The sequence below is a fragment of the Mustela lutreola genome, chromosome 4 (assembly GCF_030435805.1).
Source record: "Mustela lutreola isolate mMusLut2 chromosome 4, mMusLut2.pri, whole genome shotgun sequence".
Taxonomy (NCBI): Eukaryota; Metazoa; Chordata; class Mammalia; order Carnivora; family Mustelidae; genus Mustela; species Mustela lutreola.
The window spans coordinates 9398569-9686926 of record NC_081293.1 but is presented as its reverse complement, the minus strand read 5'-3'; the positions used below and the strand labels follow the sequence as shown (position 1 = coordinate 9686926).

Here is a 288358-nt window from a genome sequence, read left to right as displayed (position 1 = left end):
CAATCTTACTGGTGACTGAACCCAAGTGATATGGTGTCTTTAGCATCATGTCCTGATTCTGGGGACCACTCGAAGGAGCCCCCACAGGGGTTTTCTGTGGGTTCTGATTCTCTTTGGGAGGACTCCTCCTCTCTCAAGTCCCCAGGAACTCAGAGCTGTGCGTTCAGAGCCAGGAACCCAGAGGGAGAAAGGCTGGTTGAACCAAGAGGGCAATGCACTTCGAAAACACCCCATTGAATCTGACCGTGGGCATCAGTTTGGGGGGAGAGGGGTTAATCGGGGACTACTGCATTAGAACACCCAGAAAGCTCAGCTGCCTCCTCCGTCTTGCAGTTGGAGGGCCGGGCGCGCTGCCTGGCCAGACTCTGGCAGTTTGCTACAGGCCCTTTGTGCTCACGGGCCCTCAATAGATACTTGATTGATGGTGATTGTAACTTAGCCTCTTTTGGGGTTTCCCATTTAAGGCATCCGGGTACATTAGCACGGGGTTTTGCACCTAGTGGATGAGGTATGTTTCGAAGTTAGAGAATACAAGCCGCATCAGGGCAAGGCCTGTGGAAGCCGGCGGTGCGGTGCACGTTTCCCTTCCTTGCGATGACCCGGTTTCCACCAGGCGTTCCTCTCTCCTTCCCCATGATTTCTGTTGAGGTTGTTACACACTTCCCCAGAGTGTGTGTCTACTTCGTCCAAACGTGAAAAGAAGTTCACTTTAATAAACCAAATGGGAGAAAAATGATGCTGCCAGGATCCTGGTTAACTCCGGGAAGGAGACGGAGAATACAGAGCAGGACGCATCGTAAAACCACAAACCCAGTAACCCTTTTCGAGTCCCAGAGCTCTTATATTTTGTCCCCAAGCTGGGGAGAAAGGCCATCAAGGGAGGAGCGATTTCTTTAACAGATTTCTAAGAGCAGCGTTGAGCAAAACTTAACTCCTTCCCGGGGGCCAGATGCCGACTTGGCGCTCGGGCCCGCAGCCTGGGGCGCAGGTGGCTCCAGGTGAAGGAGGCCAAGGTCCCCGGGGCTCCCTTTGTTCTCGGGCTCTGCGCAGGTACGCGCGGCGGGTGCCAGCGCCCCCGTGTGGCAGCGCGCGTCCGGAGAGGCGCAGGATGGATGCGGGGCCGGGCGGCGCCGGGGGCAGGGGGCTGGGGGACTGGGGGCGCGAGGCGGGTTGGAGGCTCAGCGCGGAGGAGGGGCGATCCGTCTGCACCAGGCCTCACCCCGAACTCGTTCGGGCTCTGCAGGTGATGAGCGATCAAGGCCGAGGCGTGTCTGCAGCAGGAATCCTGGAGCTTGCCGAAGCGTGGCTGGCAGGGGGATCCTGCCCCGTCTCCACCCGGGGCCTGGCCTGGCCTGGCCTGAAGCTCTCTCCGGCTTCCTCTCTGTCCACAGCTTGGGGCGGCAACTCCTCCCCTGGATCCTCAATCCAGAGAGCTGCCTTTACCGGCTTCAACTACTGGCCTCCTGTTTGAGCTTAAGGCCCCAGTTTCCCCCCCGGGCTGGCCCCCTCCAGGCCGGGGGGTTGCCGGCTCTCCTCTCACGGAGGCCATCCCAAGCCTAGATCTGGGCTGTCTTTTGAAAGCCCCGTACCCCATCCTTTTTGGTCTTTTCTCCAGTATTATTGAAGCTGTCCAGGCTCCATCTGGATGGTCATTCAGGATCCTTGGGCAGCTTGCCAGCCACTCTGCCCAGAGGAGGGGACCACCATCCTCCTCCTCCACCATCAGGTCACTCAGACCATGGTGGGTCCCCATTGGCAAGAATCATGGCAACTGCTCTCTCTGCACAGAGTGGTTGCGTGGTGGCGGACACTTACTGGATTCCTATTACATTCCAAACAACTGTGAGCAGAGCCTTCCATGAATCATCACATATTGATTACGAGGGCCCTGTGAAGTGGATTCTATTATGACCCCAGTTTTACAAATCGGGCAGCGGATACTCTGAGAGCATGCCCAAGGTCATAGGGTCTTGAGGGAGGGAGCCTGATCTCTGAGTGTGTGCTTTTCACTTATGCTGCCCGTATAGGTGAGCAGGGGGTGTGGGCCCGGTGGGGGAGGGTCCAGAGTGGCAGGGCAGCCCAAGACTGGGAATGTAGGCCAATGGAGCCCATTCTTCCAATCCTTCCGGAGGAGACGGCCTTCCGATCCAGATTACGGTAACTGTCTCTGTTTTTATTTTTTTTTTAAGATATTATTTATTTTTTTGAGAGATATTGAGAGCACAAGCTGGCAGGAGAGGCAGAGGGAGAGAGAGAAGCAGGCTCCCCACTGAGGTGGGAGCCCAATGCAGGGCTCCGTCCCAGGACCCTAGCATCATGACCTGAGCAAAAGGCAGCCACTGAACCAACTGAACCACCCAGGAGCCCCTAATTGTCTCAATTTTTAGACATTAACTCCTTTGTTGGGTTGGCCTGTGAGTCTACAGGTCTTATCATCTGCTGTCCAGAAGTGGCTAGGAACACGGGATCTGTATGCCAGTTTGGCTGCCAAAGGGCCTCATGTCTGCCCCTCTGACCACATCTTTCTCTGTACTTTGGAGTAATAAACCTGCTTAACGTGCTTACCCGAGTTTGTGTGGATTGAATGGGAGGTTTCAGGGGGGTGCTCAGTTCGTGGCAACCGGTCGGTGTGTGTTAGCTGAGACTCCGGTTTCCAGACTAGAAGCATGCAGAACCTTCTTTGTAGCCCTGTCCTAACCCTGGCCTTACTTCCCCCTGTTTATCTGTGCTGTGTGACTCTGGGCAAGTTTCTTGGCTTTTCTGACTCTGTGTCCTTATTCATAGGTTGTGAATTTTGGGTGTAACCATATTGCAGACTCACCTCTAAAAGCCTTGATTCCTGCAGAAGCTGGAGCTGTTGAGGGCAGGGCATTCGCTCACTTTCTTCTAAAGGTCTTCCCGAAATCACGCAGGTTCATTCCAGAGGTAGCTTGTCATGGTGATGGGCACCTTCTGCATGGGTCCGCCTGAAGCATTGTTTTCTCCCATCCTCTGGGGAAAAGGACATTTCCTTTGTTTTAAAAAAAAAAAAAAAAAAAAAAAAAGTCCTCTGTGTGCTTCAAAATGGAAACCAAGACATTTGTTCACCTTGTCTCCTCCAAATAAGACAAGATACCACTTCAGAACACTGCTAGTTTGGGGGACCAAATAATAAAAATGCAGGATACCCAATTAAATTAGAATTTCAGATAAACACTTAAAAAAAATTTTGTTTTTAGTAGAAGCATTCCCCAATATTGTATGAGCAAATACTGCATGGGACATACTTACGTTAAAAATTATTGTTTTTCAGGGTGCCGGTGGCTCAGTGGGTTGGGTCTCTGCCTTTAGCTTGGGTCATGATCTCGGGGTCTTAGGCTCAGCGGGGAGCCTGCTCTCCCATCCCCCCCACCCACGCCTGCCTCTCTGCCTACTTGTGATCTCAGTCAAATAAATAAATTAAATTAAAAAATTTTTTAAAAACATTATTGTTTTTCTGAAACTCAGATTGAACTTTGGGTTCTATATTTTCTATGGCAACCCAATACTGGGGAAAAGTCACTCACTTTTGAGTGACTGGTTGGGACAAGTCCAAGGGAATGGGCATTCTTCCCAGAGAGCACTGGGCATTACCTGACTTTTCCTTCCATCCTGGGCTCACACTGGAAAAGTCTCCATTAAATAGAAGGGGGTCAGCCCTGATCAGAAACTCTGTAATGCTTTCCCTGGGCTTGGTTTCTGGGGCCACCGTATGGCAGACGTGGGCCTATTTCGAAGTGATTCATTTATGAATTGACAGAGCTATTTGTATATTTGGTGTTAATGATAGTAATCTTATAGAATGTCCTGTTTCCTCTTTTTTTTTTTTTTTAATTAAAGGGATCTTTTTTAAGGTTTTATTATTTTTTTTAAGGTTTTATTTTTAAGTAATCTCTACACCCAACGTGGAGCTCAAACTCACAACCCTGAAATTACAAGTCACATGCCCTCCTGACTGAGCCAGCCGGGCGCCCGCCATATTTTCTCTTGAATGAAGTAGCATCTGGTTGTTGACTGGGGCATGAGGATGGTATGGTGTTTGGTCATCAAATGTGCGTATGAAATGTGTGGCTGTGTTCAGTTCCCCAGGGCAGAGTCTTGCCACAGTGGACAATCTCTGTGAGATCCCAGACATTTAAGGGACCAGCCAGTTTCACCACTGTTGGCAGGTCCTCAGCAGCCAGCCTCTGGCACCCGTCCTCAGGGGAAATCCTGGTCACCGTCCGTTTCTTAGAACCCAGTGACCATGGCACCACAGAACGGTGCTTCACGGGCCATCCTTGGTCCCGCCTTCCTGCTCAGGGTTCGTGTGGGTCCCAGAGGACGTGGCCACAAAGCTCGGGATGACAGCCTTCCACCACTGTGGTTTCTCACCTGGTCTTAGCTAGCCTATAGGGAGTTAGTTTATGGGGAAAATAGAACTTTGGTCCAGAATGGAGCCAGACCACCCTCCTGCTACAAATGCGCCCTCACACGCTTGGCCCATTTTTCTGGCTGCCTGCCAGCACCAGCCTCTGCCACTCTACCTGGTTCTGGTGGTCAGGGCTGGCTCTCTGCTCGAGTCTGTGGGGTTCCCAGCACCTTCTCCTGACCCTGTCCGTGTCAGCCATGTCTGGTGGGTACCAACCCCCTATCAGCGTGGGGATCACCAGTCCCCCTGTCTATCCACCCTTACCCCCTGCCGGCCCCCATATGTCACATCAATGATGTTCTCTGCCTCACTTTACCCGTCATTCACTTTTGCCACAAATGTCTTCGGCTTCCAACAGGTAAGTCGTGGACATTGGTTTCAGTCAGAGCTGGGTCCCCATGCCTACTTCTCCACTGAGCCTTCATCTGAACTTGGGCAAGGTGGCTAACCTCTCTCTGCTCCATGAAGTTTATACATGGTGCATCGGTGTCCTAGGGCTGCCAGAACACGTGACCATAAACTTAGTGGCTTGAAACAACACATATTTCTCAGATCACAGTTCTGTAAGGCCAGGGGCCTGGGGGGACTCCGTCAAAATCAAGGCATCGGCCGAGCTGTGTTCCTTCCTGGAGACTCCAAGGGGAAGAACCTGTTCCGGGCGTGTTCTGGTTGTTGGCAGAAGGCAGTTGCTCATGGCTGCAGAGCTCAGTTGCTGTTTCCTGGCCTGACCGGCAGCCGGGAGCCTCCCTTAGCGCCTGGCCTTCATGTTCAGAGCCGGCAGCTTCATTCCAGCCCCTGTCGCCCTCCGAGTCTCTGTGCCTTCCCCCCTGAGGCACCTCTTCTGCTCCAGCTGGACGACTCTGTCTGCTTTCAGGGGCTCAGGTGATCAGGTCGGGTCCACCCAGGTATGCTCCCTGTTTCAACAAGTACAAGTCCTTTCACCAGCTTCTGGGGAGTAGAGAATGGACATCGAGGGACAGGGGCCATTATTTGCCAACCACAAGTGGGGTGACAACGTTGTAGGGTAACACCCGGCGTACTGGTTTCCTAGGGCTAGTGGAACCAAGTGCCACAGGCCAGGTGACTCGTCTCACAGTCCTGGTGTCTAGAAGGCCCAAATCAAGGGGTCAGCGGGGCCATGCTCCCTCTTAGGGGAGACTTCTCCCGCTCTTCTCCTGCTCCTGGCGGTGGCTGGCCGTCACCGAGTCCCCGTCTTGCCGCTCTGCCTCTGTCTGGGGTCCGCCTTCTCCCTGCAGGTCTGGGTCCCGATTTTCCTCTTCTTCCGAGGACACCAGTCCACTGAAGGGGGACGCGCCATGATGACCTCGTCTTAACTGGATTCCATCGGCAGAGATCCTATTTCCAGACAAGGTCACATTCATAGATCATGGGGTTAGGACTTCAAAAAGACAAAATTCAACCCAAAACACAAGGTAATGGCAGAAAAGCTCCTAGCATGGGGACCAGACCTCTGGCTGGTGCTTAACCAATGGGGGAGGCACCGGGCAACTCTACGGTCATGCGGTCTGGGTCCCGGCGGGCATGCATTGGGCCAGCTGGTGCACCCGTGGCAAGAGCCTGAGAAATGGCGCCTCCTTCTGTCCTGCCTTCCTGACTGTCCCTGTCTCAGCACGGGTTCAGCTTTCCCTAGAGCCATTAACTCAGGCTGCCCCTTTGCCTGCGAGCCCCCCTCCACCCCCGGGCTGTCCAAACGCACGTCTTGGCCACTCTTCAAGTCCCACCTGCTCTGGAAGGCCAGATCTCAGGTGCTGCACCCACTGGCAGGTTGAGCTGATTAAAGAGTGAGAACGGAGAAGCGGTACCACCCTGGAAATCCTGCTGCCCAGCTGGCCGGGAAAAAAAGAGCCTTCCTGTTAGGAAATGCAGATAGGAAAAACCCAGCCCTGCCAGGAAGAAGCAAAGACAAAGCAAGGGGCTGACTCAGTGGCTGAAAGGTTCAGAAGACGAGTAATTTTCAGGCAAGAAATTGCACCCTCTGCCGCGCCTGGCCCAATAATCATCCATCTTGTAAATGTGAACCGCTCTTCCTAGAAAGAAAAACAATAACATCCAAACACTCTTGCCAAGTGAGCCTTCCAGGAGCCATAATTCTTGGGGGATCTGCATTACATACAAGACTCTGGGTATTGGCTGACCACCGCCCTTGTGCGTTTCTTCTGTCCATCCGCCTTCGACAGGCAGTGAAGGAAAGGTTTGATGGATCCCATCAGCAGCCCTGGGATCTCACCCCGAAGCTGAGCGCCTCCACGTTTAATAAATGGGAACACGTGCAAAGCCAGAGCAGTCCCACAAGCAGAGTTTCATGGAGAGCGAGGGCCTCAGCGGGCGTCCTCTAGAATGACTTCCAAACACTTTAGCATCCTGACCTCTCCTCATTTCCGGAAACGTCCTTAAGTTCACCCCCCCCACCCCCCAGCACAGATGGGAACAGGGCAGGGAGGACGAGGGACAGCTGTAGCCGCTGGGGAAATAGAAGAGGCGGGTAGGCTCCGTTGGGGGTGAAAGACGCCCCAGAGGGAAGTCACCGTTTCCCCCAAGACACTGCTTCTCGAGGCTCTCACCTTCAGGGTAAGGGTCCCTCCCGGGAGGGGCGGTGCTGGGCTGATCATCCCTGCATTACCAGGGGCTAGCACAGGACTCGGGAAAGAGGGATATCAGTTTGTTGAATGAACAAGTAAGCACAAACCGGGAATGATTGGAGGCAACCAGATAGGATTCTGAAAGCCGCCCCCTCCTGCAGCCAAGACTTAGTCTCCCCACTACCTGGGTCCCAGAATGCAGGGTCTCCACTGCCCACAGGCACCACCCCAAGGCCAGGCCAAGGGCAGAGCATGCCAGAAAATGAAACCACCTTTCCGTCACAGAGCGGTCCCACAGGTCAGAGCTAAGAGCCACAGCCGCGGGGGGAGTAGGGGGAAGCCGTTTGCAGCTGTTTATATGATGTGTATCTGGTGGATAAATAAACTTCATTTTCCAGGGCTGCCAATCTCTAAACATGAAGAAATATACATTCGCTCAGAAACGTAAAACAAAATAAACAAATGTGGTGATGTTTGAATCTTCCTAGCGTCAAAGCCCTGGGTCCGGAGCTCCTCGCCTCTCAGCTGGTTAATAACCCTAGTTTATGGATCCCTCCTAGGGGCCTGCGTGTGGAAGTTCCGCTCAGAGGAAATGCTCCCTGTTAGGTTGTGGGGGAGGGAGAGTCCAAGCTGCAGATCCTTCTGGAACATCTCCAGGTGCAATCCAGTCAGGCCCTCGCCACAAGCCAGTCGACTCTTCCAGCAGCCGAGGAGGTCATCCTCAGCACCTGCCGCTCACAGCCTCGGCTCAGCCCAGAGCACCTGCCAAGGTCAAGGAAGCCAGGTGAGAGGCCACCTGGGGCTCTTGAGCCAGGACCTCCTTTTTATCATGATTCGGAGGCATGTTTGACTGCCTCAGCAGCCGGTTGCTCTCCCCACAGTTGTGTGGGTTGGCTGGGCTCAGCTGGGGGTCTTTGGCTCTGCAGTGGAGTCACCAGGGGCACGCTCATCTGGAAGCTTCGCTGGGCAGGAATACCCACTCTCTCAACCACTCGCACGGTCAGCGATGTGTGCAAGCTGTCATCTGGGAGCTCCGGTGGGCCGTCAACAGAGAGCCTCAGTTTCCCTCTTTACAGTCCCTCTGCAGGGCTTGAGCTTCTCGCGGGGGTAGCGCTGGGTTCCGAGCAGAAGCTGCAGACCTGGGAGACCCCAGCCCCAGAGGCTCCCTCCCATCCCTTTCATCCAAGCCAGTCAGGCCAGCCCAAATCCAAGGGGCGTGGGAAGGGGCCCTTGGAGGAGGGAGGAGCAGCAGAAAATTCGAGGCCATCTTTAATCCACCGCAGGAGACCACTCTTGGGGGATGGAGGATGACGCTCCCCTTTGTGGTGCTAAAGACCCCACTGGTGGCTAAGGACTCACAGCAGCCCGGGCAGAAGGATCGGTCACACAGCGGTCCCAGCTTGACATTGAAGCGGCAGGGAGACGTGTGGCTGGAGACACGAATCATGGAAACAAGGAAACTTTCCACCTTTCCCTCCATGGGCCAGAGATGGCCGGGAGCATGGCTTGGCTTTGAAGCCACACTGTCCTGGCCTCGTCACTTCTTCCCTGGTTTGGACATTCCTGATGCAAACGGGGAGCTCTCACTGACCCTAAAGGTCCACTTGGCCCACTTGAGTCTGCCGGTGACCACAAGACACCCAACGCTCCGCACTTTTCCATCCCAAGCTTCAAACACACTTTCCAGGAGCTGTTTTCTCCGTGCTGGGATCTAAATCTGCTGAAGCTTAAGCTGGGGGCTGAATTCACGGCAGAACACTTAAATCCACATCGAGAACAGTCGGGAAAGAGACACACACTTGTTTGTCTTGGGGGTTTTTTTAACCTCCTTACTCTTATCCCTGCCTGATTTCACACACACAGACTACAGATACTACTATTGCTTGGCGGTGATCTCTGAATTGGGCCCCCGAGGACCCCCCCACCCCACACCTAGAAGGCCAATCCAATCCTTTCCTGGGAAAAGCGGTGGGGGACCGGTGTGGGTAGCAGAAATAGATTTAAAGGACTCCCAAACCGTAATGCGGAAACCACACTAGGTTTCCAGAAAGCGATTTCTCATCCACAAGGCAATTCCAGAGAGCGTAAAGACAGAGCTGCGGACTGCAGCCCAGGGGTGTGGGGACAGTCATCGCACGCCTGTGTCCTCGCTCTCCGCAGTGACTAATGGTGTCGCCGGTCAGCTGTCTCAGCACATTCTCCTACTTTTGGAGATGTTCCCAAAACCAATTTAAAATCCAGCAAAATGAAACAACAACAACAAAAAATGGTCGGTCTCCACATCAAGACGTATCTGGGAGGTAATTGGAGCATTTGATAAAACGCATGGACAGCCACACAATGAATAACAAGAAACTCCAGACAACTTCTATGACTCTGATTTGTACATTCAGTCATTCAGTCACCGTTTACTGAGTAGCTGGGCGGCTCGAGCCCGTCGTCCTGGAGCTTGCGGTCAGGTGGGAGCCCAGGTGTTCCATAAGTCATCACAAGTCGGAAGAACGCTGTAGAACCACTTCTCACTGCGAATGCGAATCATGTCGTCGGTCCTGCGTCTCCGTTCAGAGCCCGCACAGATTGGGTTCTGCAGCTCTCAGCCCAGGTCCTGTTTGAAAAAGTAATACATTATGAACCAATGATTTGAGGATTAATGGTGTCTGCTGCCGAGTTTCGACGGGCAGAGTCCTGCATGTGATGCCATGACCCGGCCACCGAATACCGTACAGAGACTGGTCTGAAGTTCACACCAGGAAATGGACACTTGACCATGGAGACGAACAGCCCCTCCCCCACCACTCAGCCCTGCAGCCCATCATTCTGGTGACTCAGTGTCTGAGTCTGTTGGGGCTGCTACAACACAGACACCTAGACCGGGTCCTTAAACATCAAATAGTGATTTCTCACGGTTCCAGAGGCTGGGAAGGCCAAGATCAAGGTGCTGGAAGATTGGAGGGCTGGGGAGAGCTCGCCTTCTGGTTCCTGAATGACCATCTTCCAGCTGGGTCCTCAAGGGGTGGAGGCAGAAGGGAGCTCTCGGGCCTCTATTATCAGGGCGTGAATCCCCTTCACAAGGACTCCACCCTCATGACCTGACTCCCTTCCAAAACCCCACCTCCAGATCGCGTCACATTTGGGCCCTGAATTTAGGGCCGGGGCGGGGAGGTGGGAACACAAGCCGTCTGCTCCCAGAATTCCCTGCTTTCCTCCCTCCGGCTCTCCCTCCCCTTCCTTCCTCCCTTCCTCCTCCTCTTCCCTTTCTTCCTTCCTTCCTTTCTTCCTTTTCTTCTTTCTTTCCAAAAGACAGGCCCAGCCTGGGGAGCGGGGGCCGGACTGGGACTGTCCCAGGGACGGTAGTTCTCATCACAGCTTGGTCACTGAAGGCCAGATGCAGACACTGCCCTTCTCTGGCTTTGTTTTTCTCTCTGCAAACATGGTTGGAAAGGGCTGGTGAGCCATGCTCTTCCACTGACCAACAGGGGAGCAACGGGCAGCGGGGGGGTGAGGAGCTTCCCCTGGGGCCAGAGGCTGGTCCCCAACCACACTGTTGTCTGGGCACCTGTGTGCTGTTACCCGTCTAGCAGGGGAAAAGCCCACGCTGTGCAGGCCTGGGAAGGTTGTGGCTCCAGGGAGGTCCCGGCCGCGGCCCCCATTGTCCTGGGCTGAGCAGCACCTTCCGCTGTCCACCACTCTGCTGACCACCGAGCCCCGTCGTGGAAGAGGAGAAACGGGGGCGCTCTGTGTTCATTCTGAAGGTGGTCAGGGCCAGAACAAGAGCGATGGAAGTGAGGAGGCGCCCAGGCCCGCCCCCGTGCAGGGCACCTGGGAGGCCTCGGCTGGACATGCCAGGGTCCCCGGATCTGGAATCCCTTTGCTGCTGGCTATGTACGTCATCTAAGTCTGGTTTCTGCAATCAGACTTCACGTTCGAAGGAGTTTCCCTGCTAAAATAAATGGGACAACCCCTGTGCTAGGTCATTAAAGGATCCCACTGACAACTCTGTATCTCTTAGAGTCAGTCTATAAATGTCACCCATTTCTACTAATGGCAGCTTTGTGACAAAGAGGGACAAACAGTTCACAAGCAACAAGAGGGGCCTTTAGGAGATTTGAGAAAAGGATGGTCACTTGTCTGCCAACGCACCTCTCTCCTTCCTTACCGCCCCCATATTCATTCATTCTCATCCAACCAACCAACCAACCTTCTCATGTATTTTTGCACACCTGCCTTGTGCAGAGCTCTGGCTGAGGCACCAGGAATTCAGCATGGAATAAGACGAGGTCTTTGCTGCCCCCCTCAATAAAACTTATATTCTGGAAGGGACAGACAATAGCCCAGTAAATAAATAAACAAGACAATTACAGTTCACACCAAGGGGGAACAAGGAAATAAAGGCTGGAGGTCAGGAGTGCCCGAGGGGTCTCGTCCTTGTGGTCTGGAGCCCACCCTCCTGCAGGTGGGCAGCCACTGTCTAAAGAGGGTCTCCAACTTCAGTTTGCCCACGAAGCACCACCTGTGGATCCTACCAAAAAAATTCAGTCTCATACCGTAGTTCTGGGCTGGGGCTTGAGACGCTGCCTGTCGCACCTGCTTCCAGATGACACCGATGCTGCTGGTCCAAGGACTACAGACCACGGGACACGCTGCAGACCCTGGCCGAGTGGCTTGCCCAAAGCAGCCCCCCGCCCCCAACACACATCTCAGCACCCAGCCATTTCACTCTGCTTGGACCTGCGTCTTTTCATTACCGAGTCTCTGAGGGCTGTACGCGGTCCTCAGGCGCCCTGGGTGCTGCAGACGGAGCAGCAGGTTGGGCAGGATGACACTCGAGCCCCAGCGACCTTGCTAGCAAGCACTGAACCTCCTGGCCCTGGAGGCCCGCCTGTGGACCATACTAACAGGGCAGCCCTGCTTTCCTTGCAGTGTATGGTGCGACCAGAGGAAACGGACATTCGTATGATGAGAAGTCAGATCTAGAAGCCTGGAGTTTACCCAGCCTTGAAGCAGACCGATGGGGATCCTAGTTGGCGATGTGAAGGAAGCGGCTGGGAGTCAGCCTGGGCGTGCGGTTGTATGGTTTAGCGTCGGACGCATCTGCGGTGGTCAGAGAAAAAGACAGCAACTGGGAGTCACAGAGAAGCCTTGCAAAAATATCACGCAAAACCTGTCCTACTCGAAAAGGCTCTACTGTCTCTTTAAGCCCCCGATGGGTCTCCCCGATTTTCTCTGGCGTCAGGGTTGGGCATCTCTGGGAATCTGACCCACATCTGTGTACGATAAAGAACAATTATCAAGCAGAAACACGCCTTGCACCAAACACACCTACTTAATTGGAGCTTTACTTAAGCTAATGTTTCACATTAGTTTGGCCTCCCCAAAGCATCAAGTTGAAAAAGGCAAATCTCTCTTTACTGCAAGATTCCCTGAAGCCTAGATGTGCCACGTGTATGCACCACATGTGCGTGAAAGCCCGCAGCGTGTGCCGTAGGCACAGGCTAATTAATGATGCTTTTCCTTATTAGCAATAACCAACTTCACATGCACAGCCTTTTGAACTCGTTTCTGGAACCCTCTTCTGAACCACAGGACTAGAATAGAATAATAGGCACTCTATAAATATTTGTTGAGTGACTGAACAACATTGAGGCAGTGAAGCTTGGTGTCTGGAAGGGACTGAGACGTTGGCTTGAGACTGAAGGATCCGGGTCCGTGTCTCAGTGATGTTTGCCAGTCTGGATGACCTTACACCCTCCAGGCTTATGAATCCATACATTTAAATGATGAGATGAAAGTGAAATCATTAGATGAAATCAAATTTATAAAGCACATCATCTGACAAGTAGTAAGTACTTGAAAAATGTCAGCTGTAGAAGGTGACCGTATATGCTATGGGCCAAATAGGGCACTTTCATAATTATGCCGGAACAGCAAGTGTCAATCAGGACTGTTCCGGGTAAGTGAACGCACGTGGTCACCCCCTTGTCCCTGTTTTGTAAAGAGATCCTTAGAGATAATAAGACCCAACCTATTTATTCAACACATAAATTAGTGATTCCTGCGGAGGTAAAGAGTAACCTGAAGCCACATCGCCCATTAGCAGAATGCGGGTTCAGAGTCACGCTGCGGGTGTAAGCTCCTTGCCCTCAAGAACAGGAGCACTACGGAGTGCCACTCTGGTCTCCATCCCTGTGACCCAAGGTCCCACTCTGCAATGCTTGACCATGAACCTCGGAGAAGTTAAGAAACTTGCCTAAGGCCACACAGCAGTAAGCTCAGGCAGCGTCCCAGACTCTTCCACTGAAGTATGGGATGTCAGCACGTGGCTCCTAAGAGCTCAAGGGGGAGTTGGCATGTTGATGTCAGCTGCAGTTCCAGGAACATCTCACATCTTCATTTGGTGTGTGTGTTTCTGATCTCACGGATTGGTCGTGATCGTAGGTGTACAATGCAGACATTTGGTCAGAAGTCACTGTTCCTTCACCTTGCTGCCTTACCTGTCCGTATCATGGCATCGTTGGAATGTTACATGTCTCTTTCTGGAGTCTGAGCTCTGCAGAAGGAGAGGCTATGCCTGGCCCAGGGTGGTCTTGCTGCCTCTCACAGAGGTTGCTGAATGTCATGGCTCTCCGTGTCAGTATCATGGCCAACAATGCAACACACACAGACCGGGGTCCAAATTTCCCCTGTCAAGACATGAAAATTCTCAGAAAGGGCCCCAAGCATCCCTGCTGACACGTCCTGTCTCTAGTGAAAAGTGTCAGGTGCCAGCTCCCCACCCCCAAATGACTGAGCCTAGGTCTCAGCCAGGGACGTTCCTCCGCCAGGGCTCCTTCCCTCGTGCCCACGGCCATCTCTCTCCTGAATCCTGGAGAATCATCTTTATCCCATAGGTGGGATGGAGCTGGCTCCTCGGGTTCTCGGGAGCCGCGGTGTGCTCCTCCGCCGAGGGCATGTCTGGAGAGGTCACGTGGACAGCTTGAGCATGGCCATGGTGGGAGTGTTTCCACCACAGACATCGGCAAATGCTATAAATCGGGGCGCTTTTTTCCCCTCTCGGGGAAGCAGCTGTTACACATTTACAAGCTGCTACTATAATCATGGCACCAAACCCTGCCTGACTCTTCTTAGCCCACATCCTTCTCCCCGTGTCTACCCATCGCCCCAGTTCTCTGCCCTCCCCTGGCAATTGTGGGCAAGTCAGCACAACACTGTTGCGAAGCCTGGGTGACTCGGTGGGTTAAGCCTCTGCCTTCGGCTCAGGTCCTGATCCCAGGGTCCTGGGATAGGGCCTTCATTGGGCTCACACTTAGTGCGGAGTCTGCTTGTCTTTCTCCCCCAGCCCCTCCCCCCCACTCCCTCAATCTCTAAGATAAATGGCCAGAATCTTAGAAAAAAAGAATGAAGAGAGAGAGAGACCATCTGGAAGAGAATCCTTTACCATCAAGGTTCCCCCCAAAACGAGTGCATTTAACATGCTGCTTGTAAAAATGCATTTACAGAAGTTCTTTCAGATCTATGACTTACACATGCCTTTACTGGTTAAAAAACAATCCCGTTCCCCTCTACCCGCCCTCCCACAGCCCAAACACAGTGTGATCATCACAGTTTTTAATCTCCAGCATGCCCTGGGTCCTGTCAGGAGTCTACATATGGTCTGGGTTTCTTTTAAATCCACTAAAGTTTCTCAGCATTCAGTTTTGTCCTTAAAGATCTGAGGAGGCAGAAAGGCACACACGGCTTCCAAGCGAGGCTGCCAGGAAAAGGCTGGGCAGAGCCCCCCAGCTAAAAACGTCTCCTTTTGAGGAACGCTGATCTACAGAATTAAGTTACAACCTGACTGTTTAAACGGATGGTCACAGACTGTGGCAAACCTCAAGACTGAAGTTTGAGCTGCCGTTTTGCAAAAGCACAGGTTGTGATTTTTAGCACGCCTGCTGAAATTGAGAAGCGCAGGGCTCAGCCCCTGCCTTTCTCATGGGTCCGCTTCCAGGCATGTGGGCTTCCTGGGTAAAGATGCAGAGAGGCTGCTGGGCTTCAGCTGGCTCTCTCCTTGAACGTTTCTCTGTGATGGTTTTAAAAACCAGAGATAAAGCTTTACCTCGAAGAAAAGTCTTAATTCAACTCTCCTGCCCTCCCCGCCTGTTCCAGCCCTATTAGAAATGACCGTTCCATGTGACGGTACAAGCCTCTCAAAGCAATGAACTGATCACTCCTTGTTAATTTAACTCTAACTCGATTATTTTGGAAACCCAATGCAGAGGCTGGTAAAGCCTGCTAAAACTAGTAAGTCACGGCATTGGCATAGTGGGTTTTAGGACACTTAATTACACAGCAGGAATGTTCTTAATCATCTCGGAAGGGAACTATTTGCTTTCTTACGAGAAGCAAGCAAGCGAGGTAATTCCCCGTTCTCAGCTCATAACGGGGGCCACTGAGGGCCAGTCACTTGCTGGGTCTCATCAAGGAAGCACAGGTGGGACCGTGGGAGGTAGAAGTCATGTTTTGTCCCCCTGGGTATCGTGGAGTAGGAAGAACGCAAGCATGTTCCTTAAGGGGGTGGCTCCCTTCAATGGGGAGGAAAATCCTAACGGCTGCCCAGTTGTCCCTGCTGGACACTGAGCAAAAGCCCCATGGGAGAAGGCCCAAGCAGGTGGAGTCTGCTTTCAGGAACTAACGGGAGGGCAATAAATTTGGGATCCAAAGAGCACACACCCCTCCGATCCCAAGTGTTACCATCATTCTTCACCATCATCTGGTTTCAAACCTTCATCGCATAGATGGTTTGTCTTTATTAAGTGCTTGCTGCATGCCAGGTGCAAGGCTAACCCCTGCGCGCGATCCACTCTTTCTGTATTGTTGTGATGAAATGTCCATCACGTAAAGTATATCGTCTTAGGTGTTCTAAGTGGGCGGTTCACAGGCATGAAGTTGATTCACATTGTCGTGCAACCGTCACCAGCACCTGTGTCCAGAACTTTTTCACCATCCCAAACTACACACTTTCCTCTTTAATCCAGTGAGGAGGGGGAAACTGAGGCACGGGGCGGTACCATTCCTAGTCCAACCATCCCGCAGCTCAGAAGAGGCTCTGACTGGTCGTAGATATACACCTGCCCCTCCGGGGTCCACATGCACCCCCACACCTCTCAGTACACTGTGGCCCAGAGAGGGATAGGACCTGTCCACAGTCACCCAGATAGCTGGTGGCAGAGCTTGACGACTGCCCCCCACGTCACCATGTCTTTCTGTCCCACCACCCCACCTCCACGAGGGATGCCTTGAATTCAGAGACACCTGAATACGTGGGGCTCCCACTGTCTGCCTCAGTGCTGTGATGGCAGCTTGTGCCCCCTGGCAAAGAGCGGAGTGTTTTACGACTCGAGGGCTCAGCAAACCTTCTCTGCAAAACGCCAGATAGAAATGATGTTGGCTTTGTGGGCCATATGGTCTCTGTTGTGACTACTGGAGTCTACAGTTGTAATGCGAGGAGCCTTCGATGATCTGTGAGTGACTGGCCGCGCGGTATTCCCATCAGACTTGACCTATGGAAGCTGAAATTTGAATTTCACGTCATTGTTTTTCTTTTCTTTTTTTAAAAATTTACTTATTTGACAGAGAGAGACAGAGTGAGCGAGAGAGCACAAGCAGGGGGAATGGGAGAAGGAAAAGCAGGCCTCCCGCCAAGCAGGGAGCCCGATGCAGGGCTCGATCCCAGAACCCTGGGGTCATGACCTGAGCCAAAGGCAGACGCTCAGCAACTGAGCCACCCAGGTGCCCCACGTCATTGTTTTATTGTTCTATTTTTTTAAAAGATTTTATTTGTTTATTTGACAGAGAGAAATCACAAGTAGTCGGAGAGGCAGGCAGAGAGAGAGAGGGAAGCAGGCTCCCTGCTGAGCAGAGAGCCCGATGCAGGACTCGATCCCAGGACCCTGAGATCATGACCTGAGCTGAAGGCAGTGGCTTAACCCACTGAGCCACCCAGGCGCCCGCCCCCCCACGTCATTGTTTTATTGTAATAAAGCACACGTAACATAAATTGACCACGTTAACCATTTTGGAGTGTACGGGTCAGTGGGCAGTGACCACACCGCCACCACCCATCTCTGGAACTTTTTCCTCTTCCCAAACTGAAACTCCGTACAAACCAAACACTAACTCCCCATTCCTCTCCCCCACCCTCTTCCCCTCCCCCAGCACCCACCATTCTACTTTCTGTCCCTGTGAACTTGAACTTACCTCATATAAGCAGTATCAGTATTTTATCGTTTCCTTTCTGGTTTATTTCACTTAGCATGGTGTGAATTTCATGTAATTGTGGCATTGCACAAAATATTCTCCTTTTGATGTTTTTCAATGATCTAAAGATGTAAAAACCTTTCTTATCTCTTCAGCCATACAAAAGCTAGATTTGACCCAGGGGCCACCGTTTGCTGAACTGTCGCCTAAAGATGGCTCGCACAAATGTTAAATCTGACACTCTGCTCTGTGCAAATGTTAAAACTAGGGCACAGAGAGGCCAAGCGACCTGCCCGTGGAAACACAGCGACAAAGTAACCTAACTCAAATAGGATGCTGGGAATCTACACCCCCGTGTGGTTGGGAACAAAGAAATAAAATTGGGATCTCTGAGGGTTTTTGCCGAAAGTGGTTCCACGCTGGGCAACTCAGAAGCTGCGTCGTTGCTGGTGAACACACAGAGATTTCCACGAGCATCCCATTCTGGAGACAGGTTGGCAACACATTAGACGCTCAAGAAGAAATGTCAAGTACACACTCACCCTTCCCACTGTGGTTCAAGTCAAACATGCGGGCCAGACGGTGAACCGTCAGCTGTATCACTCAAACCCTCCCTTCGCCAGAACGTACTTTATTTATATGTGGTGCCTTTGCCAGATGCTTAGAAAGACACATTTTAAAGAATAACAAGCACTCCTCTGTTCTTTCTGGCGGTGGAAGGGACCTTGGGTTTATGGCTCTGGGCTCTCAGCAAACCCACCTGTCTGCCTTTCTTCTCCCGCACCAGCCAGAACCTTCACCAGTGGGTTTTTGTTTAGGATGTTGCTGCTGGGGGACCCCAGAGAGGGAAGCTGGGGGGCGGGCACCTGCAGGGTGGAAGCCCGCCCCCCACCACGCCTGTGCAGCGACTCAGAACCCCGCGGTTGTCTGAGTTGGGGTGTGAATATATTCTGACACTCCACACTTCTAGGTCAGAGCTGGTGAGAAGGGCGAGCAGAGCTTATGTGCGAGAAAATGAATAGTTCAGGTTCCTGTTCAACCATTCCCTTCCCAAAGCTGGAAACAGGCCACGGGCAAGGAGCAGAAGCCTCGCTATCTTCTGCCGTTGTCTCTCTGATGGTCCCACCACTTCCTTTTGCATGGTGCTTCTTTTGGATGGTGCTTCTTCTCAGGGTCTTGGCTTGGCTTCTGTGGTTTTGGGGCCACCTTCCCCCTGTGATGTTGTAGGCTGGATCCTTGGAGTAAAGTGTCCCCCAGGCGTCCGCTCGAGCAGGACACAGGCTTTCCCGCTTCCCATGTCTTCGGACGGTTGCATCCCTTGTGTCCATGGCCTTGGCTGCTCCTGTGGAAACCGATCAGGAAGTCCTGCGGTGAGCGCCCGACTGGAGCTCGGTCCTCAGGAAGCCCACAGAGAAATGCGACTTTGGATCCGTTTTTCATACTTTGTAACAAAGGAACCTTGTTTACAGCAAAACTCGTCTTTGAGACAAAAGTGAATGGCTGGGAAAACCCTATTTCTTTGGTGCACGATGCCTGCCGCCAACTTTGGGGAAACAAATGCTTCATTAAGTACCACCGCCACCAACGCTTCCATCATGAGGAGGAGGAGGAGAAGCTTTCTGTTTTGACAACTGAATCGGTGCATGGCCGGTCACCCATCCCCATGAGGCATCCATTCTGCAGGGAGACTTGTGCCGGCCAAGCTCTGTATTGGGCGCTCGAGGGGGTGCAGACACAGGACCTCAGGGAGGTACAATCCAGGAGGCAGATAACACCTAGCCCAGAGCAAAGCGTGCCACACAGTAGGTGGGGAATATGTATGGGAGCCGGGGAGATTGCCTGAAGCCTGGGGCACGGGGCTCGTAAGTCAAGAAACGTTAAAGCCTGTGGGTATTGAGGTCTTCAGAGCCCCTTTCTTGCAGCTGCTGCACTCTGACCACCCCTGGTTTCCAGACCCTGACTTTGCTCCCCACAACCCTGTTTCCCCAGACCTGTCAGTGGCCAGGCTGTCTACGGACGCCCCATGTTCCCCAAGACTGGAGGAGCCTCGCCCTGCCCCCTTCCGGGGTCCCAGGGAGGGGGTCCAGCCCAGAACCACATCCCCTTGGGGCCCAAACCTACACACCCTGCATGTAGCAATTTCAGCAGGCCCCCTCCGCCCCCCCGGGGGAAGGGCTGGCTAAGCAGGGGGACTGCTTTGGTGCCTGGGGCAGCTCCACCAGCCCGGCTTAAAGTGCAGGCACCGGCCTTGTCAAACACATCTTCTCATCCACGACCTGGTGAGTAGCAGGTGCCCCAGAAAAGAGAAATGGACTGTGGCAGGTCACCAACATCCTGGGGACAAATGAAAGCAAACTGCGGCAGAACTAGGGTGATCGGAACCCTTAGCAGAGGGACGCCTGGATGGCGGTTAAGCGTCTGCCTTTGGCTCAGGTTCATGATGCCAGGGTCCTGGGATCGAGCCCCACGTTGGGCTCTCAGCACAGTAAGGAGTCTGCTTCTCCCTCCCCCTCTCCCCCTGCTTGTGCTCTCTCTCTCTCAAATAAATAAATAAAATATTTGGTGGAGGGGAGAAGGAAAAGTAACCTGGGGAGAAAGAGAAACGCTGGAGAATCCATTTGCAAGGTCAAGTGCTTGAGCATTTCTTCTCTCATTGAGGTTAAATGGAAACTCTGTATGTTACGCTATACGCTCCTCTAGTGTTTTTAAGGAGAATTTTGATAACTTTGCAACAGAAATAAACAAAACTTCAGCACAAAGATCAGAATAAAAATTAAATGTCAAACCATGAAAAAGAGTTATAAAATATATAATAAAGGGTTACTTACGTCCTTATGACATAAGCAACTATTCCAAAACAAGAAGAAATAGATGCCCATTTTTGTCCAATGATAGAAAACATGAAGATGCATTTCTTCGAGAAGAAAAAGAAATGACAGATAAGAATTTTAAAAAATCAACCTTCCCCCTAATCAAAGTATTTCATGTTAAAGCAACTTTCAGGCACAATTTTTCACCTGTAAGGAGGTTTAAGAAACCAACAGGATGCCCTTTTAGCAAGTTGTCGGGACAAAAGCACCCGTGTACTTCCCTTGGGACTGAAATTTGGTCAGCCTTCCTGGATGACAGTTTTTGATATATGTCAAACATCTTTTAAAAATGTGTCTAGTTTTTGTCCCAGCAACTGTACATGGAAAGAAACATGGGTGTGCACAAAAATCTATTTATAAAACACCTCCATGCAGTTGTGGATTAAAATAGCAAAAGGCAGGAAACCATCGAAAGAGCCAAGAGTGAATTAACCAAAAATAAGGAGCCAAATAATAAAACAGGACAGTTTAATGATATGGAAAGATGCTCACAGTAAATTAAGTGAAGAAAAGCATATTGCAAAACAGTGTGGAATTGTGATGTTTTTGTTTAAAAAAAAAAATAATCCCAACTGGTATTTATACAGAAAAGCATCTGGAAATCTGTACTCCAAGGTGTTAATGGATGTTGTTTCTGAATAGGTGGGATTGTGTGATTTCTCCTGTCTCTGTATTTATATTATTTGATTTTTCTGCAATGATCATGTATTTTTATGAAGAAAAATATATTATTTTAATAATTAAGACATGAACATAAACAAGGTCAGGAATAATATGTACAATAAAGAAGAAATGTGTTGGAGATTGCAAAAGTCGAAAGAACACATTTATATATCCAGGCTTATAAGTGGAATATTATCTAACATTGAACATTTCAATGAGGATTAATGTCTTCCTGAGCTAACAAAGATATGGGAAAACATTCAGCATCGTTAACAATGAAACAGCAGCAAAATGAATAAGAGAAAGGGAATAATTCCCCTGTTTTCAATTAACTAGAGCATTCATACAAGTTTTTTTTTTTAAATACCTGTATTTCATTGAAAATTGTCACACGTGTGCTTTATAGAAAGAGTTTAGTCAACATAAAAGTTTCAAAGACACACATCAAACCACCCAGAAATCACAGCATTAATATTTGGTGAACATCATTCTAAAGTTCTGTAAGGATAGACAGAAGGATAAGAAATAATTTTATAGTATTACATACATAATACTGCTATATATATATCATATGTAATGTATGATATATGATCTATGATATATTAATATAATATATTTAAGATGCTATTTATGCTATATTATATATTATAATGCTATATATAATATAGGATATTAAATGATCTGATTGTGATATATTAATATGACCTGAGCCGAAGGCAGACACTTAACCAACTGAGCCACTCAGGCACCCCTTGATTTTTTATTCTTAAAAAAAAAGAGACCACGAATTTGGAGTCATTTCCAGCCCCCTCCTAGTTTGTGTTGCATGCACGACACTTCCAAGTTCTTTACTTGAATTCGTGTTTTCGGCTGGAGGGGCTCCTTGCAGAGGAGCAGGCAGGAGCTGGAGGTCCTGCACAGGCTCTGCTCGGGTGTCTCCATGCTGCTCTTTGGCTTGAGTGACAGCTTGCATCAGTTTAATATTTTTGGATTTGGCTTTCCTTCCTTCCGAACACTCAAGACATTGCTTTATTGTCTTCTCTTACTGAGTCTGTGAAACCTGACTTTTTCCCCTCGTTGGCTTCTTGTGAATGTCTGAGAAGCCTTTGTGTACCCTCCAAGTTCAATATCTTCACCAGGATACAGCTGAACGTCAGTGTGTGCATGCTATTTTCTTCCCGATGCCCTTTTGTTCTAAGGTTTGTACTTTCTTTCCGAGAATTTCTCTATCCAAGCACATTTCCTCTCTTTCACTTGTCGGGTCCCTCACTCTGAGCGCTCGTGACCACGTCGGGCCCTCTTTGTCCTCTGTGGCTTGCAGGTGTTCTAGCCTACTCTCGTCTTTGCCTCTTCCTGAGTATATACCAGGAACAATTCCAGCAAGTCTTCCTTGTCAATAATCCGATTTTTCAGTAGCATCTCTATTATTCCTGACTTCCAGTGTATTAGCGATATCATCAATACGGCTTTTTAAAAAAAACTTCTCAGTGTGTTTCTTTTGTTCTGAGATCTTTTAAAATCGCATTTAATTATTTTATATCATTTAGCCTTTGAGGTCTTGTGTTACTGGATTCACAGTATTACTAAATGATTCTGTTACCCAGCATGTCCACAGGTAGTTCCTGGAATACGTGTTCATCTGTGGCCCGCTCCTCGTCTATTTGGTTTTTTGCCAGCTGGGTTCTCTGTCTTTCCTACGTTGTCGTTGCTATGACGTATTTGTGGGGTTGTCATCCCGGGTCTTTCTTATTCAAGTTGAATGAAGGCGCCCATTTATGCACCTATTTGCTCTAAAATAGTGGAGGAATTTTTAGGGAAACCTGGGTGGCTTAGTGGGTTGAGTGTTGGACTCTTGGTTTCAGCTCAGGTCATGCTCTCAGGATTGTGGGATCGAGCCCCACCTTGCCTCAGGCTCCCCACTCAGTGAGGAGTCTGCTTCCCCTCGCTCTCTCTCCCTCTGCCCCTTCCCAGCTTGTGCACTCTCTCTCTATTTTTTTTTTTTAAGATTTTCTCCATTTATTTGACAGAGATCACAAGTAGGCAGAGAGTCAGTCAGAGAGAGAGAGAGAGAGAGGAGGAAGCAGGCTCCCTTCCAATGTGGGGCTCGATCCCAGGACCCTGGGATCATGACCTGAGCTGAAAGCAGAGGCCCCAACCCACTGAGCTACCCGGGAGCCCTTCTCTGTTTCTAAAATAAATAATTAAATACTTTTTAAAAAGGAAGAAGACGACAATGAAGAAGAAAAATACAGTAGAAGAATTTTCCTTGATCTTCGCATTATTGAGAGTTCATTGTCTTGTAGGTCACAGCTTGGTGGGGATTTTACTAGCTCTCCATTCTTTTATAATCTGGGGAAAGGAGATGGGGAAGGAGCAGGTCATGGGGTAGGGAGCTGGGCCAGCAGCCTTCTCGTGGAAGCCTGGGCACTGCTCTCTTTGGGGCTGTCACTAGATGTCATGAATCAAGGGCCACTTCATCCAGCCAAGGCTGCATCTCACTTCTACAGGCTTTGGCTTCCTGAACACTGGCAAACCTTGGCTGAGGTTTCAAGAGGACATTTCGGGCCTTGCACATTCAACGGATCTTTTCACAGTGCTGCCTCCTCTTGCATTCTCTGCTAGAGATCCTGTTTCTCTCTAAATGGAAGAGTATTAGTAAAAGTGCTGAATTTCACCAACATTCTTTCTTTTCTTGGAGAGTGAGGTTAGGACTCGGGAGCTGCCCTACATTGGGATTTACTGTTTCTTTCCAAGGTCATGAATTTCCCAGACAAAGGTAATTCCTTGCTTGGTTACTACTTGTGGGTTTTTGGTTTGTTTGTTTGTTCATTTGTTTGTTTTTGGTAGGGCTTTTATCTTTTCTTTCTTTCTATTTGTTTTTCTCTCTCTGCTTTTTGGGGTTTTATTTTTATTGTCATTATTTACTAATTCATTTTGTTGAGAATTAGAGGATGAATATCCTTCTACCGTCTTCAGCAAGAAATTCCAGCCTCCCTTCCTTTTTTTTCATTTTAGAGAGAGAGAGAGCGCAAGTGCATGCGCGCGCACATACACACACGCACTCGAGTGGGGAGAGTCAGAGGGAGGGGAGAGAATCTCCAGCAGACTCCACGCCCTGCATGATGCCTGACTCGGAGCTCCATCTCTCGACCCTGAGGACCATGACCTGAGCCAAGACCAAGAGTCAAACGCTCAACCAACTGTGCCAGCCGGGCCCTCCCCCTCCCTACCTTCTTAAGCAGAACGTACTACACAAAACTTGTCTCATGACTCAGGGACCTCACGGAGACCCCCATAATTGAAACATCCTTTAGATGTGGCTGCAATTGTCAGTGTTGGTGGGGTCGCTGTGGGAGGTAGAGGAGTGGCAATCCTACAAGAAGATCCAATCTTCAATGCCGGTAGCTTCTTGCAAAAACCTTTTTGTAAAAACCACTAGCCTTGGGTAGTTGTGAAGCCAGAGTCTAGCATTGGAATAGCTTGTCCCTGTGTAAGCCAAGTATAATTCTGTAGAGAAAAGAAGCAGCCAGAAAAATTTAACTGGGGGGCAAAAACTGATGATTGATTGGCCTTGCTCCTTAAATGTGATTCACTGAGCAGCACCGGGCATCCATTCACTTGGGAGCTTATTAAAAATGCAGAATCTCGGGTCCCATCCCTGTCCTAGTGAGCCAGAATCCGCAACTTAACAAGACTCTCAGTTGATCTGGGCGCACATGAAGGTTCAAGAAGCCCGGTTTCGGAACACAAACTCTCAAGTCCAACTGCGCGAGTTAGCAGGTGGTCGACATGGGCAAACTTCAGAGAAGCAGCTCAGCTAATGGATACGGATCAGGATGGCAGGAGGAGACACATCTCCACTTTGCTGTCCCGGGGGGACCTCGACGGTGCTCATGATGGCTGCAAAGACCGACGGGGAGCAGGGTCGTGAAGTGACCAGGCTGACACCACCTGAATCCACAGAACAATTCACATCCTTAAAAAGGGGGTCCCCAGACAGCCTACCTACGAGGGAGGAAGAGCGATACCCATGAAGGGTTCTTTCCAGGGAATTAAGCCTGAATGGAATCCTACCCCTCATTCTAACTCCCACGGAACAGGTTGAATGACACCACCACGACAGAAACAGCAAAATCTAGACCATTCTACCCAGAAATGGCCTGGAGAAGAGTGGGAAACTGTTCTAAAGAGATGAAAAATATCACCCAAGTGCGATGTTGGGTGGTTGCATCTTGATTCAAACATACTAGCTGCAAAAAGACATGTTGGGCGTGATCAGGGAGAACTGATCACGGACCAGGTGTTAGATGATAGGAAGGAATAATGTGGGGAGTAATTATGCTATTATGGCTATATGAAAAAGGGAAAGTCCTAATCTGTGACATAAACTCACTAAGGTATTTATAGGTGAAATGATATGATATCCAGGATTAAAATATTGCAGAAAATAGCAGCAAATGTGGGAAAGAAAAGAAAAAACAACCAAGATGGCAGAATGTTGATCAAAGTTGAAAGTAGGTGATAGAAACATGGCAGTTCATTATGCAATTCTCTCTACTTTGAAATTTCCCAAAGTAAACAGTTTTTTAAGACAAACAAACACGTCTGGTCTCCTATCTTTGTTCCAGAATTCTCTGGCTGTGTGATCAAGGGAAAGTCACCGAACCTCTCTGGGCCTCAATGTCCTCATCTAACAGTACCTGCATCCAGGCTTGCAGTGAGGTCTCAGGAGGCAATACTTACTTGTAAAGTGCGTTTTTAAATATCTGGCATGTAGTAAACACTCAATAAACATCCACCACTGATTCAGTACTGATGCACCCACTCAGGTTCTGCACAGAAACAGATCACAACAGGCATCTCAGGAAGCCCTAAATCAGTAAAATCTTTTAAAGACAAAGGCCTTACCGTATGGAGACATGAGCAAATACAAAACTGTCAGCTTGTTTTGATTCTGCTGGAAACCAGTGGGAGCTTAACTCACCACCCGCTGTCAACGAGAAGGTAACACACATGCTCTCAACACGCTAATTCCATGCAATTGTCAAGTTCTTCCAGCACTTGGTCCAAGCTCAGAAGTTTTTTTGCCTGGAGAATCCATAGAATACTTCTAGAAGGTTCTCTCGCACTGTTTTTCTCCACTGAGCTTTCGTAGATGCTATGTCTCAGTTTTTAGATGCAAAGTGTCCCTTCTGAAGAACGGCGACCACCACCCCAGCCCAGACACATGGCTGTGGCTACAGAGGCCTCGGAATCACCTGGAGCACTAGGCCAGCTGCTTCCAGATCCAGGCCTGGGGCTCCACCCTCCGGGGGCCACACGGTGACAGTAAATGACAACCTCCTTTAAAGGAGCCTTGGTTTTTGCATCTGTAAGATGGGCATAAAAACATCTCCCTGGCATGATCCTTTGAGGATTAACGGAGTGGAGGGGCCTGTGAAGCACTTACTTCAAGGCAGATTCTGGGTGACAAATAGTTTTTTCTATTCTAGACTTCTCTCACTTTCCACCTTTCCCCCAGTTGCTCTGAGAAGAAACCCCTCATTTTCTCCCTCTGCTGCCTGCTTTTTTTTTTTTTTTTTTGAGAAAGAGCACAAGCTGGGGGAGCAACAGAGGGAGAGGGAGAAGCAGGCTCCCCGCCGAGCAGGGAACCCCAACCTGGGGCTCCATCCCAGGACCCTGGGATCGTGACATGAGCTAAAATCAAGAGTGGACACTTAACCAACTGAGCCAGCCAGGCACCCTGGTGTCTCCTTTTCTATTTCCCACCAACCAGGAGGCACCTATGGGACCAGCACCACGTCCTAGCAGGTCTGCTCTGCCCCTCCCCCATCCCCACATTCCCAGCTGCCCAAGCATCCCTTGGCCTCTCTGCCCTGATCTGAAGAAGAGGAGCATTTAAAGTTGCTTCAAGGGGCACCTGGGTGGCTCAGTGGGTTAAAGCCTCTGCCTTCGGCTCAGGTCATGATCTCAGGGTCCTGGGATCGAGCCTTGCATCGGGCTCTCTGCTGACCAGAGAGCCTGCTTCTTCCTCTCTCTCTGCCTGCCTCTCTGACTACTTGTGATCTCTGTCTGTCAAATAAATAAATAAAATCTTAAAAAAAAAAAAAAAACGAAAATAAAGTTGCTTCAAATGTTCTTTCCACCCCACCCACTTGCCCAGCCGAGGCTCAGTCCCATTGCTCCCTGCAAGGTGTGTTTGAAATTTATGGCACCCAAAGGGGGTGCACACTGGTCTCCTTTTCCAAGAACATTCTCATTCCCCTAGATAGAAAAGGAAAGAACGAAAGGTATGATTTCTGGCTCTCTACCCCATTTCCTGGAGGAAACCCTTGCCTCATACATTATGAGAAAAACACTGTCCCAAGGCCTGGTGGTCACGGATTGTACCAAGGGGTGGAGTGACAGGGAGCCCGAGTGGGCACGGGAGCCCGGCGGGAAGTGGGGTGCTCATGTCCTGCATCCTCTCAGGATTAGAGTGGGCATTCTTTTCTGGTTGTGGAATCTTCCAGATGCCTTTGTGTACTCCACGGTCTCGGCAATGTGACCCCTTCTCCAGCAGACGCTGGAGTAGCTGGGGGACCAGGTGGTTCAGGGTCTGGCCTGGGTGACCCCAGGAGGCGAGTTAGTCCCCCTCCCTGCCTCTGCAGCCTGGTGCAGCCCATGTGGCAAGAAGGTGACACCCAGAATCACACTAACAGTTGACATTTGACTGAGACCAGAAACCATGGCAGGGGAAGAGGCCCGAACCCCCGCCCTTCCCATGTGCCCCCAGGCACCCCCCCACCCCAGCCCCAGGCCCACGGACTGAGCACCCCTGCAGCTGAGCAGTGGCCATGGACAAGAGAGGTGCCTGGAGGTTCAAACCAGCAGACGGAATAGACCACAGTTCTGCTCCAGGTCATGGGCCATTAACATGACAGACCACGGCTCCTCCTGCATCCCGGCTGGTCACAGCTGTCGGACTCCCTCTCCTGATGTCATTCAGGAATACCACTGTCATAGCTCACGAGCCACAGACAAGCCCTGTTAGGTGGTTTCCAAAAGCTCCCGTGACAGCTGAGCCTCACACACGCAGCCCAGGCAAGGGCATGAAGCGTGTAGACCCTTCTCCCCCGGGGGTGCTCCAGGGACCAGCAGGCCAGCTCCCATGGGAGACTATTAGAAATGCAGAATCTCAGGCTCTACCCCGCTGCTGAACAACCTCGATGTTTTGGGCAGGTCGCAGGGGATCGATAAGCACACGAAAGTTCAAGAAACGCTCATTTATGAAACTTGTTGCAATTTAGCCAAAGCATCCAAGGTAGCAATCAGCTCCTGATTGCTGGTATCGTTGTGTGGTATCATTTGCGAAGCTGGCTCTATCCTCAAAGCCACTTGGAAACAGGATGTGGGGAGAGCGGTGAGGAGGAAGTGCTGTCTCTGCGTTGGATCCTGTTAAATATGGACTACACCCTGGATGCTGAGTCCAGCTTCTCTTTGTGTACGGGGTGGCAGGTGGCAGGGAACGCTGGTTCCTGATAGCCACAGGCGGTGATGCTCAGCTCCCCGGAAGACCGGTCCACGGTTCCCAGCTCAGACGTGCAGGGAAATGGGGAATTCGGCCAGCAGCCGGGCCAAGCAGCCACATTTTTGTACTGCTTTTTCCGCTGTACTCAATTATAATAATGCTGATGATCACCGTGTTCACAGCGAGTTGCTGAAAATTTAGAAGCCAGAAAATGTGTGTAATGAACTCATGTAATTGCCCCATGAGTCCTCATTCATGAACCTCTGGCCCCACAGGTGGCTCCCACTGGAGTTCGGAGGTCGGAACCTGGGGAAGGTTCTAATGAACATCCCAAAGTTCCCTGTGGCAGGTGGAGGGGAAAACAAGCTGGGAACCCCAAGGTGGACACTAGGCCTGGAGCAGCTAGTAACAGAAATGAGCAGATTGGAGCTTGGTGTGTGCAAGGCAGGAGGGGACTGGGGCCTACACCTCACGTGCATGGAGCGGGACACGCAACCCAGCAAGGAAAGTTTTCCGCGAGGCTGCCAGTGACCGCGAGGCAGGGTTCGCAGCGCGTGGTCTGCTGACTCCTGTCCCCAGGGCTGTCCCCCCGTCCCCTGAGCTCTCTCTCCAGTTTCCTCCGGGTTCACTGAGTGTGCCCAGAACAGGCAAGTCCATAGCGACAGACAGCCCATTCGTGGCTGCGAAGCCTTGGGCACTGTGAATATACCAAATGCCACAAAAGTGCATTTTTAAACAATTATTTTTATGTTGTGTGATTTTTACTTCACTAAGAAAGTGAACAACTCCAAGGCCCCAGAGGCCACGCACGTAAATCTCAAAGGATCTTTGTCTTCTTTGGGTGGAAAGGTCTTCCTGGCTTTGGTTGGTAAGACCCTCTCAAGACACTCCCTCATCAGTCATGACCTCAATGCTCACAGATGCCCCCAACACAGGAAGACCGGCAGAAGGCCGCAGACTTGGCTTCTGGGCTCACTCACTGTTTGTGTGACCTTGGGCAAGACCCTGAACGTCCCCAAGCCTCAGTTTCCCCTCTATAGAATGGCTTAACATGGTTAGTTCTGCCTGCTTCGTAGGTGATTGTGAGGAGCAAACGGAACAAGGATCCGAAAGCATCCAAACATGGCGCGCAATTATGAAGTCAGGTTTGCTGGCAGCTAGAAGAGGCCTCTTGCTGATTGTAGGAAAAAAACCTACACAGGATAGATCCCCAGAACTGTAGGGAACCCTAAGAATCCATTCAGTCCAGCACCCAGCCTCCTGGAGAGAATGGCCATTCCTGGCTAGGGGACTCTGTTGCATTCACTTATTCGAGAAGGATCTGGGGGGTGCAAATTGTAGGCCAAATATCGTGCAGGTGTTTGCTGTGGAAACAGAACCAAATGGATGCAAATCTCTGCACGTACAGGACAAGCAGTCGTAGGCAAGTGCCGGCACGAAGCCTCATCATCATGGCTGTGTCTCACCTGCGCCTTTGTCAGACAAGCATTGGGGAGGCACCCACCGTGCCGATGCTAGAAGACAGGGCCCTGCTGCGGGTGGCGCAGGGTGAGTCTGAGGACAAGCATAAAGAATCCTCTGAACAAGAAGGCCACCCAACCCACCTACCCATCACGCAGAAATATCCTTATTTTGAGATCCACCTTGTCCCTTGGGCTGTGCCATTTAAAATATAGAGGCTCCATGAAACCGGAAGCCATAGCATGGCTGTGACTAGTCCATCAGACCACTGGTCAAGCTGAGAAAGCAGAAAGGTGGCGGTAGCTAAGATGCAGGTGTGTACTGGGGGCCCAGGACGGGGGGAGCACAGAACCAGAGGTCTAGGCCAGACTATAGTGTCCCTCCCCGGCCAGCCGGGCTTGCAGAGGCAGAATCCCTGTTGGGTCCTGGGGAGGGCAAGGGTGCTTAGCCTAGTGAGGCAGTGGAGTAGACCGAAAGCTAGGGAACCCCTTCCCCTTGACCCATGGCCACAAGATCAGAGCCAGGAGGAGCCCTGATAATGCCAAGGTGACATAAGAGGGAGAAGACATTAAATCACTGACTCCAGCCGATCCATCAGCTCCAATGAGCTCAGATCAGCCAGTAACTCCGCTTACCGAACAAGTGCTTCGGCCTAGCACCAGGCCACCCCACCCCCCTGCAGGGTTTGGAGGGCACTGAGATGGAGGCCAGGTACGTCTGGATGAAGAGAGAGGAAGGGTGGGGGAAGTGGACTAGGCACGGACTGACCTGGGGACCAGGAGTGCCGGGGGCTGCGGCGGGAGCACAGGCCGGCCTGGGGGTGCAGGGCTCTTGAGGCGAGGGCGGGGAGAGCAGTAGACACCGGCTGGACAGGTTAGGAGAGAGAGAAGGGGACGGAAGCAAAGGAGGAGGGCGGGCAGGGGGAAGGCAGGCCGGGCAGCAAGGAGAGTAGGACCGAGTACAGAGACGCGGACATGCCCCGCCCGCACCCGGGAGCAGCCAGTGCCAGCCCGGCGCCGTCCAGCTTGGGCCTCAGCCTGCCCAGCCTGCCCGGAGCCCATCAATGCCGCGTCTGTGATTCAGGTACGAGCCCAGCCCCTCCTCCGCCACCAAGGGAGAGCTCCAGGCCTCACATCATCGTCTGGTACCCCACACAGGCGGGCCCTAGGGCAGGGAGGCAGCCTCTCTCACTGGCACCAGAAGCTACAAACAACCAACTTCTCACTGCCCCTTTGTGTGGGAACAATGGGGTCCCCAAGAACCCTGCCGGCCAGGGAGAGGAAGTCTCGGGACAATGAGCTCCCTTCCCCCACTTCCTAGTCTGCCTGAAACTGCGGGGATGGAACAAATCTCCGTGTCATCGAGGCTCTGTGGCTCCGTGGCCCAGGCAGGCCCAAGTGCCCGCCTGCATATTGCCATCGCCTCCGACATGGTGCCTGCCGGGCCATCTCTTTACCCCACACACGGCGCAGAGTTCCTGCGGGATCTCAGCCTCACCCCCCGCGCTCCTTCTGCCAGAACCGTCACTGCTGGGCACCCCAATGTGCACACTTGCTTGTTTGCTGTCTGACTTTCTTGACCAAAACGCAAGCTCATTAGAAGCAGAGAATCTGTCTCCTTCAGCACAGGATTCCCTGGCACTTAGTAGGTGCTCAATAAATCTCTGTGGAAGGAATCAGCCCCCTTAACTCCCCACAGTGCATTTTGCTCTTCCCCACCCCTTAAAACTCTGAGCTCTGCTCACGCTGTTCCGTGGGTCTAGAACACACTTCCAAACCCGCCTTCATCTGGACAGGTGTCATTTATCCCCAGCATTTAGCTCGAGGGATTCTCCTCCAGGCGCTTGCTCTGCAGACCCACTGTGGGCTCAGTACCTCGGGGCAGGCGGTTCAATTTGCTCTGTTGTATCGAAATTACCTGCTCGTGCATGACTGTTTGACCCAATGGGACTGGACACTCCTTGCAGCAGGAGGAAAAAATGATATCTTTAATTTCACTAACCTCAAATTAATATTCAGTGTTTCCACCAATTATGAACAAGGCCCCAAGCCACAGTATTAGCAGTGCCTGTGACTAGTGTCACCAACCCAAATCTCAGGTAGTTTTCGTATCATCTTGTAACTGCTGCAGACATTATAAAATAGCGTTTACCCTCATCATTACCTTGAAATGTAGTTATTACGGTAATTGTTACTGTAGTTATTATACCCACATTGAATTTCATTAATGAAGAAGCTTATGCCCTGTTATACTATCAACCATTTTCAGTATTTTCATAACCATTGAGATTATATTTCAATACTTGCTGTTATCTTACGCTCTTATTTCATGCATTCAAAGCCATTATTCTGAGAAGGTCACTGGGTGACCAAGGGGGTCCTATCTCCCACAATGAGCAATACCAGATGCAGGTACCCCTGGAACTGTGCTTCGCGGAGTGAGACAGAGAACGAGCACAGGCACAAATGAATAATAATGTCCCTTCACACCATGAGCTCTACTACAAGAAAATAGGGCAGGGCGAGGGCTACGGAAGGACTGGATGGCAGAAGAGGGCCTGTCTGGATGGTAGGTCAGGAAGACTGTCGGAGGGCAGGACATTTGGGAAGAGATCTGGTTGAGAAGACGTGAGCGGGCCCAAGAGCCTGGGCATGGCCACTGCGGCAAATGCAAAGGTCCTGAGGTAGGCCTGAGTGGGACATGCCGCAGTGTGGCTGCAGGAGGCCAGACGAGGGAGGGAGACCAGAAAGGGGAAGGGTAGTCAGCTGGGCCAGGCCCTCAGGGCTCTGCAAGCCGGGTGCAGAGCTGGCGTTTCATCCCAAGTGTAACAGGGGGCTATGGAGTGACAGTAAATTCCCAGTCACATGTACGGTAGACAGATCATTTTGGCAGCCTTAAGGAGACGGAAACAGAGGCTAGGGAAGGAGCCACTGTACTCACCCAGCCAAGAAACAATGGAGCCTTGGACCAGCATGGGAGCCGGAGAGGGGATAAAAAGTGGTTGGACCCGGGATGTATTTTGAAAACAGAGCTGACGGGACTTCTGATGGGCTGGAGGCCGTGGGCCCAGGGAGGAGAACAGAGAAGAACTGAGGCAGCTCCTGGCTGGAGGCCTCAGCAGTGGACGGTGGTGATCCCAAGATGGAGAAGCCGGAGAGAGGAGCAGGTGGGGGAAACGTGGACCTGGGGCTCTGCTCCTGACTGCTAGGGGTAGAAATCCAAATCCCAGGGCGCCTGGGGGGTTCTGTCGGTTTAACGTCTGCCTCCAGCTCAGATCCTGGGGTCCTGGGATTGAGTCCTGCATTGGCCTCCCTATTCAGCGAGGAGTCTGTTTCTCCCTCCCCCTCTGCCCCTCCCGCTTGCTCATGCTGTCTCTGTCTCTCAAATAAATGGATAAAATCTTAAAAAAAAAAAAAAATCCAATACGTTACAACTGGGGCCAGCCTACATGCAAGCCCATGTCCAGCTCTACCCTTAATCAAACACTCTGCCCAGCAGAGTCTGTCTGCCCCTGATCACTCCCTGTCTCCACTCCATTCTGGCTGGAGGACCCCAATCCTCTCTTCACAGTGTGGGCCCAGGGAAAGCCCCCTCTTCCATACAGACTCCCAGGAGTCCCTTCTTCCTCCAAAGCCCTGCATTACCCAGATCCCCTAGTTCAACCAGGCGTGCCTTGTCTGCTCTGTCGATCCCTTGTCTTCCTCTTCTCTCCACGTGGCGTCAGTCCTTTGTGGGGTGTGGGTGGGGTGTCCCCACGACGCTCAGTAGAGCACCGTATGCATGAGCTAGTCTCTATGCCTCTCAGATGTTGATCCGCAATCAGCGTGTCCTTGGGTCTGCCAACAGCTGGAACCCTTGGTTTTAAAAGCTTTGCTTGGCGGGCTCCCAACTTGAACAGTTAGTTAAAAACAACTAACTGAGGGGCACCTGGGTGGCTCAGTTGGTTAAGAGTCTGCTTTTGGCTCAGGTCATGATCAGGACTGAGCCCTGCATCTGCCTCCCTGCTCAGCGGGAAGCCTGCTTCTCCCTCTCCCACTCCCCCTGCTTGTGTTCCCTCTCTCGCTATGTCTCTCTCTGTCAAATAAATAAATAAAATCTTTATTTAAGAAAAAAAAAAAGAAGAAGAAGAAGAAGGATATTCCAGGGCCATTGTAGCAGAAACTCACCATGGGGTTAGTTCTATTAGTAGCATGGAAGGTGCAAAACCAGCCCCCGGCTTGGTTGGAAGGTCCTCACTCGTTTTCAGGTCCCTTTGGCAAGGCAGAATGGGGGAGTTTCCTTTCAAAGCTGTGTTCCGCATCTACAGTCTTCTGGGGGGTGGGCAGGGAGTGGATTCTCCATGTCTCTAGAGCTGTTGGCTTCCCTTCTGCTACCCAACCACAGTACCCAGTGCCGGGAGCTGGTTCCGTGCGGCAGTGTCTAATCACACGTGTGTCTAGGTTTCCTGCAAACACTGCAACATGGTCTCCATGCTCAGTCTGCGTATTTCCAATTCCCTGCCAGACTGGAAATGCACAGCTTGCTCTCACCACCCCACTGCTCTGTCACAGTAAGATATAACCCTAAGGACTGGCATGCCTTGGAAACAACCTGTAAGTTCAAAAATACATTCTGTTTTTATAAGGAAAACCCCCTTCCTTCCCAATCGTCCCCCAGCCGGCTGCGCACGTAGATTTAACCCAGAAATCAAGCAGCTTCCAAGAATGAGAGCTGCGGTAACATCCCATCAGCTCCACATTGTGGAGGAAAACTTTCACCTGGAGATCATGACTGTTTGACAGAGGGACAGGGTGATCGGATCGTGGGTTCGTGTGTGTGGGTTCCACAAGCAAATAGGAAGCCGTTGCACACTGGGACAGTGGGGCAGCTGCAGCAAACTCTGGCTTGCCCTCCTCCCTCCGTGTGCTCCAACTCTAGTCCGGAGCGGGGTAGGGGGTGCGGGGGGGGGGGGGAATCCAGAACCCCCGCTTCTGCGTCCCATGTGAGGTACAGATGGTTGCCAGCTTCTAGCTGAGCCGGGTGAAGGGCTGAATTCAGGAGAACCTGGACACGAGAAACGATTCTGCAGACGGGTCTGATGGGCTCTTTAATTCTCAGCTCCAGTACCGTGAAATTAGCCCCGGCTTCCACCAAGACAGAATGGATGCTGCACCCCAGCCTAGACCGCAAGACACAGTCAGCCCCTCTCTGAGGCTCAGTTTCCTCCTCCGTAAAGGAGGGATAACACTGTAACGGTTGGTGTGAGGGAGAAAAAAAAAGGAGAAACAGAAAACCATTCTGAAATTCAGAGAGCCATGCCTGGCACACAGCCGCTGCTCGGGAACTGGTAGCCACTGATCTTACGAAGAAGGACCCCAACAGTCCTCAGAAGACATTCAACCCTCCAGGGCCACAACCTGAAGAAGGGAAAGCAGAGTCTCTGAGAGGGCCACCGGGAGGACAGCACACCAGGAAGGATCCCCAGCGAGACGCATTTGTTCGGTCTTTACTGCCCCTCACGGCTGGTATTGCTTCCCAGGCCCGTGTCGCAGCTGTGACCTGAGCTGCGGTGTGCCTCCGAGCCATGCCAGGGAGAGCTAAGTCTCGATGCAGGTCACGCAGCCCAAGGCAAGGTTTGCGGGCCAGAGAGCTCTTGGCGCCCTATTGATTTTGGAAGCCCGTTTGCAGGACTCATCTCAGGCTGGTCCAGGAGGCCCGTCCGCAGCGCGGGGCCTGGGAACAATGGAGCAGAGCACTTGTTCATTCCTTCCGTGGCTCTGCGACCACCGGGCCGGCAAGCCCCTGCTCCATCGCCAGCCCCTGCTCCATCGACCACGAGGCTCGCCGTTCCACACCTCTGCTCCGCCAGGCTTCCCGGGGACCCGAGGGAGGGAGCCAATGCCCTCCCTGGGTTCCAGAAAACCAGGAGTGTGCGAGCCGAAGCCAACCAGGGAGGGAGCTGAGGCTAGGAACACCTATTATAAGCAACGCTTCATTCCATTCGTTTTATCTGCATTTTTCTCTGAATAAAAATGTATTTCAAAACAGTAAGAGGTAAGTAGGACAGTGAGCCTGATAAGCCTTATGAAAACTGGAGCCTTCAAAGCACGTGCTGGTCAGGGAACCCAGGCCATCAGCTCCCGGTTAGAATAGTGACCTACCTGGCCCGTCACGCAGTGACTGTCCCAAATCTAGACCTAAATGACTGCGTTCTTCTGTATGGATGGGGCAGATTCAAATGAAAGCCACCAGACCCACTGCAGGTTTTTCCTGTGGACATAAGGTCCGTTATAGCATCCAATTTGCTACCTTTAAAAAAGCATCTGTTTTTGTTTCTTGTGGGACTTTTTAGTGAATTAACCAGACTAGGGTTGAACCTGTACTCTGCCACTTGCCAACGGCTCGATCTTGGGCAACAAAACCTCTGCATGTGTTGTTGCACCGTCTGGGAATCTACCTGCTTCACAGGACTGCTGTGAAATGTACCGCATGGACCCTATGGTCCATCATTACTGAAGCGTGAGTGAGCTCAGAGAAAAGATGCTGTCACTTGGGCCGTAACACAGAGCTTTCTTATCACTTAGCACAGGGGTTGGCAAGCTATCAGCCTATCTTCTATTTTTGTATGGCCCATGAGCAAAGAATGGCTTTTATATTTGCAAATGGTTACATACACACACACACAGTTTTTCATGACACGTAAAAATGGTATGACATCCAAATTTTGGTGTCCACCAATGAATATTATGGGATATTTATTCACATACAGGAGCACAGTCATGCCCATTTGCTCTCTTGTTGTCCATAAGGCTACAAGAGCAGAGCTCCTTCATTGTGATGGAGATTATCTGGCTCACACTGCCTAAAACATTTACTGGCCTTTACAGAAGAATGTTGCCAATCCTTATCCTGATCAACCAAACTGTTTTAGATTTATTTACATAGTGTTTTAATTTTAATTTTTCTTTTCTTTTTTTTTTTTTTTTTGACAGACAGAGATCACAAGCAGGCAGAGAGGCAGGCAGAGAGAGAGAGGAGGAAGCAGGCTCCCTGTTGAGCAGAGAGCCTGATTCGGGGCTCGATCCCAGGACCCTGAGATCATGACCTGAGCTGAAGGCAGAGGCTTTAACCCACTGAGCCACCCAGGCACCTCTTCACACAGTATTTTAATCAGACATCCTTCTATGGCATTCATGATGAAATGAGATATTTAAATGATTTAAATTGCTTACGAGCGCCTGGATCCTAGGTCGGTTAAGTGTCCCACTCTTGGTTTTGGCTTAGGTCGTGATCTCAGGGTTGTGGGATCCAGCCCCACATCAGGCTCCCTGCTCATCACAGCTCATCTCGGAGTCTGCTTAAGAACCCCCCTGCCCCTCGCTCCTAAAGCCTCCCTCCACTCATGTTCCCTCTCTCTTTCTCTCAAATAAATAAATCTTAAAAGAAAAGTAAAATAAATTGGCTAAAACATTCCTAAACCTTCTTGTCATTTAGAACCCTATTCTTCTCAATTATCTTTTTTAAGTACTTATTTTTTAAGTAATCTCTACATCGAACATGGGGATTGAACTCACAACCCCAAGATCAAGAGCTGTGTGCCCGCCAGGCATCCCTACAATTACCCTTTTAATCGAGACTTGTCACCATCCACGTTTTCCCACAAAATACTGTCCTCTGTGCCTGCTGGAGACATAGCACTTCTAAAAAAAAAAAAAAAAAAAAAAAAAAAAAAAAAAAAAAAAATTCAAACAAAACCTCGTTCTGGAAGTATGTCGCTTCTCTTAAGAGAGTTCTCTTCATTGTCTCCAGGATTTCTGCAAAAATGGACCTTCACCCACAGGCAGGTCCACCGACAGCCGGCTCTGTGGCTGGCCGCTGGGGTAAAACCAGGCTGGTTTGTTCACGTGAAAATGCATGTATGTCGGGGGAACGTGCGCACTCGAACGTGTGAGGCTTGGCACCTTGCCGGCCTGGAGGAATACCCAGTCCACGTGAGGACCCCCGCCTCGCCACACCCTCGTCCCTGTTCCCAAAGACAAATTTAGGAGATTCTTTGATGCAAGCCACAGAAACCAGCGCCACGGGATTTAAGGGTTTGTTTGGAGGGAAGGGGATGCTGACGGAGCTGAAGGAAAGGCTGGACCTCTGCGTCCAGGGGAAGCTCCTTAGGAAAGAGCTTGGAGAAATCATCACACGAGAGCAAGCCTGGATGTGGGTCCCGGAGGGGCTCCGGGCTCCGGTGAGGTAGAAAGCACCCCTCCCAGCGGGAAGGAAGGCATGCGCTCCGCCTCTGTCCAGTGGGTGCAACTGAGGGCCGCACACTGTGCACGGAGGACCTAACAGGGCGCTCGGGCAGAGTGCCGGGAGGCATGGCACAGGAATGGAGGCCAGTTTCTGGAAGGTCTTAGTGTAAAATGGAAAAAGTCCCCGGTTTTTATAAACAGGATCTTGTCCAAAGCTCTAGAAGGTTTATTTGGTTATCCTGGCCCTGGCTTTTCACCAGCCGGGGGTGGCCGGTTTGTTGGGCGGACCTCCAGGAGTGGGTGTCATGGATCTCCAGACAGCTCCTGTCTTCAGGCTCGACTCTCAAGCCTCAATGGGGACCGTGTGGAGGCCGAGCCCCACCGCAGGCCCTGAGAAAGCAAAGGCAAAGGACCGGCTCCTGGGAAGGACGGTCCGGGCAGGAAGGAGTGGCGCTGGGAGGCCCGGCGGACGGCCAGCTGCTCGGCGGTATGGAGCGGCCCAGAGTTTCCGTGGGCAGAGCCAAGTGTGGAAGCGGCCCTGAGCGTGTCTTCCAGCTGCTGGGGCGGCCAGGGAGCAGGGCGCCAGGCGCAGCCCAGGGGAGCATCCGAATCAACACTGGGCCCCTGGGCTCTGGCCGCGGGTCAGCAGCAGCAGGGGTGGCGGTGATCGCAGGAAGGGCGCCCCAGGGCTCCGGAGGGGGCGGCAGCGCCCGCATCCGCCGCCCACGCGCTGAGCCGCTGGCTGCGTGGGGAGATGGAGGCTCAGCTCCCCTCCTGAGAACAACGCCGCCTTTGTACGACTTCCAGAGGGACATCGTTTGTCGGGAGCACGGGGAGCACGGGGAGCACGGCTTGCCCGCCTTCACCCGCTGTCCCCGAGAAACGTCTTTTCAGGGAAAAAGTGCTGTTATGCTATCCAACGCTACACCTGCCCATCTGATTCAGTCCAGTGACTCCTGCCGGAAAGAGTAACGTTAAAACTCTCCTGCTCCCACAGCCCGTGCTCCAGGACGTACTAGCTCAGGTTTCTCGGGGTCAGGCAGGGGCAGCCCAAGGCCTCTGGAGCCGGCATGTAGCATCTGGGTCCTGGGAAGCCCCACAGAGAGAGGAATGGGGAGGGCGCTGCTTTAGAAACCACGTCCTCTAGAAGGTCCCAGAGTCCTTCTCTTTGGCCTCAAAACACCTCCACCCCAACCAGTCCCTCCTGATCCCCCAACTCCGTGAAGTCCGTTGGATTTACTGAGTAGCTACAATGAGGCAGACACAGTTGTGGGCTTTGGGGACACATCAGCGCACAAAATGGATAAAACATCTTGGCTTTAATGGCAATTACGTTCTAGCTGAAGGTGGGGTGCGGGTGGGCGTAAAATAAATAATAAGCCTAATACTTAAGTGATTTAGACGGCATGGCAGAGGGATCCTACGGAGCATAGTGGAGCCGAGAGATGGTAAAGATCCAGCACCAAGACCCTCTGCGCTGTGTGTTCACGGGGTATCAGCTAATGTTACCACACGCAGGGGAGTGTAAGGGCTGAGAGGTGGGCTCTCAGCTCTGGCACCTGGCCTCCGACCCCGCCTCTGCTGTGAACCCCTGCAGGGCCTGGGCAGTGCAGCTCACCTCCCTGGGCTGCAGCCTCGCCTCTGTGCAACGGGGAAAACCATCAAACCCACCGCACACGGCTTTCACGGGGATTAAGTGAGTTGATACAGCAAAGCCTTCAGCAAGATGTAGACAGGACTTCCATGCCACATGCTTGTTGGCCATGGCTGTTAACCCCTATTTCTCCCCCCATTTCCGACTATTGAAGCCAGAGCCCTCCTCCGGAGCCAGCTGAGCTGTTACCCCAGCAAACACCGCTTACTCTGCCCAAGGCACTCAGCTGCTTTGTTTTCAAACTTCTTATTTTGAAATAATCTCAAGCTGACAGTTGAAAGAAAAGCTGGAGGAATGATACAGAGGCCCTCCATAGACCCGGTACCCCCATTCATGAGTTTCTAATGTTTTCTCCGGGTGTTTTCTCACTGTCATTTCCCCCTGCTCTGGATCATTTGAGAAGGACTGCAGACATCACACCCCTTCGCCCCTTAGACTTCTGCGTGTGATCCCTAAACACAAGGACCTTCCTTCAGGCAACCACAACACAGCTCTCAAATACTAGAACTTCACATTGATATAATACTTCAATCTACAGTACAAATTCCAATTTTGTCCATTGTCCCAATCACGTCTCTTACAGAATTCTTTCCTCTAGTCCAGAATCCCATCCAGAATTACATACTACATCTACATACTACATACATAATTACATACTACATCACTTGTACTTAGGGATTTGCCATTTAGCCAGAGAAAGGCATGGAGTCCCATCCCTAACATTTATGTGACCTAGGCAAGAGCACTAGAGGAGGCACGTGGGTCATAGATCTAAATATCTAAAGACTATTTTTTAAGCCATTCATTAAAATATGTTCTCTCCTCCTACTTAACAAATGCAGCTTCAAAACAACTGGAAAGTCCAGTTTCCAATCCATGACTTGGGAAGAGCAGCCTCCTGTCCCTGGCCTGTAGCCTGCCCCCCTTTCTCTGGCCATCTGGACTCTGTCCCACATCAGTAGGAGCCTTGTATGCACACAAGTGTACACCCTAGTCTGCACTTCCAAGTTTCACCTGAACCCCACAAATGGCGGCCCTTGGACCACCATTCGGTCTTAAGAGATACACACACCAGTGATATGGGACAGGGAAGAGGCCTCTTTAGGTCCATGTGGACCAAGAATTCTGGCCTTGGTTTTCAGTGGCCTTGGTCATCTGTGGCATGACTCAAAAGAGAAGAGAAGGCATGGGCTCCAGGGGAGTGTGTCCCTAGGGAGATGGGGGAATTGACGGAGAATCAGTGCCGGGCCCTGAAATTGAACAGAGATCCCTCTGTCAGAGGGTGGTACTGAAACCATGGTCTCTGTGTTCAAGAGCTTGGAATCTAACAAAGAAGACACACAGATAATCAATCCCATGAAGCCAGTGCTCAGGGAGAGGAGAACTCACACTGTTACTACTCCTTCAGGCTCCTCTTCTTCCTCTAACCTGGCAGTCTTTTGTTTACCCGTCTTATGGCAGGAACTCTGTCATCTGCATATGCGTCCTTACCCTTCTTGACTGGAGAACTGTGCTTTTTGGCTCTGCATTTCTTAGCACTTAGTACAGTGTACTTAACAGGCTATGCCTTCAGAAAACAAGGACTGGATGAATGAATAAACACACTGCTGATAAATGGGAGGGCAGGTGGATGGGTGCATGGGTCCATTTACGGACGGTTGGAGATTCGATGGGTGGCCAGGTGAATGCATGGATGTCTGGATGGGTGAATGGGTAGTGGATGGGCAGATGGATGGACAGACAGGTCTATGATTGGATGGATGGATGGATTTATGGATATATGGTTGGATAGATAGATGGACAGATGTTTAGATGGTGAATGATGGTGAATGGTCAATTTCTGATCTTTTCTGAACAGCAGATCAAGGGAAAGACAATGACAGGAACCCTCCATCCTAGAAGTGGTCCAGAGGTGGTTATGTGCCTCGCCAAAGTCACCAGAGGGTTATCAGCAGTAGAGCTAAAAGGAGAACTGAATGTTCTTAACTTTTGGAATCACCACTTCTGCCATGAAATGGAGCATCTTCCAAACTTCAAGCATCACAAAGCCTGACACCCCCTCTAGACTCATGGAAACCTTCTGTGGGAGTTACTGGATGTCCTCTCTGGCCACTGTGGCTATGACCTGCCTATCCTTTTGCTCTGCCCGAGCACACCTCCTCTGGGGAGCCTCTCTGATCACCCCTCCCTGTCTGGCCCCCAGTTAGGTCTGTAGTTTTGCTTTTGTAGACTTCCTTTTAGCATGTATGATCTTGTGGCCTCTATCTACCTGCACCGGACATCGTATCTCCTCTACTAGATGAGGCTTGTTGTCTGTACCCACCACACCTCCTCAGGAGCTGTCAGGGGCTGTCCCAATGCCAGCCCCATCAATCTCTGATGTTTGATCTGCAGGACCGGTGAGGTTGTAGCACTCTACACTGCCATAAAATTGGGTCACTGACAATTAATCTTTCCAAGTTTCCGTGTGAAACCTCCTGCTACACGACTAAGAATTATAGCACTTTTAAAAATATATATTTCTCATTAGCCATTCCTGCCGCCTCGGCTTTCAGCGAAAACGTAGAGCATAAAAGCCAATGTACCACATGCTCCCAAACAATTCACAGATTTGAAACAGCAACAAAGACCAGGACTGGCCACATGCAGGAAAAAAAAGAAAAGACGACAAAGAAGATTAATTGCCTTTGGAAATAAAAGATAATCATTGAGAGCACAGTGATAGTATGTGCCAGTGGGAAAGCATTTGCAGAAATACCATATTCGTGTCGCGGAGTGAGAGCTGGACCCAAGATCCGACTGTGACATCAAAGGACCAAGTCATGTGGCCGGTAACAGGGATGGCAGGGATGGGGGGGTGGGGGGTGGGGAGGAGGTCTAATAATAGCCCTGTTCTCGCTGGCTCTGCACATTTTGGCATCCAAAATGTCCCCTCCAGGGGTTGCTGCTGGAGAGGTTGGCAAATAGCCAGATGATTCCCACCTGGAGAACTGCTTGGCCCTGGGGGCTTCTCAAAGGCTGCGGAGCCCCTCAAGGCCCCGGGGGTGGGGGTGCGGGTTGGGGGATGGTCAGTGGCTGTAGCAGCTGACCCCAGGAGAAAGCAAGAGGAAGCGAAGGGTTACAAATGGGAGAGCACACACTCCCCACGCTCCCTGGACCTCTCCCAGATGGCCCGGCCAGGTGCCCCCAGCCTCCCACGCCTCTCTCCCGCCGCAACTGGCCGCCAGCTCTCCAAGAGCAAGGGGAACAGGAAACAACAGCAGGTCTACAGCTGGGGCTGGAAAGCTGGAGCACAGGAGGCTGAGGATGGGAGGGAATTTGTTTGGGATGTGCGATCCAGATGGCGGGGCTCTAGGGGAGAGGAATGGAGCAAGGTAAGAAGATAGAGTGATTTAACCAGAAAGAGGGCGGTGCTCAGGGCCGGGAGCGTCAGATCTCTCTCATCACAGCTGCAGGAGCCACCTCGCCTTCTGCCAGCCGAGCACGCAGGTGCCCTCCAGGCGAGCTCAGCACTGCATCCTCCAGACGTCATCAGCCTCCGGGCCACAACTACCTACCAAGATGGCAGCCGCCAGCCACGCAGGGCTAGGGAGCTCCTCCTACCTGAGATGTACCGAAAGTATAAAATACACCCCTGATGTCAAAGAGCTGGTACAAAAAAAAAAAAAAAAGTACAACATAATAAAGACAAACATTAAACTTCACTGTTTCCTTTTACTTCCTTGAGTGTGGTGACTAGAAAATTGGAGTTTACATACATAGCGCATATTTGCGGCTCACATTATATTTCCATTGGTCAGTGCTGGTCAATAACCTCGTGTCCTTACTTTACCTCCAAGTTCCAAGAATTCCTTCAAATTCAATAAATTGGATACCACTGAGGATGTAAAGATGGTCTCGAAACATCACTGGATACTAGAACCGTGTGTTGAGTTCTTAAACCTCCCCACTTGACACAGACTAATGATGTCAGAGTCTCTGGGCGTCGACCCCAGACCTTGGTGTTCCTGCAAAGCCCTCCACAAGGTTCCAACATGCAGGAAGTTTGAGAACCAGAGCCTTAACATATGAGGCTCATATTAAGAGAAAAAGAGGGATCTGAGATCTACTGCGTGAAGCAGGCTGGGGATATTAGCCAGTGTGAGAGGTGCCCGAGCCGTGGAAGGCGCAGGAGGAAGGCCTGGCTCCATGTGGGAATCCGGGCGAAGTGGGATTTGGACCGGGCCTTGAGTTGGGAGCTCCCAGGTTGCGGTGGGCGGAGGATGTGGGCAGGTTGCCAGGCGGAGAGGATCCCAGGCTGGGAGCACGGCTGGGAGGACAAAGTGTCTCTGAGTTATCTGGAGCTCCGGGAGGAGAGAATTCTCCCAGAGGGATCAAAGTTGGGAAGGCGGTGGGGCCAGATTGTACCGGTCTTTGAAATCCAGGATTCAGGATTGAGGAAGCCTAGAAAGGCTGAGTGAGGGAGTCGGGCACAGCCTGGAAGGTGGCAGATTTGATGGGGGTTGGGGGGACAAGGGGAGAGAGATGAGAGAGGCAGAGCCTGCCGCTGAAGGGCCACCGGGCCTGGGTCTCCAATGAGATGGTTCCCCCTCGAGGTGGCCATATCCTAGCCCCTTTCTTTCTTTCTTTTTATATTTTATTTATTTATTTATTTGACAGGGAGCGAGAGAGATCACCACCAGGCAGAGAGGCAGGCAGAGGGGGAAGGGGAAGAAGGCCCCTCGCCAGAGAGCCCGACATGGGCCCAATCCCAGGACCCTGAGACCACGACCTGAGCCGAAGGCAGAGGCCCAACCCACTAAGGCACCCAGGTGCCCCAGCCCCTTCCTAAGTAAGCCCATGGCAAGCATTGGTCAAATAAGCCAAAAGGTCAGAGTTTCAAAGAAACTGCCCGTAGTCGGCTCCCATCTGGCTGCTAGAAGGAGCAGGGAAAGGCGACAACATTACCTTCAGCTTGCCCAAAGTTTCTAGCTTCTCCCCCCATGCAGCAGCCCTCCGAGGCAGCGGTGTTTGCACCCTCGGGGGTGAGCTAAGTGCCCATAGTGGTTCTAAGGAGCCAACCTGACACTGCTGTGCCCTCTGGGCTGTGGTTCTCGCTTGCTGCCAAAGAAACCCGGCCAGAGCACGTATTGTGTCCAGTTTCAACACCCCTTGCCCCCACAGGTGGCAAACCTGGGCCCCCTCACCCCCCGTCCCTCAACTCTGTGTACCCTTGCTACTGACATGGAACAGCATCTCGTCCCTCCCAAAACCGACCCATTCACCCATGCATGACTTCTCTTTTTAAAGATTTATTTATTTGAGAGAGAGAGAGAATGAGTGGGGCAAGGGGCAGAGGGAGAGAGAGAATTCTCAAGCAGACCCCCTGCTCAGTGCGGAGCCCAATGCAGGGCTTGATCCTAGGACCCTGAGACCATCACCTGAGCCGAAATCAAGAGTCAGACCGTCTTCACCGACTGAACCACCCAGATGCCCCCACCCAGGCGTGACTTCTAAGGCAGTCAAAGTATGATCCACTGTTTCGAGTTGTCAAAACACCTAGAATGGCATCTTCCAGGCCTGTCCACCTCAGAGCAAAGAAGGCCCCTCGCCAAATAGATAGTGGGTGGCTTGGGTTGCCTCGGTGTCCAGCAGCTGTCAGCTCTGGGTCAGCCCAAGGAAGTGAATGCCAAATACCAGGGTCAGTGTGATCTTTAATAAAAGCTTGTTCCTGTAACACATGGGACGGGTTCAAAGAAATATCCATTAATTGTGACTTTTTAGCTAAAACAGCCACTCCCTGCCGCAGCAGGCTTTCTGCCAAGGAGGCATTTATCATTCCTGAATGGCAGAATCCCCCTGGGAACACCTGGTTTGTTTTCAGCAGGAAGCTGAGCCTTTCCCTCTGAAGCTGGCCCTTCGGCCAGGCGGACTGGAATCTGCTTCCCCGGGGCCTCCGGTGCTGGAGGAGAAACCAGCTCAGGGAATGAAGTCCTGGTGGCTCAGACGATGTGGCCTGAGGAGGAGACAGGCTGCTCAGACCATCTTCCTCTCGGGTCTCAGCGAGTCACACCCTGGGCTTTCCTTTCTTCCTCTTTATCTCTCTAATGCAGCCGTTGCTGCGGCAGACAACACTCGGGGCTGCAGGGGGACCCGAAAACTCACCCAGGAAGCCTTGCATCAGAGCAAAGCCTGCAGTGGGCTAGAGGGGAACAGGCGGCTCGGACAGGGACAGAGGGACCGGCCATCGGCTTGTCCGCATTCCACCCACACCGAAGCCTGGAGGTGGGAGGCGGCTGCCGGGTTCTCCCCGCGACGGAGACACGACCAGAAAATCGACCAAACGCACCCGCCCTGGGGAAAGAAATTAAGCGCTGACAGAAAACAATTTAGTGAATTTGCCTCGAAGAGATTTGCACCTATAGCTGATTCAGACTCTTGCTTTATACACTGGCAAACAGCCTGGAGAGTTTTAAGGGGTTAACTGAATTCACACAATATAGGGCCTGGGGCCATCCACACCCTCACACATCTGCAAGCTGCCACGATGCAAAATTGTCCCTTTGGTTTCCGCTTCCTCAAGAGTCTTCTTCCTGCTCCGTCAGTCGGGCCTGTGGAGCGTCAGTCAAGCGTCCCCGCTGCAGGGTGGTGTCCGGCAGGCGGCCGCTGCGCGGTAACCGTTGTTGAATAAATGACAGAGGAGACAGTGTCATTATTTTTCAGGGACCCACAGACCAGTGAGGAGGGGGCAGTGCAGCATGGAAGATTCTGGAATGGGGGATGGGGAATGGCGGCAGCCTCCGAAGGAAGAGAGGACGGGCTGTCCAGGAGAGGTGGGGGCCCTGGGTGTTGAAGGTGCTGTAGGAGTTTGCCCAGAGGACAAGGGGGAAGGGCATTTCGTGAAAGGAAAGCCCACTGATTTCAGCCTGTGAGCATCCACGGGTGTCACACTCGCTGTGGACGCAGCCGGGGGACGGCCTGTGGACAGCCTGTGGACGGCCACTGTGGCGCTGCGCAGCTATGACCCGTGCGCATTCAGAGCTGCCCCCGAGCTGAGGAGTTCAGACCCGGCCACCAACACCCGGGGAAAGTGAAGACGCTGCCTTTCTGAAGAACAGCTCTGACCCCGGCCAGCCTCAGCCCGCAGACGTGACCGACTCCCTGCTGCTGGGGAAAATGCCCCACAGGCCACGTGAGACCCCACTCACCTGGCCTAGGCCCCCCTTCTGCCCTCACTTCCGGCCCCCCTGCCTGGTCCCCTCTGACGTGGCCACACGGCCGGGCTGTGCGCTGCCGACTCTGGCTGGTTACCCTGTCTGAACACCTTCCCTGCTTTGAGCCCTTTCAGCCAGTCAGTCTTTAAGGCCCACGGGAAGGAACTTCATCTACTCTCTGAATCTTTCTTCAACCCTCGGTAGCCAGGATTCTACATCCTGGCTGCAGACTAGATCACCCCAGGACGGGTTTAACACAGGACCAGCTCCGACTGGCCCCAGGCCATTGAATCAGACTCTCTGGGTGGGGCCTGGGTCTCAGGGCTGCCCTAACAGAGTCCCACATGCCAGGCTGGGGTAGCGGCTTGAACAAACGAAATTGACTGTGTTTCACGGTTCTGGAGGCTAGAAGTCCCAGACCAAGCTGTCGGCTGGATTGGTTCCTTCTGAAGCCTTGCTCTTTGGCATGTAGACATCTTCTTCCCATGCCTTCTAATTGTCCTTCCTCTGTGCCCAGCTCCTGGTCTAACTCGCCCTGTTTACAAGGACACCAGCCACATCGGCTTACGAATTCTAGGGACTGAATCCTGGAGCACAGCTCAATACCCAGCAAAGACCATGGACGTGTCTCAGGCGTGGTCAGCCCACAGCCTGGTTCAGGACCTTGTTCTGGGCGGACGGGGTGGCCCGCACTTGCTAAGGCTTCTGAGGACACGGGAGTGTTAGGAATTGAGGACACGGGGGTGTTAGGAATGTCGTTCTGCTAATGGCATTCTGAGCACTGTGGCCTAGACAAATGAAGAGTTCCTTTTTTCTTTGTTAAAAGAGGCACAGAAATCAGAGTCCTGCCAGAGGTTCCAGGAAACTTTGGGACCCCTCCCACGTTTTAGCCGATATATTTCCTATTTTGTATTCTTTTTTCGCAAAGAAGGACCCCCTCACCCAACCCTGGAAAAGCCTCAGGCCTCACAAAACCTGGATCTGTCGCACGGAACTTCTTCGGGGTCGGGAAGCCTTCCTCCCAGAGCCCGCAGGGACCCAGGCTCCTTCCAGCCCTTCTATGGCCAACCCTAGTGTGGGACTTGGATTCTTGGGATGGCCACTTCGTGATTCTGTTCCCACTTAAGCCGTGTCCCCAGAAGGCCTATTCAAGCTTCTCTTTACATCTCCCTGGTCAGAACTGGGACATACAGTCCCCCAGCTGCTAGAGAGCTAGGACGGTATTTTTTTTTAGCCAGGCTCGTTGCTTCCCGAACCAAACAAGAAGCACTTAGCGCCGTGGACCATGGCTCTCCACATCTGCGGTGTCTGGCTCCCTGTCCCTTTCCCATTGAGACCTGGTCATTCCCTGAGCCATGTGGGAGGTGGCCTAGAGGAGGGGGTGGCCTATAGCTGGGACCCGAGGCACAGACAATGTGGGAGCCTGGGAGACAGAAGGAAGGCTATCCCGGGGGAGCGAAAGGCACTAGTGAAAGCATGGAAGCCGGAAAGAATGGGTCTGGGGGTACTTGGTAAGCGGTTCGGCACGGTCCCCATCCAGGGTAGCGAAAGAGAAGGTGGGGACCAGGCAGGAAGGTCTTGGAGCTTCCATAACCCTGATTCACCAAGGCTAGAAGTGGCGCCAGAGCCAGCTTGATCGAGGAGCTTTTCCTGCGTGGCTGAGGCTGACAACTTGTTCACTCTCTTAGCTATTCACTGTATATCCTGGGTAGAAAACAACCCTGGCCTCGTTTTCTAGAAAGTTCCTCGTGAAGGTGCACATGTGGGAGAGAGAAAATTTTTGACGCACGGGATCTCCCTGTTGCATTTATCACCCGTCACCCTTCCCTCTCTCTCCACACACAGACACACGTTGGACAACTCTGAGGCCAAGGGAGCCCCTACCAGCCTGGACGTGACGGCCGGCATACCGACTGCCGTCAGCTCTGGGTGAGAGCAAAGTGGGTGCTCAGCCGGGCATCAGGAGAGAGTGAGAGGAAAGCTTCTGGCAATCTCCCCGTGGTGCATACCCGCCCGGGGGGAGCAGGTGAGGTAAGATATACCTTCCCTGTGAAAGGGAGAGAAGTGGCACCAGAAACTGACAGATCTGAGGCCCATATCTGAGGTCACCTGTATTCAGGCTCCTAGGTTGTCCCAGCACGCCAGGAGCAGCTGGTGAAAACAGCCCTTCGGTCCTACATCCTAAGCCGGGTGTAGCCTTGAATCATCATGTAGCTTGGGTGCGGCTGGAACGTCTTCCAGGCCTCAGCCAAAGGCCGAGCAGGTGCAGAAGGTTCTCTCCCTCCTCCCTGAGTGCTGCTGGGGTTGGTCTCCTCCCAGGAGGGGCCAGAGGAGCTTCCCTTCTAGAAGCTGGGGATTCATATGCTGCTTTGGAAGGACACCAGGGTGCCGGAGGGAAACACACCCTCCCCGCTTTGTGGGTGTTTCTCTGACTTTTACAGGGCAGCCAAACTCCTGGGCTGCTCCTGCCGAAACAAGTCTAAGAGAAGGAAGGCAAAGCTGAGCCCTGAGCAAAGGGGCTTCTTACCACCTTAATGGGAGAGTTTTTGCTTTTGGTGAGGGAGGTTACAACTGCCCCTGTGATGAACATCACTGGCAAGGGTGACCGTGACCTTGAAGAAGTCAGGAAGTTCTTGGTGGAGTCCCTCACAACACCTACTTCCCTGGGCTACCCTTATGCCCACCAGCCTGAGACGCGCTTGCCTACCCATGTGGGAGGATGTCTAGCATGAAAGGTACAGCCTGGGTTCAAATCCTGCCCATTGTTGTGTGATCCCAGACAACTTGCTTGACCCCTCTGTGCCTTGGTCTTCTCATCCGTAAAACAGGTGCAACGGTACTGACCTGATGGTGAGAATCAAAGGAAATAATGCATCGGATGAGCTGAACCATTGCTGTCCAGCACACGGTGGAGCCTCGAGAAAGAACATTGGCTGCTACTCTTGTTAATGGTCTGTTCAGACGCTTGAGAGATGCCTTGGGTTGACAGAAATCATTTTCTTCCTTGGAACACAGGCTGCCACTTGGACAGTCCTGCCAGGGGGCATCCCTGCTTTCATCTCATCTTTCAACTCAGAGGGGACTCTGCCAACCCTCCTGTGGCTGTCGCTCCCAATGCCTTGAGCAGGCAGTTTTTGGTGTTAAGGAATGAAAATGGTCTTAAGGGTGGTTCCTTACCGCGGAGACCCAAGGAGCTGAGAGCAAAGCCTTACCCAGTAAATGCACAGAAAACCACATCCAAATGACTGTACTTAAATAAAAGGAGACTCTCAACCCTCATTGTGAAAAAAAAAAATATGGCACAATTTGCATCCTGTTCCAGACCATATTTCACGGTCCGGATTCCCAAGACTCAAAAAGACTGCGAACAACCTACACGCCCATTATTAGGAAGTTGGTTCTGTCCGTTACGGGTCACACAGACCGTGAAGCAGAAGGAGGGAAACAGTATCTGTGGGTTTTGCTTAAATCGAGGACCAGACAGTGAGTATAACGTGCCACTGTGCAGGTAAAAAGAAGTCAGAGCGGGTTTGGCTGTGTGATGGAGGAAGCATCAACTATCTCTGGTATATTCCCAACAAATCAAGGGGGAGCAGTGTTTGCCTCTGGGGAAGGGAACTAGGTCCAGGGGGGTCCGCTTCCCTTTGGTACCTCTTGACTTTCTGCTTTGAAACTTTTATCCTATTGTTTTGGGTGGTTGGTTGTCCACTCATCTAACCCTAACCCCTTCCCAAAGACCCCATCTCCAGATGCCATCGCAATGGGGGTTAGGGCTTCAGCAGAGGACTCTGAGAGGGACACAAACATTGCGTCCATAGCGGCAGAACCCCTGAAGCCCATGAAGCTGGAGAGAGAGAGACTCAAGGCTGGCGTAGAGCACAGTAGCTCAGCACATGGGGGCTTATGTTTATCAGATGCCAGCATGGACCCGGGAAGAAAGAGCCAGAGATCCAGGATCTTATCTGGCCGCTCCAGGGTTTTCTCCACTAGAAAGTCATGAGTGTGTCCCAGGGGTCACTTTTTTTTCTGACTTGTAACTATTGGGTTTAAGGACAAGTGGGAAAAAAGAGTCAAAGATGATCCCAAGGTTTCAAGACAAGGGGCGTGGGTGACAGAAAGTGCAGCTGCAGAAGGTGCTGGTTGCCTGGAGATTCAGGGTGGGTGGTATATGGGACTTGGGGGTGCCATTCAAGCCCGGCCATGTTGGGTTCGGGTACTGGGAGAGCCAGGACATCAAGGGAAGGTACTTGGCAAGAATCAGAAAGGTGGCAGGTAGGTGCCTGGAGGCCTAGGAAGTACATGTACAGAAAAGACCTGCTACACCGCTGCTGCAGTTCCCTCCCAGGCAGCATTTGATAGTCTCCCTTCCACCTAGATCACCCCAAATAAGGACCAGGAGACGCCTGAAGCAGAGAAGCCCCAGCCAGGATCTTGTGCTGAACTGAGCCTCAGTTTCTGCACCCATAAAATGGGCATAAAACACCTTCCCCAGAAGAATGAGGGTGATGCATTTCAAAGCATGGCACCTGACATTTAAAAAGAGCTTAGCAAATACTTTATTAGCATTAAACTATCATGTTAATAATATTAAATTATTTAAATATCAAAATTAATATTAGTTAATAGAAAATTAAATATATTATATTATATATTACATATTTAATATATATCATTATATACACTAGTCTAATAACAATTACTAAATTAATATTCTATAAATATGAATTTCTACATTAAATATTTTAATATTTATTATTTATGATCTAATTTATCATTATTATTATTATTATTATTATTAATGGCTGCGTAGTGGTTAATAGCAAGGACCCTGGAGCCAGACCATATAAGTTTAAGTCTCCTAGTGGTTAAATCTCAGTTTCCATCCATAAAATGGGGCTGTGAGGAGGATTAGCTGAGCTGTTAGGTGACAAGCACGCAGGACAGTGGTGGTACAGAAGTATTAGCTAGTGTTGCCAAGCCTGGCGCGGACACTAATGGACATGAAGTCAGGGGAGGGTCTTAGCACACAGAGCCCCTGTCCATCTGCAATGTCACCTTTACCATCACCACATAAAATACGGTATGGGGCCTTCCTTTTCCTTCGCCACTTTTCCCTTTCCTTTTTTTTTTTTTAAGATTTATTTATTTATTTTAGAGAGTACACCAGTGATCAGGAGAAGGAAACGAGCAGAGTCCCAGCTGAATGGGGAGTCCAATGCGGGGCTCCGTCCCTGGACCCAGAGATTATGACCTGAGCCAAAACCAAGAGTTGGATGCTCAACCGACTGAGACACCGGGCACCCCTTCTTTCAGAGCTTAAGTGAGGTTAAGTTGTGACCTGCTTTTCCTCCCACTCAGCTTCCTGGAGCTGGAGGCTACTGTCCCAGCGGGGACCCCCCGGGCTGCCCCACCTCCCCCACCCCGCAGTCTGTGTCTGCCAGGCCTCAGGGGGCCTTTTAGTGAGAACAAGGCCCATGGTGCCTGCTGGGGGGAAGCCAGGATGCAGGGTGGGGTCCTCCTACTGGGAGACCCTACAGTCCCACTCGGGGGTTTATGGCCAAGACAGGAGACTCTTAGGGAGAAAATTAAGGTGCCAACCTTTAGGACCCAATGTAGCCCCCCATGGGAGAATCAGTTGGCTCAAACTGGAGGCCAAAATTCAGAAACAGCCTGTGAAAAGCTGCTTGGTCGTCTTGGGGGAAAGGAACCCCCAAAAAACAGGCTAGGCTAGAGACGGGGATAGAGAGAGGACCGCCCCTCATGACATCGTTCTCCTGAGCACTGTTCATCTGATGCCTGGACCTTTGGGGAGACCGTTGTCCCGGCTCCTCAGGACAAGGGGGTGGGGAGCCGGAAGCCTAGAGCCTGGGATGGCAGCCTTGTTTCTGAACTCCGAAGCTGAAGCTGAGTGAGGTGGAGAGAGAAGATGCCCCAGAAGCGATCCCCGCACCTCCTAATCCAGGGCCTCAGGGTTCAGATTCCCTAAAGCACCCCTAACCCCCGAGGTGTTCTAGCCCATTCGAGCACACAGGGATCGAGGCCCTGCAGGCTTGGGGACTTCACCATTGCGGCCACCATGTTCCATCATGGTTTGCTTCCCCTTGAAGAGGCCCCAGCCCCAAAGGCCAGGGTTTGGAGCGATCGGAGTCTGGGACAGTTGGGGCCATAAGGGTAGGCTCCTGCAGCCCGGCCAGAAGTAGGAGACACTTCACACGCTTCTCAGAATCTGGGCGAGATGACAGCCCCTGTGCCAGACCCTGGGCAAGAGGACAGCCCCTTATGTCTGCAGCATGAAGAGAACCTCATTTCCATATTTGCCAGGAGCCCCGTTAACTCCAGGCCTCAGAATGTCCCCACGACGCCCAGGCCCCAAGTGATGGTGCAACCCCAGGGCACCTCCACTGTTCCCAATGGCCCACACGGTCTTGTCACCACGCCTTGGCTGCTGGGGTTCCCTCCCCCACAGACACCTGCACTTTCCGGGTCAAAAATCCTTCCTTGTAGGCACACCTGGGTGGCTCAGTTGGTTAAGCGGCTGCCTTTGCTCCGGCCATGATCCCAGCATCCTGGGATCGAGTCCCACTTGAGGCTCCTTGCTCAGCGGGGAGCCTGCTTCTCCTTCTGCCTCTGCCTGCTGCTCTGCCTGCCTGTGCTCTCTCTCTCTGAGAAATAAATAAATAAAATCTTAAAAAACATCCTTCCCTGCTGTTGGGAGAACCCAGTGAAGTGCCCAACAAGGGATGAGAGGGACGGACCCTCCAGAAAGCTGGGGCGGGAGGCTGGGAGTCTCGGGGCTGAAGGTGCCCGAGGTTTATGGGCAAGTAGCACAGGGCCTTAATGGCACCCAAGGGAGCACCTGAGAATGTCCCAGCTCCAGAGCGGAAGAGAGAACCCCCAGCGTAGGGCAAAGGGGGGGGCGGGTGCCAAGCGGGGGGTCAGCATCTGACAGAGGCAAGCACAGCCCCGGCGGAAGTCAGCCAGCAAGAAGCTCAGAAACACAGAGAAACACAGCACGGCTGAAGAAGGGGCCACGGCTCCCTGGTCGCCAACAATGGCATTTTAAAACACTCTCTTCCATTCTGAAATAATTATAGATACATAGGAAGTTGCAAAAATAGCGCCCAGGGGACCTGTGTACCTTTCACCCAGCTCCCCCCACAATAACATCTTGCATCACTCAGGCACACATCAAAACCCGGAAGCCGCCTTTGGGCCGACTCAGGGCCCTCACTCAGACTTAAACAATGGCATGTTAGGCACCTCTTGCAAGGCTTTCAACAATGACTGCATTGCCGGGAGGCGCAGCACCGCTCTGAAATGGCTTGGCTCCCACGCTCAGGTGCGCCCACGCTGGGGATGATCAGGAGACCCTGGCCTCCCCTCCGCCATCGATTCCTGACAAGAGCCTCCACGGCAGGTGGAAAAAGACACCGGCCCCTCCCTCGCTCCCTCAGTTTCACCAGCAGCCAAGGAGAGCAGGTGGACCAGGGATGGGAGGAAAGAGAGGCCGGCAGCCAGGCTTCCTATTCCTGCCCTGCCATGTAGAGGACCGTGCCAGGTTCTAGAAGCATCATGGGCAGGTGGGGCTGGGTGTGACCTTGCATATGGGTGGTGGGTGGTTTGGTCTCTTGTGTGTCCCCTTTAGGAAATGTCCTAGCACTCTGTGCCTCAGTCTTCTCGTCTGTAAAATGAACATAATAAAGGGTAAGAACTGTATCATAGGACCATTAGGAAGATTCAACGAGGTGATATTTGTAGAGAGCTCGGAATATATCGGGCATATAATAAATCTACATACGAGCTTGATAAACTAATAATAAAAATTAAAATAAAATAAAATACCTGTAAGTGACTTCCCAGAAAAGCTAAGCCAGTGTTTTTCCAAATAGCCTGGAGTACGTGAGGCTTTGGGGAGGCATGGAGGTCTTTGATGGAGCATTTAATTGATATGGAGACTTTTTTGCTTATAGAATCAATATGACATGCACATAAACTGGAGATGATTGAAGATTATTAACCACGTGCTCTGAATATGGGGGTATTTGACAGCATCCATCAAACCCACTGTGAGCCTTGCCACCAGTCATGTTTTTGTCCCTAGTTCTGGTCTGGTGGGATTAGCAGGGCTACCTCTACCTGGTCTGCAGAGTCTCTGTAGGTATATCCACACTGCTGGGGGTGAATCTGGACATTTATTCAATGCTTGACTCATTGTTGCAAAGTCTATCAGCCCTGAAAGGACACAGGCAGCACGTTAGCCGGGAATTCCTAACAATGAAAGAGCACCGCAGTTAGTGGCCACTGCAAGATAACCAGTCAGGACTCTGATCCCAGAACAGAACGTGCCCCGGGGCACATCTGCTGGTTGAGACTTGCCGGGAGGGCCTGCTGGCCGGGGGTTGACTCTCAGCTGGGACACACTCTCCCTGGGGCCGTTCAGAGAAAGCCAGAAATGCTTTTCAGCCCAGACCACAGCAGCTGGGCCTGGGAAGTAGGAGGTTAAACAGATTATGTGCTCCACAGCAGGGAGCTCCTAATAGACCCTATTCAAAGGGGACCTAAGACCCAAGGATTCTGCAACAGAATCTGGCAAACCCCCAGTTCTTTATTTCATTATCGTGGTTAAAAAGAAAAGCTGTTTTTTTCTTTTTCTTTTTTTTTTTTACTTTGGTAAAATATAAGTAACCTCAAATTTACCATTTTAAACATTTTTAAATGTACAGCTCAGTGGCATTAATTACATTCACAGTGTTGTGCAAATATCCCCACTGCTTATTTTCCAAATGTTTTTCAACACCTTAAACAGAAACTCTGTCCCCATTAAGCAATAACTCCCCGTGCCTCCCTCCCCTGACCCTGGGTAAACTCCAGTCCACTCTTGTCCCTATGACTCTGCCTACTCCGGCTATTTCACGTAAGTGAGATGATAAAATGATTTCTCCTTCTGTCCGTATTTCACCTAGCGTAACACTTCCCAGGTTAATCCATGTCGCAGCATGTGTCACTACTTCTGTACGGGGCTGAAGCGCATTCTCCAGTGCGCACATCTCCTGTTCTGTCCGTCCCTTCATCTGTCGATGGACACGGGGGTGTTCCCACCTCTCGGCGATTATGAATAATGGCGCTGCTACGAACACGGATACATAAGCATCTGAAGTCCCTGTTTTCAAGTATTTTGAAAGTATGCCTAGGAGTGGAATTGCCAGGTTATGTGGTAAGGGAAGTCTCGATTTTGCTTCAGAGCTTGACTTTCTTGGCTAAGGCTTGCCCTAGGCTACCAGACAGGAGCCGCAGGGCCACGTGTCCCACAGGTCTTGCTGCTGGAGCCCAGTCACGAGTTAACGTGTGCCTTTCTTACGGTAAATGGCTCGTACCTTCTGCTTTGGCCAGGATTGAGAAAAGTGAACCAAGTGAGACCCAAAGCGAAGGTGAAGGAAGATGAGCACCTTCCACATAGGAAGCCTCAGGTGCAAAAGAGTTCTCCAGGTACCCAGGAGGAAGCACAAAGCCGGGGGACAGAAGGAAGCCCTCTGTGGGGTTGAAAGCCCAGCTGAGTGTGACACCTCTCTTCCTTAGACGCCACTAATATTTGTTTTAAATTGAGTATTATCCTACCAGCACCATGATGAGACTTTTTTTTTTTTACCATTGAGTTGGGGATAGCTTTTTTTTTTTTTTTTTTTTAAGCAGTGAGTTTAGGATAGACTTTTTTTTTTCTTTTTTTCTTTTTTAATTTATCCGTGCATTGCTTCCTGACAAGCTGAAGGCTCGGTCCCCATCTGTCACAAGCAGAAAGACCCTGGCGCTTCCTGGAAAGGTAGCTGTTGCAGGTGTTTGGGGGATATGACATTGTTCATGTGTCCCGTGAAGATTAAATGTGGTGACTGATAAGAAGCACATAGGATAACACCTGCGTGTAAGGGAGTTCTGGGAATGAATTGTATTCAAAGGATACTAAGAGAAGCCTGGACCCTGCTTCCAGGTTGCTCATTGTCTAAGAGAGATGATTTCTAGCCCAGAGTTGAGGAAAGTCTTACAGATCAGAGGTGATATGACATTCGAGCTGGGCTTCCGGTGGGCATGGATGGGGTTGAAGCCCAGCCATTGAGATTTGACCATGGTGTTCGGGAGGAGTGCACTAGCCTGTAGCACAGTCCTGGTGGTCACACATGTGCACACCACAGACCAGGGACCATGTAAGAAATACAGATTTTCCTCCTTCCCCAGAGGGAGCAGCTTAGGGGGTGTGGAGCTGTGGAGCAGGGCTGGGAAGCTGAAGTTTTAATCAGTGCTTCAGGGGACCCTGGTGCAGGTGGTTCTTGGAAATGGTTTGGGGGTCGTTGGCCAGACTGGAGGGGAGCAAGTTAGGAGGAATCAAGTTTAGATGAGTCATAACCTCCAAAGGTCTAGAACCAGAGTGAAGGTGTGGGCGGGAATGGAAATTCAAAGGAGAGAATAGAGGACATAGGACAATTGTTCTGATATATGCCATCTTGTGGATGAACGTGGAAGCCTGACACGGAGTGAAGGAAGCCACACACGAAGGGCACGTAATGTCTGATTCCATTTACATGAAATATGCAGAATAGGGAAACCTGTAGAGACAGAAATCTGAGTAGTGGTTGCCAGGGTTTGGGGGAGAGGAGTGGGGATGACTTCTGAAAGCCACATCCCGGGCAAGGCTTCTTGGAGGGGTGATAAAAATGTTCTGGAAGTAGATGGTGATGACGGCCGCACAAAGTCATGAATGTGCCAAATGCCACTGAACTGTCCCATTTAAAACTGTTAAGATGGCAAATTTTATAGATATGTATTTTACCACAATAAAATCAAAAGGTAACTGAGCACATTTTCACATGGGCCCATTTTTTAAAAGATTTATTTATTTATTTTAGAGAGGAAATGCAAGCAGGGGGATGGGCAGAGGGAGAGAGAGGGGACCCCACACCCTGAGATTATGACCTGAGCCAAAACCAAGAGTGGGATGCTTAACCCACTGAGCCCACCCAGGCGCCCCACATGGGTTCGTTTTATAAAGAGTAAAAGGTGACTTTTCTCCCATTCGAGAACATTCTGTCCATGGTCCCAACCAAACAGTGTTGCAGTGTATTTTACTTATATTACTTTGAAGGTAGCTGCTCAGGACCTCTGCAGGGGATTTCTGCAAAAAAAGAGTCAAGAGAAATAAAGCCTGAGGCGTAAAAGATACGCTGAAATGCACACGCACAATCTCTCTCTCTCTCCCTGCCGGCGCGCACCAGGTCGTCTGGAGGGAGGTCCGCCATCAAAGCTGTTTCATGCTCTTATTTTTACTGGCAGGAGAGAGCAGGAGGCAGAAAGGAGAAACAGCAGACGCGGGGGCCTCGGGCCGGGAGCAGAACTGGTGCTCTGGTTTGCAGCAGTGAGGACAGAGTCCCGCAGCCCCGGGGGCCGGCCCCAGCCTCCGGGATGTGGCTTCCAGAGTGGGGGCTCACGGCTGCTCCCAGGTCTCGGGGGCTGTATTCCCCCTTCTGTGATGGAAGCAGAGGGGCGGAATCCATCCCAAACCAAGATTCAAAGGCCTTGCAAACGGAGCTGCCAGCCTGGCCGGCTCTCATGGCAGATATTCAAGTGCCCATGGACCCAGCCAAGACAAACACTCAGGGGCTTTCAAAGCAGCCTCTGAAAGCCATGTGCACCAGCACCCAGGTCCCGCGCCCACCCGAAGGTGTGAGAACTCCACACCACCTGCACGGATGCCGCTGCCCCCGCCCCGGTTCCACAGGTGGGCTTCTTCAGGAAAGAACACCGCCAGAAATATTAGTTTAGCTGCTGGCCCTGAGGGGGCGAGAATGCTAGAAAGCTCTGGTGGGTATAAAGGACGGGTGTTTTCTTTTTTTTTCCTCACTGTAGGTTACGAGCTCCGATGAAAGGGTAGACTTTGATCCCACTCTTGCTCAGCCATCCCCAGGAAAGGGAGAGCCAAGGCGAGCCAACAAAGCCAGGAACCTGCCATGGACGGTGCAGAGTCAGCAGAAAACTGTCTCCCTTGATGTGGAAAGAAACTATTGGTTGGGACTCTGAGCCCTTCCAGAAGGCTACATGGAGGAATCATCACATCTCGATGTTCTGCTTTGGCTCCAGAGACCTAGGGAGTCTCTGGCTGTACATTCCTTCTTTTTTTTTTTTTTAATTGAATTTTTAATATATATTTTATTTACTTATTTATTTGAGAGAGAGAGAGAGAGAGAGCATGCAGCAGTGGGAAAGGGAGAAGCTGGCTCCCTGGGAGCCTGACATGGGGCTCGATCCCAGGACCGCAGGATCATAACCTGAGCAGTTGGCTTAACCAACTGAGCCCCCCAGGCGCCCTGGGTTTGTGAGCACTCCTGAAATAGCTTGCTTTAACCCAAACCCACTCATTCATTCATTCATTGCTCGCTGAGTGTGTTCTCTGTGCACAGAACTGGTCCAGGGACCGTGGCGCAGCACCGGGCTCAGCACCCCGTAAGTAGAAAACACTGAATGTGTATCTGCTGAGCAAAGGAACGAGTGAATGAAACTTGGCCTTCAGGAAATTCACCATCCAGTTTGGATGGCAAAACAAACACAAAAAGGGTAATGAATTCTATGACATACATAACATCATGAGGGAGGGGCAGATTCGGGGTGAGAGCATGCGTGGATGGTTCAAGCTTGGGGGCGAAAGGGAGGCTCTTGGTCAGTGGGAGGAGGTCATCCCGGGGAAGTCTGATTTGAAGGGAGTGGAAACCTAAGCCTGTAGGGAAGGGATGACCGCAGGCGTGCGGGGAGGTCAGTAGGACCATCTGGAGGGAGAGGAGCCGAGAACCTGGGAGACGGATGCGGCAGGCCGTGAGGACATGAGTGTGCGCCGTCTTGCCGGCAAGCGGACTCGCGGCAGGCTTTGGCTCGTGGAAGAAGACGTGAGTCGGTTTTGGACAGATGACGCTAACATCACGTCCAGGATGAACTGGAGAGAGAAGGAAATCGGGAAACCAGCAAGAGTGACGGCAATGAACTTCCGCCAGGTCTCAGAGTCCTCCTAGATTCCACGGAGGACCAAACGACAAGCCCACTTGTCACCAAAACAAGTCTTGGCACATACAACACTGTGTATATGCTCTCAGGGGGTGGTTGCAACCCCAAAGCCCATTCGTGGACTTTCTGGGATCCGGGGACCACAGGTTAAATGGCCTCTGATAGGGAAACTAGCCTTCCCTGAGGGATTGTGTGAACCAAGCTGGATTCTATGGGGGGTTTGAGAGCGATGCATACGAGGGGGTTAAAGGAAGAGGAGCAGACTCTTTGCTCTGAGGGTTAAGCATGAAGCTCAGAGAACAGCCCACAGTGGCCATGGACGTGGCGCAAACCATTGGTACATGCTGGCCAGGGCGTGGCACAAGCAGAAATGTCAGGCTCGCCACTGGAGACACTATGGGACCTTTGCCATACGGCCGTGCGTGTCGCCCACAATACAGAACTGAGAGGGCACTTTGTGGGGTGCCCAGCGAAGGCTCATCACTCCAGTGAAAAGGACATGATGAGGCAGGCATCTGAAAGGTAAAACTATTGCACACATTTCCTTGTTGTTATTAAATCAGGACCCCTCTAGGAAAATGCTTTCTCTCAAACATGACACATACATTGGGAATGGGGAGGGGGAGAGTTTTGCTTTTCTGGGAAGCCAAAAAAATCCATGTAGATCTTTGGTTATTGTTGAATGTGTACCCCATGATAGGGATGGCCTTGGGGGGGGGCGTGTAGGGTGTGTGGTGGGCCAAGGCTTACCCAGTGCATAAGGACCAATTCTAAAAGGCAGAGGGAAGGAAGTTAAAGTTCTGTGATTCGTATGTAAACCTACAGCAAATATGATAAGAGAAGACCAATAAACTAGAAACACACACACACACACACACCCCAGAGGTTAAATGGATTATGCACATGCTTTGGAATTCAATTTTCCTTTCTTCTGCTTGCAGAGGCCTGGGACACCTCGTCTCACAGGGAAAGCAAAGGGCCATCCGCAGGAATCTATCTTAGTTTCATATACTGTGAGTCTGCTGGGCTTCACGCCTCCTGGGCAGCTGACGAAGGGAGCAAGTTATCGACACACTTGGGAGTCAGAGAAAAGCAGCAAGTAAGAGAACATGAGGGCCTCCAAGCCCAGAGAAGAGGAGACTGCCACCAGCTTTCTAGCACGTCCCAGGCAATCCAGGCAATACCTCAAGGAAAGTTTAAAGAAGGTTTTAAGTCCCCTTCGATAGTTTGCTGCAAATGGGTTCCAACAGCTGCGTTCATGGAAGACCCAGCTGCATTTTTTTTTTTTTACAAAGTATTCAGCCAGCAAGGCATTGTATGGGAGAAGGAAGAAGGGGCCTTTGAAGTTGGCTGGGTTTCTTTGGGTGGCTTAGATTTTCCTGGGTGACTGAGTTTTGCACATCCATCTTCTGGTTCTAACTTGGCCTCCACCCAGCCAGTGACATAGGCTCTACCTTGTTGCTTATTAACTAGGAGGAATGCCTGTGGGGCTTTTAGGTGCTTTCAAGAACTTTGCCATTGTAACGGAGCTGATTTATGGTTCTGCTTTTACAGCTCCAACTCTGTTCAATTCGCCCAAAGAAGCGGAGGTCGCTCCCCTGTACAATGCACCGATGACTCATGGATCCCAAGGGAGGCCCAAAGGAAGGGGAAACCCAGCTGCCAAGGGGGGCTGCTGCACTCCCTTCCAGGTCGGGGGTCCTGGATAAAACATGGACAAGAAACCACTGGCGATATTACAGAATCCACCACTCTAGGGCAACCGAGTCGCGCCAACGACAGGCGGGCAGCATTTCCTTGTTACTAGGACAGTTCCCGTTCAATCCCAGTCTTTCGAGAACAGCCGAAACAGGCCTCCCACCAACCGGAGAAGTCCCTGCGCCCTCGCTCATCAATATTTCCTTTTCCTCCTGCCTGACAGCCGATACTTCATCTGTTAAATTGCTTCTCTAACACAAAGGGAGAAAGCAGCGCGACTCACTTCTGAGAAGGGAGATGAGCAAGTCCTCTCATTAGCTGGACAGACTTCTTCTGGGTGAAAATAAAAATTGCAAGCGTGGAAATCAAAGGCGAATCCAGCCTGAAAGGCTTCCTGCAGCTTTGCGGGTTGGCGGGGGAATGGCCGGGCTTGCAAAGGGGTCTGCGCTGACCCACCAGCTTTCCCGCCAGCGCCTTGGCTGTTCCTTGCTTAACTAGAAGGGCTTTGGGATGTTTTCAAAGGCATTTTAAAGAAGTCTTGCTTTTTCCTTTACTCCAACCAAGGAGCCGAGACGACGAACGCCTTCTGCTTCTGTTACTTCGCCCCACAGCTTACGGTGACCACTGCCTTCCGCTGCCTTCCACTTCTTCTTCCTCTTCTCCTTGTTAAACAGCTACATTTGAAGCCTTTGCCTTTATAAGTGCATGTGCCATTTCTTGGCTTTATTTACTGGCATTCATTGGAGATGGCTTCCTTCCCTTTGGCTTTTTAGTGCTTACTTTTAATTTAAAAAAATTTTTTTTATTTGAAAAAAATACGTTTAAACACACCATCCATCCCAGCCTCAGACCCTGAAAGAAGTCATGGCCCACGCGGGCTGAGTCCTCTGTGCCCACCCCACCCCCCGACCCACACCCGGGGGTGGCGCACCGGGGACAGCTCTGTTGATTACAGCATTTGCCTCCAGGTATAAAAATCTTGAACAAAGGCTCTTGTAGGCGAATCTGCAAACTGCCTGAGCTTGCCACATGTTGAAGGGGAAGGGGAAGCCAGCATGTTGCCAGGCTTCTCCTGGAGGGCATTATATCGCAGGGACAAGCACAAAGAAGGCTTTGCTCAGAGCACAGACCCCAATTCGCTTACGTTGCGGCATGTCCTGTGGACCCCTTACTATTTTTGATTCTTAAAATAAATAGCCCTGAGGGGAAAGCTGGCTTTACATCAACACACAGAAATTTAATTTTAACTTCTATGAATACAGCTATTACAACGGTCCCTTTCGGGGAAGAAGGACGCCAACCAGCAGAGACCTTGGCTGGGACTCGAGCTCCTGTGTTTCCAGAGGAGTCCGGCATGTGCGTCTAAGAGTGTGTGTTTTCAAAAGTGAAAATAACACTGCACAACAGAGTGCCTTTTTACCTCTCTGTCTCTCATTCAAAAAATTCTTTCCAGATCCTATCATCTTGAGTAAGGGAGCCACCGACGCAAAAACTTCCCAGGGCTCCAGACGGAAAGGCACATGACTACCAACTTTGAAGGGGACGATCCCAGACCACAGCACCGACTGTGCTGACTTTGGATTAAGGAGGGCAAACTCTTAAAGCAGATTGCAAAAAGACAGTTAGGAAAGCAGCTCCATGAGATGTGGGTAGCCACAGCGGATGGCACAGCATTCCTCCGAGCATTACTCTCCTCGGCGGACAGTTTGGTGAAGGGACAGTGGGTCAGGCTGGGAAGAGCACATTCAGCGACATCCATGGGACGTGTGTCGGAAAGGACACAAGACCATTTTAAAGAAAGCAGCAAGGTACAGAGACTTTTTCCTCAATTATGTTTTTCTACAGTGTTCCCACTCTTTGGATTTTTAGAGACATTTCTTGAGCAGCAAAGAGGGAAATTTCCCTGTGATAGCTTTGATCCGTTTGCTCTTTGTCAAAAATATTGTTTTTCTACAAAAGGCTGATCTCCTGTACGGTGTCATCTCCCCCCGCCCCAACAGGATCACACCCCCAGCTCTAAGAAATCAGTAAGACATGCTTGGCTAAGGGAGCGTATCTATTCTATTATCAAAAGTCCCAGATCTAGTTTAAGCCTACAAAGTAACATGTCCTGAATGGTTTTGAAATGCGGCTCAGCCAGCAAAGTGTTTTCTGTAGAAAACCTGGATATGATGGACACATTGTCCATTGGGGCAGTAGGGGCCCCTTGGTTTATACTATCACACCAACCACCTTTTCTCTCCTAGCACTAACCAGGATAGGCAGAAGGCTTCTGCCGGTTAAATCACACGCTAGCGATATCACAACTTGCCTCTGAATTTGTGATCTTTCTGTATGAGCTTGGACAGGTTTGTTGACATCTTGCTTCCTGAGTTAACTTCTCTGCAAAACGGAGGCTTTAGGGGTTTCAGTCACAAGATGAAATGATTGTAATTCAGATACAACATTTCTTTGTAAATCAAGGTCGAGTTTAGGAATCTGTGAGAATTATTGGCTTGGGGCCCCCAAACTGCCTAGCCCCAACTCCCTCTTACCTCCGGTTCTCTGTCTTAGCAGAAAGCCCCAGGCTGGCCTCTGAGGCTCAGAACGGATCCTTTTTCTCCTTCATTCCCCCATCCCCATCCCCTGGGGATGATTTTACAAATGTTTTCACACGCTCCTCGGCTGGCATCTACTTTATGCCCACACGGGCCCTACCCAGGGCATGGCCATGGCATGACTGTAAGAAGTGGTTATCTAAGCTCGACTGCTTATCAAAGATCGTCTGCCTCTGTTTCCCCTCTCTTAAGGATACGTACAATGACCCTGATTCTGGATACTGGGTGCTGCCATTTCTACGTTGGTTTTGAATTCCTTAGAAGATGCTAGACCCTGACTTATTTTTTTAATTTCTCACTACACGTGTCACTTCAGAAGAGGAATAGCAGTGATCAGAACAAAAAAAGCCGCAGGAGACCTTGTAAGGAAAATGATCCCAATTACCACACATCCAGATCATAGCTCCGAAAATGTAGCTGAGGATAGGAATTAAGATGATGAAGCTTTTTAAGGCTTGTAAGTACAACTCTTTGAAACCCACTATCTTTCAAAAACATCGTAATGATCTTGCCATCATGACTTCAAACAGTCTTAATGAAACCCACAGAGAAAGGCATGCACAGCTTCTCGGTGGTAAGGGGAAGAGGTTCATTTGGAAAATTAATAGAAAGTGGACGAGTCATTACATGCAGCCGTCCTGTTGTTACGATAAATTATGACATTGTTGGAGGCTTTTATAAAATTAGATACCACGGTAGCAAGAGAACAAAAAAATGAAACCCTGTCTCATTTATCAGAAGGATCAGTGGAAACCGAAATAACTCCATCCTGAGAGAGGATTAAATTCTAACCTTTCCAAAAAAATGTCATTGAAATGAAAAGGGCCGTCAAGCACAGTAGCTCATGCTGGAGCCTGAGCCCGCCTCGGAGATGTGGACAGCGATAGGCACCCTGCTTGCCTGTTCCTGCAAGTCCTAACGAGATGATGTCTTCCTTATCCACCTGCCTGTCTCACATCCAGGCTGGATGACAGCTAATAGCCAGGAGCTCAGAGCAGGGAGCAGCCTGGCTGGTTTGAACTAGTTGAAAATGACACATGTAGCTTCCTTGTCACACATTTTGATAGGTTCACGGTTCCCCTTACAGATCAGATACCCGGGGAAAAATATCTTTGAGATCATTTTCAATGCTCAGCTCCCTCCTTAAGGAGCATATCAACCATCTTGATCTAATTAAATTGCAAAGAAAACGTCTCTTCCAATGGCCTCCCAGACCACAGAGTTAGCCCCGGGGTAACACCAGCTCGGCGGGATTTGGTTTACACGTCGGTCTTGCCTGGCCTGGAGGAATTGTATCTTCTGAAATTCTCTGATAACTCGAATTCCTTCTTTTTGCTCCAAAGAGCCTTTGCTTGGGCACCTGCCTTTCTCATGCTTTGCATGCATAGGGACCTGATGACCCCGCCCACAAGCAGCCTGGAGAACATGCTGAGGACACTTTCATTAGTGAGTGTCTTCTCTCATTAAGCATCCAGGAAGCCTTCTGGTTCTTCATTGCTCTCCAGGTGAGAAAGTGCAGCAGAAAAGACCCCAATCCAGAAAGACAGCCACCAAAGAAGTGGTGCCCTTCTGGAAAAATTAGCTGGGAGGAACCTTCGAAGCCGCTCAGGCAGGTCTCCCATTTTATGAATGAAGAAGAGGTCCTGCTCTTGCCTTCTCAGATCGCATCCCTGCCCTACCTGGCCCCCGTGGTGGTTTCCCCGCTCTCTTGCCGCTCATCATGGAGTGCTTTCTCGCTGACCTAGGCCCCTCTGTGACAGACCCGTCCCAGCCCTGGGAATCGCTGGGCCCTGGCCAACAGCTGAGAACCAAGAGCCAGCAACAGCGTTGCCCGCCCAGGGAGTGAGGCAGCCGACGCCACCTGGAGCCAAGACAAGCTGACCCCACCAACTCCAGTCTCCGCGGCAGAGTCCTGGGCAAACAAGTGGTGGTTTTCAGTCCCTTTGCTTCAGGTAGTTTGGGGCCCAGCTGTGGATAACCAACCACTATCTGAAATAATCTGGTTCACACACTTGTTAGCTTTCCATGACCTTCCTTCCCTTTTCCCCACCATCCAGCCAACAGGACAGAAGTTCCACGAACTTATCCATGGTCATCCCGGGATCTCCAGCGCTCAGCACGGTGCCCGGCCCCCAATATACGCTCAGTAAATATTCACTGCAGGAATGAATGAATGAGACAAGTGATACAAGTTTTGACCAGTCAAGCCTCAAAACCCAGCGTCCCGTTCTTTTTTTTAATGTTTTGTTTTGTTTTTTAAATTTATTTATTTATTTATTTGACAGATAGAGATCACAAGTAGGCAGACAGGCAGGCAGAGAGGAGGAAGCAGGCTCCCTGCTGCGCAGAGAGCCCGATGTGGGGGCTCGATCCCAGGACCCTGAGATCATGACCCGAGCCTAAGGCAGAGGCTTTAACCCACTGAGCCACCCAGGCGCGCCCCCAGCATCCCGTTCTTAATCTTCCTCCTGTTCTGTTATTCCCAGACACGACCAGAACGTGAATTTTTCTCTCATTTATCATCCCCTTTGGTCTTTAGTGGGGATTTGAGTCCTAGAGTCTGCCTGACTTACTCAAGTGCATATCTTTAATGCCTAAGGAAACATGCTCGAGGCTAACCATGGCTCCCGCTCACCATTCAGAGACCGAGTCCCTACAGACACTACAGTGATCCTAGGGGACATCTGTTGAACACATCTACGGGTCAAGCGCCGCACGCAGCCCTCTCTATGCATCGATGCCTTTAATGCTTTCCACTCCCCTAGGAGACCGGGACCGTTACTTTTACAGACCGAAACAAAGAGATGGGGAGAGTCTGTAACTTGCCCAAGGTCACTCAGCGAAGTGATTGGTAAAGCTGGGGGCTGGGGGAGACCAGTATGCCCAGCAGAGAATGGGAAAAGGATCCTTCCTTCTGCCTTGGAGACTGAGCAGGCCCTCTGCTGGTTTGACCAGCACTGAGCATGTACCCATCTCTCCCTGGTCTTGCTCCTTAAAGACTTGGGCTCTGGCTGGGAGATGTTGTGGTGGTGGGTCTCCTAGAAGGGGGACAGCCTCTTATCAAAGGCTGGGAAGGTAACAGAGAAAGGAGTTCATCTTCTGCTCTCTCTCTCCTTTTTTTTTTTTTTAAGATTTATTTGTTTATTTATTTTAGAGAGAGGAAGCTCAGGCCGAGGGAGAGAGGGAAAGAAGCAGACTCTCCACTGACTGAGCACGGAGCCCAATGTGGAGCTCGATCTCATGACCCTGAAATCATGACCTGAGGTGAAATTAAGAGTTGGACACTTAACCCATGAGCCACCCAGGCGCCCCTTCCTCGTCTTCTTCTGAAGCCAAAAGTTTCCAGCAGAAACCCAGCCCGACTATTCAGGCATGGTTGCCTTTGGGCAGAAGCTGGTATCTGGGCGGAGGGGAGAGGTCTCCAATCCCACGCGGAGAAACTCAGGAAATCGGAGGTGGCGGTCCAGCCCCATGAGACTGGTCTGACTGTCCTCCAGGGGGACACAGCCTACTGTCGACCATGTCAGTTCCTTGTCGCACACGGCCAGCACGCGGCCAGCACGACCTGGGCACCGCGCTGAGGAAGACCTTCCCACACATTGTCGGAAAAATAGAACCCAGGAGTGGGCAGTGACCAGAGGCAAGGGCCCTGACGTTCCATGTTCCATGGGAGCCTGGCTGACTTTATATCCAAAGGGCATCTTAAAAAGCCATGGGGTCCCATACTCAGAAGTGAAGAAAAACTTTTTTTTTTTTTTTTGGTCTTATAGTTGTGTATTTAGGCAGAAAACCCACTCACAGGGCACTGGCTAAGATGACCCTCCGTAGGAGCCCCACGGCTTTTGGGGCTTAACATCTTCCAACAGGTGAAATACACAGCCGTCTGGTCTACCATAGACGGAGTTTCTGGTTCAGAGGCTCAGTTGTGCCAACCCTGGCGCCTTTTATCTCCCGCCCCAGCCACTGCCCGCGAGCCCGCATTCTGTCTCTGCAGCCAGCTTCCTGGGGTTGGTGGGAATTACATGCCTGGATGGAGAATGGGCGTGGGGAGAAATGCTTTCCCCGGGGCTTCAGGTCAGAGCAAGATACCGGTGATCAAAGGGAAGGCTGACGTCCTGATACGGTCTGAGCGGGAGAAATAGCCTGTGTCAAGGAGGAATCCACTTTGGTGCCCGCCGCACAGAGGCAGAGGGCAGGAGAGCAGGCTCCACAGACCGGACTGTCCCCTGCTGTCCCGGGACGATAGCCCATTCGGATGGCTTTCTGTGGGTCCTGAGAACACCTGCCCCCTGGCCCCCCGTGAATGTGAGTAGACACCAGTGGAGCTGAGAACAGTGGGCGCACCAGACTCAGATTCTTTTTAAAAATGGTTCGGTGGGGCCTGGATGAACTCAGTTGGTTAAGTATCTGTCTTTGCCTCAGTTCGTGATCCTGGGGTCCTGGGATCGAGCCCTGCATCCCTGGGGCTCCCTGCTCAGCAGGGAGCCTGCTTTTCCCTCTCCCTCTGCCCTTTTGCCCCAATCATGCTTCCTCTATCTCTCTTTCTCACAAGTCAATAGATTAATCTTTTAAAAGATTTATTATAAAAATTTAGATTATAAATTTAAATAAAATTATAAAAATTATTAATTATAAAAATAAGATTATTAGAAAAATAATTTTTTTAAAAGCTTCCCTCTCCTCGGTGTTTTCAAGCACAAACAAAAGGAAACAGTAACGATCCTTTTTTATTCCCCTCGTGGACTTTAGAAACACACCGTTCTGAACCATTGACAGGTCCTGTCACAAGCTCCGGAAGCCAGCCAGCCTTCTTGACTGCCTCTAGCTTAGGCTTAGAAAGCCGTGAAAGTTTTGAAAGTTTTTCCTGGTTTGAAAAGTCAGAGGGGGCTCTCAACCCAAACTTGCTATTTTCAGCTCAGCAGAGCTTCCATCCTTGGGCTCCAGAAGTCATAGGAACTGGGTTGAGGTCCTGGCTGTCGCTGCCCAGCCAGGTGACCCAGGCACATTTCTCAGCCTGCAGGCTGCTTTGGACGCTCCTGCGGGTGATGCGGCCGGCTTCCCCCAGAGCCCGCGTGGAGATCGCACCCAGCCTTTGTTGGTACATTATCAGCTCCGAATGTATTAGGTGGAGGACCACAGGAGGCTCAGAGCAAAGGACAGTCACATTCACCAAGTGCCCTGGAGCGCACTTAAAATGTCACCTTTGAGGTTGGCATGACTGTGAACTTTTTATTCAAGAGGAAACTGAGGTTCGAAGAGCATGGAGGGGCAGCCCAAGGCCACAGTGCAAGGGAGGGCTTTGGGGGTGTGGGAAATCAGTGCCTTCTGATTGCTGGCCCACAAGACAGTGTCCCTGTTGGAGTGGATCTGCCACGGAGGAGTGACAGGGTTGGGGCCACAGAGGGCAGCCACCTCAAGGATATATTTCCAATCCTCCAAGCCATTCTTTGTACGTAAAAATGGGTAAATATTGGGCAAATGGGTAAATAAAGATAATATTGTTATTATTTTCAAATTTTAATGGAATGAACACTAGTATGGCTATAACATAAATTTCAGGAAAGTATTTCTCTCTTCTTTTTTAAAATTTAATTTTTTAAGTGTTTTTCTCTCCTTTAGAATAGGTATTCAGACTACCTCTTGTCCCTTTTTTTTTTTTTTTTAAATATTGCTTTTGGGGGTGATTGGGTGGCTCAGTTGGTTAAGCATCTGCCTTCGGCTCAGGTCATGATCCCAGGGTCCTGGGATCAAGCCCTGTACTGGGATCCCTGCTCAGAGGGAAGCCTGCTTCTCCCTCTCCCACTCCCCCTGTTTGTATTCCCTCTTTTGCTGCCTTTCTCTGTCAAATAAATAAAATCTTTAAAATATATATACATAGAACTTCTGATTTTTAGCTGGGCATATGGTTACTCAGAATAGAAACCAGAGCTCCCTGATTTGCTTCTCAATCAGATATAGTGAAGCTATAAATTAACTTCTGGCAAGTAGGATGTTAGAGGAACTGTGGTGTGCAGTTTTTCCCCCTTTTCTGCTGATTGGTAGGTTAATGGGATGGCTGGAGCTTATGCAACTATTTTGGACCATGAGGTTCAAGCTAAAGCTGATAAATAAGCAAGATAGAAGAAGCCAAGATCATGGGGCTACCATCTCAACATAGATTGCCTATCCATGGACCTTTATAGGAAAGAAAAATAAACTCTCTCATATAAGCCATATTACTCTGGGTTTTCGGTCACAGCCAAATCTAATCCCACCCATCTTCCCATATATTCCCCATAGAACCATCTCCAACCACTTATGACCCCTTTCCCCCAACACAGTTGGTGATCTCTCTTTCTGACTTTATTTTTAAAATCTCTCTCATCGATTACATGCCTTTATTTCAAGATGTCAAACTTTGGAAATGGTATATAAAAACCAGTAAATACACAGTTGTAGTACAATCACTTGTCCTGAGTGCATCACAGAAAACTCTATCAGGGATTTTTGTGGCTCTAACTGAAAGTAGCACTGGAAATATTAAATGAACAGGAAAGTTGAGTCCATTTACTAGGACTCTTGGGTTCAAGAACTCAAGGCTTTTTAGCACAGACGTCTCCCTGGTCTTTCCAGAATGAGTGAATAGACTGGATTCCATTTAGAATAACTACTATGTCCCCAACCAGAACCAAATCACCTTAGCCAAGAAGTTTAGGCACTTAACGGATCCATGTTTGTGCTTTAAAGACCCTTGATGAGTTGAATGGGAAACCCTGATATTTGTCAAACTTCTTAGAACAATTTTAAACTTCCATCTAACTCTTACAGACCTTGCGGAAAACACCCATATTTTGCTACGGCTTGAGAAGGAGATTTTACAGATAGGACCAAAACCCCCAACTTCCTCCCAGTCTCACCCTTTCTGAGACCTCTCGAAAAACAACCACGTATCCAAATACACCTGCAAGAAGCTTGAAACTATCAGAATTTCCCTTTTGTTTTTGGATTACTGAAAGATCTTCTGTCCTTCTGGAAGTTCACACAAACATAGAGGGCATTTTTATTTCAGCAAACCATCTTACCCCTTCTCCTATTCCCTCCCCCCCCCCCACCAAAAAAACAAAACCCACACTGACCTCACTGGCTCATTCACAGGGACAGGCTGCTTGGCCCTCACCCCAACATATGCCTAGATTTTTCCTCTTAGGTATTGCCAAGGAGGTGTTTGCCATTTTCCAAAATGCAACCCTGACAGGAATTACCGAAAGACATTCAGCAAAGAAAAGTAAATAAAAAATAAAATGCAGGAATTTAAAATTATGGGAAAATTAAAATATTCCAAAGGCCATGACCATCTGTCATCAGCTGACTCTCCTCGGAAGAAAACAAGCACATAATTAGCTCCCACGGTCTCTCCACTACTTCAAACATCCGTGCGTGTGGGTGTGGGTGTGTGCACACCGCAAGAGGGTGTGCGGGGGTGTGTGTGTGTGTGCACATCTGATGCTGTTTTGTTCTACTGATATCAATTTGAACAAGTGCTTTAAGGAAAATCTTCTCTTGGTGTTACAAGTTCTACCTTAGACTCAAAATTAGTTTAGACTTCAGTCCTTAAGCTCACAATTACTCATCTGGGGACTGTGACTCTGCCCCAGAGAGTGGAATCTTGGGAGCCTGACAATGACAAAGCCAAAGAAGGCTAAGAAAACAGGGCCCTCAGAGAAAGGCCTAAGGCACGCAGGATTGATCGGGACGGCAGAAGACAGAGTGAAGGAAACCTTCATAACAACCAGCAGGGTCAAAGCCTCCTAGGAACAGAGTCCTTGTCTGTTCTCCATCTTGGGAGAAGACTTTCTCCATAAAAGACTCAGAGCGAAGAATGAAAGCTGAAGGTATGACAAAGGCCAAATTTCCTAGCCAGCAGAACAATTAGTCAAGGGACAGGCCACTGGGAAAAGCAGCTCTCGCTCATTCTCTGCGCATCTTTTAAAGGACAGAGGCCACGCACCTGGGAGCAAAGCTGGAGGGTCGCGTGGGACAGCTCTGTTTGTGGTGTGACAGTGCAAACCCAGGTCACTTCCCAGCCCAAGATTTCATGCCCCACCTCTCCTCGGGATGGGCAGCTTCTTCTGGAGGTCACATTCATGATGTCCCTGGAAGCACAAGGGGCAAGTGTTGAACGAGCTCCCCTGGCTACGGACGGTCTGTGAAGTCCCAGTGTCACCGACGCCCAGAGCGGCCTACTGCAAGCCCGGGGCCTCTGTCGACACCGATAGCCTCGGACAGAAGTAAATGATCAATTTTATATTTTCAGCCCTCACCTGAAAATATTGATTTTAACGGAAAATAACCCTGTAAGCTAAACTCAAGCAGAAGTGCTGTATTGCAGTAACATACTCCATTTTCCAGTAGGTCTCTGAAAACGGGCACTTGGAACACGTGCAAGTGAACCCTAAGAGAGAGGCAGGGCAGTCTCGGGGTCTCCTGAAGGGTACCTTCTCCCCCTCTTGGTTCCAGTTATAAATACAGTTCGGGTGCGGGGCGTCAAGGCCCAGCTACAGCGGACGCTATTATGAACACATAAAAGCGAGGAAATTCCAAGTTATGAATCCCATCGCCACAGTAACTCACACACATCATGCGATCTGTTTGTAACGCGCACTACCGAACGCCGCGTTCACTTTTACGGTCTCTATTACATATGTGTGATGTGAAGAGGTTATAGCGGGAGAGGGAGTCATAATTCTGAATTTTCTGATAGTTATGACTTTCAAGTGAGTGTAAAATGGCTACTCTTTTTCCCTTGGTTTTTCTTGCTTTCTGGCTGAATCTGCTTTTCATTGTATCTTGGTTTCTCAGAACTTTTCTGGAAGATTCTTTGTTTCATCAGAGATTGATCATTTACTTCTGTCTGAAAATGATTTATTAAGTGTCTGTTATGGGAAGAGGAGCTCCAGGACAGACAGAGGCAGCTAAATTGCTTTTGTGTTCTCGATTTTCATCACGACACAGAAAGGGTAGGAAGAGAGGGCTTCCTGATAACGCTTTTGACTGCACAGAGGGCGAGGAAGGAATCAAAATTGATACTCACTATTCACCTCTACTGCACAGCAACATGCTAAGTAGTTTATGGACATTACATTTTATCCCTCACAGTTTATACAAAAGACATTATCCCCTGTTAAAGATGTGCATACACAGCTAATCCTAGCCTCTAAGTTAGAAGCTGGCTCTGAACTTGAGTTTGACTAATCAAAAGCTCATTCTCTTTTCTATCATTCAAGAATTATCTGCCACCCCAGGCTAGGTCTTGAAGAATAAGTAGGTTTTATTTTTGAAATCCTTTTTTGTTTTTTCTTCCTTTCTTAGGGCAAAATATATTTAATATCATAAATTCAGGAAACCCACGGGGCGCCTGGGTGGTGCAGTTGGTTAAGCGTCCGACTCTGTTTCAGCTCAGGTCATGATCTCAGCGTCGCGGGATCGAGTCCCACGTTGGGCTCCCTTCTGGGTGCAGAGCCTGCTTGAGATTGTTTTTCCCCCTCTCCCTCTGTCCCTCCTGCTTCTTGCTCTCTCTCTCTAAATAAATAAATCTTTTTTAAAAATTCAGGAAACACAAAAAGTAGAAAGAAAAACCGTACGCACAACTCCAGTACCCAGAAACAACCACTCTGAATATTTTAGTGTCTTTTCCTCAGAGTTGGTTTCTTTTTTTCCCCTGAATGGGAGCTTTTGTGTATTGTTTATTATGTAAGTGTTGTTCTTGACTTTTTTTGAGAGAGAGCGAGCGTGTATGATTGAGGCTGGGAGGGGCAGAGGGAGAGGAACCTTGGGCAGGCTCCAGGCCCGGTGCAGAGCCCGAGAAGGGGCTCCATCTCAGGACCCTGAAATCATGACCTGAGTCCAAATCAAGAGTCTGACACTTAAACCAACTGAGTTGCTCAGGGGCCCTTCATGACTTTCTTTTTAAATTTATAACAAGCCGTTCCAGGTGGGGAGAGCACAACAGGTGAGTGAGCGATGAGTGGAAAGGTGTGTGGGGTAGTGGACATAGCAAAGACAGGTCAAGGGGCATCCAGCATGCCACAGAGCTTGGTGGAAGCTTCTGAGAGCCAAATGGGCTCCAACCAGAGGCTCCCCGATTCTCGGTTTCAGGGTGGGACTCTGTTCCATAAGACACACACGTGCATATGGCTGCTCTGAAAGTTTAAATACACTTGAAGGGGGAGATGCTGAGGGGAAATACAGTTGTACTTGTGCCCTAGGTCTGTTACTCAGACAGCAGCATGAGGTTGGGTGACACAGGGCACGTTGGATTCCTCTCACCCCGCTCACCAGGGGAGGGAAGGGCGATCAGAAGGAAGGCAGGTGCAGAATATGAAGAAAGGAACAGATGGATGAGTGAAGCGTGGACGTTCTCCGTGGAGCTGTGCAAATTTTGTGACCCCAAACTCCAGAAACAGGAGACCAGTGAAAGCTTCAGGTTGTAAGGGCTGAAAAGAAACCCAAACTGTTTCCTGTTTGGTTTTTAGATTCGCCTTAGAGACCAATTTCAGATAAGAAAAAAAAACTCCGTTACCATCCTAAGGCAAATTTGCATTCTACTTCATTAGTTTTTCCCCTTTTGATCACTTCTAATGCATGGGGGGAGTGTACATGACCGCATATTGACACAGAATTCCCTACTTTCTCCCTGAAGCCGGGCCGGTGATCCCGCCACACGGAGGCTGACTTCACAAGTGGGGGGTGTGAAAGCAGGCAGGACTGTGCACCTGGGAAAAAGTGACTGCAAACATCCCCATGTGCTTCATGCCGGTGGAGTTACAAGCATTTGTTTCCATATCTCACTCCTCTAGTGGTGAATTTCTCAGGCACAAACTGTGTATCATCTGTATTCTAAGCAGCTAACACCATAGCAAACAGAGCGAGCCCTTGATAAATGGTCCTTGAATGAAGCATCAGCTGCAAGAAATTGTGTGTGTGTGTGTGTGTGTGTGTGTGTGCGTGTGTGCGTGTGTGACCACAGGTACGCCTATATGTGCAAATCTGCATATGATTTTCTATCTACGGATATATGTACACGTGTATATATATTTCTGTGTGTGTATATTCATCCAGTAAGTTATACCTGCCCCTCATCCAGCCGCACTACCCTCCTTCCTGACCTAAAGAGCTTAACAAGGAGATCTTGCTTATTCATCAGTGTCCTATTCTACTAAAGAGGAAGGCCTTGCTTTGTGCAAATGTTCTGCAAGAAATTCCTTGCAAATCAGAATTTTCTACACTGAATCCGATTCTAAATGTACTGAAGGAGTCTGTTGTTTAATGTTTTCCTCACATCTCATTTTGCAAAGGGCATTTTATGGAAAAGCACACCAACAACCTTAAATTTTCTGTTTTCAAATCCAAGTTTGACACCCCAGGTCCGCTTAAAATTGGGGCATGCCTACCCTCTTCCATTCCACACTTGGCTCACCTCCCAGGGCAGTTGGAACAGGGACTTCCCTTGCTCCCTTGGCATGGCAGGACTGGCTCAGTGGAACGTAGGGAAGGATCCGTGTGGGGAGGGCCTGGGCCCTCAAATGCTGGGGTTCCTGGGAGGCATCACAAGCATAGGCATATCATCCTGACCATGATTAGCACAGAAGTTTTACAAAATAATGTAATAGTTCAACTTTTGCTTCATTAAACGTGCCAATTACCCATAATGTCGAAGCCAGATATGAATACAAAAGAAAAAGGTAGGCCACTTGGAAGGGATAGACAATGGTGTGTGCTAACCCTGCTTTAATGGCAGGCTCTCTGGTTTAGGAATGGGATGCGTGTTTTTCTCTAGGGGAAGGGAGAGGGTTGGGCTATGACTTCGGCTGTCTTCACAGGGCCTTCACACATGCTTCTCCTGTCACATGTCACCCACATGTGCAAAGGAGTTAGAAAATTGTTTGGGGGGGGGTGTCTTTATTTGCCAGGTTCTCATAACAAAATGTCACAGATTGGGTAACTCAGACAAAAGAAATTCATTTTTTCAGCTTCAGGGGTTAGAAATCCAACAGTGACATGCTGGTTGGTTTGGTTTCTTCCGTGGCTTCTCTCCTTGGCTTGGACACGGCCACCTTCTTGCTGGGTCTTCACATGGTCTTTCTCCTACACCCTCTTACTTCTGGTGTCTCTTCGCAACCCAACATCTTCTCACAAGGACACCGGTCAGAGTGGACTAGCCTCACCCCAACGGCCCTCCTTTCACACCCCTCCCCAAAGATCCTATCTCCAGGGACGCCTGGGTGGCTCAGTTGGTTAAGCAGCTGCCTTCGGCTCAGGTCATGATCCCAGCATCCTGGGATCGAGTCCCACATCGGGCTCCTTGCTCGGCAGGGAGCCTGCTTCTCCCTCTGCCTCTGCCTGCCATTCTGTCTGCCTGTGCTCGCTCTCTCTCCCTCTCTCTCTGATAAATAAGTAAAATCTTAAAAAAAAAAAAAATCCTATCTCCAAATGCAGTCACACACGAAGGGGCTTGGGGTTATAAGGTCAACATAGGAGTTCACAGGAGGACACAACTCGGCCCGTCATCCCTGGAGAACACTCCTTGCGGACATACTGAACCCCGCATCCTACCCCACTTCTAGAGCACATGAGGACCAGGAGACAGAAACACCCGCCTGCTGGTTCCTTCTTGCAGAACAACAAACCAGTCCAAGAAGAAGACCTGCTCTTTGCAAAGACCTCACCCGGGGAGCCGCGCTGGGAGCCCAAAACCTGTCTCTAAGATACAGAGTGTCCACCCAGGGGGAAAAGCGGCTCCCCTCACCCATGTAATTAATTCTCCATGCTGACGCTCTTCCCCGGTGTAAATTCCCACTGCCTTCACCCCCCACCCCCACCCCCCCAATCTCTGGCACAGTCAGACCAGGTTGATGCTGACAGCCGGTTATGCCGACCATGAATTCATAATTCAGAATGAACCCATCAAAACATTTGCTCTTACTTTTAACCCCATTGTACCCTGAGTGGAAATGTTAACACACAACAGCAGAAGAGATAAATATGGCAGACAAAAGTTTTCCCACAGCCTTTAGCCCCTTAAACATTCTAATCCCATTGAGGATCCTTGTGCCCGGCCAAACACTGCCGCTGGGGGCTGGGCTCCCGCCGGCGGCCCCCTCGCAGCGCCCGCCGCCTTTGTAGAGACCAGCTGCCGGTTGCTATGGCGATTTGGTTACGGAAGGGCAACGCAGGGCACCTCACCCAAGTGCTTTTTTAACCAAACCACATGCTTATTAAAAGAAAGGAGAAAGTTTCCATTAAAATATCTGGGCTGATTACATTTGGAAACTTAATAACATGTGTTGATTCAAATAACTCCCATTGAACTGAACCCCAGCAGGATTTAAGAGTTCACCGGGGGAACAAATATCTCTGATGAAACTTGGCATCTTAACCCTGTTTAACATTTTAATTAAGAAGGGAAAATTCGGTGTCATTTGCTTTTCTGCGGTCTCCAGGAGCGGCAGGGGACATGCTTGAGAATTCCTCCAAGAGGGCAGGCGGAAAGAAATACATTAGCTAATTAGGGACGATGCAAACATCTCTATACAAGTCCTATATGCCAGCACTGGCTTGCCGCCCGCCTTTTCTGACGCCCTTCTCCTACCGGACAGATTTCTCAGAACCCAGGATGCATGAGTATTCCTTCTACTTCTTTTTAATACTGCTAATTGAGAATTCAGTGATGGCCGGAGTCTTTTTTGTTCTAGACAGCTAGAGAAAAGCCTAGGACCGGGGCACCCATCTATGGCCCCGCTCTTGGGAAATGCCCAGAATTTGGTAACTTCACAAAACTCCCTCCAAGCCCTCATTTCATAAACATCAAAACTCATCTTTTTTGTATGAGCACTTCCTTTTTCTGGCCCGGCAGGCACCCTGGGGAAAGCTTCTTCTTAGGATGGCCCAGTTAAGTAGAAAATATTATCTTCCCTGTTTTGCAAATGAGCTTGTGAAAGGGAGTTTGAAACAGCAGCCAGGGAAAAAAAACTCTGTAGCCGGCTGTGGAGACAGTGGTTGCCTCTATGGCCAGCTAGAGTTTGTCCCAGTTCTGGGGTGAAAAAAAAGGAGATTGAAACAAGAAATAGGAGGAAAATCCGTTTCACCAGAGGGTGTACAGAGATCAGTGTATTTCCAACTCAAAAAGGAGCCAGAGGCTTTTTCCTCTGTTTCAGTTTGTGTTGCTTTGCTCTGAAACACTGAGTCAACCCGCACCCTGAGTTTTTGTTAATTTTAAGCTCGCTCCTCTTTGGGACAAGGACAAATACACAACCTAGTCCTGTATTGCTGACAGTTTCCTTCCTGGGAACCCTCCCTGCCCTGCTCGCCCGGCTGTCTCTCATGGGCCCCGGGGAAAGCCATACCCCCAGCCCCCTCCATCTTGGGGCCCCAAAGGGATGGGGAACAACTGAACTATGTGTTAATTGCGTTAAGGCGCTTTCTCTAATGAAATAGTGGCTTTCTCCATAGCAACGGTGATTAAAAGATGCAGAATGGCGGGTCCTTCAGGGCCCGTCTGTCTGGGAAGTGATTGCCACTTTACGGAACAATTCAGTCCAGATAGAAGTTTATTGTGTACATTTCGCCTAAGCTGACTGCTCAGGTCACACTTCCCAAAGCCGCTTTCTCTCCCTCTGAGCGCTATTTTCAGGCTGACTTGGGGGAGGGAGCCACAGGATATTTGCCGCCTGGCTGGGGGGGGGGGGGTGTAGTTGGGGGGTGTGCAGTGAGGGGTGGGTGGTGGTAAATGGGGGCTGTTTGGAGCTAGGGCTGGGAGAGAGACAGAGATAAGACCTGCTCTCACTCGTGAGCAGAGGATGAAGGAGAAAAACCCAAAGCTTGAATGTACGTCCACTCTAAAGCCCCATGCTTCATTAAGCATCGTTCAAAGTGCTCACTGAGGTGCCCAGAGCGGGTCAGGTAAATTCCCTTTCCATTTCATGCACCTTTCTAAAGCATCGGGCTTTCCAAGTTGGAGGGAGGGGGAATTAACATTATGCGGAACAAAACATGCAGAGCAGGCTAAGATAATGGTCCTAACTGATTGGAGACTCCCAAACGGGCCAGTGGGAAGCATCCTTCCCGCGCTGCTCTCTCCTGCTTCTTTCGCACCCGGATTCTGGGGTGTCCTCTCGTAGATAAACCAGACAGACGACAGATGACTGCTGGGACACAGCACATACCCAGACCGCTCCTCTGATGCGCACAGAGGGAGGGACGGTAGAGGCCCCCCTTCAGAGAAGGAGCTAAAACTTGCCAGGAGGCACTCCCGGTAGGTAAAGCACAGTTTGAAATACGAAAGGAAACTAAATATAATCGTGATTTAAAAACCCAGACTCAAGTCTGAACATATCCCAGAATATGTTCTCAACTTATAATGGGATCAGATTTAAAAGTATCCAATTTAAGAGCGTGGGCTCTGGAGTCCCAGGCCTGGGGGAGATTCCTGTCTCCACCGGCTCAGCTGCCTGAGCTCAGCTAAATTCCTGAAACCTCAGGTTTCTCCGTTTGAGAACTAGAGATGAGAATTAAAAGAGACAATTTTGTAGAACACTGACTTCCTGGCTTGCAGCAATGGCCCCAAAATTATAATAAAAATAATAATTTTTATTATGCAAAGTAAGGCTCTGTTACATTTGTAGGCACTCTCTGAATCACAAAATGCTTCTACTTATCTTCCCTCTTACAATCTTCCTAACAACCCTGGGCTGTTCCGATAAGCCCTGGTTGTGCCTGGCTGGAGTGAGATCAAAGCCCTGTTCCAGGCATTGCCAGCTCAAGCAGAAAAGGCCGGTTGCTGGGGACAAAACAAACCCTGAAATCCAAACTTCAGAATCTACCCCTGGGAACTGGAAGTGTTCTAGGCTGTGGGATCCAGGAGTGAGCAAGGGCAGGACGGTCCTGCCAACGTGGGATGGACAGTTCCGGAGGGCCTCGCGGGAGACCTGGAGGGTGCAGTGGGAGGGGAGAGCCCAGGCAGTGGGTCGACCCAGGCCCAGGGAAGCAAGGAAGTCTTGGCCACTCTACTTTTATTAAAAAATTTTGTAGATAACCTACTTGAAGGGCCTTCACGTGTTTAGACTTCTGTAGGAAATTAAAATGCTATTTATATTGGCATAAAGTATAATTATTCACACTTTCGAAAGTGTTTGGAGAACACTGGAGGAGAGCCACAAATCCAAATATTTAGAATGCCGAGAAATCTGTGCGCTACCGTGATTTGTTTTCTACTTAGAAAATAACTCATTTGAAAAATTATTATGACCCCAGCTTTCTAATCCTATGGGAAAACTTCAAATTCTAAACAAAAGCTAATATACAATTTAGCTTGAGCAAAGAGCCTTCTAATTACACTTTGTACGTGGCCCTTTATGTGGGTATTTGATAGGAACTCAACACCCTCAACATTCCCCAAAGGTATATACCCAAACAGCTCCAAGAGGATCAGTTACAGATTCATGAAGACCACAGTGGTCTCTAGGACCGATAGTGCCCCGATAGCCACCACAAAGCAGACCCGTCTATGCGGTCACCCGCACCCTTGAAGTGTGGTGCCTACATGTGGTCCAAGAGGCAATCTTTTCTGCTCCACCTGGGAGCTCCTGGAAATGCAAAACTCCAACATCCCCACTCCCTACCCATGCCTACTGACTCAGAATCTCCATTTTAACAAGATCCCCAGGTGATTCATATGCATATTAAATTTAGGGAATAGAAGGTCTACCTACCCAGGGTTTGCACATAGCAGGGAGAAAAGGCACAGGGGTTGACCAGAGACTACATATCCCAGCCTCCCTTGCAGTGAGGTGTGGCCATGCGGCCAGAGCCTGGCCATTGGTAGATGAGCGGAAGTCATCTGTACAGCTTCCAGGTGCTGACCTTAAAAGGTAGAAGCTTGCCTTTCCCTTCCTCTCCACTTTTTTTGCTAGCAGGGGATGGAGCAGCCATCGTAGATCCCAAAAGGGAATCCTGGCGGAGCGAAGAGGCTGGTAAGTGACAAGGACACGGTTCACACCAGCTTCACCTCCAGATCACTGCAACCTGTCTTTATTTCTCTGCCTCTTATGATACTACCTTCTAGTGGTGGCCTGTATATATGTTCTTTCTCATTACAGACTGCAAGCTTTTTATGGACAAGAACAAATCTTATTTCTTTTTATACACTTGACATTGTCTAGTTGTGCATCTTGCCTATGATAGGTACAAGAAACTCTCAGTTGAATGAATGAGCAAATGAACTAATGAATCTATGAGTGATTTATCATCAAGAAGCACTTGTTAATTTCCCACTGGCCAAAGATGGTGCTCTGGGAGTTTCAATAAGGTTAATAATCACAATGGATTAACACTCACAGAATATGTTCAAATATGTTAAATATGTTTGAATGTGCATGTTTAATATGTAAAATTATATATCTATATCACTGAGACAGTAAAGGAAGGGATTCTAGGGTACTGGTAAAGTTCCAAGTTATGACCTGCATGCTATTTATGGGGGTGTTTGCTTTATTATAGTTCATTAAGCAATTTTTTAAAGATCAACCTTTTATGTTTTTTTCGTGTTTTTTTTTTTAAAGATTTTATTTATTTATTTGTCAGAGAGAGAGAGAGCGAGAGCGAGCGAGCAAACGCAGGTAGAGGCAGAAAGAGAAGCAAGCTCCGTGCTAAGCAAGGATCCCGATGTGGGACTTGATCCCAGGACCCTGGGATCATGACCCAACCCGAAGGCAGCCGCTTAACTGACTGAGCCACCCAGGCATCCTTTAAAGATGCACTTGTAAGTGAGTTCCTGGATATGGGGATCAGGCTGAGGTGTCATGATTGTCACTCTGAGGCTGTGCTACCTATGGAAAGGACACCAAATTGACCATGTCCCCTTTACCAGTCTCAGCCCAGAATCCAGAAGAAAGCTTAGGACCTGGTTAGATCTAGTCCACTTCCATCATTTTACAGATGGGAGCACTGCCTTCCAGAAAGGGAGCTTAGAACTATTAAATCTCACTGTATCCATATCCCGTATTTCCTATCCCACCCATGCTCTCTTCTCTTTGTTGCCTATCATGCATGGACATACTAACTATCATACCATGAGGGTTCAAATATTAAAATCCAAGCGATTTTCTTGCTTCCTTCTTCACTTAGTTTGAAAGTCTGGACAATTCTACCAGGACACTTTCCATGATTAAATAATCTGATTCAATATTCATTTAAGATAATATTTATTTACCTTTACTGACTACTGCTATTTAAGAATAAGGACCTAATCTCCTTTGAAAAAGAACTGAAGTAAAATGAATTAATGAAAAATCCAAACAGCAAAAAACAAACACCAAATAAGTAAAAAGATAGAAAACCCAGTTTAAAGGCTATTTTCAGTTTCTCCAACCCCAAACCACAACTATTGCTACTTCACATGTGCACGTCCAGAAAGTAATTTAAGCAAATATATACGTAGTAGTATATCTGTAACTAGATATGTGTAGTCTTTAGAATTATTTTTATATGAATTAGACATTGTATACAGATTGGTCTTTATCTTGCATTTTTCACTTAATAATATATTTGGGGAAGATTCCTATTTTAGCACATAAAGTCGTACTTCATGCTTTTTAATGGTTGCATCATATTTTATTATAAATCTGTTTCATAATTTATTTAACTTTTACTGGTGCCCATTTAATTCTTGGAATTTGGGGCTATCACAGACATGCTGAAATGAACATCCTGGGATAGAGATTGTTATGTAATTTTCAAGAATTTCCATAGGGTGGATTTCTTAGCAACGAAATTGCTAAGTCAAAGGATGCATGCTTTTTGGATTGTGAGATATATTGTCAAAACACCCTGTCCACTTTCACAAAGTTTTACACTCCCTACAACAATGTGCTTTGTATCTACTTCTCCACAACGTTCACAGTGCGGGCTATCACCACACACTTACAGTTTCACGACCGAGTAAATGAAGAATTATATACATCACTTATGGTTTGACTTGCATTTCTTTGTGAGTGAACTTGCTTATGTCATGTGCTTATTGGTAACCTTCCTTTTTTTCTGTGAATTACATGTTTAAATCCTTTCTGGCTTTCTTTTTTTTTTTTTTTTTTTTTTTTAATTTACTTGACAGAGAGAGATCACAAGTAGACAGAGAGGCAGGCAGAGAGAGAGGGGGAAGCAGGCTCCTTGACGAGCAGAGCCTGATGCAGGGCTCGATCCCAGGACCCTGGGATCATGACCTGAGCAGAAGGCAGAGGCTTTAACCCACTGAGCCACCTAGGTGCCTCTCTGCTTTTTTTTTCTTATCAGACTTAAATTTGCTCTTAAAGGGATCAGAAACCTAGAATTCTTACTAATACCAAGAAGATTAACTACAGAGGGTATACTATTAACTTCCCTCTTTTCAAATTTGGTCACTCTGAAATGTTTACCATTATGCAGCGTGGTCAGGTAATGTAAAAAAAGAACCAGTCATTATATTTCCTTGCCATTTTCGTTATAGTTTCTGACATCTTTTTAGCCATGATAAAATTTAGCCTAATTCCTAATAAAATAATTTTGTCATTATGCAAATTATTTGGATTTAATCTTCCCCCTTCCCACAACCAGTAAAAGGTCATCACATGAACACTCCTCACTACCTTGCACATTCAATTAAAAAAACGTTATCATAAGCACACGGAGCTTCTCTAAGACCCAATTTCCCTTTCTGTAATCGAAGAGAGTTGAACTAGATGTTCCCTGAGCTTGCAGTTCTCTTTAGATCCAACATCCTGTGAAGCTGTGCCCACAAACCAGGATCTCAAAGAATTAATTTAGGCCTGAAAGGAGGCCAGGCTGTGTGGAAGGAGAGTAACGTCTAATATGAAAATCTGACAACATGTGACCCAAGTTCCCTTTAACTAGTCTTATGGCCCTGGGACTTGCACACCCACCCCATCTCGACTTCACAGTTTCCATAAGTTTCTTTGCAACTAGTAAGGAGACCAGTCAAAATCCACTGAGGCATTCCTTTGTTGACTGAATCCTCCGCGAGAGCCTAATTCCCTGCGCACATGCAGTTAATTGTCCCAAATACAAATTAAGAAACTAAGACACTCAAGCAAATTCCTACATAGCGTGTTTTTTTTTTTTTTTAAGATTTTATTTATTCATTTGACAGAGAGAGATCACAAGTAGGCAGAGAGGCAGGCAGAGAGAGAGAGAGAGGAGGAAGCAGGCTCCCCACTGAGCAGAGAGCCCGACGCGGGACTTGATCCCAGGACCCTGAGATCATGACCTGAGCTGAAGGCAGCGGCCTAACCCACTGAGCCACCCAGGCGCCCCCATAGCGTGTTTTTTAACGAAAGCCCATTTCAATAAGTGAATTGCTGGTGAGAGTGTTAGCATTATTATTCTGGGATTGGAATGTGTGTGTTGCTCATAAAGTAAATGAGTAATTATGTTGGTATCACTGGGGACTGGGACTTTTCAACATGGAGAAAAGGGATGAAGGTAGATAGGAGATTGGTCAGAGTAAGTAAAATATGTAGATTCCTAAATTTGGATCAGAAATATTATTATGAACTTATGCTATAGTTCATAGTTTTTGTTTTGTCTTGTTTTGTTTTATGTATTTCTTGGGCTTCTTCCTTGAAAGGGCCTAAAATGACCCCCAGCCCAGGAGCACTGAATGTCCTTAGTACCTAGTTTGTGGTCTCTAAATACCATTTCTTGCTAAAAAGCTCCAAGACCCCTTAGAGAAGTGGCTTCCTCCAGAACTGGGCAGAAATTTGCAAGATAAGCTTGGAACAGCTTGTCATACCAAAAAACTTAGAAAGACTTCTATCAAAAAACATCGGAGACTTTGGGGATTCTGTCAAAATGCCATAGCAACAAATCTGAAAAGACATCCATTGCCCAAAAATAGGATAATTGAGCAATCATTTAAGAATAATAAATACAGAGCTACTGAGTGGCTCAGTGAGTTAAAGCCTCTGCCTTCAGCTCAGGTCATGATCCCAGGGTCCTGGGATCAAACCCCACATCAGGCTCTCTGCTCAGCTGGGAGCCTGCTTCCTCTTCTCTCTCTGCCTGCTTCTCTGCCTACTTGTGATCTCCATCTGTCAAATAAATAAATAAAATCTTTAAAAAAAAAAAAAGAAGAAGAAATATAATGGACTAAAATCCACCAATTCTGGGGGCACCTCAGTGGTTCCGTTTATTAAGCATCTGCTTTCTGTTTAGGTCACGATCTTAGGGTCCTAGGACTGAGCCCCACATTGGGCTCCCTGCTCAGTGGTGAGCTTTCTTCTCCCTCTGAAACCCTCCCCAAACTTGTGCTTTCTCTCTGTCTCTTTCTCCTCCTGTCAAATAAATAAATACAATCCTAAAACAAAACAACCTACCAACTCTGTTTAAATCCATGAGTTCATGTGATATTTTAAAACAAACTTGTTGGTTACCTTTGGAATATGCTAGGAAATCAATTCCTTGTTTCAAAAGTTGCTAAAAAGCAAGAATGAAGCACTTAGCCTAGCTTTTCTACAAGAAATGTGCTTTGGGGTCAAATAGTGGATGAGGTAAGGTATCTTTACAGATAACAAGCAAAGATGAAATTATAAAATTAGACTATCACCATTTTCAACCCTTAACTAAATAATAGATTGAGGCAATAATCACTAATGGCTGCTAATATCAACAAAGAGGAAAAAACAGACACTTTCTTTCCACTTTTATTGGGAGAACACACCATTCCCCGTGAAGGAGTCTTATTAAAACAAACCTGGATTTCATTAAGCCTTGAGATGGAATCAGCAATTGACAAAAAGTACAGGGGAAAGAGGAACATGTTCAGTGACACCAGGGGGACATAACCAACAAAATCTGGACTTTGAGAAACTCTGCAGGACAAATGACCAGGTTTCTTCAACTAGTAACTTCCAAGGCAGGTAGAATGGGCCAACAGACTTACAGATGAAAATAAACTTAAGAGACATGTTAACTGACTGCAATGAGTGGACCTAATTTGGACCCTAATTTGAACAATTAGTGAAACAGTTTGTAAGATAATAGAGGAAATGCTACAACCAAACAGGTAGTGACATGGAGAAATTACTGACGATCACGAAAATGGAGCTGTGAGAAGGAATGCTGGGGCTTATGGTTGTTTTAAGAACATGTGTCTTTGTGGCATCTGGGTGGCTCAGTGGGTTGAGCCTCTGCCGTTGGCTCAGGTCATGATCTCAGAGTCCTGGGATTGAGCCTCACATCGGGCTCTCTGCTCCCTGCCGAGCAGAGAGCCCGTTTACCCCTCTCTCTCTGCCTGCCTCTCTGCCTACGTGTGATCTCTGTCAAATAAATAAATAAAATCTTAAAAAAAAAAAAAAAAGAACATCTTCTAAAGATACATGCTGAAATATTTATTGATGAAATGATATGACACCAGGGCTTATTTGAAATAATTCAGGATTATCAAGGGGAATCAAGATAAGGAAGTATCTAGGGGAGTCAAGGTAAGAGGGAAGAGATAAGATGCATGAGATGATTTTGTTGGGGCTGTGTGATCGGTATTTGGGGGCTCATTATACTACTCTAATTTGTGTTTAAAATCTTCCATAATGAATATCTTTTTTAAAGTGAAATTCTTATAATCCTAAGAATACTCGTCTCTACTTTCAGATCCAACACTGAGCACCCTGAATGAGCCTGCTGGCCCCTTTCAAACATCACAGTAAATTAATAACATCAGAAACCTCTGGTCACAACTCTCAAGAGGTCAGTGTTGCTCATGGGCCCATGGGATGGACTATTGCCATTCTCTCTTAAGCAAGAGCCTCTTTGACCTAAAGAAATATACCCTGAGGCACCTGGGTGGCTCAGTCAGTGAAGGTCTGACTCTTGGTTTCAGCTCAGATCATGATCTCAGGGTCCTAGGGTTGAGTCTTGTGTCGGGCTGCACACTCAGTAGGGAGTCTACTTGTTCCCTCTGTCTCTGCCCCTCCCCCCACTCATACATGCCCTCTAAAATAAATAATCAAATCTTAAAAAAAAAAAAAAAAGAAAGAAATGCACCCTGATCAAAGATACCCCCGGAAAGGACCTACACACACACACACACACACCCCTAAGACAGGGTTGAGGAAGAAGGCATTGTAACTACCGTTCTGGAAGTCCAGCCCCTCCTTTCCATCACCAACCTCTGAAAGCTCAATCTTTCCTCCTTTGGGAGTCCTCATTCCCAGAGAAATGAATGTATGCTTCATAGAGTCACAGCACGGGCAATATTTTTAAGAGGTTCCATCCAGCCTTTAACTGGGATGTGTGGATAAGGTGGGGCGACAGGTGCCGTCAGCATCAGAGAACTCCCACCCTCAACCCGCGGACTTTCCCTCTGACCATTTCTCTACTCCCTCTTATTACTGTTGGGTTACTTATGAACTGTGTGATTAGCCCTATGGCGAGGGACGGTGCAATAGTGACTTTAGTCCACAAACAAGACATGACCCCTATTGCAACCATGTTTGCATCATCACTGTCCTGTTCCACAGAGGGATACCTTCTTCATGGCTTTAGCCTGGGAAGCTGTTTTGTTTAAATAATTTGCATCGTAGAGTCGAAAGAACATTCTTTTCCATTGTAGTCTCTTTTCAGTTATTATAGGGTAATAGATCAATATATGAAGCCATATACATTCATCTTATCTGAAAAGTTAAATTATGATTAACTCATATAGGCTGGAAACAAGTTAACTGTTTCCTAATTCCTTGTAATCACCAACTTCTTTCTCTGCTAGAAAATGGGAAAGAGCAGGGAGGGCTGACTTGCTTTACTGGTGGTCAAGAGTGAATGAATCCCGGCACGCCTGGGTGGCTCAGGCAGTTAAGCGTCTGCCTTCTGCTCAGGTCATGATTCCAGGACCAAGTCCCACACCCGGCTCTTTGCTCAGGTCAGAGCCTGCTTCTCCCTCTGCCTCCCCACACTTCTGTTCTCTTTCTCTCTCTCTGACAAAAAAAAAAAAAAAAAAAAAAAAGTGGATGAATCCCTACGGCCTAAACACATTCAATGAATAATCCTAGACTGGAAAACAAAAACCAAAAAACTATAGAAGACATTATTGGGAAAATTGACTACATTAGAAATACTGTGGATAACTATTGTGCTAATGTTTCATTGCCTGATTTTGATCATTGTACTGTGACAATATGAGACACAAAGAGGAAGAGAGAGGCAAACTATTGACAATGGATGAAACGGGTAAAAGATTTGCAGTAGTTCTTTGTACTGTTCCTGTAAATTTTCCATAAGCTTGAAATTATTTAAAAATACAAAATTTCAGGACATGATGAGGAATCTGAGAGCCAGGCCCACCGATGCTAGAACCTAGCCCTTGCCCAGGGCAGCACGGCATGCTCCACTCCCTATGAGCAAGGCGGTATGTTATTCTAGGAGTAGAGGGTATCAGGCAGCCAAGGAAGAAGTGATTCCTTTTCAAGGGCCAGAGATGAGCCAAATCAAAAGTTAGAGCCGTCAGCACTCTCTTAGGCCAGAAGCCTGGAGACATTTATTACCAAAACAAAATAACGGCAATCAGAACAAAACAAATGTTCCGTATGGTTTAATCTTTATTTTTACAGGATTTGGCAGGAGCCGTAAGGTCTGGAATGGTGGGTCTTTTGGGGAACTCTGTATTTATTAAAATGGTCTGGACACTGACTCGTATTATTCTTTCTCTTCCTTTGAAGTGGGAATGGAAAGTCTCCTGATAAATGGGCAGCGCGTGGTCCAGATTTGGGTAACTAACTAGTCTCATAGCTTTTTGTGTTCCAGTACCAAGTGTAACCCTGCAATTTACCTTCTTAAGATTCTAAGTTCTCAGCTACCTAAACTTGCTAAAAATCCTGTGCCAAGTGAAGCACATGGACCATTGGTCATGTCAACAACAGGACAAAGTTTCACCTGGAAAGTTTCATGTCAAAGAATCTTCTAAATATTATAAATTTACTGAAGGGGATCTAATTCACCCTTCTTAGAAGAGAGATGGAGTTTATATTTTGTTATTCTACAAGTTCCATACAGTTTACGAAGTTCATGTCTTCTGCCAAATACTGAAATTCAACTTCATGAAATACGGCAACAGACACCCAGGTTGCTCTATCGTAATGTAAGCTTAATTTAAAAATTATTTTAAATATTTAACTGTTAAAATACACATAAGGAAACCTACCTACCATCTTAACCACCGACATTGTACAATGTTGTAGTGTCACATATATTCACACCGTTGTGCACCCAAATACCCAGGACTTCTTCATCTTGCCAAACTGAAACTCAGTACCCACAAAACAACAGCTCCCCCGTTTGCCCTCCCCAGCCCCCAGCAACCACCATTCTGCTCCCTGTCTCTGTGAATTTAACTCTTCTAGACATATCCGTGGAAGCACACGGTATATTTGGCTCTTTGCAACTGGCTTGTTCCATTTCACATAATGCCCTCAAGTTCATTGATCATGAGCCAGGTTCATCCGTGTGGTAGTGTATGTCAGAACACACTTCCCTGTCAAGGCTGGCCAGTATCCCATTATGTGTAGTCACATTTTGTTCATCCGTTCATCCACGTGAGGACACTCCAGCTGCCCTCTACCCCTGACAACTGTGATTAGAACTCGGGCTACAAATGTATCACTCACAGCTGGCTTGCGGTTCTTCTGTACATATACCTACAAGGGGAATTGCTGGATATACAGTGACCCTATTTTTAATTTGAGGCACCCCCTTATAGAAGCACTGCAGTTGTTCATTCCTACCCACAGTGCACAAGGGTTCCAATTTCTGCACGTGTTCACCAACACTTGCTCTGTTCTGACTTTTTTTTTTTTTAATAGTAGCCATGTTCTGAGGAAGTGGTTCGAGGTTTACGTTGAGCGTTTCACAGTGCGACGAAAAGCTAGCTCAAAGAAATACCAGGACTCGGTGAAAAGGCATGGAAGGCATTCTCTTACCTTTTCCTAAGAGTTTACAGTAATCTCTTTACCGAACGTGGGGCTCGAACTTACAACCCCAAGATCAAGAGTTGCACGCTCCCCCAAATAAGCCAATCCAGGCATCTCTAGTTTACCTTATTTTAGGAAGGAATGGCCTTTGCCACTTACTCAGCCAGACCGCGCCACACTGGAGAGCAGGCTGAAGCCGGCAGGCCCGCGAGGAGCCTCTTGCGCTGGCTGAGCTGAGGACAAGTGCGGTGCCCAGACGTTGCTAACATCAGGGGAACGAAACCACCGAGACGTGCGAACTACACCGGAGATGAAACCAAGAGGGCTTTCCGAGTGACTTTGTGATCGGACACGTGAGATCGGACTCCACGATCCCGCCGCACCGAGTTGCAGTGAATCAGCTCAAGAACGCAGGTGTCGGCAGGGAGAAGTGCGAGCAGAGAGGAGACGCGGCCGGCGACCCCTGATGACCCCACCTTAGGAGGTAAAAAGAGATCGGGAGACTCGGCGAGAATAAAGGAATTTGGATGCATCTGTCCCACGTGGGCTTGTCCCGCCAACTATCAACTATGTCTCCTGGAGCAGAGCCAGGGACCCTCCCCAGCTTTGGCCGAAGTGTTCGGGCAAAGGCACCGGCAAGCGCCGGCTGAGTGCTGGGCACACCGGGGAGCCGCTCTCGCCCGCTGGCTGCAGCCCACACGCCGACGCTCAGCTCTTCCTTCTGCAAAATGGAATCCACCGGGGGTGGCGGGGGGTGTGGGCTGCAGGCCGAGCCCTTCTTGGGAAAGCCAAGCCAGGCTCTGGCTACTGCTCCAGCAGTTGCGGGGCGTGGGGGTCCCTCCTTCTGGGGATACGGGGCAGGCCCTGCCCCTCCTCCCGCAGTGAGGACAGGTTGGCAGGGGAAACATCAGAAGATTTGAGGCACCTTCTCCGAATTGGAAAGGTGCACTACCTTAGACACAAACAACATGTTGTCGACAGAATACGGAATCAGGGGCGCCTGGGTGGCTCAGTGGGTTGAGCCTCTGCCTTCAGCTCAGGTCATGATCTCAGGGTCCTGGAACCATGCCCCGCATAGAGCTCTCTGCTCAGCAGGGAGCCTGCTTCCCACCCCCCTCTCTGCCTGCCTCGCTGCCTGCTTGTGATCTCTCTGTCAAATAAATAAATAAATAAATCTTAAAAAAAAAAAAAAAAGAATACGGAATCAGCTGTTTTTCCCACAGAACAGAATCTGGTGATCAAGTCAGTGATGCAGCCGTAGCAGCAGGGGAAGGACGTAGCACGCAGGAATTGTTTGAATCCCAGGGTTCTGCCTTCTAGAGAACCAGCAACAAGCTTCCATTTCAACAACAGCAACGACCCTTGGCCTATCACACATAATGAATATTTGCAGCGTGTGTGCGTGTCTGTGAGTGTGTCTGTGTGCGTGTGTCTGTGTGGGTTTGCACGCCACGGCAGGCACATTTGGTTTTCATTGTCCTTGACTGACTGGAGGAGTAAAAGCTCTCTCCTCCCTGGAGAGAAAGTGTGGGTCAGCCCATACATTCTCCAAGCCCAGCATGTGGTTTCTGTCACATGTCCCTTATTAGAGTCTATGGGAGCTGTGTGGGGGTCGGGGAACTCAGGGGCCCCAGCACTCGCTGAGGAGAGGGGGCACTAGGACCAGAGTTGGTAGCCAGAGCAACACATAATAAGGTGTTCATTCCAGACCGGGTCTCCGTGGTCCTGATGTCAGGGACGGACTAGATCCCCAGCACCCCCGGGGAGCAGGACCTCACTATCGACTATGCATCTCACAGTCACACCAAAGAGGTGGGCTGAGGACTGGGGCGAGCACGTGCCCTGGGGCAGATGGGCCCTGCTGACGGGCAGACCAGGGAAATGCTTGGAACCCCAACACCAGCCTCATGCAAATGGCCTCAGCGACAATCAGGGCTCCAGCAGAGACGAAAGTCACCTTACACATAAGAGAGGAGATTTTCTGGTTTTGTTCTTATAACGCCACAATTTAAATAAAAGGAATATTTGCTTTTTCTTTATCATTGGAAATATGTCCCGGTCACCTTGAGTAACATGTTTCCATATTTCTAAAAAAAGAAAGAAAAAAGGATCTTCAATGGATACTCATATATCCATATATATTCTCAAAGAAGAGCACAGAGTGACCTTCACCGAGAACGCCTAGAATATTAATGCCAGGCATATGGGGAATTTCATAGGTGCCTGGCTGGCTTCGTTGGTGGAAGATGTGACTCTTGATCTCAGAGTTTTGGGTTCGAGCCCTACACTGGGTACAGAGATAACTTTGAAAGAGAAAGAATTTCAAATTTTCCTTGATCCTTTCTCATTTTTATCTTCTTTTTTCCTCTGGTGAGTCCCATTCAGTCATTCACAAAGTGTTCACGGAGAGCCCACCAGGGGCTGTTCGGAGTCTGGCAATAGAGCTGCTTGCAGGCCAGAGCAGACCTCTGCCCCCAGAGCGACCTGTCCGCCGACGAGACAGACAGACAGACAGCAGCACGAACAGGAAACGCAGTCTGTAGAGGGTAGGCCCCACACAAGAACGCAACAACCCTCTACTTGTCATGTCGAAAGCCCATGGGTGGGTGCTGATTTAAACAGGGGAACAGAGGCCTCCCCGAGGGGAAGCCAGCCGAGCCAGAGCAGGGAGAACAGCATTCTTGGCGGCGACAGAGAGTGGGGCCCCCGTACAGTGGGCGCGTGGGTACCTTGTTCTTCCTCAGGCCACGTGAGGGTAGGACACCTGTCCAAGTCCCCAGGTCTCCGGTGTCAGATCCAGGGTGAGAACTAGATCGTCCCCTAGTCCCCTATTCTCCTCATCGGCCCCAGGTGGCTTGCTGCCTTCATCCCTTCATTGTGTGTGTGTGTGTGTGTCCGCATGCGCACGTTTTCTTTTTACTATCAAGTGCATTTTCTTAGCCTTGCCTCCTCTTACCCCCTGTGATGCCCTCACACCTTCCTTCAAGGCCTAATTTCAGTCTTTCCAGATCACTCGTCCTACTTCTGCCAACATGTCTTTCTAGGTCCTCACAATCAACGGGGGACAACGAGGGACTCTTACCCAGGAACACACCAGTGACGGGGCAAGGGGCTGATGACCCCAGAGCCTGGCTGCAATCACGGTGTCTACTCACCCCTGGAGGAGGAGGGCTGCAGGCACGGTGACTCCAGCAGGACAGCAGGAGGAGCTGGTGGGGGCCGGGATGCGGCTGCGGGGTTTTCTGCCTTTCCTGCCCCCTCTCTCGTTCCCCCAGGCCGACGGGTGTTTCTCCGTGGGCTCAGAGCTCTCTGTTCACACACCCCAGCAGCAAAGACTTCTGAGCCTTGCTGTGGACACTGCCGGGTGCCCAGACCCAGAGGCCATGTGTGTGTGTGTGGGGGGGGGGGGGGTCGTCAGCAGCTCCTCCTACCACGCTGCGGCGGGCGGGGGGTGGGGTGGCGCAGCCCTGGGCTGAGCGGAAACCATCCCACCTGCAAGGTCATTGCCCTCACCTGGCTGGGGCGCGGGTCGGCTGAGCCCAGCCCCGCTCAGGCCCTGGTCTTGTGCCCTCTGCCTCCTCCTTCCCCTGTCCTCAGCGAGCTCCCTCTGTCCAACCACACCCCCTGTCCGAGGAGCCCGGGGGGCCCTGCTTCTGGGAAATGTGACCCAACCCCCGCCTGTTCCTCTGGCACAGCGTTACTGCCACATCCCCCGCACCTGCTCCTCGCCGTCCGCCTCCCCTTCCAGGGACACCGCCTTCTGCTCTTTGCTTTGATGCTAGCGCCCCCCCCCGTTCTCGGGATCGATTAGGACATTTCCTTCCCGCACTGGTAGCACATGAATTTTGGTTTTTACGCTTAACATTCCAAGAGGGACACATCAGTTTGCCGAGGAGCAAGGGCGGCCTCCTGCCAACCTCGGGGAGCAGCAGCGGGCTGGGGGGCGGGGAGGGCGGCCCGGGAAGCCCCCGCGCTTGTCCAGGTGATGGGCCGCAGGTGCTCTGGGGAAGCGGCCGAAGCCCTGGTCAAGGACTGTTCATGCCTTTCTCACGGACTTGTTTTGGAACAGGAATTTCTTGGTCCACCAGCCACGCTGGCCGCGCACTCCGTTGCATCCTTCTGGGGCTTTTGTCGTGGGGGCCCTGCCTTTCCGTGTGGCCTCCCCCGGGGGCGGGGGCTCCCTCTGGGAGAGGCTTAGGACGCTCCCATATTCTGTCCTAGGTCTCCTGGTGAAAATAGCAAACCAGGTTAGCGGATGTAAGCCATAATCTGGTTTGTGCATTTGAGGTGGGTGTTTTGGTTTCTATCCTGGCTTCTCCTCTCCAGCCATGGCTGCTCCCCACTGCTGTCCAAAGTGGTTCCCGGGGGAGCTGCTGGGGGCGGGGTCGGGGGGGGGGATTTTGCACACCATGGCCTGCCAGTGTAGAAGCCCGCCCCTCCCGAGGAGCTTCGCTCTGCCATCTACCTCAGCGCCCATGACTTCCAAATTCTTTATAACTCAGGCAAACGAGAGGGCACCCCACTCTCTCAAGCCCTGTCTTTCTGCCTCCACACTGGGTCTTATTCCATCCCTTCTGCCTGGAATGCCCTGACCCTCCTTTCTCAAAATCGACTGTAGGTCAAACCAGCTCCCTCCAGTAACAGCTCTGATCGTTTCTGTTAGACGTGAGCTTTCCTTCCTGAGTGTCGCGGGGATTTCGTCTACCCTCTCGGAGCAGTTTTCGTTCCAGTCCATGGGTTTGGGTCAACCCTCCACGACCGTGGACTCCGAAGAGCTAAGAACACAACCACTCCGGCTCTGAGTCTTTAGGATGTCCACGTTCCCTTCACTCAATGCCCACAGATCATCCCCGCTTCCAAAGCTGTCCCTGACACCCTGTCCAAAGTGGCCTTTCGTGTGACCAAACACAGTCCAGCACTCTGACTCCTCTGTTGGCTGCAAACCATCTGTCTCTCTTGCTGGAGTGAAATTCCACGAAGACAGGGACTCACACTTGTTCACGTCTGTGCCACGCACAACGCTGGGTGCAGGACAGGGGCTCAGATCGCTGCTGGGTGGACAAATGGATCCATCCAAAAAATGCACCAACGAAGCCTATGTGTGGGGCTGGGATTTTGTGGAATAGCTTTCCGAGAGCGAGCGTGTGGACAGCCCCGGCCCCTGGCGATGTCAGGCTGCAGCCCCGTGAGGGCCGCTCGCCCCGGAACCACCCCTGCCCTCCCGCCAGCTGTAACGGCATGTTCTGCCGCTGGGCCAGGTGGCGATTCCCTACAACCGCCGCTGTGTTCTCGTCCCTCTAAGCCGGTCACAATCCACGTGAGCCGAGCAACCCCTGTCACCCAGGTGGGCCTGTTTTTGGGTGCCCTGTGAGCTTCCAGGAGAAGTGGTGGCCTCGTAAATTTTAGGAAGGGTTAACAGAATTTAAGACCAAGTGAAAGGACCTGCAAGGGAATCTTCGGGATGAACGCGGGGCCTCACTTCAGCACCTGCACCGGCCTGCTCTTAGGGAAGCCCCCAGCACCTGAGGTCCCCAGGGTGGGGGACGGGCTCCCCAAGGCTCTCGGGTGGTGCCAAGTCCCCAGGGCGGGGGGGGGGGGCTTTTCCCCTGGTGCAGAGCAAGTCAGGGTGGGTGAGAGGCCCTTTGTGTCCGTTGCAAGTGTGTCTCGCCATATGCAAAATGAATTAAGAGGAGAAGTCCAAATTAAATAGGGATTACAGTGATCCCCTTTAAGAATTTTCAATTCATATCGGTGCTTTTTTTTTTTTTTTTTTTGGTGGAAGAGCTCTAAACCAGAATAGGCCTGCCCTCAAGTACTGGGTCCACAGACCCATTATGCCAGGAATTCTTAGACAGAACAGCCAGATGTCCCCCGACAACTCGTCCCCGAAAGCTCCCCTGTCTGCCAAGACCCGCCTGCCCCCCGGCACACACATGGGGTCCTATATTCTCTCTCACTGTTCATTCGGCAGCAGGTGACCATGAAGGGAGCTGTCGAGGCACAGGTATCCCCACAAGCAAAATCTTCCCCTCTGGGACAGCTTGTCCCCGTTCGCCCCACCCCCGTGTGAACGCACCACCAGGTGGAACCACGGACGCATTCCCTGGCGATCACCTTAGTCACCGCCCGTTCCAAGGCAAACAGACTGTGGCTTCTCTAAGGTTATAAAGAGAAACTCTTCACTTAGGTGTATCAAATTTACAGCTCTCCTTTATGGGCATTTCTGATGTTCTTAATGTGTTAAGAACCTGCCACGTCCAACCGATCCCACTACGGACCCACTGCTCAGGAAGGCTTTCTTGGCATTTCCACCCCGTGCTGTGAAGCTGAGTCCGAGGACCAGACCCGTCCCGGCACCTGGGAGCCGGGTCTCAGCATCCACCCACCAGACACAAACACACTTCCTCGGGGGAGGTTTCTCCGATGAATCCGGGCTCTGGCCAGCTCTCTGAGAGCAACGTGCATCATTCCCATGGCCTGCCTTGTGTTGCTTGTCTCGAGCCTTAAGAAAGAACTGTGACTTGAAGAAAAGCTTCGGATATGGTAGACCAGGGACTCACAGGGAGGTGGCCCCTGGTGTAGACCTTGCAGATTAGAGTGTCTGCAGACAGAAGAGTTTGGAGGTCAAGAAACAGGCAAGAAACGGCTGAGAGTAGGGTTTACGGAAGGGAGATGCACCGAAGGGTTGGAAAAGGAGTGGGACATGCCAAGGGGGCGGTTGAGGCTTCATGCGGTAGGTAATGCAGAGCTGTCTGAGGCGGGACCAGTAGAGGCAGATGAGAGTCAGATGTGAGCCGGGCGTGAGAACTGGCTGGGAAGGTTGGCAGGCTATCGCAATGATCCTGGTAAAAGGGCCTGGGGGCCTGCACTGGCCCCGTGAGGCTGGAGACAGGGAGGAACATGTGGGAGAGCCTGGGCTGCTGTGTCAGGCCTGGAGATCTCAGAGCTAAGTCATCCATCGATATAAAATACCTTCATGGCTTTCCTTGCAGAAAGAAGACTTAATTTAGAGACAACCCAAATCTGAAAAAAATCAAGGATTTGGGAAATAAGAAATACAATTTATATCAAGAACATTGGCCCAAATGGACCAAAGGAAATGTTTACCTTCCCATGCAGAGTTTGGGGGGAGGGAGAGAGTGGGGGGGTGGGGGGGGTGGCGGGAAGGCAAGAAAGATTCTTTCTGCCCCCTGGTGGCTTCCGGGAGAATTGACTAGGAAGGGCAGAAAGGGGACCCGTTTCTCCACCTTGAGCCCAGTGTCAACGGAGCAAACACCGCACCAAACACAACGAAGACGTTTCAGATGTCCTGACATCTCAGATCTTCTGCCTGAGGTCGGCGAGCAGAGGTCAGGCCCCCGCCAGTGTGGTCCTCTGAGTGTGAGCCTGTGGCTCTGCCCCCCGCCCGGCTGGACAGTGGAGTTGGCCCCGGAAAGCCTAACTCTGCATGCACTGAGCACTTGCTAGAACGTGACCTGGGAGCAGAGCGTCTCCTTCAATGCTCAGGAAACAGCGCCACTGGCCTCCGTGTCGAATCGCACTGGCCCAGGCGCTGGGCACCCAGCTCTGCACACAGCAGAATGAACTTTTAATTAGGCTGGGGTTTTCTGGTTTGGGGGGGTGTTTTGGGGAGGCAGTAAAAGAGACCAGTCTACTTCCCACTTTCGTCTTCGGGCTCACCTCTTGTCCCCGACGAGGGCGGCATTCTGCGGTCCTATATAACATCACTTCTTCTCCACTCGAAAAAATGTGCTTTTGATTTCCAGGCCTTTTTGATAACGCTCTTTGGCTAACGTGTGGCCCTGTGAAAAGCCGATTTTAAGAAGTAATGCCTCTTCCAGAATTTGCCTTCATGCGGGGGAATAATGCAGAAACACGAAGAAAAGCAGGAGCAGTTGGGGGCTGGCTGAAAACAGTCCAGTCATTATCACTGAAACTGTAAGTGGATATGACAGCCCGCTGTGCGGGGCGTTTGGCCCAGTCTACAAAATGCTGCTGGTTTTCCAGATATCCTGTTGTTTAGTTTTGTCTCAAACAAAACAAACAAAAATGCGCATAATTGTACCGGGCCTCAAAACCCATTTTATTCTCCCAGTCTACCAAGGAATTTCTGAATGGTGGCGCCACTGGAGAGCGAGGCCCTCCGTGGGTTCCTCTGAATAATTGTTTATCCACACTCTGTTAGACAGAGGCCAGCCAATAGAAAGTTTCTGCCTCTCTAACACTAGAGCATCCTTTGTGAATGCGGCCATTCCAAATGGACTCTCATTCTGTAGTCGCGAAGACCTGTTTCAGTATGGTGAAGTTTGCAGATAACCGGAACTTATCCAGTTAATGGAATCTTTTTGTTACTATCACAATTTTGAATAGAAATATACTCGACTGTACTCGAATTGCTTCCTTGACCAGTCAGCATTGTCTTTACCAATGTCAAGTCTGATTGCCCTGACCACGTTGTGTGCTCGGGGGCTGTTGAGATGTTCAGGCTTCTAGGCCTTGGATTGGTAGGGTCTACTCTTTCTTTCTTTTTTAATATTTCGTTCAAATATTTCTTCATTACCTTCCTTTTTGTTGACATCTGCTTCGGGCAAGGTGTAATGGGCTGCAGAGCAGGGGTCGGGCAAGGCCACTTCTGTAAGACAACTGTCCTCGACCCCTACCAGCTGGCTCCCCACCTGCCCAGGTCACCTCTCCTGATGAGGAAGCTGAGGTTTGCTTGCCTTCTGGTCCTGGCCTAAGGTGCCACAATTAGTTGAGCGATCCCAGGACTTGAACCTGGCCCAGCTTGTCCCCAGGATCCAGGTTCCCTCCATATTCCGTTGACTTACTGAGGTTAATGGAAGGAACTGGTTGCTTGTGGAACACGGTCAGAAGGTCACTCTAGGTCTGTGTCAGCCCTCCCTGCTACAATCCGTCTTCCTCCAGAACAGGCTCCCAGCACCACTGTCCACGGGGCAGTGTTGAACGCCAGCGGGCACACAGTAAGAGCTGTCCAGGAGGTGATGTACACCCTTCCACTAACATGCCATTTCCACATTTTATCCTTCTCCTTCGGACCAAAAATTTCTTCTCCTTATGCCACGCGGCCCAAGTGGCTGTCCCATTAATAGGGCATAAGCTCTAGAGCCTGGATTCACGCCCCATTATGCTTCTAAGAGGCAAGTTTCTTTCTTTCTTTTTTATTTTTTTGACCTTACTTTTGGACACTCTGTTCATGTTCCAGATGGTGAAGAGCCTAGATAGGCAACTACAGATAAGGATAGCCGGAGATCGTCATGACTCACAAGGAATGCTGGCACAGGACAGTTTCCATATCTTAACAAAGGCAATAAAGGAGTAATAGAAATGAATCATGTATTCACTATCGTAAGCTCAAAGTGGTCTCCAGACTTTCTCCTCCCAACGTGGATCCTTTATTTCCAAACGTTCTCGACAGCATCTTTGGTGACATGATCAGAAATATTAATTACCGCAAGCGTGAACCACCAGCGGCTGTAGACGGAGAGCTTGTAATTACACACAGTTGGCTACACACGGATGCTTCTCTGGCTGACTTATAAAAAAGCATATGGAATAGAATTACGTAAATCACAGTGTGGCTCTGGAGAAGAGGCAGAGACCGGGACACTGGAGACCGTCACCCTTAATTCCCGCAGGCCTTGCCCTCACCCCGTGCAGAGCCCCTGGAGGCCGCTGACCAACCTCCGGGGCTCCCTCGGACCTACCCCACCCCCCGCCGGCTCTGCTCATGGGTGGCCGCAAACAGTCTGGGGAAGTGAATCCAAACAGATGTCTCTGTATCTAAATCCCATGCCTCTGGTGAAATTCCATGAAGATCTCCACGTTGAGGACAATGACAGGCAGTTTGGGTCCGAAGTAGGCTGTACTAGGGGGAAAAAAAGCCAGTATTCAAAATCATCCTTAAAAATACAATAGTAGAGATGCCTGGGTGGCTCAGTCATTAAGCATCTGCCTTTGGCTCAGGTCATGATCCCAGGGTTCTGGGATCGAGCCCCGCATCAGGCTCCTTGCTCCGTGGGAAGCCTGCTTCTCCCTCTCCCACTCCTCCTGCTTGTGCTCCCTCTCTCACTCTGTCTCTGTCAAATAAATAAATAAGATCTTTTAAAATAAAATACAATAGTAAAGGCATAAAAAATCTTTAAGGCAGACCTGTAAATCAATCTAATCTGTCTTCTGGACTTACTCATGTGAGGTAACCACCAGCTGTGCATTCAACAAGACAACAGAGATGTGTAATGAGGATTTATTTTTTCCATTTTCGTTTGCACACAGGTTCACTGCATATTTTTGTGAGAGATGCATATAAATCCTTTTATTGGTACAGATTCAAAGATTTTTATTGATACATTTATAAAAATTTTTTTCTATTTGATCAAAATAACCATGTAACTAGAACTAGAAACCTAAAAGAAAATATATATTAAAAATATAAAAATGGAAATAATAGAAGCGCCTGAGTGGCTCAGTTGGTTAAGCGTCTGCCTTGGGCTCAGGTCATGATCCCGGGGTCCTGGGACTGAGCCCCGTGTCAGGCTCCCTGCTCAGTAAGGAGTCTGCTTCTCCCTCTCCTTCAGCTTGTGCTCTTTCTCTCTCTCTCAAGTAAATAAATAAAATTTATTTTTTAAAAAGGAATAATAGAAGAGCACAAATTCTTCAGAAATACTTCTGGATTAATCTCTCATTCATTCAAGTTATCCATTAATTAAACATTATCGCTACACATATTTTAACTTTAAAGATTTTTTTTTTTTTTTTAATTTACTTGGGGTTCGGGAAGAGGGTGCGAGAGAATTTGACTCGAGATGCTTAACCAACAGAGCCATCCAGGCGCCCCCGGAAGTTTAACTTTAAATCTAGTGACGTGGCAGTTACATCAAGAAACTGAGGCAGCCTCACGGTCACGAGATACTGAGGATCTGCAGATTCATACGAATGGGCAGCAGCACTTACAGATGAGACAAGATCGCTCAATGGGAGTTACAATGAGAAACCAGACACTGTCAAAGTAAATTGCCCTAATGTCCCACTGGATTCGCTGCGCGGTGTTTGGCCATGTCGAAACGTTTAAGACATATCAAACCATGACATTTTTATTTTGTAAGATGGCCTCTCTGCAGCACCGTCCACTAGAACTTACAACAGTGGAATCGTTCTGTATCTGTACCGTCCAATGGGGCCGCTCTGCTGGGTGCGACTGTGTCCCCCACGGGGGCACGGGGCTGGCTCCGTGGGTGGAGCATGCAACTCCTGGTCTCGGGGTCATGAGTTCAAGCCCCCTGTTGGGCTTGGAGCCTACTGAAGAAAAAGGAATTGTGTCCCTCTCCACCCCAAGCCCCTGGCAAAAAGATAGGTTGAAGTTCTAAGCCTCGATGCCTTGCTGACATATTAAGATAAGGTCATATACTAGATTACAGTGAGCTCTAAACCCAGTATGACTAGTAATCCTTGTGAGGAGTTGACCCAGAGAAACACACAGAGACAAGGTGGCCTTGAGAACGGGGAGGCAGAAACTGGGAATGAGGCAGCTGCCAGCCAAGGAACACCGAGCATTGCTGGTAACCATTCGCAGCTGGAAGGCTCCAGAAAGACTCCTCCTGGATCCATCAGAGCCAGCACAGCCCTGTCGATTCCTTGGGTTTGTACTTCCAGCCTCCAGAACTGTGAGAATCAATGCGTGTTGTTTTTAGTCGTGATAAGCTATTACAGCAGCCCAGGGGCCCCACAGGGCCAGCTGTGAGCCTCTGAAATGTAGCTAGTGAGGCTGAGAACTGAATTTTAATTGTAATTAATGAAATAGACAGTTGTGGCTCTTGTGGACAGGGCAGCTGTATCAGTTTGTCGGACTTCTACACTAGTCCTATACATCCAAACCCTTTTAGTTGACCCGTGAACAACACGGGTTAGGGACACCGACCCCCTGTGTGGTCAAAAATCTGACTCCCCCAAAACTTCACTCATCGCCTCCTATTGCCCAGAAGCCTTGCTGATAACATGCACAGTCGATTAGCACATATTTCCTGTATCATATGTATCATACACTGTATTCCTACCATCAAGTCAGCACTCCCAGAAAAAACACAATGTTCTTAAGAAAATCAAGGAAAATATATTGACAGCACAGTACTGTACTTACTGCAGAAAATCTGTGTAGAAGCGGACCCATGTGAGCCCGTGTTCAAGGGGCAACTGTACTGAGCTGATTGTTTGATTTAAAACTGAGAATAATCATACCCTTAGGAGTGAGCTTTCATGAAGCACACGCTCTGTCCCACTGTATGTGTAGATACAATCTTTGCTTTAATGGTCAATTAAACAAGATCAGCAACGGTTAGCTTCCGGTCTGGCCATCTCTGAACATTCTCAGATGTGCGGATAGTGTACAGAAGGCTCCACATACAACCGAGCTGAGATCCTTAAGCTCTGAATTCACAAACGCCCCAATGCTGTTGTTCGTATTTCATGATCAAAAAGCTCCGTGAGTTGAGAGATGCTCTTCAGACTCACTGAATACTGAATTAACAAAGTGTGGTGAATGTGACTGCATGAAGTATTCATGAGTCTTCATTTAACACTAATTAAATAACATTTTATAAAAGGCCAGTGTTAAATGATTTTAAGACCCTGGCACAGATTGACAAATGCACGAAAAATTAAGGGGCAGGGGAAAGCATGATCCAAAAAACACAGAGTTGAATTAGGCAAGCAGGGAGCACAACATTTATACCTTTTTGATATGATGGCTTTAGCATGCAACCTATAACTGGTTATAGAAACCACTTTCTGTCTATTGGTTTTAATCAAACTGTAATGATCAAAGAAACAGATACTCGTGCTGGTCACTCGTGGTCTGCTTAATGCAAACCAGACAAGGGAAGGATGTCTTTCTCTCCTCCGAGGTGGCTGAAACATGTGTTATGGAATTTCATATTGAAGGGTAATTATTAAAAATCATAAATGCCATATAGCTTTTAAGATTTGCTCTGCTAGGTTTCATTTATTTTTTTAAGATTTTATTTATTTGAGAGAGAGAGAGAGAGCACATGCAAGGAGAGGGGTCGAAGGGAGGGGGAGGGAGAGAACCCCAAGCGGACTCCTCCCTGAGCGCAGAGCCCAATGTGGGGCTCGATCCCAAGACCCTGAGATCACGACCTGAACTGAAATCAAGAGTCGGACGCTTAACTGACTGAGCCACCCGGGTGCCCCCAGTTTTGTTTTGTTTTGTATTTTAACAGCGCGTCCATTTGAAATTTCTTCTTCATATTGCAAGTGGAGAGATACAGTGAGAAACCCCAGCAATAAAAATCTATAAGCTATTTTGGAGCCCTCCGTGAATAAAAATTTGGCATACCAAATGTATTTAGCAACTTCAGTTCTTGGTCTAATTGAGAATTAGACCATCAATAGGAAACTATTTCCTGGACAGGACGGGACTGAAGATACCAACTGTAACAATTAACTGGATACAGAAGTGCTGTTTTACTTAGAATTAAATCTAAAAAAGCCAACATGTTTTTCAAACTAAAAAACTTGGCTGAGCTAATAGTAATAGCCCACCCTTTCCAGGTACCCATTTTAAGGGCCTCTGTTGTATGAAGAATCCATGAATCAGAACCTTAATTTGTTTTAAATAACCTTAAGCTTTTAGGGTTGTTTTTTTTTTTTTTAAAGATTTTATTTATTTATTTGACAGAGATCACAAGTAGGCAGAGAGGCAGGCAGAGAGAGAGGAGGAAGCAGGCTCCCTGCCGAGGAGACAGCCCGATGCAGAGCTCGATCCCAGGATCCCGGGATCATGACCGGAGCTGAAGGCAGAGGCTTTAACCCACTGAGCCACCCAGGCGCCCCAACCTTAAGCTTTTAAATAAGATATTTTCTAATTGGGAATTTTAGAGGTGTTCAAACTGTAAAAACGGTAGGGCAGTATCCCAGAAAATATTTAGTTAAGGGACAATGAGAGGAGGCGGCACTAACTTTTAAAAGCTATACCTGAACCTTAGAGCTCGGCGGAAATCCCTATTGTCGGGGAAAGGCATTGGATGGAGGAAAAGGAGCAGTAAGAACCACGTGAGCCCCCTTTCTCAAAAGATACTAGATACAGCTATTACTGAACTGCCATGAAAACAGTTATATTCTTGGGGAGCCTGGGTGGCTCAGTGGGTTAAAGCCTCTGCCTTCAGCTCAGGTCATGATCCCAGGGTCCTGGGATGGAGCCCAGCTTCGGGCTCTCTGCTCAGCGGGGAGCCTGCTTCCTCCTCTCTCTCTCTACCTGCCTCTCTGCCTACTTGTGATCTCTGTCAAATAAATAAATAAAATCTTTAAAAAAAATCATATTCTTCATTTATTTTCATGTTCACAAATGGATTAAAACATTCAAAATTATGAAACAATATACATGATTCCATTTTTATTTAAAGTAAGACAGGGTCGCCTGGGTGGCTCAGTCAGTCAAGTGTCTGCCTTTGGCTCAGGTCATGATTGTAGGGTCCTGAGATCAAGTCCCGCATCGGGTTTCCTGCTCAGTGGGGAATCTGCTTCTCCCTCTCTGCACTACTTGTGTGCTATCTCCAGCTACCTGTCTCTCAAATAAAAATAAACAAAATCTTAAAAAAAGAAAAAAGACATGTAGGTAGAAAAAAGTTTGAGAGTGTACAACATCAAAACATGAATGGCAGGGGTGGTGATTACCGATGGCATGGTAAGTGATTTTGTATTTTCTTCGGTAGATTAAAAAAAAAAAAAAAGTCAGTGGGAATTATAACCAACATTTAAATCACTTGGAAAATAGGATTCATATTATCCTAAACCTACCAGGGACCTCTTTACTGTAAAAAAGACAAAACTCTTGTAAATGTGTTCATTAAATATACTGTGTACTATTATGAACGATTAAGGCACACTTGCTTTATGGGGTATTTTAAGAGAATTTCTCTGTAAACTAAGCTTTTTGAGAGAAAATATATTTGAGTTTACTACCTAAGTCCTATGTCTATTTCCTAATTTATCATGTGAAATCTGGATGTTTTTCTTAAAGTGATATTTATTTTTGTTCACTCCTGAGAAAGGAATCCATCATGCTTTGATTTAGGTAACCAAATGATCTGGAATTCCCAGTTACTGTAAATGAGATATTATGATTCATACAGCCAACGTTCTACCTCTGTTTTCTGCATATTCATTACAGGTAAAATGTAGTAAAAAATTGAAAAGTATGGAAACATGTCTTTTAAGTATTGATCAGCACAACCCACTGCAGATAGAAACAGCTTTATTTTTTTCATTCAAGATTTATCAAATGGACTGTTCAAAAGGCATACACAAGAGCAAAAGAAAAATCACATGCAATCAAACTTGTTTTGCTTTAGTCACTGGTTTTCTTTTGGAAAAGAACACACATTTGAGTAACTTCTAATTCAAACATTATGTTTCCATTTCATTTCCTTCTTTTAAGTTAGCAACCACCAAAACCTTCTAGATAACTCGTCATTATATTCTTCCTCATTTTTATTCACACTTAAATAGTACAAAGCCTATACAATCAAACCATAGACTGCCCAGACATCTGAAAAGGTTCATTTACATAATAGATTCTGCTATGTTAAGAAACCACACACAAGTGATATTTTGCAAAATGGATAAATAATAGGATACACTGAAAGCAAAGCTAAACAGTAATGATTTCTTATCTAAATAATTTTAATCAAATGAATAATATATTCATTTGGTAATAGCCTCTTTTATAGAATATTTTTTAAAAAGTGCTCAGATTACATTTTTTAAAAATAACAAAAATCTCACAGAACTGGAAGAATTTAAATAAGATGGTGGCCTGGAAAACCTCGATGACATTTCTGCTCCAGAAACAAGGAAGCAGGTATGCATTTATGTGCATCTGGAAAGGAACTCCAACTCTAAGAGCGTGAATGCGTAGCTTAAAGCCTTGAAAAGATGGAAACTATCTTTGAAAGGTTCTCGAGTGTCTTTCTTTGGATGAAAGCCATGAACATAAAACCAGATTTCTCAGCTACACTGCACGTCACCCAGCCAAGTTGGGTCACTTGCCTTGCTGTCCTTTTCTAGCACGCTATCAGTACTCAGCCAGGATACCAAAGAACAAATAATTAACTCATTAGGATCAATACACTGTCTCTTCCCCAAAGAACAGCACATGAATACAGCAACTGAGCAAAAGCAGCTTTGTGGTCAGCTCTCTCTGGAGGGTCACTGTAGCCACCTTGAATGCCACCCACAGAGGCAGGACCCTGATTCCCAGAAGGGGATGTGATCGATCACTTTGCTCTGAAGGAACCCGGACTGAATTCTGCAGGAGGAAACCAGAGTCGTGGTAAGACGTAAGAGTCTGGTTTTCTCTTCACGGGCTACTCAAGAGTTGTGATCTCTAGGGCTGCTATTCCATGTGCCAGTCACGGAGATAAAGAGGGTGTGATGCAGTTGGTAGCATCAAAAACATTCCGACGCCAAGGGTACCAAGATGCGGCCCCAGCCCGCTGACTTTCCTGGTACTCATATCACTCACAACACTTCTGAAGTCCTACTTTGAAATTTCTTTCAAAATTCAGCTATGTCCACAGCACAGTATATAGAGCATAATTCCATGTATATTCAAATTATGTACATTATGTGTGTAGATGTATAACAATTCTCTCTTTTTCTAGTACGGTAGAATTTCAGATTATATTTTACCTTCTTATTTATAGTTTTATTAATATTTGAACTGCTTACAGTGAGTACCATTTTGTGATTCTAAAAACATTAAGCTATCTTCTTTTTGGAGGAAAAAGAAAAAAATCTACAGATTCTGAAGGCATTTCCAAACAAGAGTCTATCAAATACTCTTGGGAGATGACTTTGAAGAACAAAATCTCAGAAGAATGCAAAACCCACGCGATCAGAGAAAATGGCTTTCCTCGCTGCTCTCAGCTCAGCTGGCAAAGTACCTGCAAGTGGCAAGTGTTTTACACACACACACACACACACACACACACCCTCTGAATGAATAAATACACAGTTTATTTGGATGCTGAATTTCTAGACATGTGATTTTTAAAATCATTATTTAATGATCGTTGTTTTATCTAAACGAAATTATTTTCTCATGTCTTATCTAAATTCAGTGTATTTAGAAGAAAAGATTAAAACCAGTAGTAGATTTCAAAGTACTATGTTTTATAATATGGTTTTTTAAAAATATTGATAGGAAACAGGCAAAATGGGGAATGGAATGAACTCAGTGGCCAAGCAGCTGGCAGAAGGCCGGGGATCAGCTGAAAGAGAGCACAGGAAACTAACCCTCCTCTGTCATTCATCGCCTCCAACACAGTTCTGCTCTGTGAACTGCTGCGGCCGAGCCTCCTTCCTCCCAGCACAGGGCCTGCAACCCTGACCGGGGTGGACAAAGGACATTTGCTGACTGGGTGAGGGGCCAAAAGAAAGTGAGAGGACACAGAGAGAGCATGTGCTGACTCCCAAATCAAAGGGCAAAAAATGGATTGCTCCACCTCTGCCCTGGAACAGAGGTCAAAATGATTCCTATGCCTCATTAAACGTGGTTTGTAGCACAGCTATAAAAGGAGTCAGATATTAACTCATTTTTAATCAATAACCGAAGACAAGTGTCCTAAGTTCTAAGGAGTGAAAAATTTAGCATATATTTACTTCTGATGGGTCTTAGGTCAAGGCAGGAGCTCACATTTTCCTAAAACAGGCAAAAAAAAGCCCCCCAAACAAAAAAACCAACAACCCCCCACCCAAAACTTCCATTTCTTCGTTTAGAAATAGAACGAATAATATGTACAACTAGGGTAATCACATAACTTCGTTGTCAAACTGGGATACTTTTGAGAGTAAAATTAATTATTCTAGGAAAAAACAATTGCGTCAAGACAACAGACATGACCGCACCGGGGCTGTCGTGGGTAAATGATCCTCTGGGGTTCACAGGACTGCCTTTAAGGTATGTATCTTCTGAGTGTTCTACCAACTACACAACCTTGGGCAGGGACACCACACACGGAGCGCTCTTGAGAGTCTGCGAAGCCGCAGGCCGACTCCCCACCTCCTTCCGCAGCCCTCGGTCTCCCGGCATCAGCCGATGTCAAACGGCTCTGAGCACAGTCGGCTGTGAGTTCTTGGACCAAAAAAGCAAGACGATGTTTAAACGACTTAAGATCCACCCACTCCTTTTACTTTCCAAAATATTAACACGAGACGTCGATACCGTATCTTGTTCATAAAACAAACTTCCGGAACGAGAGACCCCCCCGCGACGAGGCCAGGTCACGACCCGTCTTTCAAATCTTTACAGGGGCCGGGGCCTCTCACGCGAACCCCGCCACAAAATGGTTTAGAAAAGCCATAGAAGAGTCAAAATAAAAAATATCTCATCTGTGGGCAGGCCGGGGCGTCCCCGGGGCGCGGGGGTGCATGGGGGGTGCGCGGGGGGGTGCGTAGGGGGTGCGCAGGGGGAGTCGCGGGGGCGCGGCCGCCTCAGTTCCGCAGCAGCAGCATCCGCTCGGCGTGGGGGGGGGGTGCGCGGGGGGGTGCGCAGGGGGAGGCGCGGGGCGCGGCCGCCTCAGTTCCGCAGCAGCAGCATCCGCTCGGCGCGGGTGGTGGGGTGCGTGGGGGGGGGGTGCGCGGGGGGTGCGCAGGGGGAGGCGCGGGGCGCGCTGCCTCAGTTCCGCAGCAGCAGCATCCGCTCGGCGCACGCCTGCCCCACCAGCCGCGCGTACTGCAGCACCGCCGCCTCCTCGGCCGCCGCCTTGCGCTGCCTCTTGTACACGCCGTAGGGCAGGATGGCTTTCTTGTGGAACACCTGCAGCCGGTCGGGCTCCTTGCTGCGACCTTCGTCCACTGCAAGGGCAAAGAAGACGCATTACACCAAGTCACGGTCACGCTACTCTCGCCCCCGAAAGGAACGGTAATTCCCGCGATAGGAATGAGGGAGGAAGACGCGTCCTTCAGGATGTCCGAGCGGGACGGCGGGGACCGACACCCGCTGGCAGGAAGAGGCCCTCCCCCGGGGAAGCGGGAACGTCCGAGGACAGCCGCTGCCACCGTCCTTCCGGGGGCCTAACTGCACTGACTCTGCGTCTCCCCCGGGCCGATGTCCTGAGGTTCCCCGCGCAGCAGCGAAGCTTTCTGTGACCGGGAGGCCTGGGCGAACGCCAGCGGGGCAGGTCCTGGCCCTGGGGCATGAAGGGTCTGGGGACAGAGGGCAGAGCTCACAGCCCTGGGGAGGGGGACAGGGCAGGGGCGGCTGGTGGCTGTGGCTCCCGGTTCTTCTCCTTTTTCAGATAAGCAAAGCCCTGGCTTCTACAGGACACACCGGTCACCTGGAGGAAAGCCTGTGTCCAGCTTCCCCTGCAGTTGGGTCCGGCCCTGTGACCAAGCTCTGGCCCACGGAACACAAGCGTAAGTGTTCTGTGGAAGTTTCTAGGCATCTTTTAAGAGAACAGCTGGTCTGTGCCCTTCAACCCTTCTTCCCTCATTGTGCTGCCTGCATCATGGAAGTCATGGCAGAAGCCCTGACTCCTCTTCTGTCTCTCTCTCTCAGTCTCTCTTAAGCTTGAGATTAGAAGATTTCCCTTAGGTCAGCAAAAACAAAAGCCAGAAGGAACCCGGGTACCTGAGGACTCCGTGTAACACAACTCTAGTCCTGGTCTGCCTATGTAAAGAATTTCATAAAAAAAAGAAACGATCTAAAAAAAATAATAATAATAAAAAAAATAAACGATCTAGTTTAAGCCAACTGACTTTAGATGTCTTTTTTTTTTTAATTTTTTAAAAGATTTTATTTATTTGACAGAAGGAGATCACAAGTAGGCAGAGAAGCAGGCAGGGAGAGGAGGAAGCAGGCTCCCTGCTGAGCAGAGAGCCGGATGCAGGAACTTGATCCCGGGACAGGGGATCATGACCTGAGCCAAATTAGAGACTTCAACCCACTGAGCCACCCAAGCGCCTCTGAATTTAGATTTCTACTACTGGCAGCTGCTCCTAATTCTAACTAATACACGGAACAACTTTACACTATCAACTAAAATGTACCATGTCTTTTATCACTGACTCAGCCAGATCACTTGTAAGAATCATCCTATAGCTGCGGTTCTCAACCCTGACCACATACTGGAATCATCCAAGGAACCTTTAAAAAAATACCAAAAAAGCCCTAGATCCCTCCTCCAGACTATCCTGATTTAGTAACTGGTCTGAATAAAACCTGAGCATCGGTATTTTCTTAAGCCTTTTAAAGTCGGTTGAGTTGGGACGCCTGGGTGGCTCAGTCGGTTGAGCGCCCAGCTCTTGGTTTTGAAATCTCAGGGTCATGAAATCGAGCCCCTCGGCACGGGTCTTCTTGAGATTTTTTTCCACCTCCCTGTCCCTCCCCCTCTGCTCCTCCCCGCACTCGAGCGCGCGCGCTCTCTCTCTAAAACAAATGAATAGATAAAATCTTAAGAAAATAATTTAAAAAATAAGGTGGTTTGAGAACAGAGAAACACACACGTTAGTATTTATATGCGAGCATAAGCGGGTTTAGAGCCACACTCAGTGGTACCGAGGACCTGGAAACAACGCACGGGTTCACCAACGGAGAACTGGCCAGACATGTTAAGGTACAGGCATGTGATAAAATGCTACACAGCTATCAAAAAGACAAAGGAAGGCAGATTGTTAAGTGAAAAAAAAAAAAACGGAGGCACAAGGTAAACTACTGGTCTTTATAAGCCTAGTATATGCACACAACAAATCCGAGCGAATACACAACAACCTTTTTACAGTTACTTCTCCCCATTCCCTTTGCCTAGAAAGACCCTTTTTCCCCCAGAAAAAACCCAGCTCACCCTCCTGCTTCCTCAGATGACGCCAGAGGTTGGCTCCTCAGAGGGTCTTCCCGAACTCTCTATAAACCAGCGCCCCGGCTCCCCTTGCGCTCCTTAACTGCCTTCACTGCACTGACTACCACGTGACACACGTAGTTATTGCCTGATTCCTTTCCCACTACAAAGTCCTGTGTGAATACAAATTGAATGAAACATTGTGACTGTTTTGCCCACTAATATTTCCTCGGTGTCCAGTACAACGGCTGATGGCAGGTGCTCTATACATTCTCGCTGTACCAATGAGCGAGTCTACCTCGGGAGGCAGGAGCATGTAGGGAGACTTTCACACCACACTGGGGGAAACACACGCATACAAATACTCTCATCATTTCTTGGATTTTCTATAATTGGCATAAGGCTTTTATAATTTTAAACAGTTGTTTTTAAGGTTGATTTAGGCATTTTTAAAAAGTTAATTTGGGTTGGGATGCTTGGGTGGCTCAGGTGTTGGGCATCTGCCTTCGGCTCGGGTCATGATCCCAGGGTCCTGGCATGGAGCCCTGCATGGGGCTCCCTGCTTGGCGGAAAGCCTGCTTCTCCCTCTCCCACTCTGCCTGCTTGTGTTCCCTCTCTCCCTGTGTCTTCTATCAATTAAATAAATAAAATCTTAAAAAAAAATTAATTTAGGTCTTCTGAAACTGAGAAGTGGAAATGCTAATTTCCTTTTCAACAAAAGGATTCTTTTAGAAGATTTCTCAGGATCTTTCAGCAATAAACTTCTTCAAGTCAAATAAAAGTCATCATAGTTTCACAATAGAGTTGCTATAAATTCAACATTTTATTGGGCATCTCACAGAAGGCTCTATGTTTTTAAACATTTGAACTGAATTACATCCCTTTTTATTGTGAAATTGAAGCAACAGTTAAATGTTTATTCTTCCTTAACTGAAGCTGTTTCTTCTACTGGGTATTCATTAATTAGTCTGGATTAACCATCCAGCATCAGTTTCAGAAGAGATAGAAGTCAGTCAGCTGATCTCAATCATCAGAAAGTGATAAAATGAGTTAGGGCATTCCAAAATTATACTCTACATCTGTTCAGAAATTTGTTAGAGGGAGATGCAAGCTCATCATGTACTATTATCCCAAAAGAAGTTCTCCGTTGTCAGAGAATGCTACACTGGTCCACTGAGAACCCTACGTGGGAAGGCAGGCAGATGCGAAGGACAGGGGACACCAGGGATGCCAGCCAGAGAGTCTTCATGTCCTCAGAACCAGTGCCAGTGTAGTTTTAGATTTTCACGTTACCCGGGACACAGTCGGGGGAGATCAAGGTGAAGGGGGACCGAATCTGGAGAGGCAGGGATCCCACCTCCCACTCCTTGATTTAGCTCCAGCGCCATGCCTGGGCCTGTCTGTCCTTCCTGCTTCTACTGCTTGGCTCTGCGCTGCAGGAGGCTGGACCCAGGGGTGGGGGGAGACGGAGCCAGGGTTACTCCCCCAAACCCGGCCTCTTTCTTTCTCGGCTCTGCTTTTCGGCAGCAGCTCCGGCTACGCTTGAAGTGGTTAAGGTTCCAGCTTCGAGTGGTAGCCCTGGGGCGGCGCAGGGGTGGCCCAGAAGAGGCCGTGGCTTCTAGCTGTTGCTCGTCTCTGGGTCACTCTGTGCCTTGCCCAGCTCTCAGCAGCACCACTCTCTGTTGTCACCGATTCCCTGCATTCAATGTTCACTGTTGTCAGTGCCGGAAGTGGTTTTGGTGCTCTGGTTGAATACACCGACTTCAAAATTTGTGTGTTCAACAAATTACTTTGTCCAGCTGAAGCAGGAAACCCACATACTTTAACACAATGAAATATTTTGCATTTGCTAGGTTTCCGCACCCCTTATTAGGGTAAGTGACAAAGGAAAAGGGCAATGGCCTGGTTCCTGATGTCAGCTCTGGGAATGTTTATGTCCACATACTGCAACACAAACAACTAACTCCATCACCTGGGTATAAATGCAGCAGAAAAAAGGTAGGCTCGAGTACATTTAGAACCTAATACAAATAGAAAACTGGTAAAGGTCACTGAGAGCAGCCAAGGAGCAAGAACACTGGCAAAACTGTACAATATCTTCTAAATCTAAAGCCTTTGAATTTTTAAAATTGGAATTTTAAAGTATGTCTGCTGAGAGACAGCAGCAGAAAAATGTTCCCCTTTAGCCCCGAAGGCTGACCTCCAGCCTGCATAGCTCCGATAAGGATCAAATACGTGCCGGTTACTACATTCTTAAAGGGTCTCATGACTGCCTGTACATCTCACCGATAGTTAACATCAAGCTGAATGATAAGCACTGGAGAAACGCTGCAGAAGTAGTTTTATGAGTAGAAATTCACGGGGATTTATGATCTCATACTCCCTGCACAGCCTCTCCGCCTTGAGCACTAAGCACATACCCAGCAGCTTCCTACAGCAGACACGCACCTCTTCCTGCCGAGCCCTGTCCCAGTGCTGTCACAAAAGCACCTTTTTGCTCCGAAATCATCTCATTTGTCAAAATAGAGAGTTCATTTCTCTTTAAGATTACAGGGAGAGTTTCCACATGAAATGGTGTCAAATCTGGGAGAAGGGCTACAAATACGTGAGCTTCAACCACCAAATTCCACATTGGCTTGTGACCCCATGCTGCTGCATCCATTGTGAAAACATACAGAGTTAATTAATTTTCATAGAACTTCCAAATTAATTTATAGCATTTTCAGAGAACCTTATAGCACAGAAATCAATCAAGCTCCCCAGTTCTTTTTACTCCAAATACTTTTGAGGCCTTGTTCTGAGTCAAAGTAAAAAGTAGGTATTGTGGTGGGGGAGGCACTTGGGTGGCTCAGTGGGTTAAAGCCTCTGCCTTCGACTCAGATCATGATCCCAAGGTCCTGGGATCGAGCCCTGTATCAGGATCTCTGCATGGTGGGGAGCCTGCTTCCTCCTCTCTCTTTGCCTGCCTCTCTGCCTACTTGCGATCTCTGTCAAAAAAAAAAAAGAAAGAAAAAGTAGGTATTGGGGGGTGCCTGGTGGCTCAGATGGTTGAACGTCTGCTTTCGGCTCGGGGCATGGTCCCAGGGTCCTGGGATCAAGCCCCATGCCGGGCTCCCAGCTCAGCGGGGAGTCTGCTTCTCCCTCTGCCTCTCTCCCCTGCTCATGCTCCGTCTGTCTCTCTCTGATGAATAAGTAAAATCTTAAACATAAAAAGCAGCCATTGACCAGCTATTCCCTTTTTAACATCATATGTAACGACAAAAAAGAGGTAATGATCAGTTTTAGAATCCTCTCCTAATCCTCTGTAGTATTATTTGGAGATGCAAATGTATTTGGTCTTGGTGTTTAAATAACTTTGGACGTTAGTGAGGTTAGTGTTATTGTCATGTTGTTTAACACAGCACTGACTCTATCGTCAATTCACTTATCTGAAGCTTTTTACTGATTTGCTGAAATACAAATAGTTTTCTTAATTGCCTCAATTCTTCAATTTCCCCGTTAAAACACTCTGACCTTTAAAAAGGCACTGAACCGTAACACAGGTAAGAAGCCGCACCAACAGCCTTTCTCTCCCCCACCTCAAAAGACCTAAATTGCAAGTCAAACTTGAAACGTAACCTAGAACTCTGCCTACCCAAACATACCAAAGATATGCCTCTAGAACTGTCAGAAAAAGGGGATGCAGAGCTACAGGACATATAGTAGGAGAAATGAATGAAAATGAAAGACACACTTTTATGAATTTTTTAAAACCTGACATTTCGGGGCGCCTGGGTGGCTCAGTGGGTTAAGCCTCTGCCTTCGGCTCAGGTCATGATCTCAGGGTTCTGGGATTGAGCCCTGCATCAGGCTCTCTGCTTGGTGGGGAGCCGGCTTCACCCTCTCTCTCTGCCTGCCTCTCTGCCTCCCTGTGATCTCTGTCAAATAAATAAACTCTTTAAAAAAAACAAACAAACCTGACACTTCAATAACTTGAACTCATGCAACAAATTTTCTGGTAATTAGTCAACAAAATTACCAAATACTCTAATACGCACATTCATTCTTAAATTTTATATCTTTTTAATCATAAAAGTAATGCTTGTAAATATTCAAATAATCTAGAAATAAACAGAGCGTTGTCAGCCCTCACACAGAACCCTTTCTCTCCCAACTTCTCCCTGCCTCCCATCCACATTACCAGCGCTTAACAATTTCAGAGGATGCATTTGGATATCAGGAGTTTGGGATCACACTCTATCCATAACTTAAAATTAAGGCCAGAAAGTGAAATCAATCACCCTTTCAATGGGTATACTGTATTAAACTTCAGAAACCAGGGTTCCTTGGTGGCTTAGTGGGTTAAGTGTCTGACTTTTGATTTTGTCTCAGGGTTGTGATCTCAGTGTCATGAGATCGAGCCCCACATTGGTGTCCACACTCAGTGTGGACCTGGCTTAAGATGTTCCCCTGCTCCCTTCGCCCCCCCCCACTCACATGTGCCTTCTCCCTCTCTCTAAAAAATAAATAAAAAATAAAGTTTAATTATTAAAAACAAAAACAAAAACACACCACTTCAGAAACCACCGATTATCATAGACATAGACAAAATTGCTTCTGGGCTTAACACTCTGCAGTGTTATTCTCACCAGTTACATTTGCAGTGAAGGCCAATTCTGATCCCTAGCCCATTTATTAAAACCAATTTAAGACCTAAACAAGAAAAATTCTGCCAGATACTTTAAACAACAAAAAAGAGTTATGATTTATTTACTAAAGTTGAAAAAAAAAAAAGGGTCTCCATCCTCACAAAACCTCGTGTAATCACACTGACTCGCTTGCCTGGGAAATGCCATCAGTGCTTGTAGACAAAACCCTCTACAGTTCAATCCATACAGCAAAACAGGCGTCTTCTTGATGGGATCCCAAAGAGACCAGAAAAAGAAGCCATTCTAAATTAACGACCATTTGTCATCTCATCCAAGGGAAACTGGGAGCTTACTGCGAGGTCTAGGAAATGTGTGCCAGAGCGCCTGGGTGGCTCCGCTGGTTGAGCGTCTGCCTTCAGCTCAGGTCATGATCCTGGAGTCACAGGATGGAGCCCTGTATCGGGCTCCCTGATCAGTGGGGAGTCTGCTTCTCCCTCTCCCACTCCCCCTGCTCAAGCACTCTCTCAAGTAAATAAATGAAATCTTGATTAAAAAAAAGGACATGTGTGTCAACAAGGACCTCTTCTACCTTTCCTTTCTCTAACGGATCACAATTTAATTTCATAAACTAAAAACCAAAAGCAATCCTTCGAACTCTGAGTTGAGCATCTGATCACCGGCAATACAAATGTACTGTTAGATCAATGATGTTTTAGTCTTCAGGAAACCTCGTCATGAGGGGCCACGACTGCTTGATTTTTAGTCACAAAAGAGGAACCGTGCATCACAGGTATTTTCCAAGGAAAAGAATCTAGAGATCAAGGCTTCACTTCTTTTTTTTTTTTTTTTAAAAGATTTTTTATTTATTATTTATTTGACACAGAGAGAGAAATCACAAGTAGGCGGAGAGTCAGGCAGAGAGAGAGAGAAGCAGGCTCCCGCTGAGCAAAGAGCCCGATGCGGGGCTCGATCCAGGAAACTGAGATCATGACCTGAGCCGAAGGCAGTGGCTTAATCCACTGAGCCACCCAGGCGCCCCAAGGCTTCACTTCTTCTTATGGGGATTTGACTTATTCATTATTCTTATAACATCTATGCTTTCCTGAAAATGATGAAACAGTCTATTTTCCTAACTTCATTATTTATTGCCACTGCATTATTACATAAAGATGAAGAGAAGTTACATACTTAATGTTTCTTGTGAAGAAGGTGGCTCAGGTGGCGGACCTGGCAACATGAATGAAGCTAAACACAGTTGGGGGAAGTTGTGACAGAATGAATGTGAAATTGTGAAGAGAGACATGATTGAACTCAACTTTGAAACCAAATGCAACTCTGGAAAGTTCAAAACCAAATATGATTTAGAATATTCTCGAGTGAGAGGAGGTATTAACAAATGTTCTGATCACTGTGGAGGAGGGTGGGGAGAATGTGTCAAAGGAATGTGCAGTCTGGGGAGCACAGGGCTCAGCAAGGGAACACGCAGTACCTGTGTCAGAAATGAACTCGGGTCAGTCAGCTAATTCTTCAAGCACAGATGGTGGGAGCCTCCAAAAATTGCTTTGAGAATCCAAAAGCAATCAGGGAGAATTACAAATCTTCATCATCCATAAGGAATGATATTGCCAGTCACTTTTTAAAAAAAATATATTTATTTATTTATTTATTTATTTATTTATTTGACGGGCATCATAAGTAGGCAGAGAGGCAGGAAGAGAGAGAGAGAGGAGGAAGCAGGCTCCCCGCTGAGCAGAGAGCCCGATGCGGGGCTCGATCCCAGGACCTTGGGATCATGACCCGAGCCGAAGGCAGAGGCTTTAACCCACTGAGCCACCCAGGAGCCCCAATTTTTTTTTTTTTAAGATTTTATTTATTTATTTGACAGTGAGAGACAGTGAGAGAGGGAACACAAGCAGGAGGAGTTGGAGAGGTTAAAGTAGGCTTCCTGCCAACCAGGGAGCCTAATGTGGGGCTCAATCCCAAGATCCTGGAATCATGCCCTGAGCTGAAGGCAGACGCTTAATGACTGAGCCACCCAGATGCCCCAACCCTTGAATACTCTTAAATACTTCCTATTTCACCATCAGTGTTTAACCTAAGAAAGGCTACATTTAAAAACTGATGACAATATAATGAAAGAAATGTCCAGTAAAACACACAAAACATGCCATTACAGAATTTCTCCAAGACAAAGGGGAAGCTGGTCTGGCAAGTTCAGAGCCAGCAGGACTGGGCCACCTCTGACCTGTGTGGTCACGTGATTAGTAACATGCCAGGGAACCAGTTATATAAATACATATATTGAGAAAAATGGGAGTCAGGTTGCTCTGTCAGAGAAGGGAGAGAGAGAGAGAGAGAAGACTAGAACAAATTCTACTGTGTTGGATTAGAACTGGAGCTACTGGTGAAAACTCATGGTTCTTATACATTTTATAGACAAGCAGCTGTAAAAATAGAAGTGTGTATGTGTGCACACCTGTGCATGCACACACACACACCATTCTGTTCTAGATCGGTCTGCTAAGAGGACTTGGAAGCAAAGAAAGCCCTGGAGTGATGAGCACACTTACTGTCCAGATCTGGTTTTCCAAATATACTCTCCATGACAAAAATAAGAGCTCCTCAAAGAAAGGCCTGAATGCGGAGCTGGATCAGGTGATGTACAAGATGAGCCTGGAATATCTGGGGCCACAAAGTAATTAAATGCTCAAAACAAGGATGGGGAGATATCAAAAGAACACAGGAGTCACCTTGAAAAGGTTCCCACTGGCCAAATCTGAGAAAATGTGAGCATTCACGATAAGTAACGAGAGCAATGGATTATAATACATTGACTAAAACGCTAGGATTCTAGGATTCCACACGGATATAAATGAACAACGAGAAGGGATGCTCTCTCTTCCAGCAGAATACCAATCAAGGGAAGTAGAAGGAATGAAGGAATCAGAAAATCCTCATTCAGCAGCTATCTCAGTAATAAATGATTCAATAAAGAAGCATCGTTAGTAGATGTAAAAACTAGTGATAGAACAGGATATTTACACTGTCTCAAAGTATCTCCCAATAAGATATTTATCAGTAATTAACATACGCAAAATATTTACTGATTTTAGAGTGGATCTTGGCACCTATTACTTTTCCATGTGATATAAATTCCCATGCCCAGCAGTGAGCTGGATGGACAGCGTGCATTTCCCACTCCCTCACATGACGCAGTAAGAACACAGCGCCCGTTCTAGGGTATTCTTGCCAAAACCATGTAACCTACATCTCATTATGAGGAAACATCTGATGAACAGAACTGAGGAATGTTCTATAAAGTGACTGGAATGTACCTTTGAAAATGTCAAGGTAACAAAAGACAGGGGTATATACTAAAAACTGTTCCCAGTTCCGAAAAGAGACTGAAGAGACATGACAGTAAAGCAGCACACAATCCTGTCTTGCACCCTGGATTAAAAAAAAAAGAAGAAGAAGAAGAAGGAAAACGGAGAGTAGGTTTGCATGTGTGTGCATGCATTTTTGTGTCATAAAGGACATTACTAGGAAAATCTGGGAAATCGGAGCAGGGTGTATGGATTAGATGGTGGTAATGTAACACTGCTTGCTACTTTCCTGGTCTGGATGGCTGGTTATGTAGGAAAATATCCTTGTTTTCAGACAATACACACTGAAATACTTACGGATGATGGAGCAATATATCTGCAACTTATTCTCAAATGGTTCAGAAAAAAATACAGAATAAAGGAAGGGGAGTAAGAAGGCCAGTATTTACAAGTGGGGAATCCGGATGAAGGGTGTGGACAGGTTCTTTGGATTAGTTTTATAATTTCTCTGAAAATATGAAATTTCAAAATAAAAAATTAACAGATGCTAAACTGTTTTCTTCAGTTTCTCATCATATTGCATTTGTGGATTCTGAAATCCCAGCATTACATCTGTAATTTTCTTTCTAATTTTTGAATTTTGTTCTGACATATTCCCATCACTACAGCCTCGAGGTATTTTCAGCTTCTGTTTCTTCCACCATGTCAGAGATCTGGAAATTCAGCTATCAAGACTAAGAATAAAAATCTTAATATTTATTAGATCTGAAAAAAGGCAAAAGAAAGGATAATATCGCTTTTAATGTGAGTCGATACATGGAGAGCTGGTGTTCTGATTATCAAAGACACTGAATTAGTTCATTTTATGATCTATGATGTTTAGTTGGTTGGACAAATTAGTTTTTTTTTAATCAATAGCTTGAAATTTGGTATTTGACAATTCATGAAAGTTATTACCATGATACAGGTAATCTCATCGGTAACGTCACTGGTATGTGACCTCACTGAGTAATAAAACCATTTACAATGAAAACTAGCCGCAACGCTTATTTCCAACAAATGATCCTGGCATTGGGTTAATTCTGATTCCATCCAAGGGATTTGGAATTGAGCTACAAACTGCCAAAAGTACCTTCAAACAGAGCAAAACTTTTGAGAACTTCCAGGGGCATAAAATTCAATTCAAAATTAGAGTATTTTTGCCTTTAGAGCAGATACAAATTCACTTTTCTTTGCCAAAGGTCTCGATCTGGCAATGCGTCCTGTTCCCCATGCTCGGCCTCCACCCGATCTGCATGCCGTCGCTGTGATTACAACATCTCCTGCGATCCTTTTTTTTTTTTCTCACTAGTTCCTTTCTACTCCCTTTCACAAAAGCTTAAGACTGCTTTCCGACAGAAACAGACAAGACTCTGTAGTCTCCGCTTACCCTCCAGCTAGTTCATTCCACTTTTCTCTCCCTCTTTAAAGGATATTTACTTAGTGGCCATTTCCTCGCCTCCCACTCACTGAACAATCTACTGCCATGCGTGTCTTGCTCCGTCAAGTCCACTGTGCTCACTGAGGTCAAAGGTCTCCCTGCTCTTGAATACAATGAGCCCATTTCAGCTTTCCTCTCCCTCAGCAGAGCGCAGACTCAGAGGGGCACGCCCTCTTCCCTGAAATCCGCTCCGGCCTTTCTGACAACACTCGTCCCGGGTCTTCTCTTTCCACCAGGCCAGTTCTTCAGCAGACCGTCAGACGCTGGGAGGCAGACAGTGTTCTGTTCTAGGTCATCCCCTCTGCCCCGCTACACTTTCTTCCTAGGAAACTTCACCCACGTGCATGGATTCAGTTACCATCATTACTCCGACCTCCAGATCCTCAGGTCAGAGCTGAAATTCTGCTCTTGAGCCTCAGGAAGACACAGTAACACTACATGCAGCTGAGGTTAGGAGGCTGTGGTCTACGACTTGTCTTTTGCCAGGCAAACTCACATGGTCTTAGAGCAATTCTTTTAGGACTGTGTCCTGCAGAAATATTAGTATGTGTGCAAAAAGATGTATATTTAAGAGTATGTAGTGGCCATGGACGGGACTGGAAGAGATTATGCTGAGTGAAATAAGTCAAGCAAAGAGAGTCAATTATCATATGGTTTCACTTATTTGTGGAGCATAACAAAAAGCATGGAGGACAAGGGGAGTTAGAGAGGAGAAGGGAGTTGGGGTAAATTGGAAGGGGAGGTGAACCATGAGAGACTGTGGACTCTGAAAAACAATCTGAGGGGTTTGAAGTGGCGGGGGGGTGGGAGGTTGGGGTACCATGTGGTGGGTATTATAGAGGGCACGGATTGCATGGAGCACTGGGTGTGGTGAAAAAATAATGGATACTGTTATGCTGAAAATAAATTAATTAAAAAAAAAGATTATGTTGTGGCATTATTTGTAATAGCAAAATACGTAAAACTTAAATGTCCATTAATGAGGGTAATTACCAATAATACATATGACTGTCTATAGCCTTTAAGAAAGTACAGGTAATCACACTTATACCATATGGTTCAATAAATATGCTTCTCAGTATTTCCCCAAAGGAGCTGAAAACTTTTTTTTCTTCAGTGTTCGTTTTGTTTTAAAGATTATTTATTTATTTATTTGACAGACAGAGATCACAAGTAGGCAGAGAGAGAGGAAGGGAAGCAGGCTCTCTGCCGAGCAGAAAGCCCGAAGCAGGGCTCAATTCCAGGACTCTGGGATCATGACCTGAGCTGAAGGCAGAGGCTTTAACCCACTGAGCCACCCAGGGGCCCCTTCAGTTTTTTTTTTTAAGATTTTTTTTTTTTAAATAATTTCTGCACCCAATGTGCGGCTCAAACTTACAATGCCAAGACCAAGAGTCTCATGATCTATCACCTGAGCCCGCCTGGAGCCCCAAGGAGCTAAAAACTTCTGTCCACACAAAAACCTGCAAACAGATGTTTAAAGCAGCTTTACTTGTAACTGCCGAAATAGGGAAGCAAGAGAAATGTTCTGCAGTGAGTGAATGAAGAAAAAGAAACTGTAGTACTATCATTCAGTGATGAAAAGAAATGAATTTTCAGGCCGTGAAAAGACACGGAGGAACTTAAAATGCCTACGACTCCGTGTAAGAAGCCAATCTGACAAAGCTATGTGCTACCGTAGGGTTCCAAGTCTATGACATTCCGGAAAGGGTGAAAGTGTGGAGGCAGGATAAACAGGAGTGGTTGCCAGGGGTTTATGGCAGGGAAGAGGGATGAATAAGCAGAACACAGAGGGTATTTAGGGCAATGAGACTACTCTATAGGACACATGTCACTATATGTCAAAACTCATACAATGTACAACACAAGTAAACCCTAATGTAAACTGTGGACTTCAGTTGATCATAATGGATCAATACTGGCTTATCAATTGTATCCAAAGTATCCCATAATGTAAGATGTTAATAATATGGCAAATGGGAGGTGGGAGTTGGAAGGCAGATGGAAATTCTCTGTACTTTCTGCTCAATTTTTCTGTATACCAAAAACTGCTCCAGAAAAGTCTATTTAAAAAAAAAAGAATGAGAAAAATGTAAGATACTGACAAGAGGAGAAACTGAGTATGGGGTATGGGAGAAGGCTCTACATTATCTCTGCAATTTTTCTGTAAAGTTACAACTCTTCTAAAAAAGTTTATTTTTATTTTTTTTCAAAGATTTTATTTATTTATTTGACAGAGAGAGATCACAAGTAGGCATAGAGACAGGCAGAGAGAGGGTGGGGGAAGCAGCTCCCTGCTGAGCAGACGACTGATGCGGGGCTCGATCCCAGGACCCTGAGATCATGACCCGAGCCCAAGGCAGAGGCCCAACCCACTGAGCCACTCAGGGGCCCAAAAAGTTTATTTTTAAAAAGAATGAGGAAGTCTATTACACAATAGTAAAGATTTTTCAAGATAACCTAATGTTAATGTAAAAAACAAGCCACAGGATATTTTTAGAATGATTTAATTTATATGTATAAATTGTATGTTAAACAAATGATATAATTAAAAATTGGAATTAAAAAACATAAGCACAGAAAAGAACCCAAGGCCTTCCCACCAAACTTCAGCAGTGCTTACCTCTGCAGAGCCAGGCACGTGTGTGTGGGCAGCTCCCTTGCGCTGGGATGCGTTGTGGGATTTTCACTTTCCGCATCCTATGTTTAATAATCACAAGCGTATCACCCAATCATGTTTCTGGTTAAAAAAAAAAATTCTTAAACCAAAAGCAGCCATCCAGAGCTCAAGTGCTGGTGAATAAATACACATGAAGCATCCAGCCCAGGATGCGCGCTCAGAGCGGCAGCACGACTGCCACAGCTGATCTCAGTAAAGGCAGTGCCACTCTTCTCAGCACCAATGAGAATGCCCACTTCGGTCACGAAGCCTCTGTTTAAAGACAGTGCTCATGTCTGCGTGGCTTTTACCATGTGAAGCTGTGGGCCAGAGCTGGGTGTGGGGAATGCCTGCCTGCAGAACTCCTGGACATGGGAGGGAGCTTCAGAGTCAGCTGACGGGGGCTGCACACAGGGCAGGGTCCCCCCACGGCAGTGCTGGTCCCAGGCCAGGACCTGCCTCCGTGCAAAGTCGCCCCTGAGGGCTCATCTAAACTTCCGTGTGAATGAATGGTCCCAGAGGCAGAAGAAAGTGCTGCCAGGCTTCCAAAGAAACCAGGTATTACAGACAGTGAGCTAAATTCTACTGTGCTGCCTCTCCATTTTGATGGCATCTTCGAGTCCTGTGCGAGGTTTTAGGGAACTCTGATGCTCAGCATACACTGTGGGGCCCAGAGAGAACGGTACAGCAATACCCCATCATGCAGTCAGACAAAGAGGAGATCTTTAAAACACACCAGTGCGTGAATCTAAGGGTATGTTAACAATTTCTTGCAATTGGCTTTAAAAATAGTGCTCTAGGACAGAGAACTGGCAACCTCCCCCGCTAAAAAAATCCAACCCCCAAACCATAAACCAAGGCTACAGCGGCGGAATTCCTATGCTACCATCTTCATGTGGCCATTTTTCATTTCTGCTCCCATTAAAGCTTCAGAGTGGAGAGGGTGGATCTCAGGGGTGCCTGAATGGTGCAAATAAGAATGTACAAGATAACCCCACTTGTCTTTTCATATCTGATAGAATTATGTTTTGATCCACTAGTTTTGTGTTAGAAGTCAGCAGACTTCCATTTAATTTTATCTGTAACTTGATAAAGTGACTCAGTGAAGACTAAAAAAACCAATATATTAACATAGATGAGAGAAAAAGAGACATTGATATTTCCTTAAGAATGAGTTTACAGACCACCAAAATATGAGGAGGGGCACCTGAGTGGCTCAGGGGGTTAAGCCTCTGCATTCAGTTCAGGTCATGATCCCAGGCTCCTAGGATCGAGCCCCGCATCAGGCTCTCCACTCAGCGGGGAGCCTGCTTCTCCCTCTCCCTCTGCCTCTCTGCCTACTTGTGATCTCTGTCTGTCAAATAAATAAATAAAATCTTTAAAAACAAAACAAACAAACAAAAAAACGTGAGGAGTAAGGGTCAGTGGTATCGTCTCTGTAAGCGCTTTGTTACTGTTCAGCTTTATGCTTTTGAAAGTTTTCTTTTCTGGATTTTTAAACCTAAAACTGATTGCTATAATCTCTCTGAAAGTTCATAATGGCAAGTTAACATTAGTGATACAAATAAGCCTTTGACAAAACTTGGATCAGATTTTATCAGGTTTGATTTTTACCAGGTAGTAAATTAACTTCAGATTTTCTCAATTACTCATTTGCTACATATTAACTACCAGCAGCATGTTTAATATTCTTCCCAATATAGCTGGAAATGCACAGCTAAAATAACAGTAATAGTTTATACATTCCTAACTAGCAAAAAAATAGTTCTGGGACTTTTTTTTCCTTTTAAATTAAGACAAGAGGGCTTCCACTTCCAGAAGATAATCTTTGCCTACTTCTCCCTCCTGTCCCCTAGGACAGAAAACCCTGCACATTATACAACAAACGTAAGAAGACAGTGAAATGAAAGAAGAGGCAGCCCAGTGGGGACTCTCAGATCTGAGGCACAATAAGGTGGCGAGCATCCTGGGCTTTCCTTTTGCCTCAGGTTTTCCAGAGGGGATACTGGAAAGCTAGCAACCCCGAAAAGCCAGTGCACTGAGACAAAACAAACAAACAAAAAGTAGTAAGAAAAACCTCCCTTTAACCAGAGGTCCAGGAAAGTGGCAGCCTAGCAAGAAAGGAAACTTTCTGCCAATAATCTCAAAAAAACATAAACTGCCACAGCTCACCCAATATGGAAGATAATGTAAATAGCCCTAAAGCTAGTGAAGAAATGGAGCTTGTAATTAATTTTGAAAAAGAAATCTCTAGGCCCCAATGGTTTCAATGGAGAATTCTACCAAACATTTAAATAAGAATGAAAATTTTTCACAAAATCTTTCAGAAAATAAATGAGAAGGAACCTAAATCAGAGCAAAAGAAAACTGCAAAGCACTGCCCATTAGGAATACAGATGCAGAAATCCTTTACAAGGTGTTGGCAAACACCAATCTAGTGGCTGCACATATTCCCAGGATGCAAGGCTGAGTCAGTATTTGAAAGACAATCAATATACCTCCCATATTAACAGTTTAGAGAAAACATCTACATAGTCACATCAACTGATATGAAAATACACCTCACGGGTTCAACACATAACCAGGCATGATAAAAACTCCCAGAACACTAGGATTGCACAGGGATTTCCTTAACTTGATAAAGAATGAACAATTTCCCCCTAAGGTTAGAAATAAGGTGGAGCGCCTGGGTGGCTCAGTGGGTTAAGCCTCTGCCTTTGGCTCAGGTCATGATCTCAGGGTCCTGGGATTGAGCCCCCCATTGGGCTTTTTGCTCATCTGGGAGCCTGCTTCCCCCACCCCCCTCTGCCTGCCTCTCTGCCTACTTGTGATCTCTCTCTGTCAAATAAATAAATTCTTTGAAAGAAAGAAAGAAAGAAAGAAAGAAAGAAAGAGAAAGAAAGAAAGAAAGAAAGAAAGAAAAGGCAAGAACTTGTACCATCTCCAGTTTTACTCAAAATAGTGCTGGAAGTCCTAGCTAAAGCAATAGGAACAGAATTGAAAACAGAAACTGAAATGCATGAGGATAGGAAAAGAGGAAAAAACACTGTCCCTACAGACTTAACAGTGTCTGTAGAGAATCTCAAGGGTGCTATAAAACAATCCTCCTAGAACTGTGAATGAGCCCAGCAAAATCACAGGATAAAAGATCAACATACAACAATCAAATGAACTGTAAATCACACACCTTGTAAGGGACCAATATCCCAGATATAAAGAACTCCTAAAACTCAACAACAAAAGAACCCAAATAAGTTGATTCAAAAACAGGCAAAAGACATGAATAGACATTTCTCCAAAGACGACATACAGGTGGCCAATGATCATATGAGAAGATGCTCAACATCACTCGTCATTAGGGAAATGCAAATTGAAACCACAATAAAATACCATGTCCCACGCATTAAGATGGTCATTGTCAAAAACCCAGAAAACAGGAAGTGTTGGCAAGGATGTGGAGATACTGGAATGTTTGCACAACTGCTGGTGGGGATGTAGAAGTGTGCCCTCTGGGAAAAACAGTATCAGTCGTTCCTCAAAAAAAATCAGAATTATTATATAATCCAGAACTCCATTTCTGGACATAGACCCCCAAAAATAGAAAGCAGGGTTTCAAAGAGATGTCTGGAGGATACCCATGTTCATTGCAGCATTATTTAAACAGCCACAAGGTGGAAACCACCCAGGTGTCCATGAATGGTTGAATGGGTAAACAAAATATGGTCTCCCCATACAATGGGTATCATTCAACCTTAAAAAGAAATGAAGTTCTAACACTACAACATGAATGAACCCTGAAGGTATGAATGAACCCAAAAGGACAAATAATGTATGATGCTACTCCTCTATGAGGGACTTAAGAGTCAAATTCATAAAGACGGCAATTAGACTTGTGAGCCGAGAAAAGAATGGGAGCTATTGTTTAATAGATACAGAGTTTAGTTATGGGGCCATGAAAAAAGTTATGAAGACAGATGGTGGTGATGGTTGCACAACAATGTGAATGTACTTAATGCACTGAATCACACACTTTTTAAGTTCATGGATTGGAAGACTTTTGAGAAAAATAATAATTCTCTCCAAGCTGACACATAGATTTAACACAGTTCATAACAAAATCTTCGTAAGTACTTTTACGGATATAGGCAAGATTATTCTAAAATTTATACAGAAAGACTGGGAGAGCTGAAATAACTCTGAAAAAGAATGAAGTTGGAAAAGAATCATTCTACCCAACTTCAAGGCTTGCTTCATAGTTCCAGCAATCAAGACTGTGTAGTATTTACACGGGTGGACACACAGATCTGTGGAACAGGACAGAGGATCCGGAAACAGCACCGCACAAGTATGGCCAACTGATTTGGACAAAAATGCCAAAGCAATTCGGTGGGGGAAGAGCCTTTGTAACCAGCAGTTTGGGAGCAATTGGATATCCATAGGCAAAAAACTAAATCTTGATCTAAACTTTCCATCCTAAACAAAGGTTAACTCATGAATCATATGTTACATGTAAAAGTATAAAACTAACAAGGGAATATCTCTGATACCTAGGGCTTATTGAAGAGTTCATAGGACACCAAAAGCATGATTCATAAAAGAAAAAGAAAAAAATGAGAAGCTGGACAGCATCAAAATTAAAAACTTTTGCTCTGTGAAAACCAACAAAGGACAAAAAGACAAGCTACTGAGGATTTGTATTTAAAACACATAAAGGGGAGCACCTGGCGGTTTCAGTTGGAAGAGCATGCGACTCTTTACTTTTGTTTTTTTTATTTTTTAAGATTTTATTTATTTGACAGATCACAAGTAGGCAAGAAGTGGAGGTAGGGTGGGGTGGGAAGCAGGCTCCCCGCTGAGCAGAGAGCCCGAGGCAGGACTCCATCCCAGGACCCCGGAATCGTGACCTGAGCTGAAGGCAGAGGCTTTAACCCATTAGGCCACCAAGCGCCCCGTGCATGCGACTCCTGATCTTGCGTGAATTTGAGCCCCACATTAGGTGCAGAAATTCCTCAAATAAATTTTAAAAACTTTACAAAAATAAAAAAGTATATAGGGGCGCCTGGGTGGCTCAGTGGGTTAAAGCCTCTGCTTTCGGCTCAGGTTGTGGTCCTGGGGACCTGGGATTGAGCCCCACATCGGGCTCTCTGCTCGGCAGGGAGCCTGCTTCCTCCTCTCTCTCTGCCTGCCTCTCTGCCTACTTGTGATCTCTGTCTGTCAAATAAATAAATAAAATCTTAAAAAAAAAAAAAAGTATATAAACAACTCTCATAACTCAGCCATATAAAAACAAACAAGACATGGGGTGCATTTTACTGAAGGGAATATGCGGATGGCAAGTAAGCACATGAAAGGATGATCAACAGCTATTGGGGAAACACAAATTAAGACCATAGTGGGATACTGCTATCCACCTATCAGAACAGCTAAAACAAAAAGAGTAACAAAACCAATGCTGGCAGGAATGTGAAGAAATATCGTCTTAAATACATGTTGGTGGTAACAGAAAATAGTACAGCCATTCTGGAAAACAATTTGGCAGCTTCGTAAGAAATTAAACATATATTTAACCCTACAACCTAGTAATTATACTCTTGGTCATTTATCCCAGAGAAACAAAAAATAAGCTTACACGAAAACCTGTGTAACAGATGTTTACAGCAGGTTTTTTGGGTGAGAGTCCTAAAATGGAAACAAACCAGATGTCCTTCAACAGGTAAATAATTAAACAAGCTATGGTACAACCATGGTCCATACCATGGACTACTTCTCAGCAGTAAGAAGGAACGCATTATTAATACATGAAGAAAGAGAGAGAGACATACACACGTATATTCCACCCGCCAACTCCAACCCCTCACACATATAAAGAAGGAAAGAGAGAACTCACAAAGGAAATTTAGTAAAACATCTAGAACATCTTATTGGACCATGTCTTTGTAATTTAGTTATTTTAGCATAAAAATCCCTAGTAATCTGAGATTAGTGGTCAAAGGTAGTATATTTCAGGATTTTACTTATTTTCATAAGTAAAAACAAAACTATAGCATTTTATGTACAAATTTAAAATATTTTCAGATTTTATTATATATTGTGTTCTTTAAAATTATCTATCTGCTTTTGAACCTTAAGCTCAATTACTTTTCTTCTACTTCTGGTTCAAAGTTCACACAATGCTATATACCAAATACACTGATCAATAAAGCCAAAGTTCAATAAGTCTGATCTGACTTAATAAAGCAATAACTCATTGTATTGACTTTTAATAATTTATTATTCAAGATGAATAGGGGATTTATAAGATTATTTCCTTAACTGAAAAAAATGACCGTTACCGGGATGTTTCATTACATACTGCAATTAAGAGCAATCTCAAAATGAGGCTTTACACATTCACTGTTTTAAAGAATCTTGAATGAATGAATGAATGAATAGATGTCTAAAACTTCTTAACCATAAAAAAACTCAAGTTTATACACCTGGGTGGCACAGTCAGATAAGCATCTGGCTCCTGGTTCAGGCTCAGGTCGTGACGTTATGTTGGTAGGATCGAGCCCTGTGTTGGCTTTGTGCTCAGGGTGGCATCTGCTTGAGATTCTCTCCTGGCTCCCTCTGCCCCTCCTACTCATGCTCTAAATAAATAAATAAATAAATAAATCTACAACAAACAAACAAAACTCAAGTCTCAGAGCTAACTAGGATATCTATAAGAATGACACTTGCCTCACTGAAGCTCGCAGAAAAAAATTTAAATAAAGAAACATATAATACTAGCAAATGAAACCAAGGCTGTCAAAGAAAAATAAAGCAACCAGAATACAACGTCAAATTAGGTACCTCAAAAATCCTCATAAAGGGCTCAGATAAGTGAAGGCCATCTCTCTCCACTATAAGTAGTGATTATTATTACTTTTTAAATTTTATTTATTTATTTGAGAGAGTGTGTGCACAAGTCGTGGGGAGGGGCAGAGGCAAAGGGAGGAAGCAGGCTACCCACTGAGCAGGGAGCTCGACGCAGGGCTCAATCCCAGGGTCCTGGGGTCACAACCTGAGGACCTGAGCGGAAGGCAGATGCCTAACTGACTGAGCCACCCAGATGCCCCTGAGTTTTCTGAATATCAAGATAAAGACAATCTGCAGGTCTCAAACCATGCTTAATGCAAACAGAAGCACTGTTTACCTCCTAGGTAAACAGAAAGGCCAGAAGGAGCCCCGCTTCTGGCCCCAGATTCCCCAGCCATGAACAATCCAGCTATCCTACAATCCTAAAGCTTTTTCATACTCAAAACACACTTTAGATTTTTTTTTAAAGATATTATTTCTTTATTTGACAGACAAAGATCACAAGTAGGCAGAGAGGCAGGCAGGGAGAGAGGAGGAAGCAGGCTCCCAGCCAAGCAGAGAGCCCAATGTGGGGCTCGATCCCAGGACCCTGAGACCATGACCTGAGCTGAAGCCAAAGGCTTTAACCCACTGAGCCACCCAGGCGCCCCTAGATTTTATTTTTAATCCCAAACAATGGTGGGAATGCAAAGGCCAGTGAACGGAGTTAATGGCCATAATCAAAGTTTCCAAGATCTTTCATGCAAATTAGAGAAAATATAACTTTTTTTTTTTTTTTTTTTTAATCCTCACCCCATCCATCCCTGGGATCTAAGCCTGCAGGGTCTGATGGAAGCCAAAGTGGTGAGAAGAACGTGAAACTCTTACATCCTTTTTTTAAAAATGCAAAGATTTGCATTTCTGTGGATACTGCATATCCATTTCTAATAATTTTTTAAAATGTTCTCACAATTCAGAGACTACAATGGAATGAGCAATAAATTCAATACTTAAGAAAAATTAGCAATGAGGAAAATGCATGAAGTGTTTTTTTCTACTCTGGCCAACTTTGCCTGGAAAAATGCAATTCAAAACCTCAGCAATTTTGTCCCTGTAAGCCATCTTACTGTCAACTGAGTTTTTCCTTTTATTATAACCACTTAAGAACGGAGCTTTCCTCCACCCAGCTTCACTGAGGTAAACCTGACAAGTATTAGGATCGTGCATATGTAGTGTGTACAGCGTGGTATCTGGATACACGTCCACACTGTGAAATGAGTATCACCGTCAAGCTAATTAACACATCTATCAAAAGTGATTTTTCATGCAGAAAAAGCCTTTTATAGGAAGAGTATTCTGGTTGCGTTTTGCCATTTTCTCTGTGGGTAGCCTAACCAACCTGATGGTAAACTCCCCGAGGGTGGGAAGCAAGTCTTGTACTTCTCGGCTGGGGGCCCAGGCACCACATTCCCGAGATGCTGGGGATGTGGAGACCCACACGGCGCGATGCTGAGTGGCATCCCGTCAGTGTTTGCGGTTCCTGGGGCTCATCTTTCTCCCACTCTAATTAATAGACAAGCAACAGAAGACAGATCTTCAGAGCAACTACCCAGCTTTCATCCACTTTCTTGTTAATTAGTACCTCATGTTTATTACTCAGTGTCTGAATTCTCCAATTAAATCATTCTTGGATTGTTTTATTTCTGAATGTGTAATAAATATTGAAATCAATCAGGTCACAAAAGCTTTAAATTGTGTTCTGTGCTAATCCATTTTTAGGACAAGAATGGTATCTGGCATCTTCCTAAAATTCCCATTAATTAACCACAGTAAACTGTACGGAAATGATGTTAACTGCAAACAACCCGTCAAACATGCCCTAGGTTTATCTGGAATGAAAGGCTGTGTCTCATGCTTCACATCCTAGTCCAGTCTATGTCTGCTTCTCCAGAGAGACTAAGAATTCTAGAAACAAGAAACTGTGTGGGAAGTACCCAAGCTCTAGACCTTTTATGAACTGGCAGAGCTGAACTGATGATTTGTACAGAGAGAAGAGTCTGGGCCCGAACCCGACAGTGAGCCACAGCCAAAGTGAACGGCGTAAGCAGCATTTAAGGATACTTCTGAGTCAGCCACGAGCTACGAGTTGCTTTGCTACTGCTCAAAGGCCCTTTGATGGTCCCTATCAATGGTCCCTAATCCAGTGAGCATAACATATACCTGAGTGTTTGATTCTACTGTCTTTGGATACTAGATCAGAACCCGCAATTCACTTTCGGGAAGCAAACTCCCTTTCCCGAGGTGATCAACGAAAGCATGAAATCAAATCAGTTTTGCTGTCTGTTGCTCAGAGGAAGAAATATTTTCTTTGACCCTTGGAGAGCCACGCAGGTTCGCGGTTTTTGCTTTAATCTTACTAGCTCCTTCCACCCCTCTTGTGCTCGCGGGCTGGTGGACTCGTGCGTGCACTTCCAGAGCTTCTGCTGTGCTCTCACTGGGTCACATTTGCTTATGATGAAATCCATTTGTTACTTGTTGACTCAGATCTCCCCAAGAGACTGAATGCTCTTGGTTTTCATGTTCTTCACAGTGCACTGAAAAGCTCCTCTTTGAAGTAAAATGTTTTAAGAATGAAAATGTGTGCACTATAATAACAACATTAAAACTCCTTTCTTGTCATTAAATAAACTAACCAGCAACCAAATGAGTTAAGGCAAAATTTCACCATCGATACATAGAACCTCTGAACAACAGAGAAATTCTCTTTTGTTCAGGTCACATTTCAGACTCTCTCCTGTGTTCTTCATCAACTCTGACGGGTCTGACACAGAAACTGAGTTTTTGTCTTCCGGTTGCTCAGCTACAAGATTTATTCACAAGCCCCAAAACTTGAGACTTTCTAAATTCCAGTTTTTTTAAAGTTTAAAATAAATCTCTAAAAACTCTTCCTGTATCCCCACTACTTCTTTTTCTCCTTCTCCTCTTCCTTTTTTATTTTTTAATTTTTTTTTAGATTTTTATTTATTTATTTGACAGAGAGAGAGAGACTTAGTAAGAGAGGGAACACAAGCAGAGGGAGAGGGAAAAGCAGGCTTTCCGACGAGCAGAGAGCTCGATCCCAGGACCCCGGGATCATGACCCGAGCAGAAGGCAGATACTCAACAACTGAGCTACCCAGGCACCCCCCAACTACTTTTTTTCTAAGACCTGAACTTGTTATAGAACTTTTGAGGGCAACAACACAAGACGACAGAATCAGGGGTCTTTTACAGAACAGTGTTGCTCGGTCCTTTGAATCCAAACATGTTTCTGTTACGTATTTTTTAAAAATCTCAACTATTCCTTTAATGTATTTTGAAAAACAAAATAAATAAGTATGGTGACTAAAAATGAATAAAGCAGTGTTACAAAGCACTGTATTTTTAGTCCATACACACTCCTCTTGAGAACAAATTTGTTTTAAAAAATACAAGCTGATCCTTAAATAAGTTTGAACTGCATGGGTCCACATATACACAGATTTTTTCTTTTTGATAAATACAGTACCCAACTGTGAATGTATTTTCTATTCCTTATGATTTTCTTAATATTTTTTCTAGCTGACTTTGTTGTAAGAATAGACTATACAATACATATAACAGAACAATTATGCGCTGTTTATATTACTGGTATGGCCAGCGGTAGGCTCTTACTCGTTAAGTTTTGGGGGAGTCTGAAGTTACATGCTGATCTTCGACTGCATGGGGGGGGAGGTACTCATAATTCCTGTTGTTTGAGGGTTCAGAAGTGAGCAGTTAAGAAAAGAATGGCTACAGTTTGTAGTGAAAGCCAGGTCTATGGTTCTAAAATTACCTCTAGCACCACTGGCAAATCAGAAAGTGCTCATAAGCTGAAAGGTCCCTTCTGATTTTCTTTGCTTTCTTCAATGCAGTTTGAGTGCTTCAAGAACATGTTCAAAACGCCGGGAGGGTATGGGTGGCTCAGGTGGTTAAGCGTCTGACTCCTGATTTCGGCTTCGCTCATGATCTCAGGGTTATGTTATAAGATCGAGCCCTATATTGGGCTCTGCACTGGACACGGAGCCTGCTTGTGATTTTCCCTCTCCCTGTCCCTTGCCTTTCTCTCTCTCTCTAGAAGGAAGGAAGGAAGGAACAGAGGAAGGAAAAAAGTCTCCTATTCAAAACTCCTCATTTTTAAAATGACAATGTAACACAATAACTGATTAGCCGCATTGTGGAAGAGCCTTGGTTTTGTCAAGATTCGCAGTAATGGATTTAACAACAGGGTGTTTTTCAAAAGACATTAAGAAATAGAGTTCAATTTATAATCACTTTTCTGAAAACAGTATTGTATTTTATAGAACAAGGATCATGCAAATTTAGCGAACTAGCTCAAATCCACTATTTACACTGAGTCCGGACCTCACAGCACCTAATCCCCCCGGTTCCCCATACCCTCTAATTTCGTCAACTTGAAAGGAAGGTTTTCTGGTTTAATTCACAGTTTTGAGGAACTACCTGGCATCACTTTAAGATGCGTATCCAAGCTCCCACGTGGACAATAATTTGCTTCAGGCTGCTAAGGCCTATACAGACAGCAGGTGGAAAACATGCCGCGGAGAAGTTCAAATCCTACTAGTGTCGTCCCAGAGCCCTCCCAGGCGCCTGCAGTGCGGGCGTCCATCAACAGCCGCCACACTTAGAAGTGACTCTTCGGAAGAGACAGATCTTCTTCATGAAGGGACTTAACTCAGATCTGAATGTGAAATGAGAACAGAGATCCGGACGCCAAGGCTTAGACCACCGCAGTAAACTGCTGTTGTCCGCTCAGAGAAATTATCTATGCGATTTAACATTAAGTAAGCAACGAAGAAATTAAAAGAGGAAAACACAAATGGCATTTATTTAAATTTTCTCTCGCATACTCAACTCGTGTTTACTTAAAGTAAAATACTTTGTAGGGATGCCTGGGTGGCTCAGTCAGTTAAACAACCGACTCTTGGTTTTTGCTCAGGTCCTGATCTCAAGGGTTGTGAGATCAAGCCTCATGTCGGGCTCTGAGCTCAGTGGGAGTCTGCTTGGATATTCTCTCCCTCTGCCCCTTCCCACACTCACACTTACTCTCTCTCTCAAATAAATGAAATCTTAAAAAACACACACACATGAAATAAAATCTTTAAAAACATATATATAAAATGTGTTTAAAAACACATATATATGTGTGTTTTATATATATGTGTTTTTAAAGATTTTATGTGTGTGTGTGTGTTTAAAGATTTTATTTATTTGAGAGATAAAGAGAGAGATTACAAGTAGGCAGAGAGGCAGGCAGAGTAGGAGGGAAAGCAGGCTCCCCACTGACAAGAGAGCCCGATGCAGGGCTCCATCCCAGGACCCTGAGATCATGACCTGAGCTGAAGGCAGAGGCTTAACCCACTAAGCCACCCATGTGCCTCTAAAAATATATTTTTTATAAAAGGCATCTTTGAGGGGGCACCTGGGTGGTTTGGTCGGTTAAGTGTCCAACTCTTGATTTTGGCTTAGGTCATGATCTCAGGGTCACGAGATCGAGCCTCAGACTGAGCTCCATGCTCAGTGGGGAGTCTGCTTGAGATACTTTCTCTCCCTCTCCCCCTCCTCCCCATATGTAGGCTCTCTCTCTCAAATAAATAAATCATAAATACATAAGTAAGTAAGTACATGGCATTTTTGCATAATAAAATCAATGGACATAGTATTTCAGTCCAGGGTTTGTTAAGGGATATAAGCCTATACGGTCACTTCTTTCTCCAAAGGCAGACACATCTGGAGAATCCAGATGCTTGGCAGACAAAGATAGTTACATTACAAACAAAACAAAAGTGAGGAGTTATTTTAAAAATTAGGCATGCAATTGTATAGTTTGCTAAAATACATGATAAACAATGAGATTATTGTATGACACCACATACTACAATTTGGTTTTATTTTGGACAGTTTTCAGTTAATTATCTAGCTAGGAACATAATTTTTGGCATACCTGACCAGTAAAATCACAAATTTAGGCTGTAGTAAAATATAAAAAGGTTAGACTCTTGACCAAGACAGTAAACCACTTCAAAGAACAGAAAGATCTGTGCTCACTCTGTCTGTATCTGCAGCAGCAGAAGAGAGAAAAAGAACCAGTGTGCCACTGTGCCAACAAATAAGTGACTTCTCTTACACAGGGCCCATATATATGCGTGGATACACAGAATAAAACACAAAATGATGTGCAAAACTGCTGTCTTGGTTACCAGTATCACTGGAATTAAGAAACAGAGAGAGGCCTGTCAGCCACAGACTGGTTCAAACTTGTACTAGTTTTTCCTGCCTGTAATCTAGTTCTCACCTATACTTTCCTCGGGCTTTTGATGAGTGCGCCCATCATTTCAATCAGGCAAGTTTCATCAGACAGGCTCAAAATATCCATCTAGACCCCCCCACCCAAAGCTGTCTAGGGTAGTAACTGGTCATTCAGGGAAGTAATGTGGCTGTGGCGGGCATGTTCCCTGGTCTGACCTCAGTGTTCAGGGACCCACCACACACCGATAACACCCACTGGTTACGATCGCAAAGGATTCTCGATAACCACAACAGCGTGATGTCTACAGAGTAGTTTAAAGAAGTCTTCCCAACGACAGATATACTCTAAGATGCCTGCCCATCCCAGCCCCTTTCTATTACTCATCAGTTGTCTGCCTCATGAATATGGATTTAGAGCAATAGGGTCCGTGTGGGGCTGAAATAAGCATTTAGCACAATGCATGGACCAACAAATACTAATCACAGCACTCGCTGCTACCATGGCTCCGTCTCCCAGATCAGGAGTGGAGCACAGCTGGAGCAAGAATCCAGGGTTTCTCCCCTCCCTCCTCATCTCTCAGTTGTAGAACAACAACAACAAAAAAATACTAGAGTGCATCACATGAGCAAAGAGCAGCACTGCTCAGCACTTTTGTTTCAGCTCTGTGTTTGTGAGAAATATGCAAATGGGTATGGTCACGGAGGAAAATCCATTTCTTATGGTGGACTACATCCAAGAGTTCGGAAAACACTCCACTAAACTACTTGGCCTCACCCGAAACTACAGTTTGAATCTTCTGGTGTCAACAGTGGGAACAGGGAAGGAGGGTGAAAGAACACAGTGTAGCCGTCTAGTGAAATCCAGCAGGATCACGGCAAATGCTACAATGTCAATATGGTGCACAGTAGTTGGTGCTTCAGAACCACATAGCTTACATTTATGGAATGCGTTCTAGTTTTTAAGCAGTGTGATCCTCACAAAAAAATCTCAAAACATTTGGAGGTCACAAAACATACCTTCTTTGAGTGTTGAGTTTTAGAAGTTCTTTATATATATTGGACACTAAGCCTTTATTGGATATGTCATTTGCAAATATCTTCTCCCATTCTGTAGATTGCCTGTGAGTTTTGCTGATTGTTTCCCTTGCTTACAGAAGCTTTTTATTTTTATAAAATCCCAATACTTTATTTTTGTCTTCCTTGCCTTGGGAGCCATCTAGAAACAAGCTGCTATGGCCAATGTCAAAGTAGTTATTGCCTCTGTTCTCTTCTAGGATTTTTATGGTTTTAGGTCTCACATTTAGGTCTTTAATCCATTTTGAAATGGATTGTGTATGTTGGTGGGAATGCAAACCAGTGCAGCCACTCTGGAAAACAGTATAGAGGCCCCTCAAAAATAGAACTAAAAATGGTTCCTTAAAAATGGAACTACTCTATGATCCAGCAATTGCACTACTCCGTATTTATCCAAAGAACACAAAAATACTAATTCAAAGGGATACATGCACCCTGATGTTTATAGCAGTGTGATCTACAATAGCCGAACTGCGGAAATAGCGCAAGCGCAAGTGTCCATCAATTGATGAGTGGATAAAGAAAACTCGTGTGTGTGTGTGTGTGTGTGTGTGTGTGTGTGTGTTTTACTCAGCCATTTTTAGTATATGTGCTGCCGAAGTGAGCACACATGTTTTACACAGCCATAAGAAAGAATGCAATCTTGTTATTTGCAAAGATACGGATGGAGTTAGTAACATGCTGACCACATAAGTCAGAGGAAGACAAATACTATACAATTTCACTTGTATGTGGAATTCTAGAAACAAAATAAACAAGTAAAGGGGAAAAAAAAAAGAGAGGCAAACAAAGAAAAAGACTCTTAACTATAGAGAACAACTGATGGTTACCAGAGGGGTGTTGGGTTGGGGGAGATGGGTGAAAACAGGTGATTAAAGAGGGCACTTGTGATGGGCACTGGGTGATGGGAAGTGCTGAATCACATTCTGTACCTGAAACTAATATAACACTGTATGATAACATTGGGAATTTAAATAAAAACTTAAAAAACCCATACCAGGATTCTTAACTTTATGTTATCTGAATTTCCCACTTCACAGATATGAAACTGAGGCTGAGAACTTGTGACCTGCCTGAAGTCACAAAGCTAATGTGTGACAAAACCAGAACCTTTGTTTTTATATCTCTACTTTAAATATGTTACTTGGCATTCACACTCTAGTTACCTGCTATTCTATGGTAGTAATGGTTAAGTATTAAATATAAAGTTAATAGACTGATTTTGGAAGTTGTTATTGAAAAATCCGAAAGTGCTATCAAAGATACTAAAAATTCAACTGAATATAATATTATTCAACTCTTGATTTCAATGATCCTAAGAACACGACAATGTAGTCAGTTTGTTGGTTAATATGACAATACCATAGGTTCAAAGATCTTTAGAGCTAGTTAGGAATCAATGACATATTTTTTTAAAAAAAGATTTTATTTATTTGAAAGAGAGAGAGCATGAGACGGGGGAGGGTCAGAGTGAGAAGCAGATTCCCTACTGAGCAGGGTGCCCAATGCAGGACTCTTACAACCTGGAAAAACTGAATTAAGAAGGAAAATGTTTGAGAATAAATACTACAGTACTAATAATGGTGTTGAGGAATCTGAGCATATTTGCTATTTTGGTACTTATAATATTTGATTGACCTGGGTCCATTAGTATAATAAATAGATTGCTCTCATGATCTCATCTCTCACCTTAACAAACATTCAATCTTTAGTCCATGAATGTGGCAAATCTCTCCATTATTTAGGTCTCTGAAGAATGTTTTGTAGTTACCAGACTTGCAGGAGCCTTGATAGATATATATATATATATGAATATCTTTTATGCTACTGTAAGCAGATTTTTAAAAAAATCATTTTCTAATTGTTTGTTGCTAGTAGGTTAAAAATTCAATTGATTTTTGTATATTAGCCTCACATCTTGCTACCTTGCTAAAATTTACTTACTAGTTCTAGTAGTTGATTAGCATACTTCTGAAAATTTTCGACATAAACAATAATTTTTGTCTCCAACAGGAAATGCAAAGTTAAATAACTGATTAAGACTTGTTACTTCCAAACTAAGTAAAAATTTAGGTTCATCACCTCTATAAATTTGTTACATTTATATCAGAATTTTTAGTCTTTTGTTTTTTTTAAAGATTTTATTTATTTGAGGGGTGCCTGGGTGGTTCAGTGGGCTAAAGCCTCTGCCTTTGGCTCAGGTCATGATCCCAGAGTCCTGGGATTAAGCCCCTCATTGGGCTCTCTGCTCAGCCGGGAGTCTGCTTCCTCCTCTCTCTCTGCCTGCTTCTCTGCCTACTTGTGATCTCTGTCAAATAAACACATAAAATCTTAAAAAAAAAGATTTGAGAGAATGAGAGACAGTATGAGTAGTGGGGAGGGACAGAGGGAGAGAGAAAAGCAGGCTCCCCACTGAGCATGGGGCCCAATGTGGGACTTGACCTCAGGACCCTGGGATCATGACCTAAGCTGAAGGCAGATGCTTACCGGCTGAGCCACCCAGGCATCCCCATTTATATGAGTATTTTAACAGACAACTGAATTATAGGGAAACAGATTACATTACATTTATAAAAGAAGTTTTAAAATGTTGAAAGAGATTTAATTAGCATTTTATAAATACAATCAAACATTATTCAAAAGCCCCTTAAAAAATGATTGCTAAAATGTATAAAACTTGCACACTGAAAACAAGATTTATAATCTGAGTTTAAATGTCTAAAGAAGGAACAGATGTTATTTTAATAAACTACACTGTAATGAACAGTAAGTTCTGAAATTAAAGTGAACCTTGGCATTGTCTTTCTTGCAAACAAAAATCATGCTCACAGGCACCTAAAACTTACTCTTCAACAGGTGATACCATTATACCCACAAATTTGAAAAGCTAATACATAAATCTTTAAAAGCTGAGATACTCCAGTCTTCAAAAATTCCACGTGATCATTTTTTAGTGGGTTATGAATCAATGTAGTGGGTCAAGACAGCCTTTTTTTTTTTTTATAAAATAGCAAAGCAAATGGAGTATATCACATCTAATGAGGATAGACCTTATTTAATGAAACTTTGGTCTCAACTGCTTATCTATACGGACAGAAACAACACTTGCACGCAGGCACGTGTACAAGGGCTGTGCACTAGGTGGAGATACGAATTGTATTTTTCCTATGGGTTGTAGTTAAAACTGTGAAAAAAACAAAGACAGATGTCCTCAGCATCACTATCTACACAAAATGAGAGTTTTCTAAAAAACAGTACTCTCTCTATTCTCTGTCACTTACTGATGCCCGGGAGGCCCTCCCCGCCACTGCGCCCCCCTGCCCCCCCACCCCGTGTTTACATTACTGGGGGCAGCAGCCTGGGAATTATCGGTAAATGAAAAGGGGCTTCATTCAGGGACATCACCACTCCTATATCTAATGGCACCAAGGAATGGAAATCTCTGGCAGGTCCGTCTCTGCTGCACCATGCGGTACTGGCCGCGGCTGTCCTCCTGGTTGCGTCAGTCTTCCTCAGTAAGCCTACCTTCATTCTACTTTAGCTCCCCGAACCCCAGGCCACAGCCTGATATGCCTCTGGAACTGTAAAACCAGACACTCCTTCTTCTCTGGATGTCATTTCATATCCTTGATGGGTTCAGTGAGCCTGTCACCCGGTTTTCAGAGATGACCAGTCCTGTGACCCCTTCTATGACGTTTTGCTCCATTTGTCCTAGCTTTGGTTCCTTTCTAACGGACTTCAGATGCTATCACCATATTTCAACCATTTCTCTGTCAACAGCTTTAAATTCTTGCCCTTTCACAGAAACGAACAGCCTGACCAGACGACTGTCTGCCTTCTCCAGGCTGGAGATTCTCCATCTACACAACTACCCTCGACTGATTTTTTTAAGTTTTATTGAAGTAATCTCTACCCCCCAATACAGGACTCGAACTCATGACCCTGAGATCAAGAGGCACATGCTCTTCTGACAGAGCCAGCCCGGCCCCCGTCATCCTCACTGATTTGGACAAGGGCTGACAACTGGCTCTGTCTCCTGTTCTTCTTGGCCTGCCACCACCCCTGTCACTAGTACCTATTTCGAATGGAAAACAAACGGCATCAGAAGAGAAAGCTTTCAACCTGCGGCCACCACACCGATCCAATCACCCTCACCGCACTGAGCCTTTCCTCACCCTCTCCTACAACAGATGAAGGGTCCTTACTCTCTAAGGCTCATCTTCCCGTCGGGGTGCTTGGCTTTTCTTGTGCTTCATGCCGGAGACCTGGATATACTGGTTTCCACCCCTTCTGTTACCGTTACGCTTTCTCTGCCCGAACTCCTGTCAGCTTTTGAAAATGCTCAAGTCTCTCTCAGTTCTGAAGGCCTTCGGTCTTCAGATTTACCTTTCTGACGAGCGTCTTCAAAATTCAGATTATGTCACCTTCTTAAATTGAACTTCATTTTTTTCCCCAAGATTTTATTTATTTGAGAGAGAGCTGGGGGAGGGGGTGGTAGGAGCAGGGGGTGAGGCAGAGGGAGAAGCAGGGAGCTCAATGTGGGGCCTGATCTCATGACCTGAGATGAAGGCAGATGCCTAAGCAGCTGCCCCCCCCTCAGTTTTTAAGCCTGGATCCTGCTTCATCCCCCCTGAGCTGAGACAGTTCTTGCTGAGCGACTCCAAAGGTGCTTCTCAAGCACTGACAGCAGAACCAGACGCTGCTACTGCTCCCTCTTCTTGAACATGCTTCTTGTGACTTCCATGACTCTACACTCTCTTGGCTTCTCCTGACGTCTCTGGTCTCCAGTGGGGATCCTCACCTATTCGGTCACTCCACGGTGGGCGGCCTGGGGGTTCTCGCCTCAGACCACTGCTCTTCACTGCGAACAACTGCACTCCCTCGTCAGGCTCCTTTGCACGTTCTAATGCCGCCTTCCCAGGCCCTGCATCAGTGTCGGGTCTGTAAGGCCACAACTGCCTCCCCGACTCCTCTGTTCATGTCTCCAAACACCCTCAGCTCAACGTGTCCAAGCTGAACTCACCGTCCCTCTCCTCCCCCGGATCTGTTGCTCCTTCCACGTTCCTCATGCCAGAAATGAAGAGTCAGCATTAATTCTGTTCCTGTCAGGCTTGACCACTCTCTTCCCTCACCCTCACCATATACAATTAACCGGCCAGTTCTGTGTGCCCCAGCTCCTGAATATCCTTAGCATGTGTTCATTCCTGTCCCAGTCCCAGTTGTCACCACCCTGGTCCAGGCCACCATCGTCCTTTGCTTAGAGCACCCACACAAAGCCTCCAGGTCAGTCTCCCCACCTCCAGTCTGAACTGAGTCCTGGTCATTCTCCGCATGTAGAGTAGAAATGACAGAACTGCTGATGTTACTCTGGTGCTCAAAAACCTTCCCTGGCCTTCCACTGTGTCCAAGAGAAACCTCGAAGTCCTTAAAATGATAGAGCCAAGTTCTTCACCAGCCAGCTGCCTCTCTCCCACCAAGCCCAGCACCCCTGCCAAACTCTAGCTGTGCTCCCTGCACCGTAGCCCCCCGCCCCGGACCCAGGCCCTCTAAATATGCCCGTCTCTCTTCCTGAAGCTCTTGTGTTTCCTCCCTTTAAAAATTCCAACAGATCACTTCATCCAAGAAGCACTCCCTGCCCTCCCGTGTCCCAAAACTGGACTGAGGATCCCCCGATGGGAACTAACTGCTTTTATCTCCCCCAATATGCCACTTACACACTTCATTGAACCTGCCGGGGACCTGCCGGCGTCCTCCGCTGAGCTCCCGGGCGGCTGGGATGACTAATTTACATCGTCCTCATGAAGCACAATACTGGGCTGGATAAACACGTGTTGAATGAATGATTTTATGAATTCTTCCCACTTCTGATTCTAATTCCTGGCTGGCTCCTCCAACTCAAATTAGACTGGCCTTTTTTTTTTTTTAAATCCATTACTTTCTCCTGTTTTTGGTCTTTACTCCGTGTGTCCCAATGCCACGGACATGGTCAGCTGACACTAGGGATATGCCGTCTCAATACTTCTTCTACATCAGACACTGCCTGGGCATTGCATCTCATCCCCTGGGCCTCGTCTCTGACTCATGCCATGACTAACGTGCACAGTTCTGTGAAGGCGAGTTGGGCAAGGTCTGTCTTGATTCCCGCCTTTCCGATGTAGCAGCCTGATCTCCACTCGGACATGTGCAAATGCACAGCGCAGAGACATTACCACCCAGTGAGACCATCACCAGCCTGGGGACCGAGAAAGCCAGGGGACACATATGTCTTCCTGCGGTCCTCAGGCAGCCAATTCTGAGACATCCCTGATGGCTTCTCAAGGGGCTGCTGCAGTCATGTGCGTGCCGGTCGGCACCGTGCGCACCCACCATTCTGTTATCGCTCCCTCTTCCCTTCACTGGTTCACTGTCTCTGGTCCCCACTCCTGCTCCTGGGAATGCAAACCCATGTTTCAGGATCTGCTTCTGGAGGGAAAGCAGGCTAAATAACTCTTCAGCATCACAATTTTTACTCTTGTTTTCTTATTTTGATAGGGGTTGGTAAAACAGGTAGCTTTACTTCTTTCCCGGTTGTCCACATGTCCTTCCTATCTTCAGACAAATTTCATTTTATTATCATTGAACACTCCACAGAAGCACGAACAAGTTAAGTCTCCCATAAATGATGTCCATTTCAAATGAATGGCAGCTAGGAAAATACATTTCTTACAAGAACAGGAATTCGACCCCAGTTTCCATGTTTATATTAAAAACATTTTGCTAGCATCACATAAAAGAACACTTATAAAATAAACAGACCTTCTCATACCTTCATTTTATAGCTTGCTTATTTTTCTGCTCAGAGACTGAATATTAACAGACACAAAAGAGAATCTAAACAGTTTAAAAATACCTTTCAGACAAAGGCAGAGACTTCATTCTTATATTGAAGCTGGGTGTGAATGATACAAGAAACTTTGGATTGTTATGTTTGTCGTTGGGTCAGTTCCTCTAACAGCTAGTAGACACTGTATTATGACTAGCAAATGATGCAAGTTCTGAACTATATCACCAAAATATAGCACCAAGTACCCTTCAAGAATTTTTTTCAATTAAGCTAATGATTCACGCTCTGATACTACAGAGGCACAAGTTAAACCAAGAATACTTACTGATAATTTGCAAGGCTGAAAAATGTTCAGTTAATTGCACATTACTTGGGGCTGATGATAAGCTTGACTGACATCCTGGGATATGATCTTTTGCCCTTTCTTTACTTATTTAATCTTTAATCATTCCATCATTTGTCAGAGATAATTTATTGGCTAAGCAAAGTTTATAAATTCTCTTTTAGCAAAGTTTTTGAATTTTTAAAATTTATTTAAAACCAGAACGCACAGAAATCATCAATCCTTAAGGAATTTCAGTGCTTTCGGGGTAGTAATAAATTTTTACTTTCATTACAATAAAGTATCCTTGTGAAGGGGTTTTGTGTCTTCTCAAAATTTTCTAAGGTACCTGGGTCAGAGTATTAAAAGAATTCTACTGGGCGCCTGGGTGGCTCAGTGGGTTAAGCCGCTGCCTTCGGCTCAGGTCATGATCTCAGGGTCCTGGGATCGAGTCCCGCATCGGGCTCTCTGCTCGGCAGGGAGCCTGCTTCCTCCTCTCTCTCTCTGCCTGCCTCTCTGCCTACTTGTAATCTCTCTGTGTCAAATAAATAAATAAATAAATCTTTAAAAAAAAAAAAAAAAAAAAGAATTCTACTATTATCATACATCAGTGAGAGTAATATTATTTTTATAAAAAAGCATGTGAAACCCATGCCTCCCAGCCCTGATACATTAAGTATATTCTCCATTTATAATATATGTAATGCCTAGAATTAAGATGCCACAAAGCTCCCTAACAAATAAAAACAAGTCTCTCTCTCTCTCTCTCTCTCTCTTTTTAAAAAAGATTTAATTTATTTATTTGAGAGAGAGAGCAAATAAGAGAGAGCACGAGAGGGGAGAAGGTCGCGGGAGAAGCAGACTCCCTGCAGAGCTGGGAGCCGATGTAGGACTACCCCAGGACTCTGAGATCATGACCCGAGCCAAAGGCAGTTGTTTAACCAACTGAGCCACCCAGGTGCCCCTCTCTCTCTTTTTTTAAAAACAGATTTTATTTATGTATGATGGAGAGTGACAGCGAGAGAGGAAACACAATCGGGGGAGCTGAAGAGGGAGAAGCAGCTTCCTACTGAGCAGGGAGCCCGACGCAGGGCTCGATCCCAGGATGCTGGAATCATGACCTGAGTTGAAGGCAGACACTTAAAGACTGAGCCAGCCACCAGGTGTCCCTAAAAACAAGTCTCTTAAATACTCTTCTATAGATTGCCAGGTGACCCACCCCTCCTCTGTGTTAAGATTCACATTTTTACACATTCTGGTATTTCTGAAACCCAGATGCATCTTACAACTGATGGAGTCATAGTCTAATTGGCAACATTTCTCCTATCTTAGTAGTACATCAAATAAAGGACTGAAATTGATGACAGCTCACATCGTTCAACAGGACATCATCGTTCATCCAGCACTTAGACAACAGTACGGGCTTTATTTTTATTCTTTAACTGACACTTTGGACAACCTCTTCATTATATAAAAAATGTCAGTTTTTTACTCGAACAAACAAACAAACAAACAGAACAGCACTGGAAGACACCATACAGTAGAGCGAGGCTGAATGAGCATTTTATAGACATGCTCTCAAGCATCATGATTGTGTCCAGCTTGCTGGATGGAATGATTTCAAAATGATTATTATTTATTATAGAATTAATTAAATTAAAAACTGGGTGATTACAAAAGGGAATTATTTACTTAAAAAATTTATCTATTCCATCAGAAAAGAGAAAGGGATCAGAGAAATATTTCTTGAACAACTAAATGGAAACCTCAAGTCCTCTTCAAACTTCTTCAGAACTACTTCAGTCTGCCTCTGGCCAGGACTCTGGCAACTTTCAGTCATTGGCTCACTGTTCATGCATGCCTTTTCAGGCAAAGACTGGCTGGTAAAAATTTGTAAAGCAGTGTTTTTAAAATTTCTCTCATGCAAGACTGGCTTTAAGACACTCAAAAAAAAAAAAAAATGGGAACAGTGGTTGCAACTGTTGAATTTTCTTTAGTAATAAGTCTGTTGCACATTTTTCCGTAGAAAATGAAAATACTAAAATGTTACAATACTTTAGTGATATGCACAGATATCATAGGAAAGCCTTGTTTTCTTGCTCCTTACCATGCTCATTAAAAAATCATGTCAACTAGGGAAACCTAGTTTCTAATTTTTAAAACAGGAGTCTTGTTAGTGTTACACTAACATCTAGATAAGAAAGGATATCTTTGGGGGCACCTGGGTGGCTCAGTGGGTTAAGCCGCTGCCTTCAGCTCAGGTCATGATCTCAGGGTCCTGGGTTCGAGTTCCGCATCGGGCTCTCTGCTGGAAGGGGAGCCTGCTTCCTCCTCTTTCTCTCTGCCTGCCTCTCTGCCTACTTGTGATCTCTTTCTGTCAAATGGGTAAATAGAATCTTTAAAAAAAAAAAAAAAAGAAAAAAAAAGAAAGGATATCTTTGAAGAACAGGTTAAGTGGGAAAAGACAGAAATAACATAATGAAGTAATATTTTCACATGGATAGAGTGCATTTTGAGTTAATTTTTTTGAAAGATGTAAGGTCTGTGTCTAGATTTACATTTTCTTGAACTTGGTTGTCAGTTGTTACAGCATCATTTGTTGTAAAGACTGTCCTGGTTGGCTTAGTCCACTAAGTGCTTGCCTTTGGCTCAGGTCATGATCCCAGGGTCCTGGGATCAAGTCCCACATCAGGCTCTTTGCTCAGCCAGGAGCCTGTTTCTCCCTCTGCCTGTCACTTCCCCTGCTTGTGCTCTCTTTCTCTCTCTGACAAATTAATAAAATATTAAAAAACAAAACAAAAGACTGTAACTTTTTATACTTTCCACATCAAAACACATTCTCCGCATTCACCAAATATGAAAGACAAATTTCCAAAGACATTGGTTCTTACTCTACCTGGCTACACATCCCAGGACCATCTTTACTAGCAACAAAGAATATATGTTTACTAAGTATCCCAACAATCAGTATCAAAGTATGCAGGTCAACCCCAAAGCCAGCTTAATTCTATACCTATAATAATTAAAGTCACTGTCCATTTAGTTGTAAGTTCACGCTGCAGCACACTTTTAGGGCCCCTCGGGATTTCTGATGATTCTGCTTTCTCATTACGTAGTATTTCCCAGTGATCGGGGGACATGGCGGCCAAGGCAGGCCCTTTCGAGGGAGCATGACCACAGTGTTCAGGAAGAAACCAGGCTTGGAGAAACCAGGCAAGCAAAAACAGGTCAGAGCTCTTTCTCAACCTGATTATTTTATACACGGTCAGAGTGGGACTTGCTTTCTCCATGAGCATATGGGACAGAGACCCCAAAGGACAGAAAAGTGCTAGGGAACTATGCCAGCAAGAAAGAAGAATGGAGTCAAGAGACAAACGAAACGACATAAAATAACAGACTGGAGCCCTGGAACTTCGGGGCTCAAACCAGAAGAAAGCTCCTTACACTTGGATTTTCACGAACTGGCTGGTAAGTGGTCAAGTGTCCTAGAAATTCTCTAACCTGGGGAAACGCATAAAGCACTAAGACAAAATTAGGTGCCATTATTTTTACAGCAAATTTAAATTCAATATCCTTACTAATATTGTGACTTAGACAAATTAAGAAATTTCTTACAAACATTTCACATTATGTATAGAGAAGAGAGAGAGAAATGTAGACTAATCTGCGGTAAAAGGACTCTACTGCTGCAATTATCAGTAGAGACAAAGATAAAGACCATTTTAATTAGCTCCTTAAAAATCAATGCTAAAATCAGTACTTATAAAAAAAGAGAGAGCAATATTTGGGTCAAGATTATTTTAAATCTCTGATTATAAACAAGTATTCACTGGTATTTTTCCCAATAAATGATATCTGAGGGGGTCAGTGACAAAATATTCCCTCGTGTCCTAAGGATCAACTGGGGTCACCTGGGAGGCACCACGGGATGGCACACAGGAAGTAACATACACTCGGTGACATCGTCCCTGGTTACAAATTTGGAAGCAAAAGGATTTTACTACCAACAATAAATAACACAACACCTGTACAACATTAAGAGTCAAATCAAATCATAATTTATCACAGTTCTAAAATGAACCCCAAAACATCTGGTTTACTCTGTCAACGACGCTTGTAAATATCCATGTCGGACCCAGCCCACCACCCAACTCCTGGCATTTGTGTGTGGAACCCCAAATCCGTGGTCAGGGAGTTTTCTACCTTCCGAAAAGGAGGAAGCAACACACAGCGTTCAGTAAAAACAAGAAAAGTGTGAAGGAAGATTCCTGCTGTTTTTTAAAAAATGTACACCGAGGCACAGAGAAAAAAAAAGATCAGATGGAAAGCATAAAAACACTGACGTGATTTCTGCCGTATAGAGAGACGATAGGGTCATTTCAATTTCTTCTTACCAGTGGTTTTATGTACTTGGATAAATCTACTACTGCTGTTTACAGTAAACATGTTTAAAAGATAATTTAAAACAAGAAAAGCAAAATGTGTGATGAAGAATTTTAAAAATTCTATACATATCCGACTACTAATCTGATAAGCAATCTAACAGATTTTTACTAAAAAAAAAAATCAGGTGAGAAATTTCTAACATCCTTTCTTTAGAGCCAGCAGAGGTCCTGAATTCAAAAACAAAAGACCGATTCATGAACAAAGGCATTTCTTTATAGAGTTTTTCAAGTCGCTTCTGTTTGTCAGCTTCCTCCCAATACATTAAAGCAGTAAATACAACAGGTTTTTACCACTCTGCAGACTTTCTAGTTAAGAAAATAACCATATAACCCAAACCTCCAAAATGTGGTGGGTGGGGGAGGGGAGGTTGAGGGCAAGGAAGAATAGCATCTCCAGAGGCTAACAATTCGGGATAGAGGGAAATGTAATTTTTCTTACAAGTGGCCCCGATGCACCTTGTAGCCAAGCTTTGTTTTACAGGGACCCATGGTGATCAGCTGTGCCTTCTGCAGAGCAATTTAACTACTGAACAGCTGGGAGAAGAAACAAGATTTAGGGGGCCGTACAGGGGTGTGTGTGTGTGGGGGGAAGCACCATACCGACTCGCAATGGTGTCCGTATTAAGCTCTGTATTTTGTCTGAGTCAGAGTTTGGGTCACATAAGAGTAAAACTGGCCCGAGAGAAGAGAACAGGTTCTCACAGATTGGCGTTTAAATCTCAAATGACCATGTTTCACAGCATGCCCAATACACTCCGGCGTGTAACTGCATTTTAATTTCCTAAAACCACAGGACAGAAGTCTGATTTCAAATAGTGTCTGGACTGTGATATTCAATACTGACAGAACTGTATGGTGTTCTCTGGAAAGTTGCAAAGATTCAGTATATGGAAAAGGATCTTCCTTTTGTTTGAAGGACTATTCTTGGAGAAAGTTCCTCCTCTGACTTTTGTAAATGAATTCTAAACAATGACTATTAAGAGCTAAAGCTTGTGCCTTAAGAAAGGTAATTAACAGACTACAGGAGGAGGGCATCCTACATACTCTCCACTCCCCACGGGCTCACACCATTGAAACGGGACTTCAAATTTTACCGTGAAATGCTCATTTGTGCTAACTTTGGAAAATGAACTTAGAACTTATTAACACGAATGAACCTTTACTTGAATGTCCAGTGCATGGAAAGTATTCAGCTACCTTTTCAACTTTACAGAACAGGGAGAGCCTGTGATGGCCTTAATTTCCAGGTATTATATAAAAGAAGGAAACTTTAAAACAGATTAAAAAGGAAAGAAAAAGGGGAAGGTGAAACCGTGTCTTAAGTTTGGAGGTCGGAAACCAGTTCATGATCGTATTACCTAGCTGGAAGGAACTTACACATTTTTGTATGTGAACGTGAAATAATGCAATGCAGACGGTGAGCGATTTTCACCATACGGGGACGGCTCTGAGCCACCCTTGAGAAAATCTGTTAAAAAGGAAAAAAATCTTTTTTGAAGGGACGGTGAATTAAGTATATGCTTTCCTCTAAACTACTTATTATTACTGCTTTTCCCGTTGAGCTCAACTGAAATACTAATTAACAAATGCAATAGGTCTGTTTTTAAGCAACACATCTGTTTGATGAGTCTGGTATAATTTTACTTAGAAAGAAAGAATAAAATTCTGATTAACAACTGAAGGTACAAGAACTGTAAAGTCATGGTTGTTCTATGATCCTAAATACCTAGGGAACCTGGGGGTGACTCTAGGGGCCTGGCCTATGAGTCAGACATCTTCATCAGATACTAAGCTATCACCATGGGTAAGAAGTGCCCCCTCTTGGGGCGCCTGGGTGGCTCAGTGGGTTAAAGCCTCTGCCTTCGGCTCAGGTCATGATCCCAGGGTCCTGGGATAGAGCCCCACATAGGCTCTCTGCTCAGCATGGAGCCTGCGTCCTCCTCTCTCTGCCTGCCTCTCTGCCTACTTGTGATCTCTCTCTCTCTGTCAAATAAATAAATAAATAAATCTTAAAAAAAAAAAAAAAAAAAAAAAGTGCCCCCTCTTGATTTTGTAACAGCTTTTCAAGGAGAGACCAAAATACAATGGGACATGAACCAATTTTATTTTAATAAGAAAAAACCTGATTTGTTGGGGGGAAACGCACACCCTAGAACAGAAGAAATTACTGCATTTTTTTTCTTATCCCTTTTGTCTTCGTATTTGATTTTCCCATTTATTCCCTTCCCCTCCGCTGGCTTTTTCACTTCTCTTTTCTGATTTTTTTCCCCCAAGTTGAGACCATAAATGACTAGATAAAAAATATTTTATTCTTCATTGTGCATCAGGCAATCTACTCTGGTGGGCTGGGAGGAGTGAGAACCCAGGAAGCACACAGGGGCGCACCCAGGCACTTCAGTCTGAGGAAAACCACGCACGGGGACTTGGCGCCACCCACCACGAGAGCGTCCCAGCTCTCCCGGGCGGAACAAAGCTGTAGTGGGACGCAGGGAGGGTGAGGAGGGCCGTGCAGAGGGGACTGCTGTCAACTGAGGGGGGTCCGGACCAAAGGGAGGGGAGCGGAACTGCACATTTTCTTGGAGACAGGAAACGGACTAAGTAAAGGCGGATGCAGGCGGAAGCCCGCGGTACAGTGCAGGGGACCCGGCGACCGCCAACTCAGCAAGAATACGGGGCGGTTCTCAGCACAGTTTGTCTTACTTTAATCCTCATGACAGTGAGGAAGGTTCTATTATTATCTTAATACTGAAGGTGATGAAACTGCCTAAGGGCGCACGGTTTACAGGCTGCTGACGAGCCTGTCTGACTCGGGGCTACACTTCCAGGGTCGGTGCCCACTACCGGTGCACAGAGAGCCCACCGCGGAATGCCCAGGAGATCAAACACGGCCAGGGCTCTACCGCGCTGGGGGTGGGAGAAGGGACAGGAAAGGAGAAGCACCAGATGCACGAAGAAAGTCAACAAAGTATCACACACACACACACACACACGAAGAATAAGAAAGCATTTTCACAAAACCCATCCCAGCCTGTTGGCCCTCAGGAAACCCTTCCACAACTTTATGCAATCCAACGGGTCAGTATGTCTACGTGCTTTGCCCTTGCTAAACAATTTAGTGACTAATTTCCATGCACTGTGATAGCGGTAAAGAGAAATAACTGGAAAGGGGGTCAGCCCTCAAAGCGTATAATAACTACTAACAGAAGACGATAGGTAGTGAGGAGCAGACGCACAGGTGTCCACATTTATCTCCAAAAGTGAGAGTGTTCTATGTGTGCACACGTGTTATCTCCGTGTCATACACACACACACACACACACACGCACATGTACACACTCATGCACATTCTGCAATAGATAAAAAGCTACCTGGACCCTATGAAGAGCCAAAGCCATACACACGGAACCTAAAAACATTGCTAACAATTTCCAGTGAGCTCTGCTCTGAACATACCTGCTTCTGGGTCCTGGTTGAAACGGCAGTACTTGGAATTCTCAAGCAACGACAGGCACTGCTCAATGGGCACCCAAACATACGTCTCAGGACACAACAAATCAGAAGGTCTATACTGACCCTAAAGGAAAGTGAAGGAAAAAAAACCCACAGGCATTACAAACACAGTAACTTCTTGGTTACCAGGCTCCACAGTTCCAGGAAAGGTTTTAATCACCAGTTTAAACAAAGTCAACCAGAAACAGCTTTCTTGTAAATACTAAGTGACTCTCCGAACTGCCTTCCCATCTCAAGAATGTACATTGGATTCAAAAGCTCTCCAAAAGTAATGCATCACTATTTGTGACGCCTGTATTGATCTGGAAGATTCAAGTTTCTACTTTCTTTTTCAAGAAATATTTAATATACGATTCTTGCTTAGCTGACTGCAGAGAATACCCAGTTTTGAAATCAAAGTGAAATGTCTTTTCACATATGACAGCATTATAATTTACATCTGGAGCAAACTCTTTTCTGAAATGAAATTTCAGGATGTTTTCATTTGTAGACTCAGTTGATAATACTCATTCCATGTTAATGTATTTAAAAGTACTGTTTTGTCAAGAAACTTATATGAACAATCCAAACTATTAAATGTAAACAAAGAGAAGTTTAAAAAATATTACAGAAATTTTAGGGAAAATTCTATCATAATAATCCTCAAGTTTCTTCCAAACACCATTTTAGCAGAAATGACTTACACATTTATAACCCAATTATATACTCCAAATTTAAAACAAAGACTATACAGTAAATGCTGAAGAAAAAAAGTCATTTGCCTATAGGTAATGTAGTAGATAATCAACAGGGCATGGTACAAATTATGTGAAATCACTCAGTGAAAATTTTCAGAAGTATCAAAGTTAATTAAAATACAAATATCTCTTCTCTAAAATTCTAAAATTCAAAATTCATTACGGAGGTTAAAATCCAGTAGTATTTTCCAACTCTGTTTCGTATAACCTGTAGTAAGAAATACACTTACATGACAACCCAGCAAATACATATGCAAATACAGAACTAGAAGCAAACCTTACTATAAAATGTTTACCCATCTTATGTAATCTTTTATTTCCTATCCTACTCTATCTCCTTTTTTAACGCTCTTGAACCATAAATACTGCTTTTACAAACAGCTAGTGGGTCACAACCTCAGAGTTTGAAAAACATGATGTGGCACAAAGCCCTTTACAAGGAATATGGCCGTTACAGACCCACCACTGCTACAGACCTTTTTATCACACAGGTATTCTGTCACCTGCCTGCTATGTGAAGGTCACTATAGGAGGCCTCACTCAGATACACAAGGAACACCACATCTTCCCAGCTCTCGAAGCATCCAGAAGTTCGTAAGTGAACGGGGGAGAGCATATACAAAGAAAGTATATGCGAATCAGCTCCTGCTGGAGAGGCTGGGAGAGAGGTCAAGGGGGATGTGGAGTTTTACTGGGGATTTAACAGATGACCGGAGTTAAGTCTAGGGCAGGAAGAAAGGAATGAGAACAATCTAGATAAAGGGAGCAGGGTAAGGGAGGACGCACAGTGGGGCCTGGTATGAGATTCACCCCAAGGAACAGGAAACAGCAGGGCACTGCAGAAATGGAAAGGTAGGTTGGGACAGATTCTGTGAGGCCACGACATTCACGTTTCAGCCTATATTCTAGATGAAATGCGGATGCTTGCTGGCGAAGAGAGAAAGCATGACAAGAGGGAGGGGACTAGAACTCAGGTGCCTGACCTTGACCTTCCCAGACTGTTCACGGCATTGCTGATGCCTCGAGGCCCCGAGCAGGATAGGCCATCCATAACGGGAAGCTCTGGGTGGCACATACTCCTCCAACGTGAAAAATACTAACAGGATTCTTTAGAGACGAGCTAATAATTAAGTAGGTGCAATAAAGCCTGATAGTCAACGATGTCGGTCTTACCAAAAGCAATGTCATTCTCTCCATTAATTCAGAAATTGTTTTATTGATGGAAAGCAGCAGCATGATGTGATGCTGACCTTGTTAACAAAGTTGGAAAACTAGCAGTCTCAAGCAATGGGTCTAAATCTTTATTTTCATTTTGGGTCAGAGACCATTTTGAAATCTGCTGAGGGAAAAAGGCTGAACATAAAAGCTAAAGATATAAAACTTCTACAAGAAAAAAAGGAGTAAATTTTCTTCACCTTGGAGTACACAAAGATTTCTTAGTGCACAAAAACACATTAACCATAACAACAACAACAACAAAAATAATAAAAACAACTGATGAGCTGATTTCATGAAAATTATATACTGTATTCAAAAAATTATTAAGAGAATAAATAGGCAGGTGCCTTGTGGCTCAGTTGGTTAAGAGACTCCCTTCAGCTCAGCTCATGATCCTGGAGTCCTGGGATCGAGTCCCACATTAGGCTCTCTGCTCAGCGGGAAGTCTGCTTCTCCCTCTGGCCCTCCCCTTCTCGTTCTCTCTCCCTCTCTCTCATTTTCTCTCAAATAAATAAAAAATGTTAAAAAATAAATAAATAAATAGGCAAGCCAAAGACTAAGAGAAAATATTAACAAAACATATATTGGAAAACAGATGTGTATACAAAACACATTAAAAAAACTTAACAACTCAAGAATTAAAAAAAAATCCATTTCTTAAAAAAGGGCACCGAATACAGATGAATGCCTAATAAACATCTGAAAATATATTCAACATCAGTTATCAGAAATGCCAATTAAAACCGTAACACATCACTGCACACCCACCAGAATGGATAACATTAAAAAGACTGAATAACAAGTTCTGGCAAGGAATTGGATTATGTACAAGACGGATACAGCGGGTTTACAATGGTATAACCACTTGGGAAAATATATTCTTGGACATTTATCATTTGTGAATATGTTTACGATAAATTCCTTGAATTGGAATTGATGCGTGTAAGGGTTTTTATGTTTTACAGCACAAAACTATTTTCCATAGAAGTTGTGCCATTTTACATTCCCATTAGCAACATATGGACACAAGTGTTCATTACCCCACTTACTTAGTTAGCAACAGAGCGTACAATTGAAACTTTCAATCTCTGCCAATCCGAGAAATGGCAATTCACTGTGGTTTTAATTTGCATCACAAAGCTTTCCATACATTTAAAGCAATTTGTATTTCCTTTCCCATAATGTTGGCCCACTGTTGTTAGATTTCTGGTTTTATTATTTGAAAAACTCTTTATATATTAAGGAAATTCATCCTTGGATTGCAAAATATGTTTTACTTCCCTAGTTTATAGGTCTTCTGACTACGCCATTTCCTTTCGCCAGGTGGAAATCTGGTAAGTGGTCAAATTCATCATCTTTAAAAATGGTGTCTGAGTCTTCCAATATTATTTTAAAAAGTCACTATCACTCAAATATTATAAAAACATTCACTTTTTTCCTAGTACTTTTACGGTTTCATAATTTTACATTTACACTTATGCTCCATCTGGAATTTATTTTGGAATAAGCTATAAGAAAAGGATCTAACCTAATTTCTTTCAGATGTTTACCAAGTGGCTTCAATATCAATATCATTTTAGGACTGTGGTTTCCCCCACTGATTTAAATATCCTTCTGATAACTTAATAAATTTCCATATACATTTAGATCTCTTTCAGCGCCTCCCATTTATTTTGATATACTCACCTGTCTACTCATGTGCCAGTGCCACACAGTTTTAACTGTTGAAGCTTGATATTATATTTTAATATCTAGCAGATCTAACCCCCCCCACCACCAATGTTCTTCATTTACAGTATTTTCTGGCTCTTCCTGCTTAAAATTCTGTACTTAGGGGGTACCTGGCTGACTAACTCAGTGTGCAACTCTTGATCACAGGGTTCTGAGTTTGAGCCCTACGATGAGTGTAGACATAACTTACATAAAATCTTTAAAAATAAATAAATAAATAAATAAATAAAATTCAGTACTTAATACAAAAATGTTACCATTATGAACAATGAAACAGTAATAAAAGTGTTATGGTGTGTTCTGTCTACTGTGATGGCAGGACATAAAAGCAGAGAATCCCAAGAATGTTAGTAAAAAGAAAATATATGTATCATCTTAAGTTTAAAAAAAAAAACAACCCAAAACATACAAATGACACCATTTTCTAATTTAAGGTAGAACTGAGTGATGACTGGCTAAGATGCACAGATCAGTTATTGGGGGGTGGGGTAGGGCGAGGCGGTCAGGCATCACCTTAGACATCTTTAAAGATTAAAACAGACAAATTCCCTGCAGCTATGCAAATTCATCCACAGACACCTGAACCCAATGCCTGGATTTAATAATGACATTGACATTAAAAAATATTTAGTCACTGAGCAGGAAAAGAATCCTCACTATGTGACACACACTAGATGCTTGGAATAAAACGATGAACAAATGAATGCATGCCTCTAGATAATTCACCATCTACCGGCAGTGACAGACCTGGACAAAGATGAAATGAACATAAGAACGCAGAAAGAGGATGCCTAGATGGCTCAGGCAGGTAAGCGTCCGACTCCTTATTTCAGTTCAGGTCATGATCTCAGGGTCATGACATCAAGCCCCACACTGGGCTCATGCACCGGGCGTGGAGCCTGCTTGAGATTCTCTCTCCCTTCAACCTACCCCGCCCCTCCCTCACCCTCAAAACCTCTCTTTAAAAAAAAAAAAAAAAGAATACAGCAAGTGTAATTGTGTACAGTGGTTCAAAGTTCCTAAATTTTCACAACATTCTTTTCAGGTCATACTTGTTCATAGTGGGCCAGAGGTTTTTTTTCTTTCTTTCTTTTTTTTCCCCCAAAGATTTTATTTATTTATTTGACAGAGAGAAACCACAAGTAGGCAGAGAGGCAGGCAGAGAGGGGGGGGGAGGCAGGCTCCCTGCCGAGCAGAGCGCCTGATGCAGGGCTCGATCCCCGGACCCGAGATCATGACCTGAGCTGAAGACAGAGGCTTTAACCCACTGAGCCACCCAGGTGCCCCCAGAGATTTTCTTTATAATTCCTTAAGTACACTTCATTTATTTCACTGAAAAGTCACAAATATATACACTTTAACTTCTGCTCATCATCTGAAGTCAAGTTCCAAAGACTAGCTTAAAACATTATTTTTTTCTTGGGGTGCCTGGGCGGCTCAGATGGTTAAGCCTTCTGCTCAAGTCATGATCTCAAGGTCCTGGGATCGAGTCCCACATTGGGCTCCCAGGTCAGTGCAGAGGCTCCCTCACCTCTCCCCCAGCTAGTGCTCTGTCTCTTATTTCTCTCTCAAATGAATAAATAAAACAAAACCAAAATAACATTAGTTTTCTCCAAACTACAGGCTTATCTCAGTGCTTCATATCAAATATTCCCTCATGCCACCAAAGAATACAAAGGGTTTTATGAAATAAATCACTCTGAAATGTATGTTTTCTAACGTTCTAACATTAACATTAGCTGGTTGAGTGTTAAGAGACCAAAGTGCTTACAGCTCAATTTAAATTGCCACCACACAAATGAAAAACGCAGGGGATTGAAATCTACGCTGCCTTTGCAGCCAATATAAGAAAATGAGAAATGTCTGTGTTAAGAATGTAATTACTTAAGGATTTGGACATACTTTCCCATAGCCAGAAGAAAAAAATATTTAATCAACTTCTAAGTACATTCATTCATACTGGAACAATGAGGTAAAAGCAGATTATTTCTTTCCTAGGGTGCTGACTCTTTGTAAATAAGAAAATCAGAGTTACCACAGATTTCTCAAGTACTCAAAATTCTGAAAATGTAATTGGTCTGACAGGGCTTATCTCACAATTTTTTTGAGCCTTCTTGCAACTGGATGTACAATTATAGATGAGCTCCAGGCTCTCCAGACACCATCTCAAAACCACCACCCAACAAGGACAGGACCCCTTGAAATGTTACGAAGCAAAGGCACCAGTTTCAAGAGGGGGCTCCGGCAGAGGATGACGCAGTTCAAGATTAAGAAGGCTGGGAAAGGTAAAAGCGATCTTGTAAAAAGCTTAAAATTAGAAGAGGGAATGACTACTCCTCATTATTAATTACATGTTTCTGGGGAGGGATAACCATTCCATTCAAAGTCATGAAAGGAAGAGAAGTTGAGCCACCTCTGTGGTAGGTTCTGCAGCTGTTTACAAACTGTTCTGGACTGGAAAACAAGAGCAAAAATGAAAAACAAAGTGCCTCTATGTTTTCAGTCGTCAAGGAAGAGGGAGGTTCTGTTTAGAGTGCTCAGTAGTATTCAGTTCAATGACTTTATTCCTTGATTTCATTTTGTTTGAGGAAAACCAATTAGACTACTTGTAAAACCCAAATCCTACCTACATCCCCCCACAAAAAAAGGGAGAAGAAATTATAGTCATATTTCTGTCAACTTTACTAGGTTGTCACAGGCTGAAATTCAAGGAAATTCCAAAGTTAAATCTAAAACAGGAAGGGAATACAACTAGCTAAATACATTTCCTGCTCTATTTCTATCAAAAATAACTGCTTCTTCCAGAAGAGGAGATCATACAATTTCGGCTTTTGGTCAATGGAATGAAGAGGCATTCCTTTCACTTGCATGCTTTAGACCATAATCTGAAGAACATTATCATACTAATCTACTTTTCTACCCTATAAAAGAATCACAAAATAAACTAGATGGAGATTAGCTTAGTTTAGCAAAATATATTGATCAAACTTCAACCTAAAAATTACATTCCTCTTGATAACCAGAGGTTAAAAATACTGTGCTTTCCTTTCTTACCAAATAAAAGTGACACAGGTATATAAAGTACATATAAACAGGGGTAAGCATCTGGAAATCCTTGATTTCACAATCATTAACAATTTCAGAAAAGATACTTTGAAACAGATCAACATTCTTTACTTCCAATGAAAACACAACCAACAATACTAAAAGTCTTTCCCTTAAGGTGTAACTAGTTAGAAATCTGGATCTGTGAAGGCGAAAACAACATAAAGTAGAAGGAGGAAGGGCGAAAAATGGTTGTGTACCTAAGTCCATAACATTTTTATCATTCTATTAAAAAAAAAAAAAACAAAACAAAGCCCTGTACCCATTAGCAGTCACTTCCCATGCCCTCTCCCCACAAGCCCCTGGCAACCATTACATCTCCTGGCAATGCACTTTAAAATGGAGTATTTGTTTACTTTGCCACACTTCCTGTTAGAGGCCGAGTAAAGCCCAAAGCCACAACACAGCCTGCAGGCCCCAGAGACGCGGCCCATGTTACCTCTCCGGCTTGTCCTCCGGCACGTTTCCCCTCCTCCCTCCTTCCACCCGGCCACTCTGGGGGCACGACTGCCCCTAGAACAACACGTCAAGCCTGCTCCTGCCTCAGGGCTTCTGTCTTCTCTTCTGGCCTTACGAATATTCCTGGGACTCTAAGTTTTCGTACAAATGTCATCTCAATGAAGTCCCCCATCCCCTCTACTATTTTCTTCCATAGGACGTGCCACCTTCTAACCCTTCTGTTAACTTACTTATTTCTGAGATCTATAGGAAACTCCTTGCTAGAGCCCAGGGTCAGGAGTTTTAGTCTGATGTGTTCACTGACATATCCCAAACCCGCTCGGTACCACCTGCTGGAGGGAATGTGAATGCAGGACACCGGGCCCACGCCTCTGCCACCTCCCTGTCTAGACACAGCGTTGGTCACTTTCATACACTCGTCCTGCACGTTGACATGGCACGCGGGGAGCAACCGGTGTTTGCCAAACTTGTACTTATGATGCAGCCCCACCGCGTTTCCTCTGCATAGAGACCGTGCCTGACCTTCAGGAACGCTGGGCATGATCACTGGAGACTCGCAGTATGTGATCGTGCCAGGATCCGAAAGAGTTACTACAATTAAAAAGAAGGCTCTCATACACAAGGTTAGAAACTACTAGTTCATGTCAATATAGTTTTTCCCCTCAAAGCTGAAAAGTTTTCTTTCCTTATTTCACTGGCATACACTTTCTTTTAAAGAAATGCATAGTTCTTCATATTAAGTTTCATTTTAGGAAAGGAGAGGGAAACATGACTTGAGAAAAGGCAGTGTCATTCTGGGGAGGATCAGATCAAGGACAACGAGCTCCCCCGGCATTTAGGGACGGTCTTCATGGGGTGCTTGGGTGGCTCAGCTGGTTAAGCATCTCACTGTGGCTCAGGTCATGATCCTGAGGTCCCTGGGATCGAGTCCTACCTCAGGCTCCCTACTCAACAGGGAACTGCTTGTCCCTCTGCCTCCTCGCCTCCCCCTGCTGTGCTCTCCCTCAAGTAAATAAATAAATCTTTAAAAAAACAAACAACATAGTCTTCATAGTCTTCATAATCTTCATGATGACTCACTACCTCATAGGAGCTCAGTCTCAGAACAGATGATGACAAAAGTAATGAAAACAGTCACTCTTTCTACTGTGCAGTTGAAAGACTAAGATCATGGAATGGTAGTGATCGAATGTAATGTTTCTGGAAATGAATTCAACATAGACACCTGATTCCCATTCTCTTCTTATACCTAAGTTTTAAAATATTTGCAATTTTTAAAAGGATTTTCAAAATAAGTTCTAAAAACCTTAAAAATCACAACTCAGTTCAACATGCACAGACTCTGCTTATCATCAAGGCTGAAAGGATAGGAAGAGGCTCGTGGCGCCTTCGTGATACGCTGGGGAAAGGGAGGCCGTGTGCGCCAGTAACTTTCATAGCCAGGGTCAATGCAGGGGCACAGGCACAAGGTCCTGGGGAAGCACAAAAGGGCTCGAACATGGATGTGATATCCAGAGGAACAAGCTGCTGGTCAAACACAAGGAAGAGACAACCAGCTCAGACGAGTTCCCTTCCACAGCATGTCCAAGTCTGAGGAGCACGTTCCCACGTTTGGAGAAAAATTTAGGCACTTACCAAAAGCACAAACAGATCCAAGACCTACATGGCCGACTCCCTCCTGGGCTCCCAAATACATGTCCATCATTATTTTACCAAATAGGAAATGAAATGGAAAATGACTGTTTCAGCTCCACAGATTAGCATGTGGTCCTACGTCTGTGGTTTGTGACACTTCAAAAATAAATGTCTCTTCAGCTTTATATTCAAAAGGTTAGGTTAAAGACTAACTCTGTCTTTTCTCTGAACAAACGCCAATTTCCATAAATTCAAATTTATTACCAGCATTTATCTTTCTTCTTAATTTAGAATGACATATTCAAAGTAACTTTCAAGTTCATAAATGGACCCCATGTAACTTGGTATTATCTGGAGAAATATTATGAAAATGACAATTTCAAAATTACATTCTGGGTTTCTTTGATGTTATTACATCTTCTTAGATTCCTACAAAAGCATTTCTTACAACTGAATACACCACCGATCAAAAATAAAAGCTTATTACTAGCCACCCCTTTCTAAATAAATGCACAGTATTAAAAGGTCTATTCTTTGATTATATCAAATCCAGGAGTACGCAATTTTACTAAAGGGCTCCAACATCATTTAAAGGCCTTTTTTTTTTTTGGACTTTATAAGATGACATATATGAACTCATATGCATTCAGGACTACAAATGTTTACAAATCTGACATATAAGAATTCTCTTTGAGTACTGCATTCTGCATTTGTCTTTGTATGAGTTTAAACAACATGCAAGTAAGAAGTTATTCCTTTAATTAACATTAAAGGATTTAAGACTTACTTTTCTCAGGAAAAAAAAAAAACAGAAAAGTAAAGAAATGCTTTCATATGATATTCACCCAAGTTAGCATTCTTGGCTTTTAATTGGAAACATCTGGGGATGGGCTTGGCCGATTGCAATAAAATTGAAGTTACCAATTCACACCCTGCCATTTTGAGGGTATTTTGTTTTTACAGTTTTCAAATTAAAACCAAACGGACTTTCATTTGAACTCTGGTCCTGAAGCAAAGATCTCTGTGAGATTTCACTCTCAAGAATACTTTATAAATATTTTGAAAAATATGACGGATTTCGCGTGTATTTGAGGAGAGGATAAACCAGCAGAGTTTATTTTTAAAGTTCAAGTTAAATTAAAATGTAAGAACACTAAAAAGGCAGTATTATTTAAATACACACATGCAAACACACACACAGACTAAGTTCAGACCAGCAGCACTGAACCAAGATCACCAGACATTTAAATCTTATCAGGCAAAGTTGATATCAGTATCCTACTTTTCTATGATAAATCTACTGATTTTACTACAACCAATTGCTTAAAGAGAAGTTCTAATGCTACATAAACAAAAATAGTTCGAAATAATCCATTAGAGTGGGCTGTACCTCCAGAGAAAGCAAGAAAGAACAAGGTCTTATTAAATCCAGTCTTTTCCCTGAAAGACAACACCAATGCAATCCCGTCCACAAAGTACTACAGCAGACCCCTTGCTCCCTGATTTCATTACATAAACAGAGATTGACTTTATCAGTCCCCAAGAGAGTGCTTGAGAGGTAACTCTAGCTGCTCTGTTTTCAGAAACTGTGTTTGGATTGTGCCACACTCAGTTGGCGAGGTGAGCAGAGACCAGGGAAGACAAAGGGCCTAAACATCTGAATCCATTTGTGTTCCCCAAATTCTGAAAGCCAACAGATGTACTCCATGTGCTGCTAGGCTAAGCTTTGAAAATTTAAAAATACATATTTTTTTCCACTGACAAACAGAAAGTGATGGTATTCTGTGTTTCTTTAATTAAAATCCAAGGGTTCCAAGGGTTTGCAAAGGCTCTGGGACTTACTTTAAAGCTTCCTTAAGTCTGGGCTATTTATTTTACTATTAGCAAATAATAGAGAATAAAGATTCTAATTCAGTTTTAATCACAATCTTTGCTTTTATTTTGGAAACCCTGGGTTAATCTTTTTTCTTCTAGAAAATACAAAGAAAGCTTGTGAAGAAAAGATTCAGGGAGTCAACTTACAGCCCAAATTTAATTTCAAACTGAAGGGTCATAAGTTGAAAAGGATGAAGAAAAAAAGAGAATGAAAGACGAAGACAAAGAAAATAAGACAAAAATGAAAAAGTAAAACCCAAAGCTGCTTTAATTTCTGTTAAAGATTAGATATTCATATCAGTATTTATGTGTGTGTGTGTGTGTATTAAATCTGGCCTTCCCATTACTAGGAAGAAGTATCAGGTTAGGTGTTTGCTTTGTTAGGCTTAAGGCTCTTGTGGGAGAAGCGGTAGGGACTGTCACTGGCTCTGCTCCTGCCCAAGACGGAGCCACCCTCACCTGGGGGCAATGGGGAACTCCAACGTCTGCGCTGACTCCAACCATCCTCCTAGTGCCAACAGAGTAAGAACCGACTGTGTCAATGCTCCACTTAAAACCCTTACTGGCTCTCCAATATCTATAGTAAAGCAGGATAATCTCTTCTTAAAGTAAAACAAAACAAAACAAAACAAAACAAAACAGACCTTTATAAGATACTCCTGTGAGTTTAGTTAGAGCTGATGAGAAATTACATAAGATCAAAAGCAGTACAAATTCATAAGTGCTTTTAAATGACTTTGGATTTTACTAAAGACAACAGAAGCTATGTGTTTGCACACTCATCATACTGTATTCATGTGTTTATTAGTCTGCATGTACTATGCGTATAGACTCAGTCTGCTTGCTCCCTGGTGTGGACAGATCACGCACCCTGAGTGCAGGGCCCAAGGCCTACTGTCAGCCTCCTCTCTACCCCAAGCGCACTCACATCTAGGCACCAGGCTGAGGACTCCCTTGGTCTAATGCCTCTTATGGCCCTAAATGCTCTTTGTCTCCCAAGGTCTCCTCAGATTCTGTTTCCCTCATCACCAGCTGCTCTCATCCTCAGGTAGAATCATCCCCTGCACTTTCTTTCCCATAAGTCAGTGGGTAATTATTAAATGCCTACTGTCTGCAAGGCTCTATGCTAAGGTCCTGGGAACACCATGGTGACAATAACTTGTCAGTTTCAGTTCTAGAAAGTTCCAGTCTAGAAAGGGAGGTGGCTTTAAGAAAATAATCATACAGAGTTTATATATCATTACAAAATGTGGCAAATACAATGAAGGAAAAAAATCAGACACTACAAAGGCAGGCCTAATTTATTTTTTTTTAACATTTTTTTTAAAAGACTTTATTTGACAGATAGAGAGAGATCACAAGTAGGCAGAGCAGAAAGCAGAAAGAGAGAGGGAAGCAGGCTCCCTGCGGAGCAGAGAGCCCAATGCGGGGCTCTATCCCAGGACCCTGAGATCATGACCCAAGCCGAAGGCAGAGGCTTAACCCACTGAGCCACCCAGGGGCCATGGGAGGCCCAATTTAGATTGGGAGATTCAGGGTTGGTATCTTTAGTGGATATCTGGGTTTCTACAGAAGTCTTTTCTAGAAGTTAATACATTATCTATTAGAGTTGTCTGTTGACATGCTGTTTCTCTCTTACTACTGCAATCCCCCATACCTCCTTCCCCAATCTCAACTTGGGAATTTCCAGACAGCTGGGAGTACATTTCTTTGCATTCCTTGTGCCTAGACAGAATTCCTAATATGAACTGAGTTTTCAATAAATACTCAATGAATTTTTATCCAATTAAATTGAATGTGTCAAATTCTATTTCTTAAAAATAGATGATTTTATTATTTTTTTAAGATATTATTTATTTGAGAAAGAGAGAGAGGGAGAACACAAGCAGGTGGAGGGGCAGAGGGAGAAAGAAAGGGAGAAGCAGACTCTCTGAGGAGCAGGGAGACTGACTCAGGGCTTGATCCCAGGACCCAGGGATCGTGACCTGAGCTGAAGTCAGACATAAGCGACTGAGCCACCCAGGCGACCCAATCAGATAATTTTAAAACTAGAAGGGCTGTAGACCTCCCTAGTTAGTATCTAGATTCATTTTAATATTTAAAAAGGGAAGGGGGACAGAAAAACTAAGTGACTTAAGGCCAATTACTGGTAAAGCCAAGACGAGAAGCTCAATCTCAGTATTTTCTGCTAAAATTTCCAAGCTAAAAGCAGACCTAAGTTTGAACACCTAAAGTGTGTCAGGAACATCCTATGTTACCAGTTATGAAAATGTGCCTAATCAGAATTATAGCATCTGAACCCATTAAAAATATATAATTGGCTTTACTTTTCAACATTAAGTTGATATGCTGAGTCAAACAGACGCTAGAAGCCGTTCATAACAAACACACAGCTTTAATAAAGTCAGTAAACTCTATCTGATCAATCATGTCTCTGACTGAAGCTATTATTTTTTTCCAGTAAACATTTTTCAATGCCTGAAAACCTTAATCGTAAAAGCCTGCTTAATTACACCCCTGAGGGAAATAAGAAGTTAGCTATAACCTCATATTTATCCCAAGGGTGTGATCTTTGGTAATCATTCCTTTTTTTCTGCCTGATGGAAAATACATCACAAATGACTTAAATGCTCCTAGTTTAAGGATAACCTTTCCCCTCTCAACTGTAGCAGTAGGAGTCCTGGTAGAATTTACATCCTATCCCCTTGGAAGTCATCAGTATTCTGTGGCTCTCCAAGGCAGGACTTGGTGGAAGGTTCACATCAAGCTATGTGAAGTGCCCACACTTCAGCTAGCTCAAAACATTGCTGGTCGGTATGTCTTCCTTATCTAAATGGTCAGCTCTTGTAATTATGGTGAACACAGCCACTTTTAACTTCACCAGTTTTTCACAGGGTGAGCAAATGAAGTCTAGTCACAGAATTTTAGATAAATTACTGTGAATAATTTCTTCTGTTACGAACACCAAATAATCTCTGGCCACGACCTGAGAACCCTAAGTTCTTCAATTCTTCTAAGACTTTCAGCCTAAAATATCATTTTGGTCCAAACTAACCATATTGTTAGAATAAAATCTAGAACGATAGAGCTCTCTGGGAGCATAGTAATCATCGATGCTCCTGTGAATGTTATATTTTTATCCATTTTTTAGCCCATTACAAAACCATATATGCACCAAACACAAAAATCTTGATGATGTGATAAGAATTTTTCACATTTTTAACGTATCTTCTGAAGTGTTATTTAAAACTCAATTTTAAAATATATGCATATAAAGTGAAAAGTGTTCAATAGTTAAACCATTAAAATTCTTCTTCAATGACATCTCTCACTTTATACAAAAAATATATTATCTTAAAATTTTAAGGAGCTAATCATCACCTTTCTATCAATAACAGTTTGGTGAAATCAAAACAGCATAATTATCTTGTCAGTTTACCATGTCAGAACTCTCTGGAAATAGTATAAATAAAATTAAACCTGAAATCTACAACTTCCACATGTGGGCAAGTATAGTTTTGACAAGTTACTATTAGGCAGAGCCTGAAATTATGCTATCTGTATGGTTTTGAGCCTACAAGTGTGGAGCACTGAGGACGTTTGGACGCTATGAATCTACAGACCGGCCGTCAGCTTCTGGTGATGCGGTATCTGGATAATACAACGTGGGACACAGCACAGACTCTAGCAATGATTCTTCTGTATCTTTACGAGCTCCAGGTCTAAAGATATTTAATGTGTTTCAATAAACTGCAGTTATCCTTTCTGTTGCTCAAATTGTCCATATTTTGGCTAGAGGGAGCCAATTTCAGTTGGCCCCTGAAAGCTTCTGATATAATCTTCGTGGGTTAACAATGACACTTGGTAACTTCATTTCATCCTCACACAGACCGTTCATTAAAGGAGTTTTTAAGATCTTCAAACTTCATTTTGTGTTTTTGAGCTACAGATTTGAAAAGCTATCCCTGAATAAATTAAGCTTTCATCCAATTATTTAACAGCAGTTTTGGGGTACAGTACAGTCTCTAAGCCTCTGAGCCTCCTTCCCGTAGTAACAGTATGAAGCATTTACAAGATGACTGCAAAGAACCACACAAGATGGAATTAAATGTAAGTTTTCCAAAGCAATTTTAATAAAATATCCTTAACTGAAATTCATAGTAAAGTTTTCTAAAAGCTAAAATAAATGCACTGGAAACAAAAGGGAAACTAATTATATTTTCAGACCAAATTTGATTAAAAGAACAAAACAAACAAATGTTTAATTTTTTCTTTCTATAATGAGAAGTCACTAATTTTTTGTAAAGATTGTATATACATATATAATTAATGTTCCTATTACTGAAAATCGTAATAATAACCTAATACTATGTGCTGGGCACTACACCAACTGCCCTACACGTACTACCTCATTAATCCTCAAAACCAACCCATAAGGAATAGCAATTAGTATTCCCATTTTACAGAGAGAGATACTGAGGCTTAGTCTGTACTTATAACAAGGCATGAAACCGAGATGTCTGTGGAGACTTGATTTTAACTCTGCTTTCTCCTGATGAAATGGTAATTAATGTTTAAATTCTTAAGGAAATATATTCCTAGTTCAACTTTCAATAGTATTTCATTAAGAAAATGCATAAATAAATTTTGAATGTTTGTAAAAAACTGGAATTTTGGAATATGTTTTTTAAAATCCTACTGTTCATAAGAAATTGTGAAAAAGAAAAAGATTCTATCCCTGGGTAAAAGGTTGGGAGAAAAGGATATTCCCAGTCTCTATGACCCCACAGATCACTCACAAACTGCATAAGGGGAAAATGCGGCTCTAGGACTTGTGATGACTGACACAGCATCACCTTGGTAGTAGCCTGACTATAAAGTTTTACCTGAAGAAAATTATGAAGAAATAATCACAAATTCAAATTATGAGACACTGAACTCTTCCAAAATGCCAATGGCGTGAAAGGGGGAAAAAAAAAGCAGTTATAGTCCTAGATTAAATGACTCTTTAAAAAATCCATAAAACTAAATGAAATCTAAAGCCTTTGATAAGATTGAGGCAGAAAAATAAAGGGTATGATTGGAGCAACTGGGAAATCTGAATATTAATTCCACATTTGAATATGAATATATTCATATTTGAATGTATTATTGCAAGATTATTAAATTTCTTGAGCATGATCACAGTATACAGTTAAGTACAAGAGTATCCTTGTTCTTAGGCAGACCCATGCTGAAATGCTGAGGATAAAGTATCGTGATTTTTGAAACTAACTTTAAAATCACTTAGCAGAAAAAATACGAAGTTATGTATGTATACATATAATGAGATTAATATGGCAAGATGTTGATAACTAGTTGTTCTAAGTAAAAGCGTATTCTTTCAACTTTTTGGTAGGTCGGAAATTTTCAAAATTTGGCAAGGGGGAATCAGATTCAATAAATACATACTTCTCTCCACCAAACATCTATGCACACTCTCACAGTGTTCTGTCTCTTTCTTCTAGAACATGCCACATTTGATCTGGCAGGATAATTTTATAAGTGTTTGTTTTGTCGAAAACCCCCTTGCAGACAGGAGCTACCTCATCAGGACCAGAAGAGTGACTCACTCACTGAAGCCTCTCCATGTGCCTCATTCAAAGAGGGTCTAGGGAATGCGGGCGGAATTAAATCTTTGTTTCTTCTGATATACTACCATGTGGGTGACAATAAGAGGTTTTAAACAATACTGAAAAGGACTCACAACAGAAGTATTTCATGGCTGATAAACGATACTAAATAATCCCTTAAACTTAAAATCATTTAAAAACTATTAAATAGGGGCGCCTGGGTGGCTCAGTTGGTTGGACGACTGCCTTCGGCTCAGGTCATGATCCTGGAGTCCTGGGATCGAGTCCCGCATTGGGCTCCCAGCTCCATGGGGAGTCTGCTTCTCCCTCTGACCTTCTCCTCGCTCATGCTCTCTCTCTCACTGTCTCTCTCTCAAATAAATAAATAAAATCTTTTAAAAAAAACTATTAAATATCTGAAAAGCTAAATTAAAAAAAAAAAAAGCGTAATCAAAGAATCAAAGAATCACCATTACAGAAGTTTAGTCTAAAAACCACTATGGAATAACTCATGGCATTACCTCATAGAGTGTAAGTTTACATTTATGGAGGTAAGAATCCATTTTAAAATTTATATCCAAAGTTGGTAATATGTATTCTAGAGACAGCAGGGTCATTTTATCATTGAATTTCACATTCCAAATGGTCCTAATAACTGGGTTTTGTCATTGCAGGAGAATGGCCATTATGTGCTAGACGATGAAGATGACAGTGATGTTAATTCAGATGCATATGCACTGGATCAGCAGGACCATAAAACAGAAGCAGGTGACTGCATACTGTAAAGCAGGGTCAGCAAACCATGGCCATGGGCCCAAACGGGCTTGCTGCTCGTGTACCTTCTTAGGCCCACAATCTAAGAATGGTTTTTTACATTTTTAATGGTTGAAAATAAATCAAAAGAAAAATAATACTTTATGACAGATGAAAATTATATGACATCTGACTTTCAATGTCCTTAAATATTGTTTTACTAGAGCATAGCCAGCCATGCCTGTTTGTTTGTGTTTTCTATGGCTGCTTTTGCTACAAAGGCAGACCATATGTTCTGTAAACCTAAAATATTTACTATCTGGCCCTTTATAGAATAAATACCAGAGAAAGAAATTTCAATATCCAGTAGACAACGAGGACCCATGGGTATATTTATCTTGTGATGATAATGGTGTGCTACACGATTGTGAACTTTTTTTTAAAAAGATTTTATTTATTTGACAGATAAAGATCACAAGTAGGCAGAGAGGGAGGCGGGGGTGGGGGTGGGGAGCAGGCTCCCTGATGAGCAGAGAGCCCGACGCGGGGCTCGATTCCAGGACCCTGAGATCATGACCTGAGCTGAAGGCAGAGGCTTTAACCTACTGAGCCACCCAGGGGCCCCACTGTGGACTTTTCTACGTGTATAGTATACCTCAATAAAAAGGTATCTTAAAAAAAAAACCACACACACCCTAATATAATGAATGGTATGAGTGTATGAAAGAGGTAACATTCCCACGTTTCCAAAATTAAAGATATAAAATAGTGACTTTCAAAAAGTGCTGCCAGAACCAAGGTTTGACCTGTAACAAAGAGTACAGATTATGGATGGCCAGATAACAGCAACTACAGAGATTAACCAGAGCAAGTCGGTTAAAGACTTTCCAGAAATTAAAAGCAGCCCAGGCAAACAGACAGTAACAGCAGGACCCGACTCACGTAACAGACACACAACATAGTTCGGGGTTTAACAGTAAGACTCCGGGATCTAGGAGGTCTGGAAGAGTGAGGAGAATTAACATGGTTTTGATCTAACATTTAAATGGCAACTATGGAAGTATCTGAGCACGAAGCCATATCCAACTACTCTCCAATCTTACTCAGACGCCAAGACTGAAGGCTTGTGAACTCTATAGTAATGCTTACTGGTTAGACCTATTTAATTACACTTGGCTTGAGTATCTTCAACTATAAATATCACAGAATAATTTATAGCAAAAGCCAACTTATCCCAAGTAAACCAGAACCAGTGGTGAATTAACTGAAAATGCCCTTACAGTGTGTGTGAGAAAATGCATACAAACATGTGTACCCTTAACATTTTACTGTTTATATCACTCATTCTTTGATTTAGGACCAATCCCTTTCTTTGGGGATGTATCATTTTGACTTTCAGTTACTGGTTCTTTAAAATACAGTCAGAACTGGGGTGACTGGATCAGCGGGTTGAGCACCTGACTCTTAATTCTGGCTCAGGTCATGATCTCAGGGTCATGAGATCAAGCCCTGTGTTAGGCTCAGCCTGGTGTCTGCTTGTCCCTCTCTGCTTGTGCACGCTCTCTAAAATAAATAAAATCTTCAAAAAAAATACAGCGAGAACTTAAGATACTTATGGAAGTGCAGAATCTTTCCAGATTTTTATGAATTTTTTTTGTCTCAACCTCTTTTAGTTATCTCATTTACAACTAATTTGGCAGTGATTTATGATTCATCTTTGAGTCTACCTGAAGCATTTAAATTAAGTTTGATGCAAATACTACTTTAAAACATCATTCGTCAGTTTACTAATATGTAATTAAATTTTATCATTTCAATACCAAGTAAAATTGGCATTATGGATAAAAATAGACGTGCATGTGTACTAAAGTGTAGTCTTCGCCGTGAACATGAGACTGCCATGGGCTTCCCACTGGTAAGTTTTATGGAGGGAATGGACGGCATCAACAGATAAAATGAACACATAAATAACAGATTCAAGGCACTGGGCAGGGAGAAGCAAGCCAGAGCCGGGGCTCTGACACGAGGGCACAACGCTGACCTACGCACACAGTTACAGTGTTCTTAGGTTCCGTGGGCTGAGAGTGACACAGCTGAAAAGGGGCATGTGCAGAAGATTAGTGACCCTACTCAGGGGCTGTAAGGGAAAACTGTAGTCAGGACAGAGCCACTGTTGCCCAATCGATGGCCTGAGAGGGAATAAAGCTAAAGAAGGGAGAAAATAGGGACGCCTGGGTGGCTCAGTTGGTTAAGCAGCTGCCTTTGGCTCAGGTCATGATCACAGCGTCCTAGGATCGAGTCCCACATCACGCTCCTTGCTCGGCAGGGAGCCTGCTTCTCCCTCTGCCTCTGCCTGCCATTCTGTCTGCCTGTGCTCGCTCACTCTCCCTCTCTCTGACAAATAAATAAAATCTTAAAAAAAAAAAAAAAAAAAAAAAGTTAAAAAAAAAAAGAAGGGAGAAAATAGAACAAAAATGGCAAAAGACAATGACCTTAGTTTCATATTGTTTGATGTATTCCTCATTTGTTCTGGCAGACTGTCTACTTCAGAGAAATAAATTTTAAAAAATAGCTTTTATTTACCTTATTACAAAGAGGGCTGACATCCCTGAGCTATTCCATTTTTCTTATTATCCTCCTGAGGACTTGCAAACTAAGGCTGGGAAGTACTGAGGAACGATAAAGTCACCTGTAGCACTTCAACATGAAATCAAATTAGCCACAAGAGATTCTAAAAGGTAGTACAAAACACACCAGCACCTAAAGAGATCCACGGAACGGTGGGAATGGGGGGATTAACTTAACATTTTATCAACTTATAAAAAGAACTAAAGGCAATCAAGTCAAGTGAATTTTTAATGTAAAAGTTCGAGAGAAACAGAAAAATTGGAATAGAAAATCAGCTGTCTTATAGAAAATCAGCTGGCTTATTTTTCCTGAAACAGAAAGTAATTTTTATTATATTCCTGTGCATGTATATGAGTCTACTTTAAGCAGCTTCTGGTATATGACATTCTTCTACTCTCCATGGAAGAACATTTCCCAAATGAATAGACACACAATATGGACGGGTTCCTTCCATTTAGCATGATTGTACGGAAGAACTAATTCTGTGGTAATATCTCAAAAGGAAATATGCAAAAAGATGTTTGCCATGTATTATCTGGAACAAAAAAGTGGAATGAACTTAAATGTACAGTGAGAAGCTCTGTAAGTTATGGCACATTATTATAACATTTACAGTCACTTAAAATCAGGGGTAAACAAAAGATTTAAGGAGAATAGGAAAATACTAGTGGGAAAAAGGTGGAAAAGAAAATTGTACATATCATCTACTAACTGTGAGGGAAAAAGAACCACATGCATATTTACTAAAGCCTAAGGAAATACCGTAAAATGTCAACAGTGATTAGCTCCGGGTGAGAGAACTGCAGGCAATTTTTATTTTTAATACTCCCTGTATTCCCTTTTCCACAAGAGGAATTATTTCTAAAATTAAAAAAAAAGAAAGAAAGAAAGAAAGAGAAGAATAAGAATAGAATGGGGGAACAGCAAATAGAAGGAATCCAGAAATAATCACTTCAAGGAAGGTAGCTCCCTAACTGCACAAACTACTCCACTCGGTCACCTTTCTAATTCTCACAACCCCAGAAGTCAGAACAAATTCCAACAGGAAGGGGATCTGTCTTTTCAGAAATATTTCTATATTTCACTCGTGAAAGTTTAGCATGTCGGGACTTCACACAAGTCTACAATATTAAATAAAATGCAAGAGCCCCTCCTCCCCTCGGAGCCGCTAATCCCAGTATCATTTTCCCTTTCAGGTGGGAAGTGGAAGACACAGACACACACACATACACACACACATGCCAGTGGCCACCACTGAAACAGTGTCCAAACACACTACCAAAAATAGCCACCAAGTTTGCACGCACAAGTACATAATGACAACTATGTCACCATCCACTCTGTAAGACACACACCTGAGATTTTAAAATAAAAATGAGAAAAAAGTGCATGTCCTAGAGGAGCTGAGATACAGACTTATATCGCCAGTGATGACTCAGAGGGCTTCTGAAACCTGCACAAGTCTTCACATTGGAAGTTTGCTATGAGAGAAGCAGTGCAGCACTGCAGAGCCAGGGATGGCTTTAGCCTGTGTCTACCTGCATGCAAATTCTCCGGCATTAACCAGCTGTCTGTCCTTGTGCTCTGTGCGTCCCAAGCTTCTCATCTATAAAACGGTGAAAATGGTTACACCTGTGTCTGGGACGGCTGTGAGAATTATCTGTGTAATTATACAACTTACTTGTCAAATGCACTTGGCACATAGCAAAGTTATTTTAAAGAACCAGACAATATAATCAACTTGCTTTCAAGTTAAAAAAAATAAATAAAAGTTAAAAAGATAACATGCGGGACACCCAGGTGGCTCAGTTTGTTGGGCAGCTGCCTTTGGCTCGCGTCCTGGTCCTGGCGTCCTGGGATCGAGTCCCGAATCAGGCTCCTTGCTCAGCAGGGAGCCTGCTTCTCCCTCTGTCTCTGCCTGCCACTCTGCCTGCCTGTGTGCTCTTTCTCTCTCTAACAAATAAATAAATAAATAAAATTTAAAAAAAAAAAGATGCATTATTATGTATGTGTAAGCATACAACCACACACACGCATACATCTATGTGTAAGGGGCGGGAGCGACAGGAGAGCGGATGGGTAAAATATTACCAATAAGTGAACCCGAGAGAAGGGCATATGGGTATTCACTGCAGTTTTTTTTTTTTAAGATTTTGTTTATTTATGAGAGAGAGCGCTAGTGTCTGTGCCTGTGGTGTGCACCAAAGTGAGAGGAGGGGCAGAGAGAGAAAGAATCTTAGGCAAACTCCTTGCTGAGTGTGGAGCCTGACGTGGGGCTCGATCTTATGACTCTGAGATCATGACCTGAGCAGAAATCATTAGCTCGACGCTCAGCCGACTAATCCATCCGGGAGCCTCTCTCTGTATCATTTTTTATTCTTGTACCTTTTCTGAAAGTTAGAAAATATTTCCAAATAAATAGCTAAATAAAAACAAATTCTACTCTTTGACTAGTAGTTGTAATAATATGCAACTGAGCCCTCTGGTCTTACTGTCTCTGTTAAAATACTGCCCGAGGGCCCTGGGCCACAGCTGGAAGGGGCAAGGTGTCCAAAGCAGAGCTGAACTAAGAAAACGGCATTCACAGCATGCTAAAAGAAAACTCAAGTAAAACTGCTTGCCAGACTCTCATCTAAGACTCATCAATTCTACAAAGCTGACCCCAACCAAGAATTTAATAAATCCTTTAGGAGTGAGTTTATTAGATTTAATCTGAATTAAAGCAATAAAAATACTTAGCATCTCCCTAGATCTTTCTTTCTAGGGAGAAAGTTTTTCTATGAAAAACTTTTATCATCCTCAAGTTTTTCCCTTGTGAGCCAAGAGCCACGCAACTACCTGGGCTTATTCTAGAATATGGAACCTAAAATACGGAGAAGGCAGAAATTCCCCTTCTATGAGCCTAATTCCAAATTCTTAACTAAAACATGTGCCTACAGTCAATGTGACTCCACGAGCATATCAAATGCACACAAGCACCCCCAGTATGTTTTCCTCAGTTCGCCCAAAACTAGTGGGAAGAAAATGGAAAGGTAAGAGAAAATCAACAAATGGTAACAAAGAAGGGGAAAATGGATCCCCCAAAAGAAGGCCCTTACTTTCCTGACTCCCCCTAGTACTTCTGATTTCCTGGCTCACCAAGGCAGTCTTGTAGCACTTTAAAGCCCTTCCCACCTCAAAATTCAAGGAAATGCAGCTGATTAGTTTATAAATAAGTTACGCATTTCTAATTTTCATTACTTCAACTTATTATTTTGTTCCCTAAGAATGTTATTGTGAAAAAAATTTTAATGCACATTGGCTACTGTTTGATTTCCTACACTAATGCGCTTCCTCACATCCTCCCTCCCCAGGCTCAAGCCTTCACCAGAGTTTGAAAAGCAGGTTTGAAACTATGTGCTTAGCCACACGTGCAGTAAGCAGCAACACACCCCGGAAAAATCACTGTTTAAGTCAAACTTGGTAGCTCCCGGTGAGAAAAGCAACCATTACATATCCCAGGAAAGACTATAAACTCATTAGCGCTACCTTGGTCTCAGTTTCCAAGAGTCAGGCGGAAGAGTCCAGATGGCCCTGTCTCTAAGGGATCAAGGTCCTATATATTTGGTGACAATGAAGATCTGTTTGTCATCATTTTCTTTTTCAAGATCCTTGGGAAAAAATTCTCAACCTTAGTAATCTGTTTCAGTATTTTAAAACTTCAGATAACTTGGGACGCCTGGGTGGCTCAGTTGGTTAAGCAGCTGCCTTCGGCTCAGGTCATGATCCCAGCGTCCTGGGATCGAGTCCCACATCGGGCTACTTGCTCCGCAGGGAGCCTGCTTCTCCCTCTGACTCTGCCTTCTACTCTGTCTGCCTGTGCTCGCTCTCACTCTCTCTCTCTCTTACAAATAAATAAATAAAATCTTTAAAAAAATAAATAAATAAAAAATAAAACTTCAGATAACAGAATATTCTCTACCATCTGCTCATATTAATTTTTTATAAAGATTTTATTTGTCAGAGAGAGAGAGAGCGAGTGCACTCAAGTAGGGGGAATAGCAGGCAGAGAGAGCAGCAGATTCCCCGCTGAGCAAGGAGCCTGATGCGGGACTCGATCCCAGAACCCTGGGATCATGACCTGAGCAGATGGCAGATGCATCCCTGCTCACATTAATTTTTAAGTCAATTTTTTAAAAAGTAGAATTTATGTCACTAAATATTACACTGAGTCCAGGCACAAAAATGCTTAATAACTATTCATCTGAACTCCCCATCATAATCCTAAGGACAGCATCTTGGAAAAAGGATAAAATGTTTCACTGATGGGAAAGATTAAAAACTACTCCTGAAATGGGTTTTGTCTAATTCTATTTATACAGAATAATTTACCAGCTCTTTCCCTTCTTATTCTCCATCTCAGACTTGGGTGGGCAAGTGCTTTATTCATGTGGACACGCCTAGCAGGTACTGACCACAATCCTGAGCGCCCAAGGAAAGGCACAGCTGTTGGCCTCCCTAGAGCACCCATGGTGCTGGCACACACATTTATTAGTTTGGCTCTTGGCCCTGAAGAAACAAAGAAACTGACTCAGGTGATCCAGTAAGTGGTGTAGGGGAACACAACACTTTCGGGAGACACATCAGAAACAGAGGGCAGAAATATTACCCATATGGGGTCAGGCTCCAGAGAACGCCAGGCTGTCCAGGAAGAGGAGATCCAGGCCAGATGAAGGCCTCACGGATAACAGGTCATAACTCAAGAACTAGCAAGCAGGTCTAAAAAGAGGTTATCATGTCCCCTCAGCAGCAGGAGGCCCCAATCTGTGTTTTTATCTGCTATTCCTCGACTCTTGCTTCTGCTCCCCCTAATCTCACTGCCCTCTCATCTTGATAGCTGTTGATTTACAGACCCCTTTGAAAACCAGATGAAAGAAACCCAAGGACTCTCTCAAGATAAATGTGCACATAGACAAAAGTCTGCCTACAATTCAAACTTTATGGACCTGTGTTTAGGAAGCCTTAAACTCACTCTGAGCTTCGGTCACTGTGTCTCTGGGTGGCACTCTGTAGGGATATCCCTACTAAGCACTGATCCTCCCTACAGTCTCAATCCAAACTTCCTTCTAAAAGAGGATCTCATCGATTTGGTGCCCCACTATTCAAGTGGGCAAAGCTTTAATGCTGAGCCCCACATGACCCTAATCCACTCAAGAATAACTCCCTTTCAGTCAGGCACCCATGCCTAGTCCAATTAATAATGATTATGATCACAGTTTTAACAGTCACTAAGAATGGTGACCTAAACTCAAAGGATGCATTTCTTTTGGTAGAGTCTACAACCAGTGCCCTCAGAAAAGGGCTGTGGGCATGGTAGACATCTGAAGGCAATGGACTTCTCTACGCAAAACAAACATAATAGAAAAAACTGGAGGATAAGTACAAACCCTCACATGGGCCACAGATTAAGTTATATATATGTATGTACGTATATATACATACATATAGATACATATATATATTTTTTGAAGGGATGCCAAAAAAAGAACAGTAAAGGTAGCATAGGATAGACTATTGGAGTTTTACATTTATATTGCATTTTACAAGAAAGAAGAAAAATGAGTTGGCAGAAAGAATGGATGAAGCATATCCTGGTGGACAAAGGTGTGTCTGAAGGGCAATGGTGAACAATGGGAAGAAAAGGGAACCCTTGAAGACCAAGCAAAGGAATCTGGATTTAAGAGAGCGGTGAGAAGGTAACCACAGATTTTCTAGCAAAACTGTTTGTGCACAGTATAAATCCTCCTTAAACAGTTCCGTGGTTGCAGCTAGACACAGGACGGAAGGGAGTGAGGCAGTCCACCACCAGCAATGGAAACAGGGCCTCCTCTGCTTCTTAGCGTGGTCATTTTCAACTTAGTGCTCTACAGACGAGACAAATAAACTACTCGAGGTTGCTTCAATTTAGCTAATACACAAACTCAAGACAATAAGGCTTCTGAAAGTGTTCCATATGAGAATCTCACAGTTGCCTGCTTTTTACACTGGAAGACCTAAGAACCAAGAGAACATCTACAGCTATAGTAAGAAGGAAAGAAGATTTGTGCCGTGATGGAGACACGGGGGGGAGGGGTGGGAATTGGTTTCATTCTAGCACCGACACCTCGGCAGAATATTCAACCATAAACAGTTGCTAAACACATACTACATCAGTGCTTCTCTGAAACAGCTTAGTTGTGAATGTGCTAGGTTGAAGCACATGAACACAGAATGTGCCAAGCCTCTACCGCAGTAAAGCTGACAGTGAGTATAACGTCCAATCTTACAACGTATATGCCAACGCTGTGCTGTCTGTACCAAAAAAATGAACGAATTTAGCTGCTAGGGTAAGTTCACTTGGCTGTTATTAAGCTGTCAACATTCTTTTTATTTCTAAAAGCAAGGGCACCTGGGTGGCTCAGTGGGTTCAGCGACTGTCTTTGGCTCTGGTCATGATCCCAGAGTTCCGGGATGGAGTCCGCATCAGGCTCCCTGCTCAGCGGGGAGTCTGCTTCTCCATCTGACCTTCTCCCCTCTCATGCTCTCTCTCTGTCTCTCCGTCAAATAAATAAATAAAATCTTTTAAAAAAATTAAAATAAAATAAAATAAAAGCAAGGAAAACAGAATGATTTATAAACACTAAAGACATACCCTACCATGCACGTTGGAACTAAAAAAAGAAAGCACCACAGTTTGGAATTATTTAACCTTTTTGTTGTTAATGCTGCTCCTTCCCAGAGATGTCAGATTTGCTACATGTATCTCCTTGTACAGAAACATTAAATTAGCTTTAAGTTGACACGAAGGCCACCCATAAACCCCCTAAAAAAAACTTAAGACAATCCTGGGGTCATCAATGAGTATATGGCTGGCTCAGGGTTAGGAATTAGACACAAGAAACTTCTCTCTGGTGTGTCATACAGGATAGTTTGTTTTGAGACCGTTATGGTGAATCCCAAATTAATCTTTCTGGCAATTCCTTTTTGACAGAAGTAGTCAAATTATCCATGGTAACTCAGCAACTGTAAAGCCCTACAGACTTCAATGGTAAGTAAGTAACATTAAAACAGGGTTTCCAAACCTTGGCACTAGTGACATTTTGGGCCAGAGACTTCTTTGATGCTAGGAGTTCTTGTGTGTAGTGTAGAATGTTTAGGCGGCATCATGGCCTCTGCCCACTAGATGCCTGTAGCATGACACCCCTCCCCCACTTTCCCACTAGGACAATCAAAAGGGTCTCTAGATATGGGGCAGGGGTTGGGACAAAATTGCTCAATAGAGAACCACTGTTTAAGAGCAGGTGGGAACAGGAACTCAGAGTGGGAAGCCCTTCATTGCCCCATTATAGCTAAGGGTAGGTCATGAAACAAATAAATCCATGTTAAAAATAGTGTTTAGACTATCGGGGCGCCTGGGTGGCTCAGTGGGTTAAGCCGCTGCCTTCGGCTCAGGTCATGATCTCAGGGTCCTGGGATTGAGTCCCGCATCGGGCTCTCTGCTCAGCAGGGAGCCTGCTTCCCTCTCTCTCTCTCTGCCTGCCTCTCCATCTACTTGTGATTTCTCTCTGTCAAATAAATAAATAAAATTTTTTAAAAAATAGTGTTTAGACTATAAATTTACACAACTATCAAGACTAGAAAAGACTATACTATTATTTCAAGGGCTTTACACATAATGAACTTTTTTTCAATTGCTACATTTCTAAATCAATCTTTTTAACAAATAAACCTTTTAATTCACATATAAACCATGTATATCTTTATACAGGGCTAACACTTCAGAATTACAAATGTTATAAATTATTGGCAATGTTTTTTTTAATTTGTAGAAATATGCAACATAAAAGTGTCTTCACTATTTATGTGACAATTCAAACATAACTTTCTCAGTACCTTTAACAATCTTTTAATAAAGTTACCTTTAATATTGCTGAAATCATAAAAACATCTATCCTGTAGAAATACCAAATGATACCACTTAAGGATATGCACTTTCCCTCTAACCAATAATCTAATCAGTCATTATTCTCATATTACCATCCATCTGTTCATCCAAAGATTTACAGAACAACTACTATAAACCAGGGATTGTTGTTAAAATTAAATGAAAAATGAACTCAAACTCTACTTCTTGAGAAGCTTAGAGTCTAAAGAAACAAACAGATGGGAAAACATGTATTTACCATACAGTGCCGTTGGCAAGGTTTCAGAGTGGGAGCAAACAGGAGCTGAATTTTGCAAGGTGAAGAGGAGTAAAGGGAAGATATCACTGTTTTAATATGTTGGCATAGAGAAGGTTTTTTATTTATGTTTTTAAGATTTGCTTATTTATTTGAGAGACAGAGAAGGACACAGAGACAGAGAGTGCCAGAGCCCAATCAAGAGTCGGATGCTCAAGTGACTGAACCACCGTGGCACCCCAAGAGGAAAAGGATTAATAAACCTCATGACACACAAAATTTTAACTTCTGTATAATTAAATAAATGTACACACAATGAACAATGATATAAGGTAAATGAGAAAATGGGATGTGACCAACAAATGGTAAATGTCTGATATTACAAGTATTAGTAATACTAATACTAAATACATTGTGTTTTAATCATTCTTGTAACTGAATTTTCACAAAACGTATCATCCTGTTTCAATGAAGAGATGCTCTGCATCTCTGCATCTTTTATTTTTTAAGTTATGTGGAAGAAATGTCCAAGAGCAGGTGACTTGTTTGCATATCCTTCAATACTGAAATTAAGAACAGGCTGGCCAGTATCATTCTTCAGGGAGAAACCTAAAGTTAAATGAAGTATTCTAATTTAATGGAATCAAGGCTAAGTCTCAAAAAGGGAAAGCAGAGACAGTTTGTTACAGTACAAATGTAACAATACAGAGTTCATCTGATTGAGATACTAATTAAACTGGTTATGTGCATGCAGGCAGTGCCCTTAAGAAACTAAAAGTAATGATCCATCTGGGAAAAAATTCAGTCTTGACTCTTAGAACAACCATATACCAAACATTTCCCATCAATTACTTCAGTATGAAAGGTAAAACTACAAAAATCTCAGAAGAAAATAAAATATTCCCATGGACAGAGGATAGGCAAAATTTTCTTGAACAAGACACAAAGGCCCTAAAGATAAATTGGACTACATTAAAATTAAGAATTTCTCATCACAGGATACCATTAAGAGAATAAAAAGGCCAGCAGCCAAGTGGAGGAAGTAACCTGTAAAACACGTATGCAACAAAGGATTCCTGCCCAGACTGCTGGGAGGACTTCTACAAATAAAAGCCAGACAACCCAACAGATACATGGGCAAAAGACTTTGGACAGACACTTTACAAATGGCCAGCAGACCTATGACAAGGCATTCAACATCAAAACGCAGATTCAAACCACAATGCTCCTCCCACATGACACTATCAGGACGGGAGGCACCGAGGACTCCCACCATGTTGTAGGCAACAGTGTAAATCGGTACATTCGCTTAAGTTACGGGCAGTATAAACTAAAGCCACGATCTGGCAATTCCATACCTAGATCTGTGCCCATCAGAAATACATATGCTCACCCAAAGACATGTAAACAATGCTCACAGATGTACTTACATTAACCAAAACCTAGAAAGAGTTCATCCCCAGGAGAACGGGGATACAAGCAATGAGAATCAACTGCCTATTGCTCCACACACCACATAAATAAGTCGCACAGATTGTTGAATGGAACACGTCAGTCACAAAATAAAATACACTGAGTGATTCTGGTTATGTAACATATAAAAACAGGGAAGAAGAGACTACTGTGGTTATCTTCGGGGTTTGATCATAATCAATGGGGGCACGAAAGATGTTTAAGCGGGGCTGGAATATTCTGGCTCTGGATCTTGGTGCTGGTTGCACAGGTGGAGTCAGTGAAAATTTATCAAGCTGTACAATTAAGAACGTGCACTTTTCTGTATGCTCACCATGTTTCAATAAAATTTTTGTTTTTTTTTTAAACACTGCAGCTAGGTAGCAGAGACAATTCTTGGAAGATAACAAACTGGACCACTGAGGCAGGCCTGACTACATTTCTTCTAAGCCCGGTGTTCCAATTAGAGACCTGTGAAGAAGCCAGATGCCGACACGCTTCTCACGTCCGTACTGCTTCCCTTTGCTTCCCAGCTTTCCTCCTCCAGACAGCTGCCACCCTCCACAGGCAACGCATGTCAATAAACTCACTGAGAACCTTCTATGTGCCAATTAATGTGCTGGGCACCGAGGACAGCGACAGATCAGCCATGGTTTGCTCAGGGATCTGACAAGCAGGAACCATGTCTGATCATATTCCTCTTGCCTTGGCATCTAGCAGGATGTTTTATATGGAGGAGGCCCTCCGGAAACACGGACTAGTCATGTATACCTACAAACACCCGGGGCACAAGCCCAGCTACAGAAAACACACTTAGAAATGCCAAGAGTTCACAGGATCAGAAAGACAGCCTCCAGCTTCACTCAGCACATGGGGTGTGTGGGGTTGGTGGCGGCGACAGTGGGCGAATACAGCGAATGGCTTCACGGAAGAGCTGGAGCGTGGTCTGGAAAGGAAGCCCCAGCCGGCATGCACAGGGCTAAGTGCAAGACCTTTCAGAGGTAGGAGGAAGGGAAGCTGCAGAGCACGGAGGAGAGTGGCGCCCAACAGCGGGGGAATGAGGCTATGTGAAGGAGGAAGCGGACTTGCTTTTCCAGTAGGTCAGGGCACAGGTCGGGGAGTAGTATCTTTCCAAAAGCTCCAAAGATGGCTGCTGTTTTTCAAAGGTTAGGAATCGTGCACTAGGGGGGCACCTGGGTGGCTCAGTGGGTTGAGCGTCTATCTGCCTTTGGCTCAGGTCACGATCTCAAGGTCCTGGGATCAAGCCCTGCATCAGGCTCTCCGCTCAGCGGGGAGCCTGCTTCTCCCTCTCCCTCTCTCTGCTGCTCTGCCTGCTTGTGTTCTGTCTCTCAAATAAATAAATGAAATCTTAAAAAAAAAAAGAAAAAGGAATCATGCACTACACCAGGCTTTCTATTTCACTGTGGATGCACAAATGAGGAAAAGGAAGGGAAAAGGCACATGATTCGATATGCTTTTATCCTCCATTAACATTTATCTTTAACTAATATGCAAAGTATTACGGAATTATCCAAAATTAAAAGTTACAGGCAACTCATCATAAATCTAAAAAATAAAGCCTTTTATATGAATTTCAATTCCAAACTCTCCCTTCTGTTATTAAAATGAAAATGTGAGGAATGCCAAGCAGGCTCAGTCAGTCGAGCATGTGACTCTTGGTCTCGGGGTCATAAATCTGAGCCCCACACTGGGTGCAGAGTTGATTTAAATAGATAAATAAAGTACTTTTAAAAATGTGAGTTAATTCAAACTCTGGGCAAGTTAAGCACTTTGAGCTTCAATTTTCTCATCTGTAATAAGTTGCTTAAAACACTTGGCTCTTAAGGAATTGCCTTTTGACTCTGATGCAGCAAGTTTCCACACGGGACAATTTTAGAAACAAGAATTTGTGATGAGCATGTGAATTCTTGTTCCTCCCACTGCCTGCAGGAGGCATCAAAAATCCCTTGCTAAAATTATTCTGCGGTCATTTTTCTACTGACTATGTCTAATTCACCACACATTTAACATCCCAAACAACAGACACTGAATCACAAACTCCAGAGTTGTGTCCTCTGCTGTGGGTAAGCGATGAGATCACTTGTATTTCTTTCCAACCAACAGCAGCAAAGTCACTACTACATGGACCCAAATGCATCAGCCGGGGCTGCAGTGCCGTAGTAAAATAACATTTGCTAATTTGTCTGGTCAGGAAACTTTGCAAGCGTGGGAGCTTGGGGGTTTCAACGGCTCATGATTTGGCAGATGGAGCTTTGTAAATAAACCTCAATTTTTTCCTGTAGGTACTTCTGTAACAGTGATGCCAACTGCCTTCTTTTAGGCAAACTCCTGCAGAATTTCAGAGGTGCTGTATGACCACAATTAAGCTGAGGCATTGACTTGAAGAATGATTAATCACAGATGAATTCGCTTCTTGTTTCTTTCCTGACATTTCCGAACCCTTTCTGGTGTTTCAACTATCTGATGTCTGGCCATGTCATGCTACCAAAGCAGACTGCCTGAAATCACTGTTTACCTTGGCCTGCATACAAGTCTGGATAAGGATTTAGTCAAAACACCTCTTTCAGATCACAGAAGAGCCTCACAGCAGCACTCTGCAAGACAGCACGGAGAAGAAATTTTAAAAATTATACCTCTCATCATTTCTATATACTCCAATTTTTTACTTTCAAAGGCAAGCAGTTTTGAATTGTCTGGAAAGGGGTCAAAATAGAGAATATGAACTAAGCTTTACATGTAAATATTAAACATTCTGGAAACACAGGAAAATTCATTTTAAAAATATTCAGAAAATAAGCCAAATAGATTTAAACCAACAACCTGATTTTTAAAAGCATATATAATACTGTGTGCATACATATGTACAAACTATATAACATACAAATGATATAACCCATATATAAAATAAATAAATACGACGCCACAGCTCAGTTTCCAAGACATACTGGTGGTTAGGCCAAATGAAGAGAAAACCTGTTCAGGTGTTCACCATCTGTAGCGCTACGTGCTCCAGGAAGCGACTCCTCCTGTTGCACAAGGTCAGTCCTAGCCACCTTGCCAGGGACTGGCTCAAGTACACACCAGAAGCACAACTCTGACAGGTAAAATGAGTGAACTGGGCTGGGAGGCTTCTTGTTAAGGTTTCCCTTAATCTTAAAAAGAGAAACGGAAAACCTCACACACATCGGGATAACTACTGTCAGACAAACCCAGAAAATAAGAAGTGTTGACAAGAATTGGAGAAATGAGAATCTGCGTGCAGAGCCACTATGGAAAACAGTGGGGTGGGTCTTCAAAAAATTAAACATAAAATTACCATACTATCCAGCAATTCCACTTCTGGGAATATACATAAAAGGAGTGAAAAAGGAAACTTGAATAAATACTTGTACACCCATGTTCATAGCAGCATTATTCACGATAGCCGAAAGGTGGAAGCAACCCAAGTGTCGGTCAATGGACAAATGCATAAACCAAATGGGAAATACACATAATTTGGAGTATTATTTGCCATAAAAAGCAATGAAATTCGTACACTTGCTACAACATGGATGAACCTTAAGGACATTATGCTAAGCTAAATAAGCCAGTCCCAAGAAGACAGATACTACATGATTCCAGTTATATGATGGGCCTATCAGAGTCAAATTCAGAGTCACAGTAGAACGGTGGTTGCCAGGGGCTGGCACAATGGAGCTCGGGGGGCTACTGTTTAATGGACACAGAGTGCCAGTTCTGCAAGATGAAAAGAGTTCTGGAGATAGATGGTGGTGATGGCTGCACAGTCCCGTGGACATACTTCATACCTCTAACTTGTACACTTCAAATGGTTAAGATGATAAATTGTTACGTGTATTTTACCACAATTAAAAATATTTGTTAAAAAAAGAAATAGAGCAGCACCTGAGTGGCTCAGTCAGTTAAGCATCTGACTCTTGATACCGGCTCAGGTCTTAAACTCAGGGTCCTGAGTCCAAGCCCCATGGTGGACTTCACACTGGGCATGGAGCCTACTTAAAAGAAAAAAAAAGGGGGGGGTAGGGGGACAGAGAGAGAGAGAGAGTGTGTGTGTGTGTGTGTGTGTGTGTGTGTGAAAGACACAGGAGAAGACATTACCCTTTTCTTATTCCAGCTACTGCTAATGGCCTATGATGCCCAGATGGGCGGCAACCACCTTGGAACTATGAGAGAAGCAGACCTAGAAGATGGGCGTCACTGAGCATGGCAGAAAGCTGAACTGTCCCCTCCTGCTTCAGTAGGGCAACACCTCCAGGAATAAACACCTCTAGGCTGAAAATACAATTTCTCTTCATGTCAGCCAGCTCCTAAGCCCCCAAGCTAGTACTGAGTTATGCTAAAACTGTTACCAAATCCCATTAACATGGCCATGATTATTAAAACAGTTAATGTGAACAATGATAACGTGACATAATGAAGCCCATCTTCTTTCATTAATGACTATTTTCCAGCTCTCACTGATTCTTCTGTACCTATCCTGTGCCTTGCGTCTAAGAGGACTGGCACAAACCAAACACATCTCACTAAGGCATGTTTATGTCAATCAACCTTTACACATACAAACACCGCCTAATCAAAAGAATTCAATAAAAAAGGCATTTTAATGAATATCATGCACAAAAATATAACTGCGGGAAACTAGCAAACCACGGAGAATTTATGGCAGCCAGTGTCATCTACAAAACCACGAAAAATGACCACATGCTGATTTTCACCTCGCAGCGCTCATCATTATCATTAGCAAGACAAGCAAAAACGAAATTCATCATGTTAAGAAATTCTTTGTAGGCTCAAGTCTATTAAATGAAATGCCTTACAAAGATGACTTCCCATAAGCCAGCTGGGCATGTCTCTAGGTGTGACTGCATATGGACATTAGGTGACTGTGTCAAAACTCTCTCACACTGAGCCATCAGAAACTTCTCAGATCAGTTCGGCTCACTTCAGGGTCAATTCTGAGTCTGCACGGCTCCTCAGAGAACGACTTCTCTATGGGGACATCTACATCTCTATCTAGTGACCTCCATCCCATACCGTGTGTTTTCGTCTTCTGTTGCCGAGGAACAAACCACTCCAAATTGCAGCAGATGACAACCACAATCATTTATTATTTTTCATGATCTTGTGAGTTGGCTACGGCTCAGGTAGGTGGCTCCTCTGACAGTATCTCCTGGGTTCAATCAGGCAGCCGGACCCAGCCAGCAAGCTCAGCTGGAGTGAAACGTCCAAGATGGTGTCGGGCCTCCCAGGTGGCATCTGTTGGCAGCCGCAGTCAGTCCTTTTACAGGATGACGGCTGACTCCGAAGAGGAAGGGGAAGCTGCCAGTCCTCTGAAGGCCTGGGCCTTACGACTCCCAGAGTTCTCTCCGTGGTATCCTGCTAGTGAGTACAAGCCAGAAGACCAGCCCAGTCAGGGCAGGGAAACCAGAATCTCCTTCTGACGGACAGAGCAGTGAGCACATACAAGGGGAGAGGCGCCGAAGAGGGATCCACACCTTGGAAATCATCTACCACGCCATGGTCCTCCCTACCCATAAAGATAGACCCGTCATTCCAGCACACCCTCAGCAGAACTCATGACTCTGTAAAAAGAGAAGAGGTATAACCAGCTCTTCTGTGTCTCTCAGACCTGCTGTTCAATCCTGCCATTTGCTCTACTTTACATAAGTGTGTGATATGGCGAAGGCTGTAACTTAACATGTCTAAATCTACACAAGAAAATCCAAACGAAACATTACTCTAGTTTCAGGTATAGTTTGTATCGCTGGGTGCCGCTCGGCAATTATTACCGACATGCCCCTCAGCTGTAATCTCCACCAGCGCCCACCGGCAGAGCCCACATCTGCACTGCTCACGGCTGTACTCCCAGGGTCTAGAGGGTACCAGGTATCTAAGACACTGCTGCTTCCCAATTGTTAAAAATATTCCTATTTCAAGATATATTCCTTTTTTCCTTAATACCAGCTAGAAATACAGATTCTTCCACGTGTATTTTACAGTGTGGCAAAAATACACCTTTACTAATGCTTTAAACACTTAGTTATGCTGCAAGAAAGAAGACACTCTTTTAATGATTCCTGCAGTTATATGCTAAATTTACCCTCACTGAATCTTGAAAATGAGAGATTTTACGATGGTGTGCAATTCATTTTCTGTGAGTTACCTTTTGTTGGTGTCTAGCTCTGGACCTTCAAATTGCAATGAGAAATATTCATGCTTGAACCAACATCTACCTACAAATTTTGAACAGCACATTTCTGATTAAGAATTCCCATTTTAAAAGCAATTGTGCTGTTCCTTCATAACTGAGGGCTCTCATTTGCTGAAAATATAATAAAATATCCTTAGAAGAAATGAAAACATCTAAAAATGGAACAAAATAGTCATTTTATTCTGTCCACAAACATCTGAGCTCAGACTTTTTCTGCCCTCAACGGTCAAGGCCAAAAGCAACAGACACCCTGCGGTGCAGCACAGGAATTATTCTGGAGAGCTTCACCTTTCTGCTGCACCAACCCCAGCAGAGTTCAGTGCCACTTTCCTCCGAACAAAAGATGGAAGTGTCCACAATCCTGAAATTTTCATAAAGGGAGGCAGTATTGGCACAGATTAGCATAAGCCTCTGCTTTTCCCCAGCATCTGAACTAAACTAAGAAGTGGGGTTAGTAGCACAAGCAGGCCGCTTAACAATCTGGCTGCCATTTATCAGTAGATAAACACAGAACTTCGACAAGTCTCAGCAAAATCTAAAGTAATGATTTTGTGCATGCTACCCAGCTGGGTAGGATCTACCCTACTAGTCAGTGCAAGAAGATTCTATTCTCAAATTGAGATTTAAAAAAACAACAACAACAACAACAAAACACAATATATTTGGCTGGCTGTTGGTAGAACATACAACTCTTGTTCTCAGGGTTGTGAGTTCAAGCCCCACACTGGCACAGAGCTTACTTTAGAAAACAAACAAACAAAACCACAATATATCTCATTTTCTACATCATTCCCATTTTACAGTTCAAAACCATGACCAGCTGTAGTTAAGCAACTTGTCCAAACCATCATTACACACTCCTGTACCACAACCCCGCTTTGATATCAGAGTACTTATCTGTATTCCACGATATCCTGTGTATTCCCTTAGAACCACCTGTGTGTCTTATCAAGCTCTAACCTATTTGCAAAGCAGAAGCTATCCTAGTCACGCTCAATAAATACTTGTTAAACAAGAGGGAATTCCTTGACCTTCAGCACTAGTATTTCTTCTCATTAATTCCACAGATGTGTATTAAAGATTAAACGTCTATTGTGTGGCAGGCCCACTTTTAGGTACTTGCATACATGTTGAAGATAAACATCAAGAGTCTCACAAACGTATACAGAGGAGACAGACTTGAACTTTGAGAAGAAACACAGAATGCGAAGGGAGCTGGGGATGGTAGGTGGGTGGTCGAATCTCGTCTTCGTGTCCAGTACAGGTCACTGGACCAAGTGACCACTCAGCTGAGAATGACGGAGGAGGACGTGCAGCGGGAGAGAGGAAAACAAGACCTCCGTGAAGGGTAAAGACCCCTGGTGGGAAACCCAGACGAAAGACTCCGGCTGGTCAGCCTTTAATGTGCCAGAACCCAGATAACAAGCGTAGATGGGAGCTTCTTCAATATGAGTGATTCTGAATTTAATGAACAGAAAATAGCCAACTTTAAAATGAGAAATAATCTTCCTTCCAGTTCATTATTGTGCTCTCGGATGTGAAAAAATTAATCTAGTGCAGTGGTTCTCAAGCTTGACTTCACGTTAGAATCTTCTAAGCATTAAAAAACAAACAAATAAAAAACACTCATGGTTTGACCCCAGCCAATGAGTGAAAATCTCAGAAGGTAGGGCCCACATATTGGTATTTTTTTAGAAGCTCCTCAGGTCATCCTAAAGTACGGCCAAAATGGCTAACAGCATTAACTCAGAAGGAAAAGAACACCAGCTGTCCTCTGCTCTCATCCTGAAATGACCCCTCAGCTTCCCACTGGCTGACTTCCTGTCAATCAAACCTTAGTTTGATGCCTCTGAGAGGCGCCCCGGACCCACTCTGAAGGAGCCACACCTCCTAAGTATTTACCACATCACACAGGGCTTATTCCTGTCTGATTATCTGCTTTCTTTATTAGCTTGTCGTAGGTCCTGGAGTCTAGGGATCTGGCCCGTGTTGCTCACTGCACTTCCAGTAGGAGTGCAGTCAGTATTACGTGAATGAAGGAAAAAAACGACAGGTGGGCATAGGGGTATCTCTTATGCAAATGGAATTTTATTTTATTTTATTTTAAGATTTTATTTATTTATTTGTCAGAAAGACAGGAGAGCGAGCACATGCAGACAGAGGGGCAGGAAGAGACAGAAAGAGAAGCAAGCTCCCCACTGAGCAAGGAGCCTGATGCGGGACTCGATCCCAGGACGCTGGGATCATGACCTGAGCTGAAGGCAGCCGCTCAACCAACTGAGCCACCCAGGCATGCCGCATATGGAATTTAAAAAAATAATATCCTAAAGCTATAATTCTGACAAATTTCAGTTGGTATGATTAAGCCAAATGGACTGAACAGTATGGAGAGCACTTTTTAATTCTTAACTAACAACTAGCTATGAGCCAGACTTCTATTTCCAAGCAGAGCTCAACCTAGGAGGGAAACGAAAGAACACACAGCATTTGGTCTGGACTGGAGTCAACAAGGCGGAGTAAAAAGTCTTCATATGGAGAAAGGAGTAATGAAAATATGGTCAACATTTCTATGAATAACAACAACAAAAAAGAAAGAGGTTAAAATACAGAGCAATTCAGATTTTAGCTTAGGCATAAGGAAAAACTAAGGGGAAAAGCTGTAACACTAACGTGCCCATTACAGATGGGAAGAAAAAGTGAAATTTCTCCAAGTCCCTAAGATTGGGATAAAAATACTTCTGTTTAGAAGGGGTCATGCACAAGCACACAAATATACAGGGTGAACGAATATATAGGGTGGCAAGACTTTTCTTCTGAGTGTTATTATTGTATTACAATACTTAGAGCATTTGAGTTTCCTATCCTGAATTTATTTAGATCTGGTACCACAAAAATGAGCTAGGAGGAGAGAACATTAGTAAAAACAGTACCAAGTAAGTATTTTTGAGAAAAGATAAATATAGTCATGCTTTTCTTTCCACAGAGTATAAATGTTTAGACCTATCAACTAAATTAATAATTCAGGCATAAAGGAACTATTTGAAGGATTAAATTCACAAGTCACGTCCAATGTACACTTAAATATGGGATTAAATGCCAGCAGGACACCTTGACCAGAAGACTTGGGCCATGGAAGCATAAAACCAGCAAGACCGTGTACATCACTCTTCTTTCAAAGCCAGCTTTGCTTCTAGGACCCACGGTTCCGGCAGTGGGAACGTCCCTTCCGCAGACATTCAGCGCCTGACCCCAACGCTCTAGAACCACTTTTGTTCATTCCCACATTTAGTTATCGACAAGTTTTGTGGATTATTCATTTGCACAGGGGGAAAAAAAAGAGAGAGGGGAAATTTATGGATTAAGAAGATTTACAAGACATACCCATCAAATGTACAGACCCTGTGTGGGTTGTAAGTCAAACAAACTGTAAAAAAAATATCACGAGACAATCAGAAAATCCAAGCACTGGCCGGAGATAGAGGAGGTAGTTAGAAATACTCTGCATGCTTTTGAGCTGCGATGCTAAGACTATATTCTGTGTTCCAAATGCTCTTATCTTTTAGAAATACCCGTTAAAAGATGTACAGACGAAATGGTATTCTGGGTTTGTTCCAGAATAATTCAAAAGATGACGGAGGTAGGAACGGGGCTGAAAGGACGGACGAAGCACGAGGACGACCGCAAACCACTGCAGCTGGGGGTAATGGGTACAAAGGGGTTTGAATCCACTTTTCAATCTGGTTTATGCTTTTAAAATACCCGTAACTTTTTTAAAAAATGGTAATTTATGCATATGAATATGTTCTTCGAGTTCCACACGCCATGCTCTTGGCTCTGAAACCTTCAATGACTCCCCATGGCATAAATACCTCAGAATAGCTTGCCAGTCCTTCGGAGTCCTTCAGTTTCCCCCTTTTTTATATGACTATGTCACAGGCAAGGTCACCGGCAAATCCTTACTTGTCTGCTCCTTCTCTTTGACCTGTGCTTCCCCATCTGCCTCCTGGACATCAGGCCACTTACCCAAACCATTATCCTGATCTGTTCTCATATAGAATACTCCCAATCCTCACAGGATAACAAGTTTTAAGAAGAAGATTCATGTTTACATCTTTTTGCCTCTTCAGAGCTGAAAGCAGCATTCTAAGTTGAGCAAAAGGTGTTCTGTTCCTGTTTTTAAGGTGGGCAGGATGTGGGGAACCTGCTCCTTTACACTGCTCTGTAGTTTTTACATACAGTAGGCTGCTAATCCTTAGAAAATGTCAAAGAGTTTAATTAAAGACAGTCATAAAAGGTAAAACTTTTTTAAAAGGGAAATTCTGACAAACAGTTAAATCTCACAATAATACAATAAATTACGAAGCGCAGTAAAGGCTGTGGTTCTCACTATAGAAAGCTTCATTTCTGAGGCAGCAAAGTGATTTCCTTAATTAACCCATTTGTTATTCCCTCAAAGCCCAAGTCCTATATGCCCCGAGACAAAAATCGTATTAAGGATTCATTTTTCTTTGATAAAAATCTTATAAACATTTGCATTATTATTACTATTTTTATTACTGAAAATACCTCACTGCTTACACTGAGCTCCAGTTTTTCTGGACTGTGACTGGGTCCAAAGGAAACAGAGCTAAAATGGAAGGGAGGGAGGAAAAAACGGAGGGTGTGGGAAGACTTAGGATGCGCCCAGACAGGAAGACTCCTAGTGGGCGTACTACGCTACCCCATGTAAGCAGGGCCCTACTGAATATTCTAGAAGAGCCTTAATCTCTGTATATTTGGTTTGTTTCTACAGATCAACCTGCAGTAAGCAAATATTAAGTGTCTATGTGTCCAGCACTATTTTAGGCAATGAACAAGCCAGATTTCATGAAAAGTTTAAAACACATTTAAAAATAATTCATTATCTACACTGTAAATATATAAGTGAGTTAAATTAATACGATGAGAAACCATGAAAGCACTAATGTCAACAAACTGCATCTAGAGCAGACACACATGAAAATCAGCTTTACCTTATATTTCATCTTGGGACATGAATGAATGTAGAAACCCATATAATAATAGCTGAGTTGAGATGTTTTCTGATGAAGTTGCCTAGTAAAACCAATTTCTCTGCCAAAAGAAGAATAAAGATGAAGGTACAGTTAAATCTAAGTCCAATACTCAAAGTATATGTAATTTGATGTCAAATATTTGATAAAATCCTAAAAACCAATTGCTAAGCTATTAAGGAACTTCAAGTGTTGAAAGAGAAAAACTTTAGAAAATACTTTTAAGATAGCTTTTACTAAAGACATAAACTCTAAATTATTTGAGCAAATGCATCTAAGTTCACATTTTATACTTTATTGAGCATATTAGTTGATCTGAAATTCAAACAGCATAGAAATAGATCTATTTAATATGTTACACATTATCCCCGTGAGTTCTCAAAAGGCTGTGTTTATCAAGTGAAAAACAGTGCAGCAAGTTTTATAAAACTGAAAAACCAACATGTTTCAGGAAGAATGACTATTATGACCATTAACATGCAAACACCTGCAACTGCATATGATGTATAACTCCTTGCTACATCTAGATGCTACTCTAATATTTATTCTCCCTAAAACTAAAGAGTAGAAAAAACTATGCTATCTCACGACTTTTACTCTTTTTGTTGGCATAGGCAAGGATTAACTGAACAAAGACACTGTCAGCAATGCCCATGCTTGAAGTGGTTTTAATTTGCATCCGGATAAATCTGGGCACAGAACTTCATCTCACTTGCCCACATGAATGACTACTTGTATTTGAGAGTTTTAAGGGAACGTTAGTACATTTCTAAAGTAGGAGAAAAGTTGCTTGTTTCGTTTTTATGTTTCTCGAAGGCTTTCTTTTTCTTTCTTTCCTTCTTTCTTTCCAATGAATGCTTGAAATTCAAGGAGAAATTTTTTAAGTGAATAGTCTGTGCATTTTGCAAGTTCAAATGTAAATCACTGAAGGGCTGTGATCCTACAAATTCATCTGGAAAATAACAGTATTTCTAAATCCAAGCAGACTGAACATTATTAGCCTGTAATAGACTAACTCCCTATTCCTAGAACGAATCCACTTTCAAGGTTCAAAGGGAGGAAGAAAGCACCGATAGGACCACTGCGGGACCACCCACAGCTGACCACCGCACTCCTTCCCTTGGTCTTGCCTTGCCCCTCTGCTCCTCAGTTACCCAGGCCCAACCCTAGAACCTTCCTTAGCTGTTCTTCTCCTCCCACTCTCATGTCCAATCCGTCAACAGGTCCAGCTGGCCCCGTCCCCAAAGTACACCCTGAATTGGACCACTTCTCACTACCTCCACCTCAGCTATTCTGCTCTCAGCCGGCATAATGGCTCCCCTGGATGACTGTAACAGCTTCCCGACTGGCTTTCCAGGTTCCACTCTTGCCCCTCTATAAATCCCATGGAGTGGTCTAAGTCGTTTTTTACAGTATGAATCAGATCAGGTAACCTCCCTTGGCCTTCGAAGTGGGTTGGTATCACACGTAGATAAAAATCGAACCTCCCGACCATGACCTATCAAGCGCAGCTCCCTCAGCCCCTCCTCACCAGCGCCTCCTGCATCTCTGCCCTCCCTGCCCAGCTCCTGTCTATATCCTACCCCCATCCCAGCACGACCACCTCAGATGCTGCACTACCCATACTGCTACCCTTTGATTTTTATTTACACACTTGGGTGTTCTATTTTTTTCCTTGCCTCCTCAAATGTCACCGGTCCAGAGAGGTCTTTCCTGACCACCCTATATAAGAAGGAATCATGCCTACCACTGTGGTTTTATTTTTGTCACAGTATAATGGAGTATTTAAAATTATGTTGGCTTCTAATTTACTGTCTGCTTTGACAAAACTGGAAACCCTTACTCATTTCTATGAAATGTGTCCAGGATACATAGGTTCTTATCAAATAAACATCTATTAAACAAGTTAGTTTATTTCTAAAATGTATCTTGCTAACAAAACATGCCATGCTCATGATCCCTAATTCAAACATTTTTTTAAACCTACAGACTAGGTTATATAAAAATCTGTATTGATTACAGATTAAAATATAAAAACCATATTCACTGTATAATTGCTTAAGAAATTAAAGAAATGGGGGCGCCTGGGTGGCTCAGTGGGTTAAGTCTCTGCCTTCGGCTCAGGTCATGATCCCAGGTTCCTGGGAACGAGCCCCACATCGGGCTCTCTGCTCAGCAGGGAGCCTGCTTCCTCCTCTCTCTCTGCCTGCTTCTCTGCCTACTTGTGATCTCTGCCTGTCAAATTAATTAATTAATTAATTAAAGAAATGGAGGGAAACTAGCTAAACAAATTTCACTGAAATACACTATAATCAATAACAGAACTGGCAATTTATAGCCTATTCGCCCCAATCTTGCTTGGAAATATCAATCTCCTGGCTGCCTTTCCTCTTCTAGAAAACTTAGCAACTCATATTCTCAAGGACGCTAAAAGAAAATGACAGGACTATAATGCAGAGGCAATAGTTTTCAGGTTCCCAGGCTCCTCTGCTGCTTCCTCAAAGCTCTCCAGCTCTAGAATTTCAACAGACATACCAAAGCAATAAAAAAACTCTCAGTAATTTTGCTGGGAATTGTATATATACTATCTCAAATGCAGGAGGATTTCAATATCCCTTGGTTTATTGAGATATGAAGTGATATGTCATATACAGGTTGAGATTCACTATGTGGTTATATAAATATTCTCAATATTTACCTGAGAAGTCTAAAAAAATCCAAGGATACACACTGTAAAGTGACAGATATAAAAACAAAACAAGAAGGAAAATGGCAATACTTTCAAAGTGTTCGCTGATTTTTCTTCAAAGAAAAAGTATCTTTTCTGAAATACACATTTCTAAAGTTACAAACTGTAAATGCTTCAATGCGTCAGTTCCAATATCATTGATGTCATAAGTGTCACGAATATTCTTAATTAGTATATACACAAATGCAATTAAATACATAAGAAAAATTATTACAGAGTCCAGTTATAAACACTGTCTAATTGTGAATCTGCTCTAACGTGGCATTAGGAGACATGTCAGGTTGAAAATACCTAGATGGGGAATTTTTCTTTATATTACAGACCACTGAAACACACAAAAGCAATCATGGGCCACCAGATTTTTTACAAAAATCAAATGGAAATTAAAGAAAAATACCAATTCTTCCACTTTTATAATTCAGAAAAAAGCACATACACAACAAATAAATAATCTCAAAATACATCTTCCCAAGATGTGAGAATGTGACCACTGCAAGGAGACTGAAAAACGAGAAAACAATGACACCATGAGAAAGAAAGAGTCTCAAGGTCCCAGACATGCAACAGAAAAATACTTTTCAATCCTCCTTTCCTTCTCTACCACATATACATGCAGACAATAAGGAATAAAAATAGAACAAGTATTTTTCAAAGAATAAGGCCCTAATCTTTTTACCATGAGGGTAATGCAAGATATCTCTGCTATGCTGTGTATATTTGCAGTCATGGACATAAGAGAAATAATCTTTTGATGAGATCCACGGAATTAAGTGGACAGTTAGGGCCTTCTAGTCCTGTTCTATATACTTTCTATCATTATATATCTTTCCAAAAGACTCACATCACTTACACGAGATTCATTTAACCTTTAATCATGAAAAAAATATATACAACAATGACAAAAATATGTAAATACTATAATATTTAAGGAACATTAAATTGTTCTTGATAGAGGGGCTTAAATAAAGGCACAAACAAAAAAGCACCCCACAAATACAGTGACTTGTCCTATCTTAGACAAGATGATAACTTAAAAAGCTAGGGAATTACCATCAGACATTGGCCTCAGTTCTAAAAGCAGTATGCTAAACACCACTATATAACAGACTACTATAGCAACAAATATGCACCGTCATATAGGATTTCTGCCGTTACATGATGAACACTAATCAAATGAGGAATTATCTGAAGTTCCACCTGACCCATTACCGCTGTCAAAACTAATCTTACCGTAGTGCGGAGTAGACACCCAAAGACAGGAACGAATAATCAGGATCATAGTACAAATAGACAGACGATACACAGTATGGAAGGATGTCAATCACTCCCACAGCAATGATTCTTCCATCAAGCCAGTACTGCTGGTGAAAGGAACCATAACCACAATCCGGTCCGTGAGGGGGGTTCTCAGCCTGTTGAGAAAGCAGATATACACATGAACAATTTGTTTTTATCTTTATATTAAAAATCTTAATAATTACCTAATATACTTTTATTTTCCTTCGTGACTACTAAAATTTCCTGTGTTGCCATCATCCTCTACAGTCACACCCTGTCAAACTTTTTACTTGTATAGACACTGACTGAACAAAAGCATGAGAAAAAGAAATAAGCTTAAGATTTTTTTAACTTGTTTAAAAAATATAACAGTAGGAAATATAAATTTCACAGGATAAATAAATATTAAACTATATTTTTCTGTTCCACATAAAAGTTGGGAAAGAAATGGTGTACGAGTGAAGATGGAGAATATAAAAGGAGCGGGATGGGTGAGAACAGAGCTGCCCGCATGCTGCCAGCCAGGCCTGATCTGTGATGAGCCCACACTGATAAGGCATATGATCCCATTATTTTTTCTAGGTAAGAGTTCCTGCGTAAATACAAAAGGGCTATAAGACTTTCCCTTTCTGGCCTAAAGAAAGTAAAGTTATTTCCTTACCATTATCTTAAAGTAACTATAATCCCAGTGACATTTTTCATTTTAAAATTCAATATGATTTATTTTAAGGTGTATTTATTTACTTTTAGAGAGAGAGAGAAAGAGCATGTGGGGGAGTAGGAGAGACGCCGAGGGAGAAGGAGAGAATCTCAAGCAGACTCCCTGCTGACCATGGAGCCTGATGGGGGAGCTCAATCTCACAACCCAGAGACACTGTGACCCGAGCCAAACCAAGAGTACGATGCTCAACCTGACTGAGCCACCCAGGTGCCCCTTAAATTCAATCTAATTTTAAATATAACTGTTCCTAAATGAAAATCATAAAATAAAAATTATGACACATCATAAAAAAATGCTTTGCTAGAGACTAAATAGGCATGTTAGAGATTAACAATTTAAGTGAACAAATACAACAGAATATGTGTATCATTTTCATACAGCTAAAATCACAGCTAGTATGTATGGACAAAAGTAGATGAGAATGAAGAAAAATGAAATAAGTTGGTCTACTAATATTAAAACCAGAAAAAAAAAAAACACTACAAGATAGGAAATCTACTGATCAGTATCTCTCAAAACACAGGTATAAAAAACTCTCACCAAAGTATCAGTAAATCAAATCCAAAAATGTATAAAAAGAATTATATATGTAAGGGACAAGTGGGATTTATTCCAGGTACAGAAGGCTGGTTCAACATTAGAAAAATAATTTTTTTAAAAAGGCAATTAATGTATTCTATCATGAAAAGAGGCTAAAGGAAAAATCCTGTATCAATTGACCCAGAAAACACCTCTGACAAAATCTAACATCCATTCATGACTAGAAACAAACTAGGAAGAGAAAGGAATTTCATCAACTTGGTAAAGAACATATACACCAAATCTACAGCTGGCATTATACTTAATGGTGAGAAAATGGATGCTTTCCCAAGAAAATCTAGGAACAAGGCTATGATACCTCTCTTATCACTCCTATTCAACACCATAATGGAAACCCTAGGTAGTATAATAAAAAGGAAATAAAAGGTATAAAGATTAGGAAAGAAAAAAATAAAATTGTCCTTATTCACAGATGACATGATTTATCATGTAGAAAATCCAGAGAATCAGTAATAAAAAATGGAAATAATAAGCAATTATAGCAAGGTCACAGGATACTGAGTCAATAATCTAAAGAAATTTGCTTTACTATTTACTAGCTATATTATACTTATACTTACTATTTACTATTTACTAGCTATAACTAGAATTTGAACTTAACCCAATACCATTTATAAAACCAAAAAAATTACATGTCTAAGTAAAAATCCAACAAAATATGTATAGACTATATATGCAGAAAATTCTGACAGAAGGAATCAAAGAAGAGGTTAGCTAAATTGAAAAATATTATATGCTCATAGATTGGAAGACTCATTCTTCCCAAGCTGGTTCACAGATTTAATATGATCCCAATCCAAATCTCGCACGCTATTTTGTGGATATCAACAAATTTATCTAACATTTATATAAAAAGGCAGAAGACCCAGAATAGCCAACATAAATACAGAAGAACCAAGTTTAAGGTCTGATACTACCTGATATCAAGACTTACAATAAAGTTGGGGCGCCAGAGTGGCACAGTCGGTTAACAGACCAACTTTTGGTGTCTGTCTGCTCAGGTCATGATCTCAGGGTCATGAGACAGAGCCCTGTCCAGGCTGGGCTCTGCACTCAGTGCAGAGTCTGTCTGAGATTCTCTCTCCTTTTTCTTCTCCCTGCCCCTCCTGCTTGTATATTCTTTCTCTCTCTAAAATAAATAAATCTTTAAAAAAAAGACTCACCAATAAAGCAATGAAGCTACAATAGTCAAGACAGGGTGATCCTGGTGAAAAAACAGGTAAGTAGAACAGTGTAACAGAACAGAGAGCACAGAAATAGACCCACATAGGTATGGGTGACTGACCTCTGACAAAGAAGCAAAGACAGTTCAACAGAGAAAGGACAGTCTTTACAACAAATGATGCTGTAATAACTGATACCCAAATACAAAAAAATCTAAATCTAGACACAGACCTTACGTCTTTCAAAAATATTAGCTCAAAATGCACCATAAGCGTGAATGTAAAATGCAAAACTATAAAACTTCTAGATGATAACACAGGAGAAAATCTAGGTGACCTTGGGTTTTGCAATGAGTTTTCAGAGATGATGCCGGAAGTACAATCCATGAAAGATATAACTGGCAAGATGTCCTTCATTAACATTAAAAACTGCTTTGGAAAACACACTATTAGAAGAATAAAAAGTGAAGCTACTAACTGGAGAAAGCTGCGACACATGTATTGGATAAAGGACTGGTATTCAAGAAAAGAAAGACTCTTAAAATTCAATAGTAAAAAAACCAACAGCCCAGGGGCGCCTGGGTGGCTCAGTGGGTTAAAAAGCCTCTGCCTTCGGCTCCGGTCATGATCCCAGGGTCCTGGGATTAAGCCCTGCATCGGGCTCTCTGCTTAGCAGGGAGCCTGCTTCTTCCTCTCCCTCTCTCTCTCTCTCTCTCTCTGCCTGCCTCTCTGCCAACTTGTGATCTCTATCTGTCAAATAAATAAATAAAATCTTAAAAAAAAAAAAACCCTTTTAAAAAAAAAACCAACAGCCCGATTAAAAACTGAACAAAGTACCTGAGCAAACACCTCTTCAAAGGAGAGGTACAGGTGGCAAATAAGCATTTGAAAAGATGCTCGACATCATTTGTTAAGGAATGGAAAAGAAAAACAATGAGGAAAAGAAAAACAACTATTGGACTGGCTGAAATCCAAAAACCTGAGTATTAAATACTGGCCAGGATGCAGGACAAAAGGAACCCCCCTTCCCTAATAATGGAATGTCAAATGGTACAGACACTTTGCAGAGGATGGTTTGGGAGTTTCTGACTGAACTAGAGATGGAGTTACCATATAAAACAACAACCACATCTGTGGTATTTATCCAGTTTGTCTGAAAACTCAGATCACACAAAAACCCAAAAGCCTGCATGCAAATGTTCGTAAGAATTTTATTCATAATTACCCAAGCTGAAAGCAAATAAGATATCCTTCAGTAGGTGACAGACAAATCATGGTACAGGGAATACTATTCATCGATCGAAAGAAATGAACTATCAAGTCACAAACACACAAAATGAAGAAACCTTAAGTACATGCTAAGCGAAATAGGACAGTCTGCAAATGCTGCCCACATACATTCCAAATATATCCTGTAAAAGGCAAAACTACAGAGACAGCAAAACGATCGGTGGTGGCCATGAGTGCGCAGGGTGAGCAGCTGAAGCACAGGGACTCACAGGGTGACACTGTTCTCTCTGATTCTGTCCTGGTGGACATGTGACATCATGCTAGTAGCAAAATTCAGAACTGTATGACCCAAAGAGTGAGCCCTGATGGATGCAAACCAAAGAAAATCATTCAGGAGGTGAAGGGATCCCAGGAAGGAACAGAAACATGACAAGAGACTCTAACTGTATCACCAATGTAAGCAGTGGCTCTTTACATTCACATTCATGTTCATGTTCATTACAAATGTCTGCAAGGGGCTGGGAGGGGAAAGGCGCTGGCCTCAGTAACCTTTGGGTCCAGAACAATGAGGGCAAAAGTAAATCTGCCATAAGCACTGTATTCTGCCTGATAAAGCTGTTTTACATGAGACTAGGGGTTAACAATTGATACATTGATAACACTGATACACGTGTACTATAAACGGATGGAGGTTTCTCACTATTGGAAGTGGGAATTTACAGATAAGTGAATAAAGTCCACAGGGTAATAGATTAGAATTGGGGACAGGAGTCCCCCCTATATTAAGCTAAACTGTTTAGGGATGCCTGGGTACCTCAGCTGGTTAAATGCTTTCAGTCATGATCCCAGGGTCCTGATATCCCAGGGTCATGGGATCAAGTCCCACATCGGGCTCTCTGCTCAGCCGGGAACCTGCTTCTCCCTCTGACTCTGCCTGCTGCTCTACCTACTTTTGCTCTCTCTCTCTCTGTCAAATAAATAAACAAAATCTTAAAAGAAACTGTTTATTAGCCTAATATAGAGGAGATGGTTTCATACAGAAATATGTATAGGCGTGTATATATCAAAGATATGTTCATACAATAATAGTACGCATATATTATTTCTTTACTCGGTCAGATGAGAAGGCCTAAGGAAATGACACCTTAGTAGCAACAAGCACGCACGCCTAGTACCCAGATCTTGGCTTCCCCATTCTGTAGTAAAAGAACAAGTCTTTTTGGGAAATGGCTGATTCTAGGTCTGGGACAGGAAATAATATAAGCCTGGCTCATCTTTTGAATGATTTCTTTATTTCAGAGACAGAGCAAGCAAGCAAGTGGGAGGAAGGGCAGGGGGAGAGAGAGAGAGAATCCCAAACAGACTCCACACTGAGCAGAGGCTGACATAGGGCCCAATTCTAGGACCCTGAGATCACGACACAAGTCGAAACCAAGAACTAGACAGTCAACCAACTGAGCCACCCAGGCACCCTAAGCCTAGGTCATCTTGTAGTGTCATAAAGTAAGAAAGCACTTAAAACAAAAAGAACACACTGATGGAGTTCTATGAAAGGGACAAAGGGGACAACTCAAAGAGCTCCCAATGGCCAAAGCTCGAACAATTTGAGCAACAAAATAAGGTAGGATTAGATTACAATCCAAAGTATAAAAAATATCCATGAGTCCATACTAATGTATATGACTGAAAAAATTAGGGAATGAGGGAGAAAGACAAATTTCCCATGCAGAAGAATTCCAAAGAGTTTATATAAATACTGTGCCCTAAAGGTGAGAGAGCGTAACTCCCTCCTGCAGTATGGGCTGCACACAGAATTCCCTTCCACGGAGTGCAAGTACGGGAAGAGGTTTAGGAGAGAGACTGCACAGGTGACCAAGGTCAACAACAGCAAGTGGGTTCCAGCAGTAACAGTGATTTCTAAAACTTCCACAGTTATAGTTAAAATATTGTCTGGGCAATAAATATATCTTTAAACTTTTAAGAACATCCACCAACAATAATAATGTTATTATTATTATTTGTCAAACCCCAGTTCTAGCATTCACTGTCACATATCCCTTTGCTCTTTAAAAAGCCATGATTATCTCCCTAGAAATGGATATAGTTTGAGGAGTAGAACTGGCAACAAACAGAAGCAAAAAAAAAAAAGGAAAGGATATTCGTCTGTTAAAACTATAATACCTGAACTGACTCCAATACTCTAAATTCTTAATGGCCTTGAAGTTGAATCACCTGTCTCAGAAGTCAGACTACTCCAAATATGTACACAAATTCCTATATATCACTCAATTTTATGAAAATCATCTTTTAGATATTAGCAAACTCTGAGGCTCATAGGAATGAAGCTCCTGTCTTTAAAAAGATGAGGCAGGAGAGCAACCCGGCAGTGACGAGGAACCAGAGACAAGCTGTAGTTTATGCTACAGAAGGCGGGGAGCCGGCTAATGTCAGGAAGCCTCCAAGGTAAAAACTAACTGGACAACTTTGAAATGAATTGAAATTCTTGCATAATTTCAGTTTAGCATCATTCTAGGACTCATTAAATCTAATGCGTGCATTCATTCACTAGAAATGTACTTATGAAACACACAGTATGACTTCATAAGCATTATCTCAATAAGTAAATGACCAAAAGTTTATGTTAACCCTAAATATGACTCAGCCCTGCTTGTTGAACAAGCTTGAAAACTTTTTTCCAAATTGCAACTACCTTCTTGGTGTCCAACTTTAATAATTTCATTCATTCCCTGGACCTTCCATTTAAAAACCTGCTTTCACTTACTTTACTTGTTTGTCCTCCTGTGAGTCCAGAGTCACAGCCAATGTGACTTCCCACCACTACTCCCATCTCTCGATGCATGTGGTAGTCAAGGATCTTCTCCATCTGCAGAACTCTATTTGGCCTTATAAATTACTGAGGAAAGAATGGGTCCTTCAACTATGTATTCTGACCCCCACAACATCACAGATGAGGAAACAAGAAACCCAGGAGTCAGTTCAGCAATACAATCAATGATTATTAAATCATGAAGTTGTATACTGACATACAAACTAGCCTCCCAGCCCCTAGGTCAATGCTAGTTTTATGCAATCCTAAGAAGATCCGCCAATCAAACACATTTAAACATCTTTACTTTCCAAATATCCCTAGGATATCCAAGTCAGCAGGTAAGGCAACATGAAAAACAAAGTTTTTCAATTGCATGGTTTCCAACAACTTTCTTAAAACTTGTTTTGCTGTATTCCTTTTCTTTCCAACATGTTTTCTGACAATTAAAAAATGAATGATTTCCTTTAATCTCTTGTGGGAGCTTCACTGACCCAATTTTAAAAATCAGATTTAAAAAGTGGAAAACAATTTAAGTGAAGGCAGAGAAGAAGCTATTTTCCAAAAGGTACATCTGGTTGCTTCAGCACTACTGATTAATAATGATTTGCGGTTCTCAGTTTGGCAAATCAATTAATACTTCCAAGTTTTTCAACAGGTACGTGGCAGCTGTGGGAAACGGGTTGAAGGTGAAGCTGAATTACTGATCGCCTTGGCCCTCCGTGAAGAGATGGAGCAGCCAGAACCCCCAGATCACTCCCTTCTGGCTGGGAAATGTGGAAAAAATTCAGTGCCTATCATGTTTCCAATATCATAAACTGAACTGATTTCACCAACATGCTTCATATTTGTGAACACACACACATCTGTTGAATCAGTATTACCCTTCCACCTGACATAAAACTGCCATAACAGGCTTTCCCTCAAATAAGATCCCTTAGGTCAAATTATTTAACACTAAAACATGGGAAGAATACAGAAATTTGAGGGACAGAGCGAAGGTGGTAAAAAGAGAAAAAAAAGTAAGTCGGTCTGTGAAATCAGAAATCAGCAGAACTCCTGGTTATGTCTCTCTAGTCACTGAACAACATCCTTGACATCCAGACCCACTGAACTTTCTCATGCCACAACCTGCTGGTTTTTATGAGCAGCAACTAGAGATCACATTTTTTACAAATGTGTGTATCTTCAGTTAACACAGATTTGTCACCCTCACCCCCACTAGGTCAGAAAGATCCACATCTTAAAACAGTTCCTTCTCTTAATTCTCCACGGGGCTCAGTCCCTCCGCACCCAGTCAATGACTAGTCTCTCTGTACTGACTGCCCCGAGAATCCTAGTTCAATACTTGGGACTCTCGCATTTCTTCAACCTCTTATTTCTTTAAGCTTATTAATTGTTAACAGAAGGAAATGAAATGAAATAAAGTCTATTAATTGTTAACATCCTTCAACTGTTACTTAAAAACACAGAGGGTGATACAATTACAGATGCTACAGGAAAGGAGACACTTTGGGAAAGAGAAAGTAGCAGAGGTGCGGGAAGGATGTGAACCGGCAGCTCTCACACTTCTTGGTCTCCAAATCTCTTTGCAGGACTTACTAAGCATGGCAAGGAGATTCTGCTCATTGGAGGTAAGTTCAGGAGCTACTTATTAAAACTAGTATTTTTAAATTTTAACAAATCCAAAAGACAACTGACAGAATGGGAGAGGATATTTGCCAACGACATATCAGATAAAGGGCTAGTATCCAAAATCTATACAGAGCTTAGCAAACTCAACACCCAAAGAACAAATAATCCAATCAAGAAATGGGCAGAGGACATGAACAGACATTTCAGCAAAGAAGACATCCAGATGGCCAACAGACACATGAAAAAATGCTCCATATCACTCGGCATCAGGAAAATACAAATCAAAACCACAATGAGATATCACCTCACACCAGTCAGAATGGCTAAAATGAACAAGTCAGGAAATGACAGATGCTGGCGAGGATGTGGAGAAAGGGGAACCTCCTACACCGTTGGTGGGAATGCAAGCTGGTGCAACCACTCTGGAAAACAGCATGGACGTTCCTCAAAAAGCTGAAAATAGAGTTACCCTATGACCCAGCAATGGCACTACTGGGTATTTACCCTAAAGATACAAATGTAGTGATCCAAAGGAGCACATGCACCCGAATGTTTATAGCAGCAAGGTCCACAATAGCCAAACTATGGAAAGAACCTAGATGTCCATCAACAAATGAATGAATAAAGAAGATGTGGTGTATATGTATACAATGGAATACTATGCAGCCATCAAAAGAAATGAAATCTTGCCATTTGCTACGATGTGGATGGAACTAGAGGGTATTATGCTGAGTGAAATAAGTCAATTGGAGAAAGACAACTATCGTATGATCTCCCTGATATGAGGAAGTGGAGATGCAACATGGGGGGGTTAAGGGGGTAGGAGAAGAATAAATGAGACAAGATGGGATTGGGAGGGAGACAAACCATAAGAGACTCTTAATTTCACAAAACAAAGGGTTTCTGGGGGGAGGAGGGCTGGGAGAGGGGGGTGGGGTTATGGACATTGGGGAGGATATGGGCTATGGAGAGTGCTGTGAAGTGTGTAAACCTGGTGATTCTCAGACCTGCACCCCTGGGGCTAATAATAGATTATATGTTTATCAAAAAATTTAAAAAAAAATTTTTAAAGTATGTATTTGTTATTTGCCTAAAAATAACAATGAATAACATTTGTTAAAAAATAACCACTATATTTTCCAAAACAAAACAAATATTTAGTGAGAAAAATGGCACTGATTTCCATTTCTGGAATCTCTTTAATAGTCTGGTTTGGCAGAGGATAGCTGGATCTCATACGTGCTTCTGTATTTGCTGTCACCATGCAGCCTCCGAAAAACACCCCATATACCCATAAGAGAATGAGAGAGAAAAAGGCTAATAAAATATCATTTTGACCTCAAGGATCCCTTGCGGAGGCTTCAGGGACCATCAGGAATTGCAGGACACTTTTGAGAGCACTCCCATAAATGAATTTTTAAAAATACAGGTAGTGAAGGAGGCTATGAACTGTAAGCTATAAAAAGAAAGGGCGGTCCGTACAGTGACTTGAGTCCGGGATTTGGAATTAAAGTAGCTGGAGATAAGCCCTAACTTCACTGTACACTTCCTGGCTATTTTACTTTACCAAGGCAATAACTACTTTTAAACTATCCATTTCTGCATTTTTTAAAAGTAGGCTCCATGCCCAACATGGGGCTTGAACTCAACAACTCTGAGACCAAGATTCCGGTGCTCTACCGACTGAGCCAGCCAGGTGTCCCCCCATCTCAGCATTTTTAAAACAGGAATCCTACTTCCCTTCACCCTCAAAGGTCCTTGTGAAAAACAAATGATAATGTACAAAGAAAAGCATCTTGCAGACTGTGAGCAAATCTGGGTCAGTTTTAGCTTTTCGTTTTAAGGGGTCTGAATGGCACACCCTAAAAGATTACACCTGTGAGATTACACCGGTAGCTCCTGGAACAGCATCTATTCTAATTAATAGCCGCTATCTGAATTTCACCATAAATCAGTGATGTGATCAATAATATCTAATAGTTTACCTTTCTCATGCTTGCATTTTGCACATTCTGGCTATGTGAAAGAATTAATAAGCAAAGTTATTTCTCAGAAGTTCCTCCACTGCAAGGATTTAGCTGATAACAGGAAAAAATCTAATAGAGCTCACCACTAGCTAGACAAAAGAAAAAACATCTTAAAGGCTGGGGAAGAATGGCGAGGTTTATGGATGAGTGAGCTCTGCAGTAGGACACCAAAGGTGCTCTGTAGAAATGGCATCAATATTAATAGGCCAATTTCAGCTTCTACTTAAACTGCTCCCCAAATGGGTGTATATGTACTCTAATAGTACACTTGTCTCCTGACCCATCTGCCTTCACGTACCTCATTCAGGCCTAAAAAACACTGTTAAGACTCAAAGGAACAGACAAAGGGGGAGTCATGTGCCAGGGACGAGAGGCAGAATTTATTTGTTGGGCAGACTTAACCATGGGTCCCAAGATAGTATTATCTTTGAACAGGGAAGGTCTTCAGGACCTTTAAGAAAGCAGAACCTGCACTGTCCTCCCAAGACATCCAAAAGTACCTCTCCCAGACCTCGCCTAGTTCACTCAAAATCTACAATTAGACAATTAGTGTCCTGCATTTTTTTTAAACAGCAGTTCAGGGCGCCTGGGTGGCTCAGTGGGTTAAGCTGCTGCCTTTGGCTCAGGTCATGATCTCAGGGTCCTGGGATCGAGTCCCGCGTCGGGCTCTCTGCTCAGCAGGGAGCCTGCTTCCTCCTCTCTCTCTCTCTCTCTGCCTGCCTCTCTGCCTACTTGTGATCTCTCTCTGTCAAATAAATAAATAAAATCTTTAAAAAAAAAAAAAAATAAAAAAAATAAACAGCAGTTCATGGAGGCCCCCAAAGGAAATCACTTTAAGCACCTGATTCAAAGTCTGCATTGTATTGAAAGAACTTATTTCTGCAATTGTTTTCTTTTGTTAAGTTTCACGAAACACTGAGCTGAAGTTCAGACTGATTTTATTTTGTTTAAAAAGATTTATTTACATAATATGACAGAAAGGGAGAGAGGCATAAGCTGGGGGGGTGGGGGGAAAGAGGGCAAGACATACTCCAGCAAACTCCCCGCTGGGCGTGGAGCTGAGGCAGGGCTGGCTCTCAGGACCCCAAGATCATTACCTGAGCTGAAACCAAGAGTTAGATGCTTAATTGGACACTTAACTGACTGAGCCATCCAGGCACTGCATCGGGATTTATTTCAAAAATAAAAACACAAAGATGTGCTAAACCACTCTGATATCAAAATCTACTTAATTTCTTAAAAAAGAAAACTCAAAGCTAATTTGAAAAAATATGGTCTATAATTAAGAAGTAAAGAAAACAAATTTAAGTTGGAAAATACAAATAGCAATACTCACGGTTACTACCTATCATGTAGTCTTGTATAAGTGATTTAAAAATCAAATGTGGATGCCTGGGTGGCTCAGTGGGTTAAGCCTCTGCCTTCAACTCAGATCATGATCTCAGGGTCCTGGAATCAAGCCCCACATTGGGCTCTTTGCTCAGCGGGGAGCCTGCTTCCCCCTCTCTCTCTGCCTGCCTCTCTGCCTACTTGTGATCTCTGTCAAATAAATAAATAAAATCTTTAATAAAAAATCAAATGCAACCAATTCCTAATTTGTTGGGAATTGGTTGCATTTGATTTTTTAACATCTAATTAGCATCTAATTAGTTGGCAATCGGTTCACTATAGATGGCCACCAATTTAACACACTTCCTGGCTCAGAGCTATATTATAAGGTAGATATAATGACAGTCTACCTGAAAGACTCCAGTCCTGTTTCTAGTTAGGTCCAAAAGTATGTGAAATTAAAATACTTTAAGGATCAATTCTGAGAAAATATATGGTGATTGGAGTATCCACCAAAGAACATTACACTTTCCTCTAATCAGAATCCTCTAAATGTCCAGAAAAAGGAAAACTCCATAACCGTGTACTTCCATTGACGGACACAACACTCAGATAGCTTGAGGCCCTGCTGGCTGACAACCCCTCGCCTCAAGAAGACAACTGTAGCCTTGAACTAGTTGGGAACATTACCTGATGGGTTTAGCTACCAATAGGCACTGCAATCACCACCACCAGGAAATATTTTTGTCTTTCTAGATTACTTTTTTGGAGGGCTCGTTCTGACAATAACAGAAACTGTGAGTACCCTGATTTGATATCCTGCTGGATGTCAATATTTCACAACCCAGCTTACATTATAGGGGACAAATTTATTGATCTTAGCCTTCAAAATATTCAATTATCTTAGTTAGGTATAACAAATTAAATAATGCTAATTCTGTAACAAGCCTGTACCACAATTATTAGTCTATTCAGGCTTATTCTGATATGATTATTTCCAATCACCACTTATATTCCAATTCAAAGACAACTACATTTAAATGACGTTAATAAAAGAAAGTGCGTGTACAATTTACAATATTTTCTTTCACTGTATTTTAAGCAACACTTCCTCTGTCATAAAGCATATAAAAGTTGATTTTGCTAAGTAACATACATGACTTATTTTTTATAGCCTTAGAATTAGGAAGAATTTCTATGATGTTCCTATTCACACAATTCTAATTGCCACACAGTACTTTATACTAGGTAAACTTCTAAATGCCTCGATTTTATCAGAATCCCTGAGCTGATGAAGATTAGCTGGTCATTGGAGAGGAACAAACTATACCAACTGCCTCCATTTCTGTTGATAATCTCAATAAACAACTCATTAGCATCTAACTTAACAATTTTAATCAGCTCTACTATGTCCATGACACCGATACCATGACGTCTATGTACTTCCAAATTGGGAGAAAGAAACAAATAAACAAAATTGTAAGATAAAATAAGCTAATTACAGTACATTTATATGAGGAACTATTACATCATAAATAAAAGCTATTTTTACCAAGAATTTTTAGTAACATAAACATTTCTCCAAGTCAAGTGAAGACAATATAAAATGCCATGTATGATCCCAACCAGATGAAAATTTCCCCTCTCTACATGCGTACAGCACACAAACAGACTGATGAAGATGGGAAAAAACACTGGGTACTATCAGTACAGGGTTCGTGGATGATACATACTCTTTTCTTTTATTTTTAATAAAAAATGCACTAATATATAATCAAGAGTTTTAGAGACTGAGGTTGGAGAATTATTAGTATGTGTTAAAAAGTATGTGTTAAGTATGTGTTAGTATGTGTTAAAAAGAACCACTGATACCTGAAATTTGATAAAGGCCAAAAAAATGGGTATTCTTTTTCCGTTTATTTATTTATTTATTTATTTGACAGAGATCAAAAGTAGCAGAGAGGCAGGCAGAGAGAGAGGGGGAAGCAGGCTCCCTGCTGAGCAGAAAGCCAGAGGTGGGGCTCAACCCTGACCTAAACTGAAGGCAGAGGCTTTAACCCACTGAGCCACCCAGGCGCCCCTCATTTATTTCTAGATACAATTTAGTTAACATATAGTCCATAGAGTGTATCATTAGTTTCAGGGATAGAATTTAGTGATTCAGCATGCGCAGAGAATACCCACTGCTCATTCCATCACGTGCCCTCCTTAATGCCCATCCCGCAGTCACCTCACCCTCCCTCCACCCACCGGCCCTCCAGCAACCCTCAGTTTGTTTCCTAGAGTTAAGAGTCTCTTATGGTTTAAGTGCAGTTCTGGACTGGATTATTCTAAACAACTTAGCAAACTCATCTCAACCCCTTATTAAATTGTGTGTGTGTGTGTGTGTAACTCAGTATCTGTATTTTCACAAATGTTCCTTGCACCAGCTTTACTGTTACTAATACTGGCACTAATTAATGTGCTCATGCTCTGTATGTATGGTTATCAGGCTTTTCTCTACCTGACAATGTAGCTGAGCAGTTTTGGAGGTGACCTACTGAGGAGCTCAAGCGACACTTACTGGAGCTAAGAAACGCACAAGGGCCCTCATGGTCTGAGATGCCCAGCCTGTCTTTTCTTGACTCTCGAAGACATTCCCACTGCTCCAGTTGTGCTGTTTCTCTGTCTTTTTCTCCCTCTCCACTAAGTCTGTGCCTTTGTTTTTGTTTCTGTTTGATAACCAGTAAGTTAGCCCCTCAGTGGCAGCAGGATTAGATTCGGTTTATGGTCTGTTGGGTGAATGACGTAGATCCATTCTCTGTTGAATGAGAGGAGGCAGAGGCAGAGACTCTGGTTCACGAGGGGTATTTTTTGCCTGTGTATCCGTGAGCTCAGTCAGTTAAGGAGAACAGTTCTTTGAGATCTGAACCCATGAGTTTCTGTGTTTACATGTGACCTATAGCTCAAGTTGCAGAACTGGAGCTCAGAGCTCTATGTCTGTGAATTTGTGATTCAGAAAAGTCTTTATTTCTTATTATATATGAAATATTTTCCTACCTTCAGAGAGTATTAATGGATCATAACATCACATTTCCTTATTAGAGGAGCTCTGTAAAATTGACTTATAAACATTATATAAATCAAATATTCTCCAAATACACAGAAAATAAACTCCTTACAGAAAGTACTACCTCAGAAACATTTTAAAAATAAATCAAACTGGCTTAATAATTTTTTTAAAAAGAAAAAAGGGGGGTGGCTGGATGGCTTAGTTGGTTAAGTTTCTCCCTTTGGCTCAGGTCATGATCCCGGGGTAATGGGATGGAGCCCGCAAGTGGGGCCCCTGCTCAGTGGGGAGTCCGCTCCTTCCTCTCCTTCCCTCTTCCCCCCAGTCATGTCCTCTCTATTAAGTCTTAAAAGAGAAAAAATAAATTAAAAAGCATGTCTTTCTCAGATTTATTAGTATTATGTATAATATATGAATAGATTTTTTTAAATTATGAGTTTGAGTTTGCCAAGTATTTCTGTATCCACTGAACAGTAACTCCCTCCCTCCACCTTCCCCAGCCCCTGGAACCTCTGTTCTACTTTCTGTCTCTATGAATTTGCCTACTCTAACTATTTCAGGTAAGTGGAATCACATAGTGTGTGTCTTTTTGTGACTGACTTATTTCACTTAGCATGATGTCCTCAAGGTCCATCCATGTCGTAGCCTGTGTCAGAGTCTCCCTTCTTCTTAGGGCTGAGGAATATTCCACGAGATGCCCAGACCACATTTTGTTTATCTCTTCATCTGTTCATAAACACTTGGGTTGCTTCTACCTTTTGGCTCTTGGGAACAATGCCTCTATGAATACTGGTTCAGAGTATCTGTTTGAGCCCCAATTTTCAATTTTTATGAGTATATACCTAAAAAAGAAATTGCTGGATCATATGGTAAATCAATTTTTAATTTTTTAAGGAAATGCCACTCATTTCCATAGAGGCTGCACCATTTTACATGCCTACAAGCAATGCACAAGGATTCCAACTTCTCCACATCCATGCCAACATTTATTGTTTGCTATATTTTTGATAACAGCCAACCTGATGGCTGTGAAGATGGTATCTTACACACAAATAATCTTTGACTCCCTGAAACTTAACTACTAATAGCCTAGTATTGACAGGAAACATAACTGATAAAAGAAATAGTCAATTGTTTTGTTATATGTATTATATACTATATTCTTACAATAATGTTGGAGAAAATATTAATAAAATCATAAGAGCAAATATATTTACAATACTGTTCTATTACAAAAATCCACGTATTAGTGGATCCACAGTTCAACCCACGTTGCCCAAGAGTCAACTGTACAAAATATGTTAAAATGTTAGCTAAGATCACTCAGTTTGAGGGAGCTCTTCATTTGAGATACCCTTAATTACTTTAAAAATGAAAAAGTGAGGGTTGGGGTGATAAAGGGGCCTGTCCAAGGTCACAAGACCCATTTAGATGAACAAGAAGGACCCAAACTTGGGAATTCTCAACTATTGGCGTTTTTCTCACCAGACACTGCTTCTGTGCTGGCTCACATCAGAACACAATCATAATACAGGAACATGTTCTATTTAATGTAATGGATTAAGAGGCTTCAGCAGCTTACTAAGCCAGAGGATGAATCAAGAAATGTATTTCTCAATGACATAATTCTTAGGAAATGAAATGCTTCAAGGCAAGCAAAATAGTCCACCCTAATACTCATAACTTAAACTAGAAGCACTGTGATGACAAAAATTTGAACTTTACAGAGCTTAAATCACTGAAGAATGATTTACAGTAAATGTGTTTAATAAGTGTGACAGAAATAAGAAAGGAACTTATTTTTGCATTTCTACTGCAGAATACAAAAAAATTAAAATGTTAATCTGTTGACTATTTACTTTGACATTTCCTTATATTTTTAAAACCTAATTATCCAATAAAAAGACTTCTACTGAGGCACCACAAAACCTTACAAGGAAAAGTAACAGAACCTCAAACCTCAAATTCTACAGATTAGTCAATATTTATTGAAGATGGGAGCCTGGATGGCTCAGTTGGTTAAGTGACTGCCTTCGGTTCAGGTCATGATCCTAAAGTCCCAGGATCGAGTCCCACATCAGCAGCGGGAGTCTGCTTCTCCCGCTGACCTCTCTCCTCTAATGCTCTCTCTCATTCATTCTCTCTTTCTCTCTCTCTCTCAAATAATAAATAGATAAAATCTTTTAAAAAGTTTATTGAAGACTACGACAAACACCTTAGAATCAAGAGTAACTACCTTAATGAAACTTAAATTTAACATCAGTTCAATTTGTGGCCCATTTTTCTGGTCTTTCTTACAGAGGGGGAAAGCATCCCCCCAGTGACAACCCAGCCTGATATTTTTATTTAAAACTGAATGACTGCAAACATCAAACAAGACTGACATCCCCATGGAAACTAATCCACCCCAGGATTTACCATTCAAACATTTTCGGAAGCATTCATGCACATGTAATGGGTAATGAAAACTGTCAAGGCAGATGACCTTAATTTTGAACACAGTTGAAAGATCCTTGGAGTAATGATGAGAACCGTAACTACTTGCTAAAGGAAGACTGATCTGGCAAAAAGGTACCTGGGAAAGGACTTGGATTTTAAGAAGCCTAAACTAATCTAAGCTCCACGCCAGAAACATCTTCAACAAGGAAATTTATGGCATTTTTCCTCTTTAAGGTCTGGATTTTTTATTCTAGTACTTTTTCTCTTATTCTCAGAATTTTGATATTTTTATCACAGGAGACTGGTTTCCAGAAAAAGACTTCCAGTTTATACGATTTCATTCTAAAACATAAAGTTTCAAGTAACATTGGCTCAACTGTCATGCGATACCCAGAAGCACGCTGAATTCCACCAGCACTTGCTGGGTGTGAGCCCAGGGAATACTCTTCCGACTACCATAGAAAAGATCCTTACGCCCTGCTTACCGAAGTAAATAGAGGGCAAACAGGAAATGTCTTTAGTTCAACTGATTCTTTGTCAGTGGCCTCAGCAGCCATCCCGCCCCAGCCACAAGCTCCCAAAACCCTTGAGACTTAAGGGAATGAGAAAGCAATCAAGTGATAATCCCAATGATTATCTCTTGAATTCTAAACTGGTGCCTCCACCCAACACTACTCAGCCTGATTCTACAGCACATGGGACCCAGCCTGAAAACTACAGGACTCTTCCCCAACCCACGTTAGCTAGAAAAAACAGCACCTCTCACTTGAACTCCCTTTTATCGGTAGGCACAGCCTAGCTTTCCTTTTTAAATTATTCAGTACCAACAGCAGCCTGACAACCATTCTCTGAGATTTAGCCCTCGGTCAATACCTCTGTCTGCCCTGGTCCTGGCTCTCTTCGCACAGCTGGTGCTCCCAGGCCCCAGACCAGACAGCAGATGAAAGCTCGTCTAAGTCACCCAGCTGAACCCTCTTCCCGGCTTCTCTCATAGCTCCCGGGCTATCAGATCCACAGCATCCTCCTTGTTTGGTAAAACGGCTTTAACTCCCCTTCCAAGTTTAACAGCTCAATCTTCTCCACGTCACCCCTTGACTACTACCTCTGCAAGCTCCCTTCAACTCTACAGAACCCACCTTGGTAACAGCCATTCCCTCTTCCAAATTCTGGCCACCGAAGGTATCCTGATACCTACCAGAGCCACCCCAAGCAATGATACTTCATTTGCTTGCAGATTAAAGAGATGGTTAGGTTTTTAATGGTCCTTTTTTTCCTGCTACTACATGCAGATCGCAGTCAGTGTACACAGACAGACATGCAGATCGCAGTCAGTGTACACAGACATGCAGATCGCAGTCAGTGTACGCAGACATGCAGATCGCAGTCAGTGTACACAGACATGCAGATCGCAGTCAGTGTATGCAGACATGCAGATCGCAGTCAGTGTACACAGAGGCACCCAGATGCCCACATTATTTCAGGCTGCCACAGAACTCCAAGTGAGAAGTCGCTCTCAACTTCAAAAAAAAGGTGGGAAATGGGGCGCCTGGGTGGCTCAGTGGTTTGGGCTGCTGCCTTCGGCTCGGGTCATGATCTCAGGGTCCTGGGATCGAGCCCCACATCGGGCTCTCTGCTCTGCGGGAAGCCTGCTTCCCTCTCTCTCTCTCTCTCTATCTCTGCCTGCCTCTCTGCCTACTTGTGATCTCTGTCTGTCAAATAAATAAATAAAATCTTTAAAAAAAAAAAAAGTGGGAAAGATGGTTTTACAAACTATTAAAATACACTAATGGCCAACACTTAAAATTAAGAGTATTAACAAATAGCTAATATTCCTTCAAACACATCTATTTCAATATATAACACTATCTTGGGGAATACTAAATCTGCAAACACTACACCACAACTAGGGGTTAGTAAGGAAGTAAGATACCAAGTTGAATCAGATCTTTTCTACATTTTAGAATATTAAAGGATGAAGAAATGATATATGCCTTTTTTCCCCCAGCTTTAGTTACATATGATAAAAACTCACCCATTTTAAGCGTTAATTTTGTGATTTTTAGCAAATTTATAGAATTGTGGAATCACCACCACAATCAAATTTGGGATTATCTCTATCATCTCCAAAGCTCCTAGGAGCCCCCTATGTATGTACTTAATCCTTCACTCCTACCTATAATTACACTCATCTGCTTTCCGTCTCTCTAAATTTCCCTTTTTTGAGTAATTCATTAAAACTGAAACACAGTATGTAGCCCCCTGTGTCTGGCTTCTTTTGCGTAATGTTTTCAAGGTTCACCCACATTGTAACCTATATCACAACTGGTGCCCGTTATAGCCGAACAGTACTCCGCTGTACACACAGACGTTTATCCACTCACCAGCTGACGGACATTTCAATTGTTCCCAGCTTCTGGCCATTATGAATAATGTTACTATGAACATTCACATCCAAGTCTTTGGACGTCTATTTTTCATTTTGCTTGGATATTCCTGTATTTTGGGGTCAAACAGTAACCCTGTCTTTAATATTTTGAAGAAATGCAAAACCATGGCTATACCATCTTAAACGTCCCCGCAGTGACTAAGGTTGCCAATTTCTCCACATCTTGCCAACACCTGTTACTGTCTTTTGATTACAGCCATTCTCCGGGGTTTGTGGTGGTATCTCATTGTGGTTTTAATCTACATTTCCCTAATGGACGGTGAGCATCTTTTCATGAGCTTATTAACCAACTGTATGTTTTCTCTGGTGAAATACATAATCAAGTCTTTTGCCCATTTTTAAACTACATTGTCTTATTACTACTGAGCTATGAGTTCTTTCTATTATCGAGTCTAACAATTCCGTTGTGATCAGGGATGATTTTGATCCTTTCTGTTACTGAGCTCTGTATAATGGTACAGCATCTGATCTTAGTGAATGTTCCCTGTGTATTTGAAAAAATATGTCATTTGTCACTGTTGGGTACAGTGTTCAGCAGAGGTCAATGAAGTAAAATTGTGTGATAGTATTGTTCACATCTTCTGTAGTCCTCCTAATTTCTAATTCTTCTGCCAACTATGGAGAAAGTCGTCCTAGAGTCTCCACCTTCCACTGTGGACTGGACTCCTTCCCCTTTCAGTTCCGCTGGCTTTTGCTCCAGGTGTTCCTGGGCTCTATGACTGTCTCACGCTTTGGATTACTGCGTTTTTTTATGATGAACTGACCTTTTAGCTCTATGAAATGTCCCTCTTCCTTTCAGTTGCCAGCCCATGCCCTGAAGTCTGCTTTGTCAGATAAGAATATATAGCCACTCCAACTTTTTCACAATTAGCATTTGCGTGGTTTGCCTTACTCTGGCCTTTTACTTTTAAATGATCCACGTCAGCACAGTTAAGGTAGATCTTGCCTTTTTTTTTTTTTTTTTTTTTTAAATCTAATCTGACAATCTCTAACTTTTAATTAGAGTGTTCGGATAGGTACTGTCCAATAGGAGAGCCACTGGCCATATGCGGCTTCGTAAGTTCACTAAAATCTTAAAATTTTAAATTCAGATCCTAAAAAGCTCAGTATCTACTTACGACCACTAGCTATGCATGTGCTTGGGACAGTGTAGATACGGAACATGTCGACAGCAGAGTCCCGGTTCCGATCATTTATACTGAGTGCAATCAGCAGGGCTGGGCTTCCTGCTGTTTGCTGTCCGTCTCCCTTTTCTTTGTTCACCTCTCCTCCTTTCTGCCTCTCCTGAGACTGAAAACATGCTATCCTGGCCGTTATTTTCACAACTGGCTTATCAACTGGATCTCTTTGTTTCTAAGACTGCTCTAGGGCAGTGGTTTTCAAGAGGGAGTCAATTCACCCCTCTGGGACATCCGGCAGTCTAGAGACATTTTGTTTCAATTCAGGGGGAGGGTGCTCCTGGCATCTCTTAGGTAGAAGCTAGAGATGTTGCAAAGCATGACACAATGTACAGGATAGCGCCCACAAGAAAGATTTAATGGATCCAAAACGTCAGTAGTGCCAAGCTTGAGAAATCTTGCCCTTTGGTTTACAAAATACATCTCGAACTTACCACTTCACATAGTGCAAGAATCTTACAGCATTACCAGAGGTGGGGAGGAGAGACGGTGAAACAGGTGATGGGGACTAAGGAGGGCACCTGTCATCATGAGCACCAGGTGATGTGTGGAACTGCTGAACCACTATATTGTACACCTGAAACTAATATGACACTATGTGTTAACTGATTAGAATGAAAATTAAAACTTAAAAAAAAAATCTTATAGATTATTTCATTTTCTCCTTTCTACCTTGTTATTATTGCCACATATCAACAGCTGTGATGTTGTGCTCAACCAATGTACCTCTCCGGGCTCAATTTTCCTTAGAACAAACCTGGGAATATCTACCTCACAGACGCTCTATGAGAATTAAAACAACATAAGCAAAGAGCTTAGCATTGCACCCATCCACTACAGGTGCTAACATCTCAGTAAGTGACTATGATACCTACTAAATGAAGACTGTAATTGATTTGAAATGAAATCGGAAGGACATACCTTAACAGAACCTAAGCCACCTACATTCACACATGGTGAAATGTCCTACAAACATCTCTCCTGTCGCTCTCCGCCTCCGAAATGCCGACAAGACTGCACCCTACTGGACTGGCTGGCAAAGTCTGATTCGGAAGAGAATTTCAAGAATCTTTTAGCCTCTGATATATAATCCCCTTTATTTACCTACATTTAATTGAAGACATCTGTAGGTGGTGCCACACAAAATGTAATTCAGACTTAGAAATGTCAATAAAAATGTCTGTAAGGAAGAGGGCCGATGTGAACCTAGTAGGGGAGTGCACATCAGCAACCACAGAGCCACATGAAATTAGGAATATAATGGAAATATGTTGCCTGACTTGACGAGGTGATAAAAGCTCTTTTCCCATAAAGCTTAATGAGCTCTATTAGTCTTCAGCTTACAGGAATGTAAAAGGGTCAGCCCCACAGAGGGAAGTAACTGACTCTCCACACATGGCTCCATTCAAATGACAGCAGATCAAGTTACTGATGTAATTACTATAACCTGACAATTTCGTTAGATTCATGTGGCAGTTAACTGTTTAGGACTTACAACAAAGGGGCATGGCTCATTTGTACTAGTTTTGTGGACAAAGTGAAGTTTAAAGTAGTCTTCATTTTCTACTGCAAGACTCATGTATTTTATGGTCTCTACCAGATTTTTCTTTTAATCAAAATTAGGGAAGGTGTTTTGGTATTTACCATATGTGAAACTTTCCTTCTCCAGCTAAAACATGAGCGCAATGGCAAATTAAGCATTTGGGACTCCTAACACTCTCCTGCTTTGGCTTTACTTTGGCTTTCAGGCTCTGTGAGGTGGCAAAGGAACAGAATCCCGAGCTCAGTGCTGTTGAAAATTTGGGGTAGCAGCCACTAACTAACTAGGTCATCAGGAAGCCCCTGCAAAATTCCAACAGAAAGCCCTCAAAGTATATCCCAAATACTTCAAGTAAAGAAAAGCACACTGGTCATCTGTAATTTTGACTTTTTTTTTTCCTTTCCCAAGTCCATAAGCTCAGTAAGAAAAGAGATATTTAAACAAGGTAAAACACAACTCCAGATCATTAAGTGGAGAAAGCAGATCAGACAGAAATTGACAGAAACTATCACTAAAATTTGATCATACTTTCCCTCTACTTTTCACCAAAGAGAAAAGCTTTTGCACATAGATTCTCAATATTTAGCCAGATATAATTTAAAAAAATATATCTGTTCGGTATAACTCTAGCTGTACAGTTGGTAAACTCCAAGTCCTATCTATACCTGAGAGCGTCCAAAGACGAAAAAAGATGAAGATCCTGATCTTAAGTAGCTACAATCTTGCTAGAAAGACTGTTAACCATATCGAAACACAAATATCAGGCCTTGTGTGTTTTTAGCTGACCGCTGCCAAATTATGGGTAAAACCCTGTTCTCTGCAGCCTCAGCCTCACCCAGCTCAGTCATTCATTCATCCATCCATTCATTCAACAAATATTTACCCACAGCCTCCACTGTACTATTTACTATACTAAAACCAGACACACAGACGAAACAAGAAAAACAGGGTCCTCTCTCACTGGGCTTACATTTGAGAAAAGTCTATAGGTGAGGTCTATTTAGAAGGATATTTGCCCCAGGAGTGCCGCGGACAGCAAGCTCCAGCCTCCTTACTCACGCCATGTCCAGGTAAACCAATCCAGCCTAAATGTCTTCTGCTCAAACCCATTCTTCCTGGTTTCCCCTCAGAGCTCTTGCTGAAATCAGAGTCCAACCTGAGACCTTAAGCGGCATTCTCTTCACCTAAGCTCCTGCAATTTCTCCCCACCCACCTTTTTCCTACAAAACTAGATCCTGTTTGCACATCAATCAAACCTGCCTGATGTACTTCCCAAACACTGATGACAAAAGCCACCGCTAAAAACCTACCAAGGTTTCTCGTCTCCCCATTGTGGCACCTTCATGGAAAAGCAAAGGATCAAAAAATTTAACATCTTGTATGTCTTCTTTGTAACTAATTTCTGTATGCTTAAATTATTTTTAAAATGAGATTTACATGTATAACTTTACATCCTACTTCTATCACTGTTTTGTTCATCAACACTCATGAATATGTATATGCATAATCCCCATTTTAATGGCTGTCGATTCTATCCGTAATATGGCTGTCTGTACCATTATTTACTTGACCTTCTCCTACTGCTGGACATTTAGACTGTTTATAATTTTTTTTGCCATTACAAGTCATGCTATAATAAACATTTATGCAAGTTTTGTCCCCACTTCTCATTATTTCTCAGGCAGTGATTCTTAGCCTAGAATTACTGAGGCACACATCCCACAGATATGAATTTATACAGATGACCAAAGTGATTTCTCTAAAAGACAAAGTTTAAAAACATTCCATCCTATCGATCTTCCTAAGCATTCATTAGGGAAAAAAAAGCTATCTAAATAGGTAAGCAAGCATTTATCACTGTTCTTTTAAACTATACTTCTTTGATTACTTACAAGGTTAAACTCTTAAAACATTTATTACCATTGGTATTTCACCACACTATCTCATAAAATACAACCAAAAGTTATGGGAAATAAAGTAGTACATTTTAAAATTGATTCCAGGAGATCATTAAGTGTAATAACCTTATCACACCTTCCCCAAACTGCCTTCTATCTATATACGTTTTAATGAACAAAATTAAGGATTTTTTTTTTTTTAAGATTTTTTAATTTATTTGACAGAGAAAGACACAGGGAGAGAGGGATAACACGCAGGGGGAGTGAGAGGGAGAAGCAGGCTTCCCGCTGAGCAGGGAGCCAGACGTGGGGCTCGATCCCAGGACTCCAGGATCATGACCTGAGCTGAAGGCAGGCACTTAACAACTGAGCCACCCAGGCACCCCCAAAATTACGGATTTTTAACAGAAGCAAATCTTACTTCTCAATCCTTTCCTCTGTGATACTTCCCATCTTACTATACTTATAAAAATGCTTCATCAACTAAAGAGTAAATTATATAATTTCTACTGTCTTCAAATTTCTTATGGTTTGCTTTTTTTATTGTTCTTGCAATAAACTTTATTTAAAATTCTATGTGACAGGCATTATGCTCAGTGTTTGTCACACACTATTTCATTTTGTTTTAATAACCATAAAATATCACCATTTCCATTTTTAGATTAACTAAAAGATGAAATGACTTGCTCATGAGCCGACATTTCAAAGCCCATAGTCTGTCCAAACAGAGCTTTGTTTCCCCCTTGATGCTGGATTATTTAGAAAATGTAACCAAACCTGGATGGCACTCTCTGGCCTCGTCAGTTTCCCCTGGCGATCATCAAACTGGTCTCTAAGAGTACTGAATGTGCCAGACTGGGCTACACTGTATACCCATAATGCTTCAGGAATTTCGTGAACACAGTGTCACAGAAGCAGAAAAGGGAACAATTGCCTCTGTGTGTAGAGGCAGAGAAGGGCCAGACAGTGGACAAAGCGTGTAGGCTCAACCTGAAGACGGACAGGATTTGGACAAGCTGGGAACGGGGAAGGGAACCTAAAGGCAATATAAACAGAAGCAGAAGGAAGAACCAAGGGAAGGCAGAGAAGAGCATCTTACTGTGTGCGGCTGCAGTGCAGCCCAAGAGAAAAATACGAAATATTGCTAAGGTTTGAGTAGCACTTGATTTACTAAACTCACTTGAACTCATGACCCTGGGATCAAGACCTGAGCCTCAGCTACCCAGGTGTCCCTGAGTAGCACTTTAAAAATGCTGCTAAGGAGGCGCCTGGGTGGCTTAGTGGGTTAAAGCCTCTGCCTTGGGCTCAGGTCATGATCCCAGGGTCCTGGTATCAAGCCCCGCATTGGGCTTTCTGCTCCACGGGGAGCCTGCTTCCCCCCACCCCCCCGCCCAATGCCTCTCTGCGTAATCTCTCTCTCTGTCAAATAAATAAAATCTTTTAAAAATATGCTGCTATGTTGACCTTCATTGGACAGGTAGGAATTATCATCTGCGTTTTTAAGGATAAGAAAATCCAGGCACAGGGAAGTTGCTATTTGCCCGGTGTGGCCAGTAAGGGAAGGAACGCTCTGAATCCCAGCTTTGCTTCTGAGATCAAGCATCTCGCACACACTCTGCTGCCTCCTCCGTCCTCCTCCTTCCTCCAAGCCTTACCCATCTTGTGTCCACGCACAGGTCAGGTGTTTTTCCTAAATATCTTTATACCACAGTGTTATCACTGGAAACCCAGCTCTACACTGCAGAACGAGTATGAGGACTCAAGGTGGCAGTGCACTGGGAAGGGGGGAGGGAAGGACCGGAGAGAAGTTGGGGAGGGAGACACAGGAAGGGAGCAAGCCTGCGTTTAAAAAAGGCTCAGTAACAGGTAAGTCCTTTGTTCTTCCCTTATCAATTCCGGGGTTTGAAAAAGAGCTCTCAAACCAACGGAAACTTGCCTGACAATAGCACCCCTCCCCGAAGCCCCCCACAACATCTCCAGCTCTCAGTTAATGCCAGGGCAGTTAAGACCATTTGGCTAGCGTCAACAGTTACGAAACAGATACAATAAGGCTCTTTACAATGCAAGACTGATTTCAGTTTACTTAAAAAAAGAAAATGTCCTTAAAAGAAACAACGACCTGTTATGAAGGTGAGCAGTTCTGTAACTTACAGGATTTCTTATTCTAAAAAAAGTCCGTATTCATCTCATTACCATTATTGAAGAGTATGCGTTAAAACAAAAGGATCACCTCTAAATTACCAAATAAGTGCCTAACAAAACATGCCAGTAGTGATGTTCCATTAGTGACCCAAGCATTAAGGTTAGGGAGTAAACTCTTACCTCCAGAGGGGAGCTGCAAAGGAACCTTGTAAACTGCAGAGTCACGTTTGAATATCAGGATCAGTTTCATCCAAGAAATGCGCAGCAAAAGACAACAAAAAAAAGGAAAAATTATTATTACATATCTTTTCAATAACAGCATCTAAAGTAAACTTTAAAGTCTGCAAAATTAACATTTTTGATATATTGTGTAGTTCATCCACAGAGTATAGAAAAGTTCAATCTATCCCAAAGTTGGTATCCAGCTATTTGAATTAAATAAAATCTGTATAAAAAATGAATTAAAGCCCAACAAATTATTCTTAAAAGCTTTCCTTTGTTAAGGTTTCATCTTACAACCCCTACATAATATCACATCCTCCACAGCAATCTTCCTGACAATGAATGCCACAGGCAAAATTAAGTCAAGGCCAAGAGAAGGCAAAGATAGAAACCAAAGGGGAACCAAGAAAAGAAATAAAAAGTCAAGACCAGGCAAGGAGGCTGGGGAGCGAGAGTGAAAGGAGGAGAGGCCAGCCCACGCTGGGGCCCGGCCACAGCGGTCACCCCATTCTCTCTCTGCACACATGCCTCCTTGCTCTCTCTCCTAGCTCTTTCTCTGACACATGTCAAGGCTTACAGAATTTCATCTGAAACTAAGTGTTATACATGCCATTGCTCAGCATTTAAATAAAGAAACATCCATTTTGGCGGGGCAGGGAGGAGCCAGGAACAAATGACAAAGCAAACCGCAGCTCAGCTCTGGAGTGAGGACTGTCACGTGACTCCGCAGACAGTCGTGATGATAATTCACAATGTTTTTTAGCTGTTATTTATAAAATCAACATTTCAAATCCTTTGAGAGTTACTGGAGTAGTAAAATACCCATAGTATAAACTCTTGATCTTTCTAAATGCAAAATAACTACAATAAAATGCAGTAACAGGCTTGTTTCCAAGCACTCTTGAACTTCCTCTCCACAACAAAGCTAGCTAGTACTCACAGGGAATACAAATAACTTGATTCTCTTTTAGAGATACACATTGAAATATTTCTCAATGAAATTACATGATGCCTGGGATTTCCTTCAAAATCACTGGGGGCTGTCAGGAGGGAACTATTGTAGGATAGTGTGTAGATCAAATAAGACTTGCCATTATATTAAACTGGTGAGGACAAGAGATGAATATATGCAGATTCATTACAGAACTCTTTATACTTTGTGAATATTTCTAGTTTTCTATAATAAAATTTAAAAAGTATATCAGACACTTCCTCCCCACAAAGCTAAAGCAAATATATTTGTAAAATGTTACTAGTGCACACCAAAGCCATGTAATTAACTACTATCATTCAGGTCCCGTTACTTAAGTAACCTTTCTCTTAATTTAAATATCAATATACAATTTGATTATATTAACTGTTAAGAGAACTTTCTGAAAGTGCAAGATATACCAAAATTTTAAGTTTTCATAATGCTGGTATGTAACAAATTAATTCTGTTGAAATTTAAAGGGCAACCTTGTGATCTTGGATTATTTTCACAGTAGTCCAACACAAGACTATCCCTACCCTTCCTCCCAGGACAAAAAAGAAAGAACTGAAAGACTAGCCAGTTTTAACAGTGGAGAAAAATGAGGTATGGAGAATTTTTATCTCAAAATGAGAAATAGGCTCTTGCCCGGTTTCTGGCCATTATGTGCATATTACTGACGTGGTACGCATTATACTTTAGGACTTAGAAGTAGTTCTGGTTCAGTAGTAACTGATATGTCAGGATGGAAGTCACTTGACTTTAAATAACAATCAAAAGAAACACATAATTACTCTCCAAGAAAATGAGGGTCTCCCTGTGGATCCAGTAACTGACACACACCTTTGTCACATGTGTATATAACATTCCTATCACAGCTTTTTCAAAATAGACCTAAAAATTTCTATGCTGCTTGAAGCTGCCAAAACATGAAGTACATAAGTAGAAGTTCTCAATTCCCAAACCAGTAAAAACAAAATAACAAATCACAAGGTGCACATTCACTCTCCTACTCAAAGGACATGAAAAAGTCAAAAAATGCTATTTCTCGATTAGTACACCAGAAAACCCACGGCTAGTTCCCTTCAGTTAATTAGTTAGTAAATTTTCATTGTGAAATGACACATATTATATTCAACACAAATGGTAATACTTTGAAAAAGAACTAAAAAAAAGCAAATTAATTACAAAATATATTTGTACATACACTCTGACAGTAGAAATAGATGCCTTTTAAGAGATACCATCAGAATGTCTGATCAGTATAAAAATGGCTCAATGATGCTGTTACAACAAAAAAGAGTATGGCCACAGTCTATAGTCCACATTAACACCACTTTTCTAACATAGTTATACTAATATGGCTACTTAAAAAATATGTTATGGGCATAGTTAAGTTAGTAAGTTTAAGGGAAAGATCCTATTTTAGATATTTAGGCAAAATGTTGAGAAACTAAAGAACTTAATATGTTTACAAAACATCTTACTGATTTTACAGACAGGAATATACTTCATCATTCTAGAAACAACTGAAAATAAATATAGCCACAGTTTTTATCTATTTTATCTATCTTATTTTATCTATTTTAAAGACTACTTCTAAGACATGTTGATTTAATACAGCTGAAAATAGGAACAACCTCCTTGACATCTGGCTTTTCAAACGCAAACAGGTTTCTCGTTACAACATCAGTAACATTATTACCTGGACTCACTTGCTAAAATTCATAAAAATGCCATCAATTATCTCATCTACTCTTGAATTTTTAAAAAAGATTTTATTTATTTGATAGAAAGCAAGAGAGCATAAGCAGGGGGAGCAGCAGAGAGAGGGAGAAGTAGGCTCCCTCCTGAGCTGGATCCCAGGACCCTGGGATCATGACCTGAGGAAGGCAGACGCTTCACAGACTGAGCCACGCAGACGCTCCTGAATTTTTTTTTAAATAAGAAGAAGTACGTTCCGTATTTAGCATTCAGGCATAAAGGGTATCAGTACTATTTTAAAAAACCTTTCAGGCCTCTAAAAAGGGAAAAAGGATAGACCCAGATCAGTTCTCATGTTCCACACTCCTTACTGACCTTGCTTCTCTTAAGTATTCTTACCACCTCCAGCTCCATCCGTAGCCTACGTCGTAACACCCTCTCATTCCTTCCAGAAAAGCACTTAGCGCTTACCAAAATTTTCTCAACCGTTTTCCAAGCACAAAATTGTAGCTAAACTTCCTGTCAGTTATGATCAGGAAGTTCTTTCTTTTTCCAAGACTTGTTATTAACCATGCCAGTTATGTGGGGGGTTGTGGGGGTCTAGTGGGGACTGGAGGGGGAGAGGAGGGGAGGGGGAAGGAGGCAAGAAGGAGAGAAGAATGCACACCACTGGTTTTGTCAAAACAGCCTGGCAAAACTATGATCAACCATTTATCTTTGCAGTAGAAAACATTCAACATGTAAGTAATATAAGCTACTATATTCCTGAAATGCCTTTTCTTTTTAATAAGGAACCATGTTAAATCCTATATTTTAACAAAAAAGGAAACATTAAACAGCAAATTTTTTATAAGGCATAAATTTTTTTTTTCCTAAATCAAAGAGTTATGCCTACTTGTCAAAGTGGAGTTCAAGTCTTTCAAGTAACTGTTCACACCGATTACCCCAAGTGTCCCCGCATTAACCAAATACCGCCGCTGCTGCTGCTTCCTTGAGCTTTCACCCCGGCACATGGCACTTACAAACTGTCAGGGGACAAGTCTAACGACTTAAGGCTATAACCTAACAAAATCTTTATTTAAAACCTTTATCATACCTCCATGTAAGATGATAAGTTTTCCTCCCAGGAATTTGGCAGTTTTGATTCAGTTAAGAGTCTAAATTAAGTTAATTGAGGCTCCCTTTCCATTCTCCCACAACCGCTGGTACATATTCGGTACTATATTTGGAAACTGACTGTTTTAAGGCAGTGCAGGAACTAAGTTTTGTTAAGAATGTGTTTCTCGTGAATCTCCAACTCTTAGACATTAATCTGATTCTACAGAAGAAAAGAGTTTTATTATTTCATTTCACTGCAGAAAAACAAAACCTTCAAAAGCAGCCTACATAGCTAACACCCATTTAACAAGTCATCCAGAGAATGGAATTAAATCTGTACTTAGCAGGCAGTGACAGCTAAGGTCTGAGGACAAAGATCCTGTTTACCCTGACTTTAGTGGGGGGAGAAAATAGAACAGATTCAAGCAATCCTTAACTTCCTTTCTAGAGTTGCTCTCTAATCCACCAGCCGGCAAGTGGCTGAAGGGAGTAACACTTGCACTGGCTTATTTGGTTAGACCTGGAGCCCTTGGACTAGCCATTAAGCTTCAATAAATCTTAAAAGATGACAAAGAAAATCATACTTACATCCTAATGTATTTAAATCTATGTCCCCTAAGCCACTAAATGCCCTTCTTTTGTCAACAGAAAGAAAGAACAATGATCTAAGAGTCGATCTGGAATCTCACTAGATTCATCAACTTGAGTGAGTACCTTCAATTATTGGGGCCTTAGTTTTTTATCTGTAAAATGATTTCAGCCAAACCAGTTTCACCAAAAGGTACTGTGGCACACCAAGTTCCCGAGGCACTCTCTAAAACATGACTCCACGGCCACAGAGGTTCAAGAAATGCTGCGTATTATTGCCGCCTCACTTCCCCCTTCCTCATCCTAGAGAATTATAAGGTACACTGACAAATTGAAGGCTTCAAGAATTCCTGCCATTAAAAACAAAAACAAACCCTACAAGATGAGTAAGTTCTGTGGATTGAAAACACAGCATTGTAATCGTGTGTAGTAACAACACTGTACAATATAGTACAAGTTGCTTTAAAAGAAAAAACCCAAGTAGATCAATCTTAAGTGTTTTCATGACAAAAGAGAAATGGTACCTATGTGATATAATCAAGGTATTAGCTGGCACTATGGTGGTAATCACGCTGCAGTATATGGGTTTCAAAGCAGCATGTTGTAGACCTCACACAATACTCTATTGTCAACTATATCTCAACAAAGTTAGAAAAACAAAAACTCTTCAACTTTATTTTATCTAGTGCCTTCCAAAGCTACATGACCAGAAAGTTTTGTTTTTTGGTTTGTTTTTAATTTCGCATAACATTTAGTAACATTCTATAGAATATTCTACAAAACTCATCCTGGGAAACACTACCAGCTCTGATTCAGTTTCCCCAATCCGTATTTAATAAAAATGCTCACTAAAAATATTCCATACGCCTTTTTATAGTATGAAAAGTCTAATACAAACTATCAGTGAATTACTGGTCCCCTTTTCCCTCCTTTTAAGAGGTACGGTTCCTATCCAAAATTACCCCTCCTAGTGTAAGATTTCGCACTTTAGATTGGTGAGCGGCCTAATGCTCAAGCCAACACCACGGAAGGGACTAGAATAAAATGCCTCTTGAAAGACTGTAATGTCTTCCCAGAATCACAAAAGTCCATAACACTCTACAAAGAGCTCCACAGCTTTCGCTGTGTTGAGTCCGGTTGGCTAATGCATGCCCTAAGAAGTGAGCTACTTTGATGCATACTCTTTTACTACTTGCCAATTTCTAAGAGCCGTAGAGATTTGGGCAATAACTAAGTCATTCATTACCACCTATCTCACTGCACGTATTCACTATAATGACAGTTGTACGTCTTACAGTGACTTCGTATCTATTAAAACAAATAACATATATTTGAACATATTAAAATTTTACTTACTATTTACTACCTCAAGTTATGGTGCTTCCATTTCTAAAATTAAATGGTGAAGACTGAAAGATGAATCTATAATCTGGTGAGAATATAATTCTACAGGCTTTTCTTTCCAATCTGCGATCTGCGGTGGAACCACCACCAAGAAGCAGATTTTCGTGAAAACCCTTACAAGGAAGACCATCACTCTCAATAGATACAACAGAAGATGTGAAGGCCAAGATTCAGGATAAGGAAGGAATTCCTCCTGATCAGCAGAGACCGATCTTTGCTGGCAAGCTACTGGAAGATGGACATACTCTGCCTGGTTACAACGTTCAAAAGGAGTCCGCTCTTCATTTTGTGCTGGTGCTGAGAAAAGGAAGAGGAAGTCTTCTACCACTCCCAAGAATAAGAGAAAGAAGGTTAAACTGGTCATCCTGAGATACAATAAGGTGGATGAGAATGGAAAAATCCGTCGCCTTCATCAGAGTGCCCTTCAGACTGAGTATGGTGCTGGAGTTTTTATGGCTGGCCAGTTGGACAGACATTATTGTGGCAAATGTTGTCTGAACTATTGCTTCGACAAACCAGAAGACAAACAATTGTATACGGGTTAATAATAAAGACATGAACTAAAAAAACAAACAAACATATATATATATGTAATTATATTACATATATAATATATGTATAACTAATAAATAACTAAAAAAACAAACATATATATAATTTATATTATATACATATAATATAAATTATATAAATTATTTTATATAAATATATTATGTTTTAAAATTATATATTTTATTATTAAATATTTTTAAATATTATTAAAATATTTTAGCATTTTAAATATTTAATTTTTAATTTTTATTTTTATTAATTTTTATTTTTAAATTTTAAATTTTAATTAATTTTTTATTTTAATTTTTAAATATTTTTATATTTTATATTTATACTTTATTTAATATTTTAAAATTAATTTAAGTATTTAAAAATAAATATTAAAAATTATATAATGTATTTATACATATATTTATTATATATATATTATATATATATAAAATTCTGCAGCTTGAAGAGCTCCAAGAGAATGGAATTTAAAAGACTTTCATTGTTTTACAAAACTATCAGCACCACAAACAAAATCACCATAAACAGAGGTCATATCAAAGGGCAAAGAAAAGTTCTTGGCCAAGTCACCAAAATGAACACCTACTAAAAAAAGACTCCTGTGTTGGTGACATCATGTGCTAAGTCCAGAATCATGGGGCTTCTCTAATGGAGGAATCTTTTGGGGGCACCTGGGTGGTTCAAACGGTTAAGGGTCTGCCTTCAGCTCAGATCCTGATCTTGGGGCCCTGGGACCGAGCCTGCAGTGGGCTTGTGCATGTGCCTGTGTGCTCTCTATCAGTTAAATAAAGAAATATATAAATTTAAAAAAAAAAATCATTCCACCACAAGACCTAATAACCTGAAGGCAAGCTTGTTTACAACACTTACATTAAGGACTAGCACAAAATATTAAAATAGATAATAAGAAGTGTGGAAATAATTTAAGTGTGTTTACGAGGAAAAATATCTTGGGTTTGTTTTTTTTTTTTTTAATGAACATTGGGAAACTATACAATAAGAAAAATCTTTAAACCTTTTGTTCTCTTAATCTGTAAACTAAGTGGGGAGGCGTCAAAACTAAAGTCTTAAAAACTGCATTCTTCTCACTGTAACATTTTCTTAAGTACTGCATACAGGTTATTTCCAGATTGTGAAAGGACCCCTAGCCAGAGAATACAGAAAATTCTTAGCAATCAATAAGGAGAAAAGAGAGAGCCTGATTTTTTTAAAGGTGAGACAGACTCTTAAACAGGCACTTTCCAAAAATGAGGATATTCAAACGGCTCATACATTCATGAAAAGGTGCTTGGCAAAAGGCAAAGTTAAACTTCAATATAATACCACTAAAGATACCCACCAGAGAGGCTGGTTAAAATGTCGTACACTACCAAGCGTTGGTGAGAATGTGAGGCAATTGAATTCTCGTAAGGTCCAACCACTACAAAAAACGGGCCGTGTTTACAAAAGCTAAGATATCTTTACGCTACAATTGAGGGATATAATTCCTAAGTATATACCCAAGAGAAATGAGTGTCATGTCCATCAAAAGACAGGCAGAAGAATGTTCATTGCAACTTCTTTCATTATAGCCCCAAACTGGAAGCCATCCGCATGCCCATCAGCAGAAGAAAGAACTTACTGTCCACCACCCACACCACAGAAGACTACACAGGACTGAGAGAAAACTGCTCCCGTATGCAGCACACATGGCTCTCACAACAGATGCTGAGCAAGAAGGCGACACAGAAGAGTATATGTCACATAATTACATGTATATGAAGCTCAAGAACATCTTAGGGTCCAAAGAGGAGCTGCCTCTGGGTGAGAGTGTACTGACTGGAAAAGGAGCCTTCTGAAATGCTGAAAATGTTCTTTTTTTTTTTTTTTAAAGATTTTTTATTTATTTATTTGACAGACAGAGATCACAAGTAGGCAGAGAGGCAGAGAGAGGAGGAAGCAGGCTCCCTGCTGAGCAGAGAGCCCGATGCGGAACTCGATCTCGGAACCCCGAGATCATGACCTGAGTTGAAGGCAGCAGCTTAACCCACTGAGCCACCCAGGCGCCCCTGAAAATGTTCTTTTTTAATCCGAGTGGTGGTTAAGGTGCATATACAAATGTAACATTTCAATAAGTTACACACTTAAAACTTGTGAGCTTTGCTGTATATAAATATAAAAATTAAATTCAAGGGCGCCTGGGTGGCTCAGTGGGTTAAGCCACTGCCTTCGGCTCAGGTCATGATCTCAGGGTCCTGGGATCGAGTCCAGCATCGGGCTCTCTGCTCAGCAGGGAGCCTGCTTCCTCCTCTCTCTCTCTGCCTGCCTCTCTGCCTACTTGTAATCTCTCTCTGTCAAATAAATAAATAAAATCTTTAAAAAAAAAAAATTAAATTCAAAAAAGAAAATAAAAGGAAAAAACTACGAGTGAGCTCCTCCTGTGGATTTTTCCTAAAAATTATTTAAGCCATAGAACTTTATGGTTAAAAGGAATTTGGTAATGATCTAGTCCAGCTCCTCTAGCTTGCGTCTGGATAAACTGAGGCCCACACGTGAAACACCCGGTAGTCCGTTAGCAGCAAAACTAGAAGCCTTTCTAGGTTCTTGCTCCCCTTCCATTAAACCAAGGATTCATCACCACCATTAATCAAACTCACACAAAAGCAGTAACACTCAGAGATACCAAATCTCCATATTATAAAACAGAACTAAGATATGGTGACAAATGTTCACGTAACAAGGAAACAAAGCAGCTAAGAAGTCTATAGCAGAATGCCTGTTTATGATAATAGCAAATTCAGCCAACAAATGGCAAGAAGGCAGGGTTTTAAAAATATGTTCACAAGCAACATAAATGAGGAAGACATCCTGTGTCCCGTTTCCCGGCCTTGCCAGTGCCAGTCCTTACATGAGCCGCTCACGCCTCTCCCGTGGCCCTGAAACGTACCTTCCGACAACACACACAGGCCTGTGCTCTTCAGGCAGGGGTCTGCCAAGGGGCCCCTCCCCTCAGAGCCTCTTCCCGACGTCCTTCCTTAACCATCACCACCACCACTCTCTAACCCTCCCCTTTTCGTCACCAACTGTTACCCCCCATTACTCCGATAACATATTGCACATACTTTGTATCTCCCTCACCGGTATGTAATCTGAGGGTAAGAAATTTCTGTCTTGTTCACTGTGTTGTACCCCTGGAGTCTAAAATAATGCCTGGCGCACAGTAGGAACTCAATATTTGCTGCTTAAGTGCCCACATGCATTCACGCATGAGTTGAATCAATCATGAACGAATACATGAATATTCATAGTCTCCCCTTTTTCCCTGTGTCTCTTCATGGCCCCTGGCTACTCTGTAGAACTGGGTCCCACTGGGTCAAGGTGAAATGCCATAACTAGAGAGAAGCAGTCACCAGTAACCAAGAACTGCTATCACTGAAGAAACCACCTGTGCCCTGCTCCTTTGATCTTCCCAGGAGTCCAGAAACACCTTTAATCTCCTGCAGAGAAACTTCCAGTAAGTACTTCTGAGGAACAGCTACTCAAGAGACTGAGGACAAAACCAGGTGTCATTAAAGGACACTAAGTTGGGCAAAAGGATTCAAACTGACCTTGAAAAACTGGGTGTCTTTCAAAATCTGAATGACCTGAATTAAAGGATAAGTAGAAAATACAAAGCCTAGAAATAAAAATTAGCAGGAAACCACAACTGAGACAAAATTATAAAAGCCCTCTGGTCAAAATACTAAGAAACAAATATATTATCAGTAATTTAATCATTATTAAAAACAAACAGTTGATTTTATTAACAAATATTAATAATGGCTATAGGTACTTCTTACATACTTATCAAATCAACTGATTCCAAGCAAGATCACATATCTCCACATCATACCAGGTACATATATACCCAATAATTTTTTAAAATTTTTATTTATTTGAGAGGGGGCAGGGGGTGAGAGGGTTGGGGGAGGGACAGAGGGAAAGGGAGAGAAGCAGACACCCTGCTGAGCTAGAAGCCCAACATGGGGTTCGATCCCATGACCTGGGGGTGAAATCAAGACCGGAATGCTCAACTGACTTAGCCACCCAGGCTCAGGTACTATTAATATAAAAATTATTTCCAATAATTTTTAATATTGGTATTTTAACATTTTTAACATTAATGCAAACCTATGTAGGATGTTTAGTAAAGTATTTTTTAAGCAATTTTTTAAAGAATTTTATTTATTAATTTGAGACAGAGAGATACAGAGAGAGGGAAAGCACGAGCAAGGGAGAGGCAGACAGAGAGAGAGAAGCAGACTCCCTGCTGAGCAGCGAGCCTGATGTGGGGCTCGATCCCATGACACTGGGATCATGATCTAAGCCCAAGGCAGACACTTCATCATCTGAGCCACCCAGGCACTCCTATTAAAGTATTATAAAATCCATTTTATTTGTTAAATAAAATGAGCAAAGGACCATGTTGTACTCATGTAAGTATCCTTAGGACCTACCACAGTGACAGAATTCAATGTTTATATGATTAGTTGAATAGAAAAATCACCGTCTTCCACAGCTCAGAAGAAAGGAACATGGAGCCATTCTAAATATAAAATTTTGCACTATTTCTAGAATGACTGTCACAGAAAAACATGTAACACACACATCAGTATTTACAGACCCACAAAAATATATCCCCCATTTCCCTTAAAGGCAGAATTATGCTCTGGATAAATAATCAGGCATGTATATTTTTTTAACCTTTACAACTACTAACTACTAACTAGAATAAAATCAACTACTTTTTAATCATGCAAGTAGTTACCTAAAATTATTTGGCATAGCGAATGAATTACCAGAGCAAAAACAAACTTTCCTGGTTTAGACTAGTTATCAATAGGCAGTACTGTTCACTTGTCAAGTCACCACCAGGAGGTCATAAAACTTGAGGCTCCGCAGATTTAATGGCAAAAGCAGACCTAGCACACAAGAGCTGAAGACGAATGGTGGTCACAAGATTATTCCTATCACCTGAGCTTTGCACTCACTAAAATGTGCTTAACTCACTGTAGGTAAATTTCTCAACACTCTCCTTCAGGAAATTCAAAACAGCTTTTACTTATTAGAGAAGGACAATTGTCAGGAGCTTTTGACATCATCTGAATTCTCCTTTCACTTCAGGAGCTGAGTTTCACAAACATTACTTTCTGAGTAGTTTTCCACTGGCAACAAGTGAGCTCTCTTTCCAGCTGTTTCTCAAGAACAGGCAACCGGGCGGCTCGTTCACGCAGTGTGCGTTCACGGGGCAACTACTCTGTTCCAGACACTCTGCTGGGCATCGTGTATTTCTTCTGATTCTGGAACCATATTTTTACAGGTAGGTAAAACAGGATGAAGTATACCATAGATTATGGTAGACTAATGAGCTAATTTTTCAAAAGTAGAGATATACCGTAAAGAATAAGCAAGAATCTCTATCACAAGAATAAAAGAAGAAATAAAAACGGCAGAAGCGTGCAGTTCCTTTCCCACTGTAAGCAAAGCAGGTAAGAAATACATGTACAAATCTTCACCAACTAATCCCTTTTATAAGTTTTATGCGGTATATGAGATTTTAAAGACTCAAATTACATATCGATGAACCAAACTGGTTTTGAACTTTTTTTCCTTTGAAAGAACTAACTCAAATTTAGTATTAAAATTTCAAATGTGTGATCTTTTAATTCCAACAAATATTGGAATTACAATGGAAAAAAAAAACAAAAGAGAAAAAGAAAATTTCATTTGCAAAGGCTGCCAGGATGGGCAGGAAGAATCCCTTACTTGCCCTTGACCTCAGGATTCACTGACGGTTCCTAATGGTTTACAATCACTGCATCCCAACGACCAAAGTTTAGTCAATGATTATCTTGATGGCAAACCCCACTGTACTCTCCCCCGTGTTTACAAATGAGGAACCTCAAAATAAAGCAGAGGAATCAGAAACTTGCTCAAAGCCACAGAGATACAGTAAGTGGGCAAGCTTTTTTTTTTTTTTTCCCCCCTTTATTGCTCTCTCCTGGGGTTTTGTCTTCAGTTTCAATGTCTGAAATTCTGGAGTAGCTTGATAACAGACTGCTAGTTATGTAAGTGTAGCAGTACAGAAAACAAACAGTAGACAAAAATAGTACAGCAGAGTTTGTCACGAGGATTAAATAAAGGTAAAGGTGCTCGGTTAAATAATCATTGACTAAACTTTGGTTGCTAGAATGCAGGTGACCATAAAGCGTCAGGAATCCTCAGAGAATACTGAGGTCAAGGACAAATAAAGCAGGAGTGCAGAGTCAGGTTAACCAAGAATCCACATCCAGGGCGCCTGGGTGGCTCAGCTTGTTAGGCCTCCGACTCTTGGTCTCAGCTCAGATGGTGATCTCAGGAGTCATGGGATCGAGCCCTGCTGGGGGCTCCCAGCTCAGCAAGGAGTCTGCTCAAAGAATCTCTCCCTCTGCCCCTCTGCCCACGCGCACACATCCTCTCTCTCAAATAAGCAACTGTTAAAAAAAAAAAAACAACAACCCCACATCCATTCATGCCAAACACTCCCCTTGACAGCTTAGCATTCCACGTCACTGCCCTATCCCTCAGGTTTCAGAAAACAATGTAAGCCCGTATATGTAACTGTGAGAGTTCCTGTCACACTTACATAACTAGCAGTCCGTTATCAAGCTGCTCCAAAATATCTGATACTTAAAGACAAAACCCCAGAAGAGAACAAGAAGGTCAAAATGAGGATGCAAAACAGAATGTTTACATCCCCAACTCTCAGAGTATTTATTCTAAGCTCCATTTTCCCTTTTCCTCCTGACTACTACTTCACTAACAATAAACTTAGCCATCTAGTTTCCAAGCCAATAATTAATATTTCCACTCCTCCCTTACACCTGCTCTACTTTTCCTTAATACTTATCCCCTGCTAACCTACTATATCATTTACCAATTTATTACACTTATAGTTTAAAGGACTGTCTCTGACCACCTACTCCCACCTCTGAATGTGGGCCCCACAAGAGCAAGGGATCTTCCTGTGACTAACTCACTCATTTGCTAACTGTACCAGGTGCTTCTGGAAGAGCACGTGGCACACAGAAGTGCTCAATAAACATTTTAACAAAACATCAAGAAAAAAATTTTTTTTTAATTTTAAAAATTTTTTTTAAAAATCAAGAAACCACAAATTCAAAAGAAAAAGAATGATCAAACTAGACAAACTAATACAGTTAATGACCGACAGCAAAAAAAAAAAAAAAAAAAGGAAGAAAAGGAAGTAAAAAAAAAAAGGAAGAAAGATTAAAACAGAGAAACACTTGAGAGTAAAAAGGAGTCCTCGAGGGCATGTGCCACAGCAAACTCGGCAAGCATAGAACGTTTCGGAGGGACTATAAGAACCACGAACAACAGGCAAGTCCTGCTCAGTATCCTGTGTGAGAAGGCAGGTAAAAACACCATACATTTGGGAAAGGAGATCATTTTAACTGATTAGAGTACATAAAACCTTAGCAACAAAAATGTTCTAATTATTGGAAAATCTGCTTATGCTGAACGTTTCATTCACTGATGTCAGTTATTCTCTATAAATTGAATACTTGGGCCCATTTTCACTTTTTCATAAATGAGCACCATGGTCTAGCATAAAAAACACGGAAACTTGCAGACACTGCTCTGCCTCTAACCACTATGCTATCTTGGACAACCTACTTTAATTCTCTACATAAGAGAATTTACACAATCAGTAAGGTCTTTCATTTCTAATCATTTCTAATGTCGTATAATACTATGATTTTATAATCTGAGATAAGTTGTAGATATTATTGACAAAATACAATTTAAGGAAAAAATGTTTTTATTTAAGATTCATTTATTTTAGGGAGAGAAAGCAAGAGAGACAGTGCAGGGGAGAGGGGCAAAAGGAGAGGGAAAGGGGGGGGAGAGAGAGAGAATATCAAACATATCCCCCACTGAGCACAGAGCCCGATATGGAGCTCAATTTAGGACCCTGAGACCAAGACCCGAGCCAAAAGCAAGTGTCGGACACTTAATCAACTGAGCCACCCAGGCACTCCTTCAGGGAAAACATTCTTAGTGATAGCTGTAACTCCACCCCTTTGCATCTCCCCTCAAATTAATAATATCCTGGGGATATAATCATGCCTCTGTACTAATATATTTAGGTAAGTGATTCAAAAGCTTTAGTTAATGTAACTACTACTAGTGAAAAATGTCTTGAAACAAACTTAAGACACACTACAATACTAAACTCCCTTTATTTAGGGGCTGTTCGTAAAAAAGTGACTTTTTTAATTGATTGGACAAATAACCATCTAAGCCTTCTCCTTTATTCACTCAAGTTCTCCCGGCCTTAAAAATAAATAACAAATGGGGTGCCTGGGTGACTCAGTGGGTTAAGCCTCTGCCTTCGGCTCAGGTCATGATCCCGGGGTCCTGGGATCGAGCCCCACATCGGGCTCTCTGCTCAACAGGGAGCCTGCTTCCTCCTCTCTCTCTGCCTGCCTCTCTGCCTACTTGTGATCTCTGTCTGTCAAATAAATAAATAAAATCTTCAAAAAAAAAAAAAAAAGAATTGGGAGTGTGACCTTTAAATAAATAAATAAATAAATAAATAACAAATATTTCAAAATGCTGAGAACTTGCCATCATTCAAATTCTGTATTCAAATTATGTAACAGTTCTTTATATAATAGTACATGCCTATACATGAGTGTCTGATTTCTCTACATAATTGAAGAAAAATGTCAGTCTGATACAGTGAATACTTTTCTAAACATAAGTTATTATTTTCATAGACAAAGAGAAAAACTATTAAGAGAAAACGGTCAAGGACACCTGGGTGGTTCAGTCAGCTTAAGGGTCTGCCTTCGGCTCAGATTATGATCCCGGAGTCCTCGGATCAAGTCCCACACTAAGCTCCCTGCTCAGTGGGGAATCTGTGTCTCCTTCTCCCTCTGCCACTCCCCCTGCTCATGCTCTCTCTCTCAAATAAATAAGACTTTTTTTAAAAAATGGTTAATGGCTCCTTTGTTTTAAGTTCCAGGAAATATTTAACTAAGAAGCAAAGACTCATTTATAAAGACCATATTCAATGCCTCAATGCAAATTACTTCCAACAAACGGCAAAAGTTAAGCACTTAACCGAACCTCACAGGCAGCGAGCACACAACTTGCACAGCTGGCTAGGGGACAGCGCGGAGCTAGGATGTGGACCTAGACCGCCACCTCGTGGCGTCAGTAAGAAAACAATCCAGTGTTGAAACCTTTCTCTGCTCCATGGGGTCAGCATGGACCCATCACAACCAACTCCCCTTCTCTTCATCACACTGTCGAAACATATATGCCTGAATGAAGATAACGCTCCCCAAAATAAGGATCCTTCAGAAGAATTCTTCTCCTTATATTTGAGACTCTCGTAGGAAGTTCTCTGAACTAATTTAGAAAACAGCTTTCCAGGAAAGCACAGTAGTTTGAACCAACCTCAGTCCTAAGTTTTAAATTAATACAAGACCCCCTGATGGAATCAGCAAACAAAAAAAGGTATTTGGGGGCGCCTGGGTGGCTCAGTGGGTTAAGCCGCTGCCTTCGGCTCAGGTCATGATCTCAGGGTCCTGGGGTCGAGTCCCGCGTCGGGCTCTCTGCTCAGCAGGGAGCCTGCTTCCCCTCTCTCTCTCTGTCTGCCTCTCCGTCTACTTGTGATTTCTCTATCAAATAAATAAAATCTTTAAAAAAAAAAAAAAAAAGGTATTTGTAGGTAAAAGGGCATAATTTCTGGAGCCTGTTTTTGGAAAACCCAACGAACAACAAGTGGTAAGCGGGGGATCAAGGCTGTGGGGACAATGTTGTCACCCAGCGGTGGGCGCACAGGGGTTCACCATACTGTCTTTATCCTATGAATGCTTGAAATTTTCAACTTTAAACTGTTTTAAAAATAAATCATATTTACTTATTAATCTGAGGGCTATGTCTTTCAAGTAATATGTGAGCTTCTTTCAAAAAAAAAAAAGCCTCTTAACCTAAAACTAAAAAAAAAAAAATTAGTCATCCTTTTAAGAAGTTTTTAAAGGTTTCCTTAAAAAACAATAAATGGTAACACTGTGAATGTCCTGATTACCTACAATCAAACAGAGAAAAACTCTCCTGATGTTATTCACTTGGGTACTTATGGCCTAGCATAACATTTGCACTTCTTTCATCCACACAGTGTGCTGTGTCATAAACCATCTGAACAAAAGCAAAGACGATGTGCTGTGTAATTAAGCCAAAGGGTGGCTCTAGTGCTGACGAAGACACCGAGCAGGTGAGACACTATTTTCATCTTCCACTATACTTTCTTGTTACTAACTTGTGAATGTATGACATAGAGGGAAGAATGAAGGGGTGCCTTGGTGGTGCAGGTGACTAAGCCACCGACTCCTGATTCGGCTCAGGTCATGATCTTGTGAGCTCAAGCCCTGCATTGGGCTTTATGCTCAACGTGCAGTCTGCTTAAGACTCTCTCCCTCTCCCTTTGCTCCTCTCTCTGTACACACACTGTCGCTCTCTCATTCTCTCTCTAAAAATACATCGTTTAAAAAAAAAATAAAAAGGAAGAATGAAAACACAGAACAGGGGTGATCATGAAGCCTGAGAACTGTGTTAAATCAGATAGAGAATGGTACGCTCTCAAAAGGAAACACTTTCGCGATCTTTGATAGGAACTTATTAAAAGCAGGCCGGTGTTAAACTGCCAACAACAAAGCCAGGAACAAGCAGTTTAAGAAGGGTTCTAGTCACTACCACAGAAGGAAAACAAAGTCAGAGAGACCATGATCCATGGGCAGCAGCTCCCCAATCCCTTACTCTAGTCGCAGGGACAGCAGGCAATGAAGAGGGCTACACAGTAATGATGCTACCAGAAGGCCCCTTCTGCTTGACACTGGGTGTGCTTCAGTATGTGACCACACAGTGACTTATAAGCAAATCACACAAGCCAGGCTTACTTTCTATATTCCCTAACTCTGCCTCAGGTAAAAGACTCAACCTCATTCATAATCAATCAATCAATAAGTAAATGGAAAAGTAGGAATATGTAGTTCTCTTAAAATTTAAGTAAAAATTCTTTTAATTCTATAACAATGTGACTGTGAGATTATGTACACATACATACAAATATATATACACACAAAGTCACACGTTTATTCCACAATGAAGGGGAGAGGGCAAGTAGAAGTCTACTTCTTTAGTGCAAATGGAACACTTCATAAAGACCAGTTAGACCAGATCTTATTTCCTGCTGCTTAAATATTTTATTAAGGTAAGAACCTGGGTTCAGTCACTAAATCTATCAGAGCAGATTCATATTCCTACTGAGAAAAAAGTTATGGGTCATTCAAAAGGCTGTTGGTTAGAAAGATAACCTTGAAACCTCAGAATTTACACTTCTAAGAACCTTCCTAGTTACTCATGGCAATCAAGTGATGTCATCTCTGTCACATCCACTTGACTGCTCACTCCCGTTCATTTTCCTGTTGCCATGAGCATCCATCTGCCACCTGTTCCCCAAAACTGTATAAAGTAGAAATGCAAAACACAATTCTCTCTAAACATTTCAGCCTATGATTGTAAAATAAGACACTTCCTCTAACATCTTCCCAATAATTTCAAAATTAAGCAGGGGTATATTTCTCATCTGTCATCAAAAAACCAAAAGTCTGGTACCATACTCTGTAGGGTATGCTGTGGAGTAAGGCCCTCCTGTAAGCTGTCGTGCAGAAGGGGACAACATCTGGGAAGGGAATTTGGCAAAATCTAGAAACACTGTATGAACTTCTGCCCACTGATGCACTCTATGAAATCAACCATAAAAGCACACCTCTACACACACATAATGACAAAATTATACGACCTATAGCATCACAAAATTAGAAATAACCTAGGGGCACCTGGTGGCTCAGTCAGTTGAGCGTCTGACTCGTGATTTTGGCTCGAGTCATGATCTCGTGGGTCCTGGGACTGAGCCCCCTGTGTTGGGCTCCGCACTCCGTAGGGGAGTCTGCTTGGGATTCTCTCTCTGCCCCTCTCCCCACTCAAATGCTCTCCCTCTCTAAATCTTTGAAAAAAAAAAGAAGAAGAGAAAAGAAAAGAAATAACTTAAAAGTCCATTAGCAAGAGACCACTTCAATAAACTACAGCACATCCTTTCACAAAAGCATGTAGCTGAAATAACGAAGAATTAGGGTTCTCTATGAGATGCTAAGACTATGACCTTGGGTATACTTTTAGGGAAAAAAGAAAGGTGCCAAAAAGTGTACACAGGATGTTTTTCTTTGTGAAAATGAGAAAAATAAGATTATTCATATGTATTTTTTTATTTTTGCAAAACCAAACAAAACACCAGAAGGATAAACCAGAAACTCATCAAAATGTTTATTACTGGGGGCACCTAGGCGGCTCAGTGGGTTAAGCCATTGCCTTCAGCTCAGGTCATGATCTCAGGGTCCTGGGCTTGAGCCCCACATCGGCTGATGTGGGGCTGCTCAGCAGGGAGCAGGGAGCCTGCTTCCCCCTCTCTCTCTGCCTGCCTGCTTACTTGTGATCTCTCACTCTGTCAAATAAATGAAATCTTTAAAAAAAAAAAAAAAAAGTTATTACTGGAGGACAGGGTACAGGCTGGAGGAGACATGGAAAGAAGACTTCTCTGACTGGAACTTTTTGGGTGACTCTGGAACCACATAAACGCACCACCTATTAAAACACTAAAATTAAGAATTAAACCTCATATTCAAAACAATTGAATAAATGACCATAAGTCAGTCTAGTATCACAACCACATAAGAGAATAAAATTATTCCATGCAACTTCTGAATACAGTATTCTGATGGAACATCTGAATGAGATTATGTCCTAAGGGCAAAAAAGAATCACAAAAGAATCATAAACCGCATTTATCAGCTATCATTAGTACTGTTATTGATACTACAATATTGAATCTACTTTATGTATATCATAATACAAACCAAGTTCATAAATATGCTAATGTAATCAAGAAACACAAAAAAGAGAAACAAACATAAAATCAGAAAAGATAATACTACGTGTTAAATTTGAATTGGAAAGATCAACATAAATTCATACTATCTAATTCTTCTTGGTCTCTAAATTCAATCTTCATTACAAGGAACATAGGCTTCTTGGAAAACCGGCTGGCAGATTCCAAGACTGCATTGGGAAATGCATAAGATGAGGCTGGGGTAGCGTTCTGTTCTAGAAAGTATGAAGGCTCTCAATATTAAAGGAGCTGATCAGAGGACAGAGGGGTTGTCTTGATGGAATGTGAACGGAGCAAACCTGGGACTGTTTGAGCATCAGAAAGAATAATGACTGTGACTACAAAGTACTGAAAAAAATATATATCCAGAAGTTTTGTAGTGGGGTTAAAAAAAAAAAGAGAGGGAGGAAAACTAATTTGTCACTAGCTTCTTTCTCCAAAATTTGTAATTAAGGTGAAAGAATTCAGCATTTACCTTGCCTTCTTAGGAGAAACTACAGGTTATCTTCGATTGATTAGGAAAATCTTTTCCAGCCTTTTTAACCAAGAATGGCTATTACTGCATGTATTACAAAAGAAAAGGGAATGCTAAGCAAGTATCTGTTCAAAAAGCAACAGTGGAATGATGGACCCAAAGATCGCCAACAGACACTAACACCATTACTTAAAAGGCTGTTGAAGAAAGGGCATTCACCTGTGCTGTAATACCCTCTATAGATTACTTGCTAATCACAAAGGGGACATCTTATCCTTAAAATGAAGAGATCTAGAGGTCACCACCTTAACGGGCTGTTCAAAATTAGCACCATCAATACCGAGACATGCCATCATTCCTTATCTTCTGACATAATATGATGTACAAAAAATTACCTAATGAATTGCCTATGAATTAAACATGCCAAAATTATTTTACCTGAATCTAATCAAGATTTAGACTTAATTTTTAGTCTGTAGGAGATTGGAGCCACAAAGGAATAAGTTAAATTAGACCAGGAGGAAAGATTCCGACAAACACAGAATTTGGGACATCCTATAAGACAATTGGCCTGGGGGCGCCTGGGTGGCTCAGTGGGTTAAGCCGCTGCCTTTGGCTCAGGTCATGATCTCAGGGTCCTGGGATCGAGTCCCGCATCGGGCTCTCTGCTCAGCAGGGAGCCCGCTTCCCTCTCTCTCTCTCTGCCTGCCTCTCCATCTACTTGTGATTTCTCTCTGTCAAATAAATAAATAAAATATTTAAAAAAAAAAAAAAAAAAAGACAATTGGCCTGGACTTTCAAGACCCAATGCCACGTACTGCCATTGTAAGAAATAAAACCAGCACCCTAATTAAGGCATAAAAATACGACTCTACACTAAAAGGAATTGGAACTCCTCAAAGAAAAGGCAGATTCCAAATCTGGAAGGAAAAGCTACAACATGAGTCTAGAACATCCTTATCTTGCACCAGGTAAAAAGCAAATTCTTGACTAATGGGGTCATAGCATAAGGTCATAAGGGGAATCCTTGTGGCCAAATTTGGGATAATTTAAGCATTTAAAAAATTATGGCAATGGATTATAATAATTTAAAGGTTTTTTTTAAATTCCATAAGCCCACAGACATACCAAAAGGAAAAAAGATGGTGGGGGGAGTGCATGGAGAGCTAATGATCTTTTTTACAGCAAATATGCAATTTCAGATCATAAATGAGGTCATAGGGATGCCTGGGTGGCTCAGTGGGTTAAGCGTCTGTCTGCGGCTCAGGTCATGATCCCCGGGTCCCGAGACTGAGCCCTACGTCAAGATCCTGGCTCAGCGGGGAACCTGCTTCTCCCTTTCCTGCTGCTTCCCCCACCCTCCACGAGCTTGTGCTCTATCTCGCTCTGTCAAATAAATAAATAAAATAATATTAAAATAAATGAGGTCATAAGAGAATGTAATTCAATTTGATAAATCACCAATCAGCAGCTTCTCCCACCTTCCCATAACTGATTCGGGTCTGGATCACCAAAGGACATTAAAAAAATTGGCTGATAGACAGTTGGGAAAGAGTTATTCAAAATGTCTCAAAAACATCATCTCACAGATTACTTGATGGTACCTCGCGTTTTACAACAGAAGGATCTACTTAGAAAGGTGAAAATGTCACTCAACACTGAAGAGATCTGGGGGCACCTGGGTGGGCTCAATCAATTGAGCATCTAACTCTTGGGTTTGGCTCAGGCCATGCTCTCAGGGTCCGGAGACTGGGCCCCATGCAGGCTCCGCACTCAGCGGGGAGCCTGCCTACGATTCTCTTCTGCGTCCCCTGCTCCTCCGCAACCCCACTCACTCACTCAATCACTCTCTCCCAAATAAATAAATCTTAAAAAAAATAAATAAAGGGATCCTGTGGCTTCCATCCAATCAACCGAGCAGACGTAGCATCACAAACAAGGGAAAACCTGACACCGTGTGCTGCCCAAGATGCGCTGCGGAGCCAAAACACTGGCACAGCGGCGAGAGCAAACCGGTGCTCTCTGGAAGCTGGATGCCAGCATGTGCCGTGACACAGCCACTCCACGGCAACACGCCATGTTCACTAGAAGACGGGTACCAGGACGGACCGGCGCCGCTCTCGGCACGGTAGCCCCGAATTCCCCCAATTCCCATCAACAGCAGACGTGGTGAACTACGGTACATTCACAAGTGGTACACCACACGGCAGTGAGACCGGACACACGATGACACAAACACAGATGAATCACACGAACATGCTGTTGAACAGAAGACCGAAAGCAAAGGAGGACACATGCAGGGCTCTATTTCCATCAAGCACGAAAGGGGCAGAACTAATGTGCAGGCTTACAAGTCAAGAGGGTAATGCCAGTGACTGGAAAAGGACAAAGGGGACTTCTGAGGGGCTGGCAACAGTCAATTGCTTGATCTGAGAACTGATATACAAATGAGTTCAATTCACAAAAATTCACCTATCTGAACACTTCCATGTATTTTTCTGTATCAACATTATATTCCAATAGAAAGCTTTTTTTAAGTACGCATCACCCACACCTAAAAACATTTAAACTGAATCTAATCACTAGAAAACACTCAAATCCTGAATACAGGACATCCTACAGACAATCAGCCTAAGCTCTTTAAAAATGTCAGTCATAAGAAAGACTAAAGAAACAACAGCCATACTATAAACATAGGATAAATACAACAGTTCAGGAAATGCATGGATCCCGTATTTAAAAAACAAGCGAAAATACAAAAGTATTTTTGGTATAACTGGGAGTATCTGAACATGGATTATGATGTTACAGATTTCTGTTAATTTTTTAGGAATGATAAATACTGTGATTATATAGGAAAATATACTTATTCTCAGGAGGCGCATGCTTAGTATTTTCAGACGAAATATTGTGATAACCACAACTTACTCTCAAACGGTTCAGATAAAAAAAAAAGAGAGGAAGAAAGATAAAGCAAATCTGACAAAGTTGTTAACAACTAGTGAGCCCTGATGAACAGTATGTGGGTGTTCACTGTTATCTTTCAACTTTTCTGTTTGTAAATTTCAAAGTTTTACAGTAAAAAGTTGGGCAAAAAATGGTAATATCACAAAAAAAGCATTTAAAAGATAGCCTTTCTAGAATAAAAAATATAATAACGAAATAGAATATAAAAACCTAGGTTGGGGGCACCTGGGTAGCTCAGTCAGTCAAGCACTCAACTCTCGATTTTTAGCTCAGGTCATGATCTCAGGGCTGTGTGCGGAGCATGAAGCCTGCTTGGGACCCTCCCTCTGCCCCTCCTCCCTACTCAAATAAGCACATGCTCTCTTTCTTAAAAAAAACAAAAAAACAAGAAACCTAGATTGTGTACTCTTTTTTAAAAATGGGAAAATGTAAATAAATATAGAATTAGGTATTAGATGACATTTATAAATCACTGTTAATTTTCTTATATGTGCTAATGACATTGCATTTTGAGTAAATACATCTTATTTTTCAGAGATGCATGCTAAAGAACTTAGGAGTAAAATGTCACGTGTACAGCGTAAATTAAAATGACTCACACACAAAAAAGATGAGGCAAACATGGAAAAGTGACTATTATTGAATCTGGGTGATGAGTATATAGGTGGTCAGTATACTATTCTTTCTATTTCCTTTTTGTTTGAAAGTCCATAAAAAACAATTCTGTCAGTGCCTCAAAAACGTGAAGAAACCATTATAGCTGTGAGTACAGTCTGTTTTTCAGTTGAGTTTAGAAAAGCTGATGTCAATTTTAATTATTCTAAGGGACCAATGGCACTTAAAAACATTAGATAACGGTGTTTTCTATATACAGTATCAATAAAATTCCAGCTAAGATCCCACGTTTATATACAAAATTCATGGTATTTTAAAAAACGAAGATTCACATATGCTGGTTTTATATTGTATTATATAAAAGATAGGTCACAAATTACACCCATCTGATTTTATTTATATTATGTTATTTTCTGAAAATCTGGTATCTATCTGAATGATTGAAAACAGGAATGGAAGCAAACATGTAGAGGTAATTCATCAAGGCCTTTACAATCTTATTACTTATGATTATGTGCTACTTCTCTAAGGATGTTACTAAAAAGAACTGACTTACTATTTTATATATCAAAGCAATCTATATTTATTTATCTTCTCATCAAATCTTTAAAAAAATTATCTACTTTTTGGGATGCTGAAATGATTATTTTATGGTTACCAATAGAGTTAAAATGGATTTTATGCACTGATATGATTGCTTGAAGTCTCCAAAGTTACTACACTGACTTGCATTTACTTTAAATGCTTTACAACTGTGAGAACAAAAAATGCATTTTCTTCAACACAAGTGAATTAGTTTCACCCATTACATTAACAAAACCACACCAGAGTGAGCTGCTGCACAGAGCCCTTAAAGCAAGTCAGAAGAACACTTGAACTTTTCAGAGGAGAACTTTTTTGGCTTCTTTTCCTGAATCCGAGCAGAGGAACACTGGCCATTTAATCATGCAGAAAACTGTACTGATATGCAAGGGGAAACTACTTCTGTACTGGGTAATGAATGAAATGGTTCCTTCAAAACAAAACACTGCACTTCAAGACTGGAAAGCAAAATACTATGCTCAGATCAGTTTCTCAAGGCAGCCAACCTTGCAGACAGAGTGTGCCTACTCTCTACCTGTAAGCAAGGGTTTTGCCAAATGAAGTAAGAATTTCTAGGATGAAACACACTAGGTGAAGGACCTCATTGACAGCAGTGACCCTCTCCTTACATGGAACCATCTCCAAGGCAGCTCACAGCCTCGAATTCCCTATTAATTAGCCCCAAATTTAATTATGTTACCGAGAGAAAACCTGAGGTAGTGCTCCTGCCCACCGCCCTGCTTATAAAGCAGGGGTATCACTCGGAGAGAAATGACCGTGTTCTCTCCTAACTCCAGAGTGGTGGCACACTGAGGCACCAGAGGGCAGGCCACAAAAATAGAGAATGACTCACCAATTCCCAAAGGAAGTAACTGTATTTGAAACAGTACGAGGGCAAGTTCAAGTCTAAGGGCGTTCTCAAAAATTTAGATTTTGGTGATAAGCAAAGAAGAGGAGACCAGCAGTTTCATGAAATGACGCGCCGAGCCACGGGCCCAGCTAACATAGCAGACAGAAGCAGAAGAGGCAGCTAGGAAGAGCCCCTCTTGGGGTCACAACAAACTACAAAGAATGGCCTCAAAAACTGTCCCTGCAAAGGGGCACAAATTTAATTAAACCAGACTACAAAGCAATTTATGCCCCAGGACACTGCTGAAAACCACAGAGCAAGCAGCCAGCAATTGCTACAGCCTAAGAGCTGGGTCTGATAGCATAAGGGACAAACATCCTAACAACAGATCAGGGGAAGAGAAAGCAGAACACTGGGGAGACCACTAGCATCCCAAGGTAGCTGCAGTGCTCAAGGCTGAGACCTAGCGAGTGACAGCAGAGACCTCTCATACTTTACATAAATGGATACTCTCCTCTCTTCCTTACTAATTTTAAAACCAATTGTATAAAAGATTGTAATTATAATTACAATTGTAATTGTGCTGTTGGAATAATGACATACACACAAGAAATACATCTGGGGGCGCCTGGGTGGTTCAGTGGGTTAAAGCCTCTACCTTCTGTCAGCCTCTGTCCTGGGATCGAGCCCCGCATTGGGCTCTCTGCTCTGTGGAGAGCCTGCTTTCTCCTCTCTCTCTGTCTACTTGTGATCTCTCTCTGTCAAATAAATAAATAAAATGTTAAAAAAAAAAAAAGAAAAAGAAATACATCTGATAACATCATCCTAAAGAAGGTAGATGGGAACAAAGCTGTAACACAATAAGGAAATTATACTAGATGGTAACTCCAATCCAGTCCTAGATATATTCCAAAGAGAAATGAGAATGTCCACATAACACCTGTACACAAATGTACACAGTATTTTTCAAAGGAAAAAAATGAAAGCCACCCAAATCCCCACTGATGGATGGAGAAACAAAATGTGGTATGAGGAACTATTATTCATTCATAAAAAAAAATAAATACTGGGATATGCCAAAATGTTAACAAACCTTGAAAACCCTATGCTGTGTGAAAGAGACCAGTAAAGAAAAGACCACATACTGTGTGATTCCACTTGCATGAAATATCCAGATTAGGTAAATCCAGAGACAGAAAGTGAAATAGTCATTGCCTAGAGCTGGGGCATTCAGGAAAAAATGAGGGACTACTGATGTAGGTATGGGGTTTCTTTTTGGGATGATGAAATCTGGCATTAGTGATGATGGTTGGCATAACTGTAAACGTACAAAAAAACACTGAATCATAGACTTTAAATGGGTGAATTATATATCTCAATAAAGCTATTAAAAAAAAAAGCACAGTGCAGAGTCTTGACCTGCAAGATATTATTTTACATTTATTTCTTAGAAACTATATTCAGGGGCACCTGGGTGGCTCAGTGGGTTAGGCTGCTGCCTTCGGCTCAGGTCATGATCTCAGGGTCCTGGGATCGAGTCCCGCATCGGGCTCTCTGCTCAGCAGGGAGCCTGCTTCTCTCTCTCTCTCTCTCTCTCTCTGCCTGCCTCTCCATCTACTTGTGATTTCTCTCTGTCAAATAAATAAATAAAATCTTTAAAAAAAAAAAAAAAAGAAAAGAAACTATATTCAGAGAGATGACAGACAAATCAGCTTATAATAAAAACAATATAATTTCCTCTGTCTCTGAAAACTGTATGAATTCATATGTCAGACAAATAAAATGCTATGGCTGATCTCAAAGTCAAGGGACTTATCAAACCCAATACAGTATTTACCAAGCCATACTCACTTGTATGATATCAAAGACTATCCTGTCAAAATCATTTTCACCAGTAAACATTTGCTGTAAGCATGTGACCCTATAAAACAGATCATTAAGGCAAAGCTGTTTGGCTCTAATAAAGAAATCCATTACATATTTCTATTTAAACACAAGGTCAAATCACATACCCAAAGTTCAGTACTACTGATGGCAGTGAATGTAAATTAAAAAGGTACAGTTAACTGCATGCAAAAGGAAATACAAATCTGAATGGCTCAAATTAAAATTTACTTTAGAAGAATTTTAATTAAATGCCATGTTCAGGGGCACCTAGGTGGCTCAGTGGGTTAAAGCCTCTGCCTTTAGCTCAAGTCATGATCTCAGGTCCTAGGATCGAGCCCTGCATCTGGCTCTCTGCTCAGCGGGGAACCTGCTTCCTCCTCTCTCCCTCTGCCTGCCTCTGCCTATTTGTGATCTCTATCTGTCAAATAAATAACTAAAATCTTAAAAAAAAAAAAAAAAAAAGCCATGTTCACCTTTCTTAAAAAAATTTATACCACTTTTATAATATGGATTATTACCCTACAAATGCATCATTTACACCACCTATTAGAGTTGTCCCATAATATATAATAAAATATATTATTTTAGCTAGCTCACAGACAGAAGAATACAAAGCCTTTTTTAAATAGCGTCAATCAGGGTACCTGGGTGGTTCAGTTGGTTGAGCATCCAACTCTTGATCTCAGTTGAGATCCTGACCTCAGGGTTGTGAGTTCAAGCCCCACGGCAGCAGGTGGAGGAGTGTCTCTATCATACCTTAAGTATAAATACCGACCACCACCCTGGAGCCTCTCCAGATGCTAAATTCCAGATGCTTGTTTCTGATCAGTATCTTCCCACGGTCATTTGTTCCATAGGCTTCTCAAACTCCAACTGGCCAACACAGAACTCATTTTTCTGTCCCAAAACACACAAATTCTTCTTCCTCTTGTATTTCTTATCTCATATAAGGTCATTATGATCTACCCGGTCATGCAAGCCAGAAAAGAAAAATCAATCTGGACTTGTCCCTCTCCTCCATCTCCAACTCCCAAACATCCTTCAAGTCAAACACCAAATCCTCATCAACTCTACCTAAAATGTATCTGTTGTACCCTTCTCCAGCCTCCTCCCACCAGTATGTCTTCAAGTCCATCATGCCTCATCAGATCTGCCTCAAGTCTCACGACCCTAAAACAAGACCCCCCGCAGACGCCTCCATCTGGCTAACACTACTGTGGGAACCACTCCTCTACTCTTCTGAAAACATGTGGTTCACATAAGCACCTTCCTCCACCTAAGCTCTTGGGTGGGACATGTGATCCATACATGACCAGAGTCTGGATCCACATCTGGATCCACTGGATCCAGATCACAGTGACTGGTTCAGGGATAAGAACTTATCTCAGCTTAGGCCAATCAGTACCTTCCTCGGGACTTCTTACCCAAAAAAAAGTGCACATTATTTTTCGCTGACATCACTTGCTGTGAGAACAACGTACCTTAAACTGGCAGTATTCACCACTGCCACCACATGCCTGCTTCAGATTCCAGCCTCACAAAGAAAGCAAGCTGGGAGACCCAAGCAAGAGACACTACTGGTATTTTCCTGAGATCTAATGAAGCCAAAACTTCTTTGTTACATATGCAAAGAAATCCTTTCTTAAAATAAATTCCACTTTGGTTTCTGTTGCCTATCAAGACCTAACGCATTTCTTAAAAATGAAGTGGAATTCTCTAGCTCCACTATCTAAAACCTTTCAATCATTCTTTATTACTACTAAGGTTAAAGTCCAAGACCTTAAGGTCTACAAATTCTGGACCCTTGATTATTTGATGGCATAATAATCAACTCTGGCACTGCAAGACACCATAAGCAAAGTAATAAATAAATAAATAAATAAATGACAAACTACAGAGGAATATCTGCAACTTTTGCCCCAAAGGCTTACGCTTTTAATATAGAAACAGTTTCTAAGAAATGGAAAGAAAAAAAGTATTCCTAGAAAAGCAAGCAAAACTATGACCATGTGGTTCACAGAATATAAAACTCAAATGGATTTTAAACATAAGAAAACATGCTCAATTTCATTTATGATAAAAGGGATGAAAATTAAAATCACACAAATTTCATTTGCATATATATGGCAAAAACTCAAATTCTTACAAAATCTCAACGATCAAGGCCATGGAGGAACAAGCAGGCATTCACATAGATTGCTGGCTACAAAAGGGTACAAAGCCCTGGGAAGAGGAATCTCTCTGGAGACTAAGTGACCCAGCAATCCGGAAGCTTATAACAAAGACAGTGACAAAAGGCAAACAGCTCCATGTACAAGGGTACTCACTGCAACACTACGCAAGGGTAAAAGACTAGAAATTGCCAAATGGCCACTAGTAAAGTCAGAATGAAGAAACCATTCTAGTACTCAGCAGCTAGAAAATGAAGATCTCTATATAGTTCTTTCTTTTTTTTCCTACACATTGTTCTTCTGTGACCTCCAAGTATACTACGTTCATATAATAAACAGGGGGAAACGTGTGTGTATCTCGGTATATGTACTGGTATGTTGTAAAATCACACATACACAGAGACACATACACATGCACCCTATATACTCAGAAAGATCACACACAAGCACACACACAGATACTGCCTATATATGTGCTTACATTTTCAAAAAGTATCAATAGAAGCAAAATTAATTATAAGATAAATGACCTAGTTTCTTTAAAAAATGCTATTAAAAACAAGAGGGAAATTTACTTTAAAGATGTTCAACCAAATGGGATGTATAGATCTTACATGAATCCCCATCAAAAAAACCAACTATAAAAAGACACTAAAAAAAAAAACCAAACTGAGACAACTAAAGAAAATTGAGTATGTACTGGGCATTAGATGGCATAATTTATTGTTAAGCTTGCTGGGCATGATTATGGTACTGCAGTTATATATTTTTAAAGTTTCTAACTTTTAATCTAGAGATTTCCCTTTAAAAAAAAAAAAAAAAAAAAAAAAAAAAAAAAACAGGGGCACCTGGGTGGCTCAGTGGGTTAAGCCTCTGCCTTTGGCTCAGGTCATGATCTCAGGGTCCTGGGATCAAGCCCCACATCAGGCTCTCTGCTCAGCAGGGACTCTGCGTCCCCTCTCTCTCTCTGCCTGCCTCTCTGCCGACTTGTGATCTCTGTCAAATAAATAAAATCTTAAAAACAACACCAAAAAAAAAAAAACCACTGTTTATTAAGTATTTGTCTCACAGAAGTGCCCAGGTATCATTTTAAATAATCCTTTATCTCTTGTATTTTTTGTCAACTGATTATTCCATCTAGAAGCTTATAATTCAGGTTCGATTTCTTCAGCAAGAATATTCCATAGGTGGCATTTTATACTTCTAACATAGAGCCCTGTTGCCAAGGATCCCATTCTCCTTTTTGGCCCGACAAACATTTACTTACTCTTTAAAGACTTTAAAGCACACCTCCTTCAGAAAACCTCCGTAACCTCCAGATGCATACTAAGCTGGCGCTCCCTACTTCCTCATTTAATAGCTAAACCAAACGGCACTGGAACTGCCTACCCCGCTGCCCCAGTCAGGCCATGAACGCCGTTAGCAATTGACTAGTGTGCAGGCCCGGACTCCACAGCGAATTCCAGAAAGTAATCTATACCCAGTACACACATCAGATCATTGCCTGGTGTCATGGTCCAACCATTCATACGTGGTAAGCAGGCAGCGCAAGGCCAGAATCTCCAGGTGATACAGGAAGTACTAATGTCCAGAATATCAAAGGGAGTTTTTGCACCTGGCAGACTCCTCACTATTTGTAAACACTATCTCCCACAGCTGCACGTCTCAACGGGGAACTTATGGAAGCACTTCCCAAACCAGAATGGGCATTCAAATTGCCCAGAAACCTAATTCAAAATGCAGACTTGGATTCAGCAGGGCTGAAGTGAGGCCCCAGATTCTGCACCCCAGGTGGATGCTGTTGGTCTGCAGACCACACTTCCTCCAGTAAGGTTCTGGGAGACCTGAAAGTCAGCCCTCTCTCTGGGAACATCCAGCATTAACTCCTGTCTTACTAATCACCTCTTTAAATCTAACATAGTCTATGTCATTAAAACAAAGAAACAAATCCAAACTTTAATTCTTCTGCACCTGTTGGCATCTTTCTTCTAATACATCCCCCCGTGACAACGCTGCCATCTCTCCTCCATCTACATTCACAGGCTCTCAGTAAATGCTTGTTATGTCACAGTCTATATAATCTCAACGTATTTAATTCTTTCCCATTGGCTTCTTGTTAAGATATGTTTGTTCACTGGTCCATCTTTCCCATGTGTTTATCAACCCCTCGAAGGCAGAGACTCTTCCCTTCGTGCGCAGGGTCAGGTCTGGCACGTAAGCAGCCTCAGCGGGGTGTGCGGACCAGCCTGAGGATGAACACATAAACACGCTTCGCCAGGTTCTTGGAAAGAGCCCTGAATATGAACCTCTCCTTTTTCCTGAGGGACTTAAACGCTCACATGTAGGACTTGTTTTCACAAAAGTTTAGTTAACATACACCGAAAAGGATCATCAGCTCTACTTAACAAATAAGAAAATAGCAAAAGAAAGTTCTCTATAATGCTTCTTCATAGACAACCTCATCAAGATAGGAAAAAACGTTTCACAAAAGGTACCTCCGTCTTCCCACATTCATCAGGCGGATCCTGGTGTATGGCCATTTGATACTTGACATATAAAGAAAATGACTGGCTGAAGGACGACTTGAACTCTGGGTCCTCAAAGGAGACAGGTACTAACCTCACCTTCAGAGCAAGGAAAATACAAGCAAATGCTATTGAAACATCTCTACCCACTGACATGCTTCTGAAGGTGAGGCTAGAGTAAGATCTCCGCAAATCCACTTCCAAAGCTCAGCGCTGGAGTTTTTCATGAAACGAGTTAACCCCGGAATGTGCTGACTGGCCCAGAGCCTAAAGCGCCAACTTTATATTAACACTTGGGAAAATTTTTAACTTCTAAGGGCCAGGACAATTCATTTTTCTTTTGTTTTTTACTCTTTCCACATATTGTGATTCTCTGCAGAGTCAACAGTGTTGCTCATGGTAGTGGCCACTACTTTTTGTCCCCTCTGCTAGTATTAAGTGTATTAACATTTTCCCCTTCCACATTTTTCTTGGGTATTCTGATGTATAAAATTACAAGCATATGAGAACTTCTATCAAAATATTCTACTATCTTAAAAAAAATTCTACTATCTTACTTTTCTAGTCCCACTCAGTTGTGTATGGGGATGACATCAACAAAGTATAATTTAGCTGTCACGAACTCTGTCTACACATGACTTTTAAAAGGAGATAAAGCCTATTAACCATGTTGTGCAAATATGCCTATCATAAAAATATAAAGACTTTTTTGTTTTTTCTCATAAATATTTTATCTTAGAGCTCTACTTATTACTAATTTTTAAATAAATACATCCAGACATAGCAACGTTAAAGATAATTCATTTTATGTGCTACTTTCCACTTTGCAATTACGCGTGACTGGCACTTAACATGTCCTACGTTAAATCTGCACTTTCAGAATGTTCGTTACTCCACACTCCATCCTTTTGCAGATATGCTGCAAATTGAATATAAATAAAATGTACCACAAATAAATCAAGTTATAATACAATGGTATCAAATGGAGGGGAAAGTTCCATTTGCACAGAAAAATTACACTTGGCCTGCTGACCTGGCTCACAGTTGGTTTATCAGGTGGGTCCTGGTGAATAACCATCTGGTAACGTTTATAGACCTGGTAAGACTCCTGAAATGTGGCTTTGAACTGAGAACTTGGTGGAGATGATCTCACCACCCTCACCTTCAGAAGGAGTTAAAAAACAATGTTCATTATTTATTCCACAGAATACGCATTGTTACTCCCACCCAAAAAGAACCAAAAGTTTCCATACAAATATTAAAGCATGCACATATAATATTTTAACATTACAAATGAACAAAATAGCACATTTTTCTTTAAAAATATTCTTTAAAATTTTCTTTAAAAATATTTCTCCAACTTCCAGACTTATTAAAAAGGCAAAAGATCCTATCTAAGCTCATAAGATTTTTTTTTCTTTTTTAACATATAATGTATTATTTGTCTCAGGGTTACAGTTCTGAAGACTAAGATCTATGACTGAATTATGGAAGATTGACTCTATTGGAAAATGGCAGAACACTTCTGGCACTCAAGATACAAACACAAATAAATACTCTTGAATTCTAGGTGTATGGAATGCACCTTCAGTAAATCATTCAGAGTCCAGAGTGCTAACCATTATACTATGGAACTCGACTCAGTAAATCATTCAGAAAAACTAAAAATGTGAATATATTTTTTAGACATTCTTTATGCATCACTGCTAACTCTAAACTTACAATTTTTTTTGTAAATGTGAAAGACAATCCTCACAAAGTATTCCTATTTCATGGTGTAGTTAAGAACGAAGACCCTAAGGTTAGATTTCTCTTACTCAATTTTCATGTCACCATCTTGGTCAAGCAGACAAATTTACCTCTCTGTGTGCCTTGGTTTCCTCACACACAAAATGAGGATGAGTTTACAATAGTAGCAGCACAGTAATGGTGAACACTTATTTTAATAGTGATTATTTACTAACCAGTTAAAATGTGTTAGCAAAACAAAATAGTCAAACAGGAAATCAAATGCAATATAACAAAAAAGCTAACTGGAAAACTTTCACGTGTGCCATAAGAAGTAATTCTTCTGCAAACAAAGAGTAATATAAACATAACTGTGGACAAAACACCTCTGCCCATCCAAGGTATCATTACTTTAAAAAAGTAAAAGCTGCCTATTGTAGAACTGCTGTTCTATACTTTAAGTAGCGTGTCCAATTCTCTTTACAATTTGAGAAGGAGAAAGTCAATACCAAAATCAGAGCAGCTAAGGGATTATAATTGCAAAGTTGTTAAGATTTCTGTCTGATAATATATATGATCCTAAGGTTTAGATTCCGTTAAAGTTAATTTTCAATATCAGGTCCTTAGCGAAGCTCTCAGATAGTATTAAGCAACAAATTCAAAGGCTGACCCCGTTATTAATGAGATATGAAAATATAATAAAATCATTATAATTAATATTTGGGGGGGAAATGTATAAATACCAAATACTGAAGAATGTAGATTTAATCTGCAATGTAAATAAAAGTAACAGAAATACTCTAGAAGTAATCATACTATGCCTACAGAGGTTTGAGAGAATTACTGAGAGAAGATTAAAGTAGTGCCACCGAGTACTATTTAGTCAATTCCTAACTGCTGGCTGGCACATGTACTACATCTGTTTACCCACTAGAATGGGTAAAACAGTGATCCGCTGATGTGATCTATTCTCCTTCACAATCGAACCAAACAGCTAAAAATGAAATTTTAAATAGCATATTTTGTCCCTTTAACTACTAAATATCAATTAAGGGATACAATAGGCCACAGTCCCTTGCATAGTAACATGCTAAAACTGGAATTATTTTCACAACTTTAGTAGCCAAACTGCCTAAAGTATTTATTTTAAATCTTAAAAAAAAAAAGTGTTTTATCAAATAGCAGTTAACTTAGTAAATACAAATGCTACTTCATCCCAATTCACTGTCATTTCCCATTATTTAAATAGTAAAATATCAACAGAGTAGTATAACCTCAAACGAAAATAAACAAGGTATCAACAAAAACAAAAATATAAAATAAAACACCCTTCAAAGTACCTCTAACTTGTGTGATGCATTCTCTGGTAAAGATTCAAAAATTAAATCTTCAAGTGATTTGGGCTGGTTGGATTTATTAGCCTTTGGTGGGAATAAAGATGGTGCTTCGCCTTGAGCCTGGAAACCCTCAAGTTCTCCAGCCGGGTTCTGCTGCATGAGTTTTAACCTTTTCCTTTCTTTTCGGATTTCCTTTGCTTTCCGACATGGAGGCTTACTCAAATCTGCCCCTTTGCCTAAAAACAATTGCAAAATATTAGACCAATCACATCTGACTCTGGAATTTTTTGTTTTTACCCAAAGTCTCAAAGATACTACAGAATTAAATCTAAAGAGTTTCAACAGTTAGGTTAGCTTTGTAGGTAGGTATCTCAGAAGATTCTGATCTAGAGCTTTAAGTTGATCTTAAAATTCTACCTTAGATGTAGGAACTGTCAAAGAAAGTAAATAGTCAGAAACTTTCCACATACCTCTATGAAAATAAAATTTTAAAAATTTTAATATTCATCCACTTTTTTGCCTTTATAAGTTGAAAAAAACATAATCAAATATCTTCTACTCTAGGACATGGATTTTTCCAGCCCATTCCTGAGGGACATTCCTCTCAAAGCACTGGTGACATAAATACATGCTTAGGACCTGGGTGTAAGAAAACACTCCGGCAGGTTTTTTGATGAAAAAATATCCTTGAAAGTACTTGTGTCTCTCCATCTAACAAATGGATGGGGTCTCATTTCTTCAGCTCCAGTTAATGAGTGTTGTTTGAATTAAAAAAGCTATTACCAAATTAAAAGTCCTTTAAGATATAAAAATTTTAGATAAAATAAACCACAAATTTCAGTAAGTGCTCTTTCATCTAGCAGAGTCTTCAAGGACTTGATGTTGAGAAGATCATTAAGAGGTAGAGGCAAATAACTAACACAAATGAAAACTTCAAAATAATTTAAATGCCCAACACCAGAATAATTCTACAATTTTTAGAACAGCTAAACCACAGAATACCAGTCACTAGAAATGCTTAGAAATTTTCAGGGATTTGTCGTTACACAAGGTTAAAAACAATTCCACTTATGTATAAATAGATGAAAAATACTTTTTAAAAAGCCTAGAAAGAAACATAACAGTCATTTTACATGGGTTTAGAATCAGGGAAAGGACTGTTCTTGTTTTTTTTCTTGCAGTGTCCTCTTTTCTCCAAATTCTCTAACAATGAACAAACTTTTGTATTTTTTTAAGGCCATTGACAAAATAAAAATGCTATTTTAAGATCCTAAAACAGTATTTACAAATCATATGAAAGTTCACAATATGAAGTTCTACAAGATTAGCAAGTTCAATTTTATAGAAAAGAAATTCAAGACCCAGGGTGTTAAGGGACTTCCAGAGACCAAGAGCTGGTCAAAAGAAACGAATCTGATACCGGCTGCCTGGGTGGCTCAAGTTGGTTGAGCGTCTGGCACTTAATTTCAGCTCAGGTCCTGATCTCAGGGTCATGAGATGGAGTCCCGGACTGGCTTCACGCTTAGCATGGAGTCGGCTTGGGATTCTCCCTCTCCCTCTGTCCCTTCCCCCGCTCACACATGTTCACTCTCTCAAATACATAATAATCTTATTTAAAAAACAAATTTGATGAGAAAATCGTGACTTCACTAATAGAAAAATCATTTTACTTCACTATCATGTTTTCCAATTAGAAACAAACTTTACATATAAAAACAGACTTTGAATAAGTCTAATAACCAGGCAACAAAGGACTGATAAAATGCAAGAATCAAGCATTCCTCTTGCCTTTCTGAGTTCTGTGAGAAAGAAATGAAAAGAGGTTCTGTTTATGGAAGTATCTACCTAGAAAATGAAAAATGAATGACAGACAGAATATCTAATGGATCAATGGATTTAGGCAGAGAGCACTGACCCATGGCTCTTCACATTAACAAAGAGAGGTACCCAGACATTATGTGTCTCCTGAAAGAACCTCCCACCACCCATGAAGTAACCTTACCCCCCTCAAATAAATAATTTGAACTCGAATCTGATTAAGACTTCTCTCACTCCCTGAAAAGCAAAACACAACCGAAACACAAAAAAAAAGAAAAAAAAAAACACAACAATTTAATCTTAACTCTGAACTGATTTAATCTTGACTCTCTAGATCCAACCATCAATTTACAGGCAGGTAAAGGAGTATGTTAAACTGCACTGCGGATATAATCAGACAACCCAGAACAGCCAACCTAGTTTCTTCAAAAAACAAAGTGCAAATAAAAAAGTGGGAGTGATGGAAGGAATCTACAGATTACAGGCGTTTTCTAACTGTGTCAGTCAACTGCAATATGTGGCTGTGTTTGGATCCTGACACAAACAAATACATAAAAATTAAGAACTTGAACATGGACTATTTAATAACAGTAAGGAATCTCACTCAGGTGTAATGGTGGTACTTGTGTATTTGAAAATTGTTTTTTTTTAAGATGTATTTAAGATTTCTTTTTTTTTTTTTTTTAAGATTTTTATTTATTTATTTGACAGAGATCACGGGTAGGCTGAGAGGCAGACAGAGAGAGAGATGGGGAAGCAAAGGGACGGAGGGATAAAAAGATTCTCCAACAGACTCTGCGCTGAACCCAGAGCCAGACATGGGGCTTGATCCCAGGACTAAGAGATCATGACCTGAACTAAAACCAAGAGTCAGACACGTAAACAACTGAGCCACCCAGGTGCCCCAATGTTGCATACATTTTTAAAACCTAATTCTTTTACAAGTGAAAATATAGAAAAAAATTTTTGACCTTATAAAAGGTGAAGTTAAATACCAAAATTTGGAAATTTTTAAACTAAAATTCATCATGATTCATAAAGAAATCTAATGATAAACTAAGAACTTTAATGTCTGTACTTCTCAACACAATACCTAAAATTTACGTTGTCTCACTTCACACCAAAAATAAAAATGTTTAGCAGCATATCTTTTCACAGATAAAATTTGATTCTCAAACCTCCAGGATCCTAAGGTAGTAAGAAGAAATGGAACTCTTTTAAAATATCTGTATTTGGGGATAATAAAACTATTATTGCAGGCTTTTTAAAGAAAGTATTTTTTAAAGATATGATCTGTCCATCTAAATCCAGGTAAAACTAAATTGTACAATATACGGATCTATTTTGCAGATTTCACATAATTCGTGTGTTTAGCTGATGGGAGAGCCCAAAGGCTACAAAGTCTCAAGCATAAAGAAAATCACTTGCTAGGATTTTAAAATGGCCACAGAGCAAACTTGCCTTACCTGGCTTAGGAGCCATGTGCACTTTAACTGGATGGGATGGCTCCCCAGAGCCCAACTTCTCCTCTATATGTTGGGATTGAATTAATTCCTTAGGTTCTTCTTTCTTTGGGCTTTTTCCTTTCTTCTTCTCCCCACTCTCAAAGGTCTCTTTGAGGTCATCACTGAGTGTTTTAAGGTCACACTGTATATCCAATTTATTTATTAATGCAAAGTCACCTGCAACGCTCTCGTCCATGGTGGGCTCCATGGGCTCATCTACAAATCAGAAGTCAAAATCCATCAGCTAGGCAATCTGACACTGTTAAGATACACACAGGAAAAAAACAATACCCCTTCTTTCCCATGTGAAAGAAACTACTGTGTGTGCATAAAACCCATTCTCTTGGCTTCCAAAGTAATAGAACTGTAGTTAAGACTGTGGCACCCAAGCAAGGGTATGCACCCCAGTCCCTCTGCAAGTTGTGACCAAGCTCCCACCAATGGAACATAACCAAATTGATATGCTCAATTTGGCCTCACTTGCTTTTAAAGGAATTTTATAATCCTGAACTTTCACTCTTTACCCTACCCACTGGCTGGATTAGTAAAAACCAGAGTGACCTTGGAAATCACACACTGAAGGGAGTCCCACAACAGATGGGGGGCGGGGGGGACAGAGCTGCAGGCTAACATGGAACACCCATGCTGGATGGTTGTATGAGGAAAGACACTGACTTCGATTATTTTTTAGTCATTGCATCGTGGTGTCTTTCTGTTTCGGCGGTTTACCCTTCCATTCTACATCACTCTTATGAATTAAGCTGCAGACATAAATAAATGATTTAGAAGCCCGTAACAAGTCAAATAAAGAACCAAATGTAAAAGCTATGTGTAAAGAAAAGCAACCATCAATTTATAAATGGAAGGCACCTCGAAGCTTATCTGAATATTAATTTTGAAACTCAGAACATGATTCCCAGCCACTGAAAAAAATGTTTGACTAACAAAACTTATTTAGTCTTCACGATAACGTACAGACAGTACTAACCAGAGTTGCACCAAAATTCTGATGTTTCCAATGACCATTTGTCCCTGAACCTCTAGACCCCAGCCTTCCTGCCTCTTTACTGCTCATAGTTCTGCCAAGTCTGCTCCAGACTATCCTGAATCTTGGTCTGTTAAGGACAGTATAGGAGGACAAAGAACTTACCTGTCCTGCTGGCCACTGTAGCACCAGTGCTTAAAACAGAGACTGGCACACTATCGGCACTGAAAACACGCTTGGGCCATATTAACAAGTTAAAACTGGGGTGGGAGGCTCCCAGGATTAGGTATTTTCTATGGCAGAAGTGAGAAAGAGCTCTAAGGATAGGCGGCATTCCCAATTATTACGCTCATGTATTGGGCACTGCCTGCATGAAAACTTTAAAAAGGAAAAGACAAGACACTGAAAAAAACTGAAAAAGCAAAGTATCTGTAATGAAAGTTCACTAAATGTTTCTAATTATGTTGAAGGAAATTAACTCACAATTCAACACACAAACAAGAAAATTTCAGATACTATGATCTACTGAAGTAAGGGCTTCCTCCAACACAGAAAACCTGAGCTTTACGCATCATTCAAAGTGACTGTGCAATCTTGTGTCTGTTTCTCAGATGCAACACCACCTTCCACTTACTTCACAAGGTGCTATCAGGATCAAGTAAGGTAAGAGTTGTCGCAGTTCTGTGAAAACTAAAGTTCCAATAAACTCCAAGACATCACAGCGTCATCAAAACTGTCCTCCACTTTCTTCCGAAGCTAAACTTTCCCTGACAGACATGCCCCATGTCCTTGACTTTTGGGACAGTGGTACCAGTGACAGCAAAGCAACACTAGCAGCAATCCCCCCGCTCAGAGGAACGGCACTACCTGACCGCAGTAAGGACTCATTCCCCTACTTAAGAAGTAACAAAAAGGGACCACCTTGGAAATCTACATCAACTGCAGGTAAAGAGGTTTTAAAGCCCCAACTCATCTTACCCTCACAATTTCCTTTGGAAATTTCCCCTTTAGCCAGAAATTTCAACATTTTTTTCAAAACCTTCTTGTGAGATTTTGATGGCTGAAACTGTAAAGGTCGGCACCTAGGAAAGCAAAATATATATTTAAAACGTGAACTCAAACTAGAAGAAATAAAAAGAGTTCTGGACAGTAAGGCGAAACTCATGCCTGGGATTTCTGGGTAAAGGCAGGGCTTGACATAGCCTCTAGTTCCACCCCAAATCTCACTAAAACTACCTTAAGGAATTAGAAAAAAAGAAAAAGACATAAATTACTGAAAGAAAGAGAAGAGGAGAAATGCTGGAAGCTGCACAGATCATGCACAAGTGGTAACTGACTTAGCAACCAAAGAAGGTTGAATCCTAAGCCAACCATGGGAAAAGCCAGAATGGTGACTAATTTTCTCTACATTATCCCTACAAATTTTAGGGACTGGTTGATACCTGATACCTCAAGAGATAAGCGTGAAGGGGGTCTGAAAATAGATCTCTTGAAAGTCTATTTTGGAAGCAGTTAGATGTCTGATGCCCTCCACCACTCCACACAGATGACTCCCCACACAACCCAGGAGAAAGCAGCACACTGAGTAAAAAATAGGGCCTCCCACATGAGGATGCAGGCACAGTGGAAAGCAATGGAAATGTACTAGAAACAGGAAGCTTAAATGAAAGTGTACTTACTGAATGCTGAGACCTCCAACCCATTCCCCAACCCAGCCACAAACACGGGCACTTTCTCTCCAGAATGTGACCAGACCTCAAGATCCCTCGAGATCCAAGGATCCCCACTCCTGGAAAGTCAGAATCGTCACTCAAGAAGAACCTCTCCAAAGACAAGTAACAACAACACTGGAGAAGGTAACTTGGAGGGTACCCAGGGAAAAGAGAGCCTAAAAATACAAACATCCTAAGAAGAACAAGCTCTTATTTCTCTTTAGCTATTACAGCCACACAACAATGGGAGGTTATTTAAAAAAAAAAAAAAAAAAAAAAAGGAGAGAGAGAGAATCCAAAACCAAAAATCTCTCAGAAGTAGAAATATAATAGAAGAAATAAACAATTAAACAGCAAGGAAATTTTCCAAAAGATACAATAAAGGGGATGGAAAATTGAAGAAAAAAAAAAAAATTAGGGGCTCACTCTAAAAGTTCAGTATCTCAGGCACCTGGGTGGCTCAGTCGGTTAAGCATCTGCCTTCCGCTCGGGTCAGGGTCCCAGGATCCTGGGATCGACTCCCACTTTGGGCTCCTTACTCAGCAAGGAGTCAGCTTCTCCCTCTGCCTGCTTCTCCCCCTACTTGTACTCTCTCTCTGACAAGTAAATAAAAGTTGAATATCTGAATGAAGACATTATAAAAGAAGAGAAGAAAAAACGGTGATGGGGAGGGGCAGGAAGAAGTTCAACAAAAGAGTAAAAGAAACTTTCTGTGAAGCGAAGGATCTGATAGGAGGCCCCAAGTAAGAAGGGCCCCTTAAGTCTGCACGCAATGGATGCAAACAAACACATCATTAGATGTGAAATATCAGAACACTGGGGACAAAAAACCTTCCAAAAAGAAAGAACATTTTGGACGAAGTAAAAAAATCAGAAGCAAAGCCTTCAAAATTCTAAGCAAAATTATTTCCAATCTATACTTCGATGGCCTGGCCAAACTAGAAGTCTGAGTGGTGAATTAAAACATTTCAAACAGGGGCACCTGGGTGGCTCAGGTGGTTGAGCATCTGACTCTTGGTCTGGGTTCAGGACATGATCTCAGGGTCACGAGATGGGGCCCCAAGTCAGGCTCTCTGTGCTGAGCACGGAGCCTACTTGGGATTCTCTCTCTCCCTCTCCCTCTGCTTCCACCCCCACTCGTGCACTAGTTCTTTCTCTCTTAAAATTTTTTTTCAAACATACAAAGTCTAAAAAAGGTACTTCTCATGTGCTTTATCTCAAGAAAGCTATTGGAAGATGAGCTGCACTAAAACAAGGAAATAATCCAAGAGGTCAGAGGAGACAGAAAACATGAGATCCATAGAGAATCCCCAAGATGGCAGTAAAAAGAGATCCCAGGGTGACAGTGAGGCACCAGTTGGAAAGACAACCTGTCCAGATCACAGGTCAGAAGACAGCACAGAGATATCATCAAGAGGACACAAGTGATAGAGGACCGGAAGCATCTAAACATACCACAATGTGGGAACATTTTTTAAATCGACTGGTGATGGGTAGGTACACAGAAGACTATGCAAACAAAAAAAGACTATGGAAAGCAAGAACTTGTGAAGGAAAGAAAATGCAATGATAGTACACTGCACGGTTCGACCACACAGCACGTTCACAGGCCGTAGCACAGCACCTGTACCATTCGATGTTACGATCCTCTGAGCTGGGGAGTTAGCAATGAGGACAGAAAGGAGCCTGAATATGGCCGGAGCAACAGGGATGAAAGAAAGTCAAATCCTGATCTTCCAAAGAGAGAAATTCAGAGATAATGAGAAAAAATAGAGTTGAATCCTTACCTTCTAAAAAGAGAAACCCAGAGATATGAGAAAAACCCAAAGGTAATGAGATAAGGTTTCTGTAATTATATAAGCACATCACTTAAAGGTAGAAAGAAGAAAAAAAAAATCAGTTAAAAATGTGAGAGTACACTGGGAAACAGGAAATAGGGAGGTGCAGGGGGCTGCAATTGTGCAAAATAATTTTATGGAATTGTTTGATTTTTAAATTACCAGCATATATAATTCTATATAAAAATAAAAACTAAAAAAAAAAAAAAAAAATTCAGAGCCAAGGAAGCTCATCCTCACTTACACTCACATACAGTCCCTGACATCTAACAAGAGGCTACGCTATTGGTTAGCATTGCCTTGCCTTCACATTAGGCCTCACTAGAACTACTGTAGTAAACAAAGTTTAAAAAAAAAAAAAAAAAAGAAAGAAAGAAAGAAAAAACAGAACAGTAAATGCCTCCATAATATCAATACATACAATGAAGTTGTGTAAAGGATAGCAATTCAGGAAATGTTTGTGATTTCAAGCCAAAAAAAAAAAAATCACGTTTTATAATTATTTTTGTTTTGCAATGTTAATTGAATTCCTTTTCATAAAAACAATATACCTGGAGCAGTGCTTTGCATTGAGAGATATCCAATAAATTATAGAACCTAGTCTTTTTCTTTAACCCTGAAACGGACTTTTTTTTTTTTTTTTTTAACTTTTCTGATTAGAGATTCTCAGGGTTCTAGCAAATCAACTCCAGACTTACTTAAACAGAACCCTGGCCATAATCCAATAACAAATTGTTATTTGAAGGAAAAGGACTTCTGTATTTGACGATGTCACTGCTTCATAAACATTAAAACTGCAAGAGGACATTTGGGGTGCCTGGGCTCAGTGGGCTAAGCCTCTGCCTTTGGCTCAGGTCATGATCTCAGGGTCCTGGAATCGAGCCCCACATTGGGCTCTCTGCTTGGCGGGGAGCCTGCTTCCCCCCGCTCTCTCTGTCTACCTGTGATCTCTCTCTCTGTCTGTCAAATAAATAAATGAAAAAAAAAAAAAAACCTGCAAGAGGACACCACAGATGTCCTGGGATAGTAAGTGAGATGATGTCAGTAAACCAGACACCCACCTTTTCTCTTGATTGCTCCAGTCCTAGGACCAGTTAGATAAAAGAAAGGATTCTTAACCAGGAATTCGTGGACCTTTGTGAGCCCACTGGGAGCCCAAGATCATCCTAAAATTAGTATGCAAGATCTTCTTACATATTTTTATCTATACCCCCTCCCTTTTGTTTTGTTTTGCTGAAGAGAGGGTCTGTAACTTTTAATCAGATTGTCAAATCTTTAATCCCAAAGCAAATTAAGAGCAACTAAGGGAAAGAGGTATGAGGACCAGCCAAAACATGATGGATACAACCATGTTTGCTTTTTTATCTGGAGATTATTCACACTGAAACTGTAGACAATGCTTAACAATGCAACATACTTTCCCTAGTTTGTACCAGAAGAAGAGGAAGGCAAGGAGCACAAGGGAGAAGAGGAGGATCTTTGTAACTTGAGAAGAATGGAAAATCCTTCCATGGCAGACTGGGGTTTGCTGGTTAAGCCATCACTTTGGAGGAAAATAGACATTTTAGTTTAAGTTTTACAATGAAGAAACCTGGACTCTAAATGTATGCAGCAGATTCAATGTCGGCCCTCCCCCTCCTCTTCTGACAGATCCTACAGTACTGTTGGAGTGTGACGACAGTGTCCAGTCATACACCAGAATGTGGAAAGCCCCAAGCTAAATTCTATAAAACACTTAACATCTAAAAGTAATTTGAGTATTTTCTAATATTCTCACAATATGTCTGAAATCATTGACTAGATTGCTAAATAGTATACTTTTTCATATCCTATTTATACCCAAACTATTAAACAATATTATTAAAAGCTACTGATGAAGTATAAATGTAGCATCAGTATGTAGAAAAGACACAACTCATTTGCTTTTCTTCATAAAGAATCTAGCTGGAATGAAAATTAACATGTAAAAAAAGCAAGATGTCACTACAGAATTATACATACTCTTCAAATTATATATAGATCCAGGGTGCCTGGGTGGCCCAGTGCGTTAAAGCCCCTGCCTTCAGTTCAGATCATGATCCCAGGGTCCTAGGATTGAGGCCTGCATCGGGCTCTCTGCTCAGCAGGGAGACTGCTTCCTTCCCCCGCAAACCCGCTACCTGCCTCTCTGCCTACTTGTGATCTCTGTCAAATAAATAAATAAAAGCTTTTTAAAAAATTATATATAGATCCTCTTTCTTACCTTATCGTGTACTGAGGACAACATGTTTGATTCATGACAGGCTTGTACACATATTTCCCACTTCTAAAATTAAAAAGTAGTTTTGTTAATGTCTTACACATTTCTCACTTGTACCAAAGAAGACTAGTATAGGAGCACAAAATTAATTTGAGTAAAAATCTAACCAATAACATAAAAACATTTGGATTTACTCTTCATAACCTAAATAATCTTGCAACATGGACATAGCAAAGACAGAGTACAGCCTTTTCCTAACCCTTGATATATGTATTCCAAACTTCTTTACCTCTATTACCCTCTCAGCAGCACCTGCAATCCTTCCCTCAACCCACCATCAATCCTCAACCATAAAGGCAATCAGAGGAAAATCTACTCAAGTAACAGATGACATCAAAGAATTACCGTGTAAAGGATGATAATGGTATCATAGATGCGTTATAAAGGAAAAAAGAAACCTTTCTTAGGAACATGTATTTATTACAGGTATACTAATAGGATACACAAAATTGCTTTAAATTATTTTGTGGGGGAGGAAGGAACATCTTAGTCTGTTCAAGCTGATGTAACAATATGCCACAGGCTGAGTGCTTATAAACAACATAAATGTATTCCTTGTAGTTTGGTTGGGAAGTTCAAGACCAAGGTGCTATCATATTCTATGTCTGGTAAAGATAAGCTTCCTGGTTCATATTTTTGTTGTAAGCTCACATGGCAGAAGGGGCAAGGGGGCTCTCTGGGTCTCTTTTACAAGGGCACTAATCCCATTTGCGAGGACTCCACCCTCTGACCTAATCACTTGGCCCACCTCCAAATACTATCAAAATGGGGTTAAGGACTGAGCCCAAGTACTTGGAGAAGGTGGTGAGAATGACACTCGCATTCACTCCACACAGGGAGCAAGGAGAATTGATGAAACAAGATTGGCAAAATGTCAACAACTGCTGAAGCCTGCGGATAGGACATGAGGTTCACTACACTGTACTTTCTACATTTACGTATATTTGAAGTTCTCCTAATAAACATCTTTAAAAGGAGAGAGAAAAGAATCACTACACAAAGAAATGTAACACAAAAATTTCTTAAACCTCTTTCTAAAAACAGGAAAACATTTTAAAGGCAAACAATATTTTGCAATTACAAGAAGAACCTGAGTAACAAGAGAAGTATCTTTGTATTGAAGAGCTTTACCTTCGCCATCCTCGATCTATAAGATCCTGATAATCCTGGACAGTCATTGAATGCGCCCACATGCCTGAAAAAATAAGTGCCATGTGCTGTGTTAATTACAGCAAGTTCAACTTTTAAAAAAATTTTTAAATTCAAAATCTTTATTTCAAAATGTGAATACTGAAGCAAAAAAAAAAATCTAGCTCACACTGGAAAAATGAAAGTCTGCACATACTTCATACTTGTTTGACATACAACACAAATGGAAAAGATATTTATCTTAATTTTATTCATTTATTTATTTATTTTTAAAGATTTTATTCATTAATTTGACACAGAGAGAGAAAGCGAGAGGAAACACCAGCAGGGGGAGTTGGGAGAGGGAGAGGCAGGCTTCCCCCGGACCCCTCCCTGAGTGGGAATCAATCCCAGAACCCTGGGATGGTGACCTGAGACAAAGGCAGAGGCTTTAACCCACTGAGCCACCCAGGCACCCTATTTACCTTAATTTTAATAATCAAACATATCAAAGTGATTATATTTAATACAGGATTAGCCAATAGTCTCTATGACTTCATATATTTAAGGTCCTTACTGCAATCAGATTATATCACACTTTTAAACCATAATAACATCCCCAATAATTTAATAAGCTGGTCTCTTCAGAAGAAGTGAAGAGGAAATGTTTTCTTAAAATATACATTTTCCTCATTTTTATGTTTTTAGCATAGCTTTGGATATTGAAAGCAGAACAAAAATATAGAGCAATATTCCTTTTAAGTATAAAAACTGAAAGTAATCAAAATGCCCAGGAACAGAAAAATGATTAGAGGGACTATGATATTATCCATATGATGGGATAATTATGCAACCATTAAAAAAATAAAGACAATGAGAAAACATTAAAAGATATATTTGAATTGATGTTCAAGGAAAACTAAATTTTTCTCTTGTAAACAGCAAATCGCATCAGAGCTATGTAGATAGACATAGGCTTGATAATACAAAATACATTCAGAAACAGAAAGGAGCTTGGCAGGTGCTCATTGAGTTACTTTATGAGCCTCTATATTCATCATCTATAAAATAGGAATAATAAAACCTACCTACCTAATAGGTGGGGTGCCCTACAGTAACGATAATCAGAATTAAAACAAACATAATGGAAATGTACAGTTCTCTCTTTAGATGAAAAGGGTGAAAGAAACCAGGTTTCTTCCGCAGGACTTTAAACAAAGGACATCTACATTAATCAATTTCCTCTTACAAAATTACTGGGAAAATAATTAAGAATCTAAGAAAATATTCATTATAGACACCTTTAATACAAGGTGCTTATCACACACATACTGTAGTCATAATACTAAAATTCTGAAAAAGGGAGCAATCCCTAATACCCTAAGGCAACCACTGCCACCAGCTGGTGTGTTTCTCCTGGATTTTGATCCTCCCAGAACTGTGATCGTGTCACACACGTCAATTGCATCCTGCTTTTCTCCCTTTAACCGCACACTCTCAACATTTTTCTGCTTACCTCATCTTCATAACCATCACTCCTAATGACTGCATTGTATTACGTTCTGCTCCCTCTTACCTACAAACATCTAACAATTTCAGTAAATGAGTAAGTGGACATACTATACTCATCCAAATCACTTGATTTGTTTGTTTGTTTGTTTGCTTTAATGGAAACTACCTAAATTTGTATCTTCGTGGTTATCCCATTTTCCACAATGCTGGGCTATTCCTTAAAACAACAATTTTTTTAATCTGCCAATACGTGACAGGGCAGGAAATAAATACAATGTTTTGTTTACAAACAAGTCTTCCCCGAAAGACACTTGAACTGTAACGGGGGCGCGGGGGGCGGGGGAGAACAACAAAACAACGTGTAAGCTGGCTTACACGTTCCGGAGGTGGGTGGAGGAGACAAGGCATAGGAGCACCCGGTCAATTTTTCAGACACCTTAGTACAAACAGGCTCCCTCGCCAGCCCCGCCTTGGTGGGTCACCAGCGTCCTGCACACGCTTCCAGACATTTTCTCCCGATGCCCGTGCCCACGTATGCACACACACACCTCTTCCTGCACCACCAGCCCACCCGACACGCCGCATTCTGCAATGAAAATCGGGGATGGTCCCACTTGGGCATCAGCACTTGGGGTCCGCCCCAGCGGAACTGACCGCACTGTTGCGCTCCCTGGCACGGCATGCTGTCACACATTTAACCGTCTCCTAAGGACTGAAGACGGACACCTGTTTCCGCACGTTGGGCCACGGCGGGACAATCATTATCTAGCCCGTGCGAGCACCTGCGTGAAGGATCAGCACCGAGAGGCGTCCCTGATGAATCAGAGCTGAAGTTCATTTTTAACTGGCAGCCACGGCCCAAACCTGCGAGCCGCGTTCCGCACACCCGCCTGGGACAGGATCCGGCCGGAGGATCCGCGCGTCCCTCGAGCCGGTCGGCCCGGGTCAGGGCGCCGCGACCCCCCGAGGACGCCCGCCGGCCGCGGAGCCCCCGAGGCCCCGACGCCCTCCGCCGCCCGCCCGCCCTCTCACCATTGGAGCGACTGCCCGACTCATTCTTGCAATAGCCGCAGCGGTAGGAGTCCTCGCCCTCGAAATACTCCACGATGCTGGGCGAAAGAGCGGCCCAGGAAGCCATGGCCCCGTCCCTCCAAACGCGACGCGACCCAGCCCAGCCCCGCTACCGCCGCCGCCACCCCACAATGCTCCGCGCCGCCCGGGAGCCCCCGAGGCGCGCGCGAAGCTGCTCGGGCGCCCGCAGGCCGGGTTCGCCGGGAGTCCCGCACGTTGACGCCGCCCGCGCCATCTTGACCGAGGGCAGCCTCCGCTATTTCCGTTCCTTCTCCCACAGGGACCGCCATCTTCGGTGAGGGTGAGGAGGAGAAAGGACCTTGAAGGGAAATAGTCTGAGAAGAAACGTCTGGGAGAGGGGAGTGCGAGTGTGGGGAGCCGGCCCTGTGCGCTCCCAGGCGAGGGGCTGGTGCGGGGCGCGGCGGGCGGTGCTAGGGTCGGACTCGGCGGCCGCGCCAGCCCTGCCCGTTGGGACACTCACCGCAGGACACCTTGCCCTCCTCCGAGCCGCAGTAGCCGCAGTGGTAGCTGGCCTTGAGCCCTTTGTATTCCACCACCGAGGCCATGGCCGCCTCCAGGGTCCGCCAGGGCCGGCCACGCCTCTCCGCGCCCTGGGGCCGACCTCCGCGGAGCGCGGGGGCCCGGGGCGGGGAGGGGAGGAGGACTGAAGCCTGGCGGGTGCGTCCCAGCTCCCCAACCCGAGCTTCTACTGCCTCCTCGGGGCTCCGGTCTCTGCGGGTGCCGGCGCCTGCGGAGACCTGAGCGAGGGTGGTATTCCTGCCCCCGGGCCCCGAGTTAGGGCCAGCCCTTTGCATAATTCCTCGTCAAGCAGTCGCCAAACATCACTCATTGTCAGCGCCGTTTTACAGATGAGGAAACTGAGGCTCGGAGGTTGTAAGTCAGTCATTTCCCGCCGGGCTCAGTATAAAAGTTACTATCTCGCGCGGTCCCTGACACCATGTGGGGGGCCAGCTCGGGTTTCTTCCAAACCAGCACGTCCACTCTTACGTGCCATGTGCAGGTACACGTGCAGGTGTTCTGTGAGTGGCCGGCGGAGATGAATTGAACACTTGATGGTTTTAAAGCAAACAACTTTTGGAGCTAGTAGCCGCCTTCTGATGCTATAAGCCTATTGCCGCCGCATCTTAAGGCTTTGAAAGAGAAGATCTCGATTTTTTAATGTTCCAATATTTGTAATTTTTTTTTTTTTAATTTTAACTGCAAGCAAAACAAAGTATTTATGTAGGTTGAATTCAGCCTGTGGACTTCCCTATTTTAAAAAGGTATTTATTTTACTGAGAGAGATCACAAGTAGGCAGAGAGGAGGAAGCAGGCTCCCTGCTGAGAAGAGAGCTGGATGTGGGGCTCCATCCCAGGACCCTGGGATCATGACCTGAGCTGAAGGCAGAGGCTTTAGCCCACTGAGCCACCCAGGCACCCCTTAAAGAGGATTTTTTTTTTTTTTTTTTTTTTTTTTAGGAAGTAATAGTCTGGAGCAAAGTATAAAAATGAGTACTGCCAATAAGGTAATATTCCTTAATGCATACATAATTTAAGATTGTCTTTATATTTTTTGTCAACAAGCTGATTATCTTTTTGTAGTGTTTTGAAAAATGAAATCATGAACCTTGGAGAAACAGGTAAACTTTGAGGTCAGTTTGATCATTCTTGATCGCAAGGTGCACTATGTTGGATATATGCGTTTTTAAGTTGAAGGGGTTTCTTGGTAGCCGCATGACCTGTTATATTACTAAGGGTCACTTGTGCCTCACACAATGGGAAGAACCTCAGGGACAGTTGTAGCATGTAGGAGGCTCTCAGGGCCCCTCCAGGTTTCTCCAGTACCTCCTAAAACTTGAAGTTTTGGTACATATCAGTACCCATTAAGACAGACTTCATTCATTTTGTCCATTATGGCAGATTTGAGTATTCCTGATCCTTTCTCAGGCAGGCTCTCATTCTGGAAGAAAGTAAAGGCTTGTGGAATGAAACAAAGACAGCAGATGCCATCCTCAGAAAGTAGGAAGCCAGGAGGCTTTTTGTTTTTTCTTAGTGTAGTCCTTTACCAATTCACTTGTGTCCCTTTGTCCCAACCTTATCCTAAGCCTTAGACCAACCTCTGCCAGGGAATGCCAATCTAGAGCTATAATGCCAATGTCCTAGGCATACGTGTTAACTCATTTAATCCTTACAGTAACTTCACAACATAGGAAATGAAGACTAGAGAGGCTAAATAACCTGATCAAGATCACACAGCTAGTAAGAGACATAAGACAGTTGTGTGTGGAGGGCAGGAGGAGACCAAAGATAGAGGCAAGTCACTCCAAGTTGGCAGGTGGCAGGTTTTTTGTTTGTTTTTAAGATTTATTTATTTATTTTAGAGAGAGTGTGTGTGTTGTGAACACAAGTGGGAAAGGGGAAGGGGCAGAGGGAGAGAATATCCAAGCAGATTCCCACTGAGTGTGGAGCCCAATGTGGGGCTCCATCTCATAAGCCATAAAATCAGGACCTGAGCCAAAGCCAAGAGTATGATGCTTAACCAACTGAGCCATCCAGGTACCCCCACAGGTGGAAGTCAATAAGCAAAGGGAACTTGCATATGAAGCTTGTACTGGGCAGCAGCAAGATGAATGGATCCCTACACCACCACACTAACCATGGCTATTGAGCACTTAAATCTTAAAAGTTTGTATAGAGGGGCTCCTGGGTGGCTCAGTTGTTTGGGTGTCTGCTTTTGGCCCAGGTCATGATGCTGGGGTCCTGGGATAGAGCCCTGCATCAGGCTCCCTGCTCAGTGGGGAGTCTACTTCTTTGTAAGGACATGATTAAACCCAACAACACCATCAATCAGCTGGTTCTAACTGACATCTTTAGGACACTTAATCCAATAGTGGCAGAATACACACTCTTCTCAAGCTCACATGGGACATTTACCAAAATAGACCACCTTCTGTGCCATAAAAAAACAAGTTTAAAAGAATAGAAACCATGCAAAGTATGCATACCAAAATGGAATTAAACTAGATATCAGCAACAGAAAGGTGGTAGGAGAAATTCAAAATAATTAGAGATTAAATAACATACTTCTAAATGCTTTGATCAAAGCAGTTCAGAAATATTTTGAACTAAAAGAAAATACAGCTGACCCTTGAACAATACTGGGGTTGGGGTGCCAGACCCCCACACACAGTCAAAAATCCACACATAAATATTGACTCCACCAAAATAATTACTAATACCCTACTGTTGACAAGAAGCCTTATCAATAACACAGTCTTAATATATATATTTTGTGTTATATGTATTTTATACTATATTCTTACAGTAATCTAGAGAAAGATGTTATTAAGAAAGTTACAAGGAAAATATATTTACAGTGCATATTTCTCAAAATCCACAAATAAGTGGACTTCTGCATAAGCATTCAATCGTCAACTGTACAACTTACCCAATTTGTGAGTTGCAGCAAAAGCAGTACTTAGAAGATATTTATAGCATTGAAAGCATACATTAGAAAAAAGATCTAAAATTAATAATCTAAGCTTCTACCTCAGGATACTAGAAGAAGAAGAGCAAAATAAATCCAAAATAAGCAGAGGGGCACCTGAATGGCTGTCAGTTAAGCATCTGCCTTCAACTCAGGTCATGATCCCAGAGTTCTGGAATCGAGTCCTGCATCGGGCTCCCAGCTCTGTGGGATGACTGCTTCTCCCTCTGCCTCTGCCTCACTCTCTCTCTCTCTCTGCCTCTGATAAATAAATAAAATATTTTTTAAAAAGAAAACAACAAAAATTAAAACTCAATGAAACAATACAAGAAATCAATAGAGAAATTCAACAAAACCAAGTTAATTCTTTGAAAAGATCAATAAGATAGATAAACTTCCAGTGAGGCAAATTAAAACAAAATGAGAAGACAAATTGCCACAGTCAGAAATGAAAGAAAGACCATGGATATTAAAAGTATAACAAATGAATATTACAAGCAACTCTATGTCCATACATATGACAACCTACAGGAAACAAATTCATTCTTTGTAAGATGCAATCTACCAAAACTCATACAAGAAGTACATAACATGTTTACACCTATATGTAAAGAAATGGAATTAATAATCAATAACCTTTTAAAACAGCCCTGGGGCCAGATGGGTTCATTGGTGAATTCTACCAAACATTTAAGGAAGAAATTATACAACTCTCTGTAGTCTCTTCCAGAAAATAGAAGCAAAGGGAATTTTCTAACCCATTCTCTGAGGCCAACATTACCTAATACCAAAACCAAAGACATTACAAGAAAACCACAGACCAGTATCTCTAATAAACGTAGATGTGAAAAATCCTAAAAAAGTATATTAATAAATGGAACTCAACTATATATAAAAGGAATTCTATACTATTATACTTTACAAAATAATGTAATCCATGTCATCAATGCCCTAAAGAAGAAGAATCGTATGATCATATCAGTAGATACAGAAAAATGTGTTTGACAAAATCCAACACTTACTCATGATAAAAGCTCTCAGCAAACTAGGAATAAAGAGGAACTTCCTCAACTTGATTGAGTAAAGAACATCTACAAAAAACCTCACTGTTTTGAAAAATTGGTTGCTTTCTCAATTAGATCACAAACAAGGCAAGGATGTCCCCTCTCAACACAGCTATTCAACATCATGTTGGAAGTCCCATCTAATGCAATAAACAAGAAAAGGAATAAAAGATTTATAGTTTGGGAAGAAAAGAATAAAACTATTTTCATCCACAGATGACATGATTGTCCAAATGGAAAATTTCAAAGAATCAACAAAAATAAAAATCTGGAACTAATAACCAGTAATAGCAAATTTGCAGGATACAAGCTTTATAGAGCAAGAACTAATTTCTTTCCTATATGTCAGAAATGAACAATTGGAATTTGAAATTAAAAACACAATACCGTTGGGGCGCCTGGGTGGCTCAGTGGGTTAAGCCGCTGCCTTCGGCTCAGGTCATGATCTCAGGGTCCTGGGATCGGGCTCTCTGCTCAGCAGGGAGCCTGCTTCCTTCTCTCTCTCTCTCTGCCTGCCTCTCAGTGTACTTGTAATTTCTCTCTGTCAAATAAATAAATAAAATCTTTAAAAAAAAAAAAAAACCACAGGGGCGCCTGAGTGGCTCAGTGGGTTAGGCCGCTGCCTTCGGCTCGGGTCATGATCTCAGGGTCCTGGGATCGAGCCCCGCATCGGGCTCTCTGCTCAGCAGGGAGCCTGCTTCCTCCTCTCTCTCTCTCTGCCTGCCTCTCTGCCTACTTGTGATCTCTGTCTGTCAAATAAATAAATGAAATCTTTAAAAAAAAAAAAAAAAAACCACAATACCGTTTATATTAGTGTAACCACCCTTCAGAACAATGTACTGCTTAAAATATGACCTATGAGAAATTATACTAGTTACCAAGCATGGCTTAGATGTAGCCTTAAGAAAAACATGTATTGGCAATAGGCCTCTGGGGGAGAGGACTACACATCCTTGAAGTCAAGCAGCTGGGAATGCCCAGCCCACTCAGGGCGGATGGCCACCTGCTTCATTTTACCATTATCTCTCCTTCCCTGGAGAACACCAGCAGTTAGGCAATCCTTTCATTTGGGCTTGCTCACTGTAGGTCATGTACTACATGCTCAGACATGTTTTGCCTTTTTTCTTCCATATCTACAAGACTCATGATCAATGTGTAATCTACACGCTTCTTTGCTGGTTGTTAGGCACTTTCTAATAAATATGAGACTGAGGAGTTGTTTAGGGAGAGTCTCTCCTACTGTCATCCCCGGCTCCCTTTCTCTTGCAGCTGACTTGTTTGTGCCTCATTCTTCTCCCATGCACTGTCAGGAGGTGGCATATTAGTACCAGAAAGAAAATGAAATACTTAGGTATAAATCTAACAAAATATGTATAAGATCTATAAAAGGAAAACAAAAGACCTCAGATGGAACAAATCAAAGATCTAAATATATGGAGATGACCCATGTTCATTGGCAGGAATATGTATACTTTTAAGATGTCATTTTGTCCCACTGGATCTTTAGATTCAATGTAATCCCAATAAAAGTCCCAGCAAGTTATTTTGTGCATATTGACCAACTGAATCCAAAATTCATATGAAGAGGCAAAAGACTCAGAATAACCAAAACAATGTCAGAGGAGAAAACAAGACCAGAGTACAAACTCTACCAGAATTGAAGACTTTTGCAAAGCTACGGTAATCAAAGACAGTGTGGGATTGGCGAAAGAACAGACAAATGGATCAAGAGAACAGGACAGAAAGCCAGAAATAGACCCACACCCATATAGCTAGCTGATCTTTGACAAGGGAGCAAACACAAGTCAATGAAGAAAGGATAGTCTTTTCAACAATGGTGTTGGAACTGGGCATCCACATGCAAGAAACAAATAAATCTAGACACAGACCTTATACTTTTAATAAAAATTAACTCAAAATGGATCATAAGCCTAAATGTAAAACACAAAACAAACCCCTAGAAGATAACATAGGAGAAAATCTAGGTGACTTTGGTTTTAGCGATGACTTTTTAGATAGAATGGTCAAACATGGCCCATGAGAGAAAAAATTAAGTTGTACTTTATTAAAATGAAAAACCTCTGCTTGGCAAAAGACACTGCAAAAGAATGAAAAAACAAGCCATAGACCAGGAGAAAGTCTTAGCAAAACACATTCCTGCTAAAGGACTGGTATCTAAAACATACACACACACACACACACACACACACACACACACACACACACACACACAAAATAACCCAAGAAAATAACCCAATTAAAAACGGGCAAAAGATATGAACAGATACCAACCAAAGATAAATAGATGGTAAATAATGTTATAATAAGACGCTCAGCATCATATGTTATTAGCAAACTGCAAATTCTAACAAACTAGCACTCACACCTCCTCCAGGGCTAAAATTCACAACACCGACAACACTACTAGACCAACAGGAGCTCTCATTCATTGCTGGTGGGGAGGCACATGCACAGCTACTTTGCAAGATACTTTGGCAGTTCCTTATAATAGTAGACATACTCTTAACCATATGATCCAATAGTCCTCGGTATATAACCAAATAATCAAAAGCTTATATCCACACAAAAACTTGCACACAAATGTTAATAGTAGCTTTATTCATAATTTTCAAAACTGGAAGCCAGCAAGATGTCCTTCACTAGGTGAATGGATAAAACAATGATGGAATGTTGATCTGCCATAAGAAGAAATGAACTATGTATGAAGCCATGAAAAGACATGGAGAAACATGAAGAGCATATTACTTAGTGAAATAACCCAATCTGAAAAAGCCTTTTCAGCATGAAAAAATTACACTGTATGATGCCAAGTATATGGCATTCTGGAAATGGCAAAACTATGAGACAGTAAAAAGATCAGTGGTTTCTGGGGCTTAGGATGTGGGGTGGGGGAGTGACAAAGAGTTGGAACATGGGATTTTTAGGGCAGTGATACAATTCTGTATGATGCAGTAATGATGGACACCTGTCACTGTACATTTGTTAAAACCCATGGAATATACCAGACAAAGAGTAAAACTCAGTGTAAGCTATGGACTTTAGTTAATAATAATGTGGCAATATTGATTTGTCAGTGACAACAAGTATACCATACTAATACAAGATACAAATAATAGGAGGAACTTGGAGAGAGATTACTTTTTAATCACTATCCCTGTAAATCTATAGGTGCTCTTAAAAAATTAAATTTATTTTAAAAAATTAAATTTATTAATGAAAACAGAACAGCAGTGTAAAAAATTGAAATTGATTCTATGTTGAAATGACAATATTTTGGATATATCACGGGTTAAAATATGTCACTAAAATTAATCTCACCTGTTTGTTTACTTTCTTTAAACGTAGTTCCCAGAAAAAGTTAAATTACATCTGACTTACATTCTATTTTCATTGAACAATGCTGGTCTAGAACCAGGCTCTCACAGCACCAATGGACGAACCCAGTTTTCTACTTAATCTCTGATTCTAGGCTCTATGGTTTCAGGATCTTTTCTCTCATGCCAGTTTTTTTTTTTTTTTTTTTTTACTAATTTTCTTATTAACATTTCATAGTTCTCCATTTATTTGGGGGAAATCATCATAATTCTTCCACATCATATTCTGGCTCCAGAATATGAGCTCTCCTGCCTGAGAAACTTCCTCTGGCAACCACTGACAGAGTCAGTTGCTTCTTTGGTCTCAGGAGCACCTCCCACGTTTCTGCCACTCTATTCAGAAAATGCTCCCAGTATGTCCTCCATGTTCAGTCCTACCTCATGCTGATGACTCCTGCCTTTGTTTTCACTCCATACTTGTGCAATGCCTTTGTATGGCTACATCATATATGTGTACTTGTGTCAATTTCTTGCCTCCTTCACTGCATTGTGAGCTCCACAAAAGTGATCTGTGTTTCCACCCCTCCCGTTTCCCAAGGTCGGATAGGATAGCATGTGTAATATCACAAGCTTGGCTTTTAGACATCCATGTTCAAGTTTCAGTCTCCCGTTTGGCAACTGCGTGGCCTTGAACAAGTCACGTAACTCTCTTAACCACGTTTCCTCCCATGGAAAATGGGCAGAAGAATAAGAACATTACCAAATAGGATGGTTGGAGTGTCAGTGTTTTATGTTCAGATACAATCAGAGGCACTTTTAGTTTTTAAGTCTGTTTTCAAATTCTTGCAAAATGGGGCCATTGGACAGCGTGTGGTTTCCAAAGCCAGCAGTAAGTCTGTGACAGTACTTTGGTTTGTTTCAAGTTCCATATCATGAGAAGTGGTTAATGACACTTTCAGCTCAGGAACCTCTATGTTGTCCTTCCCCAGTGATGATTTCTCATGGTTACTCAAACACATTTCATGACTTTTGACAAACGATGAGAATTTAGGTATATGATAAAATATTTGTTAGCAAAGTGTTCTTTTTAGATTTCTCACAGAAAGACACAGCTCAGGCCACCTTTTGTTTATGTTAGGGCGAAGTCTAGTCTTGTCAATAGTTTGTTCCAACCTGATTTGCTAGCGAAAAAGTTATTTATCTCCCTAACTTAAAGTCTTCATTCCTTGTTTCTCTTATCAGGAAAAAAGAACAATTCAAAGCATGATACTTAAATGAAAAGTACTGTTAGGTCCACATGATGGTCTTTTTTGTTTTATTTTAATTAAGCTGATTCCTTACTTAAAAAGAGGCTCATATTAGGAATTGCATATTTTTGTCAAAAAGGAGGCTAGGGACCCTTGAGTGGCTTAGTTGGTTAAGCATCTGCCTGACTCTTGATTTTGGCTCAGGTCATGATCTCAAGGTCGTGAGATTGAGCCCTGTATTGGGCTCCATGCTGGGTGTAGAGCCTGCTTAAATTTCTATCTCTCCCTCTGCACCACCCCCACCCTGCTCATGCTCACTCTCTTGCAAAAAAAAAAAAAAAAAAAAAAAAAAAAAAGGCTATATTCAGTTTTCAGGAGGGTAAAATAAGAGATTACCTTTTGGCATTTTTTTTTTAAGAAGATTTTATTTATTTGAGAGAAAGCACACAAGCAGGAGGAACTGCAGAAGAAGGAGGAGAAGCAGGCTTCACACTAAGCAGGGAGCCCAGTGCAGGGCTCAATCACAAGACCCCAGGATCAGGACCTGAGCTGAAGGCAGACACTTGACTGAGCCACCCAGGCGCCCCTTCCTTTTAGCACTTTACACAGTGCTTGGCTCATAGTCAATGACTACTAGGAACTTGGGGTAGTATGATGCTGTCATGTCACACGTTTATACAAATTTTGGCTGAATTAATTGCAAGTAAGTTTGATATTTGAGTGACATGACATTTTATCAATGTTAAATGGTATCTTGTGAATATTAAAATGTAGGTTGTAATGTAATTCAAGGTTTTGGTATGAAAATCAACAGAAATCACTGTCATGACAATGTTTGAAATTCTTTTGATTTTTGATAAAATACCCATATTTACTTCATAACTGTTTCATTTCTTCTTTTCTAAATGAGTTCAGGGCTGTGGTGTCAAACACAACACTGCATACAGCATATTTGGGCAGGGACAGATTTTATTCTTAATAAGAAAGAAGCCAGGTTCTAATTAATCACTATATTTTCTCCTTTCACATTGTAAGAAGTAGAGACATTTCAAGAAATAAAAACAGGACTGGGGTCCTGGGGTGGCTCAGTCCTTGGATGTCTGCCTTCCGTTGGGGCCCAGGGCTCTGGGATGGAGCCCCGCATGGGGGTTTCAGCACAATGGGAAGCCTGCTTCTCCTTCTCCCTCTCTCACTACTTGTGTTCACTTGTGCTCCCTCTCTCTGTCAAATAAATAAAATCTTAAAAAAAAAAAAAAAGAAAAAAGAAGAAACAATGAGGACTTTATTTGGACACCCACAGCTCAAATACATGGTGACAAGTGTCTTGAATATGCAGAATCATTTCATTAATGTGTTTTGACATTGGAGTAACGTGTGCTTCTTCGTCCTTGAGTAATGACCAGTTATGAACATAAACATGTGGTTGAAAGTAGGCTGAAGGGGGTAGAGCTCCGAACCTCCCCAGCAGCAGCATTCAGCTGAGTGATGGTGAGAACCCGGGACCAGGCCACGGGCACACTCACCTGACCTCTGCCACTGGGACTGAGCATGCAGGGCCCGCCCCTCCCCCCAGGCCCTGCACAGATTATATTTCTACGGAAGATACGTAATCTATATCTACCCCCGAAAAAAAAAAAAAAATCCAAAAATGACAAAGACGCTCCCGCTGCCTTGGAAGACGCTTTGTCCAGCTGCTCCGAGGGGCTGTGCTGTGACACTCTGCCCCGGGGCCCTGCTGTCCGCGGCCACTCGGCGCGGCTCACACCGGGGCGGTCCGCGCGGCCCCAGATGTCTTCACTCCCACCTCACAGTAGTGTCAATCTGGGACGGTGATGACACACACAAAAGCCTGCGACTGTCTCCGGTTGCCCTAGAAATCAGGCCGAGGCACGCGGAAGGCTCGGCCGTGCGGAGCCGGGGCCGGGGGAGCGCGGGGGGCGCCGGTGGGAGAACCGAGCCTTCGCAGCAGCGGGGACGGGAGGGAGCCCCGCGGGGGAAGGCGACTCGGTGACGCAGAGCGCGAGGAGGAGAGCGTGTCATCCTCCGAGCTGGCGACCGGCAGGGCAGCGGCAGAAGGAAAGGACGCGGAGGAGCCGCAGCGCCAGGATCCTCGAGGGGTGGCCGCGGGCGCCGGGCGGGGAGGGCGCCGGGGGGCGCCGGGCGGGGCCGGGGACCGGCTGGCAGCGCGGCCCCCGCCCTCACGCGGCGCCCGGGTGACAGACTCCGAGTGGCTGGATCTGAGCGCGGAAGAACAGTGCGTATCGTTTCCGTCCGTTCTGGGTCAAAGGCCGGAGAACGTGCGTTGATCCGGGAAGCAGCGGGGCGCCGGGACAGGTCGCGCAGGCGCACTGCGGTCCCCGAAACGGCCGCTCCCGGGCGTCTGCAGCCTCGGCGGCCCTCGCAGGGCGGCCCGATGGGTGCCCCGCTGACGGCTCGGGCGGCTGAGCGGACCCACCTGAGGCCCCAGCACGTCTCCCAGCCTGGAGTAAGCGCCGCAAACGCTGTCAGGGAGATCGTGCAAGAACCTCGTGGAAAAGAAAACATGAAAGCAGCAGGAGGAATCTGTTTAAGAAATTAGCTGTACTTACACGGTCATTATAGTCGTGTTTTTTAACCAGTGGATAATATAAAATCCTCTTTCGCTGCAGAGGGAAGTCAGAGAGGGGCGACTGGGTGGCCAGTCGGTTAAGTGGCTGCCTTCGGCTCAGGTGATGATCCTGGGGTCCCAGGATCGAATCCGTGTCAGGCTCCCTGCTCAGCAGGGAGTCTGCTTCTCTCTTGGCGCCTCACCCTGCTCTCGTGCTCTGTCTCACTCTCTCAAATAAATAAAATCTTTAAAAAAAATAATAAGTCAAGAGAAACAGAATATTTACAACCTAGGTTGTTAAACACAGAACCTATTTACTAACTAAACCCGTTAAGAAATAAGAGTTCTCCGGGATACCTAAATGTGACAGCAAATTTCTCCGCTGTATTTTTCTGCATTAAATTAAAAAACAACAACAACAAAAAAACTTTCCTGCCATCAAATTATTTTATTGGCTATCTAAAATATAAACGTTTGACAAGAATTATGAAATGTTACGGTTAGCTGTTGTTAGAAATTAATGATAGCTTATACTATTTATAATTTTATGCATAACTGAACTTAAAAAGAACTTACCAGCTTTGAGAACTTACTCTCTCATCAAAGGTATGGTTCTTTGTTCTACCAACAATTATACAAACTGTGGTTTGTGGAATTTGAATCAGTACCTCAGCCTCCCCTCTCCATTGTCAAAAGTATTTGTTAGTCTCAACCTCAAACTCAATATGATTCTTTGTTCATACTTTTATCAGAAAGCAGTCCTTCCTTGTTTCAAGGAAAGCTATAAGTTAGCCATAGTCCTGCCCATCTGCACAAAGAAATGCCTCTTGCTATTAAAAAGCATATGACAAGCAGGTGAACAGTAAGTCCCAAATCAACTCTCTTCCTCATTCCACATGAGGGCCGTGTTTCCTGAAACCTTTCTCCAAATCCTAGTGCAATTTCTCTTTTTAATCTTCCAGATTGGCCTGGGCCAAAAACACTCAGGACCCTCGGATTGCAGTGGGTTCCCAGTCTCCACTAGAAAAGAAGATTAAGGTGAGGAAATACATTTGCCATGAACTTTGGAGCCAGTAATACCATCATAAAAAGTTTATCCCCAAGGTAGAAAGGGCCTGAGTGTTTCAAGCCAGAGTGCTTGTCTGTCAGGCTTGGCTTCAACTGGGCAACACTGGATAAGACAAACATCGCTTGTATTCCCATAGGGCTGGGGCAGGTGAGGGACACGGACACTAAACAAATTGTGATAAGGGTCATAAAAGATGGGAATTTTTTTTTTTTTTTGCATGAAAACATGGAAGGTTTGAGGAAGTAACATTTAAGCTAAAATCTAAAGATTATGTACGTAAGTACTGTAGAGTTGCTGTGTTGTGTGTTTGGGAGTATATGAAGAAAAAACATGTGAAAATATTCGGATGGCAAAGAAAATATGGTTTTCGAGGAACAGAAGAGTTGGGGTGGCCACAGCAGAGTGGGCAAGCAGTCCAGCTGAGAGGTAGTCAGAAGCCAAATTATGAAAGCCATACTGGGATTTGGGATTTTCTCCTAAAAGCAACAGGACACTATTCTAAGGTTTCAATGTAGGGAAGGGACATGCTCAGGTTTCTGTGATACAAAGACCCGCCCAGTTGCTGTGTCCATGGTCTGATGGGGCTGGGAGGCAGAGAGAGAAGCATGGATTCAGGGAAGCTAGTTAGGCTGCTACCCTAGGGTGGGGGCATTTTGAAGTTAGTAGGGACAGGACTGAGAAGTGGAAAAGAGAAGGAAACACTTCGGAAGAAGATCCAAGTGGAGATGTAGATCGCGTCTAGGGGTGAAGTTGAGAGGTGAGTACTGGGCAGTCTTGTGTGTCTCGATGGTCTCACTCATCTCTCCTTGCCCCCTCTAGAGCAGTCCCTGATACAGGGTAGGTCACCTGTTGAGTGATTGAGACTGTCCATGCCCAAGAAAGTCTAAATGAGACTATGCTCATCTTTAGTGACAATTTCTGTTGTATTTTCTTACATTACATTCAAAAGACAGAACCAGCAAAGTCGGTGGAAGGGCGTGGCCATAGAATGAAGGGCTATTCGGTCACCTGGGGGTATTTGGCTACTGGCTGTGTTGCAGTCTAGGGTGATCCAAGATAGCCTTGGTCACATGCCCTTGGCCACAGTCTGGAAGCCAGAGGAGTAAAGTACTCAACTCTGTAAAATGCTGCTGACGTCAAGTATGACAGGGACAGAGACAGAACCACTGAATTTGTTGCTGTGGAGATGCTTCACAACCTAGATGGGAGCAGTCTCGCGGCAGTCAGGGCCTGGAAACCCACCCGAGGAGGACCAGGGGGGAACTGGGAGGTGGGAGTGGAGAGGGTTTCTAGTGTCTTCTTCCTGGCACATGGTGGAAGGGAGCCAAGATGGGATGTGTGGCAAAGGAAACACTTTCCTTTTCGGTTTAAAGATGATAGAGATACTGGAACATATTCTTATGCTGACAGGAGGGAGCCAGTACAGGGGAAATTTTGATGAAGCAGGAAAGAGAATTTGGTAATTGCTAACTGAAGTTCCTGAAGCTTCACAAGGACAGGTGGGAGAACTGGCCTTTGATAGAGAAAGGGGCAACATTTCCATTGTAAAGGCAGAGTCCAGGGTCGATGCGCGGTGGTGGTTCTGGCACCGGGAAGAGGAGGGTGTTCCTGACTGTGTGCTTCTGCCTTCTCAAGGAAGCCTCAGGTGAACTCGTGAAGGGGACCCTGGGGGAAGGGAGTGTGGGAGGTTTGGAGAGAAAGCCAGGGAACATGGCTAGGAGACTCCTGACCAGGGACATGGTGTCAGAGTGCCAAGACACTCTGTGATCTCTGTCATGGCCTGCAATGAAGGACATTCAACTTAAAAACCTTCTAATCCTTCCCTCTGACAAGAGTTTAGGTGGTGTCCATTCTTCAAAAGTGAGGAAATTTTTGCTCCGAAAGTCTCAGCTGGAGAATGAATCCCTTCATCAGCTCAAAGCCATGTCTTTTGACTTCCAGTTTGCCAAAGTGGAGGAGTACTACTATCGACGGCATCAGGCAACGACGCTGGGAGAAGCATGGAGATACACGACGGCTCCAAGGTGGGAAATTAAAATAGAGAGACAGAGACCACAAGGTAACAAAACAGGAGATGCTAAAAAATGGGACTATTTAGTGTCTGAGAGGGAGCTGGACCACATAGAGAAGCATATCTACAGAGCCGAACGAGCCAGAGGCCTCCGAGACCACAAGTACCGGCTCCTCCCTCAAAGGGTTCCAAGTGACACGGTCATCCCCAAAATACGAAGCCCAGGGAAGGAGGAGAAGACTGCAGTTGTCCAGAAACCCCACAAAACGAAGACCAAAAAGCACAGGGCGGCCTGGGCAAAGGAACAGATCAGGGGACATCAGGATCGAATGATTCGGGGGCGAGAACTCACAGAGCAGAGAAGCGAGAGTCTGTGTGCCTGGAGGGTCTCTGCTCCCGCTCCTCCTCTCCACAGGCCTGCAACACACAAGGAGGAAGAGAAGGAATTCGAACGGATCACAGCCTACCCGATTGCCCAGCCTTACCAGGAAGCACTCATAAAAGTGACCATCCTCACGGAAAAGTCCAGAAAGGAGGAACACATAAAAAAGCCACTCCGACGAGAGCTCTTGAGCATGCCACCATTTTTGAGAAGTCAACTAGAAAAAAAGGAAGTTTAAGTTATTTTATGGATGATTCTATTTCTTTTGCAGGCCGGCATCCTTTGACAATTGTCAGTGCAGTAAAATCCCATAACCCCTAATCTGTTTGCATCCAACTTGGAGTCGGGGGAGTTAAACTGAGTGTTTGTTTCACCTCTCTGCATGATTATCCCGAAACTTAGTGACTTAAAAACGACCACTATTTTGTTGTATCTCCCAATTCCATAACAGGAATTCAGACAGAGCTCAGCTGGGCAGTTTTTCTTCCCTGTCCTGCACTGCCAGAGCTGCTTGGGGATGATCAGGTGACAGTTGGACAAGAGGGTACAGGCCTCGTGCCCTTGGGGTTGACTAGAAGGCTGGGTTTGGCTGGTCCCAGTCCCTGTCTCCTCTCTCCGTGAGGTTTCTGACCTTATTTCACTGTGACCAGGTTCCAGTGACCTGTCAGACACCACAAGATTTCTTGTGACCGAGCATCCGCAGTCCCAGAACATCACTTCTGCCATATTCTGCTGCTCAAACATGTCACCAAGATCAGTCCAGACTGGGGGGCAGTGGGCTGGGCGGGGGGGAGACCCTTCCTCTCAAAGAAACTTGCAGCGAGCTTTTAATCCACTCCTGCAAGGCTCTGAAAAGTCCCAACACACACGCCCATCCTTCTTTATCCTCTGTGCTGTCTCTCATGTTACTACTACTCATCAACATGAAACAAGTATTTTTTTTTTTAAAGATTTTATTTATTTACTTGACAGAGATCACAAGTAGATGGAGAGGCAGGCAGAGAGAGAGAGAGAGAGAGGGAAGCAGGCTCCCTGCTGAGCAGAGAGCCTGATGCGGGGCTCAATCCCAGGACCCCGGGATCATGACCTGAGCCGAAGGCAGCGGCTTAACCCACTGAGCCACCCAGGCGCCCCGAAACAAGTATTTTTATACAAAGAAACCAACAAGTCCATAGCTCCTGGAGTGATCTCGACTGAA

General features: G+C 43.8%; 2 protein-coding genes, 2 long non-coding RNA genes and 1 pseudogene across 12 annotated transcripts; 4 read left to right on the top strand and 1 right to left on the bottom strand.

Moving 5' to 3' along the window:
* Window positions 1-99546: 99546 nt before the first annotated feature.
* ATE1 (arginyltransferase 1) lies at window positions 99547-273042 on the bottom strand. 9 transcript variants are annotated; one of them, XM_059172989.1, is made up of 13 exons: window positions 272460-273000; window positions 269399-269462; window positions 268211-268273; window positions 263397-263500; window positions 261395-261649; window positions 258114-258346; window positions 256079-256207; window positions 223571-223603; window positions 197119-197300; window positions 193101-193200; window positions 152379-152499; window positions 108865-109044; window positions 108633-108680 (listed from the first exon to the last, which is right to left on the bottom strand). In XM_059172989.1, exons 1-12 carry the CDS (start codon window positions 272791-272793, stop codon window positions 108866-108868), a joined length of 1797 nt encoding a protein of 598 aa, XP_059028972.1. In that variant the 5' UTR covers window positions 272794-273000; the 3' UTR covers window positions 108633-108680; window position 108865. The 9 variants fall into 9 exon arrangements, with proteins under 9 accessions (XP_059028976.1, XP_059028975.1, XP_059028972.1 ...); XM_059172990.1 differs by lacking the exon at window positions 108633-108680 and adding an exon at window positions 108755-108765 and having other exon boundaries at window positions 272460-273010; XM_059172993.1 differs by lacking the exons at window positions 108633-108680; window positions 108865-109044 and adding an exon at window positions 99547-100042 and having other exon boundaries at window positions 272460-273042.
* On the top strand, window positions 109042-109942 carry LOC131830603 (uncharacterized). Its single transcript, XR_009353235.1, has 2 exons — window positions 109042-109652; window positions 109748-109942. It is a non-coding gene; the product is annotated as an uncharacterized LOC131830603 (long non-coding RNA).
* Window positions 228355-229921, top strand: LOC131830483 (ubiquitin-ribosomal protein eS31 fusion protein-like; annotated as a pseudogene).
* Window positions 235124-268168, top strand: LOC131830604 (uncharacterized). Its single transcript, XR_009353236.1, has 3 exons — window positions 235124-235275; window positions 240148-240243; window positions 267395-268168. It is a non-coding gene; the product is annotated as an uncharacterized LOC131830604 (long non-coding RNA).
* Window positions 273043-280714: 7672 nt separating the features above from the next.
* LOC131830045 (uncharacterized) lies at window positions 280715-288149 on the top strand. Its single transcript, XM_059172440.1, has 4 exons — window positions 280715-280753; window positions 282986-283365; window positions 284661-284736; window positions 286709-288149. Exons 1-4 carry the CDS (start codon window positions 280715-280717, stop codon window positions 287396-287398), a joined length of 1185 nt encoding a protein of 394 aa, XP_059028423.1. The 3' UTR covers window positions 287399-288149.
* The last annotated feature ends 209 nt before the right edge of the window (window positions 288150-288358 follow it).

Excerpts from the sequence above, each read along its gene's own strand:
- ATE1 (XM_059172988.1), bottom strand. The coding sequence starts at position 272,793 with ATGCAAAGGGCTGGCCCTAACTCGGGGCCCGGGGGCAGGAATACCACC. Across the intron at positions 223,604-255,015 it reads ATGAATGTGGGAAGACGGAG|TTTACAAGGTTCCTTTGCAG; the intron begins GTACCTTTTGTG and ends GTGACTCTGCAG. Across the intron at positions 109,045-152,378 it reads CAACCAGGACCCAGAAGCAG|TGGACGAAGGTCGCAGCAAG; the intron begins GTATGTTCAGAG and ends TTGCCCTTGCAG.
- LOC131830045 (XM_059172440.1), top strand. The coding sequence starts at position 280,715 with ATGGGGCCATTGGACAGCGTGTGGTTTCCAAAGCCAGCA. Across the intron at positions 280,754-282,985 it reads TGTGGTTTCCAAAGCCAGCA|AAATCAGGCCGAGGCACGCG; the intron begins GTAAGTCTGTGA and ends CGGTTGCCCTAG. Across the intron at positions 284,737-286,708 it reads CACTAGAAAAGAAGATTAAG|TTTGCCAAAGTGGAGGAGTA; the intron begins GTGAGGAAATAC and ends TTTGACTTCCAG.